The sequence below is a fragment of the Adelges cooleyi genome, unplaced genomic scaffold (genome assembly GCF_023614345.1).
Source record: "Adelges cooleyi isolate 19-005CV unplaced genomic scaffold, UGA_ACOO_1.1 ACOO_flye_CR_arks_rails_tigmint_CR_PRNA_247, whole genome shotgun sequence".
NCBI classification, from domain to species: Eukaryota; Metazoa; Arthropoda; class Insecta; order Hemiptera; family Adelgidae; genus Adelges; species Adelges cooleyi.
The window spans coordinates 12101609-12303894 of record NW_026095912.1 but is presented as its reverse complement, the minus strand read 5'-3'; the positions used below and the strand labels follow the sequence as shown (position 1 = coordinate 12303894).

Genomic DNA, 202286 nt, shown 5'->3' with positions numbered 1-202286 from the left:
ACCTTAAAATTAAACTTAAATACACTTACCTAATAAATTAATGCTGTGTACAAGAACGAAACGTCAAAAATAAAGTCGATTGAAATTATTATTAGTCGATTTATTTATGTGTATATTTAAAAAAATATAAAATAATGAGTTATGACATAGCTACAATATTCATGCTATGGAATTTACTATAAAGTAAATTTACTTACATTTTTATATTAAGTTTGTAATTTACTTTCACTAATGGAAAAAATGTAAAAGGTCAAAATTTGTTATTCGAAAGAGGTTATGTACAAATATTATGCGATTTCGTACAAACAATTAACTATATAGTTACTGGTCACCCAATTAGATAAATATTTAACATTAAGGTAAATATGACCAAAATAAATTTAAATTTACTTCGAACATTTTTCATTAAAACCGTAGTTACCTAGGTATTATTATTATATAATTAAAAATACTTTACTTTTTAAGAAGTTTACTTGTTTTTAGAGTTTAAAATAATATTGGCCTTGACAAAAGGCTTGTATTTAATAAAAATACTGTTATCGTTATTGTCAACAAGTAAACAACTGAATGTTTTAATTTAAAAAATTGGTACCTATTTAAAATTGTTAATTTTATTCAATGCGAAATTCAATACTAAAAACAAATGTAAGTATTTTTACCAGCGAACCTCTCTGTTTAATATAGTTTATATTATATGTTATGTATATGCATGTTTAAATATTAACATCAAACGATTTTAGGTTGAGAACACACAAAAGTGGGCGTTATGTCAATAAAATCGAATTCGCTAAAGCTTTGAGTTACGGCATTGCTAATCATATATTAAAACATTTATGTAACGAAGGAACTTCGGGCTCGGATCAAATGTCTATGGACAAATTATTAGCAGGCTATAAACAAATTACCGGCAAGACACTGGATTCTAACTCACAGACGAAGCCGGATAAAATTAAACTCGGAGTAGCGGGCGCCGTAGACGATATGTTAACTTCGGTGCAAAAAGGAGTCGACTTCAAAAACATGTATCCCTCGAAAACAGACGGTGGCTCCAAGAAAAACAAAAACCAATTACCCGAAGATAAAGATATGACACCCGAGCAACGTAGGAAAATGCAGATGGAAGCCAGGAGAGCAGGGCAAAACGCATCGGGCAAACAGAATATCATAGGAGATTCCAACAGAAGAGCCGGACTAAATAATGGCACACCTAGTAGTTCCGGAAGGCCAGGGGGACGTGGCGCACCGGGCGTACTTGGTGGATCCGGCGAAAGGAGTGGTATCGGCGGACGTAGCGGTCCTGGTGGACCGGGCGGCCGTAGCGGAACAGGTAAATCCGGTGGACAAAGTAAAACCCGCATACTCGACGGGCGCGGTGGACCCGGTGCACGTAGCGAACCAGGTAAATCCGGTGCGCCTGGTGCACAGAGTGGAGCCGGTAGACTAGGTCGGCCCGGTGGACTCGGTGGACGCGGTGGGCCCGGCGGGTCCGATGTACTCATCGGGCGTGGCGGGCCCGGTGGACGGAGTCAAAAGAACAAAGGAAAACTAAGTTCCAGCATGACGGATAGCTCAAAAGATAAAACGAAAAAATTGAATAAATCTATAGCAAACAAAGGCGGTGTCGGCCGTTCGAAATCCTTGACCGACAATAACAAAGGCATGCGACTGAAGGGTGCCGCCAATTCTGGCGACCTAGGAAAATTACAAGGCGCCAAGACAAAAGAACAGTCTGGCCAAGGGGGAGCGAATAATTTACAAAGCTCCAGGAAACCGGGACAATCGAGCAAGCCTAATGCAATTGATAGTAGCCAAGAAAGAAAGACGAGCCAGGGAAAAGGTGGAAAATCCGGTGACAACGGCTTGGGTACGAAATCGGGAAATGCGAAAGACGGCAAACAAAGAGGGAAAAACGGAGTATCCTATTTATCTGACGACGATAACCAAAATTTACCCGGCAACAGGCGCAAAGGGGAATTGGGGTCCAAAAACATTAATTACCATCCATCGAGAAGTGACGACGAAAGAGACGGAAAAGGCGGCAAGGGAAAAGGGAAAACCGATGATTTGAAAAAGCAAGGTGGTAAAATGTCTTCGGGCGAAACCGATAGGGACGGCCGTCTGAAAACGCCGGGAGAAAAACAAACTGATGGCTATGGTAAGGATGGATTGGGCAAAGGCGGACATGGAAAAGATGGACACGGTGCCCTGGGAAAAGATCTCCAATGCGACCGGGATGGTTACGTTAGAGGTTCCAATCTTGCTGATACAAAAATCAAGTGTGAGAACATTTGTCAAGAAAAACCCACACAAGCGAAAAACATTTGCCAAATCGAATGTCCCAGACAGTGCGCTGAATCTACGAAGGTAACAGATTATTATTTTAGTTTTATTACCTAGTGTAATGTAAAGTTTGTACGTTCTTTTTTTATCTCTAAGCATATTAAGTTTGCTTAGATCGTTTACTTTTTAAAAATTCTTTGCAATTGGATGGATTAAGTTCAAAATATCCTCCAATATGCAGTACGCCGTTTAAGATTTACTCATTCACAAGCTATTTTAAACATGAATTACCTTACACAAAAGAGTGGCTCATTTTTGTCACTTCTAATACAAGTTCATATGGAATTTCCAATACCTATCACTAGTTTACGCCTTAACCTTAAACTTAAATGTTTTTCCTCAAATTTGTAATGTACCTTTTTAAAAACTAAAATTTATATCTCTTCGTGAATGTAGCAATAATAATTTGATTGCTATAATTTGTTTTCAGATATACGAAGCCTCAAAGAAAGGCAGCCGCTTTGAAGTAAAACAGATTACAAAAAGAGAATACTGTCAAAATAAAGCTTAGAAGCTCGATTTTTTTATGAGTTCTTATGTTGGTCGTATGTTAAAATTTCCTCAGTCCTCAGGCTACTGATACCGATTTGTGGTAATTGACTTGTAATAATAAATTAAATTTAAAAATAAAAATTTTAACCAGTTAGCGATGAGTGTTTTTAATATTTATAATTTTTATTTTATCGCTATGCGATTTTCAAAACTAATCTAATAAACTATCTTTTAAAAATGTAATTGGACTGGATATCTATAAGGAATACTTTCATCCAATACTTGTGCACTAAAATTAATTTTAATTTCAAATTGTAACGCATCAGTTTTAACGATTCACATGCACAATAGCAAATTCTAAAACCTTTATTGATGAATACTCCGATTGCCATGTTAATAACGAATATTTTTGTGAATGCGGGATTCCTGTTACCTTAATAATATTATCTATCTTTGCCAATATTATAGGACCTCTGATCAAATACACAGTATTGGATTTTAGGAGCTACAATAATAATTTATAACAACACCTGTAAATGACGCACAAGCGACGCAAACATATTAAAATGTGGGTTTTATTTTATATATTATAATATTAACCATTAAAACATATTTTGTGTTTTTGTTGCTTGGTACTTACTAAGCCTATGTTTATGAAGACATATGTATAAGTTATAAATACCGGGTGATTCTTTTAACACACTACACTAGTATAATAGTATAGGTACTTTCAAAAAATTGCAATTTTGCAGTGTTACTTTTTGGAAACATTTTCAATTATGTTTTGTACAATATATTGTAATATTTTTATTAGTATTTTCTTGAACTCTGTTAACTTATAAAACTTAGATGACAAAGTATATATTTAATTAGCTTTTTAAATTAAGAATTCTTATTGTAATACATCCTTAGACAATTCCAATTTTGATTTTCTTATAAATTAATCTTTTAACTATAAATAAAAAATAAATTCTTATCATAAAACTACCAATAATAAATAATGGTATTATTGATGAGATCCCAATTTTTGTTTTTATTAAACAAACAAAAAAGTATATATTTATATTTATTAGCATCCACGTTGAGCTGCATGTAACTGATCCTTTATGTGCCAAATTTGTAGACTAGGCTTAGCTCTTAGCTAAATAGTAATTTTATGGGCCCAATGTTGCCGAAGTTTTGTTGCCACATCCCCTTTAAAATCTTAGAACCCGCAAAACGTTAACATAATATTATTTCCACCTAAACTCTTATTTATATTTTATTTTTAGTCAAATAATATATATTTAAAATAAATATATATAATAGGATAATTAAGAAAAACGTACTCACACAATTTTTTTCTCTTTTACTATATATTATTCTTCATTTAATTCTATGAGTATAACAAAATAATGGAAAAAGTCATAAGATTATTTTCATAATGATGTATTTTGATGTAGCAGGATACTGTTTTACTTAGCGTGTGTTTGTTTTATATTATAGTTTAGATGCTTCAGTACGATTTGAATATTTTGAGTAAAAAACAATAAGTTACATGCCCAGAATTTTTTTTAAATTTCTTATCCCTCGTTTCTTGTTTGATTTTATTGTCCATCATACCAAATATATTATAATGTCAAACCGTATATTCTTTTATCATGTGTATATGTAAAATATACTTAAATTATTTTTTTTATCCAAAGTACATATTCTAAAGAAAAATATTCTAAACAAATTGTATTTAGGTCTTGTTTATGAATCCTATTATAAATAAATATATTATAATATATAATACTGCATAATTATTTTATCGAAAACAAAGTGAAGGGTTTACTGTACGTTGTTGAATTTTATTCTTTTGTAGCAGCCAAACGTGAGCCGTAAAAGATAAAAGTAATGCATGTTCTATTTTATTTTATTTCATAAAGAATTTTTTAGCTTCGATGCAAAGCGAGAAGGTATTGGTTTTACTCTGATGTGGGCTTTTTTTTTCGCTGTATACACTGTAACTTTTTTAATACTAGACCAATTCTTTCGAATAGCAACTCTATAAAAAACCCAAAACCTAAATTTACATTTTTTAAGTTGTTGCAATATGTAATGGTTTGTAGAACAACTAGGATATGTTATAACATAATTTGTAAAAATAAATTGTATTTCAACATATTATGGCAGAAAATTAAACATTGTGACCACATAATTATTTCAAAAACAATTCTTAAATGTTATAATTTTAATGACTATACATGAGTTTTAACCTAAAAAAAACTATTAATAAAATACGATTATTTGCGAATTCTTACGTGGAATTTCTAACTGTTAGTTTCCAATTCTTTCAGACGTTTGTAATGGTTGGACTCTTTGAGACTTATCAACGAGTTGATCACTCCGAAATCGATGTTTTTAGTAATGTTCTGGATGAACTTCACATATATATCAACGATCATTTGTATGACAGTGGGCAAAAACAAGTTATCTAAACGGTCTAAATTTTTAGAATCATCATTGACCTCTCTTATAATGCTAGCTAACCATTCTCTTGCAAAATTTTTATACAACCTTATATCGTCGGTAAATGGAGTTAAATCGCTATTAACAGAAGCCATGTTTTTTAAAGCGTGCATTATACTGTTTATGTAAGAATTAATTCTATACTCATTTTTTCCCTTCATTGTTTTGATTGCAATATTTATGTCTACATCATCGGGCTGACCTATCTGAATGGCGAATTCTTTTAGACCATTAATTATATTACGATTGTGCAAATTCGATTTATTGCAATGCAAAATAGGTATCGATAAAAATTGGAGCTGTCCCATTACTTGTTTTTTATACAAAAAATATACAACGATAATTCTCATGACGATTGCTTTCAGTACGCTTCTGAAATCACGTTGTAATGTTATGAGGTACTCTATATATTTACACAATGGCACGTTAAGAGAGTTGGTTTGCTTAAAACGTTGTTCTAATATTTCCGAAACTTTAGATTTTTCGGATATAGCCCAAAACATCATCAATTGAACCATCGATACTTTTGTTTCAAACAGGTGACACAACCGTAATCGCTTGAGTTCAAAGCGCTCAATACCTGAGTCGGAATTCTTCTTAATTTTTCTGACTCCTGACAATTCGACCCCTTCCAATTCGTTTGGTTCTGTATCGTACACCTGACACTCGTTGGACTTGGTGAACTCTTCGAGTACCATTTTGACGGCATTTTGAGTGGAAATCATAACATCTAAGCTGTAAGGTTCGTTACCGTTCCGGTAGTTCTGGAGAAACTTTTCTGCCTTTAAACTATACATATAAAATATCCATATGACTTCCGTGGGACATTTCCAACTTATGTTTTTCTTATTGTACGCGTCATCGACCATGGATTGCGCTTCTTTCGTAAACGTTATATAGCTTACTTCATGCTCTGACAGTTTGCTCAACTTCTTCGGCTCCGACAAATACGTGTTGATTAAATTTATATGCACTAGAGCTCTAAGTACTAAACGGCATTGTGTTTCTTTTTGCTCTTCTAAAACGTTGTCTTTAGCCCCTCGAAAACTACATAACAACGATAGAATAAGTAATATCTTAAAATGTATCATTATGATTGTCGAATAACACTAGCTTAGAATATGTAGCACAAAATAGGTGTGATATTTTTTAAACATTCACACTACTGTATTGTAGTTTGGCTCAAACATGAAAAACAACACATAACAGTTATTTTCGTGCTATTTAGTTATAACAAACACAGTTGCGATCAACTCGTTCATGTGTCATTAACAATATTATTATACCGGGTGATTCTTTTAACGCCCTACTCTAGTTTACTCTTAAAATAATTGCAAATTTGTAGTGGTTATTTTTGAAAAACATTTTGATTATACTATATTACTATATAAAACAATATTTAATTTTTTATCTCTTTTAGTATTTTCTAGAGCCTTATCAACTTTTGAAACCTAAATGGTAACGTATATATATATATTTAAATTTTTAAATTAACAATAATTTGCTGAAAAAATTGACTGGTCGTTAACCAGTTTTGAATGAATAGTTGTAAAGTTATTAAATTTTAAAATTTAGGAAAACGTGAAGTGCAGTATCCACTGATTTGTATCAAAGAGTTTATTTTTAAGTGATTTCGGAAAATTTGAAGACTCGTATAGTTTTTTGTTTTTTGCGATTATAAGGGCGAAGGAGGGTAAATTTTCAACTTTTATACTTCCCTCTTAAGTACCAACTGGATAAAACTTGTGAATTAAAAAGTTGCTACTCGAAGGAATTAGTCCAGCTGTTACAGTGTACTCAGACACAAAAAATTACACATCATAGTAAAATGAGATTTCTTCAATAACAGTTTTTTTTATAGTTATTTAACCATTACTCACCGAAAAATAACAATCAATTTGAATAAACATTATTTACCAACCCTTGATTAAACTATTTTATTTATATGAAAAAAATACTGATTATAAGTATAGGTAATAAAAGAAATTATTACATAGATAAAATTGTATAAAATACAATGCTTAATATGCTAATGTAACATTTATGGGGTCAATAGCAATAAAGTATTTATCAAATTACTAATTGGTCTACATTTTTATAATTTATGTATTTATTCACAATTCGTTATCGATCAGTCAAATCTTTCAGCGATTTTTTCTCATTTAAAAATGTTAATAAAATATATTCGTTTCCGTTTAAATTTCAAAAGTTGATAGTACTCTGGAAAATACAAAACAGGACAATACTTATTTTATAGTATTGTGCAATAACAAAAAATATGAGATACAATTTAAAAAAAAAAAACCAGTACAGTGGGGTCGGGGCATAGTGGGGACGGGGAGGTCACAGGTTTATAGGAATTTTTAAATCTGAAAGTGATAAAATCACTTTCGAAAAAACGCTTCGATGCAAATCGGTAGTTAGTATTTTCAAGGCAGTACAATCTAAACCAAGCACAGTGTAAGCTAGCAAAGTTAGAAAGTATTAAATTGAATCGGCCATTTCAAAAACGACTTAGGTCACCGATTTTTCAAAACTGTCTTTTTATCAAATGTAATAATTATATACTTTGCTACGTATTCTGTGTGAAAACTCAATTTGTCAGACTCGTATTTAATACAAATGTTGAGTACAAGAAATTTGAATCACTGCAAAATATATTTATGAAGTTTCTTGTGGCTAGTGTAATATTTCAAATTTGTGACTTGTGTCGTTTTTTAAATGACTGATAAAATTACAAAATAGAAGCATCAAAGCGTTTATTTGAAAGTGATTTATCCAAGTTTCACTCTATTGCATATTGATTAGCATTGATGCCAGATCACATCTACATTATGATAACTAAGTCCTCTCGGATAAAATCACTTTCAAATTAACGCTTTGATGCTTCTATTTTGTAATTTTATCAGTCATTTAAAAAACGACACAAGTCACAAATTTGAAATATTACACTAGCCACAAGAAACTTCATAAATATATTTTGCAGTGATTCAAATTTCTTGTACTCAACATTTGTATTAAATACGAGTCTGACAAATTGAGTTTTCACACAGAATACGTAGCAAAGTATATAATTATTACATTTGATAAAAAGACAGTTTTGAAAAATCGGTGACCTAAGTCGTTTTTGAAATGGCCGATTCAATTTAATACTTTCTAACTTTGCTAGCTTACACTGTGCTTGGTTTAGATTGTACTGCCTTGAAAATACTAACTACCGATTTGCATCGAAGCGTTTTTTCGAAAGTGATTTTATCACTTTCAGATTTAAAAATTCCTATAAACCTGTGACCTCCCCGTCCCCACTATGCCCCGACCCCACTGTACTGGTTTTTTTTCATATGGTAGTATAGTGTGATCAAGGTTTCATGGGATATTTAATTATTTTTATTCATATCGTTTTTAACAATGTCATCTCAATTTCTCACATTTTTTGTTTTTATCCCCCCCCTCCTCCGCACTAACGTAGTTTTTTGATAGCAACGTCTAAAACTTAAATGGTAAGTTTTCAGTTTAAATGTTAAGATGGTAAGGGAAGTGCGGTTGAGAAGCAAGTTTATCGCCAAATGTTCACTTGTGTAATTAAATTGAATGTAAAACTTGTTTGCAATATACTAAAAGCAAACATACGCATACAATATGTGAGCTTTTTTCACATTTACACGTGCATGTACTTCTTGCATGTATTTCAAAAGTTGCTATCAAAAAAAAAAATTGTTGGGAGATGGGTAAAAACTAAAACCATAATTAATTAATTAATTAATTCGGTGAACGTTAAGCTCTAAATTTTACAATTGTAGATAACTTTTAGAGAAAACTTTACAAAAAATGTGTAATCGATTGTTTAGAATTTGTAAAAATAATCACGTGTAGCCTACCTACGGTTATGCCACATTACAATATAGGTATCTATAGTTTCCATATTTTTTAGATACCTAACAAAATGTTTTTCGTTGTAAGCATATTATGCTTAATACTTTTAAATAGTACGAAAACGCAATAACATATTTTTTTCCATAAAACAAATGCGTCATATTAAACCTATAATAATAAAAAAAATAAAAAAAAATTAGAATTACCTATATCGATTACGTTTTATATTATTACCAATAGGTATTATTTTTCAGAAATTTATATTAGTTGTCAAACTAACAATGTCTAATATAATACTCCCGTAATAAAATTACAATTTTGATCGTCTTATAAATAAACTTTTTGACTATGGAAAAAAATAAATTAGAATTTAAAAAAACTACCAATACTATTAAAGAGGTCCCGATTTTGACTTCAAAAATAAAGTAATTATCTAAAGAACACGTTATTCAATTAAAAGTTAAAGTTATTCGAATAATTCCAAACATAATTCGAATAATGTTTTATTCAGATAAAAATTATTCGAAGAATTTAAAATAAAATTATTTGAATAAAGAGATAAATAATTTAATCAAATAATTTGAAATTAAAATATTCGAATACTTTGTAAACTTATTATTAAATAGTTTTAAGTGTTTTATTTTATAGTAATTATATTTTAAAACATTAGATTGTAGAAATACAATACTACTAGGAAGGTTGGAGAGTAGAGTTTATTTTTATTTGCGTGCATTTTTCAACCGCATTCCACCCGACCACCCCCCATTCTAAATTTTAAACTTAAATAACATTGGAAAAATTTTAATATTGTCTAATTATTGCACTAAAATAATCATCCAGTATTCTAGCATAATATATTTATTCAAAATTTTTTTTAGCCTTGAATTTTCATTTTAGGCGACTTAGTTAGTAAATATACGGCACAGTTCATGTACATATTACAGTGTAATTTACGAACAAAAAATTGGTCCTTTAAAAGTGTTTGGTACACTTGAATAAAGCATGAAATACCTTTGTTCTCAATATGATCCCTTGATGAAACAAAACGCTTAGTGTACAAAAAGCTAAAAAATTACACGGTCGTGTAAACAGATAATAGGAACATATTTTGTGTTTGTCGAACGGCCTAGCAACTAGGTACTGTTTATTTATGATTCACAGCTTCGATTATTATATGTATATTATGAACAAAGAAAATATATACATGTACTTATTAAGTTTTATGCTGAAATCGCAATAACAGCAGCCATTAAAAAGAAATAGAATCATTACAGTTTTAAATCCCTGCAAAACATCAAGTGTTATACATTTCTAACATAATTTAATCATGTATTTTAAATATATTATGATTTTTTCGTACATGTTATTTTACTTTATAGTAGCTAATGCAACTCTTACTCCTAAAGTAATTGGAACTTTTTCTATCTAAATATATGATCCATTGAAAAAAATAGTTCTCTAAGACCTAGAAAATGATATACTAGTATAATAATTGGAGACATTATTTCTATAATAGTAGTATAATTCACATAGTGTATTCAAAATAAAAATGTAATGTTTTTAGCAACTCGCCGACTTTTATGAAAAGGTAACAAAAAAAGATATAGATAACAAGCAAAGAAAAGCTGATTTTTATAATAAGCCATGTTTACGAGGAGACTTTACCTTAACTACAGTACGAAAATACCTTAAAGAAGACGAGCCAAACCTACTTGCGGAAGATGTCCATAGGATAATACTACATACGCGGGGTACGTTTAATAGTAATAATTCAGTAATGGTATTGTAAAATATATAATATATGAAATGTGATTTGTGAATAACCAATAATCACATTAATGTTATTATCGGTAGTGTGTTTTTTTTATAAAATTTCTGAGGAGTACTTATATTATCGCGCTGAAGTTTGTAAAGATAATTTTAAATGATAGACCAATAATTGTAAGTAATATTGAAACATTAATTTTACGACATTCCTCTTGGAATTTTTTATAAATTATTTAAAAATTAAACAAGCGGACCAACAAAATTGTGGTTTTAGATAGCTTTTGGCAATACCCGTTATGGCCAAATATTGTGCATAAAAATGCGATTATAAAAATTGTAATCAATCAATTTCGTTACAACACAAAATAGTTCGGTAAATTATAATGCAAATACCTTTATAATAATTTCTAGGTTATCATATATCATTAAAGACATTTCAATCAGCAATGATTATGAAATTTACTGATGGGGTAATTTGAATTTTTTTCTATCTAAATACATGATTCATTAGAGAAACAAAAATACTCTATAAACCTATTGAATAATAGTTGCATTCTTTCTATATTAGGAGTATTCATATTGTGTTTTAAAAAAAAAATTTTATGATTTAAGCAACTCAACACAATTTATGATGTGGTTAAAAGGAATACAAAAATTGTGGAAAAAACACTGTGTGGCATGAAGGAAACAAAAGTAGTAAACAAGGATGGAGTGAAAAATTACTTCAAAGAGGAACTCCACAATTATAGTCTAAAAACATGGGAAGTCGAAGAGATAATTGCAAACTTGCGTGGTACGTTAAATTATAATAATTCAGTAATAGATGTTGTAAAGTATATAATATGTAAAATTTGAAAAACTAAAAATCACTTTGATGATGTTATAGCCAAGTATTTTACATAAAAACATAATCATAAAAATAATATTATAACCAGACCATTCGTAACAGGTTAATATAGTTTGGTAATTTATAACGTGAATTCTTTTATAATGATTTCTAGATAAACATATGACAAGAGAGGAATTTAAAAAATTAATGAATTTTGAAGACGACGGGTATGTGGAAATAAGGATTGAATAATGTTTAAATAATGTGGACGCTACAGAACCAGCCAGTGGCGAGTTTAAAACTTTGCCGCCTCTAGGCAAGTAATTATTTTACTCTTTTAACAGTACAATTTTCGTTTCGTTATAAAGTATGGTTTTATTTTTTATTAATATGAAACTTAAAATAAAAATTTGGTTCAGGCATAATGTAGTCGGAGCACATTGAGTAGGATGAGGGGAGGTTTTACACCCAGAAAGAGAAGTAATAATAACATGTATCTACATTCTTCCCCTTTTATTGAGAAAGGGCTTTTGATCATTTGTTGGTTTGTAAACGTTTGTCGATAGTACATTATCTAATAATTTTAAACCATAAAAAATACATAAAAACTACCTAATGTTAAAAAATTCATGGAGCGTCCTAATTTTAAGTTCGTAAGATGTGTAGAATATTTGGTTTTTATCGATTTTTAAGGGGAAAGAATGAACTTTTTGTAAATGCTATTTAAAGAAATCTGTGTAGCGTTTTAGAAAATGCCTTAAGTTCATGCACAAAAAAAACATCATTGTAAAAACAATATACCTTCTCGGCTACAATATTTTGTGAAACAGTATGTACAGCTGATGTGTATTTAATAAAAACTAAATTTTATGCTAAAATACAAACAAAATTTCAACGACCCTTATAATATAAATTTTACCTACTAACCTTTGGCTACGAAAATCACATACAAAATATTGTCGGGATATAAAATATCAAAAAAATATAAAACCCATAAGCTCAGAAAGAGTAAAAATGCTTTCGTTTAGTTTAAATTTACTAAATTTGTGACCGAGGACTAGAAATTTGATTGAATCTAGATTGGGCCTTTAAAATCTAAAGAGAAATGGGAACAAATTACCGTTAAACCGTGGTAAAATGTTAGGTTACTTTGTTAGAGTACATTTCATACAGTAAACAGGTAACTGAGAAATAGTTTCAATATGTTAATTACGACAGTCGACAAGGTCTCAAAACAATAATTGTAGACAAACTATGAACACTAAACGTAATAAAATTGTATGCACATTACTGCTTTATAAAGCACTTTTAATTTATTTATGGAGTATATTTATCACTTTAAGTTATATTAATAGATATTCCTGACGACGGTGACTTCTCCCACCGACGGATATTACGATGTTTTACATATTATACTGTATTGTTATCACATTATAAATTTTTTTGTTCAATATTTCAGGGCTACAAAATTACTACAATCCTACCGTCATTTACTATATTCAAAAATCTAAACTGTTTAAAGTATTTCATTTATCTCTATAAAAAAAAAAAAAAATTGAGGTAGTATGCTGTTAGTTTATTAAATTTTTATTTTATGTATTCCTAAAAATCTAAGGGGAGTGTGGATTATTTTTGTTTTAATCAATTATATGTAGAACTATTTGTGTGAATTTTTAAATGTTATATTTAAACATTAAAACCTAAAAATTTGAAACAACTTGTTTTCTGTTGATTAAAAATATAAATTAACCTTAGCTGATGTGGTTTGGTTTTTAATAATATAAGAAAAATATATGGAAAAAAAATATATATTTATCTTTTTTTGCGGAACTGATTAATATACCAAAAACTAATAAAATATAATCCTTCAGGATTACCTGGAATACCTGTACATGTAAACTTATCCCTGATATATTTCGTAACACTATTACCTGTATACAATTATCTTGACACTACGTTTACTTCTTTATACCATTCACTACCCTATTCCAATTTTCATCTACATTTCCAATCATGCTTCTCACTAACTCTTCCTTAATTTTGAATAAATTACTTTTTTAGATATTGTGTTCTTTTATAGGAATCCACTACGGTATAAAAGCCACAGTATACAGTGTGGTCCATAACCTGTGCAGTACATGACAAAAGTAATGCTTGTTTTATTTTATTTTATTTCATTAAGTCATTTTTTTTGAAAATTCTATGTAAAGCTAGCTGTATTAAAGTTTTTTTTTTTAATTTGGTGTAATTTTTAATAATAGCATGTATAATATAGTGTGATCATTTTATCGTGAACCACTCAATATCTCACAGGGTTTAATGGGATATTTAATTAATTTATTCATATCGTTTATAAACAATGTCAAATGTTAGAATGGTAGGGGAAGTACGTTTGAGAAGTGTGAACATTAAGATGATAAAATAAAAACGTGAAAAAAAATTATTAATTGAGTCTTAACCCAATGAGACATTTAGTGGTTCGTGATACAATGATCGCCTTGTATATCGCCAACCTTACACTTGTGCAAATATATTGAACTCAAAACTTGTTCGCAATATACCAAAAGAAGCATACGCATTCAAAATGTAAGCTTTGTTCACATGTACACACAAAATTTATTCGAACAATTTAAAATTCAATTATTTGAATAAAAAGATATTCGAATAATTTTTAATTTAAATATTCGAATACTATTTAATTATATTACATATTAAATATGTTTTTTCAGTAATTTATTTTAAAATATTAGTTTGTAGAACTACAAAATTGTACTCATCTTAAGGGTAAACTAGTGTAGGTTGTTAAAAAAATCATTCGGTATACTATATTTTTTCAATTTTTATTTTCTAGAATTTTATTTGGGCGTCTTAGTTAAAATACGACACGGTTTATGTACAAATTAAACTTTAAAGTGTAGTTTATGAATAAAAAATTGTTTCTTTAAAAGTGTTAGGTACACTTGAATAAAGCATGACCTGGTTTCGTTCTCAATGTTCTCCTTTGATTAAAATGCTTAGTGTACAAAAAGCCAAAAAATATTATTTTGTTATAAGACGGTTGTGTAAACAGGTAATAGGAACATATTCTGTGTTTGTCAAACTGCCAAACCACTACCGTTTACTTATGATGCACAGCCTTAATTTTAATACGTATATTATGTTGAACAAACAAAATATATGTAAGTATTTATTAGTTTTACGCTGATATCGCAATAACAGCAGCCATTAAAAAGAATAAGAATTATTAAAGTCTTAAATCCCTGCAAACATCAAGTGTTATACGTGTACAACAAAATTTAATCATGTATTTCAAATTTATAGTTATCTTCACATCAATGTTATTTTACTTTCTAGTGGCTAATGCAACACTTACTCCTAAGGTAATTGGAACTTTTTCTATCTAAATATACGATTCATTGAAAAAAATAATACTCTAAGACCTAGTGAATAATATACTAGTAATAATTTGAGACATATTATTTTTATAATAGTAGTATAATTCGCATATTATATTAAAAATAAATACGCTTTTCTAAAAAATAGTAAAAAAATTATTTTACTACAAGAACAATTTACCAATCAGTTGTAGCACCCCCATATTTGACATACCGGCATTTGCGATTTGGATGTCTGAGTCCCTATATAATTACAGGATATTGCATTGACATCCTAGATGATTGTCTGTGCAAAGTTTCAGCCTTCTACGACATTAGGAAGTGGGTTTAATTAATTTTGCATGGGTATTTACAAGAAAAACATGTAATAAAAATGAAATGTTTTTAGGAACTCGCTGACTTTTATGAAAAGGTAACACTTAAAGATAAAAATTTCAAGCTAAAAGAACTGACTTACTCAGTAACTAAGCTTTATAAAATTGAGGAGCCATTTGTAAAAGGACAATTTACCTTAGCTACAGTACGAAAATACATTGATGACGACAAGCCTAACCTACTTGAAGAAGATGTTGACAATATAATACTACACACGTGGGGTACGTTGAATTATAATACTTCAGCAATGGTGTTGTAAAACATTAAATGTATAATATTATGTAAAAATATGTGAATAATCAATTATCACATTGATGTTATTATCGGTAGTGTGCGGTAAATTTTAATGCGAATACCTTTTTAACAATTTCTAGCTCGTCATATGTCATTAGAGGAATTTCTAGCAGCAATGAATGAGAAATTTACTGATTGGGTAATTTAATTTTTTTCTATCCAAATATATGATTCATTAGAGAAAAAAAATACTCTATAAACCTAGTGAATAATAGTCACATTCTTTCTATAACAGGAGTATTCACATTGTGTTTAAAAAATTAAAATGTTGTGATTTAAGGAACTCGATACAATTTATGATGTGGTTGAGAGAAGGGGGGAACCAATTGTGGTAAAAACGCTGTTTAGCACGAAAGTAACCAAAAAAGTAACCAAGGATGGAGTGCGAAATTACTTTAAAAAGGAATTCCACATTTATAAACTAACTGAAGGGGAAGTCGAAGGGATAATTGCAAACTTGCGTGGTACGTTAAATTATAATAATTCAGTAATAGATGTTGTAAAGTATATAATATGTAAAATTTGAAAAACTAAAAATCACTTTGATGTTGTACAATGTTGATGTTATGGCCAAGATTGTACATAAAAACGTAATAATAATAATAATGACCATTCGTTACAGGTTAATATAGTTTGGTAATTTATAACGTGAATACTTTTATAATGATTTAAAGATGAACATATGACAAGAGAGGAATTTAAAAAATTAATGAGGTCTCAAGACAACATTAAATAATGTGGACGCTACAACACCACCAGCCAGTGGTGAGTTTAAAACTCTGCCGCTTCTAGGCAAGTAATTATGTCACCCTTTTAACAGTACATTTTTCGTTTCGTTATAAAATATGATTTTATTTTTTTTATTAATATGATAACTTAAAATAAAAATTGCCACATTTTTTAAAAAGCCAGTACAGTGAGATTACGACGTTTTACATAATTTACAAATACTGTACTGTTGTCACATTGTACATTTTTTTTTAACAGTATTTCAGGGCTACAAAATTACTATAATATCCTACCGTTGTTTACTATATTCAAAAGTCCAAACTATATAAAAAATTTAATTTATCTCCTAAAAAAAATGTCAAGGTATGTTGTTAGCTTATTTAATTTTATGTATTCTTAAAAATCTAAAGGGTGTGTGAGTTACTTTTGTTTTAATCAATTATAGTACTATTTGTGTTATTTTGTAAATATAATATTTTAACATTAAAACGTTATAAAAATGTTAAGCAACTCGTTTTCTGTTGATTAAATATATAAGTTAACCTATACAGAGCCGATAATTATATTAAAAACTAAAAAATATATTCCTTCAAGATTAACCTGTATACTTACTTGTACGTGTAAGCCTATCCCTGTTATATTTCTTAATACTATTAATACCTGTATACAAATTACAGTTATCCTACCACCACGTGGTAATACCATTGGGGTAAATGGTCAAGTAGAAAAAAAAAGTGTTTCAACACAGCTAATGTGATCGTATCAAGTCAATGGAATTACATTAACACAGAGCTGTGGTGATCGCACCTAACCTAACCTAACCTTTAGAGCTTAGGAAAAGAAGAAGGGTGTGACAATAAGTAAAATATTCTCAAGGATCAAAATAGCAAAAGAGCTAGCTTTTTTTAGGGTTACCACCATTGACTATTTATAGTTAATGGTTACCACAAAGTTATATTGTTGATTGAACAGCTAACTATACTTTCACAAAGCTTAGCTTTTTTCATTACTTTAGATTCAAAAAAAATCTTTGAAAAGGTTATAATGAAATTTTGAGATCACCTTATAGCAACAACAATTAATTTTCAGAATAAAAATTATAAATTAGCATAACACCAAGTATAAATAGTGAGTTGATATAATAATATAATACAGTGTTGCCCGATCGTTATGGGTTGCTTCTCATATAATACACCTATCAATATTTTCTTAATTATTTACATGACAAAGTAATAAAAAAGACAACAAAACACATATTTTACCATACAAAAGTTTAAACCCTATCAATAAATGTAATAAAAACAATAATATTAATATAAATAATTAACATTGTATTCATATATAATAATACTAAAATTCAAATAAATATTTGATATAATAAGAATAAAAAAAATAATAATTGTTCATACAATCACAATATTAATGCCACTTGTAGTAGGCAATTTGACTATAAATTAAGTATATGGCCTTGTATGACTATTCCAAAAAAAGTATACAATTTATAAAAATGGCAAAGTGATTAAATATTTTGAGTTTGGAAAAACCTTTAAGCACGATGTCTAAGGTCTTTTAGTAGCATAAAGAAAGCGTTGATGTCGCCTAAGGTTTGAAATTTCCGAAAAAGACTTTTTGCAAAGGTTACATGTGTAGGGCTATTCACCGGTGTGTACGCGTTTATGTCGTGTAAGGTTTCCATTTAAAGAACATTTAAAAGATAATATAATCTTAAATTAAGATGAAATTATCTTAAATCGTGCCTGGGAGGCAGCCGTTTTGTGTACCATTTTCATGGAAAGTAAAAATGCTACGTTACTTTTCCATGATAAATATTAAAATGTTAGGTCAGGTGATGATGACACCGTAATACATTCGATAAGTCATAGAAAAAACAATGAATAACACGGACAAAACAATAAGTATTCACAAACTGGCAGCCTCCCAGAGTTCAGTGATACTCGTACTCGTTCTCGTGGCACAAAACATAGCAGACTTGGGCGTTATGGAAACTCGGTTGTCGAATATCGTTAAACATTACGCGTTTACTATATTTTATATTATAAAATTTAAAAATAACACACAAGTATACTTTGGTATTTATATGTTAGAACAAACGAGCGCACGCCGATTCGGTTGCTATCCGAGTAATGTTGATCACAGGGTTAAGCAACATACGACGGCCACCCACAAAGCCGACCGCGGTAACCTCCGGTGGGAAACGGCTTTTCCGCAAGGGTTAATGTCGTACACAATATCGTAGAACGCTTCAGCACTTTCGTAGTATATGTCTGGCATGTCTGGTATCGGCGTGGTGATCTCTTTCGTCCCGCCGCCTGTCGACGACTCCGGTGAGCTGGTCGGTGCTTCTTCGTCCGTATCGCCTAACATCAGATCTTCCGTATCGATTTTGACCATGTAATAAACCCACGGCAAATAGTAAGAGACGATGGAAAAGTGCGACACGTAAATGCGTCGATCTTTGTTGCGATCAGGATGCAGTATTGGTCTGTCGGTTGAATCTGCGATTTAAAAAAATATATACACAGTAAATTCCACCGCTTCACAGAAAACCGTTGAATTAGTTTATATTATGTTTTTGAAGGTTGCGGTATTTTGGCGCCATCTAGCGGTGAAAATTAAAAAACGTCCTGGCGCCCCATCTGGCGGTAAAAAATACAACCACACCCACAAATTTTTCGTTTCGCGAAATCGTTTAGAAGAAGAAGAAAAAAAAATGTGTACCCGTTGCAAAAACATATAAAATGAAAAGGTGGTAAAACGAAAAAACCGACACCAGTTATCATCACGAAAAAATCAGCTGATTTATCAGATAAGATAAAAGAGATAAGGGAAAGCGATAAGAGATAAGAAATATGGGTTTTACTTTGGAACACAACCGGAAAAAATCGACATCGTTGTATTCACAACGTTCAAAATATAAATGAATAATAAATTCAATAATTTAAGGAGCCAAATTCTCTATGAATTGTTTTGGGCCAGATATTATGAAAACACTATAATATTGGCCAGAAACTTGATGTGTTTACTAGCCACCTTAGATACATAAAAATGTATCGTACACAAGCTGTTTGTTTTTTCGTTGGCAAACGAAGCGTGCTGGTTTGTTGACGATTTATAACTTGATAAGTTTTGTTTAATGGTTTTAATTAAATACAGCTTGTGCTTATCATTTTCCATAGTAGGTACCTGATATAATCTTCAAGCTTGAAACTTACTAGCCCATATATGATATTTAGCAGTGCCAGTGACAGTTATATATTTGATTGGGTTCCAATAATGTTCATTTTCAAAAGCATAAAGTCCCATAACAGTGTTATGCTCCATGTCAATTAATAATCCGTGATCAGGAAAGAGATTTTGACGGTTGTCGTACATAATTACAGCGACAAAAATGTATGTTGTCAATGGCCTATAAAATATAGAAATAAATTATATACATCATGTAGATAAATGTACAAACATGATCTGTTATAATATTATGTTTTAAATATTATTATTATACACATGAAACATATATTTGGAATTGTACCTAAATATATTTTAAACAAAAATATGTTCATTATACACAAACAAATGTATCGACCTATTTTAAAATTCTTGAAATATACCTACCTATCTTCGTGTTATACCAATGACAAAAAAATAAAAAAAATACATCATTGAATCTTTGAAGTAAAACCAAGCACAGGAAAAGAAATAACAGTAAACTAGTAGTCAGAAAACACGGTTGTACACGGAAAATCTATGTTGATTATTAATTAGTGTGGAAAGACTGGAAACATTAACATAGGCCAGTAAAAACTTAGTACTACTATTTTAATTGATTCTTAACATTTCTATGAAGCCGAACATAGTAAAACAAATTCTGCAAATAAGGTTTTAAACTAACAATAATTACTATAATTACCCAATGGCAGCATTGTCGCGTTCTGCTGTAACATTCGTAGATCGCCATGGCCCTAAAAATAAACCATTGTAATACCTAGGTGCATCAGACACATTTTTGCAAACGTCTAACACGGGATAAGGATGTTTGTTTTTAAATGCACTCATCAGTGACGTGTTTCTTTCTATCATTGTTTCTTTCCAACGTGTTACACCACGTTTATACGACACTGTAACCAAAAACATTGATGTTAATGAAATCAAGGTAATTTAAACTGTTGATTACTGGTCAGAGTAAAAATATCAGTCTATGCACACAATATGTAACCTTACCGCCCTGAGGAAACTCCACATCAGCATTTGTCAAGTGATTATACTTAGGCAACGACTTAATCGAATGCGGGCGATCTGTGCTTGTGGAATGCGTGCAAAGATAAATGATTATTTTTTACTCGAACACACTCTTCTAGTTATCGTAACAGAACCCAACGCTGATGTGGATGTCTCTTGGAAACATGTATTAAAGTAGGTTTTCCAAATGGATATGTCTTTTGGCTGAGGGATTCTGAAATCGACCTCATTCGACAATTAGTATTCATATATCAGCCAGACCATATTCCAGCATAATTAATCCAGGATTCATATGCTCTTTTGGCATTGTCTATACTTGTTCTATCATCATAGTTAAGTAACTACATTCCACAATAGTTTTTAAACTCTCAAAGAAAGCACCCTCAAACGATAATAAGATTTAGATTTGTTTGTCAAAAAATAATACCTATCGTAACAATTTTAAAAAGGGTCTGGAAAATGTCCTTTCGCATGACTTGATTACCATTTTCAACTTTTACAAAAAATGCAAACATATGTTTGCTACTGTGAGTCGTGTACAAATGATATTTTCATATATATTGCTTAAAATAAGACCATTATCAGAGCACCCGGAGGAGAATCGACTAAGATAATTTTGTACTTTAAGGCAGTCGTCGGAATCAGAAATGGTGTAATACATTTTCAAGTCATCCACAAAGGGGTAATAATTGCAATTATGAAAACTAACATCAATGTCACTAAGACATAATAAAAATATAAAAATAGGGCCGATAAATGGTCCCTCCAGAAGGGACTAAACATTTTTCAGATAATTGATTGTTAACCTTAACAGCTTATTATGATCTCCCAGATAACGTTGACCATAACGACTCGACTAAATATATTTTACCAAAACCGTAATATTGTTCTGGATATTCTTCCAGTTTGAGATTGTTTGTGGGGTACACCCATTTTGTTGGATTATCAATTGGATTGTTCAGCCCATCGTCCAAACGTAACACAGCGATGTCGCCAACTCTATATTGTGGTTCGTACCTGGGATGGATGAACCCGAAGTCGTCAGGGTCAACATGTCTTATATTATCAATAGACTGACATAGCGTTGAGAAGGGATTTCCTTTCAGACACACCTGTATGGTAAAAATGAATATAGGTATAATAAATATCTACTCATAATAGCTACAGTTTATGTGGGGCGCAATTAAGTACCATTGAGTTTCAAACTACCTATAATTATAAGGCTTAAATCATTTTTTCAAGCTCCTCTAGCTACATTTATGTTCAGCGGTCGACTGTTTAAACCATATAAATACCTTATGATTGAGTTAGTTACCTTACCTTGATGCTTTCAATTTTTGGTAATAACACAAAAGAAGCCCCAATCAACACGTGCTGACAGCTTGGAAACGTCGTGTTCTTCCACTCATATTCCGTGCACAATAAATATCCATGGACTTGTGTTGTAGAGCCATTTGCGACGATGGTGACTCCGACGATTCCGTCTTTGTCGAAGGTTCTTACCTCTCGTTTGTTATCTCTGTCTAGTTTGTCAATGTAATTTGGGACAAACTTAACCCCAAATGAATTTCCGTAGTCACCGATATGAAACCTTCCATCAGTCAGACCGTCAAACCACATGGTAAACATAACGACAATTGCCTTGAGAATTCGGTACATCATAATCCTACTCGATTACGGTTAAGTAAATAACATGACATAATATTATTTTATAAGATTATAATAATACTACAAACTTCGCTTAGCAACGGTTACGTTGCGCAGCCTATCAAATCTATAATACTCGTGTAAAGGCTGATAATAAAACTACTATAACTCTTTTTACTTTTGTAACTTTAATGATAGCCTATTTATATTTTATTACAATTTTAAAACAACACTTTAGCCTTTTATTTTACCTGAAATAAACAAAATAGGATTGGCGGTTAGGGCTGACAAAAAGCGAAAACATTTTGATTAGAATTATATGATTTTTATTTACTCTTAAATGTGTACCAATAAATATTGTTATGATTTCATACAAATTGTCAGTGTATTATATTATAAGAATTGTCCTTAAAAAAAAAAAGTAAAGTAATAATAATAATAATAATAATAATAATTAATAATAATAAAGAGTAGAAATACAATAATAATCACTAAAAGTAAATAGGCACATCAATAACAAATATTTCTTATCTAATTATAGTAAAAAAAATATCACGAAAAACATAATAAGGGTTTTAATAATAATGATAATAATAATAAAGTATAATTATATATTAAATAAAAATATACATAAATAAGATTGAAAATAGAAGATTAGGTCGAGTGTAATAATATATTAATTATATATATATAAATATATATATATATATTAATAAATATGTGTAGTAAATTGTGCATTATAGGTACGATAACAATTTATATGTTTAAATACATTTAAAATAGTAATCAACTTTTAAAGTCTTAATGATAATGCTAGGATTTTTTTGGAAAAACGATTTGTTGAAAATTGAAAACCAAAAAAAAAAAAATATGTATTTGAAAACAATCGAACTGATTTATCGACGGCAATCAAGGACATTATTATCATAATATTTTTAAGTATTGTTATTCTGATTGTCTATTGTGTGGCGACTTGTCTTGTTCTCAAAACGGTGAAAAAATCATACTTCGCTTTCCACGTTTTTTTATTCTTGTACAAATTTAAATACTTCACAATACTATTATCTCTAGTCAAGATTTTGTTACAAAAAAATATATATTAGTACCTAATCACCGTTAGGCGGGTATAGGAAACATAATATTGTTTAATTTTTACTTTTTTTTTTTGTTGTTAGTATAATATTATGTAGAATATATGTGTAAATATAAGGTTAATAAATAAACGAAAAATATTACATGGTAAATACGACGCAGGGCAAGAAAGGTCGGTAGGTTAAAATTTATTTATAGCCAAGACTTTGATAAGTTGAAAAGGTATTGGATTTTTGGTTAAAAGTAGTTTTTGGAGTGTGACTTATTATTATTATTATGTGCTTGTCGATTGGTACTTATTAGACGGCATCTTAAAGACATGACCTGTTTTCTTTTTTTGTTATAAACAACTTTCGTTATTGAAATCAATATTCATACAATATTCGTTTTGCATTTTAAACGGAGAAATATTTTTCAGTAAATTATGCGACCCTCTTACACCACCCCGACTCGTGTAATATAATGCCATTATATCATAATAATAAGTAATAACTTAAATAAAATCATAAAAGGTAGGCAATAATTATAATTATAATAAATAAACAAATGACAACAAAACAATAACAAAATTAATTAAAAGGAACAAAAAAAAAAAAAATTAAAAACAATAACAACTTAAAAAAAAAAAAAAGAAACCGAAAACTCTAAAAATATACGTTTAAAATAGGTTAACCGTCGTTTTACAAAGTAACTATGAAATTCCAATTTCTGGTAAAAAAAAAAAAATTACGATTAAATTGTACGATTTACATTGCTATAATGCTAATAGTTTATCGAACTCACGATTACATACACTTGTATGGTATATAAAATGAAATATGTTAATAATTACTTAGACACTTAGATTAGAGATTACAATATAAGTATAGTATATTATTATCTATACGGGTTGTCCCAAAAGTCATAAAAGGTTCGCCGTCACCTGTTTTTTTTGTATATAAAAAAAAAACAACCACGCTTGTCAAAAAGTATGTATTAATGTGGTACTAACAAAAGGGACCTTTTTTTAAAGAGAATGAAAAAATGAAATTAGTAATTTGGCCGCAGTGGTTTTTTGGGGTTTTTGAAAAATCCTTTTAGGGAAAAAAGTAAAATTATAATAACGGATAAAAATGAAAAACCATTATGGTAAAATAAATAAATATCATAACAATATTTTGAAATTGTCTATGCAATATTTGTCTGAAACTAGTGCTATCAATTTACATTATAGTATTTTATTGATTAACTAAACTTGTATTCGTTTACTTAGGATTTTAATATTAGAATAGCTGATGAACGCCTAAGAGTAGTTGTTATTTTATATGCTAGTTAAATTGATAAAAAAAATGATCAATCGATTGCTTTGTTTACTAAACTGTGAAATAATTTATACCTCTTACGAATTTATGCAGATCTTAATTTATTAACCATGATGTTATTTAAAAAAAAAAACCTTTGCAACATAATATAATTTACACTGATTTCGAAAAATTAAAAAAAAATGCCGTCCCTTCCTTTTTAAAATTTTTTTTTTTAATCACTCTAGCATTTAATATGCCTACACAATTTAAGTAAAATTTATATTTTACACTGTTCTAACATAGCAAGACCCTACCAAATTTATTCTATTCGCATAAAGTTACGTACAAACAATATTAATTAATAAGCGCTTATGTATACACTTCTAACTATTAATTAGTAATAAAAATAACCACTATTATACACACACAAACACACACACAAAGGTATTATAATACTAAAAGGTATTTTAGATGAATTTTTTTTTTGTTTTGTTCTTTAATATTATAATAATTAATACAACATACCTACAATGGCACACGACAGCGATAATATTATTATTATTTACTAAACAAGTACATTTTAATGTATACCGATGCCGAAATCAATGGCCTAAGCAATGTCTAACTTAGAATATATTTATTAGGTATATAAGTATAGAAATGTATACATTTGAATAGTAGACGCAAAAGGTAAACAAGCCGTTGGTATAAGTATTTTATTAGACAGACATGCCCAAGTTCAACTAAACTATATACCGAATGAACGGCCTATGATTCACGCTATGGGATAGTTGATAATAATAAGTAGGGGTACTATGCGGTAAGACAACACCACTATCGTATCATAATTTAATATAAAAAATTAAGCAATGTCGGCTATTAGTGTAACGACACAATTTAATAAATAAATAGGTAGGATGTAAAATAAAATATTGAATAATTTTCGAATTTAAGTAAACCTACAAAACGCCGTTGTACTTTTGAATATTATTAAATTATACAGATTCGCTACTACCGCTTAAGGGGCTTGTGTTATGATGGTGGAAATCCGTTTTAATTAGAACCGATAAATTTCGGCGAGGTGCGGTGGCCCGAAGTCGACCTTGGGAAGTCTTGGGGGGGGGGGGAGACGTGCAATTTTGAATTATTCCAAATAACTCTAGGTGCGCCCCAGGGATAACAGGGTTTAAATGCGGGACCAAAAGGGATGAGCGGGTAAACTAACCCCTAGGCGCCTAGATGGGCGAATGGTGTAAAGGGATACCGAATGTATTAAAATATAGAGGTGTTTGATTGACCGGTACCAACTAGTACCGGTTTTTTTTTTGTTTATAATATCTATTTATTTTGATTGTCTTTGGAAAAGTCGAAAATATAATTTTGCAAGAATAGCACGAAAACAAAGTATGTCTCACCAAATATGTCACATAATAATAATAATAATACAATTATTATTACTATGACTGTTATCACAGCAAGCGTGCATATGCGTGTGTATGTGTGTGTGTATGAACGGTATGGAAGAGACAAGTATGGAAACTCAGCCTATCGACATTGGTACAAATTCAGAGGAGGGGGGGGGCAAGGGGCAGGTATACTGAAAACTCTGTAAGTTTAAAATATATAATATTAAATTAGTAGTCATAGCCGGCGAATCTTCCACTTGGAAAAATAAATATTGAATTGCAAGCTTACTGGACAGTTCTAACTTGGAGTTTTAGGGGTTTGAATGGGCCAACGATACTTGCCATACTTGTCTCTTCTATAACGTGGTGTATGTCTCAAAAGAAAACCGTCTTTGCACGTGTAAACATAGCTAATAATATGTATTTCAATTAAATCCGCAGAGAAAACCAATTTTTTTCAATATAAAACGGATGAACCTGATTGAATTTTGTTTTGTATTTTCGGTTAAGTATATTTTGTATGCCTATATTGTGTAATAATATTATTATTAGATGTATGATTTGGGACAGTTGCCGCGTTTAACGGGTCGGACGTTTTTAACTATACACATAATAATTTTCCTTATTAATTAAACATTACAATCTATTATATAATATAAATCGTTATTATTATTCTATTGTATGTACTTTATAGATTTACTTAAGTATATATATTTTCTTAATAGGTACATAATAATATATTTTAGACATTTTTTTTTTGTTTTTATTATTATTTTTGTTTTACTGGTGTCTCGACGTTATGTACACATATAAACGTTTTTTATTTTAATATTCTAAACGAACACGTCATCCCTAAGTTCACATAATTGTCTTATTACCGTAAAACCGGGTTACTTGGGACAAGTATGGGTAATTTGGCCGGACGCGGGTAAAATAATACGTACTGAAATTAACCAATATAATATTACATCTGAAGTTACCCAGTTCTACCGGTATTACAATAATAATGTTATGTGTTCAATACTATGAGCGTAACAATTATACCTATTTTAGTTTTTTAAATTTTGGTTAACTAGTTAAAATATACACATATATATTATATCAGAAGACCGATTCCTCTTAGCGAAATTGAAGGTTTCGCTTTCTTTGGCGCCTACTAGATTTTCACGTTTTCTTTAGCTTACCGTATCACATCGATTACGAATGGTACTTAATAATTAAAACTAATTATAATATTATGTTACTACGTATATTACAATAAGCGGACCTAAAACTGTTGTTGTTACTTTTTAACAAATCTAACTAAAAACAAAAGTTGGTGCTCCAATGCAATACACTAGATTAATGTAAATGGGTAATTATAATAGTTGTAATATGTTATAATAATAATTGCATAATATAAGTACATTAAAATAATGACAAACGATAATGCTAATATATTTCTGAAACGAATCCTGAATGAAGAGATGACGTTTACTATGTTATAGGTAAATGTTGTAAGGATTTTAAAAATACAGTGTTAACCGTATAAAGTATTTTTTTTTTATAAAAATGGCCGTTTAATTAGTTTGTCATTATTTATGTATGTAAATATATATTCTACAAAATATATATTTTTAAAATTTTATGTCTATTAGGTAAATATAATAATATAGCTATTCAATACACACGCGCTTAAGGGTATATTTAATTAAATATATAAATTATTTATGTATATAGATTATATATAGATAATAATAATAATTTATTTTATGTCGACGACTCGAATCTTATAGTCGATAAATTAGGCTACTGCCATAAATTCCTGCGAAAAAAAAAATAGTTGTACATGATTATTATTGATTTTTTATTTTCACAGTTAGTTGGTAGCTGAAGAGTACAAGAGAAAAGGCGAAAACAATGACAGTTTAATTTCTTACATTGAAAACAACAAGGGAGTTATTTTCAATTGAATGGTTTTGAATAGCAGTACTTAGAGATGTACCTCGAGAGCTAAGTGCTGTTTTTTTTAAACATTCCTATGTGATAATCACATCCAATTAGGTTTGGAAAAAATGGACTTTATGATCTTTTTCCCTTGTAATCTCCATTGGGGGTTTCCACAACACTTACCGTAGCTGCGTTAAGTTCGGATGTTATGGTGTATAACGGCTGCCGAGGGAACGTGACCATCTCATTAATACCTGGGAATGCCTGGTGGAGCGGCAACTGAAATAGATATATATATAACGGTTAAATAAATTAAAAATATTAATAAAACTAAAAGTTCTTTTTTTTTATATATATTTTGAGACAACAATTTATTAGGGTCGTTTTCAGCGTAGTGGGCAATTTGATCACAATTATTGTTATTTTAACCATGGAAATACATAGGTATAGAGTTGTGTCTCAATGGAGCTTAAAATACATTCATCCAGCCACAGGATCTTTACTAAACTTTGGCCGCCAAACCTGGAACGTCTCATTCAATTTCAAAGTGGGATCCCGCAGGAATTCTAACGGCCACATAAGTCGAATAAACAGTAGTGTTTCCTTGACTCGAAGGTTTTCCATTGCACTAATGATTAAATTAAAGGAGAAACAATTTATCCCTGTCCCCTATTGCTCCTCTTCCACATAATAAACCCTCCGCAATCCTTTGTTGTCCTAACAAATGTGTCCTAATCACGTCGGTCTTCGCTCACCAGCCCACCGTTGACTTGGCTCTCAAAGGCAATTTCTTTATATTATCTTATGTGCGTTGCCAACATTGAATAAAATATAAGAACCCTTTACTCGCACACCTGGCTGCGATTACGAGCACGTATGGTAACCGCAGTGACTTTATTAAACTTAATAACGGCCTGCATACGTTTAAGTGTAATAATATTCGTTATTATACAAAACACACGAGGCGCCACTCCAGCGTTGTTCTCGCAGACTGTTGGGGGATATAATTAAAAAACTTGGAGGAGAAAAAATTTGGCGTCAAAATAAGAGAGTGCTTTCGCGCAGATGTTGCCTTTGCGATTACTGTACACACACACACACACAAATTAAATCCCTACCGCAGCAGCATTTATCTTCCTCTCGCCGAGTACAATATATCAAAATTTCTTCCCCCGTTTTCTGGACAAAAAAAAAAAAAATAATAAAAAAACACCATTATTTTACGTCGTCTCCGTTCGACGTGGGTTTTCTCCCTATTCGCCTTGGCATCGTTTCATTTGAAATTCCACTGAAAGTTTACCGTCCCTATCGAGTAGGCTTCGCCATACGACCATAAAATTATACAGCGTGGATGTACTCGAAAAGCGCTTGCCGGTTAGCTTTGGACCAAACGCGATATCGTTATGGCGATGCATACGTTTTCGGTTTTTTATCCCCCCCCCCCGCATAATACCATTTAAATATTCCAATCATTTTTCCCATCGAATCGACCGCTTTTTTCGCCAATAGGTAGCGGCTCCGTTGTGGAACTAAGAAGGTACCCCTGTTGATTTTGTAAAATCAAATCGTTCGACGAATAGTAGAAGAGCATCTTAAAGCTCTGGGATGTAGTGATGGCGGCCAAGACTCTAATAGAGTTGTAAATGCCAGTGAAGAAGAGGAAATGGTTCATTTCCAGCGTAGGGCAGAGCTAAGACAATCCCACCGGGAAAGCCAATCCCTCGGCGAGCGAGACGTTGGCGCTTAGGAGTAGCTGAACGCACTCACTGTTACGGTATTAATTTGAAATTAATAATTCGGTGCACGCAGGGTTCAGGACGGATTTCTTAGTACGCTGGCTCGAGGAAACGAGATACTGACCCGCTGTTATTGCGGTCGCCAATACAATATCGGTATACGTTCACTCACGGTGGCGTTGTCTTAGGTGCACACACACATTTGGTAAGGTTGGGGAAAACGTGCCGGGAAACCGGGCATTAAAGCGTTTAGGGGGTTAAAACAAACACAATTAAACGGAAACTTAGCAGTGCCGGTGAACGCAATCAACGAAATGCGCACTGTACGTAGATGGGGCACCGGGTCCTATTCCACAGGGTATACTGGTACATTTATCCTTTATTACCCCCGTCGCCTTTGCCCGCATTAAAACCGCCCTGGAGTGACCGTTGTGGCCTGCTGCAGACTAGATTCGCGACGGGAGTGACGTTAATGAAAGCCGAACGGCACAACAAGCGGGTACAAAACATCTACCACTGTCACGTTTAATACGTTTCCCGTTATCAACAGCTAACTTTGTTTTGGTAAGCACAAGTCTGGTTTCGCTGAAGTTTGTCGCGAGCAAACCCGAAAACCCGCAGACTGAGAATCTGATTTGAACACCAAAAACACAACTGTAATTAAAGTGCAATCCTCGTGATTGTGGAAATAAATGAATTATTATTATTATATGCTCTATATTGGTTTTTTGTTTAACCTGAACAAATCGGCATCCGGGAATCTTTGATATAAGCATAAACGATTAAAATAAAAAACCTTAGAATTAAAAACGAACGACCACAGTGATAAAAGAAACGTAGGTTTGTGTTGAAGTATTTTCAATTTTTTTTTTATAATAGCGGTTCAATTATTTACAAAAATGATTGCCGTTTCGGCATCAGTGACCGCTTTGAAATTAATTGTACCGCCAATTTTCGTTTAATTTTATTTGAAAAGTGTATTTCACAAAAGAATATTGAATTTTCCGTCGAGCACAGAGTTCATTGTTAAGTCAATTAGGCATTGAAAAACTTTGTTCGTTTGAGATATTATAATACTTTCAAATGAAAATTATTAAGGAAATCTCGAAAAAAAAAAGCCGCACTAATTTAAGTAAAGAAACGGAATTGTTATTGTGTAGTAACGACTTAGTAGTTAAGACATATGGGTTAGAGGGGAAAAGGGGGGGGGGAAGAAATTAACATTTCTTTTTAGTTTATAAAACGTACGGCTTATTGCAAAGTTTTATAAATGTAATTATATTTTTAATCAACTAAAAGTCCGTTAAACAAAAAACGTAAGGAACCCCATCCGAAATGGAAAAGAAAAGAATTCAAACTTAAAAAAATAACAAAAATTTCTCTTGTTGGCATGATGACGAGTTCTGAGATTTTTTTAAGTGGTAAAACCGAAAGCGGTTTATATTTTCTTTAACATTTTCCCGTTGAGAAACTTTTATTGTATTTGCTATTTTGGAAACGTCCATAACCATATCAGTTTTCTTTTACAACAAGTTTGTTTTCGATTTATAGCGCATGACGTTAACACTTTTGAAGTATATATAAATATATAAGTAATGAATCTCGCCGAACCCTCTTCGGCTTGGCGGTTGCACTTGTAACTTACTGAAAATTATTTTGACGCTTTTTTTTTCTTTCCGTTTTTAGTTTTAGCAACTATAAATTTGCTTGCCGTCAAAATTAATAGTTTCCATTTATCTTCATCGCTCGGTACACGACGGCCATTTCGTACACTACACACAGATCTCTCTCTCTCGGCTCTTCGATGCACTGCTTATCGCACTCGGTCACGTTCGCGTGTGTGTGTGCTTTCATTTTGTTTAATTTCTTTTGTTCAAACTTTTTTCCTCTAGGCCACCGTCTCCAACGTTGCAGCGCACTACTCTAATCTCACTATTCACACCGAGTCAGCGGATCCGGACTACGTTTAAATATGTACCTGGGCATTAAATACTGTATATCCAGGGTCGTTACCAATTATCGGTAGCCAAGTCACATTACTATAACAATATTAGTGTTTTTTTTTAATACAAATCTTAGCTTTTTACTTTGGGGGGTTTCCCAATTTAATAGCTGTAATTATTTCATAACAAAAATTGCAGTACTGCAGAAAATATATCATTTTCTCTCTATCTCTTTGTCTCTCTCTCTCTCTCTCGCCGTTTTCTCTAGTTAATAATTAATATCAACAGCCGTCAAGTATAATAGCTGTTTATACTCACAAGACACCGTGGGCACAAAAGGCTGGAGCAGTTGTTGATAAGTGCCGGAGCTCTGTTGGTGGAACACCGGCATTCCGTTTTTGTCGTTGCCGGCACGTTTGTATTGCATCATTCCCGGGAAAGCCTGAAACGACGAACGTGGTTAAAATACAATGTGGCGATAATACAACTGTATAAGCTTTTGCTGCAAAACAAATAGTGTGCAGCACAACAGTGTATAGCGTTTTTTAATCCTTTCTACGACGGTTCATGCACGGTATCAACAACACGAAACACACACACACACACAATGTTCGCAAATGCAAACAAAACAAATCGCTCTTGTTCAGAAATAAATAAAAAACATTTTATTTCCACTGAATTTTTTGTTTGTCCGTGATTGCAGCCCAGAAACAAATCAAACGTCGAAAAGTCCACAAAGGGATATATTTACCCTAAGGGAAACGCCGTGACTAATTGAATGTAGGCATGTCAATGTTAGCTGTGCTTTAACGGAGCACGCGGGGGGGGGGGGAGAATAAGCTATAAATTGATCTTGTCCGAGTCCTCACAAACACAAAGTCCAGATGGCCAGCTAACGTTTATGTGTATCACTTGTGGTGGATGTAGCGGAATCAAAAAATCCGAATCCTCAAAAATGTAAGTACAATCCCATACTTACTCTGAACACTTTAAAAACTAAAAGATGAAAATGTCCAAGTATTTGTTTCATAATATTATTAAAAACTATAAAAGTAATATTAATTTTATTCAGAAATTATGTTTAAAAACCAACAATGTGATTTTATTTTCTGTTTTTTTTTCACAACATTCCTATCAGATACTTTTTATTTTGATACACTTTGCAAGTTAGTTGCAAACGAGTAAAATAAAAAATTGTTTAATTTGATTGAGTTTTTATTCAAATCGTTTTGTTTTCTTAATCTTTCAAATACAAAGGCCTGTAAAACTAATTGTAAATGTCATTTAGTGCGAGTATAATTTCATTTTAATTATTTTTTTACTTAAAATTAAACAAAAAATCGCACGAAAATAATTAGATAATAAATTTAATATAGCACATGATTATTTGAAGTAAGTATTATATTTATTTAAAAGACATTTGTAAGAAAACGAACCTCGTTAAAATTTAAGAATAATATATTTTCTTGCTTACAAGTAAATTCTCGCAGGTATGTTAATTTGAAATGATAGTTTCACCAATTAATTTTATCAGCTAACTCCAGAGATGCTTAATATTGTCGATCGTTTATTTTTTTACCCTCAGTCTAAGTAAAAAATATCAAGTTCAAAATAAAAAAAGGTTATTTATATTTTCATCTAAATCTGGCCAAAAATAAAAAAAACAAACGTTGCATTCGAAATGCGCACACATGGTGTAGAGTACCACAACTCAAAGAACATAGTTTTGGAAAAAATTCGCTTTTAAAATAATTGTAACTGCTCCCAAAAGGTTAGTTTTAAATCTCTAACTTTTGTTACCCAAAGCTAATAAAATCTTAACCAGGCGCTAGAAATTTGGGTTATGGCGATTTGGCAAAAGGTTTTTTCTTAAAAAATAAACCACCACGTTTTGTTTTGTTTATCTCGTTAAATGTATTTAATGCCATAAACCGAACAGTCGGTTCATCCGATTTAGAATTATCAAATTGAAACGCCACAAATCGAAATCATGCAGTTTTCATTTATTTTGCTGAACTATATAAAAAAAACAGAGGCATTGGTAGATAAAAATGATATCCATCCATCTGTAGCCTTAACTTATAGAAAACCCAAATTATCTATCAGTCGTGGTATTCCAAGACATTCCCCTACCTTCCCCTTCGCAACAGTGTATCCGCTTACTTAAGTATGCTTACTTGCCGACGACACTGTGCCGGAAGTTTATTGATAAATTCCCATCGAACCCATACTCAAATGGGTAGTTTCTTAGAATAGTCACTTATCGAATATTATACATTACATATATGTATACAAATGCATCAATAACGGCACCCCGGGGACTTAGTATTTAACAACGTTTCGGAGTTTACGTTTTCCACGACCAAGGTACTTGGTGTGTAATATTGAGTTTGGCACACACCCCCGGCCAAAAGATTTATGGCAAGCCATTAGACCGTATACTGTGTACGTGCACGCTTTAGGTACACTTTTTCTACGGTCAATGTAATATATTCCGCTGGCTTTTCGGCGGAGAAGTTTGTACGGAATGCCTAAGAAGTTTTCGTCAGGTACAATTTCCAGAAAACAAAGTCGTGTAAACCCTGATAGCAGATAATGTCGACGACGAGTTGAAAGCTGGGAAAAGTTAATTATATATTATAATAGTTATCCAATTTTTTTTTTAAGATAAAAAATCTATACGTCATATAATGCCTAATAAGTTAATATGGTATAGACACGAATGACTTGACTAAGAAGCCACCTATTAACAAGGCTTAACAGAAAAAAATAAAAGTTAAAAGTTCCATTATTAAAATTAATAGATAAGTACCTCACTTAGTTGAGTCTAAACCTATTTGAAAAAATAACTTAATTAATTATAGCTATATGTTAATTTCAAAATGTCTCTTATAAAAATTAATCATTTATGTTTTAAACATTTAAATTTGATGCCAAAAATTACTTTGTGATGTAGCAGCTATCTTCAAGTAATTAGCATGGAAAACAAATGTTTTTATCACAACTAAACTACATAAAATAATTTTTTTCCTAAATTCGAATTTTTACAGATCCTAGTTATTGTAGAAATAAAAAGCTGATATTTCAATAAAAAAAATTTCAAAAACTATTTAACACCTTAATGCGTAGTTTTGGCCTCACACATTTCTCATTTCTTTCAAAAAATTGAGAGAAAGGTTAAATATTTTTTTTACATATAATTTTCTCGCTGCTTTATACAAATTTACAACGACCCTAAAATACTTAAAAAATATTTTTTTTCTTATAAAAGTGGGCATTTTGACGATTATTGTACGGTTACGACTTAATTATCTGTAGATTTTTTATGCTCACCGCGATGACAAAATAGGAAATATTTTCATGGACTTATGACATTGGTGGGCTGCTCAAATCTCTGTGTACATTATTGCTAATTTTCTGCGAAACGATAAACTTTCTTTGCTTTATATTGAATTAAAAACCGAGAAAATCGCATTAACTTTTTTATTACACGTTTTAAGTGGTGAGGAGGTACGTAATGGCACTTGCCCCATCACTTAAGGGTTCTTAAATTCTTTTCATAAGTAGGTTTTTTTAAAAGTTTTATTAAAAAAAAAAAAACTAAAGTGTACATTGCACCGACGCAATAGCCGTTGTACACACTGCTGTGGGTCACGTTTCCAAAGGTTCGACCGTCTCCCGGAATAAGTCTAAACGTGTGTGACAAAACGTTTCGTCCTGTGCTATACGGATTCGGGCATATTATATTTATATAGGTATATATATTTATTTATAAGGGTGTCATTGTGAAAAATACGGTTGCCGCTTTTTGTGCCGGCGTGCCGTGGCCCGAATTCATAATGGTCAATTTAAAATATTTAAGAGATGCGATTCTTCTGTACCGGGAAAGTCGAAAAATACCGTAGGCAGATAGATAAATTTGCCAATGCCCCGGCACGCGTTCCCCGTTTTATTTGTATTGTATCATTACACTGTAGCACTGTGGAAAACAATTCCGTATAGTTTATTATTATTTTTTCGACATTTCTATCTGTGCCCACTCGCACCCCAGCGCCTCTGCTCCGGAATTGATGTACCGACATTTTTATTCCACTGCCGCTCTCAGCAATAAAACACACTACCCATACATACCGGGGCAATTGGGAAAAATCCAATTCAGACCAACAAGTCGTACGGGAGTCTTATTATAGAATCCACTGGTGCACGGTATAATATAATTAAATAATATATAACCTATTGGCAGTTAACGGTATTGCACGTGGGCAACGCTGTACCATAATGTACAACCATTTTTATGAACCCACTCCGGCCTGAACAGTTGTAAAAGTTGACCTGACCCGATAGACTCAAATCAGAGGCTTTATGCTTTCATATCTGTCGAGTCAAATGTCCAGACACATCTGAGTGTACATAGTTTGTAATTAAAAAAAAAAAGTAATAATAACTAATAAACAAAGCCGGTTAAACGGCCAAACAAAACGAGTTACCAGTTTTTTGCACAGATAATTAATTACTAATAAATGAATGGGATTTTGGTTTTGGAAAAAAAAATGACGGATGTGCAACATTAATAAATGGGTTTCAAAATCGGTTTTACAAAATAAAATACCGAAAGAATAATAACTTGAGTTTCAAAATTCTTGAAAAGTATACACTTTAGCTGTAGGGTGTATACATAAATATGTCTCACTGAAATTATTCTCAGGGAGGAGGTGACTTCCCCTTTAATGCTTCTGTCATGATGCGCAAGGGCAAAAAAAAAATTGTAATAAGAAAACGAAAAGGGAAGAAAGAATAAGCTGTAGCCATTTCGGAATTGTAACGAATTGGCCTTTTTGTGGATTATTATGTATGCAGAATACCTATGCGTATGTATTAGTCAATATAGAAGTATCTCATTTTTCGAATATTTTAACGGGTCACCGGGTTTCCAATTTCGTATACGGCGGTTTTCAGTTTTAGCATGTAATTAACATTTCAAAAGATTTCTCCGAGTTGTTTTTGAACTAACTACGCCAAAGCCGCTTTGGTATGCACACACTGTAATAACATATTTTGGCGCTTCATATCATAGAAGACTCGTTTCAAAACGCATGTAAATGTATTCGACTTGAGGTAGTTTACATTGCATATTATTATTAAGCAATAAAAGATTGGGTTCGGTAAAGGTAGGTAAACGGGAGTTCAATGCTAAGTCCTTTGACCAAGTCTACAATAACACCGTTGGGATAAACAGATCAAACGACACAAATTATTATTATTGTTTTCATTTTCCTAGTTGGATTTGTTTTTTACATTCATAAGTCAACGTTATACTTCGGTGAAGTCGACGGTTAAATGAACAAACATTCGCTAATGCGTTTTCTCACTGTTATCAAGACTCACGCCGTAGTTGTTATGCTGCCAGCGTCTTATCTCCTCTTTTTTAATGTTTCGCCTCGTTCGTTTGAACGTTGTTCTTAAAAAAAAAATATCATAAGCACCAATGATAACATTTTTACAGTTGTGCGGCAAAGAAATTATTATACAAGCACTCAGGGTTTCACCGAGTAATCTCATAAGCATTTAACCGCATTCGCATCCTATCTAGCTTGAAATTCAAAATGAACCTTTGTTCATTAAAAAAAAAAAAAAATGTTTAGCTCAATGTAGATTTACATTTGTAAATGTAAAGATTTCTTATTTGTAAAAAACTTGTGATAACATTTTTTACAAAAATCGATTAAATGATTAAAAGTTATCTGAACGAAAATGATAATATATGTTTTAAAAGGTAGTTTTTACGTTAATTGTATGATTAAATATTGTATTGTAATAAATTATTATTGTATTAATGACTTCGGATACAATTAACCGGAGCTTGTCTAGTCAAAAGAAGTCAAGACAGATTTTCCCAAAAATTAGGACAATTTTTAACTAATTTTAGTTTATATTTTTGTTTTCTATTTTTCGATACAGACAGCTGTTAAAGTCTAACATAAAACCGTAGGTATATTTTATGGGTTTAAATTTAACCTTACCTTATCTAACCTTACCAGTAACATAGCGTTACGTTGTGATATTTTGTATAATAGATGAGTACAGTTTGAAAAAGTTTTAGAGTTGTAGTTCGCTTTTATAATAAGAATTAAGTCAGAATAAGTTAATATTGTATTTGTCAAGAAGATTTATGTCAGAACTTAATAAATGAATTTAGTGCACAAAGTCTGCATTGTGATGATACTTGAAATAATGTATTTTTACCGTTTTCAATTATAATAATAAATTAACTAACAAAAACTAAACTTTTTAAATGAACATTAATTAGATATTTCTTCTGAAAAATGTAGGTTTTCGACATCAAGACTGAACACTAAATAACCGTTAATTTAAAACAAGTTTTCAGATAGTAACCAGTTTGTAAAAAATTAGTATTTGAATTGCTATCATTTAATGTAATAATAGAGAAAAACAGACTGTTATTACAAACATTATTATTTTCTTTATCTAAAGTCAATCTCGTTTTAAATATTAAAATAATCACAAAAAAATAAATGAAATAAAAATTAAAATTAAAAATTATATAAACTATAAAAATTTCAAAAGTCACCATATTATAAAAAGTTCTTTGATAAGTCATTTTTCATATTTTAACAATGTTAATTCTCTTAGTTCTCACTACCAGTGTTGTAATAATTAATAGTGCTTTACTAAATTAATATTATTTACGGAAAAAAAAACAATAATTCTGTTCAGTAAAAGATAACTCGCTTAATATTCATGAGTACACTAACAAGTTTGGTATCTTATGTGTCCGTGTGTGTGTACACGGCGAGAAAGATTAGCTTTATCGGCGGTCCCGGGAATTCGAGTTAACCATTACTCAGGCTTATGTTAATGAGGCACATATTATATTATACAGGGATCAACAGCTAATGCTGGGGAGGGCAAAAAAGTGGTAGGTATCAGCGAATAATAATTATTGCTGTTATTATTAAAACGGCAATGCAAGTATATCAACACCCGGAGTTTGCCTCGATAAGTTATATAATTTACAAAAACACAATAGAGTAGCAATTTTTGTGATAAGAAAAGTATCAAATGTGTGCAAAAGTGAACAATAGTCGAAATGTTATGTGCGTATGTGTGCATATCCAAATGAAAAGGGGTAAAGATAATAACGGTTTACTACAATATTATGTTCAATGGCTGTATAATTATTATTATCATTGTTATCAACAGAAACGGTGATCCCTTTCCGAGTGCCAGTGTTGTTTAACTAGTATACATTATTCATAATAAATTCTCGAGTCCCTGCTGTTGGGAGACTAGTCCACCGCCCCTTTTGCCTTGTTTAACAATGCCGAACAACCACTATTTTGGGCTGTGAAATATTGCCTTATGCCGTTCTTTGTTGATCTAGTCTGAATGGAATTTATATTGAAGAAAAAAATATTGTATATGTTTTTGTAAATTACCCAAGTCAAAGATCATCCAAGCCGTCTTACCTGACCAGACAGAGATCATAATTTATCTGATTGCTCGATAATGTTTCATCTAGCTGGTGTATAAAATTAATGAAATTCATTTAGATAAAAAACAGATGAAATTATCCTAAAAAATTGTAAAACTGGAAAAAAATTATCCGAGTTATTTTGTTGTATGTACAATGTACATAATATATAAATGCTGAACAGCAAGGAGCGGAGATGTTTAAAAAGGATAGACAAATATTATTTGAAGGTTTACTAGTATTGGGATAATACATTTTGTAATTGAGTTGGCCAAAAATATATTTTATAGGATCATAAAAACGACAACGATCCAATGGACAAAACTGTATTGCCAATGTTGATAGCCATTTTTCAGTAGATATTGTTTACAATAAAATCATTCAAGTCTAGACGATAAAGGACATAACAATATTAACAATATATATATATATATAAGAGGTTAGTATTTATTACCAATAAATATAGTAACGGCAATTAACTTTTATTTTATTTGACTGATAGTGTAAGAAATCCCAATCGTCTCTTTTTGGTCTAGTCTTGTGTACGCATTGAAGTAGCTAACCTAACCTAACCAAGGTAACTCGTGCACGGCGTTTTCCAGACCACTTGTATCTTATACACATGTTCTGTGTGCGACTATGCCGTTGTAGAACGACTGAAATGATTAGTATTTTAATTTTGATTTCACATCTCTTATCCGGGTCGAAATTATTACACTGGCTAGACCGCGAAACGCGCATGTGAATTATTTACCAGTCAAACAGCGAAATATGTTTGCCGTCGACGATTAATAATGAATTCTGACCAAATATTATTGTTTGGCTACCGTCGAATAACTCGGGAAAACGGTCTGTTGCGAGTAATGTCGGTGTGGAAACTCTAGCAAGGCGTTGCCATTTCTTGGTATTTAATATTAGGCACGGTATTACCATGCAAGGCCTAACCGACCTTTACCGGAGGAAAATTCAATTACTATACGGCAGACACGTGCCGGGCTAAGGTGGCGTACAGCCGGTGATGTACTGCAATGCTATGTAGTAATCATATGTAGTCGTTTGGCGAATATGCTAGGGCCTGTGCGAATTACACGCAATAAGTTAATCAGCCCACAATAATTTGTTAACGCATCTAGACAGCTAAAGCAAACATGTCACTCGGTGTACATGTTTCCGGTACTGCCGGCGAGGTGACATCACCAAAAAAACGACTTACACCTGTGTAAGGAAAACACAAAGAGACACATACTCTCTTTTTCTACACATAAATTACATTTGGAAATGCACACGGGGTATTATTCGATTTGGCTTTGTTTTGGTAAAGAAAATATTAAAAAGATGTTTTTTTTTTTTTTTTTTTTTTATGACGTTGAGGATATTGTCTGGAAGGCTACACTACAGGGTTGTCACCTGTTGACCGAACGAGAGAGCCGGAGTGGAAATCGCTGAAATTAACCTGTATGGGGTGTTGTCAGAAATTCGACCTTCGCTTTTCGGGGAGGGGCGGCGCAACACTAAGTCAGGGCAGCGGGATAGTGCAAAGAGAAGAAGGGTTAATTTATTAAGGTCCGAGATGGCCGCTGCTGTGGCGGTTATTGTGGTTTTTACACGCGGCCGCCGTTCAAGCATAAATCATGGTTTTTCTCTTTCTCCCCTACAGACTTAACCTATTTATATATGTATATATATAATATATATATGCATCTGTACGTTGTTACATTGCCGGTAGATGCCGGCAAAACGGCGCGAGTAACTAATTATCAAACAGCAAGGCGCTTGCGGTAAAGCAACAAAGTTGGGTGTGCAAAAAAATAATAAAAATGTCTATACACATAATCAGCCGACGATATGATATTGTGTCGTCGACGGAGCGTTAAACGAGGGTCATAAGCTTGAAAAAAGAAAAAACACTTCCCCCCCAACGGGCAACAAATCACTGGAAAAACCCCCGTGGCGTTGCCGATTCAGCGGAGGAGATCAAACACGAGAAAACATTTTCTCAAGACTTTCCTTGATAAAAGTCAAAGATCCAAAACCAACAACAGTCTACGGTCGTTCGCCCCAAAATTGAAATTGGACGAAGAATATATTTTTTTTTGCTATTATACAATTACCACACGCATAATACAACACACATTTTTCTAATTTTATCAATTAAAAGTGTACTTACAAAGTTGTCGTAATAAAGTGTTCCAACGGCTTTCATATCCATCTGAAAAACATAAGTCGATGTTAAACTCAATTTCATTGTTTACTTAAACGTTATAATAGAACCGGGTTAAGGTCATGTTGTTAAAAGTCATAATCATTATTCAGCGTTAACTTAGTAACAGTAAAATAGGATCATAACGTCACTGTTCTAAGTAATAATTACCTATTGTATAACACGGTAGTAAAATACAAATTATTCAATTATACAAGTAACGTATAAAAATACAATAAAAAGTTTTTGAAAACTATAAAATTATCGTTATCATTACATTTTAAAATTGTATTTTTCGACACTTAAGGCACATTAGACCAAAGCACTAATAAAAGTGTTGTACATAGTTTTTCTTCCTAAATTTTGGGATCTAAAAGAAGAATTTTTTTTTAAAATGATGATCTCATACGATTATGTACAAAATGTAAAATCCTAATACAGATTAAACCAAATCCGTTATTATAATATTATCTATTATTCACAGATATTGGAGTATCATGTAACGCTTGTAATGATTTTGGAAGAGTTTTTTTAGTATAATAGGTAGAGGTCTCAGTCAAGTACGTGAAAGCGAACACGTACGAATTTTCGTGAAAACGGGTATTCGACTAACGAATGTTCGGGTATTCGTGAAAACGGGTATTCGAATAACGAATGTACGAATATAGTGAATTGTTCACATGGTTACGCCATAGCACACACAAGTCTAGAATATAAGTAAAAAAAATCGGTAAAAATTAATATCTTTCTAATTTTACTTTGAAATACTTCATAGTAAATTAACTTATACATTTTCAGGGTTGCAAAATTCAAATGTAATGCCTATGTTAAAATTTACTTCTCATTTAGAGGGGTTAAGGGTGTTTTTTAAAAGAGTACAGAGTTAATAATTATATTGCCAAAAGGGGCACCTTTCATGTACACTTTTTATCAATAATAATTTTTATTATCAAGATATTATTTAAGACTAGTTATCGATAAAACAAAATTGTAAGTACCTAGGGACCAAACTATTGCAGATGTCTTCAAAAATATATGTTATACTTTTAGGATGATTAAAAAAACCTGTTTTTACAGAAAACATATTCAGGGAGAGATTCGACCCCAAAATCCCCCCCCCCCCAAAGATAGCTTCATAAAATGTAAAATAAAATATAATGTATTATAAATGAACCATTAATGTTTAATAATAATAAAGCTTTCATAGTTTTTGTAAATTTGTTTTTATATTCATATTTTCTTGCAATCGTTGAATTTTGCATTTTATAACAATTTATAAATTTGTCTTTATTTTAGGAAAAATGTTTTTTTATTGTGTAAATAATTTTTGTCACCCATTATTACATTCAAATATTTCTGTCAGGGAATGCAAATTTGTAATGAATTTGGTTTATTTAGAGGATTAAGACGATAATTGTAGATTCAAATCTTAATTATATCACTTATTAATATTTTGAGTTATTCTTGTCACAATTATTATATTATAAATTGTTTATTTAGTAGTGAAAATTATATTTGTATTTTTTTTTCTATGACTTTTTGTAGGTAACGTTATTGTTTATTAAGTTCATATTTGATATTAATGAAGTATAATCAAAATTATATAATTTGTTATTTATGATAAACATTATATTATATATGACATAAAAGCTGGAATTTTGTAATTATTTACTCAGGTTTTTTTACTGAAATTAAAATGATATTGAATGATTAAATTATGTTATATAATATAAGTATTATTTACAGTTTAATTTTTATAGACTCACACTTTATTCAAAAAAATTAGTTAAAAAATAAGACCCTGTAAATTATAAAAAAAATATATACATAATACATATGTATTTAATAAGGCTAAATCAAAGACAACCTACATATATAATCAATTCTATATTAAATAAGTGTACTCGGAATTTATAAAACAATAATAAGTTAATGGCGATTAAGTTACAAATATACAATTACACGAATATACTAACCACTAATATACGAAAACACGAATATACGAATGTACAAATACACGAATACACGAAAACACGAATATACGAAAACACGAATGTACATATACACGAATACACGAAAACACGAATACACGAACTATATGAACTTAAACACGAACTATTCAAAAGTTCGAATACACGTGAAATAAGAAGCTCTAATAATAGGTAGTTACAAACAATAAATCAGATATTACATAATATATTTTCATTCAATGGCCTCACGATAGTCGGTCGGATGCTTTGACATCTAATCTACCGTTTAAACTGTTATTGTAAAAAAAAAAAATGCCAAAAAATTATTTTATTAACAAAATATAGGTATTGGTAAATAACTTCTCATGTTTTTTTATATAATATGTATGTATGACTGATGTCAATTGATACAATTATGAAATATTAATAGTTTGATTTGATTATTTTAGCTTCGATTTTTTAATTTTTGTTTGATTTATAATACATTTTGTCAGTGTTAAAATAAATATGCGTATGTAATTTAAATTATTACATTAGGAATGATAATTCTAAATTTATATTACTTTTACCAAGGAAACAGTAATATTAAGGATATCAAATTATAACATTATAAGCTAGAAAAAAGACATTTTTACTTTTTGTCATTGCTCCTAATTGTTATTTGAATATTTTAAATGTTTATATTATTATTAATTTATGTAATTTATGCGCTAAGTACATAAAAACGTATTTTAAGTTTAAATTCAATTTTATTGGGTTTTTTTTCTACTATATTTTTTCCTTCCCAGACATTTTTGCCTACACTCTACACCGCTGCGTATTTCAAAGTGGCAAGCCCAAATTTATATAGATCCGAATCCCTCAAGGGGAATTATTTATCGGTCCTTTACGGGTTTAGCATAATATTTTTGTTTGAAAAGCCATCCACCGAAAAGTAATAACATTTTCATGACATGTGTCACGTGGTGTGTGTGTATTTTTTTTGGAACTTTTGGATTCTTAAAAGCTGGGACCCGACAGAGGATTTTCGGCGGTACCTATACCGTAAGTAGAGGTAACTCTTGCATGTGTTTCTGCCCGACTTGTTTCTCGGTCGGACGTATGCTAATGGGCAAACATCAAAAGGTCGAACGTCGCCATTGGAATATCCTTTGACCGGGCCATAATAACAGTACGACGCTTCGGCGGCCATACGTTCGGACTGGGTCGCTACTTTGTGATTTTTTTATTTCACAAGAGACACTTTTGGCGTTGCTAAAAGCGTTAACGCGGTAGGTATAGCTGCGCCCGTAATGCAATCGGCCAACGGGATGTAACAGTATCGCATTACTTATTCCCTTTGTGTCGTGCCGGATCGATTCGCCAAAAAGGATGACAACGAAATGTTGAAACACACAACCAACATACGTGCATACATAATGACAAGAAGAACCGTGCTCTCGCTCTGTGCAACGCATGTAAAACAATCAGAAGGGGACCATGTCGCGGATTACCGGTCTTAAGACGTTCGGGCGCGGGTTCGGAGGTCCGGGGACTTGGGGGACGATTAATTGCACAATTGTTGCTAGTGTAGGAAAAATAATGGCAAACGTTAAGGTCCCTGTGTCTTAATGGGATTACCGGTGAGAATACAGGCGAGTGTAACAGCTAATAGGGGAAGGCCGCGAGGGGCGATGGGCCCCACAAAGCACGCGTGTAGTCGATTCGGAGGAAAACCAAAATAATATGAGACTTTTAATGCGGTTTGAGTTGGGTTGTTGACCGGCGACCCGTAACACACACACACATTGTTATAAATCTCTCATTTTTGCCCCCTTAACGACTGTCAGCCTCTATTGGAATGTTTACAGATCGCAAACGCTAATCCGGTCGGTGACGGTGGAAATTAATTATTTTTCGTTTTGGATATAGTACTTGAAGTCGGTTAATAAACGCAAAAAAGGAAACTTCAATTGTACTTTTGTTGTGATGATGCACAACAAAAGTACAGCACCGAATTCAAGAACCGTTAGCAAAAGGTTACTTGGTAAAACATTTTATTTTTATCAATTCATAAACACAACAAAGCCCAAATAATATTTCTAAATTCGCAAGTAAAGTAATTCCTGTTTAAAAAATGTATAAACTTACCAAATTGTAAACCGTCAAAACCCGTGTTTTTGTTGGCCAATTTTTAACCGTATTTTAATACCCTAATACGATGAAAGATAATGTTTATAAGCATTCGTTTGATATATTGTTGATGATATACGATATTGTATAATTATAAAAAAAATATTATTATCGATTGCTGGAAAACATTGTATTTTATCAAAGTTAATCGGTTTTATCGATATTTGATACACTTTTGTTTATGAAATATGTTTCGTTGGCGTTATATAAGTCCATTTCCGCTTAAGGGCAACGGTTATCTTTTGTTAACTTTTTCCATTTGTTTTGCTTTTCGAATGAGAGGAAAACGGCACAAAAAAGTACAATCGGTTAAGCGAAATGCAATTTTGGTCGCAGCCTCTTAATTGAAGGAAAATAATAGTGTATTATAGTCGACCGCCCTCGACCGCCTCAGAATACCTGACTAACTTCCGTCGAAATCCCTTTAAAAAAGGCTAAGAGTTTTATTTTTTGGAATAATTATTTAAATTCGCCCGGCAAACGAAACAATCTCACAGCGGTTACACATTGTTGGTTTTTGTTTAAAAAACACAAAAAACAAAATGGCAACCTGGAGTTACAAAATATTATACTAATGTATTCCGTATCATGTATGAATAATTGTGAAAATCATTCTGTGAGTTTGTCGTTTTGAATATTTTCATTATCATCATCGCCATTAGTATATTTGTTTTACATAATAATTATTATTCAAATATAGGTATATATATATATTTTTTTTTAATTACAAACTGACAGCGTATGACGATTGAAAGTCACGGAGAGCAACCGATTGGAGTACCTACGTGCTTAATGATGCCGGTGGTAGACAGACAACCGAAGACAAAAGGTCGGAAAACCGAGTAAATAAAATATATTATCATTTATATTGATTGTTTTTTAATTATCACAAGCAGTTGGCGACGTTTGGGATTGAAAAAAATCGCCCCAAAGTCATTGAATAACAATAAAGATCACCTTCGACTGTTCAAAAACGGGTTCCTCCCTCTTGACGTTTTGCTTCCTCTCGGACGTGATGGTGTACCACTTGAGAAATTAATATAATAATTAAAATTTCCAAAACGGCGTGTGTATTTGCAAACCTCGATCAAACAATGGAAATGGAATTTGTATTTAAAAAAAAATATTATGCATTTTGTAATTTTCCAGAATTACATTTTTCAGTGTCTTTATGCAACGAATATTTTTTAACTATCTACATAAGATAACAGATGATTCATTAATAGATTGTACCTAGATCAAAGCATTGATGACACATATTTTCTCTGTCTAAAGACTAGATAAAGAAAACCCAATTCATCCTGTACAAATTCTATCATAAAAAATAGATAATGTTTTTCCTATAGGTTTTAAAACCGGTAAAAATGATAGAGTTATTTTGTTATGTCTATACCTAAGAACTAAACCAACGTAAGTCTCATCGCGCCAACTTTTCATAATTATGGTAATGACAATTGATCATGGATAGTCGTTTTTTTTTTTCAATCTCTAGATTATCTACCCGGATAATTGATTAAGGCAATTTCGTCTAGCTAACGACGCAACAGAACTCTGCCGGTGGTGGTTTTCATTATCCAAGTTCGAGCTTAACCCTATTGGTTATGCCGCACGCGTTATAGACAACCGTTGCCGACCAATCCTGCGGAGTGCACTGGAATAGAATAATATCGGATCGAAGGAGATAACGTGGAAGCTATTAGAGCGAGCACGGGCATTGGCGAATTTAATGCGCTAATCCAAACCGCAGGTGGCGTGACGAGGGCGGCAATAATACGGCGTGTAAGTTATTCGGCGCGGATCAGTTAATACGGTTAATGGGGAATTTCTATTAACGTCATGACGGCGACACGGCGCAGAGTAATTTTCGTTATTAACCGGGTCCGCATCCGACCACTGTGCCCTTGTCCGCCTGCCCGGTATACCTATACAACCCTATAAACGCATACTTGAGACACGGAATCGACGCTGGAAATCGGATTTCTCGCAAATATTAAAGATTAGAATTAGGTTTATCAAATTACTGTGCGCCTCCCCCCGGGACCGGCAAAGTTTTCGGCGAAATATTATTAGAAATGATCTTTGTCTACCCGGAGTTTTCAAACTTAAATTGGCTCCACGCCCTTACGGGCGCGGCCATTGTCTGCAGCCCGCAATCCTTCAGAAAACCGCGCGGAGACAACGACAATAAGATGCCGGTGCAATCCGCACTCTGGCTCGGATTTCGACCCGAACAATGTGAACAATGCCGGTGTCTTTATTACCGTAAGTCTCGATCGTATTGCAGAAACGCAGCACGTGCCTTTGATATCTGAGAGAGTAATGAGCAAGGAGCGTTGGCCAGGTTCTTTTTTAACTTTTCTCTGGAAGCCCAAAAGCACATTGTGACCAACTGACGGTGACTTTGTAACGCAGCGTTTATATGATTGATGTGCCACAATGGCCAAATACCAATTACTGTAATCTTTGCGTACGACAAGCAGGTACAATAATGGTGTACTTACGTCCAAGCGATCGTTGCGAGGCATTTTCTGCGGTGTGACCATTGTCTGTTGTACGGCCATTGCCAGCGGATTGTTCGGGTCCGAAGTTATGATTGTGGTTGGTCCCATCATCGGTCCAGCGGCGCTAAAGTACGGTGCATATGTATTGGCTACTTGAGCGCTTGCTCCGGGTATTCCGGTCAGATAGGCAGTAGGAGCAGCCTGAAACAGTGTAAATAAAAGAAAATTCAATTATTTTTGATTAGTTGTTGAAATATTATCAAAAAAAAAAAAAAATGCAGATAAAAGCTCTGGGGAAATTCCTAATAGTAGACCATGCTGTCGACGGACGTTTCCGGGTCGCTGCGGAAATTCACCGAATTGGTAAAAATCATTTATTCATTGTAAAAGGACCGAAAGCGGTGTTGTGGTCAGTTTCGTACCTAACGAAGACCGGCCTCGCTAAAATTGCTAAGTCGACAGCATAGTAAATATGCTGCAGGATTCGTTTAGGTATACCCGTGTACCGTAAACTGATTAATTTTATAATAGGTGTTGGGCATTGCTAATTTATAGGACGGTCAGATTATTTGTGTGAAATATGTTAAACGCCGGTATAATTTGTGTACCTTGGGTCGAAAACGGTCAATTCAACATTAACAACTCGGTACAATGTACTATTAAGGTTTGAATTTTTCATTTTTCATAATAGGTCATGCTGTACACCAATTCAATTTGTCCAAAAATTACCAAGGCTCGCTTTGCTTTCAGACACAATGTTTAAGTTTAAAGTTGTAGAACAGGTAATAATTTGTTAGCCTTCACTAGAATTATAAAAAAAAAAAACAATAAATTCGTTGTCAGATCAAATTCTGAGTTAAATCAATAACGGCCGATTTACTGATAGGCAAGAGGCGAAACCATTTAAAAGAATTAGGTTGAAATTAGTATTTGGATAAATCTAATTAATAGTATGGTTTTTTCTACTTATACATTTAAGTTTGGTAGGGTAAATTTTTTAACACAGTCCATAAGTATGCCTGGAATCAGTTTCTGGTCTACGTCCAGTTTAAATAAAGCACTGTTTGAGTTGTATTAGCATTAAGAGTTCTAACTGGAATTAAACTGGGTTGTATAGTGTACTTAGATAAAAATAATATTACACTATTTAGAATACGTATATCCTTCTTCTATATTTTTGAAAGCTAACAACATTTTCCCAAACCGGACTGATATTTTATAAGGCAAGCTTTCAGTTTAATTCGAGAATAATATTAAAAGACACAAACAAGCCTCACTAGAACACTAACCTTTTCCAGTAATAATTTTCATTGTAATTTTTAAGTATAGCAAAATTACAATCTTTGACGCATTTGTTGTTAAATATATTGTATATAGTTGTAAACAAGAAAACTATAACTAGGTACGTTTTCCATTGCATAACTTCTTGGAAAGTTAAACTTGACGAATGGAATCGAATTTGTTTTAACCCATTTTAAAGATACAAAATTTAAATGACATAGAGGTTAACGTTAATGATACCCAATTTTTACTTTAATTCGCGTTTTTATATTATTATTCAATTATATAATTTATACTTAAGCTCTTGGGAACCTCTTAGTTATAAAGCATTTGAAGAACAGTATACCTCGTTGATTGTATTATCTTGGGATTGATTATATTTTGTAAATCCAAATCATAATAATTATAAAATACTTAGTAAAAGTATTTAAAAATACTTTAGAATGTTAAAAATGTTAGGTTAAAATTGTTTTAAGTTTGAAGATCGAACACTTTAACTATAAATTAAATTAAGCACTCTGTTTGTTATATTTGAAGTACTTTTGTAAGTATAAGAGTTTAAAGAAGTTTAACACACCTCTTCTGATATAGCAAAAACCGTTTAGTGTTTATAAAATGTTGTCAACGATTTTGTTAATACATTGTACTAAACAATAGGTGAACAATTTAAAACGGTTAAGTTAATTTGCCAAGGAAACATTTTTATGACTTGAGTTGTTATAGTATTATACTTCTAATTTTTTTTCTAAGGCCATTCAGCCACCCATACCCCAGGAAACCATTTCCTAGGCCGACTGCACGCGATTGGGGCTACTTAAGTCAGTGTCTACTGCGATATTCATATTGAAACGATTGCGCTCGCTTTGGTGTTGGATTTGGATTATTCGTAAGAAACCCACGAGCACTGGCTGACGCATAAAAGACTTAGATAATCTGGAAATGCCAAACAGGAGGGTACGCCGGAGAATCTGATTGAGACAAATCGTCTAGACCGTGGCCGCCGTTCGGAGGGGTCGTTTTTATTGTGTTATATTGTGCTCGTACGGTTTTTCTAATCTCGAGGGGTACACTAAACTTACACAAATATTACGTTTAAAATGATTTGATTGTCCATGATATATATTATAATAGATTGTTGTACGCTACGTCTGAAAGGTTTGACGGATTAAAAACCAATACAATCGAATTATCGAACGCTATATTTGATTGCACTATGTATTTCATACGCACAGTACGGCGGTGCAGCGTCCAGGGTTCAATTTTCGATGGTATTTTCAAATTGGATTACCTGCTATAATATGGCGGCTTTGCAAAGAAAAAAACCAGCACAATAAGGTCTGGGACGGAGCTTACCGGATTAAGAACATGGCATAAAAGTTTGAAAGAAATTGGAAAATTTTGTTTCTTAAAAGCTATAGCATGTTGTAATTTTAAGTTGAAAAATATTATGTAAACTTTTGGGGTGTTTTTCTCGAACTTTTGTAGGATTTCAAAAAAAAAAAACATCGTAATAAAAAAATACAAAAGAAATCATCGGTTTTGTCACAAAATCAATTGTCAGACTAACAGACTACCGTTTAAATAACCGTTGTGATAGCTTCGATAGTAATTGTTTTATATTGCAAATAAATGTACTGATTAATGAAGTAAACAGTGTAGTGTATATTTTTTATCTCAGTCATGGAAGATAATGGCCCGACTAATTCCTATCCAAGTTTTTCGCTGGACGATTTAATTCTCTTTCCAATTTCCTTTCTTGGAGGTTCTGAAATAATTTGAATAAATTCTTGATGTTCTAATTTGCCAACTGTTCAACTTAAGTTTCGATATTAATTATGTGACTTTTAATTTGCATGCCTTTTGTCATTAAAATGATAATTATCTCTTTTAGGCCATGTTTTAACGAATAAACAAATTGCCATTGAACAAATTATGCTAGCACTGTGGTTTCTGTTTCATTACCAACACAAAATAACAATTAATTATTGTCAAAGGAATCATAATATTATCTTAATTAATTTCTCATCAATTATATTTTGTACCCCATGTTTTGTGTCACAAATAAAAAAATTAGACACAGCTGATCTACTTGAACGCAAAAGAATGTTTATTTGATATCATTATTACACGACAATCTTTGCCGAATGATTCGTGTAAGATATCTAGATTATTCAATTTTAGCTTGGATGCTGACCTGAATAGATTCTTAGAATATTATGTTCTTATTAATTTTTAATAAGAAAAAAGTGACTTGTAAAAAAAAAACGTATGTATGCGTTTTAGAACTGTCTTTTTATTCGTTTAATTGTTTGAGTAGTGCAGTCTGGTATATCTTATAATACCATCTTGTAATGAAATAAAAACGGAGAGACGAAACAAGTTCAACATCGCCAATTAAAGCTAAAGTTTTAAGTAAAATAAATGATATGACTTTTTTTTATTTGTGTGTTTTCTATTATAAAACATCTGGAATTGCGTTATACGATTTTTAAGGACTCATTTCTTTTCAAATGGTCTTTTGTTTGGAATTCCATTATAATGTTGAATGACAGTAATTCAAAACGTCTTGTCAATTCAGAAAACGGATTTCATCGAAATTGAGTACTATTAGTAAAACCTTTTTGTTCACATAAGTTTTAACCGCTCAATTGATTCCTTTGATCCAATACTTGCCGTTGTGGTTGATACTTAAAAAACCGTTGTAAACGAACAAAAGTATGATAATATAATGTTTCTCTACTCTTTTTATTGAAAAAACTAATAAAAAAATGTAATAACTTCTTAAAAAATATTTTTAGTATTCTTACAGGTATTTATTAGTTTAATAAATAAATAACAAAATTTATACTTTATGAACTCAACAAATTCTTACCAAAACAAGGTTTTATGTGTTCTTTTTATTTAGTAAAAAATATGACGTGTAATAGTTTGCTTTCCTAAGTTTAATTTAGTTCCTATGAAATTCTGATAGTAGTCCATATTGTAATGTGTACACAAAAATGTTATGAAGTATTTAAGGAGTAAAATTTCTCAGATGTGCAGATTATAATGTTGATATATGAATATAAAGTAAGCCATGGGATTGGAAACAAAACTTATTTTCCCCTAGAGGCCACCATCTATTCTTCTCTATCCAAAACGACTTCTTCAAATTCTCCATACGATTCTTTTCCTATATCCAACATAATTTGTTTTATATACGACTGCTTAGCGGTTCCTCTTCCTCCACGAGCCCACAACGGGTGAGGTATTGTCCGAGGAAATCCTGAGATAGAGAGAGAGAGAGAGGGTATGGACAGTAAACGACGTTTGAGCCGTGGTATGCGATGCGCCGGGGAATTTTTTTTTCGCTTTCGGCTAAGTCGGGATTTGTTTAATATGTACACACACACACACATTGTACATGCGAAATGTGCATATTCAACGGCGTAAACCACCGGGACGTGACGTGTCCCCCGAGTACGGCGACGAAAGACTTGCAGCGCGAATATTATAAGACCCGGGGATTGCGGTCCGACACAAATTGAGATTTATCTCTCGTGTTTGCATGTAATTTACCAGCGCGCTCGTCACCCGATGGCCCTGCAGTCTGCCACGATCTCATTTTGGTCGGGTCGTTTTAAATTCACCGCTAAACTCAACACCGGAATAGCAGGGCGAGGTATGTTTTGCCCCCCCCCCCCCACAAAAAAAAAAAAAATACCCAAGACCCGACACTACCGAAATATCGTACAACCGTACGAATTCAACAAATTTTGATATCGTTAAGGCCCCCCTGGATACCGACCGTTTTTTTTCAGCCAAAACACATCATTTTTTGTCCACCGCACAGGGTGAACCATTGATCCGATAAGCAATCTAAAAACAGATATGAATTTGTCATGAATTTTACTTGAGATCGGTCGGAGCACTTTTTTCAATTTTTAATTTTAACCCTTTCCAAATTTGATTTTAAAATTAAAATTTTTATAAAATGTTCAAACGTGTTTTATGCGTAACAGAAATAAGATATCAAAAAAGTACGCTGACCGATCTCAAGTAAACTTCATGACGAATTCAAATCTGTTTTCAGATTACTTATCGGATTACTGGTTCAGCCTGTGCGATGGACTAAAAATGTACTATTACATTAACTAAAATGGCTTTTACTCATAGACAAAATTATTTAAATTAAAAATAATACCATGAAGCTCATATAAATTAACCGGTTAATTAATTAACATGGTCGAAATTTAATAAAACCACTTTTTTCTTAAATATTGCCTATACAAAACTCCTTAAAAAGGGTCGGTATCCAGGGGCCTTAAAAAGAGAAGAACTTATAAAAACTATAGGCTCTCCCGTCGGTTTTTTTGGAAAACTTAAATTTTACCTTGAAAACACAAGCACTTAAAAGAGTAAAAACAAACTCAGAACTAAAATATAATTTGTGAAATATAATTGATTAATAATAAAAAACAGTCCGACGAGAGAATACAGATAAAGTTGTCGTTATAAAATTAGATGTTTTCAAAAATGCCTATACTTTACTCCTTAAAAAGGGCGAAATAGCTTGATCCGCTTGATAGTCTAAGGCGAGGTTAGGTTAGATTGAACAATCAGTTGACCCAACCCAGCCGGACTGATCAATAAAATAAAATATGAACTGTAGTTTAATTTTGAAATTGGTAACATATCTTGGACAGTTCCATAATTCAAATTCTCGTATTGGTTTTTTAAACTATATATTTTAAACTTATTTTCTGCCATTCTCTTCCGGTCTCTACGAAAGACCTAGTTTAACACAAACCTCCGGCTTTATGATATAATATGTTTAACGGTTTCAATCGGCATCGAGATGAAGTCAATCGGTTCGCCGCGGGTTCGTCAGTGGGGGGGGGGGGGGTTGTGTTTTTCCAGTTGCTAAGGTACGCGCACTACCCCCTTAGCAGCACACTCGTATATCCTGGACGTTGTATAGTAGACGAAGGAGATAAAAAAATTATGCAATCAATGTCCGTCCGTTCCGGCGAGGGAACAGCAGCAGCAGCAGCAGCAGTAGCCGATCTCACGTCCAATCGTTTTTATAACATATATATATATATATAGAGAGAGAGAGAGGGAAAGACATTTTTTCCCCTTAAAAAAAGACGAAGAGAAAAAGTTTTTATTATTGCGTTCACGTACAACACGCGGCAACCGCCGCCTTCTTCGGCGGAGTTCCCTTTTCTTTCCTCTGCTTTTTTTGGTCGCCTCTTTTCTTTTACTTTCCTCACCCCGAAAAAAAAAACCCCCGTTCGGCCGATAATTTCATTCGGATCTTGAAGGTCCTCCGCGCCCGTACAGAACCCCGACAGTGTTCTGTACACCGGCGAGCTACCCCTGCTGAGCTTCCTCCCCTTTGCCTTGTTCGTCAAAAGACCATCGCAACGGTGCGTGTACGCCGCGTACATGTTTAATACGGCTAATTGCGGTGAACGAAAGGGATGGAATTCGGGGCGCGGCATAAATTTCGGATTCGTTAAGTACAGCGAATAGCGTCTATACAACCGTATAGATTCGTGACTACCATAATAACGGTAATTTTATTTCATACAGCCAAGCCATAGACCGTGTCTATTCGACGATGTACGTATGTAAGTCACATTCCGGCAAAAGGCTAATCCTATCTACGCGCAAGCGTTGGGCGAAGCTTAAAAATAAAATATTTAACGTTTCACATACAAATAAAGCACATAAGTCCACGGTTCCGTCAGTTTACCGGTCAAAACGGACCAAAACCAGACCTATGTTGAGCATATGGATCACTAAAAGACACTAAAAAAATACATGGTGTCATTCTCTTGAAGGAAACGTGCATGCGGTCTGTTTTTATGGAGTTTTGTATAGGCAATATTTAAGAAAAAAAGGAGGTTTTAATATATGTCGATTACTTTGCCGGTCGATTTGTACAAGCCTAAAGTATTATTCCGAATTTAAACAATTATTTCTACGAGTAAAAGCCATTTTGGTTTATTTTAGACCAAAAAAGCAGACAAAATTTCGACTACATTGGATGGTCCAATTATTTCAATTCTGTAAAGAGCTTAGAATTCTTTGGCTACTTTAATAAGTTGTGTGAGAAGTCGATAATCACTTAAAAAGTTGTAATATTGAATAAATTATGTTTGCAATTTTTTACATAAAAATAAGCGAAAAAAATCTGTTTCCCACATAACCTTGGCCATCTTAAATAATCGAAATTTTCTGGCTCTTTGGACTCAAACGTCACAGATCAGACCACATGCAATCTCCTTGAAACTAATTATACAAATTAATAATTTTTTTTTTTAATAAACCTTCCGAACAAGGGAATCTTTCAACAGTTTCCAAAAATACTTTTGATTAATAACTGTAATAACTGATTTTTAACTGATATTATTTTTATTTATTAGTTTTTAAATTAAATATTAATTTTTTTATATAATTCTTCTGGATAACAGCCAAAACAAATCACTAATAATCATTTCCCTCTCTAAAACGAGTATACAATTTTTTTTTATTTTCAGCCCTCGCTTCATCCCCATTAAACACTGGCTTATTTTTTTTTCTGCAAAAATAATATATATGTGTACTATACTTTGAGTTGAAAAGTGTTGTATGTACAATAAGTACATATTATGTGTAATCGAAACAGTTGTTCAAAGGAAATAAAACTGATTTATTTATGTACCGAGTAAGACCGTAGACAGTCTAATGGTATAGCAATAGTCTGCGTTGTAGTGACGTTCAATCCAGATACGGTCTGTACCCTTTTGGTTGTTTTTTTTTTTTATCAACAGGGCATTAACATAATATATTTTTAGTGTTTTTTGTTTCTCTCGTTTATTTGATTTTTTTTTTTTTGTTTTTAAAGTGCCGAGTACACTTTGTTTTTCTCGCTTTTTTAACTACATTTTTGTTGCGAAAAAAAGTTTAAATGTATGCGACGCAGAAAGCGCGCGACACTGGCGGACGGTGTTAATTAGATAAACTTTCCGGGACGCGAAAAACCCAAAGGATTCTTTGTGCCGGACTTGATAACTATAACTTGATTACCGGAAACGGAGGCGTTTTCGGTCGGTTTTTTTGCACACCCGCGGCGTTCACCTTATCCGACGAGCACCTTGCCAGGCTGTCTGTCTTACGGCACTCGAGGGATTCAAGTGCGCAAACCGATTTATGACCCGGGCTAATTAGCTTTGAAACGGTTCCAAGTATCTGCGGCACGCACGTTCGAGTTCAAACGGACCACGACCAATCCACAATAGCCGAACGGTGAGCCGAATCGTTTTTTTTTATTTAGAATGAACCCCCCCCCCCCCCGGACTGTCGGTAATTAATCGATTTCGAGTTTGGTACGACGTGTGGCCGGCCGCCCACGCGGGTCTCGTCACTTTTGTTATTTTTCACCGTCGCCGAACGACGATAAAAACGATGATTGTTGAGCTATTCCGGCCGGATGCCAAAGCGTCACGGGTACATATTATATAAATAAATATTATGCACACAAATTCCGCAGACCGGCTTGGTTTGAACACCGCCGGGGTCCGAGGTCGCCGGCGAGTTGCTAAAATACGCCAGACGATCGCCAAAATTTAAAAAAAAAAAAAAAAAAGGGAATTTGTTTTTTATCAAAATTCGCGTTAAGCGTTTTCCATTCGGGCCATCAATCAGAAAAGGAAACGTTCAAGTCGCTTTTTATAGCCTACGAATAATAACCGCCGTAGAATGTTGTTGTCGTCGTCTCTTAAAAAGTAGCCAATATCGAATTGTGTTCCTGACAATGTAGTATTTGTGTAAAAATTATTAATATATTTTGTACACGAACTGTGTACTTTTGCCCAAACGCCGTCTGGACACGGTTAAAAAAGCTTCTAGTCATTCCGAATTACCTTGTCGTTAATAAACAGTTTAAAAAAAAAAAAAACTTAAGTACGATTATTGTTGTTTAAGTAAACGGATGAAAACTTTTGATATTATACGACTTGAGCTTTGTAGCAAATTAACAGGAGACTAATGAATAACAGTTGGAAGTTCAGTTTCCTGGAAAAATGTCTGTCAATGTATTCTTTACACTAATTACACTTTTTACTTCCGCTGTTCGTTGTTAGTAGTTTGCCGAACAAATTCCTCACGTTCATCCTTAACATTTATTCTAATTACCGCACGTCGGTGTATTATGTATAGTGGAGTTTTGCATGATTTAATTAACCATATAGCGGAGTATAATTTCAAACAATACTTAGACCGCTTAGCCGTTACATATTAACACTGGAAACTCGTTTCTTTATTTCACGGAATAGCAGAACTTTTGAACATTCGTCCAGCAACAATAATTGTCTGTTATATTTGTTGAACTCAAATTTCGGCAAACTGTTCTGGCCGTTATGAAAATGGAAATAACATATTCAACTCCTAGGTAATCATAGTCCGGAGATAAATCTTTCTGATTAGGTTTCCAACGCTGAATAATCGCCCGGAAATAATATTTCAACGATTAAAACCGCGTTGAACGTTGGAAGCGTGGCTCGCGATGAATCGGTTAACATTGATAAGAGCCATCAATTTCAAATTTATTCGAAACTTTTCAATATCGAAATGCGTAAGTACATTACGCTTGTCTGGAGAGCACGTCCAGTTTTTACTTATACCACCCGTTATAGTTGTACCAAGATTCGATTTACACACCGGCCAGCCTTTGTCGTCGAATCATCTTCATGAGTCACGCTGAACCGGTAGACTGTGTATTCGGTCCACAGTGGTGGAAAAATGTGATTGACGAAAAAACCGGTAATTACCGTTATTCCCTTGTGTCCATCCCACCGAGTTCGATTTACATTCTTCTATTTGTTCTGCATCTTGCATGTTTTTTGATAGGCGCTTACGTCCGGAAAGATCTCAACCTTCCTACACATCTGGAGAACAGAGCTTCGTTTGCGGATTACCAACACGATCCGCCGTTGACGATTGTTGGCGAATTTCAATCAGAATGGACGGGCTACTCGCTCAAGAACAACAACCATTCGCCGCCTCTGGACATCAAACACGTTTTCTCGTCGTGCTCCATGCGCAGTGTTCTGACCGCCACTCGTTTCTTATACGGTACGGTGCGATTTTCATTGTATTCCAAGCAATTGCAGCCCGTGCCGTTCTTCTTCCACCTCGGGTCTTGTCTTTCCATATATTTTCCCATGCAGAATGGATTTGAACTGTAGAATGTCCGCTCTCGTTTCTCACGACGTGTCCCGGGTGTCGGAGCCTAGGCGTCTTCAGCATTCTTGCGCGCGACCACATCTCGAATGCTTCCAATTTCGATTGGAAACTCTCCCCCAAAGCGGTTGTGAATCGGTGATAAGTGTGCGTGGATTTGCAGGGCTGAAAAATTCGTCGTTGAAGATCAACATCGAACCGGGACTGTACGAGTGGCCGCATTGGTCGCTGCGCGTAGTGCCCAAGTGGATGACCGACGCCGAGTTCAAGAGCTGCCGGATCGGAGTGCCGGTCAACGATTACACGGCCATGTACAGCAGGGAAACGATACAGGACCGGATCGCCGCGGAGACGTTCGCCGAGTACAACGTCCGCATCCGGCACCTGATGGCGGCCTTGTGCAAAGCGACCGCGGAGGACTGGGGCGACATCCTGGTGGTGGCGCACCACGACAGCCTGACGGTTGGCCCGAGGCAGCTGATGGGCAGCGAGAACCAGAACAAGCCCCACGCGGAAATGGTCCACAAAGTCGGCTACTGCACCATGTTCACCGTGTTCCAGCCGAGTGTCAGCTCGCCGTGGATGCCGGACCACGACGTGTTGCCCATCTTCACGCACTTGGCCAACATGGAATTCGACTTCGTCGTCCGCAAAAAAACCGCCAAAAGTCCATGAACGCAACCCCTTTTTCACGGTTCTTCTTATTTTGTTCAAATGTATTTTTTTCATAGTGCGAAACATACGACTTCTCCTACACACCTACGGTTGTGCACGCAGTCTGTTCGTCGGTTTATGTGTCAGCTGCCATAAAACCCTCCGAGTTTTCAATAAATTATTTACAATTAATATATATATATATATTCCACACAATGAGTTATCTCTGTGTCCGCCAATTCCGTTTAGAATAATTGTGAGACACTTATTAGAACAAGGGCCTAATTCGGATTTTTTTGCAAAACGCGTTTTTTCTTATAAAAATGTATTTATTTTAAAATTTTATATTATGCTAGAATATTATTGGTCCAGTATGCATATCCGGTATGCATACTGTAATAAGAAAACATACATGTTATTTTACTAAAAAAGAGGGCCTAATAAATGTTATTTTATAAACAAAAGTACAACTGTGATCAAAAAAGTAAAATATTGTGACAACTACTATTTTAATGTTTTAATATTCTCAGTCATAATATTGTTTTCTATATGACACTTTTATCGTTTTGTTTTATTTTTAGAGCATGTTTATATGATTTTGAATAAAAAAGTTACATTTCATACACAGAACAAGTCATTTTTTTTTTATTAAATAAATGTTAACTTTCAATTTTAAAAGTTTTGATAAGAACAAAGACCCAATTTTACAACCCTTAAAAAACTCCATAGGTAAATTAAAACTAAAAATTGTCATTTTATAAATTAAATCAACCCATTAAATGGTAATAAATTCGGCAAAAGTATAAAGTTTTCGTTAAAAAAAACGTACCTAGAAAAATAGTTTTTTGTCTCTCCTAAAAACACCAAAATTTGAAATTTGGTCCTTGTTTTAATAAACGTCTCAATTAGATTTACATATTGTTAAAAAGCGTCTCAATTTATTATACTGGTCCATTTTACCAAAAGTACTTGGGTTGCCTTGCAAATGGAAAGTTTGCATTTTGTATTGACTTTACCGTGGATTGAAATGGCCTTGAGATTTTTACAATTTTAAAAATTTCAAACTGAAGTACTTCACTGGTGGCTTAACAATGCAACTTAACTTAACCGATGTAGTATTTTATGTCATTCCGTATGAAATTTAATACTCAACGAGTACACAAAACTTTTTTCTGTTTTTATCCCTCTTTGCAAATACATTTATTATTCATATTATTTATTACATTCATATATTGCTCTATTAAAATATAACCCTTGAGTACGTTTTATTACTCCTCGTGTAGACATTTCGTTCGGTACAATTAAGTATTATTTTCCACAATAAATCCGCGGTTGATCTTAGCTAATTGTATTGTTTCACGAGCCTTATGACCGAAACAAACAAATAAATAATAACGGATTGTTTTCCGGACATTGTACGTGCCCAACGATTGTTTCAGAAAGGCAATGCGAGCTCGACTAAGCCATAAGTTTATTTTTATTTATACTGTATGTTGCTTTATGGATGCCGTTCGTGGTTTTCGACCTCCGGATTGTTTATTTGTAAATGCAAAACGAAAATTAATGTTTGTCCAAAAAACCTTCTTCGGACCGAATAAAACCCCAACGCTGCTCTGACCGCACGTTCGAAAGATTAACAGACAAAAAAAAAGTACCCAAGGGTAACATAAACCAGCTATTTAACGATTCAATATAATAATGATAGCTGAAACTCGATACATGACGATCTAGAGTCACGGATGTTACTTGACACAAATGGACTAATGGACTGAAAAATCAGGATGGTAAGAAATAGAAAATATTAGAAAAGAAAACAGGCGACGGTAGAAAAAAATGGCGGTGTGGAACGAACGGTGAGAATTTGGTAAATTTAGCTTCTTCGTAATTTATTGTCAATTTTCCTTTATCCGATAACGCCCACTTAACACACTGATAATAGATGGGACTGATATTATGGTCTGGGTTTTTTTTTTGTGACGTTCCTCACAGACTAGATACAAATCATGGTCTGTATGACATTTGGCAACAGTTGTGGCGTCTCCCTCTTATTTATTTCTGCTAGCAATCTTGGCATTAGACATCTAAGAAAAGTAAGCCTCGAGAATGCAAAGCTTTTGTCCTGAACATATTATATTTTTCATTCAGAAATATCTAATTGATATTCCACGGACTTGTAACAAACGAATGAAACCGCGGCGGCGACACGATTATAAATAATGCGATTTCGGCGTTTGACTTTGATCGATTGGCTTTGCAAAGAGTATTAAAACTGTGATTTAATTACACCGCCGACTTATGTAATTAAGTGCCGGAGTCGGCGAAAACAAATTAAAAGTTGTTGATTTGTTTGTGGCGCAGAATTGATGGCAACATTAAAGTAAAACGGTAATCAAGATACGGCGCGTCTTCCCCCTCCATGTTTGACTATCGCCCGGGGTAATTCTTAGGGTTGTGTCTTAGGCATTGGTTGTGCTATGTCATGCACTTAAAATAATAAAATGAAAAAAAAAATTATTTAATAAAAAATGTTCATACTAACAGGATCAAAACTCACCACCGCCGTGGGAACTTGACCGGGTACGATCTGCTGGCTGGCCGCCATGGTCATCTGCTGCATCAGCGCGTTCTTCAATGCCAAATGGTTGCGACCGTTTATCAATAGCTGATCCTTGAGATGCTGCGGCGGGTGGAAATACTTGCACGGCGGCTTCTCTCTGTTGCACCGACCCTGTAAGCACACGGCAAGTTGTAGTTAAACGTGAAATTTCCAGCACAACGCACACTGTAATATTACAACTGCCGAAATTCCCAATAATTAATATTGACCTTTGTGTGCTAACCAAAAGGAAAAGCTCGGCCAAAATATTATACCAGCATTAAATGTGTATTCTATTTCGGTGTTTTCTATTTTTTTACTTGTTTTTGCATTCATCAGAGTTGCTTCTCATATGTAACAAAATATATGGCTAAATGTAAACTTGGAGCAAATTCTATTGCCAAAAGACTAACCCGGGAAAACTTCAGTATGTTTCGCGTAAAGCACAATATAGTTTAAGTCGTTCGACAAAAATGGCAGGGTCGATTCAATAGAACTCAGTTATGTGTAATTGAACGCGACACGCCTACGCAATATTGTATTATTTCCTTGGACACTTCTAGTAATGCTATGTCAAGGCATGTAATATGCATGCGTGATCCCTTACGGACGACCCGCGGAGGAAACTCTGAAATTCCTTAACTGCCCTTCTGAAAAGTTGATACAATCTACTCGATCCGTCCTCTACTCGGTTTACAAAGCAATCGGATACACTTGCGCGGGAATTTCACCTTTTCAACATCTCGTCCGGGCACTTTACAAAAGCCGTTCGAGCTGTATTCAATATACCAAATAATTTATTCATACACTTTTACCTAAGACCCCGGTGAAAACAGGACCTTTTCAAGAAATACAAGAAGAGAAAAAACACCGTAACACTTAATTTGCTCGGACGTTAATTTTATACTTAAAATTTGCATAATATAATGATCTAAATTCGATATTTTTAAAATGTTAATTAAGTCACCCGACGATAATAAGCCGTTTATAATGTATTTTACCGAGAGAATAGACATTTCAATGTAATGAAGTTTTTTTTCTTCAGTCTTAGTGAAATATAACTTTTTTTTTTTAAAAAAAAAACGTCATTACAATTTTACATTAACGGTAATCTTGTTGTGATTACAACCTTTTAAACGTGATTTAAAATTCAAGATGTAGATCATTTTAGCTATGAAACCAACCCTTGATGGAATAATTTGATATATAATATTAATTTATGAAAAAAGCATACATTCTTTTATAGTATAATATTTAAACACATTATTTGTTTATCTTATGATATAAGTACTTGATTTTTTTTTTCTATAATAATAATAACAAAAAAGAAACTAATAACTAATAGCTTTAAGTATATTTGTATACAGCAACCTGGCTAGGTACTTGTGTTGAATTTATTTTTGAAATTGAAGGTGAGTTGAAGTAATGTGGGTACGTTGAGTAAATTTAAAATAACATCTTACATTTAAAAATTCATTGGTCAATACATTATGTCAACAGATCAACAGATGTATATTAGACTTATAAGGTTGGTTAAGGCGCAAAAATGAATTTTGTATTTATTAATTCAATTTGTACTTTTTTTTTACAATTTCTGCAATGTGGGTTTCTGTTTTTTTTTTAAATTGAATACTTTTTAGGAAAGGAAATCTCCTTTTTTTTCTTTCGCAGCTATAAAACGTATGAGACGCGAGCATAAAAAAAGATTACAGCAACTGTTGCGGTGTGAAACTTTTTATAAGGAATTTGCTTAGAACGCTGTGAAAAGAAACCGTTGAGTGGTTCGCATAGAAAATAGGATTACTCGTGTACAAGGCGAACAATTTAATTTAAAACTTTAATTGAAATTTTGTAGTTTATATTTTTAGAAACATTTATGTTACCTATTTTAAAATATTATACAATTTCTAAATATTTGCCTTTTTTAAAAATATTTTCCAGAGCTTAAACGGTAACTTTTATATTGAATTAATTTTTTAAATAAAGAACAATTCAACTCTATGTGCACCGACAACCGGTCTACAAAAATTGTCATTCAATTTTGATATTTTTTTTCTGTGTGTTCCAAGTAGTCTGTGTTTATACAACAGCTACAAATAACGAAATTTCGACCACCAACAGGGCAGCGCGTTGTGTGTGTGTGTGTTGTGGTGGAGAGTCACCCCTCGATACGCGACTGTAATATTATTAGTGGCTGTTTGTTATTCAGAAGGCGAAACATAGCCGTGTTTTAATTGTGTTGAGTGTAGGAACGCCTCGACAGTCGGACACGGACAAAATCGCTGATGACTTACCGAAAACCGGAAGGGGAGTATTAAAAATATATTATACATCTTGTTAAGTTTCGCTGCGCGTTCCCTAATGATCCCGGCGCACGTCCTTTTCGAATTTCTTTGCTAATTCCACTCTTACAGTGTATATGTATATCTCTGAGACGAGAAAAATGCCATCTTATCCGGATCTATAAAGTCTTACTCGAAACTTGCCTATTAGAAATGTCCAATCTGTATTTTGTTTGGAACGGTCAGACGGGTCTTTTTCTCTTAGTTTACCCTGTTAAACTATGGGTAGGACGTTCCAAGTTGGATAAGAAAACGAATACACCCCAAGAACAAAAAATAAGAAAATAGAACAATATAGACACATTGAAACAAAATATTTGCAATCCTCCTACACTCAGCTAATACCTAATTCATGTTGTCGGCAAACTGGATAAATTTCTACCAGAGGAAATGTAATTTTCAAGATTAGCATAACTAAACAACCGCAAGGCGTACAAAGTACATTGTTTTACCTTATTGCATGCCAAAGAAGAGCCCCGCTGAACTGCAACACATGTGAAACATTCCTTGACATGTCTTAACTGGAATGTGTACAATTCTGTACCGCTTTCGAACTCGCCAATTTTCTGGCAGAAATACTTGACTCCAAATTTGTCAAGAATGACAAATTGTTTCTCGAGAAATTCCCGAGATGGACTAAATTTAAAATTGGTCCCAACGCAAGTAAGTAACAATATGCATTTTAGAAAATAGAAGCAAACACAATTGGGACAACTGTAAATACTTGTGACAACGGCCAGTATTTTTATCAAGTCATATTTTGTCCATTGAGCAATAGGTCGTCGAATTCCTAGCCATTGCAAAGTCTGATCAAGATATTTTCCAATCACCAAGATGATAAATATGCCGGAAAGTTAAGAGCTTTTTTTTTTAACATAATATAATACATTATACATGCACCTTATTTTTATCAGGGATTTATTTTCAATTCGCAGACAATTTACACTTTAAAAAAACTCAAAAGCTTTAATATAAAAACCGTCGGCAAAAAAATAGAGGCTTAAAATTTTAATCGGATACATATTATTTTTTTTGCTTATTTAATGAAATTTGTGCATCGTCAGCAATCAATCTGCATTAAAATGAAGGCCCAAAGCTGCCGTCGCTAGTTATGGTTACACTTAACGTTGTTTGGCCATATTTATTTGGACTTTGGGCGATCCGCCATAAAAAATAATAACCGGTACCGAGCATAGCGTCCCTTAAGAGACATGTCTTTTATCGTTTTTTTTTCTTATTTCGTGTACATGTAAACAAAATATTATTATAGATAATAATATATATTGATTTTTACAATGTTTTGCTTATTCATATATTTTTTTTTTGCCGTTGATATTTTTTATTGATATAAACGAGTCTGCGCTGAGACTAACAAACGGCGGCCGGCGGATAGAAATATCATAAAAAAAAAATAAAAAATAGTGATAATAAAAACACACACACGGGACTGATAAACGAATAACCAACGTTTACGACGAATATACACTGTTTTCAGCGGTTATAACGATTGTGTCGAACGGATGCACGCAAGATAATGTTGTACCTGAAACCGAAAATGATAAAAATGAAAGATAAAAAATGCGTTAATATCGCACGTTCCCCTCGTTTTTTTATATCGAGCATTAGCGACAAACAACAAACGCAAAAAAAAAATACCAACAGTGTGGCTATAAAAAAACGTTTTCCTTCGTTAAGTTTTACAATTGAACGCGTTTTTCGACTTGCAGATATTCAAACGTGTATTTCAAAAAATGATATTCAAAGACTCATGACACATCAACAAGAAGTATGGTTCTTCTTTTTAGCGTTTACTTATGAGATGTGAAATTCATTGGATTGGAGGATTCGTTGGGGTTCGCATGCAGTCTGTCCTTAAGGAGTTTTTCGTGGGCTATAGTAATTAAGAAAAATGAGAATTTACATTGGATGGTTCATCCAATGTAAATTCAAGTGCTTCGACTTCTTTGGCTACTTTATTGTGTTTTGTAGGAAGCCAATTAACATTTGAACAATTTATTTTTCTTGTAATTAAATGAATCAAATTTGCAACTTTTTCACAAAAAGCAAAGCAAATTATCTGTTTCCCACATAGTAACAGAATTACCACACAATTGAAATCGGACCGCCCTAAGTATATAGTCGAAATTTTGTCTGGCTTTTTGGTCTAAACCGTCACAAAAACAGACCGCACGCAATCCCCTTAACAAAACCGTCCGATTAGGTTAGGTACAGAAGAATTAACCCAAATGGAAAATGTGCAAAAGCTCCTTTTTGTTCGCCTTATCGTCCATCTTGCAGTCTCGCTTCACATCCTAGGATCATGTACACTATAGTTCCTTATCTACTCCACACACTTCCACGTCCTTATCAATAAGGCGCACTCACTTCTTCTTCTACTTTGGTCTATCTCTACCTCAACGTCTTAAAGCCCTGTCGACAAATTTATTCGTCTACTCGGTTTACATTAGAATTTTCTGCTCTTATTTTCCACCTAATACACGCCCTTTAGCAGGTTTTTGCAGGTGGTCAACACAAACCCTAAGGGACAACAGTATAATATATGCGAAAGGCAGCCGCTGGTGTTATCATTGGGTTAATAATAATTTTAACGAATAGGTTGGTTGCGTTTTATAATTTATGTTTTGCCCTCGGTTCGAAATGGTCTGCGTTCCCGGAATGAGCTTTATGTAAAATACACAAAGTAGTATGCGGCAGTACATTGTGGTTAGTTTGCTTTTCTCTTTGTGTGTCTTGAAAAAAAAAGGGGGGAAAAAATGTTGTTTGTTCTCTAATGAAAAAATACGGCCAGTACACGATGAAATCGATGTCTGTTTAGCAATTTCCTTTTTAGCGAAACGAAATAAATGACTATATTTTTACATTTATTATAATATTTTATTGTATATTTATGTTTGTTTCGAAATTCCCGGATTGTCATTTCGTTGAATATTTTGTTTATTTGGGGCGTTTACAATTGCATTTAATTTGTTTTTGATTTGGGCTTGCAGAAAAAAATTTAAAACCAATAGATTACAAACAAATAAGAAACAAAGGCAACTAAGACAATGGCAATTCTATTCACCAAAAAATTGTAAAAAAATGTAATCAGATCATATTATATATTGTGTCTATAATGATATATTTTTACAAATTAGATTTCTCGACAAAAATTCCTATATTTATCATTAATATTTCAATACTACTTCATGATAAATCGTAAATTACACATTAATATACCTACTGTACCATCTCAAAGAGTTATTTCTGTTTGAATATTTGATAAAGCTGTAATTGAAAAGCGAGAGACTGTTTATTAGAAGAACATATTTATAATGGATGTTGTCACAATGTAATAGAATTATTAAAGAATCATCACTAGCGTACACTAATAAAAATACACTACATTTTTAACTTTGAATTGATATTTTTTAAAAAATTGCCTATACGTAGCCCCTTAAATAGGTGCATGCCAGCGTTACACTAGCATTTATTAAGGCGCATTTGTATAGGCAATTTTTCACTAAAACAACAACAGATGTTTTTGTATAAAAACATATTATGTTTCTTCTTCGAACAGAACTCACCTATAAAATACTGCATTGTGGCACAATATTAAAACTATGACATTTGTAAATATTATAGAGAACCCAAGTGTTCTTATTAAACTTAAATCTGAGTATTTTTTAGGTAAGTTCTGTGTGAAGTAGAAGCTCGGCGTAGAGGCTCCTTAAGGAACCCAGACTTGAACACTGAACACCCTCTTTTTTTTCCCCCAACTACTTTCCCCTCTACTCGGTGTCATTTTTGCTGCGTACACAATTTTATTTTCTTCCTAGCCTTCTTAAATGCTTTCGAATTTTGTCTATTCCGTTCCAACGCCGTTCTAATACCGCCAGTTAGGTCGGGTTAGGTATAGCTATATCGTTTTGGGTTGTTTTTTTTCTCCAAAAACATGGTTTGTTAAATTTCGACAAATATTCAGTTTTGGCACGTCGTCGATCTCGCACTTAAACCACGGATTTAAATCAGCTTCGTGCGTGACGTTTTTGTCAAGCAGATATCATTATAATATTATTCACAATGTCAGCTGTGTAATAATAATAGTAATACACACAATATTACGTTTGATCGACGGATAATAATCATATTATACTGACAATAATAATAATTATTATCGTCTGGTGGCGTTTGGGGTTAAAAGTGTTTTTATGTCCGGCTCGCCAGTGCATGGGGGACAAAGCACAGCAGCACAGCAGACAATAATGATAATAATAATATGGCGCCGTCGATAAATATTAATTGTTAAATGGCTGTTTCGTGTTGCCCCGTTTGCCTGGCAGACACAATGTGCACATACCGCTGAACAAGTACTGTTTTGGCGAGAAACGGCACAGTAATTCATATTATCATACATAGACAGAGAGAGAGAGCTCGAATTGACATTTTCACACCAAACCCCTAGTCCATAATATTGTGTGCGCCATGACGTGGTGTGGCCCCAAAACTTTAGGTCCTCCGTCATAGTCATATAGTGTGGCATTGCTATTATTGTTATTATTATCGTTGTTGTTACACAGCACCGACACCCTTAATAGGAGTTGACGGCCGGTCCTTTGCCCGCAGTCACCGTCAATTGATTGTACTTAATAATGACATCAATTGAGCGCCATACGATATAGACAACATGCGGTATTCAAACCGAGACCGTAGTCGCCGTCGCCATTCGGATAGCATTCATTCGTTTGTCTGATTCCGAGTTCAGAAAATTAAAAAACCCAAAACCCAAAACCCGGTTAGTCACATTCCACACAAGCAAAAACCCTCACGACCTACAAGTTGCTAAAGCTCACAAAGCTAGTTACAACATACCTTCGCAGGTTGTCCTTTCGTTTCACCTGTTAAACACCCAATAAACAATCAAGCCCGACAATAGCGCTGTGCAGTAATGAGGAATATTCAATTTGAAAATTGTATGAAATTAATTTTTTTTATATACATTGAAGATTTGAAGAAAACAAATGTTGAGTTCCAGATCAGTCGACAAAACAAAGACACATTTTAGTTTTCTCAATGAAATAACTGTATTAATATTAATAAGAAGAAATTAACTCGCTGATTAAATGGTATTGTTTTAAGTAGGATCTAATCATCAGATACCACACGATGATACACCTGTTTTTCAATCCACCTCATATTTCTCTATTCCTCGCCACATCTTCCAAAATCATTCTTCATTTCACTATTTACTATTTGCTTTCCAAGCATATCAGTCCCTAACCTGAAACCTAATCTATGAGTTAGACGCAGCTAGATTTTACCTACACTTTTACATAAGTATTTTCACCCTTTTAGTCTCTTTTAACCCATTTTACTTGGTTGCATATACTTGAGCAAACGACCCAAAATTTATTTAGAAAGCGGCAAATAATGTATTCATATACAAATCCCTCCCTTGACCTACAACCCATGGTCTAACCCAGAAAGTCTGCGAGCAAATGCCTTTACCTCCAGATAGCCTTTTAGTTTGTTTGCTCCATCGGTTATATCTGAAAAAAGTTTTCCGCACACGTGTGTGGCGAAAATGAATCAATCGTCATCGATGAAGTTTTCTAAAAACTTTTGTTCGCCGACATGGAATACCAATTGGTTTTTGTATAATAAACTTATCAATAAGTTGTTTTGAAACTTTACTTATAACAGCTATCGTACACTACTCGGTGCGAGTGTATGAATCATTTAGATTAATTGGATGTACACGTGGCTTCAAGTTTTCATGCGATTTTTCCATAGTGAGACACACTACGCTAAGGCAGTTCTACCGTAAGTAAGTTTTGCTTAAGTAAGTTGAATCGAGTTGCCGCGAAGTAGGTCAACGCGTTTGTGATCTTCTCGGGAAGTTCAACCGCGCAAGCCAAGTGTGGTAAACAATTTCTCGCAAACTCTCCGACGTTTGTCTAATTTTATTTGTACCTACTTACCGCTCTCGAAGAGTTTCAGAGTAAATTCGCTTTAGGGGGTACATAATGATAGTGTGTGTGTGTGTGTGTGTGTGTGGTGTGGTGTCTTAGCACGAAGGCCGCCAACTTAGAACTTTTGACTGTCTAATAAACGGGCGGCAATTCGCTGAAGCGCTTTTGTTTTCTTCTCATTTCTATTTTAATCTCATCTCGACTATGGGCTATGGTACAAACGATAATTAGGAGCGGTCGGAGGACTGCCGGCAACGTGAACTCCTTTCGAGCACGCGCCGGAAATCATTGAAAAGACAAAAAAACAAGAAAGAGCAATGATATTATATATTAACCGAAACGCCGAGGACGGCCAACGACTTTAATGCGGTCGACGATTGAATCGGTTGAGGATATCAAAAAAAAAAAAGAGTAATAACCTAACAGAGCCTAACAGTGCTCGATAAAAATAGAAACAATTACTAGCGATACGGATTTTGAGTTTGCTTAATTAGTGTAAAGAATCGAAATCGAGACGGGGGAAAAAAACGATGCCCTGACAAGTGAAATGTGAAAAACGGGTAATTTATATTACATAAAAAAATAAAACTAGAATTGGATATTGAATTCCGTTTCCACAAAATATATAATAATAATATCGTTAGGATAAAACGGCGAGCCATAATTTAATTGCAAAATTATTATTAATGTTCTTCGGCTGTAAACGTTGAGTTTTGTTTTGCTGAAGCCCAATCTAGTCTCTGACCTTCTTTTTTGGAAACCCGTTTTTAATTAATAAATATTAAAATCTGTTAGCCTAACTCTTCTCTGGGTATTATTTTTCTTAGAAATGTCCTCGCCAAGTAAATAATTACAATTTCCTAAAATATTGAAGTAATTGCGTTTAAATTATTCTTTGTTACTTAAGATAATTTTTAAATACTTTTATTTATATACATTGAAGTTATTATATATTTTCATTTTCATTCACTTGTAATTTATTTTTACTGGTAGCTGTATTCATTTTATTTTAGTTTTTATTATATTCTTTATATTAGATTTTTGTATTTACTTAAAAAAAAACCAATTGGCGTCAATGTATATAATAAAAATAATTAATAATAATAACTCATTGACCATATCCAAACCCATCGTTATACGTCGAATTTTACTTGAATGTAGTTTAAAGTTATTTTTAATATTTTTTTTTTTTTATAACTGTATGTACTTGTATTACTTCTCTATTTAAATACAATTTTAAAAGCATTTAATAGGGTTATTTTTTCGGTTTATTCGACTTAGCCGGTTACACGATATTATCACAACAGCTAAGGGGTGTTTTTTTTTATGTCAATGACATTTATGTATTTTGTTTTGTCACCAAATTGAGTGTTGTCTTTTTTGCTCGATACCGAATCATAACGGGTGTCGTTTGGTGGGCTGTACGGTTCTTAACTGATCTGTATAGCGGTGACACTGCCAAAATATGCTTACACAAACAAACCCGTGCAGAGATTCGATTGCGAGGGATAAAAAAAATATTGTTTTTTACAGAAAAGTGTCCCATAGACACTACGGCCGGAATTCATTGGAACCCTAATCCTTGAGTTCACAATATTCGATACGGATAACGACCCTTCGATGTGGATTTGCCGGCAAGCGGCTGCCGTCTGGTCCTAGGTGTGTCGCAAATATTATATTTTTGGTGTTTACACAAGTCTTGTACTCTGCGCGTGCACTGTTAAGTACACATCGTTATAAACGGGTAAACTATTATATTTTGCTCGCGTACCTCTTTATTTACCGAACCGTCAAAGATACATCCAAGCATTGCCCTTTTTGGGGATAGGCCTTCCTTTCCAATTGCCCTCCCCAAAAATATTGGGCAAACTCAACAATTCCGACGTGAACCCGCCAGACCTTAACGCTTAGGCATATAACATTATAACTGAACAGTCATCTAGAAAGTATGTAGGTAATGGATGTTAAACTAAAATACTATTTATACAGAGTGGCCGTTTTGTCGTTAACCTCACAATATCCCGTAGGGTGTAAAATTCAATTATAAATTAAACCCAATGACATATTGAGTGGTTCACGATAAAACGATCACCCTGTATACGAGATAATAGACCTTTAAAAAAAAGGTGTTTTTTTTATGTTTTTAGATAATAGATACTTTTGTCATTAAGAAGATTTCAATAGTAATATTCAGATACCTATCAAATCGCAATCAGCACAGTGAAATAATATTTCAACTAACCTTTATTCTAAAAACATTTATTTAAAAAATTTGTGTTTTTTAAATTTTATTTTCTGCACAAAAAATGTTTTACCGCGATTTCAAGTGTTATCATTTTTTGTATGAAAAATTTTAATTAACGAATATTAACGCTATCAAATCTAACATACATTGTTCGTTAATAAAGTGTCGTTTTTTTTTATTATTATTGTCTAATTCCTATAATTACTGTTAGGTTTTTATTTAACTGAGCCATCTGTTTGAATACAACTCTACTGCGGCAATATTGGTTTTTTCTCGGCCATATTGTCCAGTCGGGCAAAGCTGTACGCCGAACAAAAGAGTGTATATTATTTTAGTATAGTTTATGGGTATAATTTATATATTATTTTTTTTTCAAAAGTTCTATTGTCTATGTAATTCGCCGTTACAACGGGCGGTGGCGTGTGAAAATCAATCGAAACGTTGTACTAATCAGACCGGTGCTATCTGACTGATAGCTGTTTTCCATCTGGCCGCGGTCGGTCTACCGTTTAGCCGTCGTATCCGATCAATGGTCGGCCGTTTAAACAGTACACAGTTGTGTATTTTGGTTTTGTAAGTGTAGTCATACTTTGCAAACCCCGAGTCGTTTTGCTCCAGCGATTTGGGCCTTATAGAAAATCATAAAAGAATCCTAAAGGTCACCCTCGCCGTGTGTATGATATCTTGAAGGGTAGCAGACCAGCGGCGGCGGCGGCGGCGGCGGCGACAGACAGTCAGCCGGTATTGTAGAGAAGTAATAATTCTAGTGTGTGGCGCGATGGCTGGAAGGGGATGATGATGGTGAAAAGAAAGGGGATGATCATGATGGTGGTGGCGGTGGCGGAGTGGAACCGACGGCGCCAGTAGGTCGGCAGACGGTATTGCTGTCCGCATAACCATGGCAACATTAGCGCAAAATGTATACATCTATATGCCGGTAGTTTAGTAAAAGTTAGATTACTGATTAAACGCAATTATTCAACTATACACACTGGAAATTCCTCCCCCGCGTGTGTGCATAGTTGTTTTATGGCCGTCTCGCGTGCATGTGTGCGTGAAAGGATATATTATTCTCTCCGGCGACCGTCGTCGTCGTTATATCCGTCTGTTGGCGATTATGTTGTCCGCAAAACTTTCTTAAGACCTCCGAAAAACCGTTTCGAGACGTTTGTACAAGCGATAAGGAATGTATACTTTTCTTCCAAAGTCGTCCGGCGCGAGCTTCGATTCGGAGACCGAGTTCCTCCGTCGCTTGTTGTGCCCCCGGTTCAATGAGTTCCTTAATCCGGATTTTGCCATTTGCCCGGACGGCAATCTTTCATTCTAGTCCCAGAGTGGTTTCTGGGAACCGGCCGGGAGGAGTCGTTGTCCCTATTAAATCAACAGTCCGATGGGGGAAAAAAAACCACGTCCTACAAGCTCCCTGCAGCATAGTAATTAGGCCTTGTTGGCATTCTTCAATCCAGCACAGAAACTCTTACGGATATCGCTAAGTTTTCCGGTGCTATAAGTATTACAGTCAAGGACATTTACTTTCGTTCTCACCAATTCAATGATGGTGATTTTTTAGAACAACAGAATATTCGGTCAAAATCAACGTATTATAGAAAACGGTTCGTCTCGCTGATTTTCTTCGATTTATTTATACTTCAAATCATTCAACTTATTAGAGTTGTACAACGTTGCCTAACCTAACCTCGTATCTATTTTTTTTTTGGCCAAATCACTGTATAATTTATATTTTCGCGAGGAATCGACCGGTGCGGTCAGATTATGATAAGGTCAATAGATAACGCTACATTTGAATGACGAATACATGCGGTTTATAATGTTGCTGAATGTGAAACTGATGATGATTTTGCTCTCTTGTGTAAAGTTAAAAAAAAAAAAATGAGATACAAAATATTGCATCTTAAGCGACGATAAGTAAAACACGAGTTGGACGGCAGTGTGAGCAATTTTTTGTAATTGTGATTTTTTTTAGTAATTTTTGTAATTTTTGTGTACCGTATAGTTTGTAGTACCATCCACAGGGTGTCTGACGGCCGTACGCGACATATTAACGCATGCGGTGTGTACATAATAATACTATAATGTAGTACAATGTAAACGGGCTGAACGAAAATTAATAATAAAATCCGCTGTTTGTTCGGCAACACTTTGTGTGTGTGTTGCGGTGTTTACCGGGTGAAACGGCGAGGGGTGAGCGGATGAGCGTCTGGCAGATTAAATATTTCCCACGCGTATAAGTGTGCTGCCGTTTGAGCCACGTTTTGAGGTAGAATGAAAAAAAAAGTACCACTCATATTCAAACGCAAGGATCGCATATAGCAGAGGTAGGTATATTGCGCCCTATAACTACCGCGTAATACGTTTTCTGGGCAAACAAACGAACGTTAGAATGAACAGTCTTGGAATATTCCAAATAACCCGGTGCATATTTTGTATAATTTGAATTGCAAACGGATCCAAAGTCTTTTGACTGAAAGGCGGGCAGGTGTCAGGAGAAAACCCACGGTTTTGTGTACTCTCTGAAAAACAAACCTTCAGTTTTATAATATTCTCCTAGTCTCTATTCTAACACATGATGCTGTACCTGGCAGGCCCTCGCATGCCCTGACTCAAATAAACATAAACGAAGGTGTTGACTATGAAAAACGATTAGGTAACTATAAGACAAAATAGTGTAATAGCTTATATTATTTTGTCAAAGCTGGACAATGTAACTTTTTGTTCAAAACTAGTTATTAAGTTAATTATTTTTATAAAAAGAAAAGTAACTTGTTTAACTATAAAATATCAGTCATTTCATATGAGATAGTAAAAAGTTATTTGAAAAATCTTAAGTTGAAATGTGTAATATTTTTACCAACAATAACGTTGTATTACATAAATTCTGTCCTTGAGTAATAACTTTTCATGGTAGATAAAACATTTTACTCTCAAAAACTTAATTTAAAATTTTTTTTGCTAATGTTATTAAAATAAATGATTTCATTTTCAAAGATTTAAAATATAACATACTATTAATCAACTTTGTTGAGCTTAGGCGTATATTAATGTTTTAATACAGACAAAAGGTTCGTATGAAAACTTAAACCACCTATTTTTATTAGTTTTTTAAATAATCAAATCCATTTGTACCGCGAAGCATATTTTTGCCTTAACAAAGAACGCTTAGAACTTAAGAGGACTCTTCTTAACCATTCGAAGAGCACCATATACAAGACTACATTGGGGCTACTATTTGGGGCTAAATGTCAAAATCCGTTTGATGTCAAAAGGTTACAGTGGGCCCAACTTGGTGCTTTCAAAACGGCCGATACATAGATTTGTACGCTCAAACTAACTTTGTGAACAATATTGTGATAAATGGACTACTACCCTTCATTTTTTTTTGTGGGGATTGTGTTTAAAAATCTGCAGCGAACGATCGACAATTATTATTATTGGTAAAGGTTAAAGGTATAGGTTTCCTCGAGAGGGGGAGAGAGAGAGGGAGAGGAAAGGGGAGAGGGTTTGTGTGTGTGTGTTTGGGGTTGTTCTAATAGCATTTGCTATTCGGTTAAAGCGGGACACGTTGTACCGTGGCTGTCGGTCGTGGATGATTGGTATTGATCAGCAAAATGGGAATTCGCAGCTAAAATAATCATCGCCACGGCCGACAACAGCCGGCGCTGGCGAATGCGGTTTTAACGCCGTTCCCAGACGCCACGCCGGCAGGTGGTATGCGCTGCTCTGGGGGGGTGTGTATCGTTTCGACGACCTTGGTGGGAAAGTCCGAAAACGTAGGTATAAAATAAAATAAAACAACTTTCGGAGAAACGCTATTTGTCTTGTTCCGAACACTACAATATATTTACTAGGGCCATTCCGGTGCACCCTTTTGTGCTGCGGACCAATGCGCCCGTGGAGTGTTTAAAACGAAACATCCTTAAAATCCCATTAGACGTGTACGACCGGTATTGGCGACAGCGTCCGCACCGAGGACAAGAGTAATAACGATTGTTAAGTACGAAAATCCATTAAGTTTATTGGATTTACCAGTACAGTCGACAAACGCAAACGGCGGCCTAACTCGATGCGCCCTCTCCCTCAACCCCAAGAAAAGAGGCAAAGTATAATTAACTTAAAACAAAATCTCAAAGCGGCGTGGCCAAAAAGCTTGCGAATCGACAACGCGGAATTGTTGTGTATTTTTTTAAATTTTTTTTTTAAATCTTTATCAGAATTAAGCCAGGATTTTCAATACCGGTCTCGTAATTTTAACTCAACTCGTCCTTACACTTTACATATTCTTCGTTTTCTTCATTCGCTCCAATGATACCTACTTAAAATTCTCACCCTACCTATGCACCTTATAAGGAGACATTACAAGAGACATATTCTTCCTAATTCATGCTTGCACTAAACGTTTTCACCGATTACCTACTGATGGTGGTTATTGTGTGGTGAGCGGACGAAGGATAACAATGCTAGTACATTCGTGTTAACAACCTGCAGTCGAGGGTTGATGGCGTTTTCGGGGCGACCTATTATCGTTAAGGGTTTCAAGTGTACTTTGTCGTTGTTAAATTTAAATTATTATTATTATACGATGACGATGACGACGGCAGCCATGTCGTTGGAAGCGGACGCGGTACTAGATTGTCGGCATGAACATGCTTTGATAATAATAATAATAATGATGATAACAATAACGATAACACCAGTAGTAATAATTATTATAATAGTTATGATTATCGCCAGAATAGTTACGGTTGCGGAAAAGGCAATTGGATGAGTTCAAGCGGAAACGCAAGAAAGCTCAGTCGAAATTATTTAAAAAAACAATATACGCTTATTGTTTGTAGATCTGCATAAATCACAAGTCAAAGTTACTACAATTGGTAAAAAAAGATCTACCGCGTTCACACTAAAAAAAACTTTTTGAAAACTAAAAGGTTGAAAAATGTAACTTATAAAAAAACATAATATATGTACGTTTTTCTAATGGTCGAAACAGAACGTCTTTTCTAAGTACAAATTCAGGACATAATATAAGGTTGTGTTTTAATTTTAACATGCTAATTCTATGTTAAGAAGAGGAAGTCAACTTAGTTATGTTAACATAGAGTTTTTGTTTTATGTAAATCTATAATTATCTTGGTAATTTTTATATGGAATTGGCTAAGTTTAAGAGCTGACTAATAACTTACCTACTTAACTTACTTGAACGTTGTATTGAACTTTTAGTTATAATTGTAATCAATCATTGTATTTAATACGATGTTAACATAAATAGTCGTATAATCTAGTCCTAGATCAATGTTAGCCTTACAACACATTAGATAATTTAAGCCAAACGAACCGTAATGTTCATTTTTGTCGTTTAGTAAGTATAAAGGTAATGTTTTGCCTGAAACCAATATTTGCGTTTTTAACATAAATGTCTAACTGTGTGATTCTAGGAGGTTAATTTAGGTTGGGTTAGATCAGGTTGGGCTAAGTATTAGTAGATTGACAAAATTGAAATGTATTGACTAATTTTTTTCTAGTTTATATAATAGGCGTCTCGTGCAGGACTTCGCTCCGGTTTGACGGCCAGCAAATAACGACAAACGAGCTTGCCGTGGGTAAAAGCCTTTGGACCGAGAGACACGTACACTTAGCATGCACTTTCTGTGTGCAAAATGCAAAACAGCTTTTCCATCGCCTCGAAACGCAGCGCACCGACAAGACGTCTGTCTTTGTGGAATTTCCTGTCGTACATATATATATGTATAATGTATATATATATATATATGAACACAAGAGACGGTAGGGAAAAAAATTACATTGGGACGGCAAACAGGGGCGAACTGCGGGAAATGGGGGAAAATAAACACATGCACAGAGGAAATAAAGTAAAACTATTGTACAAAAGTTCTTATAAAACGTGTACTGAAAAACAGTGTGTGTGTGTGTGTGTGTGTGTGTTAAAATGAAGATATACAAAAAAAAAAAACAAAGGTAGAAACTACATTTCCCCCCTCGTGTATACGTTTCCTCGTATAGGTGGAAAACGAAAAGGAGAGGGAGTGGAGGGGAGGGAAACGATTTGTGAAATTGGCTTTGGATATTGTGTACACAATATGCAACGTTCTTGTTGGAAAACGAGACGTTGCTCTGTGCGCTGTTCCACCGGCGACCGGTGTAATGATATTATATTATGTAAGCCCCGGCAGACGGATTTTATTTATTATTTTTATACTTTTTTAGGGTTTTTTTTTTCCTTTGTTTAATTTTAAGTTTACCGCGCTCCGCTACCCGGAACGGTCGCCGAGTCTGTCCATTGTGTGCTGCGCTGTACAAATGCCAAAAAAAACGGTTGTATCCGTTTAACATCAACAGTAATACACTTAGAAAGAATGTGTACAACACAATATCCTACAATTAATTTTACTATAACCGTGTTTAAGAAAAACCAATGTATGCTAAATGTTTAATATTATAAAGACTTCTAATTTTCGCTGTAGACCAAAAAACGGTGTAATTTTTATCGTTCCAACTACGATTCTTGTGCCAACCATAGCGTAAGCGAACAAAGTGAAGTTAATAAAGTAGTTTCTGTGGGTAACCACTGGATCCTGAAACTTTCATTACTCATTACACAATTCAAGTAGGTACAATCTTGCAACACTACAAAGAAGATTCTTCCAGACGATTGTGACTAATATGAGTGTACGCATTAAAAGGGCTATTTAAATTAGAACAGTTAAGTTTACCGAACAAAACAGATTTGATGCATTTGATAATGGACTACTAAGAACTAACTATTTTCTTTAACACAACGAACGCACATATTTTATTATTTGATCGTTTTCAAGTTTCGACCTTTTACTTGCCAACCAAGACATATTTCCGAGGCGGTTTTTTTTTCTATTTTAATGCACGCTATAAGAGTTCAAACGAGTCGACATGGTTTGTATGTGGTGACCGACAAGGCAATAGTCATTTTGCATTCCACGAGGCCGGACCGTTTGAAACGCATTAACTTTTATGTGTTTTCGACCGACTATATTATACACTCAGCGTAGTATGGACATGTTAACGTACACGCTATAAGGCACATTTTCCCCTCGCGGTCCCTTCGCCAATAATCGGGGTAGAGTTCTATTTTTTTTTTTTTACATATTTGTCCCCAGACCGTATAACGTTTGTACATATTTATTTTATAAACTCGACGCCGGCAAAAATCAACCGTCGTTAAAATTATGCAAATATACTTTTAATTTTAACCTTTTTTTTTTATCCAGCTCGAAAATAGCATATTTCATAATACGAAGGAGTGACGCTTAAAGTAACCCAATAAACGGTAACTGACGGTGTACGGTTTAAAATAGTTCGTGTGCATCTACCCGCCAATTCCACATCAAATACTCCCATTAAAAAAAAAAAAAAAAAACTATTGTTTTTATCTATTTAATTTTGTTGAAATCTCAAGTAAACTAATCCAACACCATCAAAACTGCCCATACAGTTAGAACCTAACGTGCAACCATAGTCAGATGCGTAGGTTAGTTAAAGTTAGGTTAAGGCATCAATCTGACATCATTGTTTCGGTTAGGTGCATAAGAAACTAAAACGCGATCATGCCCAGTAGGTATTAGGTTTCAGCTGTTAAATACATTTTGACAGTAAAAATAGTTTTAAAAAAACTAAAGATAATAATAAAGCCGTTTTTGTTTTTAATTTCAAGAAAATACCATGATAATGGCGACTACTTCTTTGGATTTTCGCTGGTCGTCATAATGTTATCATAGTTAGCATTGTGGTTTATGTTATAATATGATCTCTGTCAGTAAAGCAGACGCTGTGAGCCTTATTTCAATTGTAATATTGCACTTGAGTTTAACTATTGAGACCTATAAGGACAGCAAACGGTAATGCAAAATATAATAATAGTAAATCTACACATATCGTTTGCAGCTTAAACTAAAAAGGTGTCAGCCGGGTAAGTCTGAATTCTGTACAAACACAATGTACAATTATTAGACTAGTAACAAAAATATAGTATATTATTGATTTTATAGTAAATCAAGCTCATCGTAGACGCCCTACCCAAAAGAATGAACGGGGAACGGAAGAGAGCTTTGCCTAAAAAATTCAAACCTCTCTAATGCGCTATTGGCTGCCATTTTGGAATGCACTATTATTTATTATACTGAATTTTGTTCCACGATATCGCCCGTTTTGTTCGGTGAACATATTAATGTGTTTTGTGTATTTGATCTGTCCGGAACGCAGATATATGTTGTATAATGTTATGTGCATTCAACGTTAAACTGTCGATGGTCGACCGATTATGTATGCGGTAAATAATAAAGCCAAATTGAACGGGTTTCGTTTTGGTGAAAGATATGTGCTTACAGCAAAAACGCACAAATAATACTGAAAAAAAATATATCTAATTTTAATAACACAAGTGTTTTAATAATTAGTCCTAAATATTAAAATTGTAATTTTTTTTCAAAGCATCAACAAATATTTGATTAAATAATTCAGGAAAAAGAATCCCAATTAACCAACTATCCAAAAGCCAAATAATACCTAAAATCAATGAATTTTCCAGCAAGTACTACGACTTTGACCCAAGACACGGTAAAAACAGTATTTACTAAAAGAAAACAATATAAAGGTGGTCCTAACCTGACCGAACCTCAAAGCAAATATTTTTGTAAATATCAGTTATGTTTAAATAACTACCTACTGAATGGAACCAAACTAAAACGTAGCGAGATGTGCAAAAATTCCAAACTCTGACAAGTCAATAGCGACTGCTTAGGAAGTGTAGTAAATATTAATTACAAATCGATTTTTTCCCTCGTGTTTTTTACTTGCGTTTGAAACTTATTTGAAATTGTTTCTCTCGAGAGTTTACCGTGGTCAGGAATTTCGGCAAACACCGTGTTTTGGAATCGCGACTTCCGTTTGTTTCGGCAGGATAACAAGTTATACCGGCGGTTGTGCATTATTATGATAATATATATATATATAATAGAGTTTTTGATTAAACAGTTGTCTAACACGTGTAATGCCGTGTAATTTAAATGGTTTTATTTGCGCTTTGGTCGGAGCGAGTGCGTGAACTCGTGATTAATTGGTTTATTTTCTTTTAATGACATTACCGCGCGGCCTAACCAGGGTTTACCCCTGGGGACTACAGTTTCGGCGGGGGTACGCACAGGCAGACTTAACGGTACAATAAGTACCTCCCCCCCCCCCCACCCCCGGTTAGATGGTATCGTCGTCGTCGAGGCTCAATATCTAATACCGTGGAAGCGACCCCGGCAATGCATATCTCACCGAGGGTAGCGGAAAAGCGGCGGGCATTGAAACTTTATGCACATACATAAGTATACACGGCAAGCAAATATCGCCGTGATCATTGTGGGCAGACGGCAAGTAAGTTCTGTACTTTAATGTATATATATATATATATATACATTAATGTACAAACTGCAAACCGCGTAGCTGTCGCGCATCGACTGCACCGTGTCACGTCAATGATGATAACGCTTTCTTGTGGCTGTTGGCTGGCGCAATTCGCTAGCGAGTTATAAATCCGCATCAGGCCAAATAGATTGTTCAATAACTAAAAAAAAAAATCCCCAAAGGATTCTTGTCAGCGGGTATCTCTAATGTGGAAAGCGTTAAATCAAGACGGGTCGTAAAAAAAGCACGTCTCAAAGGAGACGAAAAACCCCAACGCGTTATTATTTTGTCGGGCAAAAGACGGGAGGATAAAAACTTTCTTTTTTTTTTTTACAAGTTTTCTAGAAAAAACTATAGTTTTTTCTCAGTGGTGAACGGTAAATTAAGTTAAGCCCGTGTGTGGAAAACAAGTCATGTATATATATATATATATATATATATATATCACTATTTATAGAACGTACAATATTTAGAAACAGTTTTCAGCGGCTCGGTGTTTTTGGTCCTTCGAACCAGACACAGAAAAAAATAAAGTATTTTTTTTTTTTATTCGAATTCATTGCTTATAAATAAAGTATTAAACTTAATAAATTATATTGTTTTTTTTTTTTGCTATTTTATTTGTCGCAAAGCGTGTTTTGGCTGAAATTTGTTTTATGTAACACAAAATTTAATTGTACAATTGTGTTTATTACATTTTGATAATAGTTCAAGTTATCGTTTATTTTTTAAAAGGAACTTGTTTTGAATTTTTCTAATTTTAAGCACAGTGTGTGTAAATACATACTTAAAAATAATATAAAAAATGTTGCTTATAAATCATTAAGTTCGGACGCTATTCACAACTACTTGGATAGAAAAATTATCTAAATATGTATAAGTACAATTTTTTTCCGAATAACTTTAAATACCATTAAAAATGTTGTTATTAATAATATATTTTAATTTCATCGACACATTGTGAGTTGTGACATTTATTTTAGAATATTTTAAAAACGCAGTAACAGAAAAAACAAAATATAACATTTTAAATGTTTTTTTTTACATATTTTCTTAAAGTTCCATTTTTAAATGTTGCTTAAGGATATTATATTTTCTATACAACTCAATGACTATCTAGTAAATTTTCTTTAAAAAATTATCAATATTCTAACACCTATTTATTTTCAAATGGACTTGCGTTTGTTTCTTTAAGAAAACGTTAAAGCTTTTATAAAAAGCGAACACTGTAATAAAATTGTTCTCTATTTATTTTATCGGTGATGTGTAATTGTATTTAACAAAAATAGATAAAAATAAAACATTTTATACTATGTCTACTAAATTCCTATTGGTCTAAACATTTTTTAACACAAACAAACATGTTTCGCATTACAAACATATTTTTAATAAAAACATAGTAAACTTGTGTTTGTATAGTGCAAAATTTGAATAAACATTTTTAATGATTTTGAGAAATCTAAATTTAAGACTATTATTTTATATGATCAGAATATTCCAAAAAAAAAAAAAAAATCCACGGTAGTCGAGGAGTTCGTTGACGTTTCCTGTGGTGTGTTTTCGCGCGAAAAGTAAGTATAATTATTACTCGAGGTATCCGGTAAAAACTTTTCAAATTATAATATTTCACCGCATAATTTCTATTTACATTATAAATAGTAAAACCAAGGAAGTTTTCTGCGCTTTGGCGACGCGTCCGACGCACACACTCGGGTCGGCTTCCAATTCTCATAAGAAAATTCGTCGACTGTAGTAAGAAAATCGCAATAATGTTAGGGCGACAAAATTACTGGCAAATGTCACATTATGAAAGATATTTATTTTTTTTTTTTACCATATAAGGTTAAACGTTCCGCTTCAACAAGGGCGCTTCGGTGTATTATTATTATTATTATTAGCAGACCCACTTTAAACGCCCCTGTGGATAGCTATTACTCAGGCTGACCCTTATTCTTGTAATTTTTCTCAAAACGTACAAAAAAAAAATATCTATGCGCCAGTTCAATGTTTTAGCAAATCTAAAAAATAGAATATCTAGCTACAATATCATTGATATGATATTATCATTGATTGAACAATTTTTTGTCTCTGGCTCTGGAAGAGCCTCAGTTTGAAATTTTCTTATTGTTTTTAACTATTCCAAAGAGAATATTTAACGCTGAATCGAATTGCGTAGACTCGGCGATCACAGTGTTTTTCTTTTAACTCTGAATGTTGCAAGTCACAAGGCGGGTAGCCTTCCGAGTGTTTAATCCAAACGGTTAACAGTCTACCAACAATGTACTTTAAGGTTCAGATATTTGAAATGTGGTGGGCAAAAGTGGGATGTATTATTGTCACACCTGACTGGAGAACGGTTTGGCTTTCAAGTGCGGATCTTCTTAATCCGTTTCCTAGATAGGTTCTTGCGTCAGACAATAGGCCAACGTCTGGAGTGCAATACAAGGGATGAGACGATTATTATTATTATTATTAATGTTATACGCGAATAATAGTCGGTCGAGCCTAAGCTCGGAGGTGTGTGGCTTGATATCCGATAGGAAGTCATGCACTCGTGTGCACAATGATTGTCACAAAAGGAGTAATTAAAACGAGCGCGAACAATGATGTTAATTTGTCAGGCCTGTGCGTCCGACGACGATTATGATGGTTAATCTGCTTAAACGCGGTCCCGGGGCTCTTGAAAAACTGTACTCATAGATAACAAAAACGGCGGAATGAAGAGGAAAATGTGATAATATTTTTTGTCGTGAACCACTCGATATCTCATTGGGTTTAGTTATTAATGGAAATGTGTGTTCCTACAAGGGAGAAAATGTAACTACACGGTGCATTAGAACAATAACAATATTCAAATCTAGTTGTCGATATTATTTGCCAATCAATTTTTGTTAATAATAAAATACACGTCAGTCGTCTGTACATGTACAGATACATATATATATATATATATCCATAGTAAAGGTGCCCCGCTATAAACATTGGAGGTTTATGGAAATTTATACAATATGCGATTTGTATGTAAATGCCGGGGACGAATTGTAATTTTTCTTTTATTCACACTCTACCGCGTCCGGGGCGGATAGCGAGAGACCGCCGTTATTAAAATATGTCTTCGGTTATAAAACAACAACAAAATCTAATTTCGCAAACCCGCCCCCATTGCTGTGTAATATGCTGTTGCTGTTGCGTGGTGTTCTCAAAATGGTAAAACCGAAATCCAATAAAAGCAACAACGGTTTTATTGTATTTACAGCGAAACCCGTCATTTATTTAGCAAACGGAAGGGATCCGCAATCGAAAAAAAAAATTGTCTCCAGTTTGCGAAAGCGTTATAAAACTTATACTTTAAAATAATTAATAAACTCACAAAGAGTGCATTTGTAGAAGCACACTGGAATCGGAATATAAAGCTAAATCTTCCCTTTCTTTTCCTCGTAGCATTTTGTACACAAGAAGTTTGTCTCGTCAATTATTAGTTTTATGGAGTTAACATGGCTTGACCCCAACGTATTGACGACTTGTCCGTGCTTCACGTTTTATTGTTAATAATCCAGTATGGAGTTATATAGGTTGCCATGGGGCTCGGGTCAAACTGTCAGACAATAAAATATGTATACTCTCAAAATCGGATATTCAACAGCCGACGCGAGTAATTATTATCAACAACGGTTGACCTCGCTTTGGCAATATGTCAGAAAATTGTCCAATCCATAATTCGCATCTGGAAATTGGTTTTTTGTTAATGCGAAATTGGACAACTTCTTATATAATTTTATTTTATTTTATTTAATCTGTATTTGTAAGTTTTTCCAAATCAAAATCCCCGTTAATCCTCTTAATCTTCGGTTTTCGATAGCGGACGTTTTTCAATTTCCCTCGGGTGTTTACCCTGAGGATTTTTCTGTCATTCGAGCTCTCCCCACGTGAGAGATAAAGGCTCACCCCGTCTCGCGCAGGGGTTGAAGTTCACACGGTCCGAACTAATTGGAAAATATGTCGTTTTTTGACCATTTTTGGGGGGGGTGATAGCACTCGAGTACATAACCGGCAGGCATAATGCGTTTACCGCGGTCGGTAAACTTTATCTGGATAAAAGTTTCAAGCGCACTCCTACGTTGTTTTTCACCGGAAATCTGAGTCATTAGTTTTGCTTTTATTAAAAAAAAAACGAAAGAAAGAAAAAAGAAACGGAAGGTTTTTGCCGGCCGGCGAAAATGTTATTATGTATTTATACGGTCTTGGATCGTTAGCCAGGCCGAGGTGAGTGGGGGGGGGGGGGGGCGGAAGGAAGCAAGGGAACTTCGTGACTTTTAATAGGTCTCTGGAGGCGCTGCCATTCCGCCGGGTCGTTGGATATCCGAAATTGGCCTCGGCCTTTGCAGTTCTCCTCGCGCCCCCGACACATAGAAAATATTATACAATATAATAATACTGTCGGTGTTTTTTTTTTTTTGTTTCACCTTACGACCATACCACGTGCTCTCGGCCGGGATACACGAGAATTTAATATTACATAAGGTGTACAGCTATAAATAAAACTGATGAATTGATACAGCAGAGATTGTGTCGGCACCCCCGCCGATATCTAAACCCTGCGAAATTAGTTCACATTAGGCACAAATTTCAAAAAAAAAAAAAATGTACATACACCAATTACCAATTTTGCTTTTAAAAGGTTCAACGAAAAATGGGTAACGTTGTACATTGGTTTACCATTTCAAAAACGATCGCAGCGTTTTAAATTCAATTTTAAAACTAATTTAATTGGATTGGAGTAACGTGAAATCGCATTTTCTACCGCTAACGTTCACTTGACGACGTCCAATCAACTAATGGACGACTACAGGGTTGTGGAATGTCACGAACAAGGTTAATAACCAAGTAGCGTTATTTTTATTTATAGCCCATGTCCACGTTGGATTATATTATTATGGACGGTGTGAACAAGTAAATGCGAATTATTTAAAAAAAAAATGTATAAATCCGCCGAAAATTACTTTTCCACGGCAACAAACGTACGGTTGACTTTTACTCCGCACTTTTTGGTCAAGACTTATTTTGAAGAAATAGTTTATATCGCCGTCGTACAATTAAGTAGGTAAATAAATTGACCAATTAGGTGACCGCATCCGGTGCCCGTCTCGAATGAACGCCCACCATCCCGTTTTTAGTGGACCGGACCTTGGTGCATCGTTGTCTCGTTCAGCGTTTCAATGGCCTGTGGCATTTGCTTAATTATTCAAAGATCATAATAATTACTATGGCCACACGAGAGCAAGGGTCGTGTGACGTTCATTACCGCGTTTAGCAGATGACGAGATGCAATTAGCCTAATAAAACACATTGCCGGTGTTTAACACGTTAATATTGTTTTTTAGGTTAATCTAGATTTTTGTACATTCGTTGTTTAGTGCTGACGAATCACCACGCATTATTTATACACTCTGGGTTATTATTATTATTGCAATTATATTGGCTAGACAAAACTCTTGGCTAGCTTCTATAAAGGCGCGCTGGGCGCAAACCAGGATTATCGTATTATGTCGTTGATGTATTACTATCGCGTTTAATCAAGTCTAATCATAATGCTCACGAAACAGAGCGAAACTAGGTCGTTATGTATTGCATTTTTTTTTTTTTTTTTGATATCCAGAAGTGTATTTTTACTCGGTGCACCGTAGAACGGACTTCGAAAAACTCGTGATCTATTTTTTTTTTACGCACCGGACTTGACACGAACGAACGATTCCGGTCTCTGGGATATTTCCATGCGAGGCGTATAGAGAAAATCAATCTGGCGAGGAATGCCCTTTAACCCAATCACTCGGGCCGCGTTCGATGGCATTCTCTGGCAAACGCCGGGAGTTGATAATAATTCGTGCTTTGTCGGTCCCCTCTCGGATGGTTTGGCGATAAATCATGTAAGAAGAGACCCCGGCCGAATTTGCAGAGAGCAACGTGGAAACAACGCCGCCATACACCGATGTTGTATACAAACCGGGCAAACGTTAATCATTTCCATTTCGCTTGTAATACAGCCAAATGGATTCGCCATTACCGCAGTCCACATGCTGCTGCTGCTGCTGCTGATGCTGTATAATAATGTAGCTTGTGTATTATTCATTCACACCAGACGAATGAAACCAATTCCGGGTTCGCGGAACGGAGGAAATGAAAAATAAAATATTTAAATTTAATTCGGTTTTCATAGAATATTTCCCCCTTCCCATTTCTCTATATTTCTCATCGTTGACCCCCGTAACGACCCTGGCAGCCTCATAACGTGTTTGTGTTCCCATCGCACTTTGCCGTTGTTATATTAATATTACCATCCGCCGTACAAACAACAGCTAATCTCTCTAATATTATATCCTTTTTATTACTTACAACCTCTTCATTTTACAAAAAGGTCACTTTTGCATAGGCTTTTTTTAATAAAGAAATAAGCTTGATGAATAAATACAATTTTGTTTTAGGTTTTCATGTGCATAAATCATCATTGTCGTAATACATAAAATGTGGACTGTTGCATTCGAAATGTGATGCTACAGAAGGATGTAAAAAGATAAGTTGGACTCGTGGAAATCCTAATTGAGAAGTTTTAGAAAAGGGTTTCGGGGAGAAGATCATTGTGGAAAAGTATATTCTCAGACACGGAGGGTTGCTAGGACTTGTCTTGGAAAAAATGGTTGATGGAAAAAACCACAGAGAAAGACCACGATTACAACAGTACATGAGCCAGATTACAGAATACCAATAATGTAATTCATATTATCAAGAATTGAAGAGAAAGGTCGGCGACAGAGAAGCGTTGAAATTGCTGTAAAATAATCCTAAGATTGAAAACTGCAATAGAAGACATAAATCATTGGAGCGCATGAGTTTAATTTTAGCGCATCGGACAACGTTTTACAAAGTCTAACAGCATTAAGTCAAACGGTTTAATAATGACTTTGGTTTTATGAAGAGCCTTCGTCGTTAAACGTCGACGGTGTAGTTTCAAGAGTCTTATGTAGATGATGCTCTGCTGTACAATCTGCCTGTGCTTACAACAGCTTGTGTGCAGCATGTTTGTATTAACGACCCGAGACACTATGTCCCCGGGGACGCGAGCAAAATCAAATTAAACGCCACGTTTGATGTACTTGGCCACAACCGATTACCAAAACCATCGTGAGCGAAACCATTGTGGATTCAAAAGGCGCTGTATCGGGCTTGTATTGTTTTCCAAGGGGATAAAACAACAGCGGAAACAACGGTGACGGATGAGTAAACACAAAAAGCCCTTTTTAGATAACACGGACGGAACAGAAAGAGAGAGTAACAACGTCTCGAGGCTGTCGATAACAGGATAACGTTTATTTCCTATTTGGCGCATTGTCTCCTTTGTCTAAGGCTCCGGGAACAATCACACTTTTCGCCACGACCTGACGGCAATATGTGACGATTAATAGTCAACAGCAACCAACGCAACGTGGCAGACCAAGGACGGGGATCAGGTGAGAATTCGGTTTCAGTGCATTGCGGCGCCGGCCTATTGATTTTGCAAGCGAACAGACCGGCTAAGCCCTTTGATTGTAGCCGCGTCGCCCGGCGGTCATTGCACCACTGTATGGGCCTAGTGTCCGTCGGGTCAGTTTATATAACACCACGCGTCGTTTGACCAGTGTCTTTTTACTGTTCTCACCGAGACACAATACAAGAGAAATAGGTTTGGCCGACTTCCAAAAAAACAAACTATTCCAGCCCGTACAAGATACGCCACCACATGTTTGACCCGCGGTGATTTATTTAAACAATATGTGAGAGATAGCGCCCAAAAGTATTCCGCAGCCGCCGGGCAGGATCGCGAGAAAAATACACATAAAAAACACATAACATAAATACACAATGTTTCGACAACACCGTCTTACACGTGCCACTCTAGCCTCCAGTAGATGGCCATAATATACCGTGAGCATTATTCGAAAGATACTGTATAACCGTACTTGGAGATTGAAAAAAACAAAAACAAACCGTAATGCTCCGTCGTCACAATGTTTTTCTTGATTATCTAAGTGATCGCTCACTTAGTTTCCCAAAACTGGTTATCGACCGGTCAACATTTTTTTAGTACGTTATTCTCAGTTTAAAAAGTTAATGAAATGTAAAACGCACAACCATTGGAATCTAAAAGTCTAGACATCCGTTCTAATTCCCTTCACTATACCGCCGTTAAGCAAATAACTTATTTAAACTCTTTCGTTGTGTAATAATATTATAATTGCTTTATGCGGCAGTTTCAATTAATAACTTCATTAATTTTGATTGTTTTCCAACGCGCACCAGAGGTAGTAAAATTGTCGTGACCAAATGATTTTCCGGTGAATTTTTAACGCGAAAACTGTTTATCGCTCGACGAACAGTTAAAATAGGTAATTTCAATGATAATAATAATTGTAAAAGGACAATAACGAAAGTCACTTTGGCGGATGCCGTTCAAAAAGTCATTATCTTTTTCAAACTTTACGCGCTATTTACTAATAGTATTAATAAAAAGCGTTTTATGTTTAAATTCATAAAATCATTTAAATATAGTATTATAGGCGCTATACGGTGACTTTTTTTTTGCGCAACGCTAATATTTGGTTAAGCGGTATTTATTTCCGTCAAAAGCGTGAAAAATGCACTTTCATAATAATAATATCCGTCTTTTCTCGTCGTTTGTGTATCGCTCAAAAACCGTGCTAAAGAATATTTCAGTTAGAAATTTGGAAAACGCTAGACATATTAAGCAACTGCGGTCGTTTATCATAATATAATATACAATAATAATAGCTGCACGGCCTTTCGCGACGGCAAACTGAATATTCGAAATATTAAGGCTTGGAAAAACGTTTCCCAAAAAAATATGAGCGCTTCAATTCTTTTATGCGTTAAAAAAAAATTGAAGCGCTCATATTATGTGGAAAGTCACGGTTTGGTCGGTTAAGTCAGGTAAGATATTATAACCGTTTGAGGGATGAAATTCTACAAGAACGTCGATTGTCGTTACAGGCGAGACTTTGTATACTATTCCTAAGACCAGATCAGAAGGGCTACCGTTGCAGTTGTAGCCGAACCGTGTTAATCATCAATCATCTCACATTATGTCGAGGCCGCGACAATTATTATCAATTCAAAGTAAACGTACGGTATTAAATATATGTAAAAATATGCTACTATACATGTACATAACAATAATATTATCATAACCCATATTATACGGGCAAGGTCCACCGGGAATTTATTTTCGTCCGTTACCGACGACGATTGATATCAATTAGTATAGTGTACGGTCACTGTCGTTTATTGGTAACCGAAGGACGGTCCAAATTATTGTGTTGATCGGTTGTGTTTAAAAAAATACAAGTAAACAGCAACCACGTACTCTCTCCTTGTCTAATAGTTCTACTCAAGACACACAGCTGATATCAGCGTTCCCCTATCGTCGCCATACCGGCTTGTAAGGGCTAACAACACACATTAGTATTGTGTAATACCTTTAGTAACGCTTCACGATAATAAAAAGGATAAAAAAATAAACTCTGGCAGTTAGTAAATAGTATTGTTTTTTTTTGTTTTTTTTTTTTTGTCAGTGTAAACGAAACGCGATTGTTTTCTTCTGACTGAATTTCAGACAACGAGATCTAATTCGAAGTGTCGTTGTCAAATAAATGCCGGTTTGTTTTACAAAGCGACATGTGATATGAAAAACTCGAAAGTAACGTTACACGAGTCAAATTAATAAAATAAATAAAGACACGTTGTAGAACAAAAAAAAGTCACAAAAAACGACCTGCAAAATATATCTTACAAGGTACATCTCATCAACCCCAATGGGTTTTCAAAAAAAAAAAAAAAACGGATAAAATTCCAACGTTGAATTAATAATATACGTTGTACTCATAAAATGTACCATTTTTTATTTGGATCTACTCTAATTACTAAGTACAATTGTAGATAGGTACAAAGATTACCAGCTTTACAGAGGGAAAAATCTAACTAAAATATTGTTCATGGTTAGGTTGGGTCGGTTTAAGTCAGGTCGTATGCGGTAAGCTAGTGAATTTTTAGAATTTAGTAGCTAATCAAATAAACGGGATCAACCACCACACTTAGCATATCCAATTTTCATTGCTTTGAAATAGTCTTTCTCCAAACGTTCGGCACGAGCATTGGTTGTATTATATTGTACGCACTCAATGGTAAAAGTTAACTTAAATTATATCACACAACGACTTAAGCGCAGAGTTCACCGAGACGTGTAAGAATTTATATAAATTTAACGTTTTAACTGGCCGACGATATAATATCCATATTAATAATAAGAACAATAATATTATATTCGGACGAATGAATTGATTATTACAATGGTACAGTTTTTAAGCGCAAAACTGCCAAGGGGTGTCGAAAAACGCATTGGATCGATTACGGTTGTAATGCATTTTTGATGGCTGCCGAATGGTTTTATATAGGAAAAAAAAATATATTCATATATATATATTTATGAAAAGTTTTTATTAGACTTGTATTTATAATGGAGTGCGAAAAAGTACAAAAAAAAAAAAAACGATTAACTATTCTGCGGCAAAGGGCGGAAAAAGGAAATCAACCGTGACAGAACGAGAAAAATAACTTTTCGGGACTCGACGTGGCTTTTAACAAAAATATTCCTCCTTTTTTTTTCGAATATTGAAAAAATTGCACCACGACTTCAATAAATAAAGTGCCGGAGGTACATTTAAAGGCAACGCGGCAAAGGTTTCAAAGCAAAAGTCAAGTATTTTTTTGTGTGTTCGGTCCATTGACAATATTACAAAGCGACAAACTTAAGTAATCCGTCGCGGTCGACAGATAATCGAATGAACATTAATAATAATTACTCTTGCCCGTTTCCGTGTGACTTCATCTTGCCATTGAAGCCCTCAAAATTTATATATATATATATATATATATCGTTATCAAAGGTCCCCCCCCCCGACAGCTCTATCCTATGCATGAAAACACATTAATAATCTCGTTCTTTTGCCGGTTTGTCACCATTGAGTACAAGATAAGACCCGTCCGAATTAAAGGAGTTTGTTCAATAGAAATCAAACCGCGTCGACCGTGTTTCCCTTAAACGGTTCTGGTAGCCTCTATGGACAGCACACCACACGTTGAGCCTAAGAGAGGTGTAAGAAAAATAGTCGAATTCGTTGAATAGTTCAGTTAGAGTTTTTTAAATTAATACAATAGAAGCAGTAGTTTTTGAGTATTTCAACTCAAGTGTGAAGTGACTCCAGTATGAATTAAATATATTTTTTATTTTCAAACTAATTATTATTTTTATTAAAAAAAAAAATACTCCTAAGTTGGTGTTAATTTGTTTGGTTAAAAATTAACTTTTACCTCAACGATGGTAATTGGAAACTTTAACTTGCCTGCTTAATCAGCTAACCTATATGAACTTTACCAACAGATACACAAAAGAAAGTGTCAATCCCTTTTTACAAAATAATGTGTTAATTATAACCAAATTGTTTAATCGAAGGTTTTAAATTTAATCTAATGTCTAAACGGACTACCGATTGAAGTTGTGGTCACTTTGGTAACAAAAATAGCCATTAGTTACAGTATTTTTGAGCCCAAATCCGAATATATGTATTTTGGCTGCTCAGTTTATGGAAAAATCATGATAATCTACCATTACTCGCAAGACGTTTAAGTGCGTAGAAAACTATTTTGTATATGTAGCCCAAAAAAAAAAGAAAAGAAAACTTAACCGAGAAAACGGTGGCGACAGTCTTCTCTCGTGTGCACTACTTTTTATTATTTTAAGGTCTGTTAGACTTGGAAACTTTAATCTAAATTTGGAAACAATAAAGTTTTCACGCATTCGAATGCCGTTCCAATGGAAACAATCCATTAGTATTTTTTTTTTTTTTTTCAAAATATACAATTTCTATCCGCTTAACCTAACCCGACGGGGCGGTGATTCGTTCATGTGATTCGATAATGGATTAACTTTGGAGTCGCCTCGGATTGTTGTAGCCATAATAAAACTAATAATAATATATTTTGCTCTCGAACAAATGTATCAAACGACGAAATTCGATTCTGGAAAGAACGACAAAATAAAAAAACGCTCGGACACGGGTGAAACGGAACTTTAGAAAAATACATTTGGTTAATTATTATAATTGTATTACGGACGTGTAAATGAAACTCGCGTTGGAAAATTAATAGCGTTATTTTTTTAATTAGATTTCAGTTTTATGTAGTTTTATTTTTTTTGTGTGATAAAATCTAAGGGTGTAAACCCGAAATGCACATAATTAGTATAATCGGTTATCCCTTCACCGATTGGCCACCGACTATTATATTATGTTTTATTATCACCGCTGTTAAGTCGTTAATATTTTATCGATACAACATTGCTGGAAGGTTACACTAAAAAATATAACCAATTTTGAGTATGGCTAAAGACCGGTTGAACTGTGCACTGACTTTTTATGAGTATAACAAGGACTTGAAAAATGCAAGCGAATTGTGAATGTGTTGATTGTGATGTAGAAGAAAAAGTTAGTAACGAAAATTCATAGAAATCGGCGAAAAGACAGAATTTGGCTGGTCGGCTAAATTTGAATTGGATAAAGTGAAAAGACTAAAACCAATTAATATAATATTTACATGTACACCATATAAATCTCTACTGCGGTTTATTAGAATTTTCGAAACGGGACATTATGATTTATTGTGTTCACAGATATTTGTAATGTATACTGATGAATAAATTACTGCTGAAATATGAAAGGAAAAAAATGGAAACTAATTTTTTATTTTTTTTTTTTTGTTTAAATAATCCAAAGTGTTCATGCAAATGAGCGTGAGGATATTCGCGGCCGCATAATAAATAAATAATAAATTAATAATCCCAATTATTAGCGTTATTATGGCACAGAATAAATTATGAAGTATTAAAACCGAATCTAAATGCAAATTCGGCCGCTTTCGGAATCATTGTTTTCGTCGTCCGTTGTACTTGCCTACTTAGTATTATACTTGGAAACTAATAATTATCACCACAGCGATTAATCCTTTTTTTGTTTTATTCAAACTTTTAACCCGGTGATAGTTGTGTATACATTTTTGTTTTATTATTTAAAATTATTCTTATTTTTTTCACCGATTTCTTAGTGCAATTAAAACACTTTCAGAGTTCCAAGAAACTTTAACAAAACCTTCAAACCTTCAACAAAACTTCTTTCACCGATAGAATATTCATGCGAATATATATACCACGACGGTTAAAAATGTAATTAAAAAAAAGGACAGCACAGTCTGAAATAAGCACAGGATAAACAAGTACAGTTTAAGCAAGTATAGTCTAAACCAGCACATAGTCCAAACAAAGTACAGTATAAATTAATACAGAAGATAATGGTCAAAGCTTGACTTCAAGTAAATTTATTGCCTGTATAAATAGAAAATTAGAACCAAAAAAAATGGTTTAACTTTTTTAACATTTTATATAGTTATATAGTACTAATAAAATAGGAAGTATCTAAATTTCAAGTCAATAAACCAAAAAAAGCTTTCAAAATTCAAAGGTTTTTTAGTTTTTATTTTAATAAAAAAATGTTTACAGCTTTTCTTTTTTCTTTAACACGTTGTAGATATATTATATTAGACCTATCTTTAGTCTATTTTTCAGCTGTAATTGTCCCTAAAAATGTGAAAAATCCAAATAGATATGAACCTCCCAGGAAGGTTATCAAAATGTTAGGCCATTTGTGAATAGCACCATGCCTAATAAAATATACTATCAAAATGTAGACTAGATTCGACCGTTTGTCGCTAAGTCATAGAAGCAAATCAAAGCAAATCCCAGTCAAAAGCTGATGACTTTTTCTAATTATGACCCCCCAAAGTACTAATCGCATATGATTTTGGATCTATAGAATGAACATTGTAACAAGGTGGTCTGTGGTATTTGGTATGCCTTATTGTTCCAGACGGGTCCAATCACTCTAAAACTATACTCTATACATAAAGGTAGGTACAACGACGGTGTTTAATATAAAAATTTCAATCCATCTAATACGTTGAAGATGTTTATTTGAATAAGTGATATTGCATAGGCCCCGAGGAGCTGATCCGACGTCTGAGCCCTTCGAAGTCGGCGTTATTTCATAAATATTTCATACCTATATACACAGTGTCTACGGGATAAGCTTGCAAATGTGTTCAGAACTCGGCTGTTCCGTAACCGTAGTACTCTGAACGTTGCATTTTTAAAAATGTAATTACAGAAAAAGTCAATGCCGAACGCCGCAAAAGCAATTCGATGTAATTGTAACTTTTGTTTTTTTCGTCGGCATCAAAAGGATTGTGCACTACCTGCCTGCCAGTTGCCGTCCCATTGAACTGAGTGTTTTTGGTCTGTTGTAAACATCACTTATAAGGAATCGTTGTTCCGTTCAACTGACCGATACAATGTATGATTGTTTGTGTACAGAAAAAAATTTAACCCATTGGCGGCATTACAATAAAGCCGGCGCGGAAGCCCTACCGAGTGTTTCTGCGCTTCAAGGTATTGTTTTTAATTTAAATCACTTTCTCCACGAGTAAAAGCCAATTTGGTTTATTTTAGACAAAATTTCGACTACGTGTCGGGTGCAAATTAAAAAAAATATATGTCTGCACCCCCCCCCCCCTTGCCGGCTAATCCGTTGCGGACGGGAAACGCGCCAAATCGATAAGGCGCCGTCCGATCGGAAGGATAAACTTTAACGTGTAATTGATATATTTACTTGTGTACACACACAAAAACAAAATCAGCTAACTGCTACAGGGCACGCATACCCTCAGCAAGCAAAGCCGTTAGGACGTTGCCCCTGCGAAGGGGGTAATACATTAGCCGAACGCCGCACACACTTTACCTGACTGCGTGGCAACATTGACGCCACAAAAGTAATACATTAAGGTTGGAGTGAGAAGGGCAGGGCGACGGGGAGGGTCGAGTGGACGGAAGAAAATTAATAAAAAAATATATATATATATAATATGCTGTTCGATTTAAAAAAAAAAAAAAGGAGGAAATAAAACACAAGGTGACTTTTTATCTTTCTACCCGTGCAGTTTAGCAGTATAAAATATGTTGACACGCGAGAGAATGGATGGGGGTTTTATTTTTTTTTTTGCTTACCGAAATAAGACGGGCAAAAATAATAACATAAAAAATATTCGCCACGGAAAAAGTGTGCCACGCGAACATCTTAATGTTAGGTCAATACCGTTCTTGCATTGGTTTGTGAGTTAACGCATATTATGTACTTAGACATGGATGGTTTCCTAAGCCTAATCAGCTATCATATTTACTCTCGGTCCGCCCAAACGTTTTATCCTAAGCAAATCCCCCAAGTTTATTTTGCACTTGACCCCATCAACCAAATCTCCCAAATTCATGGTTTTCCCTTATCGTGGGCTATGAAATAACAAGGATGAAAAAGAATAGCTTGAGGTTGCCTGAGTGATGTTAGAGAGGGGAAAAAGATGAAAATAATAGTTTAGAAGTAAAGAAATATAAAGGGGTGCCATCAAAGTTGTTGGCTGACCCCAATAAGTTAAATGAAAAAAGAGGAATGTCATAAATCTTTATGTTAAGAAAGCATAAAGGGTTTTTCAGAAAATATCTTTAGGCGAGTACTTTTGACAATAATCAAATTGATAGAATATTGTAACACCTTACAATTTAAGAATCGTTCGGTAGTGACAATATTTTATGTTTGTACAGTGGTAACATTTTGTAAGTTCAATCCAAGCTACTAATTTTTCTTGTTAAACTAATGGTTCTCGTCATTTACTCTGACCGGTTTTGTATTACTATAAACCTCTATGGTGTATTTTGTGCGAAGAAAATAGGAAAGACGCATTGTCTTTGTGCAACGAGAGTGGGAATAAGAGGAAACCAAAACTGTAATGAAGCAAAGACAAAATGGCCGGATATTATTAAGGATGACACAAAAGCCTTGTTAAGGAAACGGCAAAGCTATCTCATTTGTGTGCGACTCGGCAGAATAGAAGAAGCAACTATGGTTTTACTATATCAAATGAACAACTCCATTGTCGGTGATGCAAAATTATTAATATTTCTAACAAATACCTAACAATTACTAATGAGTTGTCTAATAAATTGTTGAAACAATTAAATTGTTTTTAATTAGATTCGATGTAAAATTATATTTTTATCTATTAAACAACTATAAAAAAAATACAAGTTTACAAGTTTTATATTTTAATGAACTTGAATGGTTTTGAAACAATTTCAAGTTTAAATTATAAAATTATGTTTGAGTATAATATGCAACGTTAGCCGATACTTAAGAAAGGTTTATGATAAAAAACGGTTCATAGTAAATCTTGGCAATCAGCTGAGTTAATCAATCTGAATCATTTTTTTTTTCACAGAACCGTTAACATCTTTGTGGCGTTTAATTTGTATAATTCGTTTCTAAGAAGTATACGTTTAATCAGTGTTGCAGTATTGATAATGTTTTGCTGCATTTTCATATTTTGCCGTTTAAAAATTAAATTTCTATAGCGAGGCCAAAATATTAGTTTTAGAATGATTATTGTAATATTTTTAGGAATTCCATTCTACTTGTAACTGATTAGCTAAATCATTGTATCGTTTAGAAAGCAAGACCAAAGTGGAAATGTCTACCTAATTAATAGCAAAATCACAAAGTCTATAGCAAGCTGTAAGCGAATAAAACGTTTATCTTGACATTTTCTACGGCCAGTCGGGATTGTATAACAGTACTTAGTAAAAAAAAATGATATAAAAAAACCAGCCTAGACGGTGATACGGCGGCCCATATGAAAGGATTGGAAGAAAAAATAAAAATAATAATAATATTTTATCGATAAAGCCGGAAGAGCGAGGGAAGTTTATTTAGTCGACCGCTCTGGAGATGACTAAGGGATTCTCACAATGTATTAGCATATATAGGGTGAGTGACTATCTTTTTTAAACTTTTGACCTTTTAAATCGCCCACACCGGCATGGCACGAGGGTCGAAAAATGATCTTTTAAAATGTCACTATAAAGGGCTGAATTATAATAAACCTGTAATGTATGGTCGCCCATTCGAGACGGGGCCAGTTGTGATTTTGTTTATTTTAGGTTAATAATATCGAATTCTTGATCTACTTTCAGGTGTGTGCAAAATTGGAACGCTACTATTATAACACAGGACGGTATTAGGAGGGTTATTATTATTATTATTACTGCTATAGTAATTTTGTATGTATAAATATATCTGTACAGCGGCGATAGCGTGCCAAAACAGAAATCAGAAAATATGTTTTTTTTTTAGGTACTAACTACTGACTATACACCAACCGCAGCGACGGTTCTGGATTGTCAATTTATTATTATTGATGAACGAGGCGAATAATTGGGGACGCGCCACCGTGTTGACGTTGATTAAATTTCTACTAGTAATTATTATGGTTATTAGTGGACCCTGCGTAGATACGATACAAAATATATTAATATTATTAACGATAAAATCAGATTTATTAGATAATTTCACGTTGAAAACCCTCGTGTACAGATTTTTAATCTATCAATTTAATTAAGGTCAATCTACTCTCAATCAAAAATTTTGTTAGCCCTATTTGATAATTTTAACATCTGAAATCCGTAAAATGCGGCCAAAAAAGGGTAAATAAAAAATTAGCTAGGTAGAAGACTTATATTTTATTTCTAAGTTTCAACACATTTTTTTTAACTAGGGTTAGTTGGTTTCATCATGTGTTTGTTATACAGTGTTGATATATATATATATACAATATAAATTTGTTTAGAGTAATATTAAATACAATATTTACTCATTACATGTTGTTACAGAAGTATCCAACTGTGTTTAATTATGTAATAACGAACTTACCCCTATGAGGCCCTCACCCCACCCAACCCTATTTTTACAATTTGTTCACAACATTATAACGTGCTATATATTGTAAAGTTGAAAAAATACCAATTTTTAAGATTCAATTCTCGATTTTCCAAGAAAAAGTGTACATTTTTAAACAGTTTATTTTTAATGTAATACAATTTTGTAATTTCGTAGTAGGAAAATATATTTTATTGTTTTCAACAAAACATTTTTATAAAAAAAAAGTGTGATTTGCATTTTACTTGTAACACAATTGTACCTAGTTTGTAATTTGGAAATTCATCACTTCCATTTTTTGCAATTTGTAATTAAATGCAGTTTTTATTTTTGGCAATTCTTATAAGAAAAGAAAAATGATCTTGACCAATAAATAAAGTTGTGAATATGGTGTTCATAAATAAGAGTTGAGGCTTTATTTTTAACTGCATTCGACGAGACCGAGATAACCGAAAATAAACATTAACTTTGACTTGTTACTTGTATTACTATTATTTAATTTAATTCAAACAATAAAGTTAACATTAACGAATAATTTACATTTCATTACCTTTTATTGTCTTTTATTATAGTTTTATAATATTGTAAAAAAAGTTATTAGCTCCTACTCCGTTATAATATGTTTTACAGCTAAGATAAAATTGTCTTAAAGGTGGGCGGTGGCCAAGAATGTTTAAATTCGTACCTCAAAAATGTTCTCACAAACAAAACAAAGTCAGTAAGTAAATTGACCTTTACATTTTTCGGGAAACATAATATTCAACGATATATTATATTTTCTAAAACATATTATTTTTCTTGTGTGGGATTTAGTTTTTAGAAAATATGTTGTTAACAAAAATATATTATTATGTAGTAATATTTCAAACTTCATACCATTATAATATTTAAATATATTTATGTATTAGTTTATAATATATAATGTTGTTGTTAAAATTTAGTTTTCCCTTAATCTTTTGTAGACATCTCGAACATAGAAAAGGGAAATTTATCGACAAGAGTCGTTCAACTGATATATTATTATAAGCGGATTTACTTGATAAAAGTGATATCTATCGGCTTATAGAGGAGAAAAGCTATTACGTGTGTGCTTGCAGTAGGAGAGAGGGGGGGCAAGGGTCTACTATATATTGTATTAGAAAAAAAAAAATGTTCAATTTAGATGAGATGGCAGTGCGACGGTTACTCGTACGGTTTGTAAGTCCGAAAACACCTTGCGTAAAAATAAATGTATAATAAAGAAAAACTGTGATGACTTTTCTGCAGAGATAGAGAGAGAGAGAAGATTGTTTGTTTATCGTCGCGAGATACAAAGTAGGTATTATGCTCTATACTTTATTATATAATATTGTCTTAAGGTCGGCCCCTCCGCGGCGGGGTTCGACGTAATTACATTTAAGTTTATACCATGTCTTAGTGCGCTACTATACACCCGGGCCAGCTGCTTATTTTCCTTGCACAATTTTCCCGTACCTTTTGACCGTTGGATTAAGTCTGGCCGGCAAATAAATAACCTCAGAGACGGTGCGTTTATGTGTTTTACACCGGTGCCTAAGTACGCTGTAAGATTGGATATTACGGTGGCAATTTTCAAAAACAAACCAAAAAACCCCGCGAGAATACCTCGCCCTACCGTTGTTACTTTACGTGTAATAATACAATAAAAGTATACTACTGGCACTAATAATAATAATACCACCAACGATCCCGGTGGATCAAAAGCAATAAAAACCCGAGCGAAAAATCAAATACCGAAACGAGAAACCGATAATTTAAGAGCCAACCCCTTCCTCCTCGTGGTAGTCTAGATTACAAAAATGTAATATTATTATTTCACAGTGTGTGTGTATGTGCACAGAGAATGGCAGACCGGTATAATGAAAACAATAAAAATCTCATTACAAGCGCCCTCGATCCGAACCCACCTATCACACAGGGTGTACGACCGCGGAAATTCATCCAATTTAATAATAATATTATCACCCATTGGGAAGCTAGGATTTTTGTAATTCGGTTTTTTTTCATTAGATTATATGTACACTGCTTCGTCATAAGTCAATTAGACATTTCCAATATTCTTTGGGCTATCGAAAACACCCTACGCGAAATCTGAAATACGTTTTATAGCCCCAATAGCGAGAAGATGTCATACTTGATAACAAGAAAAAAACATTTTGAAATCGGTCCGGTAGACGCTTGAAAAAGTGACTTCTTGTTTTAGTTCCTTGTAAAGAAAAAACAGAATTTAAACCACTCAATATGATAGCCAAGGAGATACAACGGATCTGTCTACCTAGGACACCCTGTACACACCACACAGTGTACCAATAACCGATTTTATGGTGAAAAAAGTTTTTTTAAAAAAACCATCTAATTTATCCAAAGATAAAAAATATGTATATATATCCTACACCTATTTGCATGTCATTAAACACGTTTTATGTATATTATTATTATTAAAAAAGTTCAACGTACCTGGTTATTATTTTTTTTTTTCCAACCAAATTAATTACCCGATAATGAAAGGGTTGTTTTTTCCACCTTCTCTTTGGAAAACTACTCGGTGTAATTCTCTCACTCTTTCTCTCTCTATCTTTTTTTTTACCATTAGCTATTTACATTTTTTAAGGCTTGTAATATACATTAATTTTTTTTTTTTTTAACATTACTTTACTTGTGACCGAGCCCCGTCGGTGGCGGTCGGCATAATCCGCTTATTAACGGGTAAAAAATCTATTTTTATAATATTATTGTACACAACTCGGCTCGGCCCGCATAAAAAACTTAACGACACGGTTATTATGTAAGTATACTCTGCCGCCGCCTCATTCAATAAACGTAGGGTCACCGTTAATTAGGTGTTTCCAACGAAAAGTCTTCTCTCCGGGTCGGATACATTGTTATCCTGCCATGGCAATTCATTGTGGTGGTGGTGGTGGGTAGGTTTAAGATTATTTTTGATGAGTTAAGCCGACCTCGGTCGAACAGACCAGAGAGATTTTGCCAAAGCCGAGTTACCAAGTACACCAGAACAATAGCCGCAGCTAGTTACACTACTAAGTACTTACCAGTATACGGTTGGGTTAGGCGGGACAGTTTTCTTACGGTTTTTAATGGCATCTTGTGTATGTTAGTTTACGAATCAACTCTTTTAATTTTTTTTTCTTTGTAAAAATACAAGTAGAAATAACGTTTTTTCAACGGATTCAAAGAGGAATTTTATAATTCGAATCAGTTTAGAGACAGCATAGAAAGATTTAAAACAAAAACTGTTTGATAAAAAGAGAAAACACAAATTTAAAAGCTAAATCTCGTTGCCAATTTTCGGCTGATAATGTATTGCTTTTGTTGTAGTTGATTTAAAATGAATCAATATATCTTTAGTGCATTTTTGAACAATTAAAAAATAGAATAAATGCATAATTTTTTATTAAACTCTTACTTCTGAGAACTTTTTACTTACTATTAACTTATTATAACTGTATTTTTATACTCGATAATTTTTTTTTTAATTCCTGCTCTAATGGAACTCATTTTGAAAAAATGTAATTACTCTTCTAAAGGATCTTTTTTACTTGAGGAAACAATTTATTAGCATTACGATTAATAATACATCATATTACTCTTATTTTTTTAATAAAAATGTTAATACAATTTTTTGGTATGAACTATATTTTGAAGTGAATGTGAAGGCGAATGCATTCAATACTTCATTCGAGGAATATTAATGGGAATGCGATTACTTAAAGGAATATTACAAATACTGATCCTCTACCCATTTTCTCTACTATTAGCGCAAATCTCAAACTATCCGTATTATATTTTACTCATCCCTATAATTTCTTCCAACTGTTTGACATTAATCGGCCAGCGATTTTCATTCGGTTATATTGATTTTCACTCAATGCCAGGAGTGAAATTAAAGAAGTATGCACCCGTTTTGACTATCTGGACTTAAGCAACGCGACTGTCCAAGGATTGCTCCCTCTTACGATTTTTTTGGTTATTTTTCTTTCACCGAAATTGTAATTTTTGGGGTTGTGTTTTTTCAATTGCGGTTGAAGGTTTATGTCCGTGCATTACGGTTAGGGTCGTAAAAATCTATGACAAAACATGACGGCCACTTCCTCGGCGACAAGTCCACAACCTTATTTATGTTATTTACTATACTTTGTGTACCGTACAACGAAAAGCGGCAGTGGGCATTTTATTATTATTATCATCGCTGTTATCGACTGACCCTTAAATAAAAAAACAAGGAATCCAAATTACATGCCAAAGAGCTTTTACAGGTCCAGAAAGACGGAAGAGCAAATGTTTAAACTGTATATTGAGTTTTATGCAATTTTTGTAGGATATTCATAATACTATTCTCTCTGGTATATAATTATTTGTATTTTACAAGTTTACTTAAATAATATCTACTATTTTTTTTTTCAACTCTGAGCAATTACTTAATGGAAAATTTTGTTAGAACGTACTTAATTTCGTTATACAGTAATCCTTTTTGATTGTGCTAACAATATACCTACTAATGATAAAGAAAATATGCAAATTTAATGTAAATATATACCTTAAAAGTCGTTGATTTAAAAAAAAAATAATTATACAAAAAATGTAACTAAAAAATTGAATTCGTTTGTTAATATAACAAGTGTGCAGTTATTTTTATATTTTTTTTTTTACTATTTTAAAATTTGTTAATTTAAAACTATGTATGTTGAATTCTTTAAATGTTTAAAAAATAAAATCTAAAATTGTTTAAGCGCATTTAATTTAAAACTGTTTTTTTTTTTTAATTCCAATTATTTGACCGCTTTATATTATCCGCTACAAGTTGTATACAAGCCTATACTTGGAAAATATGTACATATTATTATACTTGGCTCTTACCTTAATGCTGTCGTAGCAGGCGGTCACCCGGCCGTTTTGGACTTCCACGTTGGGCGCCGGATGGGCGAATTTGCAGTCCGTGTCCGGTCTGGAGCACTTGTTCCGCTGGTATTCCCGGCACACTTCCAACTGCAGCCATCTGGAGTCTTTGCCGTTCAACAAATTGTTCATGTTTACCACGGCCATCTTAGACGTGTGCGATCAGTAGTTTGTAAAGGGGTTTTTTTTTTTATCGAGTCGAGCTTAGCTTAGCCGAACTGATGTGCGGAACACGGTTTGGTGGATTAATAAAGAGAACCGACGGTTTGTTACTGTTTCTTTTTTTGGTGAAGAAACAATTATTGTATTGTGTTATATTATAAGACCTAGCCGGAAGAAGCGTTCGACTAGTACAACGACGACAGACTACAGCTGATGCGGTGTTCGGTCGTGGCAGACGATATCATTTAACCTTTTTGGCTTTTCAGCGGTAGCGTGGGCGGCTGCTGTCGGCGATGCGGGTCTGCCGGGAGGCGATTCAAAGCTCTCTACACAAGCAAGCCGTTTGCCGGTATAAGTCTGCAAAAAACAGGAAAAAAAAATTGTAAAATAAAAAGTTATAAAGTGTAAAAAATAAACCACAACATCGCGCGCGGGCTTGGACCGAAAAACGGTTAAAACTTAATTTGGATTTTCTTATGGAAAACTTGCACGTGGACTCTAACGCTTAAGCTCTTTTGGATCATGCGTCAAAGTTAACAAATACATTGAACAAGTTATTTGGAGCAAGTTTCGCTAGCTTGTTGAAAAACGACATTTTTGAGGTAGCAAAAGGATTTTACCTATTATACATAAAATATAATAATCAGTAAAAAAAAAAAAATGACTCCTAATTTTCACTTTGTTGCGAAGATGGTATTTTAATTTTATTTTTTAATAAACCAATCCAGTGGAGTCTGGTCATAGTCTACAGGAATTAAAAAAAAACTAAATTAATACAAATAAACGCTTCGGTGCGAATCTGTAAATAGTAGAAATGTAAATATCGTTAAAAGCGTTGTAATGGCATTAATTTGCTAACGTTATATTTTCAGTATTAGGGTGGATACGATTAGGGTCGATCGTTTGTCTATAATAATTTGTTAAATATTTTTCAGGTACCTGTTGACTGTTGTTTCACTCGCACATAGAAATCTCACAGAAATTTACAAAAGTGCGATTTTCCAATTTTTTTGGGAGGTTTCATTTAAAATTAAAAAAAAATTTGACAACGGATTTTTTAGCAATAAGTACCTATAAGTTAGGTTAGGCCCACTCTAGATCTCTGTTTGGTCTAATTTTCAGACCTCAAGCAGTCAAACTTCAGTTAAAAAAGCAAAGAAAAAAAAGTTTCCATCCCTTTTAGGGCAAAGGGCTTATATTTTTGTTTTATCAACGCAGTACTATGTCTAAAGTACATCCTATAAACATTTGGAACCAATTAGACTGTTTTAAAAAAGTATTAGTGCACCATAACTCCAAGTTGAAAAACATATACAATTTTGGGTGTTTTTTACAATTTTTTTAAAGGGAAAGGATGAAATTTATTTTGTTTCGTCCCAATAAAGAACCTCTCAGAACATTTCTGTTGTCTGTTTGTTTGTAGATTTGCTACATGAAGTGATAAAAATCGTTTCAGCGGTTTAAAAGATATATTTAAGAGGTCCAGACAAAAATAAAAAATAAAAGTACATCACTGTAAAACAATACCTAATCAGTTTCGCGTCAAAGATAAAATATAAAATGTAATATCGAAAAAATTGGCAATTTTTATATCGAATTTATACAATACAAAACTAACAGCAGTGGGTGAACTTAACTTAATCGTTTTCATGTTAATATTTATGACTTAACCGTGTTACTATTTTCAAAATAATTATTTAAACTCAACACTTTATCCAGCTTTGCTTTTTTGCAACGATTTGGATCTAAGCCCACGCGATTAGTAACGCGTCCGATACAAAATCGCTCTCGTTAAACGGTTTGTGACCATATTGTTTTTTTTTTTTCATTATTATTGTTATTTAAAAAAAGGGCTGACCACAGGATAAAAAAAGTAAACCAGGGGCCAGGGAGTCCTATTAGCATAACGGTTATTAACAAGCGTCGGGCCAGTCGGATACGATATATCCGTGTGGTTCATATTATGTGTGTGAGTGTCTCTCCGAGTGTGAATATTTAATGACTTGGGGATGTGTCATCGCACGGAACGTGCTCGAGAATAATCATTACCGAAACGAACAGCCGTTTTGTACATTATTATATACATTACGGTGTCATAAGAGCCGACCAAAAGGATTGCGGTGTGCGACAAAAAGGGGACGTTGAACGGCATGGGGTGGTCGGCAAATAACTTAAATGTGTGACTCGTTTAAAACAATAATAATAACGTTTACCCGCTTGCCAACATCATATACATAAGTGACCGTTGTGTGTTAACGCGGTGTAAACGGTTATTATTGCCGTTGGAGTAGAGATGAACAATTATTATCATTGTCATCGCCCTCGTCTCGGCCCACAAATACTGTGCAAGCTGAGCTTCACAAGCTGTGTTATATAGACGCTAAGCTGCAAAGTCGGTGTACTCAAAAGCAGAAAATTTCAAAATTTTCATACCTAAACTAAGACTGTTGATATGCATTCATACTTTGCTGAGGTAAGTTAAGTGAAAATCCACATATGAACTCTGACAATTGTTTTATCAAACCTACATACACTGCGATTTGTTATTGATTGAATCCATAACTGATAAATATGAGTTTTTAATGAAATTTATAAATTGTGTAGTCGTAAAACAAACAGATATTTTGAATTTATAAAATTCATATATTGAGAAGTTATGTTGTTGATGCATCACTAGTTTGTCTTTGGAAGTTTAGGTGTAAAACTGGGTTTAAATATAAATATGTTTACCTAACCGTGTTATACAATGTTATCAACTTATGCAAACTGACCTGCAAAACAAATCATAAATTATATTAGGACTTAGGCTGTGAAAAATCTCAAGATTTGAGTAATGAAACTGTATCTTAATAGTTTGAAATTGATTATCCAATAAATCCAACAACGGTTCTAGGTTTTTTTTTTTATAATTTGTGTGATAAAATTAATAATTTTTAATTGGTACCCTTAAAAAAACGTTTTTGAGAAAGTCTTTTCTATTACTGGCACATTATCACAGAAAGAGACACTCGAGAGTAGTTCCACTTGGCCATAATTTTCTCCTAGCCGGCTCTTGACACAAGTACATAACCGTCGTGTCAAATTTGTCATTTTAATTTTGCTTACTCAGGTCCGTGTCAAAGTGGACAGATGTATGGGGTTGTGCTTGGTGACGTTATCACGAGGACATCAAAAGCGAATCCACGCAATACTGTATTTATCCAAAATAATATAATATTTTCGTCGTACCTAAGTAGTTGGTAAGACCGTGTGAAGTGTGAGTTGTTAATATTATTATTAAACGCATCTTTTTCTACATTTTTTTTCTCGTTAAAACTAACCTCTTCTCAAAAGAAAAATAAAGCCAAACAAAATCTTACTAAACCTATGTAATATACTTCGGGTCTGAAAATTGGTTCGAAAAAATATTGCACATTTTTTATTAATTCTAAGTGTAGTTATTCAAGAACAAGCACAACTCTATAACCGTTTGTGTTGCTCGACATGTTACCGTGCGGTAACAGATACACTCTTAATGTTTCAACACTGTCGGTTACATTAAAATATGATGACAAAGTCATGTGTGTTGGATCCGTGTCACGGACAAGTTAATTTACACGCCAGCCCATATGCGGGACCCGCGAAAAGCAAGCTCGTTTCTATTTTGTTTTTAATTGGATTTAAAGGGCGTAAAAAACTTATCCACAGTAAACCCTTTGCTAAAACCCGGTAAAATCACAACGAAATGGTTGCCACAGCCGTTTTGTCGTAAAAAAAAAAAATAGAATAACAATAACACACATACACATACACTTAAAAAGAAACGACCCCAAGAAGGTTAGTCCTTGTTTGTCTGACCGTCATTATCCCCATACAGGACCGTGGCACGTTAATTGTAACATTAGCACGGCTATGTACATGTTTTCTGATGTCGTTTCGTCGGGCTTAAGGCCGGTGCCGTTAACAGACACACGCCATAAAATGTCTGTTCTATTTTCTTAATTATTTTCGGTCACAGCGACGGTTTTGCAAGTCGTAGACGAAACCCCAGCGCACCCTAACGCCTTGCCAGCCATTAGTGGCATTTGTTGTCTCCAATAGAATAGAAATAGCTAAAAACAGTCGTTCCAACTAAATATGAGACAATGTGACGGTCACAATTGCGTAAACCGGTAAAAGGTGCAAGTAAAATGTTTTTGTTGTTTTTGTAATATTTAATTAATTTCCCCCAAAGAGGTATTGGAGAAAACTAAAGAAAATCGGTCGTCGAAGCGCATTGAAATAAAAAAAACTTTCACTGTAAAACTTTAAAAAAATAATTTATACCGTTTTTTACTTTCACCAATTCAATAATTACTTTTTTTTACATTAACAAGACGCGTGTTATTGACTGTTTGTCAGTTTATTCGACAAAATAAACAGAATATTCCAAAATTTAATACAAAAAGTATATTTAAGTTTTAAGGCTTCGTTGGAAATTGAACTTTCTGGAGTAAAAAGCGCCTCTCTCTCTCTTTATCAGCTTTGCGTTGCCGTCTGCATGATAAATAAACCGTTTAATTATTATTAATATAGTTTTAAGCGAATATTTTCATAAACAATTTGCATACATACAATATGCATTAGGACCTAAGACTGAATGTATGAAATCAGTTTCGCGGATCTTATGCAGCTTGTGTACCAAAATAAAGCGGATTACTTTCATTTCACCTCCATATTAATAATTAGTTTTCGTACAACCGACTTGTCCCGTATGCGTACAGTAAATACCCAAATATAGGTCAATGTAAACTGTTTTTTGTTTATTTTTTTCTCCCCCCCCCCCCACAACGTAATATTATTATGCTTTGAGTGCATGAAAATCATTTACCCTCAGCGGTAGTTGGTGAAAGTTTATATTGTTTACATGCCATGCCGGACTAGGCGAAGGGGCGTCGGAGGAGAGGGGGTGGGAATTAAAAAGTTTTAGAGACCTTACACGCTTTGGCGGTGGACAAACGTGATTTCCTCGGCCGGACCCTTGTCCGAGTGGGATCTTCCCTAACAGCAAATTGGAAATCCCGATGATATCCCTGAGGATTCCTCCGTGCAAGGATAATTACTAATTTCCCATAAAGATCCCGTTCGGCAAGTTTCACGATCCATTACTCCTCGAGGAGAAGAGGAAGGACCCGACCGAGTTACCTTCTCTGGTTTTCGCATCTCGTCTCATCCATCCGACAAGAACGCTCTCCCTGTGCGGTTTCTCTATACTTCGGCATTCTACTTCTTCGAGGGGACTAAGACCACACAGACAGACAATTAAAGTTACTTGGCACAGTGTGCTTGCAATGCTTAGCACGGATGTTTTGTACATGCAAACGAATTGTACAGTTTTGATTGGGCAAAAAGGCTTCCCCTCGCGTTCACCACCGGGATAGGTAATTATTTACATGGGATGAAAAACAAGGGGAATCAAACGACTTGCAAGGAAACGCCCTACCACCGCGTTTAATGTTGTACGACACGTTTAAGTCTCTTCTCTCCCGGCCCGTGAAATTCCAATTCCAGCACGTGACGTTTATTAAACTACCTTGCCGGCTTTTCGCAGACCGTAAAGACAAATAATCTCAACAAAAAAAAAACATGATAAAAACTCAAGTAATAATAAAAGAAAATGAAAACACAAACCGTAGATCCAAGAACGGCTACAGCGGTCCGGCGCCCTTTTCCTTTACAATGTTCAATATTATAGCACAGGCTTAATGAGTGGAATATTTTTGAATCGTTATTCTCAAGACCAAGACTATAAAGAGCATCCATATCAGAAAGTCGATTAGGAAAAGTCCAGGAATGAGCATTGACAAGTTATACTTTCTTATAAAAAATCCTGTTCATACTATTTACAAATTATATCTACTTATATAAATCTTTAAAACATTTTTACCAAAACACGTGATGGGTGTTTATGGATTACATGTATGAAATATACAATAATATATTATTAATAACTGCATTGTTTTTCTATTGACTTGAGTTGGTTTAATAATAAGGAGGTATAATAATTATAGTAAATACTAGTTTTTGGATACTCAACTGATAGCATTTCCCCAGGAAGCTAAAATAAATAATTTAGGAAACAATTAATTATACACGAGTGTCTATCATTCAGTCTTGTGAGTAAAAAAATGGCCTGCTAGATTTTTAACCCTAAACAAACAATCACCCTTTTGTTTTTAATAAGTAATGCTAATTTTTGAATGCACACCGTATCGAGTTAACTCTGCGGGAGTGAAGAAGGGAGGTTGATTTATTATTCTTCGGCTTTTAGTGTAATTTATTTACTGTAGTACATTTTGTCGTTTGCCCAAACAATCTCGGACAATTTTCTTTATTACTTAATAATTTATTGTCTTGATAAAACTGATTAAAATAATAATATATTATAAATTATGTTCATAAACCACTTGTTTCCGAGGATCGTGTTGCATTTATTTAAATGGCAAACTATACATTAGTCGTGCCCAGAATAACATTTGAAAAGGAATTTAAATTTGTTTTAGTAACAAAATTTGTATCAGTCTTATAGACCGGATGTGAATATGGGAGTTTTTTGCTAGTAAGTACTTGGAGAGCATGTGTGAATTTTATTGCTGGCATAATATACTGAAATAGGCCAAATGTTTTGTACGGAAAGAGATTAAAAAATCCATATGCGCCATCGTCGTCGTCGCTGAAAATATATTTCCAGCGCACTGTCTGGATAAATTATTTTTAGACAGTACTAAGGTTATTAGTTGGTTTTAATTTTTTGCTTTTGGCAACCGCCCTAAATAATTGTCCTAGGCAATTCGTGTCGCCACTCGGTCAAGTTATATTAATATTTGCGTGCCGCACACCGCTCAGGTTTTTTAGCACCGCCTAAATGAGATATACATATATCATGTAATTTACCAACAACACGCTGTTTAATATTAGTACTATATATTGTGATGAAAATGATACTCTATAGGCCAAAAATTGAATAACTTATGAAAAGTTTGATAACAAACTAACATACAGCCTGAAGACAAAAATAAAAAAAACTTAAAAGCTCGTTATGCAAAAGTTACAAAAAGTGAGATTGGTCCCCTTCTTTAGGACTCAAGCCACGGATATATTATTGTAATGTATAGCAATACGAAGTCTGTAATTTAAAAGGCGGTAAAGGTGAGACCTGACCAGCGTTCCTTTAATAAAACAACGTCTCACATGAGTGTCAAATAAAACAAATACAACATAAACAAAACGGATATGTTATTGGCACGCGCTAAGCTCGGTATGGAAGTTAATAATTATTGCGACTGGACGTGTCGGTCATAAACTTGGTAGGTACCTATATCATTAAAGGGTTGTGCCTTGCCGCTAATAAGTTGCCGGCACCGTGACTTTCTCATTAGTTCGGTTTTATATACGATTGCGGTGTTTACAAAAAAGAAGTTTACTACCGGCGACGGTAAAATCCAAAATCGAAATCACCCACGCTTGTGTCGAATGGCCGCTGTGCTTAATCGCAGCGTTTTATTTCTTATATTGTGGTCAAGTCACGTTTAAGTATGGAATCACAATAAAAAATACCAAATGATTGTTCGCTTGCACTTGTTGTGCTGAATGATATGTCACCTCTTCTTACAAGTAAAGACGTTTGACAGGAGTCAATTGTGGACATGCACCAATGACAAGTGTGTGTGTGGGATGAGTTTCTGACTTAAGACTGACTGTTTTTAAAATTGGAAAAATGATTCTTGCTAAGAGGGTTAGTGGATCATTGGAGCTGAAATAAAATTGATCAGGATAAAGCGACGAGGAATGTTTAGAACAAAACAATATTGTAGCGTCGTTTTCGAATATTGAACCGCTTCATTTTTATCAAAAACAGTACTTTGGCGGAACAAACGGTACCTAAAATCGGACAATGACAATACAAATCTCATTCTTTTCCAGCCAATGGTAGTAAATTTTATTTTGATCGTCCTGAACAATTTAAAAAAAAAAAAGGAGCTGTCCGGTTATTGCACGGAACCCTTTAATTGTGTGATTGCTACCGTCGCGAAAACTAATAACATTAAAAATATTATATGTTTGCAATACAAATACAATCGTCTTGCGGTTCAAAGAAAAAGCGCTCTGATTGACGATTGTAATCGAATCTGTGACAAAAGTGCAACGCTATTGTTTTACATTGATGATGTCGTTGACAATCGTAATTTGATCAGCGATAAGGTCGCAGACACATCCGTTTGCAACGGACATTACTAGAGTTTGGGAAATTGTCTCGACCTGGTCTTGAGAGAGAGAGAGAGAGATGCAAATCGACGGGTGGACTAACAAAAGAGCGCGAGACAATGGGGCGCGTTCAATGCGGACAATGTTGTGTTGGTTGCTCGACAAACGCTGTGTTTAAACAATAATAATAATTATAACAATATAATATAGTATACACCAGTTGTCGGCTGCGTTTTGTATTTAATTAAAACGTCTTGTCGACGATCAAAGGCGAGATAACGTGCAAGCGCGTGGCGATTATACTCAGACAATGACGACGGTTGTATTAAAGTTTGGCCGCGAGCAAACCGCTGACGGGTCGGTTTCGTGTCGGCGAAAAGCTCACACACGCTTATCGTCGTCGTCGGGTTATAAAATAATAATACTAATATAATAGACACAAAGGGAAGCAGAAAAAAAAAACGCCAGCTATCCTAAAAGGTGCGTGAGGCGTTGACGCGAAACTAAAAAAAAAAAAGTATTGCTAACAATGGCTCGACACGGATGTTGGCGAAAAGTTTTTTGTAAAAAAAAAAAATCCAACAATATGAGAACAGCTGATGGGATGGGGGGGGGGAAGACACCGCCAGAGGTGTATATAACGACACATTGTATATTGTTGTGTTATCTTTATGACACAAAGGCACTTTTCGCCGTACTCGTCCGAAAACGATTTACGTCGCCAAGTACACTTCCCAAGTTTAAGTTATACCTAATAATATGCCCCGATGATCGATTGACCCTCCATCCCCCTGTGACTTGTGTGGCGTTTCCCGGGGACGTTATCCCGAACGTGTCGCCGGGAAAAATAAAAATCTGAAACCCCCGGGAAGTGGACTAAGGGGAAGGACAATGCAGAGGAGAGTGCCGCAACGACAACACGCCGTCATAATGCTGTCGCGCTTATCGGTAAATGCGGTAATAACGGTAGGAATAATAATAATGAGTCTGCAGACGATTTATATGATGTATTTTATCATATTCATAACGTTGAGACCCACGACGACCCACGAGTACACTGCGTATAATATATAATATCATATGTATTATATTCTGTAGTTGGTCACACTGTTAGGGGGATTGCATCACTGAACCCAATATAATATGGAACGCAGCCATTTTGTGTACCAATTTCATAGAGAGTAAAAATGCCAATTCCACGATGCATATTGTACATATTATACATACTGTTTTTTGCTAGTTAATATAAGATTGTCATCTTAAAACAGTTTCGCAGAACGCGTTTTACCAAGTCTTGTGGTTGTCTGACAGTGAAAAAACTTATTACAAAATCGAAAGATAACAACATTTTGGAGACAACTTTTCATATCCGGTTTTGAAAATAACGACGTGAAAAAAGTAAAGACATTCAATCTCCAAAGTCTTGTCCTCTTTCATTTTTTGTTTAGGTATTTTTGCTCTAAACCCATCTGCGTAGGTGTGTTTGAACGTTGGAAAATTCGCTGTAGGGCGTCCTCTTAAAAAGAGAAAAATGTATAAAATATCATTATACGTTTTTTAGCGGACAGCTTAGTATTCGTTTTGGACTTGACAATATGGCCAATTTCGCGATGACGACCAGTCTTAAGTTGTCAGATACACACAAAAAAAAAACTCCTACCACAAAATCATTTTTCGGTACACGTTTATTTGAAATATCCCAAGTCGGTCGGTGAAATGGTGTAAAAAATAAAATAAAGTAAATGTTCGTGTTCTCAACGTGGAATATTTATAGTCTAGGTGTAAACTAAGTATTCTAGTCTTAATAAAAGAAAAGTAAAGTACACGGCTGAGTAGTAACACGTTGTTTAGTTAAATTTTACTTAAAGTTCATCGAGTTCATTGTAATTGGCCAGTCCTATGTAGTTGGGAGTGTAAGGCGAAAATTAAGAAGAACATTTAAGTTAATTGTAATTTTTCAATTAAACTTAAAACTAAAATTTATCTTAAGTTATGATTCATTCAACAGAAACCGGTAATTGAATAAAAAATATTTTCAATTTCTTTTATTTGAACGACGCTCAATGAAATCTATTTGACTGAGAGGGTCTTGGTGAAATATATACCACATGTAAATGAACACATAATAAGAATATAGAAAAATATAATAATACTAATAATAATACAATATCAGCAATATTGCCAGTACAACAGCAAAAAAATACCTTCAAAGCTTTTCACAAACGCATCGAAGGTGATTCTGACAGGGTGTCGATTATTTTTTAACTTCAACTATTGTGTGTACAATAATACATTCATAAACACATTTGTGCTTAACATTAAACACTGTCGATACAAATAATACTGTAGTAGTAATTATTGTTAATTTGGAATGGAAGCATTTGGAACCCGCAATATTGTAGCGACAACCACTAAATATTATATCATGTATTTGATTTCCAGCAGGCCTGTTGATTTCCCTATGGACGGCTATAATATTATACACATAATGTAATAATTTTACAACTGTCGCGAGGCGGCTGTGTCTATACTGTGGTATATTACGTAGGATGATGATGATAACAATATTATTAGATTTAAGTAACGCTGCCAGCCCACAAAATTATTTACATTACCTCGCTCAATACTACGGATTGTTGCACTTAAGGTAAATACATAATATACACCTAAAGTTACAGATTTATCGACCACAACGAGAGAAACAGTTGTTGTTTAACACTACCTCTTCGACGGAACGGTTTTGTCTAAAATATTTAACCCTTAACTTTGCAAGGGCCATTTATACAATATCGGAAATAATTAAAATAATAGTACTCTTTAGATTAGCCATGAAAAGTTTAGTATCAAATATATATATATATATATTTAAAGATACAATGCCAAGTTCAACTACAATGACCTTTAAGCAATGTACCTACTCAAACAGTTATTCTCGAAAAACGATTAATGTAAAATTAATTTTAAATGACCATTAAAATGTTAAGATATCCAAATCGTAGTTAATCTTGTGGTACACATTTTTTCATTAACACTTATTTAAGCAAAGAAGGTAATTTTTTATTGATTTTTAAATATTCTTGATGGTATGTTCAATGTTCGTGTATTGTATATCCAACGTGACCCCTTTAAAAATAAATCAAATCGATTGTCACACGATTGGATGCCATTTCGAAAAATGAGTTTTCAGTTGGATAACTGATGGCCGTTGCAAATTTTTAAAACTTCTGCGAAGCACTACGCTTAAAAATGAAAAACGCCATTACAGCTTCGATTGTAATTGCTCTATACGGTGGCTGTAAATGTGAATTTGTGTGTGTGTGTGTGTAGTTTTTGGAAAATTACATTATACTCTGGTGTGCTATATATTATATTGGAAAACGCTGCTGCCGCCGTTGCAGATAATAATAAATTAATTGAGAACCGCCATGGGGAGAGGCAAGCTCGCTCTGCCAAGTCCGGGCCGTTGCGGTCAGAACAAATCGCCCATTAAACGCCTACAAATAAATAAAATCTAACGAAGAAACAAACGGAAAGAAAAACCCCCTCGGACCGTTCCGTGTGTTTCCGACGACTGATCGGTGTAGATGTGTAATAACAATGCTTAACAGTGCCTTAACCTCGGCGGTTCGATACTACAACGGTAAGAGATTAATTGGCCATGTCTGGGGGATTTTTATGAGAATAGATTGCACTGCCTCGAGTCGGTGGTCTGGCCATTGACGGTCGGTGTTAAAAATGAGGGGAGAGAGGTGAGCTCGAGGCGTTGAAACCCTTGAAAACTTGCCCCAGACTTCCACAAAGTTTGGGCAAAACGAAAACGGCCCGAAGGCTATCCGGCCGTTAGATTACCCGAAATTGAGATTATACGAAACTCGATGGAGAAATACAATTCCCTGGTAAGTCTCTGGCAATTCGTTTATCCGAAATCGTGCCATCTTCCAACGCTCAGTTTAGATAAAGATAATATGACGCCTAAATCGAGACTTTGCAAGTGACGATTGGCAACGGCAATTGATTAAAATTAAACGCGGGTACAATAGTGATGTTGTATCCGTTTTATTGTCAACATGGTGCCGGTTCATGTGCGTTTGAAAGAGATGTAGGTACCCACCCGCATAATATATCAACTACAAATACCCCTATATTGAATGCGCACATCAGCCGTTACTTCCTTTTGTAGTAGGTTTGCCAATCAGTACAATGTACATTATAAAATCAATTACCGTGCTCGAACAGCTCAACCCTGACGTGGAGATAGAACAGTGGTTTTCGACCTTTTCAACAACATGGCACACTTAATCTTCTACAAAATTCTTGTAGCACATCAAACCACAGATTTGATTATTTATTTCTAATACCATCTTGATTCTAGAATCTAGAATATTACACTTAAGAATTAATGATTGTAAAATAAATGAATGCAATGATGAATAGAGTTTTATACGGGGATCATGCACTATAGGTAATACCTTTAATGTAATAATATCAATTTTTATGGATTCGTTATGTCATATTTTATTTTCGGGTGTTTGCAGTTTGGTTTTCGCTTTCTTTCTTTTTTTTTTTGAAGACCGTTGAAAGCTTTTGGCCGAGACGGCGGTTGTCGCGCTGGAAACAATAAATAAATCAAACAAAAGACAGGACCGCGCAGACCACTGCGGTGCTATATAATATATAATACAACATTATATACCGTTTAAACCACTTAAAAACGCCAAGGAAACCCCAAAAGGAACAACCCAGGACAGTAAGCGCTATTGTGTGTATATATATACATATATGGATTTATATATTTTATGTAGGCATTAACAGAATATATACTATTATTATTATTATCATTATATATAGACCACAGGCGTTCACATGCACACAATGTTGTCGGAAACGAAACTCAATCGAGGCGGATGAGGGGAGGGGGGGGGTAGTGAATTATTGCGAACAAAACATTACTGTGTCGTTGGCCGGCACACGGAAGGGACGACTAGATAGGGGTGGGTGTGAGGGTTAAGACTAAATACCGCCATGATTTACTATAGAGTCTTAGGCGGTAGCTAGGAGAAATAATAAAACATGTCGGGGCACCGTGCTCTGCGGAGGGGGACAACAATCCTTTAATGCCTACTGTGAGTGCAAAAACGGCAAAAGAGGTTGATATATAAGACACGCCGAATCCAAAAAAAAAAAAAAAAAAACGCTGGAAAAATACAATAGTAATAATAATAACCCCCTAAAATATAAAGGCGGGTGGTACGTGTGCGGTTTAAACAATGGGCACTCTTAATGTGTGCGATCATAAATTTCGCTACCAAATATGGAAAAACCCAACGGTAAACTACAAACGGCGATATACCGAATACGTAAGCGGAAAACGAGACGTTTGAGAACGCTCCTTAGGGTTTTTAGAAAAAATATAATTTAACGCGCCCAGGTGCAGCAGTGTACATTTTTATTTTTTACACTATTATCTATATTATGTTTTATGTGCGACCAACGCGGAATATTTACAACGGTTGCGAATTTAGCCGGTGCAGTGCCTGTGATAGTAATAATAATAGTGTAATTAATTTTCTCACAAAATAGAACCTCTTATAAAGTGTACACAGTGTAATGTAGCCGTGTATTCGTGCTTGCTCGCTGCGAGTTGCAAATTACTAGGAAAAAACGCACTTAACTGTTAATATCTGTCTATTTTACTAAAGTAACAAACTAATAAAATGATTATAAGCACAACATTTTGCCCGCGTTGAAAATCTAAATGTATTTTTATTATGATTTTTCCAGGAAAAGCTAAGCAAAGGCTATAAAAGGGAACGATCGATTCGGAAAGTTTTTCTATTATATTACTAGTTACAAAGTAGTTTTGTTACAGAAGCATTTTAGACACCACTGGAGGAGATAAGAAAATATCAGTTAAGAGCTTGAATATATTTGTTTGAGCTTATACAATCTTGTACGGAGTTTAAGGAGAATAAAATAACTTTAACGGTTCAATTCGTTTTTTAATAGTATTTTTTTCTGAAAGTTTTTTTTTACAAGTCAGACAAAAACCAACGAAATGGAATAATCGCAATGAATATAGAGCTTAGTAAATAAAACAATTATATTCCAATCACTTTTATATACTTATACACATTTTTTTTTTCAAGTTCTCCCTCTAACTATTTTAATGGTTCCTTTTTTTTTTTATATTATCGTGGGTAATTATCTGTGCGTCAATTATTTAAATTAAAAGTAAAAACGTTCAAATAAATATAATTACCGATCGATTAAACAGGCTTTGAATAATTTTTTAAACAGGAATAATTGAAATGCACATAAAAAGAAAAATGATGATAATGTGCTTTATACTTCTTATCCAGCTTAAACTTTGATGAGCTTGAGGCAGTGTAATTGTTTAATTTAGTTCTTTTCGATATACAACAGTCAATATGTGGTTTTATGTATTATAAAGCATAATTTTTTTTTTAAATTTCAATGAAAGTGTATAAGTCCTGTCATGGTACTTGGTTATTGATGATTTTGGGGAAAAAGGTAAGGATTAGAACAGATTAGGGGGTTCACAGTAATTTTCTGTACCACCCGATCTACACTCTAAAGGTTTGTCAATCATTTATCCGAGATAAGAGTCTTGCTTCTGGTTTTAAATTAAGACTTTACGACTGACGTACCGGTGTACAACTTAATCGTCAGATCGCTGTTCGCTGTAAGACTAAAATATAGTTTACAACGAACAAGGATTTTCTCATTTTTATTTTTATTGCAATTTACTTAGTGCGTCCAAGCGTGTAATACGTTATTAAGAAAATAGCGAGAAGAAAATTGAGCTTTTTCGAATGCATTTACAAATGAAAATGTATTAATACAAGACATTTTTTATTTCAAATACTTGCTTCTCAATTTTTTACTGGCAAAACTGAACATTCAACGGCGTACACGATCAATCTTAATTCTTGAATATCATTCATCTTTTGACTGAGACAAAAAATCAAACAAGTTTAAAATACACCAGTCAAAAAATCAAGATTTTCAGCCACTATCATTCCAACCCTCACATTGTCAGTTTTTAATGTCAATCCATTAGACTGTCGTTCAACCTTTAGGTACTGTCCATCCTTAAAAGTTATAAATATTTATTTTCAAGAATAAGTGTTTCAAGCGCCAAATACAAGTACTGTTTACAGAAGTCCGGAGAACTTCACTAAGTAAGCAACAACAATGTCTTAGACAATTACTTTACAGGTGCTGCACCAGGTTGGTGATACGAGTCATAATACTTTTTCTTTTTAAACAACTGTTAAAAAAACATTATTTCAAATAGTACATGCTAAATGATTCAAACCGGCATAAAAATAGTTTTAAAAATGTAATGAAAAATAAATGTAGGCGAGACGGGAAGTACTTAAAAGTTGTGTACTAAATGGAATGGAACAAAATATGTTATTACAATTTTTATGATAGGTATAAATTTAAAAAAAATGTTTTTATTTTATTTTAATATGCAGTACATTATGATAATTAAAATCGTTCAACATAAAATATATAAAAATTGTCAATTACTTTAATAAAAAATTATAATTAAAAGCTTGGAATTTACAAATTTTATAAATCAAAAAATACTATAAAAATGTGTTACAATAAAATATGAACTTATCTAGATTAAGATTTCTCATTGAAGTAATAGTTTTTAGTTCACGTATGTCAATAAGAATAATAGATAATTAAAACATCTTATTGATTTTTCTATAAAAAAAAACATATTTCTTAATAATCACATAATTGAAAAAAAAAAATGTATGTATGTTACGTTAAATATATAGTTTCCTTTTACACATAACTTGAGTTTACTCATTAGGTGTCTAAGTTAATTTTGGAATTTAAATCGACTAAGTCAATTGAACGTTTAATTAAACTTAAGCTGGCAGTTCAATTAGTAATATTTCATTTAGCTTAATGAAGTTAATAAAAATCACTAACCGAGATGTAACCTCGTTAACCTTAATCTTATTACCGTCGACATCAAAGTGTGTGTGTGTGTGTTTTACGATTACATAACCTTATTTAGAAATCACATAATTACCGTGCAAGTTTATTTGCGACTTAACGAATCTAATTTTAATCCCTACTTTATCTTTACTCCCATGACCGAGTAAATTTAACATTTTAGCAATCTTTCTAACACCATTGTACGGTTATTGAAGAATTTTTAATTTTGCAATTTTCTATATCCTAAATAGATGTAACCAACCAGAGTTGGGCTTAATCGAATTTGATTTTTTTTTTTGTTTAAGTTTTATAGATTGTGTTTGCGGGAAAAACCGCACAGTGCTTTTATGCACACTTTAAAAAACCTTTTGGTGGAAAAATAAGTGTACTAAAAAAAAAAATATATCTATCAAGAATAGGAATGGGTTTTCAACTCTGTGTGTGTCAGTGCTGAGTTATTATGAAACGGTGGGCTGTGTTAGCTGCTTGGTTATTTGAATGTTTACAGGATGTGATCGGCCTCCATAAGCGTTAACCGTTGCTGACTTTTAAAGGCAGTCCGAGACCTTTTAGCGTGTTTGAGGGGTGAAAAAGGCGACTAATGACACGTCATAGAAACTTTAATAATAACGCGAGTGCACGACGAAAGGGCGTTGTAGTAGACGTCCAGGAAAACCCACGGGATATTGATTTTAGTGGTCGTAACGATCCCGAAGGATTCCATTGTCGGCGGCCGCTTTTGGACGGTTTAAATGTCTTGAGTAGGTGAAACAATGGAATTTTTGATCTTCCAGAAAAACAATTAAATAATAATATAGTAGTAATAAAACGCAAACAAATGAATTGGCTTTTAAATTAATATCACTATTATTTTTTATTCGAATACAATTTTAAGAAACAAAAAAAAAAAACTACTCTCTCAGCTTCAGCACTCGACAAACTACTTCACCGTTTGACGATTTGAAGGGCGAAATTTAAGAGTAAATTTATAACTTAACGGCTCAAATTGTAATTTTGAAATTCCACAAACGCACAGTCGTTAGCGAATGAGAATTATAAACTTAGCGTGCCAAACAGTTGAAATATTTAATGCGGAATGTCTGCCCGTCAGACGGATGTAATGATGTCGTGGAGAACTCACAAACGCACAATAAATAATAAATTTGTTCCAAGACGAACGTCTGGGATTGAAATTAATTTATTTCTCCTAGTCTATATTACAATACTGACGGCTGTACAATAAAGTTCCAGTTGCTCTGGTACACCCAAAATTATTACAAACCAATCTCACCGGCCAAAGACCTTTTTGTGGCACTTGTAGCTGAAATTTTGAAATGAAAATCCGTTTTTTTTATCTAAAATTAACCAAAATAGCTTTTACTTGTACTATTTAAATTAAAAACAATACCTCGAAGCTTATACAGATCAGCCACGGCATTAGTTGACACGGTCGAAACCTCTATTAAAACCACTCTTTTCTCAAATATAACTCCTTAAAAACAGACCTCGGCAAATCCCCTTATGGGTAACATTAGGAAAAACTTAACCAAAAACGGTACGACTTATTTTTTTTTTTTTTTTTGAAAATGAACTCTGGCCGCCGCGCCGGTTTTGACTGGAGATAACGACAGGTATATTTTTTTAATACAATTGTCTGGAGAAATAAGGCGTATATTATTATTATTACAAACAGTTTCTGTCCGGTAAAAGGAAATTACAATTGTGACAATATTATATATTGTGCGATGGGTAGCGAACAAAGACGTCGTGTGCGGGATAGGGGGGAGGGGGGTGAAGAGACAATAAAAATTCGCATTCATAATGCGAAACCGGCAAATGGGGTAAAACTTGGACGTGCCCGTTTATCATACAGTACGTACAAAATAAGTTGATCCCCCGACGGAGTTGGAAACACTATACGGACACCTCCCCGCCCGTCAAATTTCGGCCCCGAACGGCGCATAATAAAGTATTATAAACTCTCCCTAAAAAAAAAAAAACAGAAATAAATAAAACATGCACATATCATATACTGTATGCAAGTATTTGCTCGCATCGTAACGTCTTGCACACCAGCGTGATCCGGTGCTTCGAAAATGTGGCTTCTTCCGTTTCGGTTTGAATATACTAGACGCGTATAAGTTTTATGTAAAAATATTCTTCGTAGACTTTCTTCTTTTCTTCCATCTGCATTATTATTATTATTGTTGTTGTTGTTGTACCAAGCAAACGACCCCGGCGATAATGTGAAAACTTTGTTTTTTTTCAAAAAGAAGGAAGAGGCGTTTTTTTTTTTCTAGCAAAAAACCCAATGCTGTTATAAGCTGATAATCTCAAACGACAAACTCGTGTCGAGCACATTATCACGTCGTTACACGGACATCTTTTTTCCAGTTTAAGATCTTTTCCGGTTAGCGACGATACTCTTGTTATTATTATCAGATGACAGAATTAAAGGCTGCGCTCGAGATGGACAAAATAATATGTCTCGATACACAATCTGCTCGTTGAGTTATTTACCATGAACCGATTGTGTTCGACGAAAAGACAAATCGACATTTGGCGTTAAGTCGGTTTGATTATTGGGAAACCATTAATTGTATCCATTTGACCTTTTCACTTTTCCAAGGAAAGTTTTAACGCTTAAAACGTCCGTGTGCTTTTCGGTGGGTAGGAAACGACGGGCTAGTAAGTAAATAATTGAATCGTCCCAATTAAGCTGAAACCGAAACGCGCAACTTTTGCCTAAGGAAATGTACTTAGGAATAGCAAAAGTTTTGTTGGTGGAGTACTCTCGTATATTAAACACCAAAGAACTTTTTGAGAGAAATCGCCGTTTTATTTTTGCCACGGGAGACGCTCAGCAACTAATAATAAGATTGAAAACCCTGGAGGGTGTCATAATATTGTTACAACGTCAGGTACTCTGTCACCGAAATAATATTGTGAATTTATCCTTGTCCAGGGCTTATCCGAAGGAGATACGACGGATTTTCAAAAAACCTAATTACTTACAAAGTTGGCATACCTACTTGTTGCCAATCGGCCGTTGTAGGTGCAGACAACAATGGAACGTATCATTAAACTAATTGCACGCGTTAACGGTAGACGTTAAGTGTCTTACTAAAAAACAAAAAAAAACCAACCAAAATTCAATAAAGTCATTCGTATGTACACGGTTCGACCTAAGGCTACAGACTGTGCACTAGAAAATAAATACAAAGAGCTTTTACGCGGGTATTTCCGTTAAAACAGAAAGCAGTATAGGCAAAAGATTTTTTTTGTGATTGGACTTTATGCAAACAGTGTGATTGCATAAAAAGAAACGGCTATCGCAGCTTAATAAAGCAACCGTATTATAGTCGTTGCGTTAAAGATAAATCTCATCCGCGATCTGAGATAAACAGAATACACAACAAAGGTTTATTTGTTATCCACAAATAGTCATAGTGATTTTTTTCCACCACAGCACTAGGTGTACCTATTGGTTTAGAGATTATTCCAATTGAGCTATGCATGTTTGACACACGGTTCGTTATGTTATGTTCTGTTCATCTTAATTCCTAGACAATTGTTTGCTTGCAATTCTTTGTTGTTTGCACTATGACAGCCTTTATTCCTATTATTTATTTTTTTTTTTTTGAGAAAATAGCAGATTCGATGCCATCGACAGATCGCGTGAGAATTTCAATAATCAGTTTTCCTTTAAACCCTTAGCTATCACACATCTGCTTCAATCAACGCCACAGTGTTCGGCGGCGGTCGCTGTGATTTTCGGGTAAATATAATTTGTAACAAAATAAAAAAAAAAATAATAAAAAATAGCACACGAGTCCTTTGAACGGTAAGTTTTCATTGAAGAACAAATAACGCTAACGAGCCGACACGTCCGTATATATATATACTAGTATTGGACAACCAGTGTGTGTGTGTACTTAACCTAACCGGGTGTTGGTTAAACTTAAAAGCACCGGAAAAGATAGTGAAATAAAACGAGAGGAGGGGGGCAAGGGGCTGTAGGGTCTTAAAAATTTATGTTTTTTTTATTACTGCTGGAAAAGTTGACCAAGACGGCACAGATGGTGTTACGGCGAGTTTAACAAGTTTCCTCATCGTTTTCTCGACAAATGGGTTAAACTTTGACGTGGCCACATTTTTATTTTACTTTTTTTTTTGTTTATTCGCCCAGGGATTTGGCTTATACGAAATTATTGAGACCACAGTCCAGACGGTCTTTTCTCTTTACACGTTAGCCTCCAAAGTTAGAAAGCCACTAACAGCAACAAAAACATAATATATACCTACCTGCTAAAAAATACAAGCACGAAAACAACTTAGGTCACCACGTTCCGGGGTCAAAACCAGATAGTGCACTACAAAATATGATGATTTATGATGTTGATAAATGATGGTTAATGGTGATAACATTACAGATATTTGATAAAATCCTTTTAACCACACTGTATAACAGAAGGACCTTTTTTCTTATCATATTTTGGTCACACTGACTTGAGAATTTTAAAATTTGTTTACATTTTTCGATTTTTTTAGAGTGCTCTATCTGGTAAATGTATGTAATTATAACTGTTAGGTTGTATCATACAGTGGCCATTTAAATATCTCTCTCAATAATTGTATCAAATACCTCTAATATTACTAAATTTTTTACCGGTTACTAATTAACATTGATTGGGCTATAAGAATAGCAATTACTGCTGGCAGAAGACAGTTTTTGAGGTTTTAATAGGAAATACAATTTTTTGTAACAATCGACCGGAAACGGTAATGTTGGATTGTTGAAAAATGTATTAATTTGCTGACTTCTAACAATATGTATTATATTGAAACGTAGTGGTCGCTAAGGACCAAAAAAAAAATGTAAATGATTATTGGAAAAAAATAATGAATTTTCAAAATTGTGAAATTGAAATTGTTAATGGTGAATTTCTGTATTAATAAATCGTCGCCAAGAGACGACAGCCGGTGTTGTGACGGTGACGATGACATGAACTGCGACTGTGAATCCGAATACGACCGACGGGTGCCGACTTCTTCGACAAGTGGCTGTGCTTGTGGCGGAAGAAGACGGCAGCGGGGAAGTAAGAGACTTGAATGCGAACCACGGAGCAAGAGCAGCGGTGGCCGGAAACGTCTCCGCAGCCGGTCCAAGTGCAGCGGCAACCGATATAAAAAGGATGCGAAACGCTGCCGAAGATCCAGCACTTGTTCGATTCGGAATTCGGGCAAACAGAACATTTGCAAATGCAAGTGCAAAAGGGGCGCAACCGGTTCCAAGTGCACAGCCGTCAGGTCGAGGCGAACGACCACCCGGTCTAGCAATTGTAACTGCAAGAAACCCCGTCGGAAGACTTGCCGGCCTAAATGCAGGACAGATTGCCGTTGCTCTAAAAAGAGAAAAAAGCGCGGCGAAGACAATTTGGTGTCTAACGTTATAGGTACCGACGAATTACTCTCACCCCCCAGCAAGGTGGGCCCAAGCTATAGAAACCGTCGGTACCGGGGTCGACCGAGTAACGAAATCCGCCCCCGCCGTCGCATTCCAAGGTGCAGACGCTAATCGTACACCCTGTAAATTGTCCACGACGTTTTAATCATCGAGTGCTGTGGAAACACATTCGAAATCATTTGATAGAAAATCCAATATAGTCTTGTGCATGCAATCCTATTGTCTTGTGCGTCGTCGTCCACAACGGCTTAATCGAGCAAACACGAAGAGTAGAATTAGTATTGTTATTTTTTTTTCTTCTAAATAGCAATCGATTTTATCTCTTTTTTTAGATTAATGTTAGTAAATTATTAATGTTGAAATGAAAACAAGCGTTTCTCTACCATTCGATACTTATAACCCCGCCAACTGGTACATTGGAATTCATTTAATATGTGTAAAACTTTTCAGTCAAGAGCGACGATTGCTAATTTACCTAATAATAATGAAATAAGTAAAAATACCATATAGATTTTTTACTAATACATATAAGTAATTTGGTATTCCAGTTTAAGTAAAAAAATATGAACACATATCGATTTGGATATGAAAAACTGAAAAAAAAAATATACATATTAGATAATTGATAAAAGAATTATTAAAATCGCACAAAAACAAACAATTATGAAGGATAGAGTGAACAGAGAGAGAGAGATTATAAATGTGACATAACCAATTGTTTAGTCAAAGAAGTTAATAAACTATCAATATGTATTTATATGAATTGACTTGTATGCTTTTACAAAAGAAACACATTACAAAGGAATGAATAACTATGAGCATAAACGTAGATTTCTGGTAGTCAATTACATTTGCCTTATCACTGAAATTATAATATCTTTTTTACTACAACAAAGAAAATGACAATTACAATTCGCAGTTTTTTTTAACATTTTCTTATTTATACTTTGTCTATCTAACGAGGAAAATTCCTTTTTTTTTTTACTGATTAAATCTTATTAAAATCGTTTACAAAGCAATTTATTTTTCACATTTTTGCTTACAAACCCGAATACCCCACTTGCCAAAAAAAAAACTAAAAATCATTTTAAGATCTATAAACAGTAGATCGAAATCAATAAGCAAAGATTGTACATGAAACGTTCACTCATCCTTTTAATTAATTTGGCAGAGTTGAATATAAATATCAGGTCTGTTTAAAAGAGGTCTTGGAAAAAAAAGACCAACCCTAATTGAGTTATTCCTTTGTAAAATCAAAAGTACTCAACAAATGTTGAAATCTCTCCAGACATGAAAGAGTAACCTTTTCTTGAGCATGTTTTAAAAAAATAATTCCTTAAACTTAAAAACTTAATTCCTTATCGTACGTGTGAAAAGAAAAAAGGAAATTTATATAACAAGCATTTAACATAGAAGTACATTTTATTTCTACTGATGACAAGTATCAATGTAACTATAGTATCAAGTTTCAAGTTTGATCCAATTAAGGTCGACAGTCATCCTTATCCTATTTATTTTCTCTTTTCTGATCTTGCTATTTTTCATTCTACAGCCATTTCTTTTAACCATAAGATCTATCAACTTATTCTACGGTCTGCTCCACCTTCTAAAATTCTCTGCACTAATTACATTTACCTGTTACTTTTCAATTCACTTAATTTTTTGACATTCCGAAACCATTTCAAATCTCAACTATTTCTCAGGTTTCCTTTCTTTTAACGCGACTCCCAAACTACCCTTTTCACAGCCATCGCTATTTCAACCATGACAGCCAATCAGACAATGTCAACTGATAACGAAGGCACTCGTTAAGTTTCCTTGGCGATCCAAGACCATTTATATGACTCCTATGTCTGTGTAAGATGGCTCCAAAACATCTTGCAATGGGGTACTCTCAATTGGAGACACTCAGGAGAGGCTTTATGACTATTGCAGAAAATCAATTTGCATACACCCTGTGCAGTAGTTTCACCTTGTGTATAATAATCTATTTTCATTGTTAGGTGTGTATTAATGGGTTTTCCTGGCGCACGATCGTCAGTGTCGACAGTAATAACAGTGTTACCAACTTAATACATACCTATGCCTAATAAAATATGTATATTTATTTATTTATTTATACACAATTATAGTTTGCAACGGACAATCGTCGTGTTTAGGAAGTCAGTTAAAAGGGTTATAGTCAATATGGGCATAAGGGCATATGGGCATAAGCCGGTTATTATACTTAACCCGGTTGGATGATAATTGTTTTTATTGACTGATGTCTCAACCGATCGACCGATATCGCATTTATTATTTTAAACGTACGCTTTAATATTTTATTTAGCTACATTTAACACAGTCATTGGCCAGACCGTTATTTTTATATTCCCTATAGTTTTCCGTGCCATTAGACAAGACAATATTAATTTATGAAGTCTTACAGCATCTGCAAGCACTCTATTCTCATATTACTCGAAGGGTAACGGTTTTGAGTATAAGTTTTCTTTTGTCGCAAACGACACTTTTTTATCACGACGCTCATCGCATAAGCACAACTTTATGGAATAATTAAATCAGTTTTGATACTTTCCGTGGAGATTAACTGACCCCGGAAGGGCGCGTGTAATGTTCAGGACTTGATGTTCAGCTACTTCCTAGTTTGTTTTCCTGTTTGATCCATTTTGTCTAGACAACGTCTAATCGGCATTGTATTGCCGTTAAAGGTACACAGCAGCTTAGCGGTGAGACTTTGCACCTTATTAGACGTTCAATTATGTATGCATAACACGGTCGCTGGCAATCGATGGCGCTTTTGATGTTGTCGTGTGAGATGGGTATACGCTTGCCACATGTACATCAATTTAATAGTCTATACGATAATGTGAAGTCTGTGTCTGTGCTCGGCAAATTGGTCTTGTGTATTCCCTTTGTAATGCGAAATGTGATTGTAATTTCCATAATCCGGCGCGACACGCGATTACCATATTAACGGACGGAAAAACAAACACATTATTATTATTCCAATTTAATTAAGGACCATAAGTCTGTGTGGCAACTGTTTCCCCGTCCGGTCCGGTCTGCTGGCCGTGTAATTCGTTAACGTCGACCCGGCCAACTGACAGATACTAACAATATTATCATATCGCGTGACCCCTTCTTTTGCTCCGGACAAGTCCCATGTCGGTATTAAAATTTTCAAATTCGCTTTTTTTTGTACATTTACCGGGAGGATATTATAAAAAAAATCGTTTTTTTAAAAATATTTTTTCGAAAACATACCGCTATTGCAATATAATTTGATTTGTCCGTGGTACCACTAGGGCCACAAGAGGCCAAACAACAACAACAACCACTGTACAGTAGTCATGATACCGTATAATGGGAAATCTATACCTACCCACAGCCCACCACCGCCGAGCAAACACAAAGAGCTGTTAACGCGGTACACAATAATACACGACCGGTAAATAAAAAATATTGTTATTTTTTAAGCCTTCGCTGCGCTGTAAAAAATACCGCTATAGTCAAACTACATATTTATATGAACAAATCATCGAATTTTTTTAGTAAGTTTACCGTCCAAAATTTTCAAAATTCTCAGTTAAACATACGATGTGGCTTATATTATAGATTTACAAAATCTAAAATCCGTTAACAATATTCAGAATTTTAACTTTTTTTTTTTAATGTTTTCTTTTGAGACTTAAGTAGAAACGATTGAACAAATTTAGTATATTTTATTATTTCTTTACTCATTGGGCACTTGAGATGAAAATTCCATTAAATTCTAATCTATAGTCCGAAAATAGCAGAAAATGCATTAGATATATAATTCTGACAACATTAAATTTTGAACTCGAACCATATTTAACGAAAACTAGTTTTTTCCTATAGTTTTTTTTGGGGGAGGGGGGAGAAAAGTCAATAATAATAATAACCGTTTAATCTAACCTATTTTATATATGGTCTCTTTTAGTTGATATCTGAATTTACATATTTTGTTTGATGTTTAAACACTGAACCAATTTATAGTTTAAACTTTTTTTTAATACACAACAAGTTAATACCCTCATCAAATCATATATTTTTTACAAATATTCCAGCAGCTATAGTTAAGGCACAGTAAAAGAAGACTAGTATCTTAATGGTGCATTATTGTAGTTTGCTATTTTCAAAGTTTGTTTTTTCAGCGTTAACAGACTAAATTATTTTTTTCTACAGATAACTTCAGAGTGGTCATTCATGTTTGGATTTCAATTTTCAACTAGAAATAAATAATTTAAAAAATACAAATTATATATTGTGCCGAATCTTAAAAAAAAATAAAAGTATTAGGTGAGTTCAAACGTATAAATATTCATTATTTTTTTGTGATAATTAAACTTACAGACGACAATTATTAAAAAAAAATAGTACAATGACTGCGTGATCAATTTCACTTCTGTTCTGTTTTAAACAAATTAAACACTCATATTTTGTAAAAAAAATCCTTTATTGAGAAAGACATTAGACCTAAACATATTACATGTATAACATATAAAATATAATATATTGGATGTAATTTCAAAGAGATTTGAAAACGGCCGCAATGTATAAGCCTGTTTATCCTCGCGGACGGTAAAAAATAGCTTTATCGACGAAATAATATTATTTTATTATATTTTGTTTTATTTTACATTTTTTTAAACGTCAAAATCGTTATATTTATGGATCAAAAAACAAAAGAGTAATAACAAAATATTTCTTTTACAAACCCGATTTTCAGGGAGAATAATCTTTGGAAATCTCTCCCTCTCTCTCTCTCTCTCTCTTTATACAGATCAGAAAAAATACATCTTGGTGGATTTAAATTGTTTATCATCTGAGCTATGCATGATATACCACCACAGCTCAGCCGTATAAAATGTAATATACAAAGTGCAAACACGGTTTTTTTAATATCGTCGGAAGCTCGGCCGGATTTATTTTGAATTTTCGAGACGTTTGCTCGCCGCACACAGCTTGGACTTAATACAAGTCGCGGCTCAGTTGGTATTTTTAACCGCCGCAGACAAGCTCCGCCAAGGCCTCTGGGTATTATTACTATTATTTACACTTACATTTTGTTTTTTCACTTATCTATTGGCACTGCAAGCACTTCTCAAACAAATGGTTCAGGGCGAACCCAAGAAATTCAAGAGTTGAGCTGAGGACACACTAATATTGATATAAGGCCCAACTGACTCTCCAGAGTTCCTTTTAAGCAGATTCGAAATTTGTATATTTACATTAGGCAAACATCTTCTCTGTGGAGGCTTAAAAGCTGTCTATTGGACAGTTCAATTAACCAAATCATAGTTTTATTTTTTAGTTTAGTATTTAGACGGACGCTCTAATTATTTTTTCTATTAACAATAAACTTGGCGTCGTTAATACCTTATAGAGTAAACGGACTTCAAAAGGAATTATGATAGATTGAGTTTGCGATTGTTTGCAATTTGAAAGATAATATTTATTGTACACTACCCTTTAAGTTATCAGTTTGTCAATTTATTCAGATAAGCCTTTTGTTGGCTATACAAATAAATATAACAAAGATTACTCTCTGCAGAAAGTTTATAAACTTTTACATAATATAATATTTTGGACTTTCCGCTTTTCAATTATTATCCGACTCGATCTGTAATTAAAATGAAGTTTTCAACTCTAAATTAATTTTGTAAGGACAATAACTTTCTATTTGTAATCGTCTACATCGCTCGATTTTAAAATAATATTAAAATAACTTTAAGAAACATTATTACAATGACCGACTGAGTAAGCTTCTTATAAATAATATTATCAACACTCGGATCGACTCTTTTTCTGTATTTTTACTGCTACTATATCCCAGCACTACTACTTAACCAACCAACTAATGAAAATTCATTTTGAACCCAAGTAAAAGTGAAACAAAAGTTTTCACATTCCGAAGCAAAAATAAATTACAAATATTTCCCTTTACTTTTTTCCTCATTTATAATATTGTGAGTTACTTTTTCATCAAACCAATAAAGCTAATTGGTAATAAAATTGTTAGTTATAATTTTTTTTTTTGAGAATAAGTGTAGAATTTTTTAAAAAAATGCAAGGTGACAAAACTACAACATAAAGTAACTGATCTACGAAAATCAGTAAAGTTGTTATTTCACCTATTTAACCTTAACGGAAAACATTAATTAGACAGAGAGTTTAAGGTCAATTTATTTTGCTTATGTATTACGTTATGTTAGTTGAATTGTTATGGATTTTGAGTTTACGGCCATTGAATAACAAGCTATACTTAATATTTGTGCATGAATTCTTCAAATCCAAAAATGTACATTATTAAGTAAGTTTAAGATGCTAACAGCTCAAACAAACTAGTGAATTTCAATAATCAACAACAGAAACAATAGAAATTAATAAATTATCGTTGAAAATTTGTTGTTTCAACCGACACGATAAGGCACTTAAATCATATAAATAATATTATATTTTGATATTAGAAGTGATAGTAATCCTATCTGAGTAGCTGGCGTGTAGCTCTGCCGTTGAGCTGACAAGGTAAACAGAAGAATATTTTATACTATTATTATTATATATATATTTTTTATTTTTTTTATTTACCAAACCAAAATATTTATACATATATATATCGAACCGAAATATGATTTATTACCATTTCCCGTACTTAAAATCGGCGCGCTCGTGAAAAAAAAAATACCCGTCGACGGACGGGAAGCCGGTAGTTCTCTAAGGTTTCCGGTTTGAAGAAAAAAAATCCAATAAATAAATCCCAAACGAAAATAAACGGCGTTTTTTATGGTTTCGATATTATTATGGTTAGGAAAGACAAGATATAAAAACCAAAAAAAAAATCAAAAATAATTTCCCCCAAAAACGGTCTGAGAAGATTGCCCTCTTTTATCGGCTTGCGTAGATACCGTTTATTCGTATGTATACTTTTTATAAGATTTATTATTTTCAAAAAGGAAACGCATCATTAGATTTAGAAATATACATTCGAAATAAACAAACCGTGACATTTGTTTTGTACAACAACTATATTTTGGTCGAATAATTTATTTTCCTACTTTTTTTTAAAACAATTTTTGAATGCATTGACCACAAAAAAAAAAGGTCCTGACTGATCGTTTATAACGTTTAATGTTAAGCAATCTCTCTGGTTTTAAATCTGATGTTTTAAGTTGTTATTCGCTTTGTTTGTAAACATGTTTATTTTTTTTGGTTATAATATTAACTTGAAGCTATTGTTATTGAAAAAGTCGAATAAATATCGCCAATTGGCAACCTAACTAACCATAAATTAGAAAAAAATCAGAAATTAGCTGCTAGTTCTAACGCGATAATTATCCATGAAATATAACTACATAATATATTAATGGGAATATTAAAAAAAAAACACTAAGTAACGGCTCGTATTATATAATTAAATTATCAATATCATTTGTCATCATTTTTTTAATTACTGTAAAATCCACCGTTGGAAAAACCCAATATCTTGTTCAACGATAAAAGTAATATTGTCAACGGACAAGTGCATTGGTGCAGAAGTTGAATTTAGGTATATAACAAAAATTGCCTTTCTCTTTCATCTAACGTTTAAAATCGTTCTCCTGGAAAAATGCGATTCAGGGGTTTTTTTTTTACAAAACTCATTAACATGAGCACAAAAAAAAAGCAAAAGGGTTCTCTTCCGCATTGGCGAATATAATTTTGTTTCTGTAATTGCCGAAACGATTATTTTGTCTAAATCGCATTAGCCGTTTAATATAATTTAGTCGACTTAATGTTTGTGTATTATACATATTATGTATATTGTTGTGAAGCGGATATGACGGTCAGGTCGCCTAATGGGCGAATTACTGTAGTTCAGTTTACTGTATGAATATTAAATCCGACCGTGATTAAAACACTAAACACACCTTCAGTTGAACATAAGACATAATCGATTAATGGCATAATATGCAATTTGTTACATTGGCCGAAATTGCACAGTTTTCCACTACAGTAGTGTACTACAGTACCCATCACCTTGGCCAATGCAATTAAAGTTGAGATAGCGTTTGAAATTGGATAGAAAGTTTATAATCCGTTCAACCGGAGCGCCGCCGGTTCTGGCAATCGGTTATGACCGAACGCGAGCTAATCAAATAATAATACAAACAAACTATCTACTCCGATCTTCTATGAAGTTTAAGGCGAAGCAAATGTGGTAACCCGATCTTAAAGCACAGCTTGGATACTCCGGACAGGACTTACTTATAGAGAGTCTTGAAATCTTTAATTTTTAATAAATTTGGGGTTTTCAAAAAAAAAGTCATGAGGTTACGTTAGGTTAGCTGAAAAAGTAAAATACTGTGTAAAAGTATTTTATATATTTAACTCAAATCGTTTTTTTAAATAACAAAAAAAAATACATTACTCTTGTTCTGACATGTTATTTTTCATTAAAGTTTAAAACCTAAAAATCACTCATACAAGCTTTGAACAAACAAAGTATGTGTATATATGTATTCAATTTTTGTTTTTAATATATGTATTCAATAGGAAAAATAACAAATGGCTGTTTAATGAAAATAAAAACGAAGAATTCCAATACTTTTTAAGTTAAAACGTAAATTCCATTACAACGTTTTTTTTATTTTTATTTTTCCACCAACACTAATACGACTTATACAAACTTCAAACAAGTCCCACAAATAACTTGTTAAAAATGTTCTCGCTTGAGTACAAACTTTCTCCGGCTTGATAAATGTAATAATAAGTTATTTTATACTTTAAGCTGTTATTCTTCGAAAAAGTTAGCCGTTTTTATTTATGAAAACAAATTGTACTTAAGTTTTACTTTTTTTGAAGTATTTCTAATAAACATTTTTCTTTCCCTGTTTTTTTTTAATAATAATTTCTTTTAGCGGCCACCAAAAAGTGACGGGTCAAATCTTATTTTTATTAAAGTTTTAGAAAAGAATAGACCTTAAAGTTGATGCGTTAGATATTTTAGAACTTCCAGAGAAAATGTACGATTAAAATTACTGTGTTAACTCACAGAGTGAAAAATAATGTTTTGGACAATGACAATGGTGTGGATGTAGCTAACAAGAAATGTAGTAATTTTTGTTCTATTTTTATACATGAAATATTGATTTAAAATGCCAATCAAAATACAAAATTAAAATACAATCGTGTATACTTCAAGGGTATATTATGTTTTATGCAACTCCCCCCAAAACATATTAATGATTGTCCATTGAACACGGCAATATTGTCTAAATTGTGTATTGATCGGATGTCATATTATATTGATAACGCTTGTCGACGCTGACGGTAAAAAACAAGACACCTAAGTGATTATTTTATACAAGGTGAAAGGTTAGTTTACAGGGTGTGTCCGAATTGAATGTCTGCAATGGTGGTCAACAACCCTTAAAGTTCTGTGTAAAGTGCAACATTATGCGATGCTATGCGTTCAACAGTTCACACGTGGCATTCTCTCTTAATGCTATATACCCGGGAGCTCGGTGGATTACCTGCCTGAACTACTGCCTTCCGCTATATTGACTGCTAACGACTGTATAATATATTTTGTTTGCGAGCGACATACAAAAGGCAATGTTAAAAAAAATATATAAAAAAATGGAACATACCCTAACTGTACTGCGCATATGGAGAGTGTAACATCGTACAACATAGGTATTTTGTGGGCATGTGATATTATGTGAAACCACTTTCCTGGCCGGAATGGAGCGTTAATAATAGTGAAAGCACGGAAAAAGTACAGGGAAAAAAAAAACAATAGCACTCGAGGGGAGGGTAAGGGAGGGGGGGGCATTACCGTTGTCGGCGGCCGCTATTGTCCGACCCTTAAAAATCGATATAAATTCGGACAACCGTGGCTTCGGGGTACATAATATAATATATATATATATATATATATATATATGAAAAAAAAAGCCTGCTCTGTATTACGCATCGCGTGTAGTACATAATATTATATATATTTGATAAAATGACAAAGTACAGTAATAACGTTAAATCCGACTTCGTCGCGTCTGTTCCGGAGAGAGAGAGAGAGAGAGAAACATTACAGTAATAATACGCCTTTTTGACGGCACAACAACAGCAAAGCTAAAAGCGGCCGGTTTGTTTTTAAAAAAGGGTTGGTCTTCAAAAAAACAAAACCGAGACATATTTTTTTCAACGTTTAACGTCCGCGTTCAATTCACTGGTCATTATCATTAATATTGGTATTATTAGTCCGGGCGTGGAGTACTTACCAGAGATGTCGCTTTTCCGCACTGTCTTCCGGTCGGTTTGGTAGCGTTGCCGGCTCCTAGCAGTGGTCCGTAAATACTGAAAAAAAGAACACTATTAGAGGTACTCAAAGTGCATCTCGTGCCGGTGGTTTGACGGAGAGGTATCCCCGAGGTCAGCGTTTTATACTTTACAAACCCTGGCATTATTTTTCGGGGGAGGAGCAAGAGGGGGGTCAGCGTGATTTGTTACACGAGCTGCCAGAGTATATGGAATACACGGACATCATAATAAAAAACAGTCCGGCCGTGCGTTTTGGTCCTTCGGGCCGGACCGCGGATCTATTTCCATCTCGATTTAGGTCTGCGCGCACTATTCCCAACAGAGACGTCTTTATGTGTGTTATTATTTTCTTATTTAGCCACCGCTAAACCGTCCAGTGCATAAAACACACGAATGCCAAATGTACCAAAGCGGCTCGAAGAAACCACGACCGACTTACTTAACAAAACGCGTTTCAAATAGCCGTGCAATTAAGTGCGATTATCATTTGTAAAACCGAATTCAACCAATATAATATAGTATATTTAATGTAAAAACTAAAAGTAGCTCGTGTAATTAGGCTAATTACCTTTGCCGTTGAAGCCATGCCAAATAAATTTCAGAACAACAATATTTTTGTATACTAATTTTTTGGAACTTTCATCCGAAAATTGCGCTTTGATAACGAAAAACTTTCAACTTGCTTTGGCGTACACGCGGAAGGGCTTAATGAGTTATTACTCTGACCGTAAAAAATAACTTGACAATATTAATATTTACCTTAAAACTTACAGGAGGTCTAAGTTAAAACTAGAACAAATTAATCGTTTTTTCAGCTGGTCCACTATCAATGTTTGTTTGTAACTTCACCGTGACCGATTAACTCTTAAGTATTTTGTTTATGCCAACGTTGACAAAGTGGTGACATCAAATAATCGCCGAGGGGTTGTAAAATCTGTTGCCCTAGTGTACTTTAACGACAGATTCGGTCAATTTAATAGTTTACGGTGAAAGTTTATAGTCTACGATTAGCAAGCGAGGGGATGTGCCTATGGCTCAATCCATTTCTAACATAATCAAAGCGCCAGAATAACCAGAATAAGACACGAATAAATCTTATCGGCTTTCGCCAAGCAGCTAACGATATTTTGACGAACACACTAGCCTTGAGTAATCAGCTAACCTTTTCCTAGTGGCCCACACTATTAACTATAGGTTAGTGTTGAAATAAACGTGATTCATCGCACCTTTTGAGTTGCTATTTAGCTATTGACTTTTGCTTCTTTTTTTTTTTTGGCAGTCGGTGCCAAAGGTTTTTTTTTATGTCTTATTAAACACATTTTTCTTCGAAATTTGCCTTTGAGCGGCTTTCAAATGAAAATCCAATCGGAAGTGTTGAAAATTTAATTTCGCGGGTAAAAAAAACAAATTATGTTTAAACAAATATATACTTAGGTACGTCAAAAAGAGATTGCATCGGAACACGTTTTGCCGGTTAAAGCGAACTTACGCCATTATTAGTTTTCGTTTCTTTTGATCTTTTGTAGCTACCCAAAAAAAACCAAATTGTTTTCTACATAATATATTCAGTTTAAGCGCCCAATACAATTTTATTGAACTCGGGGATTCCTTCGAATTGAATATGACCGAGAGAGACAAACAAAGTAGGGAACATAATAATATAACATTACACGACCCAGAGGGATTCACTGTGAACAGTGTAGTTCTACCACCGTCGTCGTCGGTTGAAAAGCGCTGTGCCTAATGTTCGTAAGCCCTCTCCTAAGGTTACTGTAAGAATAGTAAAGCACAAACAAGCGCACCAATGGTGGAATCAATCGAGCAAAAATGTTTCTGCATTGCTGGGCTCGCAGCTTGTGTGTGTTCAACGGCAAACGGATAGAAAACGATAAACCGAAATTCGTTTATGCATTGTCCCGGAAAAAATCTGCCCGAACATTGTTTTATCCGTTTTCGATACAAATAAACATCAACGGTTGTCTACAAAATGTAATAAACCATATCACATACAGACAACGTATATATATATATATATATAATATCCCATTTGAACCGTTCGCAAAGTTATCTCTCTCTCTCTCTCTGTACATAATAGTTTCAACTCAACACGGCCGTTGGTATTTCCGCTTGAAGCACATCATCACATCGTCTCTACTATAACTACCCCTAAAACCAGCATGGTCTGTCATCACACTGATCAAATTCTCCTTGTCTCTACTAGCGCTACACCCGCCATTCATTGATCACCGCAGTTTCAAATTCTGGTCTCTAATTTCCCATGCCAATGCTGTAATTACCAAACGATGGGTATAAGTACCTACCGAATTCCGAATAATCATTCTCCTCCAGATGCTTTGTCAATCCAAACATAACACACTTAAGCACACCTCCAAGGACGTTTTATCTTTAATTCAATTGCTAGATGATGGTAAACACCTTGGTATCACAGACTACTTTCATAATATAATATAGTCTGTGGTCATATATTTGATAAATCATAGAAAAAAAACAATAACTGTTCACAAAATGGCAGCCGACGGCAGTTCAATGGCTGCAATGCGGGAAAAGGTCGATTTATGAGATGATAACAACGCCACGGGGAAATTTAAACGATGCCGTTTGACGGCCTTTGCGGTTAAGGATTATAATGTCGTCGGTTTCGACGAACCGGCTTTTCAGACGTGCCGAACATGCTTTATTGTAACACACATATTATTATTGCTATTACTGATATTCATTCAACCTGTGCCAACCATAAACGCTGTGACCCGAGGTTTTATCGGTCCAGGAAAACGTGCCGCGTGCTTTTATCGCCACCGACTCATAGAGCTCTTGTAACGTCAATTGTTTTGCAGGTAAAACAGCTATTAGATCATCGCGGCCAATTTACCGGGAAACTCGTGCGATTATGGAACCGAGAAAGGTGTTTCAGCGATAAGACTTACAAACATGATTGTGATATCGGTCGCATTGGCACAATTTCAGTGCCAATTACTATAATAATTGTTGCCAATTGTATGAATGAATCAACAGAGCTCAAAGGACGATGCGGTCTTACCTAGGTATTAGTTGGGGAGTTATTGTATTGGGAGGCCTGACCCGTTGTCAGATGGTATGGATTTGATTGGACCAAAACTGTGAACATCAAAATATGTTGCATCCGGTTAGGCAACAAACGTTTTTTATCCGAAATAATATTATATATATATATATACGTGTACCGTGTAAACGCATCGGGTTGTGTTTTCCGCACCGAAGGACTTAAGTACGCCTAAGCCGTCGGATATTATCGTTGTATTCTTTTGTCGTCGAAATTGATCGAGTAAAGAACGCCGTCTCCGCCTAACCGTTCTCTCCCTATCTTGCCGTATAATATGGTTGGTGTCCTTTATTTATTCCTTTTTTTATCCCATTCATATTGATTATCGTTCACCGTTGATGTATACCCTCGTATTGACTTTCCGGCGAGAACTGCTATTTTACCTATTATTCTGTCCCCGCCGACTTCTAAGCTACGCGTTGTCTTTGGCATGTTGTCGTTTTTCCTTTCGCCCTTATTTTTTTTTTTATCTAAATATTTCCAAAATTCGATTTCCTTTTTCTCCTTGCCCATCCCCCCAAATGGTTACTTAAAATCAAACTCTATTGCCCCCATTTACGTATCGGTGGTCTCACAATGATTTGAAATCCAACTTCAAAGATTCACAGCATTTCCAACCGATTGTTTTAATAATTATGTCAACAAAAGGTAGATATTTTCCTAAGAGTTATAAAGACAAAAAAAAAAGGAAATGACTTCATTCAAAACATGAATACATAAAAATTCATAAGAAACGTGCATTTTAATTTTTATACTTTACTGATCCTCTTTTTTTATTTCAATTATTTTCTAATAAAAACCGTTATTATAATATTCTATCTACAAACATTTTTAATTATTGTAAAGTTCAACAATTAATTTTAAGCGATAGCTTTGCGAAAAAGTAACGTTTGAAACTGTATAGCTTAGTGGTTTGTTTGCACATCTGCGGTGGATGTACACAGAAAACGATGACTATAATAATATAGTCGACCAATTTTCTGTAATAATTATTTAAGTTCTCTAACTGTTGGTTTTACAAGAACACCAACTATAAACTGAACCGATAAACTTTGACAAAGTTAAAATCAGTATAACCGTGCAATTAAATACGCCCAAGCGGATACCAAGGAATTTATAGGGTTACTTAGTGATAGTTAATTTATTTGTTTATTCGAGTATTAGTTATTTATTTGCGTCCATTACTATCACTAAAGTAGTTTACCGAGTGTTACTATTTAATGTTATAAATTGGCAGTTTCAAAGTCTGGCGAATAACGCGTTACTATAGGGTTTGAGTCAATTGTTGTACAACATTTTGATTTAATTTTAGAATTAGAGATATTTTTTTTTTCAGTAAGCTGGTCGTTCATTTTTGCCATCCTTATTTTGCTCTGGTCGTTTTGATCCGTTTGTCTTGTTAAACCAGTGTTGTATACAACAAAAAGGAAAAAAATAAGTTATTTTGTGCTTGTCGGAATGACTCAGACGGTGAATCCATTGGCGTGTGATTCGCATAAATCCACACCGGTCGGTCCTAAAGGATTTCACACCGTATCCGTTGATCTTCTCGACGGCTTTATGAACGTCTCGGCGTGTTACGCCTCTCGAATACGATTTATCGTTAAAGTGATATAAAAAAAAAAAAAAACCTAAAACACAACCGAGAAAACACGAAATGCGACAAATCGTACAAAAAAAAAAAAAAAAAAAATACAAAAAAACTGGAACGCGAAAAGTGTAATATATTGTTGTTATGGACCGATGCCAATACCTTGTACTCGCAGAGCGTCATGACCGTTTAACTGACATATTTATTATTATTAATGTGATATAATATATGCATGGTCAACGCCGGGCAAAATGCCGGCTACAAAAAAACCCTTATAATATTCCAAAATATATGTATAGTGTTCTTGAGGGTTAGGGCGGTCTATCTCGAGTTCCTGTTTACAGCCGACGTCGTGCTTCCGAATATTTTGTTAAGTGCCTACCGTGTAAAACAAGTGTGTACAATTTGATAGGGCGATCCGTCACACATTTCGAGTGCCCGTAAACGACGAAGCTCCATAAATTGACAACAAGGGTCGTTTTATGGGTGTAGACATAGATTCGGAAGAACGGGACAATTGAATAAAATGCGATTGAATTAGGTGAAAAAGCCATCAGGGATGATGGTGCGATAGACATGTGCTGTCGTCCAATGATCGGGTTAGATAGCATTAGGAATAAGTAGCGTAAGAGTGTAATAATATGTATATATGTGTATATATGTCTTATGACTACTTTATATTATAAGTTTATTTATCGTTATATCTTATGCACTTTATATTGCAGAGAGAGAGAGAGAGAGAGAGAGAGTCCTGTAGAATTGCCCCATAAGTCATTCGAAAAATAGGACTCCGGCATTGGGAGTCTTCTTACCGGGTGCTCCTTTACAAAAGAGTCCCCTAGTCCTGGTAACCTGCTGGGTGATCTTTGGGGGATCTATAAGGGTATCATTGAGGAATTTGCCAGCTTTTTCGAGACTAATGACGTATATTTATGTTTGTACCTACCAGATCTCGGCAGCGTCCACTTACGGCCCCGTGGGGCTTGGCGGACGGGGCTCTCCGGGGGAGGGTCACGAGATCCGAGCCGGCACGTCTCGTTCGGTTCGACCGAAAAGACATTAAACTTCATCGACGACTAATATTAACTGGCGTACGCACAAACATCACGCACACGAATGGCAAGAGCAGCAGTCCCTCGAGTATAGCCCGGAGGCATCAGAGTTTTCCTATTGCACACACACACACACACACACACATATGCTGTCTACGATGGTCCGGAGGTTTTTAAGCTTACCGGACACGCCATATTATATGGTGTATCCGCATCCGGTATGGGTACAGCGGTGGTGTGGTGGTGGTGGGGGGTTTGGCGGTGAGAGGGTGGTTTTTACCCTCAAGGCTCACCCCTACGTTTATTCTGGCTGTAAAACGGCCGTAATTACATTTGTACATTTTAATAATATATATTATATACCTGAGCCCAGGAGTGTGCTCGCTCGCCCTCGTTTTATCGCGTCTAAATGAAACTTGATCACGCCATTCGTCCAGAAACACACGTATACCGAGTGCAGGTACTTCTGTGTTTAATATACGAACCTAGGCCAAGAGGGGACGTGACTTTTATTACACCAAGACCGCTGACCGGCGGCATTCGATTGGGGTTGGGGGTGGGTGGCGAAGGTCGGCCAAGGTGATAAGGGAGACCACCGCCGCCGTCATCGTGGCCGTACCTTTTAGTCGACACGCCACCGGATTTTCTCGGGCGATTAGTCTAAATAGAAAAGATTCAATGACACTTGATAACCATCTGTCCCTCGTTTCAACCGGCGAAGCAGATCGTGCACGACAGATCCATTCCTCTCGGATGGTTTACCTAGGTCTTAAGTTTTTTAAAATTCCGCGTAGCTTGTTAAAAGGCTATAATTATTTTACTTCATTCGAATACTCTTTCAGTGCCTAATCATTAAATGTTTATGCACACTGCCAGGCGGTTTTGCCTTGGGAATGTGTTAACACTAAAAACTTTAGACAAATTTCAGGGTTAAAATCAACCATAATTTTTGATAAATTACTCTTTTTGATTAATTGCGCACAAGATTTTTACGTCACAGCCGGCTTAAACTTGAATTCTTGCCGTCGCACAACACCCTCAAAAATGCAATTAACAACACCACCCCAAACTTGACGACGGATAATAATCATAATTATCACCGCGGTTGTACGATGACGAATATTATTATTATTAATAAGGAAAAATAATCGTCGACAGGGAGGGGCGGTATATATAAAGGAAAGGGACACGAGCGGCCAACCACTACCATTGTTTGCCTTGAGAGTTAAGTCGACGACCGTCGTGTGCACGGCGACACGTATAAAGACAATTAATTTCCATCCGAGTATGATAATTAAAGGTTTTATAATATATCGTCGTTGACGTTAATTAACCGCCGAGCTGTTATACTGTGTGACGGTAGAAAATGTATAATAATTATTATATTATATTTATAACGAGGACAAAGCCTGCGATATGATATCTAAGGGGAAAATCGAGGGTGGAAAACTGCGAAATATCAAAATTAGACTTGTTGGTGTTTGCAAACAGTAGGACTAAAGTCTGTCTGCCTAGTTAGAAGAAAAAATAATGCCGTTCAATATATTTCGGTGATATCAACGATAACAGTTTCTTGAAAAAAAAATACCTTAAGATGAGGGTAAAACCGTATTTTAGCTTATAGAGTACCAATCGCTTAGCAACGAGGACTTTTTTTTAAAAAAGTGTAATAAAAAGTTAAAAATGTTAACTTTCTATTGTTTATAAGTTATAACATTTATTATACATTTATTAGATGCCATTTTACTTTTTATCTCGTGCGATTACACATTGTACTGGAATAAAGCCAATTCGTCTTGGTTATCTTAATAATTTATTATAGTTATTGCATTGAAATATTATTTAAAGTTGACAGGCTTAAATTTTTTGTTCTAAATATATTTGAATTTTAATGAACATCACTTCTATTGGTTACGGCCAATGAGATGAGGAGATAAAATAATGGAATCCGGCAAGATATTATTATGTAAGCTTTGGCAGTTGGAGACTAACGGCTAATAAGAAGAACTGTGGCCATCCAGTACGCCAAGTGTAACATGCGAATACTAATTAAACCGACTGGGTGGTTGATAAAGAGTTTAAAGTGTATATATATCTTTTGAATTCGTTAGAATAATTTAAAATCCAACGTCAGACGGTTTGAAAGCACAGTGTAATTTATTTCTTTATAATTTGTAACAGCTTAATGCCAAAAGTTGAAATACTAATTCTCATTTGCTTGTTACACTTTTCAAAATAGATAATTAGCAATTCTTGTTTGTTTTATTAATCCTCAAAATGTATTTAATACTAATAAAAGTACAAATTCAAACAAACTTCCAACACGAAGCTGATTCTTAGTAACTTGATTTGAATTTGTTCTGCGATTGATTTTTGGAAAACTGTATTGCTCATACTAGTTAATATGTATATGGTGGTACTATACTTTGGTTTCTTTTTTATATGTTGGCCATAAGAATATTTTAGAAGCGACTCAACTTGGAATCCCTGAAATCAAAATTTACTCCTCCTAGAAACATTTATTCCTCACAAACTGTTTTGAATGATGTAATACATTTATGGAAATTTGAGAAAAATATTTAAAATATTTCACTTATCTTGGTTTTTTTACATTTTGTCTTATACTATGTAATTGTCACTGTTAGCTGATAAAAACATGAAATTTAGCCCCAACAAGTTTCTGATTTGTCTAACCTGATCCGACCAAACGTAACCTAGTCAGCTAACCTACCATTTCTTATTTAATATCATACTTTATAGAGTTATTTTTGATACAGACGGTTTTTAAAGCCTTTTTTTTTTGTTTTTTCACAATATACACTATAGTTTGAAAATTTAGTAAATACAATGACAAAAGACAGTAAGGGGATTTTGAGAGAATTTAAAATAAAACAACAATAAATAATAACAAAAACAAAGCGGCCGCAACAATACAAAAAAAAAGAGAGAAACAATATAGATTTTAAGATTCTGTGATAATAAAACCCGTTTTTTTCCTTTTTTTTTTTGCAAGTTATACCTTCTGATAAAATTCTGAAGATACTGTTTGTTTTTTTTTTTGCTTTTTTGTTAGCTCAACCGTTGTTCGAAAAACAAACGTCCCAATTACACAATAATATCATTCTTTCCATTTGGAAAACGCCCTTTTTCCCAACCCTTGTTTTCTCTTCGTGTCCCCGCACAATTGCACCGCTTTTTCATCCCTATATCTGATACTCGTTACCGCTTCTCACCTTTTTTATATTTTGTTTGTGTATGTTTTTGCTTTACTGCGTTTTCTGGTTATTTTCAAGGCGGGGAATTTTGTTTTCCTCCGACGATATCCGACCAAGTTGTTTTTTAAATCGAAATTCCTCTTTTAAAAACATTATTTATTTTTAAAAAAATGGGTTGGGGGTTTCGTCTGGTCCAATATTGTTGTTCAATATTTATACAGTTGTATTTTTTAACGCGCATTAGTTTTCATTCGGTCGGACCGAATTGATTTATATAATAATTCACCCAAGTACGCCGGAAAAAAGTTTAAGCACAACCTTAAAAAAAGTTTCTTGTTTGTTTGCTTGCTTGCTTTTTCCAACTATCATATTTTTAATGATTACTATCCAATCGAGCCGGTCTGCTCAGAATGTGGAAACCACCGATTTTGTTAAATTCAATAAAATTCAGTTAAATTCAATTAAATAAATACTATACAACTCAATTCCCGTCTGAATATGCAAGCCACGAGATACCGTTTTAAGTGTATGAAATAACATTACCATTTGCACCACAGCTGGAAACACATTGGGATAATTTATTTTAAAAAAATTTTAAAAACCCGGAGTCACATATTGTTAACATCGCAATGTATAAATCATAATAACAAAAAAAAAAATAAAAACAATTAACCGGATATATTTATGAACTGTTATACAGTTGTTGCTCTGAACGTGCACAAACACAAAACGATAAATGCAATGCACATCATACGTTATTGTGTTCCTCACAGCCGTCGTTAGAATTTTATTATCACAACATAAAACGACCCTAAGTTAAGTTGGATAGCGATTTAATTTAATTAAAACACACACTTTCTGCTATTTATATTTACATTTGCTCAGTCATAGGTATATAGTGCAACGGACCGTACAAATGTGTCTTAATAAGTATTTTAAATAAGAAAGCCTCCGGGCGCTTAAAAAATACACCTGCAGTTTCTTGCTCGCGCATTTAATAGGGCGTAAAGCTTTACAGTCGTTTCGAAATTACTTAAACTCGCGGCTTATCTTTTAATACTCGAGTTTCATTTCCAGAAAGTAGTCAAAACTGTCGTTGGTGTTATTAATGTTAATTACGCTAAGTTAGCCGGTTTTCATTTTGGAAAAAACAACAGCTGAAGTGCTTAAAAGTTACATAAAAATATAGGAACGGTAAAAAGTTCAAATTTGATTACTTGTAATAAACCCCTTTAAAAATCGAAAAAAAATAGTTTATTCAAGTATACAATTCAAGTATTTTTTAAGCGCCCAAAGGCGTTTTTATTTAAAATACTTATTAAGAGATCATTGTAGGATATTCGTTGTACATGGCTGAGTAAATTAAAATATATAGCTGAAAGTGTGAGTTGTAATTTAATTTAATTGTAACAATTTTAATTTATTAAAAATTTAGCGCAACTTGAAATTATTTTTTAATCCAAAAGTCATAACTTAATATTGTTATTAAACTTATTTAACTAATAAAAATTGTATAATTTATAACGAACCAATAAAAAAAAAAACATTATTTAGTTGAGAATAATATTTTACAACCTTACTAATTTCATTCTAGTTTTTATAATTTTCAAGTTATTTTTAATTTTCCGACGAATAAATTTATGTTATCATGTTAACGATTTAGTTTCTTTGTTAATAACAAAGAAGTATTATAAATTAGCCAACAATTTATAGTTTAATAATTGAACGTTCCATTAACTTATTTAAGTTCTATGCTAATATTAACTTAACAAATAAATATCAAACGTTAATTGGGTTACTAATAGACTCCATTCTACACTATTGAATTTATCTTTTATCTAAGAATAATTATACAATTTTGAACTGATTATCTTAAGTTATCTTTATGATTATGTAAATTACAATAAAAACTAACTATTTTAATTAACTCTAACGCGTTAATGGTCAGCCATGTGATTCAAAGGTTTGGTTTTTCCACAGAAGCAGCAATTGTAACAAGTAGGCTTTTCACAAAGGCTTGGTGGTAAAAAAAAAAATAAGAAAAGGATTCGCCATAAAGAAAATATACTGGCCCGAACCCAAAGTACAAATTATGGTCGGCCGACAACGACCGTTTTTTGATTGCCGATAACTGTCTGTGAGTTGGAGACATCTTTCTTTTTCTCCCCTTTTTTCAAAGACAACTCCTGAGCATAGCCTTTAAATTTATCCGTCCAGCCGTCGCCAGGTTTTTATTTCTATTTTTTTTTTTCCTCATACACTTTCCAGTACTTTTTCTGGCCGTCGTCGGTCGCATGCCGATAAATTCGATTTAGGTACTACCCGTTGCCGCCATTGTGACAAATGTAATTCGATAGCTGTTTACTCCTGTCCGCATTTGTAGGGGAAAAAAATAAAGGCGGTAAAAACTTTATTTTCTTCTTTTACCTCGCAACCATAGTGCGGCTATTGCGCTAGACCGTGTCGGAGCACCGAGACAAGTGTATAAAGTATTATTATTACTTAGGTATAGCCGGTGGTATACATTATATATTACACTTTAGCCGTCTTCGGGTTTGTCGCAACGAAGCGTGCCCCGTCGGCTAGTTTCATTTCGGTAGAAAAGTAAAAGGAGAAGACGTCGGGGAGAGAGCAGTTCACGTATATAGCGTTTTCCTGACCTTTGTTTTCCAATATGCCTTTTCTCCCGCTCTCTCACTCTCTCTCTCTCTCCAAGTAAAATATATATATTATTTTCGAAAAAGCTGCCAGCACTTTGGCATACCACCCTCCACGGCCAGAGCCACCCCCTCGGAAAACCCTAATGCGGTAGTGGTGCATGACCGTGGTCGCCTTCTCCGGTGTGTAATCTTTTGGAAAACGACAATTATTGGGTTTCGCGCGCGTTTCACTGGAAATTCCATTAAACGGTGTCGTCCCGCCACGATATAATCGACACACGCCAAACACCACCACAGAAGAAGGTTTTTGAAAAAGAAGAAGAAGAAGAACAGAAAAAAAAGGGACTTTCCAGAAATCGTTCATGCGAAAACGACCGGCCTACCCGTGAGACCGTACTCGACGCCAACGTATGACTTGTTAAACGGAGTGGCAAGTCAAGTCAGTTATATATATATGCTCGTGTGCTTAGCCCGAACTTCTCGATATGTTGTTATCGATCGCAGGACACTTGCTTTTGCCACGGTCGGCTGGGATACGTGTCTTGGATAAGTTTATCGAAACGGACAAAGCCCATTTATTCGTTTGCCAAAACCGAAATCCTCAAGTCCGGTCAGAGCCGGGCAGAGCTTAAGTTGTCGGACGAACGGACATGTCGCCGCCGACAAAAGAACACGTTTCTAGATATATTTATCTATATATATATAAATGTATGGTTGTAAAGGTTAAGCGAGAATAATCGAAAGACAAAAGCTTAACGATGGTTTATAGCTGTTGATGTTGTCGAGGCGTGCAAGGCTAATGATGACTCATCGAAGGAGTGTATACATTTCGTCTGGGAAGACACCGAGTAGGTAAGAGGTATTGTTGGCATTCTAAACGAGGAATCGTGGAATTTGCCACCAAACGGCCAGTTGATTGACTGTTATAATCAGCGTCGTCGGTTCAACATAATAAGTGATAATTACCGGTCGATTAGCTGTTATTTTATTATACACTCGAGTCTAGAAGATTATGTTCTGATATCAAATTTATTTTCCATTTAATAAACGGCAAGGTCGATGATGATAGTAATCTTCTTATAGTGTAATCAAGTTTACTGTTCTCTCGTATTACTCACCGATTAATAGGTCTCGCTACACTTGTAATTTTATTAAATTTGATTTATTTTTCATAAATAAGAATATCTATACAACGTAATAAAAAGCATAAAGCGGCGCTTTTCAGAAGAAAAATACTTGGGTGGATAATGTTAGAATGGAATAAAAAAAGTTTTAAAATAACGAAGATTTCATTCAACGTGTACAAGAACAGCTATCAAATTATTATAACTACAAGTAAAAAGAAAAAATTGCAGAGATGTGTACATTCGTCGCAATCCGAGAAAACTTGAAAATGTATCTGCGTTACCGACCAATTAAAATCAAGTGTGCCATTTCAATGTAATAACGATGAAAACCTACACACATTATATTATAATTCAATGCGAAAACGGATTCTGTTGACATTTAAAATTGTATATTTCACTTTCGAGCTTCTTTTTGATACGAAAACATTACCAACAATTCGAAAACCGATCATTAAGTCCAATTACACGGTTATATACATATGTGTATATTATGATACGGTGTTTACTCGCGGGGTATTGCGTTTATTTTGAATTATTGGAAAATAATACTGTAATACATTTCAATGTTCAACAACGCCATTTAGCATTTATGCAAACGCCTTGGACATTTTCATTTACGGCATGATAAAACTTAAAAAGATATACTCAACGATGGTTTTTTTTTAATGTCAGAATTGATATTAGAATAATTTGGATCAGTCATATCGCAGCCGGTCGATCGGTGTGATTTAATCTTATAAACGTTTATCTTTTGGTGCCCTACCGACCTTGCAGTGTATTTTTTAGGGTTTAGACTGGCCTTAATCTTAGGTTAATCCGATGGCATCGCCGCGACAACGGCGGTATTATATACAGTCGACCGGCGTTCAATTAAAGTGGTCTAAAAAAAATTAACTCCGGTTCGTAATTAATTATCGTTGAGGTGATTAAAGAGTCGCGAGACGGAAGACCGACGACTTGCAGCCGAAGAAAAGGAAAGACAACAGCTGACGGGTACTCTCCAAAGTGCTGGTACAAGATAGTAATAACGATGATTACATAAGAATATTCGCACCGGGTTCCTTTGACGGTCTTGACGTTTTTACTTATTGATCCCCTTCGCGGGTCCCTTCTTGTAAATCATTATCAACTGTGACAGACCCCTATAACCACCCCCCCCCCCCATCCCTCTCAATAGTATTAAGCCGTCGATTAAGCGTGTGACGACTTAACAAGCGGCTAAGGTACAGGTGCACAATATTCTAGTATATTATAATAATGTAATGTTCTACTTGGACATTGTGAGGGAGGTAAACAGTATAATATTCTTATTGTAAACACTAAGTCAGCGCCGAGACGAAGACAGGCGCACACGACGACGATAAGTTTTAACTATCCAAACAGTAATAATAATAACAATCATTACATTGTTATAAACTCGACGTCACGCCGTTATGGTGAACCTATTCTTGGTTTGTGGCTCTCTATCTGGCGCGCACACACTTCATCACTCTTAGCTTAGCTCGAGAGCGGTTTAATTGTTCCCACATTGTATTTGCTTGTACACAAAACTTCACCACACACACACACACATACAAAACGATTCGCCTAAGTACGTCAATGCACCTTATATACATTCGTTCGAGTGTGGCAGCATATACACACACAGCTGTATTCTCTCCGACTGTCTTGTGGCTGAAAGTTTCTTTGCTACCGCGGTCGTTCGCTTTTCAGACGACTTGTGCTCGCACGACAACAAATCGCTGTTAATGTTATTGGGCGCGCATTACTTTAACGAGGGCTCGACTAAGACAATCTGTGCATCTTATGGTGGTGGTTCATTGTGTCCGGATTACGTCCCTTTAAACGTGATTAATATGAAGCCCCCCACCCACCCTCTAAAAACTATAATAGCTTGTGAGTGATATGCGAATTAGAATTTGAATATGTATTTTTAAAAAGGTAAAAAGAAAAAAACATGAATTTAAAATGAATCGTGTAACACGTGTTTGCATAATTTTCAATATGCGATTTCTCCTGTTGACACTGTCAAATGATATATTTTTGTTTTTTTTTTTTTTTTTAATACATTTTGTAAATTACTTACCAACTTTTTCGGACCAGGCGACGAGTTTGAAGTTTCGGAATCAACACCGTGCTGCGCCGTGCAAGCTCTTCAGAGTACTGAAATATTTAAAACACAAGTTTCAATTATACATGTACATTTTCGAATGCTTAAGTTAGTGTTCAAAATTTGTATTGCCACGCGAGCTAACCAATAAACGACTAATAATAGCAATAAAAAAATCAAAGTACAGAAATTCAAATTCAAATCTTAAAAAAAGCTCACACAAAGCATAATATTGTAAAGGTTAGTAAACAACAGTTATTAATAAAATGCTTTAGTCATCTAATTGTATTTGTTTGCAGATGGTCAGCCTACAAATTAACTTATTACAAATTTAAGACAAATTGGGATTTGTCACTAATGATTTAGCTGGCTAACCCTAATTGTTTGGGATACGATTTAGATGAAGAAGATTTACTTTTTCACTGGGTGAAAGACGACTTGAACTAACCAAAACAGCGTCAACACGGGTTTGTCCCAGTTTTAAAAAAGAAAAATTGTTCTTATTTTCAACGTTTTCGTTGCCTCTCTAAGTTGTTTAAAATTATTTACACTTTTAAGTAATCCCACTGATTGAACGCTATGATTATTGTCCAATCTACAACACTAATTCGATATTTGTCCTCTTTTTATACAACAAACACTGTTCTTCGCTTATGATTTACATTGACACATTTAACGTTGGCATTCAAGTTGACAATTTTGGACCCGTTTTAACACACACCCTATACCGAGTTTTGAACTGTGAACCCCGTCGGCCCGTTTTCCCTGTTGCTGCGGTACGTTCCATACGGTACGGGCATAAATCAAATCAAACAATATAATAATAATATGTTATATATATATATATATATATAGAGAGAGTTATTATATTATCGAACTGCGACGGTCTGGCGAGGAGTCTGCGGAAGAGAAGACGGGTTTTGCAAACACAAAATATACACAAATTATTATTATCCGCTTCCTTAACGAACCGGATATCGCGGCCGGGTCAATATCATCTCGTTTTGTCGGTCCTCTCCCTTTCTTCAACTGCTGGTGTTTACTTAAAAATTACACACACACACATATTGTGTATTCGGCGCATCCTCCTCCGCCGGTGAAATGAAATGAAAACGAGGTTTTTATAAAAATCCAGCAGAGGCATGCACACACATCATTGATCATGTCAACAGGGGAAACACGAATAAGTATAATAGTAATAATATACCGCGGCTATACATCGTGCCCCCGATAAATCTCTGCTGGAAACCATTACTCTGGTGCACGCAAACACAGTCACACACCGCGGTACACTCTGTATGTACTCTGTACACTCTGTATATACTCTGTACACACACTATGCCGCTTGCCCGCAGACGTTAACGCGTTGGTTATCATTAAGTACAAGACGTATACATTTGAGTTATCATCGTCGAAAGACATTCGTGGTTCGCGAGTATTTTCTATTCTTTCTTGTCTTTTTTTTTTTTTTCATTATGATCATTCCCCCTCTAAAGACCACCTCTTCACCCTTGTTCTACGGTTCCCTCCCTCCCCTCACCCATTCTGTCCCTCGTCAGTGATAAATATCGTGTGCGAGATATTCTGTAAAAACTACACAGAATTTTTTTTTTTTTTTTACTTTATTTCACCGCCGCCGGAATGAATAAAACATTTTTTTTTGCACAATACAAGTCACACAAAGGCGACGGGGAGGAAAATTTGTCGTTAACGTCCGAGCGAGTCGTTTGAAGAGCCAAATTGCCAAAAAAAAAATACCAACTTCGTTTATTGACTATTATTATTATTTCATAATATACTAAATGAAAAATATTTTGTCAGGGCAAAAATAAATGGTTTTTAGGGGTGAAGTGTAAACCATAAACAATAAAAAAAATGTTGTGTGTGTGGTATTGTTTCAATGTTTTAATCGTTTCTATATCTGAAACAATTAAATTAACGCCAAAAAATTTTAAAAATTGGCAGACACATTTTTTAAAAAAAAATTTACAGCATAAATCCTTGTCAAAGCTCACTTTATTGGAATTTTTAGTTATCCAAACAAAATTGCCCGTTCAAAAATCAACAATGCACTTTCTTCATTTATTTTTTTTATTCAAAGTTATTCAAATGTATGAAGTTTGACTATGATTATGTATGTGCTGCGTGTTATACATATGACAATAAGAGAGTTATTTTATTACATAAAACGGTTAAAGTACATAAACCGATAAATATTTAGCCGCATCCACTGCTACATAATAATATTGCATACATATATTGAACAGCTACACAATAACGTGCTGGTATTTTTTTTTCTTCAAATGAATTGGTTAAAACTTTTCCTAGCAAATTATCGTTTTTAATGAATGGACGATTCGCCCGCATAACGGTTCTGAGAATATTCTATTAAACTCGGTTACTGTTAACTTTGGCATGGAAAAACAAACATATATTATTTAAAGAGCTTTTTGTTATTATTATTTATTCAATGCGATACTATTGAAATACCCTTTTGGCTACTACTACCTACCCGCCAGGTGTATATTAATTCAAAATTTGTCCAGCCCCACAAAGGTTCTGGGAACGTTGCGTGTACATTCGGTTTACTTTTTTATCGTTTATATATTAAACGAGGATTGGAGTATCATTATTTATGCATAACGACATTATTTATGTATGACTTTTGTTCAATTCGAATAACTTAAATTTAACTCGGTTTATTTAAACGGTTTTCAAACGCATTTTCCGGTATTCAAATGGCGATATTGTACTGCAGTTGCAATAATAATAATAATAATAATAAGAAAACAATAACAAACTTTCTTGTATGGTCGAACGTCAAACGCAAGCAGCAACCACTATACCTACCTTCAACGATAGCACAATAATAATTGTTTTAAAGTCAATTATTTCATCCCTCGCTAGTGGAACTTGTTTCTGAGAAGCTCGAGGGTTTCGGAACGTTTCTGGAAGGGCTCTTCCTGCAAAGGGGTTAGACTATTTCAACCCAACCGGGGGAGGGGTGGAAATTCTTGAGTTAACCCGTTTGTGTGTGTGTTAATATAGTATATTAAGAACGATTGTACCTACACACACACACACACGAATCCGAATATAAATAAACGTCTCTTGCACACAATATAATACAACACACCCTCGAGAAACGTTTGCCGATTGCCGCTGGACCGTGTGGCTGTGTGTATTCCAGTCGGATGAGCCATGCATGCATCTGTGAGGTCATTTGTGTACTACTGCACACAAAAAAAAAAAAGGGGGAAACGATATTGACTTGGATCTCTACCCAACCCTGCCCGCATGTCATTACCCTTCTGTTAAACCAAGCGTACGTCACGGTGGAATCGTTCGGAATGCTCTCTTTCTGTGCATTGCTCCAGTGGTCTACCACAAAAGATTTCTATATACATAATATAGAAGCCAATATATAGGTATACTCGTAGCTCACAACCTCCCTTCCCTCGTGCACGTGCTAAGCATTTGCAAGTTAAAGACGCTGTAAAAAGAAGGCGCAATGCTTTTAGCTGTTATCGTTGATAAAACCAAAAATGCTTTACCAATATTATATTTTATCACCCTGTACAATGTGAAGAAAAAAAAAACATAAGATACAAGCTTGTTAATCGAGTGAAAGTCCCTCGAGTGTGGTCATTTTTTTTTTTCAATGTGGTTGGGGGGCGAGGGTTGAGGAGGTTTTTTACCAGTTTACTTTTTTCGCGTCTGTCCCGCAGGAACAAAACAGCACAATAATAATATATACAGATATATTATATTATAACGTTAAAGGTCAAACTTAAAGGGTAATGCCGCACGAGGAGAACTGACAATCGACACGCACACGCGACCAAACCGAGGGCGTACACGCGATTCTTTGCAGTGAGGCGGATAAAACCGGATGGTTGGGGGTGAAGGGGGTGGAACTTATATATATATTTTTTTTTTAATTGAAAGATTATAATTGCCGTGCAAACCCATTAAAAACCGAGTGCGGAGTACCTGCTTATTACGACTGCGATTTTTATGGCCATAATCTATTCCTGTTTTTTTTATTACTTCACTCTACCTATGCCCTCGGTGCTTTTTTCTGGATAAAAACAAAACACAAACTTACCGAAATACAACAAAAAAAAATTCATCCCTCCGACATTTCTCACCTACAACCGTCGCCCGAAATAATAATAATAATATGTATAATAGTAATGCGCGTGCAACGGCGACGTAGCGTGACTTGGAGTAAACTTTTTGGAACTAAAGGGTAGTAAACATTTACCGAGGCCGGGTCTAAATAAATTTAAGTCGAATTAATTTTGACTTTGACTTTTTAGTTTCCCTATTAAATATATTTATGACTAATCCGAAAAACAAGCGCATTCATTTGAAGTGTGAACAAATTTCAAAAAGACTTTGGTGATGTCAACATCAGCTTCTAACCGGACTAACGCTAAGTGAAGTGATAATTTAACTACTGGTTTGTGCTAATAAAAAGTTAATTAAAATAAGCAACACTACTAGACTACAATTTGCTATCAAATTTTTATCAAATTTAACGAAAATAAACGGTTGAACATTACTGAACTCGATGAAAATATTATTGTAAATGGATTACCATACTTTATTGTAAAACAATGAACTTTTTAAATCTTTTTTTTTTGATAAATTGTTCCGTCGGAATATTTTTTTAATTTTCAAGTTACAAATGGAAAAAGCTTAAAGACTCAATAGTATGTTTAATAATTTATTCGCCTAATAGTTTATGGCGTTTTTCTAGATTGTAAAATTATATTAAACAAACGAGCATGCCTACAATTAGTATTTTGACGGGGAAAATGTATTTAAAATGATAATAAATGGGTATAATTTGCAATGTACGGGGAAAAATAACATTGTGCTCAAACAGGAAGACAGATTTTTTTTTTTTACTTGTCTTAAACCCATTTGCAGCGGGATCCAGTACGGTGTCGAAAATAACGACCACCCTAATACATGTATTGCGCTACTATATTAAGTTATTCGTGTCGAATTCGCTTTTATATAATATATACGATTCGACGCAACAATAAATAAGGAAAACAGAATGCAGCGACGTCTTAAGTCGTCAGTGACTTTTAATTTAAAAGGTGATTCGAGCAATCGAGCGACGGTTTTATTAATCGCGCCGGATTATTTTCCATTAAAATGCCGAAGGGCCTTAACTAAGGGGAAGTTTAAGGGGGAGAGGTGGGGAAAGGGAGGGTACAGTCACATCCGCCGTAGTCCGGGGAAATTCGAATAAGACCAAATTTATTAGAATAAGACCTGGGAAACCCTTAATTCGCGCCGCCCCTGTGGAGGAACAATGATGGAAATAATTTAATTATAATATTATTAATTCCGCCGAACGTTTAACCTGGCCGAGTGTAAATCCATATATATACAGACAACATAATCCGCCGGCACCGGAGGGGAGGTATCAAATTGTTTTGTGTAATTATGTGCTTGGTGAAAAATTGGCGATTTTGTTCGTGACCCAAATAAGACCTTGTCGCGTCGGACGTGTATCGGATTTCTTGACAAAAAGTATCGGGTATCGTGTGTATGTACCGGATGATCCATTTAAACTCAATACTCAAAAAAAAAAACTGTCATTTTTATTTGATTAATAATTATTATCGAATATAATTTACTAAAATCGTCGACCGGTCGATGACCAATTTCGAGGAAGGGTAAAGTGTAGTGTGTTATATTTTTTTATCTGCACTCCACGTGTCGCCCTAAATTTTAACTTTAAAAGTAATTGTTAATAACTGATTGTGGACTAATTAAAATGTTTAGCAAATACACATGTGTGTTACAATTAATAAGTTTCAAAAGTCGATTGCGCTCAGGGAAAACGCTAAACAAGGACAAACCTTTTGTGGATTTTGCACAACAACACAAATGAAAATGTTTTCAAAAAGGAAAAACTAAAAAATTATAATACTGTTTTCCGGGAAAACGAGTGTCTCGCGTTAAACGGATCACCTTAGACCTTTTGTGTAAAAGGATAAAACCAAAAGAAAGAGAGGGAAAAAAATAATTCATCACCGCAACAAAATTAGCCCTTCGACGGTTGAACGTGCAAACAAAGAGCGTTGGCTTTTTTATTCATTCAGTGGACAAATATATTATTATCATCGAAAGAGTAGCCAATCGAATACCGAAGCAGCGAAAAAGAGCTTTACGGGTTAATTATTTAATAACGGTAAAAGTTCAGAGACATGTCTCGCTGTGTTTAGTATAATATGTAATAGCAGTACAACACAATATAATACGGTTAATAATTAACATTGCTGGGCGTGTGTGCTGTTGGCGAATAACAATTAATTTAAAAAAAAAAAGGGGGTTGCCACCCGAATATTATGACAAAATAGCGCCGTGCATATTATTATATTATATATATACCGCCATAAGGTAATTCGCGGGTATATCTGTAAAATAATAATACATAAACGCTATTAATATTATTATTATGATGATGCCACGGTAAAAGTCAAAAGGTCACTAGGGTGCGTTGTTCCTTGTCTAGTAAGGGTGTGCAATTCGTTGGCTGACCCAACAGAAACTTCCCAAAAGAATAGGTTTTTTAACCCGGCCGGTTTTGTAGGACTCATTTTGGCGTTGAGTATGAATAAAAAATACCAAAACTATATTAAACGTTTGTTTGTAATTATTTCTAACAAAAAACAAAACATTGAAATTCGTTACTTAAAAAAATTAACTAATTCTATTTTTAAACAAATACAATCACTCGAATACTTTACAAGGTATCTCGGTTGGTCTTAGTCTAATGCATGTGTGCGTCACGTTAGAATTGCGGTAGTGCTGTTTTACAATATAATTATTGTTAGCCGGCTAACTCGGTCGTATTGATGGAATATACGAAAAACGCGTTTTGAGAAGTCTGTCGAGGAAAAAACTAAAATAGAATTGAAATATATATATATTTTTTTTTATGAAACGTCAAAGCGTGGGGAGAGACCTGGTGCACATGCCAGACCGGCCTCCGGTGGTGTTGCCAAGATTTTAATAGAATACGATTTTATTTAATACAAACAAAACGGGTAAGACGGTAAGAGGGAAATGCGAAATTTGATTATTATGTAGAATTTTTTTTTATATATATTTTTTTTTTTAATATTATAAGCCGCCAAACGGAAAAAGACAACCGTCCAAACGAAATTATATGCATATTGTACATAATAACGGTCCATTATGTTAAGTATAACAATGGCGACATTTCCATTTGAAACAGATTTCCAAAGAAGATATCAAAACTCGATCTGGTATTATTTTTTTTATCCCAATCGGTTTTTTGTGTATGATTGACAATCACAAATCTTATGAATCTGCCAAGACCCACGCGGCCAAGACGTTTGTGTCAGAAAAAAATATATTTTACAATAAGAAAACACATTATACTTTTCTTTTATTTTTATGACCACTCAATTAATATATAAATTGAAATAAAGCAAGCTGAAGATAAGTTTGGCCAAATAAGTTATACACCAAACTTTGGAGTACCTCTAAATTGTCCACTCATTACGTTGGATAATAATATTATTGTGTTTTCAAGTAATGGCTCAATAGCTGATGAGTACTTATTATACTTTAAACGTATATATTGTGCACATTGTACAGTGTAAACAAACTTCCACGTTGGAGATTCGTTTCTCTGCCAAATAATTGGTCTGGCTAAAAATGTTCACACGATTGAAATTGTTCACAAGTTATCACACCCTTAAAACCACGTGTTAAGTATACATATTATGTGTATAATATATAACAATCCAACTAGTCGAATACTGCATTTCTAGAGCGTCTTTTGGTTGGGTTAGGAAATTCGTCCTCAGCTCGTTTCATTTTGAAATCGAATTTATCAGACTGTTGTAATCTTATTTGTACAGACACTGTCAGCCTTGTTTGGGTTAAGAGGAGGGTGGGGGGTGTATAATATTGTAATGTTTCGTCGACACGACTGTGGGCTGTAAATGGCTTATGTCTTAACAGAAAAAAAAAAGGTGCATTTTAAGTAACGAGCGTTGAGTGAGTGAAAACATATAAACTTGTCTCGTTGTTATTGTTATTTGTGTTCTCAAATGTGTATGTGTTTTTTCAAGGCGGGAACCTTTGGGGGATAATTGAGAGTATTGCCAGTATAAGTATTCGAAAAACGGGCGCAAAGTTGTTTTGAATGCGGGAAAAAACAGAAAAAAAAAATACAAAAATAAATAAGAAACGAGCGAGGAACTTTTTATAGCGTCACAATGGTATATATTATAATATTATTGTATTACTATTTTTTTTTTTTTTTATTATAACGTGCGTGTAAAGTTTGTCGTTGTTAGTAAAAAAAATTAGAAAAGAAACACGACACCGCCTACTGTGATATAATAACAATATTAGGCTTGTATATTATAATATCATACGTATACAAATATATTACCTAAATCATTGTAATAACGTCCCGGACAACAACCCTTATTTTAGGTATACTCGGCGGTCTATCAAAGTATACAAATTAGATTTTCTGCACCGAATGATGTTCAGCTTGTTATATCATTATTGTAATAAGGTTTGCTTTCACCACGCCCTCGAAAACGACCGACAACGTTGTTTGTGTGTGCGCGCAATCTATTTAAATAATAATTACTTTACAAAAAGGGTGATGGCCTTTTCTTTTACTTTTTCGTGTCTCTCTCTCTCTCTCTCTGTGTCGTCCCCCTTCATTGTTGTTGTCTGGCGACGGCATGAAACTCTTATATATTGGACCGTTTAATTATCGTGTCGAACCAAAGGCGACCTTTAAAGACAACCCCCGAGGATTCGCCCTTTAAACGACATCGTGGTGAAAGGCAGAAGGCAAAAAAAAAACAACAAAATCCATTGTAGTAATAGTGTGCTGTTCGCCAAAGCCGAAATTGCGGCATATTGGTTACACAACCACAGCAGACAAATGTGCTAAGTATCCAGGACGTACAGTTTTTGGGATGGAGAAGGAGAGTAGGCCAATATGGTCGGATTCCCGTGTATTTTAACACAAGGGATGACTCCAACCCCTTGGACTCGGGCCTAACGCTCGGGAGGCAGAATTCAATAAAGCGATTAAGACGAAACAGTAGTGTAAAATATTTCAAGACAAGTAATTTTATTCTTTTTTTTCGTGTTTTTGAATTAAAACTGTCTAACCCGATTTCAGACTCTAAATTAACCCTTCAATAAGGAAAGGACAGGGGTGTGTATTTTAACTGTTTTATGTTCAACTTCTTATTTAGTCTACTACGTTCTAACCTAACCTGGCGTTTTATGTAATACTTTTTTTGTACCTATTTCAAATTGATTTATAAGTTTTGGACAAATTGAGTTCATATGTTAGTTTTTGGTACTTACAAATATAAAATGGCTAACAATAGTATATTCTAATTAAACTTTGGAAAATTAACTATAATAGATTACAACTAATAGCTATCCATTAATTTCCCTTAGAGATTTTTTCTATTTTAATTTAAGTGTAAAAGTAAGCTTATAATTTAAGCAAAAAAGTGAAGTTGAAATAAATACAATTTAGTCACAAAACAATTTGATCATTTTTAGGTGGCTTCTAATTATTTTAGAGAATTTAGCCACCCTCCTCGAGATCTCTCCTCCCCCCACTATTTTAAGACTAAAAATTCAACGCGTCAAGTATATTTAAGTACAGTTTTTTTTTCAAACAGATATAGCAAATAAATCAATTTATTTGTTCTTGAAAGGACAGAATACAATATGTATACCAGACGTGTGTGTGTGTGTGTGTTGGAGAGGTAAATCGATTGACCGCTTTTTATCTTTTCCAGTCTCCAAAAATTGCTATTTAATAGAATGCCACGACATGCCACTTGTCCATATAAACCCTAATGGTATTACAAATACAAGTATTCGACGTGCACCAAAGGAAAAACTATAAATGTATACAGATATATAGGTATATGTGTATACCGTGTGGAACCGTGCAACTGACGTGCCGGAAAATCGACTGTTTTTGGAATAGGGAGGGGGGAGGATATTTTGTTAGTAAAAAAATAGCATATAAAAAAACCCCCTAAAACAAAATGGGATATTCCAATAGTGGAAAACGCGCGTCCAAAAAATGTATAATACAATACAACTATCGAAGCTATACGCTACTTTATAACTGCTATGTTGGGCACTTTGTCGTTATTATTCATTTTTTTTTTTTTTTTTTTACAAAAAATATCGCTTTCCGATACGATTTTTGCGTAAAAGCCATTAGGCCGGAAACAAAAAAAAAACAACGTCGTTTTATGCAAATTAAGGAATTAAACAGTCTCGTGCCCAGCCCGTTGCAAACTGCACACGACCGTCGGCGTCGTCAAGTCGGCGGCCAACCTTTAAATATTGATTTTTCTCAAAGGGGAAACACGCCCGAAGAATAAGAATGACATCAATGATTTTTATTTTCTATTATATTTATGGGTTTTATTTTTGTTTAAGGAAAACCGCGACGGGAAAATAAATAAAAACACTGGTCCCGTTTTTATTTGGCGACGCCCTTCTGCCGACTACTTTTCAGACCGGCCACCCTATCTCTTCGACATCCACTCCAAACGGTCCTCGTCCTCGTCTGCACCACCACCTTTTATCATATTATTTTCAATTAACTACGACCGTTCATTCGTTGCCATTATTACTTCAATTACCTCGCCTATTGTCCTCGCGGGGTTTTTCCACAAATATGGGGGTGAAAATTCCACTTTTTAAGGCGGCGTCCAAGCTACGAGCCGCAAAACAGTATTGGCAATGTTTACCGAACCCAACCCTTAGGTTAATTCTTATATTACTATGTTCATTCCACGTTTAACCAGACTCAGCCAGAACAGAAGCTCAGTGAGAAGCTTAACCATCCATTTCCACCCGACTTGGTTGAGTGACTTCAACCACAGCACAACAGCAACACTATAATATCTTCGCTGTGAGCAGATATTCTTATCTCTTTTGTCGGGTTTGAATTCTATTTTTAATTTAATACTTTAGATTTTCCTAAATCACCCGGCGCCGCTCTGATCCATAAGTAGGTCAAACACTTATTATTAGATCACTTCTAGTCCTTATGATCCGTTTCAGCCACCGGGGGTCAGAACTTGCCTAATAATATAAGTCTTATAGGACTTTACACAGCCCGGCAGTGTTCTTCTGTACAAGTAACAAGTAATTTGCTAATTGGCCACCAGTATTACTTCATCGGCCGTGCTGTAAGAAAGAAACATAATATATATTTCTAGAAAAATTATTGCTTCCCTCTGCCGTCTTAGGCTGGCTATACACGACTTTTCCGCTTGTTTGCTCGGATGTTCGCCGTTTCCCAGAACTGCTGTCTTTACTGCACGTGACAATATAACGAGACAACCGTTTGTGACTTTTTCGCTCCTGATAATCGAATCCCGGCCTTTTAATGGTCTCTAGGTGGACTTTAGTTGTTCCACGAAGTCAGTACTAAGTACTACTATGTTTGCCTAACTAAACAAACCGTGCTACGAGCACACACACACACACACATAAATCGGTAAGGAAACTACAAGTTTATACGATTTATGCATTATATATGGACTATGGTATGTGTGTGTGTGTGTGTGTGTGTGTACCTACTGTATTTATGATGAAAAACGACGGTACCACCCCGAGCAACCCCGGTATGCCCTCGTAAGTCGTAACGGTTACCGCACAACACGGTCGTAAACATTTATAGTTATTTTGTGTGCCCCGTCGTAAATTCAATTCCAAAACGCTAACCGTTCGCCCGACCTCAACCTTATACTTACATCTAATATTATCTATATTATTATACATTGGCGATTCTCGGAGGAGCTTTCCGCAGTTTTCTTATATTACCATACACATGACGGCGGTACATGCAGACACAGTGGTCTAGAACCCCCCCAAAAAAAAGAAACTATATTGTTAACTAAATGGTTTCCTTGAAATGTGTTGTTTTTTTTTCTAATATAGGTATTCTACTTTTGTCCAAAAGCTAGAATCGTTTTTAATTATCGTTTAATATGGATTAGCGTCATTAGGGTGGACAACGAACACATAAATCATAAATCGAACAACGACTCAAGTAACTCGACGTCGGAGACAAAAAAAAACAAGTAATTTTGTCAAAAAAAAAAAATTTATAATTAATTGCAAAATCCACCGTGGTTAGCCGGACCCGGATACTGTTATTAAACGCACCCAAACCGTATATTGTTATTATCAAAAATCGTGATATAATAATATAGTATTATAGTAAAAGGCGATCACGATGTATGCTAAACGATTCAATTAGTTTCACTCGATAGTTCGGTTAGTGCAATAATATCATCATTATCGGCTACCTAAAGAATGTTTATTGTTTTTTCACTTTCTTAACTTTTTAATTTTTCGACTTACAGTCGCCTAGACTTCTAAAAATCATCATTATCGTTCCGTTCATAACTAATTTTAACCATTGCTATATTCAGTATATATGTAGTTTTAATCATAGACAACGGCCATTAAAAACAATTGGCTACCTACCGGTCTAATAGGAATTTGCCCAATAATCCAAAAATTAAGTAAAAAAAGAAAACCCGCTTTAATTGGCCTAATCAATTAAACCCCGGGTCAAAATTGTTCAGCTACATCATCATCATCAGCTTTTGTTCTATTTTTACATAACACTTCAAAGTAACCACTAATTAAACCTTTCACGCGACGTTTTCTGAACAAATATAACGTCTTCGCTAGTCCTATACAGTTGCACTAAGTTTTTCGATCCAATTACATCATTCAACGGACAGTTACTTTTGTTGTCGTCTCATTACACCGACACCGACTTACGTCCAATTTAAAAGTTGCTCAGTCATTTTGTCAAAATCATTATTACAATGGATGAAACGTTTATGTTTTAAACTCACTCGTGGATTTCCAAAGACGGCGTTGACACAGTTATCGTACGAGTAAAGGGTCTTTGGACATTGTCAATATTGTTGAAAGTTTCCACGAGAAGCCAGATTTCCGGATAACATAATACACAGACAGTATTATACATAAGACACTATACAAAAGGGTGGTGTGCACACACCGACCACCAACAATTCGGCGTAGGCTCGTTTGGTGTTTTAATTAATCGAAAAAAAGTGGTGCACAAAAAAAAAAAATTAACAGTGTTTTCGTACAAGCCGGCGGTTACGGTGATAATAATAATAATAAAAAATAATCACAGTCGTTTTTTATGGGCGAAAATCGTTTGAAATTCGGCGCCACGATCGCCGTCTATCTGTACTCAGACGGCAGACGACGCTGCTATTAACGTCTCGATAAAATCTGTACAAAACTTCTTTATGGAACGCCAAATATATATATATTGTTATTAAATCATGACTAAACCGTGACGGTTGGTCGGCGAAAAAACATTAAATAAATAAATAAACGGTAAAAAAATGTCGTTCGACTCTATAACGCACAGGACAAATGCGATTTTCCTTTTTTTTTTTTTCGCGCACAATAAAACGAATTAAACCTCGGATCGTAAATTGCCAGGCAAGACACGGAAAACACTAACAGTTGCCCGCATCTTCCTTCCTCTGGCTCATCTGGATCACCCTCTCGCTGTCCGTTATAAAATACAATTATTATTATTTCAATCGTTTAAATTAGTCGCGGAAAAATCCTAAATAAATAACGGCCGTTATGCGGACGGGGGTGTTTTTTATTTAGCACTAACAGCCGCTGTAGAACGATATAATACAAAATTAATCGGATAAAAAAGCCAAACTAACTATAATAAATTTGAAATCCATTAGGCCGCCGTACCGGATGATTGACTTGGATCAAATTAAATCAGGCTACAAAGTTAGTTTTTTGTTTAATATTATAAAGTAATACTGTTTTCTTGTCTTCGCGATATTTCAATGCAACGCATGTAACTAATTTGTTTAATTTAAAAAATTAAATTATGCTTTAATCAAATTCAATTGTGTTGTAATATGAGCGAGGAAATTAGTTTTTCTTCAAATTAATTTGTCTTGAACTAAGAAAATAGCGACTTTAACATAAACTAATTACATTTTAACATCATTTTGTAACTTGATCACCGGTATTTTGTACAACTTAACTCTTACTAGATTAATGCAAATCATTAACTTTAAATTTCCAGTGTTTTAAGTACACCTGGTTCAGTAAAAGCCCTTAACGGAAAAAAACAATACAGTTAAGCGTGTACGCCTATTTCGGTATCAATGCTATCATCATCAGCACTCACAGCAGACTGAGTCCGATTAGATACGGACAAACAACCTCTTTTCATACCTAAACAGCAGTATCATACCGGAAGTGATGACTTAAGTCCCATAGAACCGTTACAATTATTTACTATGTATATACATACAACCACAAGTGTTGCTCGTGTTTTTTTAGGATACCTATTTCCCCTAAGTTTCAGCTAATGTTTACCAACCAAATTATTTTCTACCTTTTGAGCTAATTGTCTAATAATCTAATTGAAAGTCTGAGCTCTGGATTAAGATATTACAATCAACCAATGTACGCCACTTTTTGTTTTGTTTTCCTTTTACCTCATCCAACCCAAATCTAACCAAACGGTTGACTGAAACGCAAGCCATTGTCGATCACGCTCCAAGTAAAACACAAATTGATAAGCAAATATTTAAATTTAATATATATATATTAATAATATTGTCTACGTTTGTCGGCTTATATTGGTTTTCGATCCTTACTTACTATATTGTTTCTACCGGTACATCCTCTTTACACGTTCTTATTGTTGATATTTATCTTTTCCCACCCGGAAACCACTTAGCCCAAACTCAAACATAGGATTTCGGACTGATCGAGTCGTAATTAACGCACTTGGTTGCCCTTTAATACCGAGCCTTATTTAATAATATTTAAACACAATTTCATCGAGAATATTGATGAATAGTCAAGAGTCATAATTTTGGCTATATACACCTACTAGGGTGGCACAAAAAAAAAATGTTTTTTTTTTCGCCCACCGCTAAAAATTAATCTTTATAGTAAATAAATAAGTTTATCAAAATTTGGGGTAATTCGGTAAAGTTTAACAGGTCGCTCAACGCGATTTGATATAACTTTTAGGCGTTTTTCACTAATTTACACAATTCGTTGTCTAGAACTAAAACTATTCAATATTCTCTGAATCTGACTGTTTTGTTCGAATCTTAAGAAGTTACTTTATCGTTTGATATAATAATCTATAAAATCTAAGCTCGTTTATTACAGTTTCGTAGTAATTTTAATTATTGGTAGATGATATTTTATCGCCAAGCTCTGATGATGAATCTGAATACATAGCTATAATATTGAACTTAAATCAAATTTAATTATAAATTATGAGTCAAACTTTAACTTCCGCTCTTGATAGCCGCAGTTGTAGCGTCAGCAGTGATAGATATTGCTACTGTGTCTGTTAGTAAAGATACGATTCGTCGGGCTAGGATAATTAATAGAGAACAAATATAAAATATATGCAATTTTCCTTCAAACCTAATATTCCGTTAATAGTCCATTGGGATGTTAAAATGTTACCCAGTTCAAAATATCCGTTGAGCGATTAGCTGTGCTAGTCTCCGGCGATGGGATCGCTTAACTTATGGGAGTTCCTATGCTTACTGATTCTTCAGGTAAATCAGAAGATACTCCTGTAATCGATTTTATAACAGAGTGGGAATCATAGAAATAAATATCCAGATTGTAATAAAAAAAGATTTCTTTAAAAAAATAATTAATATAAATGTTATTAAAATATAGTACGTACACAATAAAATAATTTTTTTTAGTATTTTGCTATTTCAATGTTGTAGTAAAATGATAAGTATGCAAAACAGTTATAATTTATAAAATATTATAAATTGAATACAATATTGGATTATATCCTAAAATCGTGATTTAAAAAAAAATATTCAATCTTTTTTTGAGTTTGACTTTGGAAATAATAAAGAAACGTATATTTAATAATTAAAATTAATATGAAACCATAATAAAGAGCTTAGATTTTATAGATTATTATATCAAACGATAAAGTAAATTCTTGAACAAAACAGTCAGATTCGAAGAATATTGAATAGTTTTAGTTTTAGACAACAAATTGTGCAAATTAATGAAAAATGCCTAAAATGTATATCAAATCGCATCGAGCGACCTGTAAACTTTACCGAATGACCCCAAATTTAGATAAACTTATTTATTTACTATAAAGATTAATTTTTAGTGGTGGGCGAAAAAAAAACATTTTTTTTTTTTTGCGCCTCCTTATATTTGTACCTACGTGCAAACTGTAAAATTGGAGTGAAGGATTGACATACACCAAAGGTACAAAAGGTCAGAAGTTGGAACCTTATTTCCAAAGTAAAACAAATTACATAACCCTCTTAACTATTGAACGGCGTATATCATAGCACCGCCGCAATCAACGCGGTTATTAACATTTAAATATTCAAAATTTAAGATGTATTTTCTATGATATTGTGTTTATTGAAAACTCCTTTGTGAGTTACCTACGCAAGATCTCACTCGAAATTTCCCGGTAATTCTGTTAGCTGAGGCTTCTTAACTTAGAAAATCCGTTTGAATCCTCATCTGGTGTTCGAAAACAATATCGTTTATACTGAAACTTCTCGTTAGCATATTATTGAGTTGATAATAAAACCCAAACGCTTTGAAGATCCAAACCTGTTAAACACACGCGACTTTGTCCAGGACGGCACCTGAGGATATAACGTTTGATCAGTCTTTGTGGGTAACCCTTGCATACTTGTAAACCTTTATACTTCTTTACTTTATATTATGTTGTTTACTCGGAAAGCCGTCTTTGGAAACCAAATGTTTGATATAAACATAAACCAAAGCCCTTCAAGCCCACTATAACCTTTGCTGTAGCCCACTACATAAAGAACAACCATTACACGGTTAGCTATAAGGGGATAATACCAAAATCTCACAGAATATAACAATAAAATATAATATACAAAACTACACAACACTAGTAACCAGGGCAGGGTATTTTTTTTACTGAACTTGGACCAATGAATATTTCATGAAAATCTCCAGTTCAAGTTGTATTGTCCGTCCTCGTGCCACAGCTACAATATGCATACAGCGGCAGATTGAAAAGCCAGTCTATAGATTTGAATACACAAACACAGCATACGTTGGTACAATGTAATAGGGGTTGGTATATTATTCGTGTACTGCCTTTAGCTTAAGAAAGGTCACGTTCCCATTTTAGACCCTCTATAATGGGAACAGTGTATGTGGTAGCTTGATTTGATCGCCCTGAGTCTTGCCCGACCCCGTCCTCAGTAAAAGATGTGGACAAGTAAAAAAGTGATGTCTCCAAGACCGGTATTGATTGAAAAACGCAAACATTTTTTTTAATCTTATACTAGACCACTTAGGCAAACCAAAAACGATTGCGAAATTGCGCCGTGTGTGTCTAAAACGTTACATTATGTACGCCAATATAAATGTTTATGGTCACATGATATAAGTATATGCGTACACGGGGTGGGTTACACTAGTCTTACGTGGAAGAGAGGTTTATGTTATTGTGTTTACGTGCCTTGCAACGGTTTCATCCGAAAATTCAATATTAAAATAATAATATGCAACATGCAACAACATTGGTAATACATCCCTGGAGAAAGTGAATATATTTTATTATTGTACAGTATACATTATTGTTATTAAATATAAGTGGAGAACGCACAGAGGGGTCCTATGTTCTATCTATTCGTTGTTTAGTTCTCTCTCTCTCTCTCTCTGACAAACGCGCGTTTTTCATTTTCTTAAAACGCTTGTCGCACTACACACAACAAACGCTATCTATATTAATAATAATAATAATATGATTAAGCAGAACCCTCCGAAGTGGCCGGATCGTTAGACCTACAAAACGGCACGGGCGAAGCCGTACTAATTGAATTAAGTAGTTTTACTTGTATATATATATATATATATATTTTTTTTTTTAACTCCAACGCGAAGCTCGAAAAATGTATTTGGTTTTACATTGTTTACCGAAACCGTCAGACCGGTTAAGTAAGTACTTGCGTTTAGCAAATCCCAAATCATCTATGTGTAGTCGGTCCTTTGTTAAGGAGGTCAAAAGCTGGAAAACCCTATCGCTTTCCCTAAAAAACCCGTTTTCCAAATGTCCTCAGCCGAACCCAATTATTTTCAATGTCTTCAAACGATTTTATAGTCTTTGTTTCGACAGAAATATAATGTATGTTTTACTATTCTGTTGCGAGAAATTGTTTAATAAACATTATAATTATTTAGAACATAAAATTGTAAGTGTTATTACATTATTGTAAATATTTATAATATAATGTCTAAAGTTTAAACAACAACATTTTGTAAGACATTACTTTTCTGGCAAAAAAATGATTATAAAATATTCGATTTTGTGTGCTGTCTGTTGGTTTGCCAAAACAAGCTATAATATACTACAATATATTAATTTGTAACATTAAAGTAATTTAATTACTTTTTCACGCTAATGGTAAAATTGGTTATTTTGGTTTTAGTTCTTACTCGGGTTTTATAAAAAAGAACACTGTTAGGTTTCATTTCCAAAAATGGTTTAAAATATCAATGAAATAATTGATGGTAATTTGATGGATAATTTATGGTTTTCAATAATTATTTGGTTTACTATTTTTTTTTTATGTATTTAATAAAATATATTTAACTGGTACTGTTGCAATTTCGAAGAACATTTTTAAAGTTCTGAAAATCCGGATATTACTTGACTCTATGTATGGAATAGGAAAAGATAACCGGACGCGGCTCTGTTTTAATAACGATTAATTTCGTTGAACGCGAAACGGCCACGGGTTTATTATAGGGTGTGAGATTTAGTGTGAAGACTTAGTCGAGTCACAAGTTGATCCGAGCAATATAACATACCATATATATATATATATATATATAATTCATTTAACATTTTTCCCCCCTTTGTACTGTAAGATTAAGAAAAATACTAAATGCGCAATTGTACCTAAATTGTACGATATTTTTTGAAATTAACGCCACAAGTCACGCTTATGCTCGGTAGGCACCCTATACTTGATTCCGAATTTGAGTTCAGCATTCTTCCCAGGGCGCACACGAATAAGTAACAACTCAATGACTACCGGGGTAAGGTGAAATTTACCAGATAATATTATAATGATTTAGAATAGTATCAAATTATAGCAATTGATAACGGCCGATGGCATTGGGCAGAGGGTTGGTAAGAGGAGAAAATTAATTGGTAAGACTCTATAAGGGTTATCTACTCCGTCGGTAAATTATTATTTATAGCCGTCGTATATAATGGGAAAACCCGATTTGGAGTTGAATTACCGAAGGGTGAACAGTGTACACCTACCATGGTCGCGGTACTAGTGTTACCACTTATAATGTACCGTGTATGCGCCAGAGAAATTAATTAAATTATATAGTAAAAAAACGAGACACAGTGGAGAGGGTGCATTTCAAAATAAATCTCAAAACGTTTTCCGGTAATGTTATTAAGTATGTGGGTACAGTCGAATTTGTATATTTTATTACACGGACGTTCGCATTCGCACTTAAAAAATATTAATAGATTAACCGACCCGGTCGTTATTATTTATTATGATATATATATATATATTTTTTATTAAACGAAACCGTTTGCCAAAAATTGTTCTTTTTTTTCAAAAAAAAACCGTGTGTCTGGCAAAAATTAAAATTAGCAAATACCATGGGAGTAGTTCTATGCATATTATAATACAAAATTGCACACAGTACCTGTATAGGTGTAGGTGATAAAATTGCATCTGTTCGGATATTCTCAATAATAATAATATCATTATGCTAAACTCTGGCCTTACCGTCTGGTGAATAAAAATACCGACGCTTTGCTGTGTGTACATTCGCATGTGGGACGAGGAAGACGTGTCCTTCACACAATGTTAGAACTGTAGGTATATTATATTACATACATATAAATATAATATGTAGAAATTATACAACACAGTATGTCTCGGATATGACTCAGCCGCAGTGCTCATAAATAACACAATTCATAAATATTTGTTTTAACAATTTTAAATTTTGGTTTAACGTCAGTTTTGTGCTACTTTAAGAAAATGCAGCGGTTTTTTAAACTCTATATTAAACCTAATCGGCCGAACGTTCACAATGGAGACTTGAAAATAAAATTATGTTCTTTTCCAACATCTTGATCATACTGTATAGAAAATACTTGTATAAATACGTGAAACGGGTCAGCGGTTGACTAATACCTTTATCGAGCAAAGGTACATTTAGCATCTTCAGTCTCATTTTATTGTCATCGACATTACAAGCGTTGAAATGTATTTTAAAACCATACTACTGATAATGGGCATATAAAAAAATAAATAAATATCGTTTTTTATCTGAACCGGTCGGTTTGTTTATTATGTTTTTTTTTTTTTTTTATATGTGTTACTATCGTTTTTAATTGCCACACGGAGCTATACATATTATCAATATGCGTTGTAGCCGTTTTTCTTGTAATATTGTACACTATATAGTCCATATGCGTACAACCGTCATTCTTAATATCACTAATAAAAAAATAAAAACAATATACATTATGAATAAGAGAGCGTTATTATGATAAGAACCGATGATCTTTGTGTTATTATAATAACGTATAATATGTGTAGGCTAACATTGTATACATCTTGATGCCTATATTTGTATACATGTTATATCATCGCACTGTACGCGGTCCTAAGATCTCTAGTGTCTTTATCGATCGATAGATATCACAATTTATTTCTCACAAGTACTATTCGAAAAAGATTTTCAAGACCGGAGATCGTTGAATATCAAGCCTAAGCGCACAATTCGAATAAGGAGTATTGTGATATCACAAAACATTGTAATAACAACTTCATATGAAGTGCTAGAATCAAAATTTGGCAATTTAGTATCTATTAACCGTTTATATTGTTAGACGACAGTGTCCAACAATGGTGTTTCTCGTTTGTGTCGGGTTAAGTTAGTTTTATCAGCTTTTCTAGTTACTTCCGTTTACTCGAGTCGATTATGATAATAGGTCGTGGGTATTACATAGCAGGTAATATCTGTATTATTTCTACTAATGTAAAATATTATGCATCTTAGATAAAGGCGACCGATGGAGTAAAAAATATTATAGAACATTAGTCGTTGATAATTAGTATTCTTCTCGTCGCCACGTTTTTTTATCATAATTATTACACCACAATAATTATAAATTATCGGAATGTGAGAGGGGAAAAAATGGCACGTCCCAAATTAACATTACAAAACGGTTAACGGACGCTTAATTGTCGATTCATTCAAAGTTTTTAGTTTTTTCCACTTCCATATAAGGCCAACGAAATCGAGAATATCATAATAACAATAATAATAATATCGTGTCCCCTTTGAATTCAAATTTTATATTTTGCAAGCTCAGGAAACGCGACAAAGGGGCAAATGTCACGGTTTGTAACTTTTACTTTTGACTAATAACTTTTGAAGTTTAAATTTTACACGGGGATCTTGCACACGGGTAATATGTGCGTGACAACTTTTAATGAGAATACTTTTTATAAAAAATAATACATATTACCCTTAAGAGTGCACCTTATTGTGTGCGAGTTTGGACATATATTGCTGTTACGCCTACAGCATCATATTGTGTATTATTACAGTAGCGAAAAAGTCCATATTTAAAATAAACATTTTTTTTTTTTACATTTGTATTATGTCATAAAAAATACACAGCTTATATTTCTGAGACCAGATGGCAGAAACCATAGCTTTAAGATCATCGACCTTTGAGCATTTACAGTTTTATCTGCAGCTATGTGTCTGTTTAGTGTTTTATATTTGTTAAAAACAATTTTTAATTTTTAGGCCGGGGGCACCTCCCGGTCACAATAGAGGCTGTCACCCTCTCAATTAGGACTTCAATGGTTAAAGTGTCAAAAGTCGATCGGATGATGACAATATCAGTAAGATGCGACACAATTTGTATGTAATAATATTTTGAACTATTAGACAATTTCAAGAAACATCCAAATTTCATTAAATTCGATTTCGGCAAAAAACATTACATTACATTTTTTTCTTCAACGCTTCATTGTTAAAATTAGTTTTATGAAAATGTGTTTATTGTAAATGGTTCGATTCAAAAAACAATCGCATAAGTAATCAAAGTAACAATAAGAAATGTGGGGAGTTTGGGGGTCTACAGCTTTTGAATAACAATTTTAATACAAATTACTATAATAACCTAACCCGGGGGTGGGTGGGGGGTAAACTTAGTCCAAATACGGTTTTAGTTGGCATATTTCACCCTCTCTCTAGTGACGCTCTTGATTGCGGCGTTACATAGGTGAAAATTGTGCGGAATTTTTTTATAATTTTGTAATATGACATACCGGGTGACCCGTCCGGCATTTTTTTTTTTTTGTTGAAAAGCATGCATAATTATGAAAATAAACTCAGTTGGACGCCACGCGTCCGTTATTTTAGATTTAAAACCAGTAATTTTTTTCAGCTGTAAAATTTTGGAATTTTGACAACTTAAAGAAAAACATTCAGAGTACACCGGATGTATTTTTAAATAAAAATGTTGACAACATTTGTCTATGTACCGATCAGATTTTGAATAAAATTCGAAAAATTTGTATGCATGCAAATAAAATCCTAGTAAAATTTGTATTTGTGTGTGTGTGTGTACCTTTGGCTGAGCTGATTACACCTGTTCGTCTTGAGCCGTCGGCCGCCGTTGAGACAATGAGAGAACGCAAGGTCGTCGTGGAAGAACAGACGTGTAACCGGTTGTGGCGGGAAAACCCCGGGCGGTTTTTACCGGCGGGTGACCGCGAAGAAGCAGTACGCGTTCGGGTTGATAACAGTGATAATGTTTTTTTTTTTTTTTATAAATGTCTTATACCGCACGCTGACCGGTGGTAACGATAATAATATTGTTGTTCGGCGAAGAAAAAACTGTTTTTTTTTTTTTTTTTACTCGAGTACCGTTTTTTTTAAATACAAAAAAAAACGATAACGGCTTTTTGGCGGCGGCGGCGGCGGCGGCTATGGAGACGACGACGGGCGGCGAATCAGCGGCGGCGACGGTGGAACGTACCAGTACAAGCGACAAACGGAGTGATACTACTAGTGCGGCGGCAGCGGCGACCGTTGGCGGCGGGATGTGCTTGGCGTGCGTGTGCGTGTGCCGCGATAAATTATTATGCCGGCCGAATCGCGGGCGAAGCGTGGGCGGCGGCGGCGGGGCCCGTGCGGAGCGTGGCGGTCGCCGGCCACGATATCCTCGTGCCGTCCGCGTCGGCACGGAACCGGCACCGGCCGTCGGTTCCGTGCCAAAAAACCGTCGTCGGCCACACGGGACCGTGGCCGGGTCGTGGCCCAATAGAGCGGACGTGGCATAAAAACCGACACATCGGTATGGGCACGGATAGGTCACGGGTCTTGCATACAATATTGGAACTGAAAGTGATGGTGATAAAATCACTTTCAAAACAAACCGTTTCGGTGCCAAACCGTGTCAAACAGTAAGAACTATTGAAAATAAATTCGACATAAAAAAATTCGACACTACAGATTGTTTGAATTTTTTCAGCGTTGGCCTCCCAGCTCGAAAATGTCACGAAAGTGTGACACAAAATAGCATCACGAAAGTAGCGCGTCTACTCTAAACGTATAATAACTATCACTATTCAGGAGCGCCAGCATGTATGTAGACTGAAACTTTTTTTTTTTTTAATATAACTTCTTATGTCGCTGTCTTATGTAACTTGGCGTGTAAGGAAATAGGAAAAGTGATGCGCATAATAATGGAATGGAATGGGGTGCGTAACATATTTGATCGCAACCCCTCCTTGATTTATTTGGGAAATATCACAAAAATGTAAGATTAAAAGAAAAACTATTATAAAACGTTTGTCAAGACACACGATTAAAATGTTTTACTGTGAAAGTATTTTTTTTTCCAAAATAAAAAAAAAATTTGGTCGAGATCGGGTCACTTTAAGAAGCGTGAGAGATTTATCCGTAAGGCATGAAGTTTTCAAACAATTATAGTTTGCTGTAATTTTAAGTTGAAAAATGTGTAAGTTTAGCATTTTTTTCTCGATGTGTAAGTTTAGCATTTTTTTACACCTAAGCTGATAAGTGATTAAGTGAAGAGCATTATCGACAAAACTTTAGATTTTGGCGAAATGGATTTTTCTTTTAATTTTTTTGCTCGTTACCAATATAGTTAATTCTTTAACTGAATAAATTCCATTGCAAATATTACTATTGATCTGAAATCATATGCAATTGACTCTTTGCCGGGTCAAAAAATGATGTCTGGTGGTAGGATAGCACAAGTTTATGTCACTTTTTAGCTTCAATGCGATAGCTGAGAAGGTCTTAGTTTTATAAAGTAATTTTTTACTGTAATGGTTTACACTGTGCTTGGTTTGAACTGTACTGGTTAATAAATGATGCTAATTTACCAATAGTAAGTTTTCCATTGTAATCGGCACAAAAGCTTAAATCAATCGGCTTTAAGTTAATAACTGTGTCCATTAAATGTTCTAATCTATACTTTGTTATCTGTTAATCATTTTTAAAACATTAAAACTTTTATGTAAACCTTGAAAATAATATAATTAAATCAATAAAAAATAATCTCACATTATCAATAATTTGAATTTTAGTGGTAATAAGACATGTAGCGTATGAACATCGTAAGAGCATTCGTAGTTTGTATACAAATGTAATAACATCCGTATACAGTGGTATCCCACAATGGAGAGCATAAATGGTTAATAGTAATTCTTAAAATGTTTCTACGGGTATTTTTAATACTGAAGCCGCCTTTTGTTATAATTTCGTTTATACGTTCCAAAAACGCATAGTAACCGTTTGTAAAATACATTTTCCGATTTTTTTTTTTTCCAACGTTTGGGATTTTAATTAAGTTGTTTGTGCGGAATCAATACTTAAAACGCAAAACGAACACTTTGAAGATAAATTTCGTCGAAAAACTCGGGTAAGTAAAAAATGGGTATAAATTATTACTCGACTAAATATTGTTGGACATTAAGACTATATGTTTAAATTTTTGTTTCAGTACAATGCCAATACCACCGCGACGCTCCGTTGACTGAAGATTACAGAGCCGGCGATCAGATCTGTTCCGAATGGCGAACATTCAGCAATGGCAAAAACAGCAATGGCGCCGATCCTTCACGTGTGGGAGCCGCAGAAAATCCATTGCTCAACGGATCAGACTTGTCAACATTAGTCGGCCCGTCTGGAGGAGACGCTTCATTCGACGAGTTTGCCGGAACGAAGTACAAGAACAAAGGGATGGTGTGCTCAACTGATCGTCGTTTGTTGAACGCCTGTAGAGAAATCGGTTTGATGGCAGACCGTATAAACTTACCTGGTAACATTGTGGACAGAGCCAATGTTATATTTAAACAAGTACACGATGGTAAAACTTGAAAGGTCGCCCGAACGACGCAATAGCTTCTGCGAGTTTATACGTAGCGTGTCGACAGCAAGGTGTTGCGCGTACATTTAAAGACATTTGCGGCGTTAGCAAACGAGCAACAAAGAAATTGGACGTGTGTTCAAATTCATTTTAAAAGCATTGGAAACGAGTTTGGATTTGATAACAACGGACCACCCATGTCCAGATTTTATGGTTCAAAGAGCAGCTATGCACATCGCCAAGAAGGCAGTTGAACACGACATTGTTCCTGGTCGTTCACCAATTTCGGTAGCGGCATATTTATATTATATTTATGGCGTCGGACGAAAAACGTTCGCAAAAAGAAATTGGTGATACTGCAGGGCTAGCAGAAGTGACAATCAAACAGTCGTATAAGTCGATATTAGCCAATGCCGCTTTATTATTTCCAGAAGACTTTAAATTTGTTACTCCAATCTCAGAACTCCCGACATCCTAATGATATATATATATATACAAAAAAGTGTGTTTTTTTAAACAATTATTGTATTATATTATTCTGTTTTGTTTAATGGTTTTATATTGATGCTGCTTAGGGGCCGTTAAAGGGGGTGTGGGTAATGTGGTAATGTGAGGGATATTAAAATGCTAGGGACGCTACTTTTGTGAAGGTATCTAGAGTACCTCTACTACTTTTCTCTCAAGTCAAGCACTGACTGGTTCAACTGTACTTACAATTAGTTTATACTGTATTGGTATAGACAGAACTTAATTTATACTGTACTAGTAGATTATACTATATACAGATTCGCATCGAAGCTTTCGAAAGTGATTAAATCACTTTCAAAGTAAACACCCTCTTTAACTACTATACTAATTTATAATTGAGCTTGGTTTATGCTGTATTAGTTCGGACCGCACTGGCTTAACAGTGTGCTTGGTTTTTTTATTCGACCAAATTTATAATTTTAACTTAATAAACTACAACTCGAAATAGACTATTAAAAAAAAATACCTTAGAACAACAAAAGACGGTTGTAATTTAAAATTGTCACATTACAGTTGCTCGATATTGAACAGCTAATAATGATTGCTTATTTTATAGTTTTGGCGGTTCGCTCAAGATGCAGAACAATTTCGCTTTGTTTTTTTTACTAAATGTATAAAGTTTTAATAAAAGTTTTATTATTCATTTTGTTTGAATAAATCAACTGTTTTCCCCCCTTAGAAATATGTATACGTAAGAACTATAAACTTCAAATATTTACATATTATATTGTGTAAATATCGTCTGTGTCATTTTCAGCTGTAGCAGATCGTTTGCGTTCACTCTAATATGTATAAAAATATACTTATTTGTCATTCCAGGCGGACATGTGTTCCTTGCTGCGTCCAAACAGACTATACATATTCATTTAAAAATAGCTTAGATTGATTTTTGCAAAACTTTACAACTTATCAATACATTATGAAGTCGTACTAATCGTCATGATAATAATAACATGAATATTATATTAGGCTCCTGTACAAGAACTTGTTTAGTAGACTCCAATAACTTTTAAAGAACAGTTGTAATTAAATTTCTACTTTTACTGATTGAAGATTGTTTTTCGAATTGTTTCACTGTGGTCTGTGTCTACACAATGGTCGAGAGCCACTTTAAAAAACAAATCAGTACATCCAAAGATGATCAAGTTAATAGTATTGCAATCCATGAAAGCTTTAACACATTCATGCGTACAAACTTGAGAACTTATACTCGAGTGTCATTCGCTTAATGATACCAACCACTTGAAGCGCTCTACATGAGACCCTATCTAAGTGTTTACGAATCTCAAATTCTCAGTGTAAATAATGCCCTTAGTCTTTTTCAGAGTTAAAATATCATTTTAACTCTGAGAGAAGGAAATGTACTCATATTTTTACACATTTAAATGAAATGCTCATCTCAAAGAACGTGGCGAACGCAAGTTTACTTTGGAGAATAGTTTTCTTTTAATTTACAACTTAGACTGAAAAAGTGAGTCTAGATCACTGGTAACAAAACGATGAAGTTCTTCTTACACTCCATTTGTATTTCTGAATTTTTTTTATTTGTATGTGTAGCATATATTTATACATTTGTTTCAGCGGCCAATAACATATTCTATCTAATTTGTTGTACACCATTTACTTGAAATAAAAGTTTTATAGTAACTCAGATTGTTTTTCTTTTTATCAATATAATATTTATGTTAAATTAGTAATCATTTCTATAAATTAATTTTTAAGATATTTTTAGCAAAAAGAAACATAACCCATTAACTTTTATGGGGTCTGTTGTTCCGATAATCTGTTACGGTCTTAGCATAGTTGACTACTATAATAATATAGGTAATATTTACTTATTATGTCCCGACCCGACGTTTCCCGGGATTTAGTTTGCCAGGGCTGAGTGTAATAATTACAAATAAGATAATAAAAAAGTCAGTACTCTATAGGCTGTATATTGTAAAGCTTTAGCATACCCCGTCTCGGCTTTTTGCATTACATTACATATTGATTATGTCCCCCTCTCACTCAAGGATCCCAGTCCCAGTCCTTGATCCAGTTCCAATCGTGAAAAGCGTTCCCAAAATCGTGGTACATAAAACCGGCCTGTTCCTTTAACCATCACCTACCGTTCACTATTAAATATATGAGTTACCAATTAAAATAAAAACGTTATTCATTATAATCTCCCGCAGCAGAGAGATATAATGTATACTGACTATACTGAGTCCTCTTCCTTAAATTTGTATGACGATGGATCATTAAAAAAAAAAAAAACCCACTAGTTTTGATTCGAATATTAATAATATCAATTATTATTTGCGACAATATTTAAACGTGACACGTCAAGCTGAAATCGACAGTGCACCGGTAGGTATCAATTGAACGAGACAGTGGCAATTATTAAGGGAAGAGCAAACCTAGTCGCGAGAGCTTGCAATGTGTATAGATGTACGCTACTCTTGAGCAAAACCTGACAAACTTAGACATTTCAATTTGACCCCATGCATAATTTTTTAACAAACCAATCGTTATAGAATTTTATAGTAAATTGACGACGGGTTGGTCTCGATAGGATTTCAAGTGGTCGCCGTAAGAGTTTTGTCGTTTCGAAATAATGTCGAGGGGGTGGGGTGGGTGGATAAGACGAGTTACCCCTCACCTACCCCCCCCCAAAAAAACCATATATCTCTACCCGCCCATCGGCAGTCTTAGTTTCGCGACGACGTTGTAAACGACCGCTTCTCGGCGTAATACGCGTTTAATAATTTACCAGTTTCGAACACAAACTCCTCGAATAGGTACTTAAAAAGAGTCTATCAAAAAGTGACAAGGAGGGCGGCGGCGGCGGCGGCGTTGGAATCGTTACGACTTTTGTGTATAACACACTAATAAAAACATTGTCATCAAATTCGCCCGGGCTATTACACCCCCGACCCCGGCGGTTTTACTATCATTATTTTTGTCGGAAGGGCGGCGGCGGCGGCGGCGGATTAACCCCACCCCGCCGGCCAATAGTCATTAGTGTGTGTATAGACACTATACGTATATAATGTCCCCTCTCTGCTTGTCCGTCCGTGTGCGAACCGTTCAAATTGCAGCACGCGAATATCATTTTTACTGCAATGCAAGTGAGACGGGTTTTACGAGCTCCGTGGCGTCGCCGCCGTATAAAAGCTTGGCGCCAAAAGACTTGCCGCCTGTGTGTCCACTACCCTCCCGCGTGGCACGCGACCCCGTCGTGAGCGCCCTCCCTCGCCGTGTCGCCGTCGACCCTTCCCCGCCGGCGTTGACCTCCTCGTTTACACATGCACATATTATTATACATCCACTGTGTGGTGTGTGTGTGTACAATACACCGTTATGCACGAGCATCGTCGCGCCGACCGAATAGATAGATCCCCCCCAATAGTGTAGTAAAATGTTATTTTTTTAAATAAAATATATTAATTTGTGTTTGTTATATATTTCTTTTCGACTTTACCCGTACTCGTATGTCCGTCCGACTGACTACGGAGAACGCTTTGAGGTCCACCACGTAGGGGTGTATTGCATAATATATACTTAGATTTACTTATTTAATAAACTTGTTTCCCCTTCGTTGCGCACTCGAGAGTTAAGTTATTTAGACGAACGATCGCCTGTTAAGCACCTCGGGCAGATCCTCGGGACTCCAAATTTTTAAGGCAATAGACTAAGGACCACGACCCCATATAATATTGTACCTGTTTTTAGGGAAGTTTCCTTTTTGTATATTTACACAAATATCCTTATATTATTTTTAATCTATTGCCATAGTTATAGATATAGTTGATCGATATTTTACAGTTGAAAAGATACAAAATTTGGCAGTTTTTGTAGACAAATTTTACATTGTGCCAAATAAACTGTACTATATAAGAAACGACACTATTGCTGCACTATCTGCAGTTAGTACTCCATAATTAGTCACTAATCAATAGGAATATTATTAGTGTTAATTTGTGTTCATTTTAGTTTAAAAAAAAAATATGAAATGAAGATTATGAAAAACCAACTTGTAAGTACTACTAAAAAACAATTATTCATCATAATATTTTCGATCATGACACAATTTTCAAATTATACTTAGTCAATTAATTATTTCAATGTAAAAAGCTGTAATTTTTAACTTTTTTAAACTAAAATAATAAATTAACAAAAAATAATTTAAAATTTACTAAAAAACAAAAATAGTTTTCAAACTGTTCAATGCGTTTATGTACCACGATTGCCTATACATAACGCTTTATAGATCAGTTACAACAAAAATGATTTCGCTTTACAGGGCGACGTAAAGATGAAGCTAACCAAGAAGGACGCTAAAGCAAAAGTACATAAAACTAACTGGACATTTTCCTACATTATTATAGATAGCTAATTAATTACGATGCATTATTTACATTATAGAGATTGGAACGTGAAATATACTACAGTAAAACAGCATTGGAAATTATAAAGTGATAAATCTAATAAATAGTATACATTTATTAATTGGTAATAGAAATAAATTAAAAAGAACAGTTCAAGACGCTTATACTGATACAAAACGTTTTACTATTAATATATTATTTTTTGTACAGTGCTAGTAGCCTTTTTTGCAGTAAGTACAAAAAAGTAGCTGGTAATTATATATTTTTCTAATTATCATATCAAAAATTAAATATTTACAATACTACATCGAAGCCATCGTCCACTGGTTGCCACGACAAATTTAAATTTTCTACATCATAATTTTATTATTATTCAAATCGTCTAAAAATTAGCGTTATTAAGAAATTGGTATGTAATTTTGGAAAACGTGGGTTCGTGTGTTGGCTGATATATAAAAATATAAAATATCTATGTATTAAAAATTATTCTACGAATAATTTTTTGTTGGCTCCCTGAAAACTAGTCGTTTAACAATTAATCAAGGTTAGATATCGAGTTAAACGAAAGACTATAACGTTAATAATTATTAAAGGTTATACTTTTTGGTCCATTTTGATAGAACGGCAGCCTGGTACACTACGACCGTAGTTGTAAGTATAGCATCGGGTGGCGAAGCTTCAAATCCACATTGACTCCCATTTCGTAAGTCCAAGTCAATGAACAGTTTTAATATATAAGTACATTAACGTCGAATTGTTAGCTTTTCTTGCGTGCTTACAACGGTCGTATGTTTTTCAACATAAACGACCCGATGTTGTACAACGCTTGTTTCAGGTTGTAGTACAGTTTTAAATTTTTATTTTTTATTTTATTAAATATCAAATTACATATAAAATTCTAAATTCAAATATAATTTTCCTTTTTTAATACAATAAAATTAATCAATATGGCTGGCCATATCATATGCCCCAACCGTGAGATAATAATGCCGTTTATATCAAAGGATTGGCGATCTCCGGGAGAAGTATGGGTTAAAACCGAAGAAGGCTGGGAAAAAAAGAAAATACTGGAATGCTGTAATTTTATTCTCGGTCAACAGGAAAATATTTTGACCAGATACTCGGTTTCGGAAGACTCTGAAAATACTGGTAATACAATTAAACAAAAATAGTGTAAGTAATAGCGCCTAGTAATTAGAGGTATTTTAAATAATGTAGGTTATAAGTTAACTATTGACTCAGGAGCAAGCGTATGCGTTATTAATGAATCTTTACTTCCGAAAAATCAATATATTAATTCATTTGGGAGAACAAAAAATTATATACAGCAAATAATTGTTCGCGACTACATTTTGTAGGAAAAACAAATATTATAGCTAACCAAACAGACACGTTACAGTATTGTCACAAAAGTAATATTAAAAAATAATAATTAAAAGTTGTGCCTGGGGAACTGAAAGGGTTAAGTGAATTGTGCGTGTATTTAATTACTTTCTAGAAATACACATACTCCCTCTTTATAAATAATATTAATGATATGCAATCAAAAAATAAGTAATAATTAACCAGTATATTTATTTTTTTTTATTAATAAACCTTATTTACACGATATTTAAGCAAAAGTTAAAACTGTTTTATTGTTAAATAAACCATAATCTTCTTATTACATTATATTTTTCCTTGTCAACTAATTTATGACCAATTCAATATCTACATGTTTATCTTTATGAAAACTTAATAGGCAGCACCTACTCATAGCCTATATAGTCAGTATACACAACTCGCTCTCACTTTCATCTCTCTTCACTACAAAGCCCAAGCTTAACATAAATCATTACATAACAAAATAAATATATAGATGCAAAATTTATTATCTAGTCTAACCGATCCGAGTGTTTTTTTTTTTTATAAAAGATATCATTTCTTTTGTGGGGATTAAAAAGTCTATTTTTAAACTTTTGTTAATTTTATTCACACTGAAATACAATATCATTATATTAATAAATCATTATTTCTTTTTTTGTATGGTAATATTGTTCGATTTCATTAGCTTTCATTTTTTTGAATTGACTATTTTTTATATATTTTTTTCTGGGTACTGTTATTATAATGCAACAATTTTGGCCCAGTATTCCTCTTGAGATTTCACTTAGGTACTTGAGTAAGTATGTACCGGCAGTATGTCTTCCGACATACTTCACCAAATACGGCCCTTTTTAAAGTAGTAAGTGCCTTTGAAATATATTTTTTTTTTCAATAAACGCGTACTGGGGTTAGCATGTCTTATATACTATTTCCCTCAGCATACTGCCCGTTTACATATTTTTTAAATGTATTTTTTAATGAATAGCAATTCGAAAAGACTAGAAAAACAAAAGCAATTATTGCAATTGACGTTTAACGTTTATACTTTATTGTTCTGTAAATTAGTATCGAATAATAAAAAACAAAAATATTTTACACATATTTTTTAGTCAGCAATCAATTTTCATTTTGTGAATAATTGTCGTTTGTCAGTTGTCACGAACAAATTAATTCTATCATATTATTAAACTCGAATCTCAAACACTGCATAGTTATTGAAAATGAAAATATTTTGGACTTTTTCCACTATATCTGTTATCTGCGTACTTACACTACAAGCGTCCGAACCTGTACAAGCGATTGACCCTTTCATTTTTGGCAAAAAAAAAACAAATTTCGTATCCTGGCCTGAGCATTTTTTTACAATAGTTTACTAAAAAGCATGTCCTAAAAAAATAAATTGTTTGGTCCATAGTTTTTTTAATTATACATTAAATTTAAAAATTGATTACGAATGTGACAATTAGCGGCATCAGTGACTTATTTATATTATGATACATATTTCATTTTTGCAATGTTAAAAAAAATAAATAAACGCTTCGAAGCGAATCTATAGATAGTAGGTCAAACCAATGCAGTCTCAACCAAGCACAGTAAGAAAGTATTATGCGTAAGTGAGTAAGTAAGGAAGATCCATTGTTCGCAGATAAAATTACAAATGTCGATCAAAACATTGAACCTAGTGGCAATTATAAGCATAAAAATTAGTTTTTAACAATAAAAGTGAATTGATTAGGGCTGGCCGTCTGTCCATAACAATATATTTTCATAATTATATAAATAACATAATATACATTTTATATCATATATAATATATCGTAAACAGCAATATAATGGAAATATTTTCATTACCTGTTGGCTGTTGATTCACTCACATATTGCTACACAAAAACTGACTACGGTCAAATTGTAAGTTTTGTCTATTTTTTGATTTTTCCTTAATAAAAAAAAAAGTTTGACTACAGATTTTCGAGAAAACTGTAAATGTTATTGGCTCGTTCTAGATCTACTTTTGGTCTAATTTTCAGACCTAAATCCCAAAAACTTTGCTTAAAAAAACTGAAATAATTTTTTATCTATTTAAATAGAACATTAAAAATTAAAATAACAATTTACATAAACAACACATTACTGATTAACATATATAAATATAAAATATTATAACTTAATAATTAAACATACGTTTTATTCAATTGAAAATATGAAAAAAAATTAATATATACTCTTATAATACTGTTAAATATTTTATTATGTTTAATTATTATTTAATATGTTACTACTATTATTGTTTCAAATTGACTATCGAGTCCAATTAAGAGGAAAAAAACTATTTTAGCGTTGTATGCATAACGTACCGAAAAATGTTTAAGCCATTGAATACCAATTTGTTGTTTATGCCAATGTACTTTTTTTATATATAAATCAACGTGTCGGTAAATGGTAAAACACACTAATGATTATTTTCATAATTTTTACTTCAAATGGTTCGTATGTGTTAAGAGTATATTTGAGTATTTCATTTAATTAATTATTTATACATGTTAACAGTTATTATTTTAACAATTAAATAGAAACTTTAAAAAATTGTATTCCTGACATGTAAAAGTTATAATATGCTTAGTGTTACACGTGTAAAGGAATATTATCCAACAAAAAAAATTTAATTGAAACGGGTTATTACAATAAACTGAGAAGTATTTGGTTGAATCTAAAAGTAAAAAATTACTATTCACTGAACTCTCCATAAATCAATAAATACTATTAATTTAAAATGAGTATTCAACACCGGAAATATTATAGGTAAGAGTACATTTTAACAAAAAAATATAACTTTACTATACTGCAGTACGATCTAGTGGCGCGACGGTGAAGTAGATTTTTGTATTTCAAAATAAAAATTAACATTTTAAGTAGGAAGATACAGCGAATAAAACTACCTACTGGTCTACCTACTGTTAAACACTATAATTATTTTTTTTTTATTAATAATACATAAAAGTACATACCAATCACGTTGTTAACTTCTCTGTCTTCCGCCTTCTTTTTAATATAATGAAATAAAACAAAAACGCAATAATTCTGTCCAAATATAGTCAAACTCAACTCACGAATAACACACAAAAACAATACCTATAACCGATACAGTGTTATGTAAGTTTAAAGTTACTTTTATTTGCAATATAATGGACAAATATGTTACTTATTTGTATATTTTCCTTAAGAGTTAATACAATAAAAATAATCATAGCACCTTGAGATGCTTTGATGAAAAATAACTGACCGTACCAACAGCTATAAGCAATAATGGTTTTCAACACAATATTTGTAATTAAAACATCATAATAATTATACTCTGTCTTGGTAATTACTACTAATACTGTATAATCTAAATTTCTAAACTGAACCTAGTAAAATAATTACTACCTAGTTAAGTAAGTTACTTATGCTTGGTTAGGTTTAATTTAATTTGCGTTTCGTTTGGTCCTATAGCCGGAATAATCATGTGTAAAATAATGACAAAAAAAGTACAACATCTGAAAAATTCACAAAATGTTGGTAGATGGACAGCCCCAAATTAGTAATGTGAACCTCATTAGTTAATAATATATGCAGATATGAATGAAATAAATAGCATTCCGCCTTCAGCGAAACCAAGGGTGGATAATAAATTGACTAGGACACACACATACACGTGAAGTTCAATAAAAGTGTTTAACCAAAGTATAGAAATTGTGAAAAACATGAAATAAAAAGAAAGAGTAAAATTATTGAAATTTCATAAAAAAAAACTAATTATTTTAAATAAAATAAAAAATATTGTTTATCGATATCACTACTTATTTTTTTATATTCAAATTTAGATATTTTTGGTGGATTTCATTAAAAGAAAATGAAAGTTTTTATAAAAAAATCTTCAAAAAATACATTTTAATAATTAGCGTTGTTTTGAAAACATTATGTATGAACAATAACATAGTTTTTTAATACACTTGGACTTGACGGAGTATTTTTACACCAGAAGTACCTGCAAAAAACGGTTATCGATAAGGACGGAAGATCTGACGTTACCACCGATGGCAGATATGTCAAACTCTACAATATTCAAGCTAATCTTTCAGAATTGTTTTCCTTTGTACTATCAGTTGGCGTGTATAATACCTAAGGGGCGAGAGAGAAGTGCTGAGCCAAGTTACCACTTTGACTTAGACTGATATTGGTTTATTTTATACCACTGAAAGCCAATTAAAATGATTAGATATCAAGTTTTCAATCATAAATCACATTGTTTATGATTATTAGATAGTAAATTGCCCATCAACACAAATCATATAATTTACCTTTTTATAAGTGTATAAAAAAAAAAGAAAATTTGTATTTTATTTTTTTATTCACAAAAACGAGTATAAATAAAACATCAATGTAGGATTTCCTAGTTGACAAAAAAAAATTATTCCTAATATTTTAAAAACATTACAATTTTTTTTTTTTGCAAACAAGGATATTTAAATGCATATTATAATAAACAATATTTTAGTTTTAATATTTAGGAACACACAACCGAACACAGAACACTAGTTTAGCTTACAAACAATAGAACTTTTATGTACAAATAGTTTGCAATATGACTTGTTAAATAAATCATGAAAACCCCTTACATAACATAATTTGAAAAGTTCAAACTTACAAATATTTTATAATAGTAGTAAAAGCTAGGACACAATAACAAAAAAATCCAATAAATTTATGACACGCATAGCTACAAAAAAGCTTAACCCACAAAATATTACATTTTAGAATAACATAATAATTAAAAATCAAACCGATGCAAACTGATGACAAGATGGTCATTACGAATTCAACTATAAATGTCGTTTTTCTTTTTGGAAAAAAAAAAAAGAAGAGATGAAACAATCATGGATCGACGCCTGGATCTGGTTCATATTATGTCATACTATATATGAAAGTATACGTGTTCCAATAAAAAATGTTTCCGAAGATCTACAGGCGCATGAATTAATAGATCCGATGATCTTTTAATGTCTCTTTACAGTGAAAGAGTTTATGGGCAGTTTCTGCAAAAAAGCTGGTAAAAAACTATACGATAAAATATTCTACAAACGACAGAGAAAAATAAAATAAAAATAATCGGTGTCCGACAACTACGGGAATCCTTCTGATCCTCCTCCCTGGTGATCGAAACCAAAAATAAAACCCCCACTACATGACAAAACTTAATTGATCTGGAATTGTCATTTAAAAAATAAGAATTGCCTTTTTCTTGAAATAAATTTTTGGATTATGCTTTTTTGGCGCTATGCATCTAATGTTATATAAATAAGGAATGCAAATAGCTCACTTTAAGAAAAAATTGGAATGTAAATATAATATTAAACATAGTTTACACACTTTGATATAAACTAATATTAACAACAGCGACTACACCTAGGAAAGTTTTAAGTAAATTACTTGATTAATAATAATCAGTCATTTCAAAAACGATAAGTCACTGATTTACATAAATTACATTTTGTCAGCTTTAATACTTACATACTACATATTTACATATTTTTAAAAGTTTTGTGTATTTAAAAAAATTATTATCAACACTCGTTTGAAATCGACAAGAGCAACAGTATAAAAAGCTGTTCACAAATCGTTAGCTATAGAACATTTTTAAATTCCTGATAAACTCAAAGCAGGACAAGTAAGTATTTATGTAAATCTAACAATTATCCGTCAATGACGTTTTAATGTAACTGAATTAATATTAAAATGAAAATTTTAACTGGTTTAAAAACATCAGTATTTTACTCATAAGAGTTATCTTAGTGTTAAGAAGCTATTAAAAATGTCAGTTTAAATCAAAATTTTTCTACATATTATGCTTTTTGACAGCACTTAATTTATCGACTTAAATTGAAAATCTTAAGCCTATAGAAATTGTTGAAATTTGGTAATTAGCTAGCGATTGCTATTTACAGACAATTCTTCATTTTATAATTAATTTCTATGCATAAGTCAATTTTTAAATTTTAAATACAAAACCACAGTAAAGATTAACATTATTAAACTACACACAATAGATTAAAAAAAAAAAAATTTAATCATTATCAGAGAAATGTAAAATGTTACTTTAAATGAAATAGTTTCAATCAAACATGCAAAACAGTCGTTTTCGATGATCCATTATTTAGTATTTTGGGACGTGACATCTGTTTCACTCGTAATAATTGTAGGCTTGTAATCATCGATCGAAAAATATAAAAAGGACTGCTACTTGTTAAAATCTGAAAAAAATATATTAATATTTTATATAATGGTTTTTTTATGTACAGTATGTTTTTTCATTAAAAATTTTAATTTTTACATAATAATATATTTATAACAATATAAAATATATAATCTTATCTACCCTGTGGTTTATATGACTCAATTTTATTATCTGTTCTAAATGCTTTAAACTTTGCATTTTTAAACGCACAAACCAATCATACTTTCCTATAAAAAACTACGTTAAAATCACATCGGTGTTTCTGGTAGACTAACAGCCGATCATTTGGCGTGGCCTACTGTTATATAATGATGACCACGTCGTCAATATAGGTAAATTTTTAAAAATAAATATGAGCAGTGCTTACGACGACTTGAGACTGATGACTATACAATTAAGTTAACAATAACGCTTAGTTGCAAAAGGTAAAACAATATAAAAGACGATAGAATTCAATGCTATTTGGTCAGTCGACTTCTGTGCACTAGATGATCATCAGTCAAAAGTACTCTGTTGTCGCTGTCCGTTTTCCAAGGCTTAAGTTTAAGAGTGTGTTTGCTAAAACACCTTGTACTTTTTCCTTTTCTTTCCTCGTACACTTGTCTTGCGATTCGTTCGCACAGTGTACTTCTCTTTTAGTAAAGTCCCGTATCTAGCGCTTCGTTCGCCCCACATACCAAATCAATCTGTTGTCAATCTTTTCTTAAAATTCCTTTTTCTCATTATTTCCATATTTATACTAGAGCCGAGACCTCGAATCGAATTTTTCTATTATTTGAATTATTCAATAATCGAATCATACTATTCGCATGAAAATAATTTGAATATTCGAATAGTTATCGAACAATTCGAATAGTAATCAAATAATTCGAATTTTCGAATAATTTGTCAAATTTATGTTTTTTTTGTAATTATATATCTATATAAATTGTTAAAATCTTATTTTTTTGTAATAAGTAATAATATTTATTTTGTCAAAAAAATAATTCGTTATAATTATATTTATTTTGTTAGAAAAATTATTAAAAATAGATCAAGGACACCTTAGTTGTCTCTTAATTATTTTTTTTTAATCTAATTAATCCTGTAAAGAAAATGATAAAATATTCGAATATTTGATAAATCAGATCGAATATTCGAATAACCCGTCGAATATTCGTGTGAAAAAAGTGTTCGAATATTCAAATTTTTTTTATTCGAATAGTCCCACCACTAATTTATACCTCCATACTATAAACTAAAATTGGCTCACTGCTATATAAACATGCATACATCTCACACACTATTACAATAGACTATTGCAACATACAACAGACTAAAATATATTATGTGTAATAAATCAAGACATTAAAAAAAAAAAAAATGAATCAAAATGGGTTTAAAAATGTTTACTTTAATTGGTGGTTTTTTTAACTCTGCATTATAAGACTATCGGTACCAGTAAGCCGCATACTTCATAATCATCATTGGAGAAATACCTTGAAAAGTTTTGTACAATGAACCTAAAAACAAATAATTTAGTACAGGGTAATTGGAACCAGTGTGAATATTTACGCTTTATTTTCATTAAATTAGTCTTTCAAAATTAATATTTTAACCAAACCTGGGCATTATTTAAACATTTTTTTATTTAAATATAAACTCAAGTGATAATTTAAAGTTAAAATGTACTTAAATAAAAACTCAATATTAAATACAATTGTATTTTAATTTTTATAGAATATCCAAATAATAATTTCAAACAATTTTTTATTTAAATACCTGACAAATAAAAAGTTATTTTCAATAAATATTACCCAGAATTGATTCAAACAAATTCTTGTAGCCAGCTGCATAACCACTATGCCACACTGACTTCATTTCACTAATAATGGAAAGGTTAATTTTTCCAATTGTAATTTTAAAAAAATTATTAAGTTATAACAACAAACAAGTAAAAATAATTTTGTTGAAAATTCTTACATGTAAAAATCATTTACAACATCGATCATTAATGGTAACAGTTCTGGTTCCAACAATGTTGGTTTTATAATCTTTTCCAAATTAACTGAAAAACATATTACGAATTTATTAATTACATTAAATGTCATACAAGATGTAAAACTAAATTAACACTAAAACTTTTACGAACGCCAATATAATTTTATCACATTAAACAGCGCTTACATTAGTTTTTCAACTGATTGTATGTCATTTGGCTTAAAATTAAAACTATCACCCAAATAAATATTTCATACATACCACAAAACCGCAATAGATATATTGGCCCATATATTGAACACCATAAGTCTTCAGGGTAAGGAAATTGTAATTTTAAATCGTTTTGTCTTTTTTTTTCTAATAATAAATACTGAGCCTTAAAATAAAATGACATAATTGAAACAACATACAATAGATGACATTTTTTAAAAACTACTATACTTTTTGGGCCACGCCATTTAAACGCTCAATTTCGTATAAAAGCTTGTGTCTATATGCATTAAAATGTTGTACCATCGTCAATGATACATTTTTTGCTCTCTCCCTAAAAATTAAAAACATTTTTTTTTTTTAATGTATACATATATATTTTATTTTTAAAAAAACATAAAAATTCAATACTCACCTGATAAATAAACTCTTGTGCTGTTTTGAATCTATGTAGTCAATAACTAACTGTGAGATGGTAATTCTTGGTGGACATTTTAATTGCTGTAATAAAATAAATACTTGTATAGGTAAACACAGTGCTTGTACAGCAAATTATTGTAAAATTAGTTTCATTTAAAAAAATAATAATAATATACCTTATGGAATACGTTAATCATACTATAGTCGAACGCCACTCTGCGCTTTAATACCGTTGGCATGTCAAATAGTTTTCTGTTATATCTTGAAGGACGCTAAAACCACAAATAGTTTTAAATGCAAAGTGAAAATCAAACAACATAACTACTATATGCTATTACATAAATATCGGCCACAATACTACTTTTAAAAATGAACTATTGATGGCAACGACTAACTACTGACTCTCGTTGGTCACGCAAAGCATTTTAACGGAAACACATTACCATCAGATCACGGTCTGGGGGCGGCCTGTTATATCGCCTAGTGCCTGGCCTTATGTATCCCATATGAAAGGCGGCATTCCTCCTATGTGAGGGCCACACTGTTAAGAGAAAAAAGTAATAAATAGTAATTAATTTAAAAAAACATGAATTAAATTGTAAAAAATTCTATTAGATTACCTGTCTCGTATGTGTATGTTTCTTCGTCCGAAGACGTATTATCGGATTGGTCTAACGGACGACGTTTCTTAGGTCTTCCTACATGCAAGTTTACTTTGATATTACTAAAATATCAAAAACATATTAACACACATTAAGAGCAATGTAACTGTATAGTAGACAGAGTTAGGTGAAATTTCAGCAAAGTAATAAATAATAGACTGTTTAGCAATGATTAAAAGATACATTATTATTTGTGAACAACGTTATTAGCTGTACCTTTCAATAAATAAAAGATAAATAGTATATTTTAGATAAAAAAAATTATCTTAAATTATTTCAAATCTATTTAAAATAAATTTCTTGATCAAAAATAAAAAAACATTTTTAAAAAAACTACAGTACAACAATTATCAACAATTTAGCAACCTAGAAATTGACTACTGTTTAAGTGTAACTTTTTATATTTTTTTGGGTACTTCCATAGCAAAAAAAAAAGTTTGACTTCTGATTTTTGAGGAAATTATATATGCTATAGCCCGATTCTACATCAACTGATGACATAAAAATATAAAATATTATAACTTAATATTTAAACATATGTTTTATTTAATTAAGAATATGAAAAAAAAGTAATAAGCCCTCTTATTTATCAGAGTTACTACTATTATTATTTTTACTTGACTATCGAGTCCATTTAAGAGGAAAAACTCTATTTCAGCGTTGTATGCATAACGTACCAAAAAATTATATTTTAATGTATTTTTAAGTCATTGAATACCATTTTGTTGTTCATGCCAATGTACTTTTTTATATACAAATCAACGTGTTGGTAAATGGTAAAACATACTAATGATTATTTTCATAATTTTTACTTTAAATGGTTTGTATGTGTTAAGAGTATATTTGAGTTTTTCATTTCAATGTATATTTATACATGTTAACAGTTAACAAAAATGTATATTTATTATAAAGCCTAACGCTGCCATCATGAGATGGTTTCTTGACGAAAAATAATTAAATTATACAATAATGCTTACTGCTCAAAATGGAGTGATGCCATATGATCCACTGAAAATTCATTAACAGACAGAACTTTATCATCGTGTACCCATTCATCCCATGAATTATTCCATCCGTAATAGTGAATATAATAATAAACCTCGTTATCGTCAGTTATTTTACGTTTTACAACTTTCCCTTCGTACAATATAGATTGATAGTAACAAAGAACAACTTCATCTGTAAAAAAAAAAAAAAAGAAATAATTATTATGAGTGAATTATGCTAATCAATTTTACTCATTCTGACAAAAGAAACGGCACTTGTGTATTAAACGGAACTCTCCCTATTTTTTTCAATACCAGAGGGTAATTAAATAAAATAGTGCATTTTATAAGTAGACGGAATTATATTTAATAGGAAATACCAATGTTTTCTACATTTACAAATTTTGTGATGTCCAAAAATCGGCGATGTCATCAAGTAATGCTTCAAACGCATCGCCACCACCCTCGGTTACCGCTGAGTGCTAATTAGAGCTAATGAGTACATGTATGTATAACTTATCAATACATTTTTTGCTATTCCCTCTTAAGCCGTTACAAAACAATATCTAGTTTCTAACTTACCTTTTATTTTTTTTGTCACAATAAAAAATGTACTTGTTTTGATTGCTAAATAAAATATTAATTTAATTTTACGATTTTAATTTTCCTCATACTACAGTTGAATATTTTGGTAAAACATAATAAAAAATTATTCTTTTTTGTCATGTTTTTCATCCCACATTAATAAGATCACCTATCTTAATGCTCGTATTATACTATAATACTTTTAAACAGGCTCGTAACAGTAACGCCGGGTTCGATAGTACATATATCATTCACATACTGTCTAATACATCCGATACAAACGAGGTTTCTGCCTACATCGTAAACACTGTGTCTCCGTTAGTCACATCTAAGCATTTACTTCTCTAGACTCCTCGCCATCGGATACTTCTTTAATCTCGTCTACCGCACAATCTAAGCCCATTCAACATATTATTCAACTCCACAACTATAATTTAAATAATTTTACACTCATTCGTTATAAAATCCATACTTTCCCGGTCACGTGTAGTAGCAAATCCTCCCAAGTATAAGAATACCACTATAATGTTATACTACAATAATATTATAATTGATATTAGTTAAAGTAGCATAGCTGCCATTAGAACTTACTTTCGGCAAAGCGATAAACATCCTCGTCCATATTCGAGCAGTTGTACGCCGGTTGACAAATTAAGAAATGTCGGAAGATTTTTATTGAAAATTGGCAGAAGTAGTTTCTCGTCCGAACGTCGGCGCTGACCTGACTGGCTGATCTGTCTCCACTCTCAGCATTTAGTCGAGTTATTGTGTCACATGGATATTTTATTGATTCTGCCCAATAGGGGGGGGGGTGTTGAGTGATTACAGTGTAGTCAAATCCAGTGTACAGAATGTAGGTACACGATCTGTGAGAAAGCCAACGATAAATGGCCCAAAATTAAGAGAACATAAACAGAGAGGGCGAGAGCCTGAAATTACAAAATTAATATAGTCCATTGATACTAGATAAACAAACGACAGCGACCGGACTGCTAAGCCTTTCCGTCTAAAAAATCGAAATTCCAAGCGTACCGTTTATGTTTGGTAAAAATTGACAGGTAGTCGACAACTCGGATATTAATGATTTTCTGACAAAATGGCCGTCGACCGTCCCGTTTAATAACTATACGGTCACCTGATAACGTCGACTTGGTCATTATCACAAAGAATACCTAGTTTATTTTTGCTTAATATTATATAATATTTTGTTTTTTGCTCATTTTGTCTTGTATGAAAATCTAAATAACAATACGTTAAAGTAGCGTTTCGAATAGAACATTCGGTGCTTTTTATTTTTAAAAAGCGATTCTGTAAAATGTGGTAGTCTGGTAACAGGGTTTGGCATCACTGACAAACCGTTTGGCGTACCTACCAGCTCCTACCCTCGCCGTCGAAGCAGCAGCTGCAGCCGATGCCTGCTGTAGGGGTACTATAAAAAAAAAAAGTAGTTTGATAAACTATAACGACTTTAGAGTTTAATATAATATTAAAATATAAATTTGAACTTCCATTTTAAACGCAGCCAAAACGTTAAATGAAAATCTGAAATATTGACACGGCCGGCGACCGAGGTCTCTGACGAAAAATAGATTAGTAAAAAAATTAGAGCCCTCATTAAAAAATTGCGTACCTGTCATACTAGATAATTTCATCATGGACAATTTCGTTGGAGTATTATTATGTTTAATGTTTAAAATATTATTCACACTGATGTGTGATGCTGATAATGTAGTAGGAATAAAAAAAGTAATGTTTACCGCTCTGGCATTTACTACCTTGAGTTAACGCCTCAATATTATATTATGCTGTGTAAATTATTATGTCTGCGGTAATGATGTACAAGTAGTACCTAGTTATTATTATTATTATATACAAGTATTGTAACTAATAATAACTATACAATATTGAGTTCAGTGGTGACTGGTGACAAATAACGGTGGCAACCGACCACCAGCGACCAATCACAAAGCACCATGATCTCGGCCGAAGGGTCTGGACCGTGCTGCCGGTTCGCGAAAGTGGGCAAACTTAAATTGTAGAGTATAGTATAAGGTCTTCGGTCGACAGCAACTAAATAATTTTCTGTTTAATTTTAAAAATGTTCTTAATTATTAAATTATTATGTGAAAAACTTGTTTTTTTATTCTTTTGCGTGTATTATAAACGTTTTACGTAGACATTACAACAACTGTAATCCAGTTTCACAATCGGCAGGAAATTTGGTGAGTTTTTTGTTAGCATATCACTATTATAACGTATATTAGTCCACAACGGGCATTTTGTTCAATCGACCGTCAGTATATTATTTTGTGTACATATTTTTTAACAGACTTAAAGTTGCATTATACTTTAACTGTAGCCAAACAAAATTATTGTACTTAGCAATTATAATTTACTTTTTTGTATTACTCACAAAACGATATTTTTCAGTTTATTTTTATATCATGTACTTGGAATTCGATTTTATTTATTATTAAGGATGGTAAAATTCAATGTAATAATCTTACCTGCAATGAGCACTCAAGAAGCACAGACATGTGCTTACTGGTGAAAACCCATATGAATATAGTATGTATTAGAGCATATATTTATATGAGTTTGCCCCAGTAAACACAATATTTTATCGACATTTTAAGAGTCTTAGAAAGAAAAAGCATAAGAGCTACCAAACTCCAATAATTGTATACTTTTTTGTAGAATTCAATTTTATTTATTGTTATTAGATGTAATAATCTTACCTGCAATGAGCACTCAAGAAGCACAGACATGTGCTTACTGGTGAAAACCCATATGAATATAGTATGTATTAGAGCATATATTTATATGGGTTTGCCCCAGTAAACACAATATTTTATCGACATTTTAAGAGTCTTAGAAAGAAAAAGCATAAGAGCTACCAAACTCCAATAATTGTATACTTTTTTGTAGAATTCAATTTTATTTATTGTTATTAGATGTAATAATCTTACCTGCAATGAGCACTCAAGAAGCACAGACATGTGCTTACTGGTGAAAACCCATATGAATATAGTATGTATTAAAGCATATATTCAAATGGCTTTTCCCCGGTAAACACAATATTTTAAGAGTCTTAGAAAGAATAAAACATAAGAGCTACCAAACTCCAATAATTATATACTTTTTTGTAGAATTCAATTTTATTTATTGTTATTAAATGTAAAAATCTTACCTGCAATGAACATTCAAGAAGTACCGACATGTGCTTACTGGTGAGAAACCCTAAGAATATAGTACATATTAGAGCATATATTATTAGGATTTTTCGTCCGGTAAACACAATATTTTATCGACATTTTAAGAGTCTTAGAAAGAAAAAAACATAAGAGCTACCAAACTCCAATAATTATATACTTTTTTGTAGAATTCAATTTTATTTATTGTTATTAGATGTAATAATCTTACCTGCAATGAGCACTCAAGAAGCACAGACATGTGCTTACTGGTGAAAACCCCTATGAATATAGTATGTATTAAAGCATATATTCATATGGCTTTTCCCCGGTAAACACAATATTTTAAGAGTCTTAGAAAGAATAAAACATAAGAGCTACCAAACTCCAATAATTATATACTTTTTTGTAGAATTCAATTTTATTTATTGTTATTAAATGTAAAAATCTTACCTGCAATGAACATTCAAGAAGTACGGACTTGTGCTTACTGGTGAGAAGTCATACAGATATAGTATTATTTTAAAGCACATGCCTGTTGCCTTACCCCCGGTAAATACAATATTTTATCGATAGTTTAAGAGTTTTAGAAATCGCTATTATAACGTATCGTTGTTGCCGCGAAAAAAAAACTATGTGCCAATTTTATGATTTTGAGGTTTTGGTATGCAAAAAAAAAATAAGCTATCACATGATAAAATCGGCAACGTGCTACCTACTATAAATTGTTTTACACGTTTTAATGTCTCCAGAACAATTAGGATTTAGAACATGGAGTTTTTTTCGCGGCAACGACGTTATACTAGTCTGCAACGGCCAATTTGTTCAGTATGTTATTTTGTATACATATTTTTTTAATATTTAACGGACTTATAGTTGCATTATACTTAACTGTAGCCGAACAAAGTTATTGTACTTAGCAATTATAATTTCCTTTTTGTAATACTCACAAGACGATAATTTTCAATTGACTTTTATATTATGTACTTGGAATCCGATTTTATTTATTATTAAGGATGGTAAAATTCAATGTAATAATCTTACCTGCAATGAGCACTCAAGAAGCACAGACATGTGCTTACTGGTGAAAACCCCTATGAATATAGTATGTATTAGAGCATATATTTATATGGGGTTTCCCCAGTAAACACAATATTTTATCGACATTTTAAGAGTCTTAGAAAGAAAAAGCATAAGAGCTACCAAACTCCAATAATTATATACTTTTTTGTAGAATTCAATTTTATTTATAGTTATTAAATGTACAAATCTTACCTGCAATGAAGATTCAAGAAGTACGGACTTGTGCTTATTGGTGAAAAACTATTCAAACATAGTATATATTGGAACATATGGCTGAAATGTTTTACATCTCTATGCACAATGTTTTACTTATATTTTATGATATTCTACTTACATCGCTAAACCGATTTTTTTCATGTAACAAGCCTCTAAATCAGAAATCGTACTTGGAAGTGATTCTATTGGGTCTATTATTTTAGAAATCGTCTCTTCCCCATCAAAATCAAGAACAGCGTATAAAAAATGTTAGTTAATTTTGATATAACTATAAGAGTAAGTCCGTTCAACAAATTTTGATAACATATTTTTAAATAAATATTTTTTTGTCTAAATAAATTTGTAATTTACTGTTATAAAGAATATCAGTAATGTCAATAATAATAATAATAATACAATAATGTCTTACCTGCAATGAGCACTCAAGAAGCACAGACATGTGCTTACTGGTGAGAAACCCTATGAATATAGTACATATTAAAGCATATATTATTAGGGTTTTTCGTCCGGTAAACACAATATTTTATCGACATTTTAAGAGTCTTAGAAAGAAAAAACATAAGAGCTACCAAACTCCAATAATTATATACTTTTTTGTAGAATTCAATTTTATTTATTGTTTTTAGATGTAAAAATCTTACCTGCAATGAGCACTCAAGAAGCACAGACATGTGCTTACTGGTGAGAAACCCTATGAATATAGTACATATTAAAGCATATATTCATATGGCTTTTGACCGGTAAACACAATATTTTATCGAAATTTTAAGAGTTTTAGAAAGAAAAAGCATAAGAGCTACCAAACTCCAATAATTGTATACTTTTTTGTAGAATTAAATTTTATTTATTGTTATTAGATATAAAAATCTTACCTGCAATGAGCACTCAAGAAGCACAGACATGTGCTTACTGGTGAAAACCCTTATGTGTATAGTATATATTAGAGCATATAAGTATAAGGGTTTTTCCTGGTAAACACAATATTTTATCGATATTTTAAGAGTCTTAGAAAGAATATAACATAAGAGCTACCAAACTCCAATAATTATATACTTTTTTGTAGAATTCAATTTTATTTATTGTTATTAAATGTAAAAATCTTACCTGCAATGAACATTCAAGAAGTACCGATATGTGCTTACTGGTGAGAAACCCTAAGAATATAGTACATATTAGAGCATATATTATTAGGATTTTTCGTCCGGTAAACACAATATTTTATCGACATTTTAAGAGTCTTAGAAAGAAAAAAACATAAGAGCTACCAAACTCCAATAATTATATACTTTTTTGTAGAATTCAATTTTATTTATTGTTATTAAATGTAAAAATCTTACCCGCAATGAACATTCAAGAAGTACGGACTTGTGCTTATCGGTGAAAAACCATTCAAACATAGTATATATTGGAACATATGACTGAATTGTTTTACATCTCTATGCACAATGTTTTACTCATATTTTATGATAATCTACTTACATCGCTAAGCCGATTTTCTTCATGTAACAAGCTTATAAATCAGAAATCGTACTTGGAAGTGATTTTATTGGGTCTATTATATTAGAAATCGTCCCTTCCCCATCAAAATCAAGACCAGCGTATAAAAAAAGTTAATTAATTTTGATATAATTATAAGAGTAAGTCCGTTCAACAAACTTTGATAACATATTTTTCAATAAATATTTGTTGTTTAAATAAATTTGTAATTTGCTGTTATAAAGAATATTAGTAATGTCAATAATAATAATAATAATAATAATAATATAATAATGTCTATGTATTTTTTTTTGACTGTTTCAAATAACATGTTATTTTAAAAAACTGTTTAAATAAATATTTATTTAATTGTAAAGGTATTTTGAATTCTAATTTAAATAATTTCTTTCATGCCACGCCGACTTACGCCGTACGAGGTACGTAATCATAAATTATTTTATCATTTTTATCAAGCTTAGGCATTTTTTTTATTTGAATAACATAAGGATTTGAAAATAATGAGTACTTTTAATCATCATTTAAGGAAATATGTTTCGATTTTATTAGGCAAAGTTTTATTTAGACATTTGAAGTGCTGCGGGGAAAAAAGATCAATGTCAATTTTTTTTGAAAATGAGATTTTGGTATCAAATTGTATTTTGTATTGGTGTATTGTATCTTTTAAGCCCTCGAACCAGTGAAAAAAATAGATTAGTCGAGAGTAACGACCGCCGGAAGTTTAGGCATACAGGTAAAATGTATTACGTTTTGAAATTAAAAACATGATTTCCTCAGAATGTTAAATGTTGACATTGATCTTTTTCCCCCGCAGCCCTTCATTTATATTATTATTTTACATACCTTTTAAATACAAAATGTATTGGCAATTATTATTCGGGTGTTTGTTTTAATAAAAACAAAACCATACTTATTATTTGAGTTTTTATGCAAATAATTTTTTGTTTTTTATTTTTTATTTAATTAAAAATATATAGAAGTAATGCCCACGTTCGGGTAAGAGCCCTAAGTGTTACCATTTCGCTCCAAAAGTGGTTTACTGTAGACTGTAGCGTTCTTTAATGATCAGAATAGAGTCTAAACATTTTAATGTTGTGGTTAATTTTTAGGAGTTCCAAATGTCAGTGTGCTGTGCACGCTCTTGCTACCCCTATATGACGCCTGTGAAAGAAATTATTTTATTTTTAAAAATGTTTAAACCATTGTTGTCATTATTTTCTTGGTAGGTCACATACTTGGTAATTTGATGGGTTTTTATAGTATGTCTTTAATTAATCATCGCATGTCTGAAAATCGACTAAAGAAGATTTTTATTTTGTCAAACGACCTGAGACGTATTTAGGGGGGGGGGGCAGGGGGGCTTGGGCCCCGGGCGGTAAATTTTGGAGAGCATTTTGATATAATATGGTAGGTCATTTGGGTGATAAAAAAAAGTAATGATACTAATAAATGTATTATTGT

General features: G+C 33.7%; 3 protein-coding genes and 1 pseudogene across 6 annotated transcripts; 2 read left to right on the top strand and 2 right to left on the bottom strand.

Moving 5' to 3' along the window:
- Positions 1 to 15006: 15006 nt before the first annotated feature.
- LOC126836840 (uncharacterized) lies at positions 15007 to 16995 on the top strand. Of its 2 annotated transcripts, none has more exons than XM_050570496.1 (5): positions 15007 to 15174; positions 15578 to 15785; positions 15939 to 15997; positions 16139 to 16322; positions 16533 to 16995. In XM_050570496.1, the coding sequence occupies exons 1-5, from the start codon at positions 15097 to 15099 to the stop codon at positions 16592 to 16594; spliced, it is 591 nt and encodes a 196-aa protein (XP_050426453.1). In that variant the 5' UTR covers positions 15007 to 15096; the 3' UTR covers positions 16595 to 16995. The 2 variants fall into 2 exon arrangements, 1 of the variants encoding a protein (XP_050426453.1); XR_007685404.1 differs by lacking the exon at positions 15007 to 15174 and adding an exon at positions 15391 to 15510.
- A 6219-nt stretch (positions 16996 to 23214) lies between these two features.
- Positions 23215 to 175123, bottom strand: LOC126836647 (protein muscleblind). Of its 3 annotated transcripts, none has more exons than XM_050570232.1 (10): positions 174690 to 175123; positions 151856 to 151932; positions 136985 to 137060; positions 104828 to 105385; positions 61912 to 62085; positions 48213 to 48413; positions 41537 to 41578; positions 32196 to 32319; positions 28382 to 28477; positions 23215 to 28073 (listed from the first exon to the last, which is right to left on the bottom strand). In XM_050570232.1, exons 4-9 carry the CDS (start codon positions 105011 to 105013, stop codon positions 28446 to 28448), a joined length of 759 nt encoding a protein of 252 aa, XP_050426189.1. In that variant the 5' UTR covers positions 105014 to 105385; positions 136985 to 137060; positions 151856 to 151932; positions 174690 to 175123; the 3' UTR covers positions 23215 to 28073; positions 28382 to 28445. The 3 variants fall into 3 exon arrangements, with proteins under 3 accessions (XP_050426189.1, XP_050426187.1, XP_050426188.1); XM_050570230.1 differs by having other exon boundaries at positions 61897 to 62085; positions 174690 to 175121; XM_050570231.1 differs by having other exon boundaries at positions 61897 to 62085; positions 151860 to 151932; positions 174690 to 175121.
- Positions 175124 to 176770: 1647 nt separating this feature from the next.
- LOC126837185 (transcription initiation factor IIB-like) lies at positions 176771 to 177939 on the top strand (annotated as a pseudogene).
- An 11921-nt stretch (positions 177940 to 189860) lies between these two features.
- Positions 189861 to 195554, bottom strand: LOC126836808 (mortality factor 4-like protein 1). The gene is made up of 11 exons (XM_050570456.1): positions 195433 to 195554; positions 194248 to 194449; positions 193229 to 193332; positions 193052 to 193149; positions 192785 to 192880; positions 192604 to 192689; positions 192420 to 192522; positions 192240 to 192354; positions 191961 to 192045; positions 191391 to 191500; positions 189861 to 190014 (listed from the first exon to the last, which is right to left on the bottom strand). The coding sequence occupies exons 1-10, from the start codon at positions 195461 to 195463 to the stop codon at positions 191419 to 191421; spliced, it is 1002 nt and encodes a 333-aa protein (XP_050426413.1). The 5' UTR covers positions 195464 to 195554; the 3' UTR covers positions 189861 to 190014; positions 191391 to 191418.
- Between the last annotated feature and the right edge of the window lie 6732 nt (positions 195555 to 202286).

Bases quoted from the DNA above. Each gene is read 5' to 3' on its own strand.
- LOC126836647 (XM_050570230.1), bottom strand. From the start codon at position 105,013: ATGGCCGTGGTAAACATGAACAATTTGTTGAACGGCAAAGACTCCAGA. The intron at 62,086-104,827 runs GTAAGAGCCAAG...GTGTGCTTACAG, and splicing joins CCTGCTACGACAGCATTAAG to GGTCGGTGCAACAGAGAGAA. The intron at 41,579-48,212 runs GTAAGTACACCA...TATGTTTTTCAG, and splicing joins CTCGCAACGATCGCTTGGAC to ATGGATATGAAAGCCGTTGG.
- LOC126836840 (XM_050570496.1), top strand. From the start codon at position 15,097: ATGTATTTCAAATTTATAGTTATCTTCACATCAATGTTATTTTACTTT. The intron at 15,998-16,138 runs GTAATTTAATTT...TTGTGATTTAAG, and splicing joins ATGAGAAATTTACTGATTGG to GAACTCGATACAATTTATGA. The intron at 16,323-16,532 runs GTACGTTAAATT...AATGATTTAAAG, and splicing joins GATAATTGCAAACTTGCGTG to ATGAACATATGACAAGAGAG.
- LOC126836808 (XM_050570456.1), bottom strand. From the start codon at position 195,463: ATGGACGAGGATGTTTATCGCTTTGCCGAAA. The intron at 193,150-193,228 runs GTAATCTAATAG...TTCTCTTAACAG, and splicing joins AACATACACATACGAGACAG to TGTGGCCCTCACATAGGAGG. The intron at 192,881-193,051 runs GTAATGTGTTTC...TTGTGGTTTTAG, and splicing joins CCCCAGACCGTGATCTGATG to CGTCCTTCAAGATATAACAG.